Source organism: Clytia hemisphaerica, unplaced genomic scaffold (assembly GCF_902728285.1).
Source record: "Clytia hemisphaerica strain Z4C2 unplaced genomic scaffold, Clytia hemisphaerica genome assembly, whole genome shotgun sequence".
Classification (NCBI taxonomy): domain Eukaryota; kingdom Metazoa; phylum Cnidaria; class Hydrozoa; order Leptothecata; family Clytiidae; genus Clytia; species Clytia hemisphaerica.
Window position 1 is genome coordinate 316,635 of NW_027104530.1, and position 288,358 is coordinate 604,992.

The window sequence follows — 288,358 nt, forward strand, 5'->3', positions numbered from 1 at the left end:
ATCCTTCACGTCCATCTTGGTTTCGATAGGAGAGCCAGTGTCTGAGAGGTAACTTGAGTGTTCTTTCAGTTCTTCATTTTTTCCGTATTTAAGATGTTCAAACTTCAAGCCATTGAGCTGCATGTTGTTTAATGATGTCCATTGATACACCACATCAAGTCGTTTTGTAGAAAATGAACATCAGTGTTATTAGAGATCTCCTTCATTAAACGTGTATCGTCGGCAAATGAAGATAGAAATGAATGTAGGATGTTAGTGTCAATATCTTGGATCATTATCAGGAAGAGAAGTGGACCAAGAACTGATCCTTGGGGGACGCCAGAAATGACTTCTGCTTTTTTGGAGAGGATGTAGTCAACAGATACTTGTTGGGTCCTACCGGTAAGGAAGGATCTGATCCATTGCAGTAATTTGCCAGTTATACCATTTCTCTCGATTTTATGGAGTAAGATTGTATGATCTACACGGTCAAATGCCTTGCTGAAATCAAGGTAAATAACGTCAACGTTACGTCCTTTTTCAATGTGATGGATGAGTCGTTCTGTGTGCGAAAGAAGTTGGCTAAGACATGATCTTCCAGACCTGAATCCATGTTGATTATCGTTAAAGAGGTCGTTTTCTTCTAGATGATTTTGTAGCCGTTTTCTGACAATCTTCTCGAAGATCTTTGTTACATGCGAAGTTAATGCTACAGGTCGATAGTTTTCAGGTAGGCCTTGGTTGCCTTTTTAAAGATGGGTGTGATGAAACTGGTTTTCAAAAGTTGAGGTGTTAGCCTTTGTCAAGTATATTTCTCCAGATTAGAGAGAGAGGGGCCGCAATCTGTGACTTGACTTGTTTTAAGAAATTGCAGGGAAGCCGTCAGGTCCTGCTGCAGCATTGGAGGATAAAGTGTCGATCCCTCTATAATATTTGTTCTGAGAAGTCGATATCACTTAGATTTGGTTGATTTTCGGTGATTTCTTGCAAGTTATAGTTGGGTAGTGGTTCCATAAAAACAGAGGTATATTGATCTTGTAGAATGTTTGCCATTTTTTGACTGTCATTTGTCAGTTGATTGGTTTTTGGATCCTTCAATGGTCCAACCTTCGGTTTGTGTTTTGAAAAGCGTTTTGCGTACGAATAAAAATATTTTGGATTGGATTTTATTTTCGAAGTAGCATTTGTTTCTTGGTTCTTTCTTTCATTGGAGTATGATTCTTGAAGTTTAAGTTCAATATCGATAAGTTTTTGGTGAATCTTTTGAGTTGATTTCCTTTTCTTTAGCTTTAGGCATTTTCGCATCAGCACTCTTCTATCTCTGGGTATAATGGTTTTTGTTGATTTCTTTGACATTCTTGAAGGGACTTGATTTTCAGTGATAACGTTTATGCATTTATCAAGAAAAGTATCATATTGTTCGTCTTGGTCTGAAATGGGGTTTAAAATAGCATGCCAGTCAACATTTAGTAAATCTTTTTTAATATTTTCCCAATTAATTTTGTGGCTGTGAAAATTAAAATTGTCAAATTTGTTGTGTGAGGTTTTCTTGGTAAAATTTTTACAAGTTTTGTCGAAAGTCATATGGGTTGCAAATTGGACCATATGGTGATCTGAATGAATGGTAGCAGTGACTTGGTAGTCAAAAACCATATCTGGATTGTTTGTTAGTAAAAAGTCTAAAATATTTCCGTCTTTATGTGTTGGTTTATGAATTGTCTGATTTAAGTTTAGGTGCATCATAAAATCTGTTAAAATATATATTTAGACAAAGCGCGTGAATAATTAAAAAACAAAGACTAGTTATTTTCAAAGTACGCCTTAGCAATCAGGGGAAAATCAATCTACTAAGATCTTAAATTTCAATTAAAGCTTTGCTCCTTGAAAAGAGCAAAAATTAGAGGTGTGTCCTAGCTAAAATAAAACAGTAAACTTACAATTTTCTTAAACTCGAAGATAAAAATTCTGGCTCTTTATAAACGTGTTTGTAAATCTAATTCTTCCAAAACACCCTCCATTTAGGCACTTTAGAGTAAGTGATTTTCTCTTGATCCAATGAATTATTAATTTAACCAACCTCATTTGAATTTACATCAGCGGTCTGAGCAAATCCTTTGCCGGGTCCGCAACATCGTACTGCGATTTGTTTCGGATTTTCAAGAAGTTAGAAATAATAAAATAAAACTAATACAAATTCTCCTCGCAACAAAAATTCAAAGATTCTTCCAAAGAAATTCTTTGATTAAATTCAATCCAATTCAACATAGTGTTGATTATGAGTTTTTTGTACCGCAATAAAAATTCGGGAATAAATCTGCACAGCGCAGACGCTCCGTTACGATTCAGCTTGACGGACATTATACTAGAGATTCGCACGGTACACCCATAGCCTCGATGAAAAGTTCGCAGTGATTGAAAACAAACCCAATCAAACTTCCAAAGGAACTATGCATTCCAAAATAGAAGGTACTTCACTTTGGTAGATGTGAAAGTTAACCTTTCCGATGCTTTCATCAAGTGGCAATGATCGAATTCGGATCTTTGGCATCATTATCACTGTTTTTTTCTCCGCCGTTCCGGTTTTCGTCTACATTGACACCAGCTTTTATATATTTGTCTTGGCGCGGTGCATTTTCAGGATTTTGTTTCTGCTTTTCTGCTTCTTCTTCCTCTTCTTTTTCACGTCTCAGTTTGTTGAATAAGAATTTGAATTTGTGACCTTCGAAAACAACGAAAATGATAAATAAAGGATGTTGGCAGGCCAGTTATACTAGATCTTTTAGAAAGCAAGACGAAATTCAATTTCATTTCATTCATTTAATGTTTTTTTTCTGTATCAATAATATCAGAGTAAAGGCGAGTGGAGTAGAGCTCGAATAAACAACAAAGACGCTAGTTATAAGTTTTCAAGTTGTTTATTAAGGCTAAGCAAACCTGTTTACAGAAATCACTGGTCTAGAAATTTTATTCGCCAACCGATGGTCATAACACCAACCAATACATTGCTAAAGATTTGCCAGTTTAGAATCTCAACTCCACCGGAATTATAATTTGTCATTTGCCGGAGTGAAACCCTGATTTTTAGCATCCCATTTCACTCTCGAATAGATCGTCTAGAAAACTACAAGTATGAAGTAAACAAAAAATGAAAACGTACCTGAACAATCGAGTACTTTGATAGCGGTCATATCTTTACAACAAGTTTTACATAAATTGTGTTCACATTTCTTGCCCTGTAAAAAAACAAGAATAATTGCATGCGATTTTCCAAGCCAACTTTTGCATATTTCCCAGTCAAATTTGTCAAAATATATTATGTTCTTCAAAAAAGTTTTAAAAGTAAAGGAGGACAACTTTTACGCTACGCAAAAGGGGAATTCACCAAAAATAATTTTTTACACTTTGATGATGTTTGGGAAAAAATAAGCCTTTCTCAAGTGTTTTGACGCAAACTCAATTATTTCACCAGGGCTCGAAACATTCAATTCGAAAAATGAAATGTCCGTTACCGCGTAAAAAAGCCGCCTAGTATAGGCTTTTTCAATTAAGATTAAAAGAAAATCGGGAGGAAAATTCAATAAAAAATTGCTTAATTTTAGGACATTTGGGACGAAGCAATCAGGGAAAGGATAAATTGTGCATTCGTTTCCAACCCCCTAAAAGAAAAACTGAAATAATTACATAATGAGAGCAAAAGATTCAAACTGACAAAACTGCTAATTGACAGGTGACCAGTTTAAGGAAATGGCTATTCTCGCACTGGCACGGCTACGGAGTTGTGTGTTCCAAATGAAGAAATGTCAAAACATATTTAACTTACCCAAGGGTTGTTCTTGCACGTCACGCAAAGCGGCCATTTGTCTTTTGGAACTATGAAGCAAAGAAAGAATATTTGATCCTCACAAACTTATCTCTTGTACTGGCACTATTTAGAAATTTTCTTCCGACACGCTATATCTCTGAAGTTCGGGGATAATTTTCAACATCTGGAAGGCTTAGATGACAGAATTTCGCCCGACTGCCTCGTGGAGTTTGCAGTGGGAGGCCTAAACTCTACCCTCGTTTTCGGGTATTAACTGGTCCAACCGAAATATTTTTCAGGCTTATTAACAAGGGCAGTTGAACCCGACCGGGAATACGAAACATCAGGTCGACTACCTTATCGGGGAAAACTTCGTCGGGGAAAATTTTCGTCGGAGAAAAATTCGTCACTTGTTGGTAGTTGGTAAACGCATTAAGGCCGGGGAAAATTTTCGTCGGGGAAAATATTCGTGACTTGTCCAAAATTTTGTCACTTTTCCCCGACGAAGTTTTCCCCGATAAGGTATCATTCCTGTCATCAGGACATCAATCAGATGTATATGATTCTAGATTCTATGCCGTTTTTACTGAAATCTTCTATTTGAGCTCTCATAAAAAAATAAGGCTGAGAAAAACACCGACCTAAACAAGCGTACGCCTTAAACAATGCTTGAGATCGAAACATTTTTCATAGTACACCTCAAGGGAACTTATTTTGGCAGGAACTTATTTTTGCGGGAACTAATTTTGGCGTAGTTGGCGAATTTAGACGAAATTCATCAAAATTAGTTCCCGCCAAAATTAAATAATTTGCTCACTCGCCAAAATAAGTTCCCGTCAAAATTAAATTTCTTGTTTCCTTGCCTAAATAACCCCTGAAATTCATCAAAATTGCTCAAAATAAGGCAAAATAGAAGAGATTTACGCTGTTATTCGCCAAAATTAGTTCCCACCAAAATTAATAAAAATTCACTGTTCGCCAAAATAAGTTCCCGCCAAAATTAAAAAATTTAAAGCTATTTGCTGCCCGCCAAATTAGTTCCCGCCAAAAAAAGTTCCCTTAAGGTAGCGAAAAAAGCAACAAAAAAAAAAGTCAAAAAAACTTGAGGTACCTTTAGGGAATGCGCCTTTGCCGTGCTGATGGTGTTTTTCACGTATAGCTTTTCGTTTGGAGGGCGGTTTTAATTTTGCTTTTGCATCCGCCTCTTCACCGCCCTCTTCGAGTGGCCTTTTCTCGCCCGATGTTGTTTTTGGTCTAAGTGAGGTAGAGAAGCTTTTTGGATTTAAGGAGGCAAAAATTGCGCATTTCGCTAATTTAGGACACATCTCCTGAAATAGTCTGCTTGTTCAAAATTGAAATTGAAATTAAGTTTCTAAATATGTTGCTCAAACCAAAACTAGGAAATGGAAACCACCCCTTTGAACTGCAAGGAGAACGGGTCCTATAAAAACAAAACTTTCGCTGTGACGCAATGAAGATATCAAAGTGTAAACTAAACTGAGATATTTGATTTACTGAACAGAGATTTTAGAGAATTTACGCAGGGCTGTCGGGTTTAGGACCACTCACAGTATTATACTGTTGACGAGAGAGTTAGATTACACCTACACACCCCATGTCATAACCTTATGAAGTGTCACAAATAACCTTTTGTTGAAAAAATGTATAGATGTAATCTGGCAGAGTCGAGAACTGTTTAACATGTTTATATTTTTGGAAAGTTCGAATTGTCATTTCTCAACTTTGGAAAAGAGTTAGGCAAAAACTTTTGAAAGTTTTGCTCAGGAGCATGGAAAGAATCTAATAGCGAAAGGATCTCAAACTCAAACCATCTGGTTATACCTTCTATCAAGGTATTGGAAAATATTAGCTTTCAATAACTGTGGTGCGACCGACAGAGGGCAAACACCTGAAATTATATAAAGTTAGTAAATAAAAACCATCTCTAGCATTTCATACAAAATTTCCTACACCTAGTTTCTACTTACGGTGGTCTAACGTACGGTTGACATCTCCAAAAGGGAAGTTGACCGATTTCCTCACTGTCTTTACCCTCCTCTATTTCTTTGTCCGCGATCGCCTACAAATGGAATAGATTATGGTTAGGTACTTAATAGACGGGAGATGGTAAATTATCTAAAAACTGGTTTGGAAACTGTACTGAAATAGTATTTTTGAAATAAGAAGCTGTAGCATGAAAGTATAGCATCCAGCTACTATGGGCAATCTTGTGGACTTGATCCCCAGCCAGGTCAAAGCAAAGATTTACAAAATGGTACTTAAAATGCCGCCTTTCTCTCGCATGCTCAGCAGCTAAAGAGGGAGCCATCGGGTCGCCCTGTAAGGGTCGCTCTTAATTTATAGGGCAATTAAACATCTATAAACAGGATGGATCCACTTCGTCGAATCTCCCAGACCAAATATAAGCGTGAAGGTAAATTTGAATCAGTCACAGTTAGAAGAAGAAGTTTTACGATCAAAAATATAATCTGTCTCTCTCACCTTGGCTTTTTCTTTGATCGTATCCGATATTTTGCACATATCTTCGAATTTCTTTACTTTACCTAGCGGATGGCGCAGTTCTGGGAAATTGTCCAAACTGAAAGCAGAGTAAAGCAAAGTATTAGAAAACGTCAAAAGTTCCCTTTTAATTTAAACACCCCTGTGTCACAGACCCGCTGGGACCCAAGCCCCACTGGAAAATTTCGTAAAAGTTTCGTCCCCGATGGGAAAATACCCTGGAATTTCAGCCCCATTGGGAATTTTACTTTGATTTTATCCCCATTCGAGATCCAATGTTTAAAAATTGCACTCCAAAACCATCCCCACTGGATTTTTAACCATAGAATATTAAAATTGCTATCCCCTTTGAGATTTCAAAAGGAATTTTTATCCCCTCTGAGGAAACGGTTCCGCCGGAGCTGTGAGACATACAAGGGTGTATTTAAGATTCCAGAGCGTGAAAAGTTGCAAGATGCTTTATTTTATAGCCCTCAAAAATTGACAAGAGAGTTGATGCACTCATGGTAGAGAACAATGAAAATATTAACATTTTCAGCAGATTCATAAGCCTGGAATCACGGAATTGAGGTTCAAAGAAGTGAACACCGGCTACAATGCTACAACGTTTCAATATTGCCCTAAAATATTTGAAATGTAAAAAAAATTAGAACAACTGAGCATCAACAAAGATTTATTGGTCTTTTTAAAAAACGACGAAGGCACTTGCATATAGTCTAGCCCCCTCAGATAAGGCCGAAACGTTTGGAACAAATTTATAATGATCTGTCGTGATTTCATGGTACAGAGGTTCTCACCCGAGGTTAAGTATCGATGGGCAAGTGCAGACGAGATTCGTGCAGTTCTTGTTCGCAATATATTGCAATATCATACATAAATATCTTAAACATTGCTTTAGAAGAAGAACTTAATCGATGTGGGACATGATTACAAATCAGTCAAATCTCTCCAATTCCAATCTCTATTAATCTTATATTAATTTTTCTGTAAATCGAACATTAATCCCCTCAGCTGGAAAGTTATTCAAAATACACTCGGTAATTCGAACCTTTATCTAATTTGAAGAAAAATCTTAGTTCTTTGAGGATCAAGCTACCTATTCTTAAATGGTCTTTATCTTCGGTAGATTTTATTCTAAATGACCTTCAATTAAACGAAGGTTTAATGAAAAAATACATAAATTTACTTTTATTTTATTCATGTGCAAGGTGAAAATTTTTCAATAGATTGCATGCAGCCTTTCAGCGTGAATTCACCCAAAAAAAATGTGGTGATATGTGCGAGGTTATCTTTTAAAAACAATTTTATCATATTAGTGGGGTTGTTTAGCATAATTTACGGGAAAAAATAAGATATAGCTGAAACTTTCTCCAGACCTTCTCTATAGGATAGTTATGCCTCAGAAAAAAATCCCCTAAAATCCCACTGGTGGAACATCCCTTTTTTGGGATATTTCTTTTTTCCCCAGGCAAAACCCTAAGGGCGAAATTTTTTGAAAATTTCAAACTAATTTTCAGACATTATCAAGTATACCATTCGAAAGCTCTCAAAAAACTATATAGAAGACTTTTAAACAGCTAGATCTTATTTTTTTCCTACAAACAGCCTGTATTTTTGTCTATATCTGTATATAAAAGTCGACATTGTGTGCGATATTTTATTGAAATGAAAAATAAATAAATTCAATTTATAATTTTAGGAAAATGAAACAACGCATTACCTAATTACACAATAGGTATGTTTTCTTTCAAAAAACTGCATGTAACAATCCTAGTGTGGGACCGCTTTTACCAAAGCTGAACTCATCCATTGTCTCGCAAGTTTTAAAAGTCAGTTTCACATATTTGAAGATTTCTTGTGATCGTTTACAATGGCTTCAAGATGCATACATATTCACGAGAAACAGCATTAAACTGTGAAACATTGGTTACTGACTGTTCAGATCAAATCATTTACATTATAACATGTTTACTTTGGAAATCTTGTCAATTTGTTCCTGGTTCGGTCATGTAGCTTTAATGAGCATTAATTAAATTTGCTTAGTTCGGTTTTAATATCAAAAAAACTTCTTGGATGTTTTTCACGCTAGCAAAAAAAAAAAAAAATTCACCTAGCTTCGTCAAATTTTGCTTCACGACGGAAAAGCCTCTTTTTATAACTTTTGTAATGAAATCCATCCGAGACTGAAGAACAATACCGTACAGAAAAGTCTCTAATTTGTCCTTAGTTCGGACCTGTAGCTTTAAACATCAATTGAATTTCCTGAATCACATCACTACCGGCATACGTTCTCCAGCGGAGATAATCGGGCCGGTTCGGATCAAGCCACACACATCTATTAAACCAGAACGGACCGTGACCGTTTGGAAAACAAGGTGATCCGTAATCTCGATCACGTGTATGGAACTTCATTCCGTTCAGGTTTTGTCGACTCGTCAAAGATTCTATCCCGGTCAGTAGAGTTTCATTGAAATGAAGAGTATAATCTTGACTCTCGTTATCGATGTAAAATTCACCGTATCTTGAGATGGCGGTGTCGCCTGTGTACGCTTCAGCGTGCACCAAAAAATCATGCTTCGCAGAGACACTCATTTCATGGATAAAATCGTTTCCTAGCCAAAACTCTCGATGTGGGTCACCAAAGCCTACTTTGTAATCATTCCAAGAGCGTTGGAAATCTAAGTGGCGAGGCTGATATCGTCGTTGGAAAACAATCCACCCTCCGCCCTCAATATCCATGTTGCATCTGATATTTTTCAAAAAACGCCCCATCCAGTTCACCTTGTAAACACCCGACGCCCTCGCTCCAATGCTGTACCAATCTTTACAATCCCTGGCATTGATGAAGTAGCGAATTCGATAAGAAACTCTGACCAGATCTTCACGCATGGTAGCACTATCGAAAAATTGACATTCATAATGATTACTGGATGTTTGTTTGATGGAGTAGGAATGGCATTTACAAGTGGTACCACAGACACTTATACATTGTTCTTTGAACTTGGATGAAAATGTGAAGTAAGGGTCTTTAGAAGGATGACCATTAGATGTAATGAGGTGATATTGGTTAGGTGAAGTATTTGTAATCAACAGCAAAATGATAAACAAAGAAAGAAGATAACATTTCTTCATTTTTTCGTGAATCAACTCCTCAGTATCCAAAATTATTTTTAAGATTTTAAATTTTAAATTTTAAATTTTTGATTATCGATAGAGAGACTTGCCGCAATAAGAATTTAATACTGAATACGTCATTGAAATGTTTCTATGGTAACAGAAATGGTAATGAAAACAAACAAGCTATGTGATTTATTAATGAATTTGAAGTCAAATTTGAAATAGTTTCTTTTCAATAAAAGGAACAATTTCAAATTTTGTTTGGCTCGTGTTTCATGTGGTTTCGAATTTTGAGTCACTACCCAAGAAATTTAGAAACACCGCTCAATTGGGCTGCATTTTGTTGCCAATATATCGTAAAGAGAATATCAATAATTCAACATTTATTAGGAAAATCGAGAGGGGGTAACTAGGTTTGGAGAAAGTCAGATAGGAATGTGGTCAGTATTATTTTTGGATTTCACAAACTCTCGATTCGTTGAACGAACTTTTAATCGATTAAAAAAGAATATTTTTTCAGTTGTCGACTTCTATATATTTGGGTAAGGTAATCAGGGGGAGGGGTAAACTATTTTATCTGCGTTGAGCTAAACAGAAAACTGCAAAATCTACGAAAATTACTCCCTGAAATAATTTTTCAAACGAGAGAAAAAGAGTTTTGAACATACCACTTTTGCCACATGCGAAATAAATGTCCTCTCACATAACTCAAATTGGTGGGATATTGATTGCAGTATGCTAAGTATTTATCCACCATCTCCCATGCGGGCGGTTGCCGCCCTGTGAATATGGCGGGATTGTATAATGCACCCTCTAAAAAGTGAAAAAAAACATTGTCTGAATAACCTCATATAACTGATGGAATTACTTCTAACACCTACGTGAATACTGTCGAACGTGCTAACCGCACTGGCTCAACTTCAGTATCTTGCAGGTCCGACTGTAAAATTGATAAAAAAAAAAAATTTCAAACAATTTCCTATTTAGTCAATAACACCCCCATGTTTTACCTTTATTTTTTTTAGAGACTTTCATTTCAAAACAAAGTTATCTAAACGTAAATAAAAACACATCCCTGCAAACATTAGATTTCCAGGTTTGTAATGATTCCTCCTGCCAGTTGAGCGTATTTATAGTTAAAAACCTAATAAGAGAGAAAGGAGACCGACCTGCACTCATCACAGCATCCACTTTGGTATACTCTATACATTTTTCGACGTCCCGCAAATACTGGATGTTTCCGTTAGCAAATACGGGCACGGAAACAGCCTCCTTGACCGCTTTGATATGATCCCAACTTGCAATACCGGTGAGCGGGCCTCGTTGTTCACGACGTCGACCGTGAACTGTGATGATCTGAGAAAAAGGAAAGTTTAGGTAATAGCGCATTCTGTACTTCTTTAGCTCTCATAATGTAGGTATATACACCCCTGTGTCACAAAACCCAGTGGACCCCCGCCCCGGTGGAAAAATAGGCCAAAAAATCGTCCCCGGTGAAAAAAATACCCTACATTTTCAACCCCACTGGGAAATTGGCCTATGATTCTATCCCCATTGACAATTGAATGGAAAAATTTGGACTCCAAAACCATCCCCACTGGAATTTTTGAGCTGGAAGCAATAGATTTTCTATCCCTATTGGGATTTCAATAGAAATTTTCATCCCCACTGAGGGAAAAGGTTCCACCGGGGCACTGAGACAGGGGTGTGTATGTATGATGTGGTCTGGTCTGTGTACCGTGTTTATTTTATGTACACAGTGATCGTAGCTGTAGGACTATTTATCTCCGGCCAAAACCTGTTCCCTTTCTCTTTAGGTCCATCCATAAGGGGTCCCCTGTTCGAATCCCCGCTCCTTCAAATGTTCCGTTCAGTTCTTAAATAGCCTGGATCCCATGAAAGTAATCGCAAGACTGTCTAAAAAATCCTAGACTACACAAAAAATATCTATTCTGTTTGTATGTCTATAGTTGGTTCAGTAGAAAACTATAGTAGTACTTTCCAGCTGGCGAGCAAAATCTCCAAAGCTCCACAAATTAATTCCGTCATCGAGAGTTTGTATTTATTTTCTCTCAACTAGTTAGGAAGTAAAGTATACAGCAGGATATCAATGGTCATGTGTTTTTCTTGTACTATTGTGAATGACTCTGAGCACCAAATGTCAACATTTATAACAGACTCTCCAATCTTCTTACCTTAGCCCCCGCTCGTACCAATCTTTTTGCGTATTCGACAGTCTTTTCGATACTTTCATAAACACGTATTTTACAGGTGATAGGTTTTTTGATTCGCGCACAGGCTGTTCGTACTGAAAAAAAAGGAAAGAGATTATCAAAAATTGTGAAAATATGAAAGTAGAGCATCATTATTGCAGGACTTTCCGCATACGCTGGTCAAAGTTTTTCCGATATTTGCCGTTATTGAGTAACACGAAAACTGAGAAAAAAACAAATATCAATATTCATATATAGCCAGAGATTGCAAAAAATCTTTTTTTTGAAATTCTAATACAAATGGTAGTATCTCCTTGAGATTATATGGAACACCTCCATGACACCTCCAGCCAGCTCGGTTAAATGAGATCAAATCTTTTTTTGAAGTCACGTGATCTATTTTCACTGTCTTCATTCGCAAAAACAGTTGCAATGTAACGTCTTCGATAGACTATGTTATGGTCACAGATATCTGTAAAGCCCGAAGGGCTAGATTTGCAGCTTTTATCAAAAAGTGAAGCTCATCTTTGGAAGGATTTCCTACCAGAGTCACGTGACTAAAATATGCATTTTCACCGGTTTGAGAGATAGCGAAATAGCGTTTGCGACCTACGTTTTTTGATCTCGCGCTCCGAAAACAATTAAAATGCTAGATCCTATCCATCGGTACGAAATTTAAAAAGTCAAATTTTTGCTTCACTATTTATTGCTGGAGAAAGCTTAAAGTTGCCTATCTAGCCCTTCGGGCTTAGATATCTGTGGTTATGGTCCGTTATAGTCATAGTATAGGCGGGAAAATATAATGCGCGCGGGGTTTACAGCCGTTAAGGCGAACTGTATACGGAAAAAAATTGGCGGGAGACTGGCAAACTCTACCGGCTGTAAACTCTTTTCGGCAGCAAAAAGCCCGTTTGAGAATTTTCTTGGGCTTTGGGCTTATTTCTTAGATAGTAATTTGTCTTAGATTATAGCATAGTATACATCTTCGAGAATATTTTCCACCCCATTGCCGGGCTGTCCCGTTTATATTGGAAATTTAATAGTAATATTGGGACCATTCTCAAATCAAGTGGGATATTAGTAAGGTGGGCAAACCTGGCCATATCAACAGTATTCTTTTGTAATACGAAAGAGTAAAGGAGGCTGGGATTCCACCCAAGTGAGCCAAACAGCCACACCATATGAACAGTCATTTAGAATACCAACGTCACTTACAAAAAAACTGACGTCAAATAAAACAAATATTGAAAATATTAAAAGACATAAAAAAGGCAAAAAAAGACGTTTGGTGAAGATAGAAGGAGAAAGGGATTTGTCGAGCTTTGCTTGGGTAATAAAAGGAACATTTAAAGAAAGGTATATTTCATACATTTGCGGATTCAAAAACTAGCACAACAATTAGTGTAGTGTTAATTAAGGTATTTTTAATAAATCTGTTCAATTACACTGTAAACTAATTAAGAAACATTCAAAAAAATTTCCCATCATTAAGATTTTTATCCTTCAAACGATCCTTAAATTTATAAGAATGCGATTTGAGCAACCCTCTCCTTATCTTATCGGTTTCCAAAAGAACAGAATGCCTTTCTCATTCTTCTTTCGTTAGATTTATTTGTTTAATTGTGAACATTTCTGTTCTGTATTTTCAAGTTCATTCGCCGCGAGCAGTATTTTCAGAGATCGGTTGACAGAATGATTTTAAGTAAGATTTGGCTGAAAAATAACTAAGAACAAATTAAGAATAAACTGAGTGTCAGATTTCAGAGGCTAGTCACGAAAAAGTAAGAACAGCCACGGCTGAGCCAACTTGTATTTAAAAAGTTACGACGGAGCAAATTATCGATTTTCGATTTAACAAACTAAACATATTAATTCGCACATTTCCTCCAAAAATCTAAGAGATGCATCATGAAAATCGTTTTCTAGCCACTTTTTTCGATCTCAGCTGCGGGACTAAATATATATATCTATAAAAACGCACAATTGAACATTTGTAAACTCTAGTAGAATGCGATGCTTGAGTCAGTTGGTTGATCAACAAAAGCTATATTTGTGGGCATGATCTGATGGCGAAGTCTTCATTTCATAGTGAAGATCTGCTCCTTGAGATCGTGCCCATTGATATAGAACATCGATTTCAAAAGCTGAGCGTCCAATTTAAAGGGTTTGTCTAAGCAATGGTCTGTGTTTTAATAGCTGAAAATTTTTGTTAGAGTTTCGATGCAGCAAAAGTTTTGAAAACTTTGTTAGCTTTTTTAGTGATGTTTTTAACCAAGCTCAATAGTCAAGGGGAATATCTTGTTTTACGTTATTCTGGCAAATGTGTTGACACGATTAAACGTCCCGTTAGCTACCCTTGACTGACTGACCAATTACCTTCACATGGCATGGTTCATCTGTTTGAAAAGTTTGAATCTGACCTTTGTGTTCCGTACATGTATCAAGTTGTACCATAGCACCTTCAGCTTACATCAGTGAGTTTGATGGGAAAGCAAAATTTCTCTTTCATTCAAAAGAAGAATAAATGTTCCATTGTTATTAATCTGAAAATCCAAGTAAAAAGTTTTCGCCGGAAAATATTTATTCAATATTTTGCATTAATGTTCTTTCTTATCTGCATTTCCCTGTTTTTGGAATGCCGAATAAAATTTTGAAGAGCAGAATCTTGATACCGAATCTCAATCGAAAGTCAGGAAAGCTTGTTAAGACTTGATCGTATTGATTCTAATAATACTATGTCTTTTGCTTTGGTTGTGCTTTCAGCCGAAGTACCTTCGTATCACAGTCACTTTATTCAATACTTGCTTATGGGAGAAATCAGTGTCAAAATCAGTGACTTAATGTCAAAATTTTGATTTTATAAACAACAAATTGAAGTATGAAGACATTGTCGGTAGCTTTGTGAATCTTGGAACTTGTATAATCGAAAAGTACGTTATTTTCAGAATTTGAAAACGCATCCTTGATTATGACTCATTAGCCAAGTAGATTCATTTTGATGAGCAATCGGCTAAACGACGTAGTTTATTCAATACTTTCTTATGGGAGAAGCCAATGTCATAATAACCAAATGCAATGACCAAAAACTTTGGCATTCTCGGTTAGCTTGTTTTGTGAGCATAATCAAAAGGTGTGTTATTTTCAGAATTTGAAAACACCTCCTTGATTATGACTCATTAGCCAAGTAGATTCATTTTGCTAAGACAATCTGCTATGCGGCATAGAATTTCAACTTGTGAGAAGAATTCGACGAAAGAAATGTCAACTTGGCAAACGTGACATTATTCAATGCAATTGTCCTCACAACCTTGGTAGCTTATCTTGTGAGCTTTGTAGAAGGTTGGTTAATGTTCAGAATTTGAAAAGCTGTCTTTGACTATGACTCACCAAGCAAGCATTTTACTATACGAAAATGAACATGTTGTCGACACGAAGCTTGTACAGTGACCACAACCAAAGCTTGGACATAATGTTATTTTCTAATAATCTGAATGTCATTTGTTTTGGTTGTGCTTACAGCAAAAAGTACGTTGGTAAGAATGAGTTATCACAGTCACTTTGTTCAATACTTGCTTATGGGAGAAAGCTATATCATTATAATAAAATACAATTCCGAAGAACTTTGGCTCTGATTCATAATAAAACGCACTCAAATTCACCAGTACGAAGTTTTAACTCTTAATCGTAGATTTACACTTCTTGTAGGAAGGAAGGAAGGAAACTTTGTGTTAGAAAATGCGAGAAGATATCCATAAAAGCTACATTTTATATCATTAGTATGTTTCCGATTGTGAAGTGGTTGTCCTTTTCAGTGCATTCCCATTAATGAAGTTGATCATAGCGCCCAATTTTTACGTTACGTATCGTAAAGAAGTTTGGCTAGCTATAATCAAAAGTTCACGATGTGAAAGTGTCGTGATTTGATCAGATTCTGTGCAAACGAGCACAAACGATCATAACAAACAATTTTCCATTTCATGTGAAGGATCACAAGTTTACTGGCATGGAGTGAATTGAACATTCTTATTCCAAGTAATGTAAGTGTCAGCAAATTAGGAAGTTAGTGTGACGTGACTGAAAGCTACAGGGCATTTATATCTGATTGTAGAGGTGTGCATCCATGATGATGATTTTTTTAAATTTATGTCGTCACACTAAAAAATTGACGTCAAATAAGACTGCGAAGTAATCTTGTACGAACTTTTCAAGCAACTGCCAATTATACACTCGATTCGCTAAAAGTGAACAAAAAACACAGAAAAGTTTAATGAAAAAGAACCTTGGAACTTTTGTTGTGAGCATAATCGAAAGGTGCGTTATTTTCAGAATTTGAAAACGCCTCCTTGATTATGGCTCATTAGCTAAGTAGATTCATTTTGCTAAAAGGCTAAAAGGTGTAGAATCAACATGATCATTGGAGCTCTTGTCCTGTAATACAACCAAAGCCGGAATACACTGGTAGTTGATAGAGTGTAGTCGATATTGGTAGCTTCAAAAACTTGGTAGCCCTGGTAATCAAATGCAATGACAATGGTAGCTTCCAAAGCCTTTATAGCTTGTCTTGTGAGCATAGTCGAATGTCGACCAATTTTCAGAATTTGCATCACGTTGACTATAGCTCATCAGGTAAGCAGATCGGTTTTGCTTTACGAAAATAAACATGCTCTTCGACACGAAGCTTTTTGTTCTGTGGACACAACCGAACACTGGTGTATAGTATTTTTAAATAATCTCATGTCAATTGCTTTGGCAGTATTTACAGAAGTCGATGTACTTTAAGTAGTTGTAGGTTGGTAAATTGAAAAAATACAGTCACTTTATTCAATATTTTATCATGGGAGAAACCTAGACGTCATTATAAAATGAAATGACCGTAAACTTTGACATTCTTGGGTAACTTGTTTTGTGAGCGTAATCGAAAGGTGCGCTATTTTCAAAATTTGAAAACGCCTCCTTGATTATGGCTCATTAGTCAAGTAGATTAATTTTGCTGAGACCATCCGCTAAACGACGTAGAATTAACATGTTTATTGAAACTCATTGTCCTGTGAGTAAAATTCGGCGAATGAGATTTTGTGATTGTGGCGTTGTTCAATGCAATTGTTTTCAAAGCTTTGGCAGCTTGTCTTGTGAGCATAGTAGAAAAGCGGTTCATTTTTAGAATTTGAAAAGAATCTCGTTGACTTTTGCTCACCAGGCAAGCAGATTGATTTTGTTTTACGAATAAGAACAAATACAATGACCAAAAACTTTGACATTTTCCGGTAGCTTGTTTTGTGAGCATAATCGAAAGGTGCCTTATTTGCAGAATTTGAAAACGCCTCCTGGATTATGGCTAATTGGTCAATTACATTATTCTTGCTGAGACCATCCGCTAAACGACGTAAAATTAACATGTTCGTTGAAGCTCTTGTCCCGTGAGCACGACCAGAGTCAAGATATGGTTGTATTTTCAAATAACCGCATATCTTCCTTGGTTGCACTCATAGTAACTGAGTAGTTTTTTTAGAGTTATCAACATTGGTAGCTTCCAAAGCCTCTGTAGCTTATCTTGTGAGCATAGTCGAAGGGCTCCTCATTTTCAGAATTTGAAAAGCATCTCGTCAGCTATAGCTCATCAGGTAAGCAGATTGATTTTGCTATACCATAATGAACATGTTGTCGACACAAGGCTTTTACAGTGACCACAACCAAAGCTAGGGCATAATATTATTTTCTAATAATCTGAATGTCATTTGTTTTGGTTGTGCTTGCAGCAAAAAGTACGTTGGTAAGAATGGGTTATCGCAGTCACTTTGTTCAATACTTGCTTATGGGAGAAAGCTATGTCATTATAAATAATCAAATACAATTCCGAAGAACTTTGGCTCTGATTCATAATAAGAAGCACTTTTTTAAACTCAAATTCACCGGTACGGAGTTTTAACACTTAATCGCAGATTTACACTTCTTATAGGAAGGAAGGAAACTTTGTGTTAGAAAATGAGAGAAGATATCCATAAAAGCTACACTTTATATCATTAGTATGTCTCCGTTTCAGTTGTGTGCTTGTGAAGTGGTTGTCCTTTTGAGTGCATTCTCATTATTGAATTTGATCATAGCAGCCAATTTTCACGTTACGTATCGTAAAGAAGTTTGGCTAGCTATAATCAAAAGTTTACGATGTGAAAGTGTCGTGATTTGATCAGATTCTGTGCAAACGACCACAAACGATCATAACAAACAATTTTCCATTTCATGTGAATAGGATCAAGTTCACTGGCATGGAACGAATTGAACATTCTTATTCCAAGTAATGTAAGTGTCAGCAAGTGTGGCGCGACTAAAAGGTACAGGGCATTTATATCTGACTGTAGAGGTGTGTATCCATGACACATAAATATTTTTCATTAATTTATGTCGTCACACTAAAAAATTGACGTCAAATAAGACTGCGAAGTTATCTTGTACGAACTTTTCAAGCAACTCGATTCGCTAAAAGTGAAAAAAAAAACACAGAAAAGTTTAATGAAAAAGAACCTTGGAACTTTTGTTGTGAGCACAATCGAAGGGTACGTTATTTTCAGAATTTGAAAACGTCTTCTCGATTAGTGCTAAAAGTTGTAGAATTGTTATGATTATTGGACCTTTTTTCCTGTAATACAACCAAAGCCAGAATATGGTGGTAGTCGATAGAGTGTAGTCGACATTGGTAGCTTCATAAACTTGGTAGCCCTGGTAATTTTAACAATGACTAAAAACTTTGACATCCTTGGGTAACTTGTTTTGTGAGCGTAATCGAAAGGTGCGTTATTTTCAGAATTTGAAAACGCCTCCTTGATTATGGCTCATTGGCCAAGTAGATTAATTTTGCTAGGACAATCTGCTAAACGACGTAGAATTGATGCCCTGTGAGTAAAATTCGGCGAAAGAGATGTCAAATTTGTGATTGGGGCATTGTTCAAAGCGATTGTTTTCATAGCCTTGGTAGCTTGTCTTGTGAGCATAGTAGAAGCGAGATTAATTTTCAGAATTTGAAAAGAATCTCGTTGACTTTTGCTCATCAGGCAAGCAGATTAATTTTTCTTTAAGAAAATGATCATGCTGGCGACACGAAGCTCTTTGTGCTGTGAACACAACCAAAGCCAGGAGATGATGGTATTTTCAAATAATCACATTCTTTTTCTTTGGTTGTACTTTCAGCCGTCATTTTCAGAATTTGAAAAACGCTAGTGTGATTATAGCTCATCAGATCGGTTTGGCTACGGTATACGCAAATGAGCGAGACAAAAGTCAGGGCAGAGCATGATCTATTTTCTAATTATCGCATGTCATTTGCTTTGGTTGTATTTACAGCAGTCAAACTTTATTGTTAAAAGTGCGTTATCACAGCCACTTTATTCAATAATTGGTTATGGAAGAAACCGATGTCATTATAAAATGAAAAGACAGAAAACTTTGACATTCTCAGTTAGCTTGTTTTGTGAGCATAATCGAAAGATGCGTTATTTTCAGAATTTGAAAACGCCTCCTTGATTATGGCTCATTAGCCAAGTAGATTAGTTTTGTTAGGACAATCTGCTAAACGTAGTATCAACATACTTATTGAAGCTCTTGTCCTGTAAGCACACTTCGACGGGTGAAATATCATATTTTCAAGTGTGTTATTTTTACTTCGATTTGTACTGATAGTCATTGCGTTCATTCTGGTAAAGAAATAGTCGTTGGAGAATCTTGCCTTTCGACATGCAGTTCAGCGATTGTCTTTTGAGGACAATCAAAGTCAGGACATTGCTGCATTTTCAAATAATGTTATTCGTTGGTTATACTCATAATTTTAAAAGTGTTTTTTGTGTGTATCTTTTGTGTATCTATAGAGTATGATGGTAATAGCAATTGCAATTGATGAGAAACGTTGGTTCCGGTAAAGCACATTCGTGATAACATTAATTAATGATTTCTTCTACAACACTCTCTGTTGTGCCTGTAGTGGTGAATTTCAAACAATTTTCCTCTGGCTTGAATGTGACAAAAACATTACGTCATGAATATAATTGGTACAAAGTTCTAAGCTAGCAGGTGATATTTTGCTCTAGATGTTTTAGAGCTACAACTGTAGCGTAGCCAAGAGGGGCGCAAAAATTGTGTAGGAGAGCAGATTTTTCAATTTGTCAATGGCAAGTATGATGAAAAATGAAGATGATTCCATATTTCTTAGTGAATTTTCGTTTTACTAAGCAGAATATTGAATTCTCTAAAAAGATACCACCAGCTGTATCGAAAATGGAAATGAAGACCATTTCTACGAATTCAAATTGCCTTCCTTTATAATATGCAATTGTTTCGTGATGTATTTTGTATCTAAACAGCAGTATTGTGTAAATTGTGGTGCTTTGCCATAGTAGTTTTGTTAGAGCACTCGATTGATATTGGTAGTTTTAACAGCATAGTCGAAGAGCGGTTCATTTTAAGAATTTGAGAAGCTCATTGACTATAGCTCATTGGCCAAGTAGATTCATTTTGCTATACGAAAATGAACATACTCTTCGACAAGAAACTCTTTGTGCTGTGAACACAACCAAAGATAGAACATGGGTATAGCCAGCTGTTTTTACTCTTGGTTATGCTCATTGCAGTAAGAAAACATTGTCTCTTTATGCAATACTTGATAGTGGGATAATCGTTTATAATCTGTATAATACAGTGATATAATTAGGGTGTTATATGATACCGGGTGCGCCACAAAAAAGTTTCTCTCTTTGAAACTGACTTTCTCAAAATCTAAAAATTTTAAAAGAATCATTCCTATTCCATTAAAAAGAAAAAAGATAAACTTAAATTTTGATAGGTCATTTATTAAATTCGGTTCATTAGATCGAAAGTTATGCTCAATTGAATAAATAAGTTACTTTCAGAAAGTGCCCGAAAACGTTTAAAATCGACCTATCAATTTAGCTTCATAAGACTGCGAAGTTATCTTGTACGAACTTTTCAAGCAACTCGATTCGCTAAAAGTGAAAAAAAAAACACAGAAAAGTTTAATGAAAAAGAACCTTGGAACTTTTGTTGTGAGCACAATCGAAGGGTACGTTATTTTCAGAATTTGAAAACGTCTTCTCGATTAGTGCTAAAAGTTGTAGAATTGTTATGATTATTGGACCTTTTTCCTGTAATACAACCAAAGCCAGAATATGGTGGTAGTCGATAGAGTGTAGTCGACATTGGTAGCTTCATAAACTTAGTAGCCCTGGTAATTTTAACAATGACTAAAAACTTTGACATCCTTGGGTAACTTGTTTTGTGAGCGTAATCGAAAGGTGCGTTATTTTCAGAATTTGAAAACGCCTCCTTGATTATGGCTCATTGGCCAAGTAGATTAATTTTGCTAGGACAATCTGCTAAACGACGTAGAATTGATGCCCTGTGAGTAAAATTCGGCGAAAGAGATGTCAAATTTGTGATTGGGGCATTGTTCAAAGCGATTGTTTTCATAGCCTTGGTAGCTTGTCTTGTGAGCATAGTAGAAGCGAGATTAATTTTCAGAATTTGAAAAGAATCTCGTTGACTTTTGCTCATCAGGCAAGCAGATTAATTTTTCTTTAAGAAAATGATCATGCTGGCGACACGAAGCTCTTTGTGCTGTGAACACAACCAAAGCCAGGAGATGATGGTATTTTCAAATAATCACATTCTTTTTCTTTGGTTGTACTTTCAGCCGTCATTTTCAGAATTTGAAAAACGCTAGTGTGATTATAGCTCATCAGATCGGTTTGGCTACGGTATACGCAAATGAGCGAGACAAAAGTCAGGGCAGAGCATGATCTATTTTCTAATTATCGCATGTCATTTGCTTTGGTTGTATTTACAGCAGTCAAACTTTATTGTTAAAAGTGCGTTATCACAGCCACTTTATTCAATAATTGGTTATGGAAGAAACCGATGTCATTATAAAATGAAAAGACAGAAAACTTTGACATTCTCAGTTAGCTTGTTTTGTGAGCATAATCGAAAGATGCGTTATTTTCAGAATTTGAAAACGCCTCCTTGATTATGGCTCATTAGCCAAGTAGATTAGTTTTGTTAGGACAATCTGCTAAACGTAGTATCAACATACTTATTGAAGCTCTTGTCCTGTAAGCACACTTCGACGGGTGAAATATCATATTTTCAAGTGTGTTATTTTTACTTCGATTTGTACTGATAGTCATTGCGTTCATTCTGGTAAAGAAATAGTCGTTGGAGAATCTTGCCTTTCGACATGCAGTTCAGCGATTGTCTTTTGAGGACAATCAAAGTCAGGACATTGCTGCATTTTCAAATAATGTTATTCGTTGGTTATACTCATAATTTTAAAAGTGTTTTTTGTGTGTATCTTTTGTGTATCTATAGAGTATGATGGTAATAGCAATTGCAATTGATGAGAAACGTTGGTTCCGGTAAAGCACATTCGTGATAACATTAATTAATGATTTCTTCTACAACACTCTCTGTTGTGCCTGTAGTGGTGAATTTCAAACAATTTTCCTCTGGCTTGAATGTGACAAAAACATTACGTCATGAATATAATTGGTACAAAGTTCTAAGCTAGCAGGTGATATTTTGCTCTAGATGTTTTAGAGCTACAACTGTAGCGTAGCCAAGAGGGGCGCAAAAATTGTGTAGGAGAGCAGATTTTTCAATTTGTCAATGGCAAGTATGATGAAAAATGAAGATGATTCCATATTTCTTAGTGAATTTTCGTTTTACTAAGCAGAATATTGAATTCTCTAAAAAGATACCACCAGCTGTATCGAAAATGGAAATGAAGACCATTTCTACGAATTCAAATTGCCTTCCTTTATAATATGCAATTGTTTCGTGATGTATTTTGTATCTAAACAGCAGTATTGTGTAAATTGTGGTGCTTTGCCATAGTAGTTTTGTTAGAGCACTCGATTGATATTGGTAGTTTTAACAGCATAGTCGAAGAGCGGTTCATTTTAAGAATTTGAGAAGCTCATTGACTATAGCTCATTGGCCAAGTAGATTCATTTTGCTATACGAAAATGAACATACTCTTCGACAAGAAACTCTTTGTGCTGTGAACACAACCAAAGATAGAACATGGGTATAGCCAGCTGTTTTTACTCTTGGTTATGCTCATTGCAGTAAGAAAACATTGTCTCTTTATGCAATACTTGATAGTGGGATAATCGTTTATAATCTGTATAATACAGTGATATAATTAGGGTGTTATATGATACCGGGTGCGCCACAAAAAAGTTTCTCTCTTTGAAACTGACTTTCTCAAAATCTAAAAATTTTAAAAGAATCATTCCTATTCCATTAAAAAGAAAAAAGATAAACTTAAATTTTGATAGGTCATTTATTAAATTCGGTTCATTAGATCGAAAGTTATGCTCAATTGAATAAATAAGTTACTTTCAGAAAGTGCCCGAAAACGTTTAAAATCGACCTATCAATTTAGCTTCATAAGACTGCGAAGTTATCTTGTACGAACTTTTCAAGCAACTCGATTCGCTAAAAGTGAAAAAAAAAACACAGAAAAGTTTAATGAAAAAGAACCTTGGAACTTTTGTTGTGAGCACAATCGAAGGGTACGTTATTTTCAGAATTTGAAAACGTCTTCTCGATTAGTGCTAAAAGTTGTAGAATTGTTATGATTATTGGACCTTTTTTCCTGTAATACAACCAAAGCCAGAATATGGTGGTAGTCGATAGAGTGTAGTCGACATTGGTAGCTTCATAAACTTAGTAGCCCTGGTAATTTTAACAATGACTAAAAACTTTGACATCCTTGGGTAACTTGTTTTGTGAGCGTAATCGAAAGGTGCGTTATTTTCAGAATTTGAAAACGCCTCCTTGATTATGGCTCATTGGCCAAGTAGATTAATTTTGCTAGGACAATCTGCTAAACGACGTAGAATTGATGCCCTGTGAGTAAAATTCGGCGAAAGAGATGTCAAATTTGTGATTGGGGCATTGTTCAAAGCGATTGTTTTCATAGCCTTGGTAGCTTGTCTTGTGAGCATAGTAGAAGCGAGATTAATTTTCAGAATTTGAAAAGAATCTCGTTGACTTTTGCTCATCAGGCAAGCAGATTAATTTTTCTTTAAGAAAATGATCATGCTGGCGACACGAAGCTCTTTGTGCTGTGAACACAACCAAAGCCAGGAGATGATGGTATTTTCAAATAATCACATTCTTTTTCTTTGGTTGTACTTTCAGCCGTCATTTTCAGAATTTGAAAAACGCTAGTGTGATTATAGCTCATCAGATCGGTTTGGCTACGGTATACGCAAATGAGCGAGACAAAAGTCAGGGCAGAGCATGATCTATTTTCTAATTATCGCATGTCATTTGCTTTGGTTGTATTTACAGCAGTCAAACTTTATTGTTAAAAGTGCGTTATCACAGCCACTTTATTCAATAATTGGTTATGGAAGAAACCGATGTCATTATAAAATGAAAAGACAGAAAACTTTGACATTCTCAGTTAGCTTGTTTTGTGAGCATAATCGAAAGATGCGTTATTTTCAGAATTTGAAAACGCCTCCTTGATTATGGCTCATTAGCCAAGTAGATTAGTTTTGTTAGGACAATCTGCTAAACGTAGTATCAACATACTTATTGAAGCTCTTGTCCTGTAAGCACACTTCGACGGGTGAAATATCATATTTTCAAGTGTGTTATTTTTACTTCGATTTGTACTGATAGTCATTGCGTTCATTCTGGTAAAGAAATAGTCGTTGGAGAATCTTGCCTTTCGACATGCAGTTCAGCGATTGTCTTTTGAGGACAATCAAAGTCAGGACATTGCTGCATTTTCAAATAATGTTATTCGTTGGTTATACTCATAATTTTAAAAGTGTTTTTTGTGTGTATCTTTGTGTATCTATAGAGTATGATGGTAATAGCAATTGCAATTGATGAGAAACGTTGGTTCCGGTAAAGCACATTCGTGATAACATTAATTAATGATTTCTTCTACAACACTCTCTGTTGTGCCTGTAGTGGTGAATTTCAAACAATTTTCCTCTGGCTTGAATGTGACAAAAACATTACGTCATGAATATAATTGGTACAAAGTTCTAAGCTAGCAGGTGATATTTTGCTCTAGATGTTTTAGAGCTACAACTGTAGCGTAGCCAAGAGGGGCGCAAAAATTGTGTAGGAGAGCAGATTTTTCAATTTGTCAATGGCAAGTATGATGAAAAATGAAGATGATTCCATATTTCTTAGTGAATTTTCGTTTTACTAAGCAGAATATTGAATTCTCTAAAAAGATACCACCAGCTGTATCGAAAATGGAAATGAAGACCATTTCTACGAATTCAAATTGCCTTCCTTTATAATATGCAATTGTTTCGTGATGTATTTTGTATCTAAACAGCAGTATTGTGTAAATTGTGGTGCTTTGCCATAGTAGTTTTGTTAGAGCACTCGATTGATATTGGTAGTTTTAACAGCATAGTCGAAGAGCGGTTCATTTTAAGAATTTGAGAAGCTCATTGACTATAGCTCATTGGCCAAGTAGATTCATTTTGCTATACGAAAATGAACATACTCTTCGACAAGAAACTCTTTGTGCTGTGAACACAACCAAAGATAGAACATGGGTATAGCCAGCTGTTTTTACTCTTGGTTATGCTCATTGCAGTAAGAAAACATTGTCTCTTTATGCAATACTTGATAGTGGGATAATCGTTTATAATCTGTATAATACAGTGATATAATTAGGGTGTTATATGATACCGGGTGCGCCACAAAAAAGTTTCTCTCTTTGAAACTGACTTTCTCAAAATCTAAAAATTTTAAAAGAATCATTCCTATTCCATTAAAAAGAAAAAAGATAAACTTAAATTTTGATAGGTCATTTATTAAATTCGGTTCATTAGATCGAAAGTTATGCTCAATTGAATAAAGAAGTTACTTTCAGAAAGTGCCCGAAAACGTTTAAAATCGACCTATCAATTTTTATTTTCAAAATTGGCAATCATAATAGGCTTTACTTGATTAAGAGCATTTTTCAGTAATTAAACATATAAATTTTGAAACTGATGGTTCGAATGAGTTTAAAATCTTCATCAAAATCATTTTAATTTACTTTTACCGAAACTTTCCTCAGATTTTTGGTTCTAGACTGGATAAAGTCTATGAAAGCCTGGATACACCTCGAAACCCGTATTTGATGTATTTTTATGAATTTTTATGAATCTTACCAGATTTCTTTGGCTTTTTTCGACGAAGTTCTTGCTTTCATTGAAATTCAACCTTACTCTATATAACAAAAGGTCATTTAGACAGCTAATTATCATTTTTAATGACTGAAACGAAAATACTGATGCATCATGTAATTATGCTTCTGTTTAATTTGATAGGTCGATTTTTAACGTTTTTGGGCCTTTTCTGAAAGTAACTTTTTTATTCAATTGAGCATAACTTTCGATCTAATGAACCGAATTTAATAAATGACCCATCAAAATTTAAGTTTATCTTTCTTTTTTCCAATGGAATAAGAATGGTTCTTTTAAAATTTTCAGATTTCGAGAAAATTAGTTTTAAAGAGAGAAACTTTTTTGTGGCGCACCCGGTATGATAATTGTAACAATTTAATATCAGGTTATATAAAATATATTTTATCCCTTGCTGTTTTTCTACTTTGTCCACAACATGTAGCATGCTATACTACTGTATATAATGGAAACTTTTGGGAGCTATAAAGCTTCAACTTCTGAGCACAAAAAAGTGATGTTTTCCACAAAGAAACAAATTTTCATAGGTGCTCAGAGGACAGTTTTAGTGAGATGATTTAGTCACTTTAGAAATAACTTTATTTCCAAATCAAATAGACTTTTGTCAAAGTGGTCAAAAAACCAAATTGCTTCAAAATCAAAATCGTAATCGAAGAGCAAATAAAAAGAATCCTGACAAAAAACATTGCTTCAAGTCTTTATAAAGCTGGCGTCATTGAAAAAAGTGACGTCAAATAAATGTTAATGATAAGTCGCTTTTACAGTGAGAATTTCAGTTAAGCATACAAGCTGAAAAAAGAAAATTGAAGGATCGTGCTATTTGGTAATTTGGTGTGACCATCATCAAAAGGGTCGATTATTTCAAATGTGTTGATTCTGCTACTACGGTACGAAGACTCTCTCAAATAGATATAATTGGTGGCCTGATATTTTCAACAGTGATTTGTCTTGCGAGCACAATAAAAAAATGACAATGATTTTTAATTCATAGAAATTTCTTTGGGTATAGGTGTACCTAAAGTATCTGATTACTTCCGATGTTGAAAGTTTCAAAGAATTTTTATATCTTGTTTATATGAATGTGCATTATGACCACATGTTAGAACTGATGACTGAAAACTTGAATGAGTGGATATCGTTCAATTCGATTTCCAATGTTTTTCGAAGCACGACGTGAAAACGTAGAGCCTGCTGCTGATTTCAAAAAGACAAAGTCTTAAACTTTGATCTGTAAGCGCCAAGACCTTGGAATTTTTAAATTCTGCTTTGATAATCGACTGTAATTTCACAGTGAAGAATTGATTAGGCCCTCATCGGTATATCATGAAATCTTACGCGAAAGGTAAAACACTTCAGAAGAGATATTACGTCTTTTACTTCCTGTGGTTTTGTAAAGGTACGCGATGTAGAATAAGATTTAAAGCTTGTCTTGTGAGTATGGTGAAAATGAAGAATGATTTACAATTACTCTCTCCATTTTTGGTTTCATACTCACAATAGAAGCAGCTTAGACTTTGAAATATTATTGCATGAATCAACCATCATTCGTCTTACGAGCGTATGTAATAAAGATAACGATATTTTTCGATATACATTGATGAGCTTGGTATTGACGTTCTAAGGGTTAAATATTTCTATCTGAAAAACTATGATCATGAGTGAAGATGATTTTTCATTCATCGGAAAATTTCTGGTATTGCCCATTAAAATTGTTTAAACCAATATAAAAACATCTTTGTACTTGATTTTACTTCGGTAATTATCATATGAGCCAATCAAAAGTGGTGATGATTTTTTCAAATTACTATTAATTTGCTCATAAGGCAAGCCGATTCTCTCATAATGAATATTTTGAGCACCTTCTGTGTCTAAGATCTCACTCTAAGCAGTAATATTGCGAAAACCTTTGGTGCTTTCTTTTGTGAGCACAATAAAAAAGGATGGTGATTTCAAATCAGCCGACGCTTTTAGAGAAGCTCATAAGGGAAAGCGATTATTATTTCACAATATCTGGATATTTAAGCAACTTCTTTGTCTGCGATCTCTGAGAAACAATATTGCGAAAACATTTGGTGCTTTCTCTTGTGAGCACAATCTAAAAGGATGGTGATTTCGAATCAGCCGACGCTTTTAGATAAGCTCATAAGGGAATTCGATTATTATTTCACAATATCTGGATATTTAAGCATCTTTGTCTGCGATCTCTGAGAAACAATATTGCGAAAACTTTTTGTGCTTTCTCTTCTAAGCACAATCTAAAATGATGGTGATTTTGAATCAGCCAACGCTTTTAGATGAGCTCATAAGGGAATTCGATTATTATTGCACAATATCTGGATATTTAAGCATCTTTGTCTGCGATCTCTGAGAAACAATATTGCGAAAACTTTTTGTGCTTTCTTTTGTGAGCACAATCTAAAAGGATGGTGATTTCGAATCAGCCGACGCTTTTAGAGAAGCTCATAAGGGAATTCGATTATTATTTCACAATATCTGGATATTTAAGCAACTTCTTTGTCTGCGATCTCTGAGAAACAATATTGCGAAAACATTTGGTGCTTTCTCTTGTGAGCACAATCTAAAAGGATGGTGATTTCGAATCAGCCGACGCTTTTAGATAAGCTCATAAGGGAATTCGATTATTATTTCACAATATCTGGATATTTAAGCATCTTTGTCTGCGATCTCTGAGAAACAATATTGCGAAAACTTTTTGTGCTTTCTCTTCTAAGCACAATCTAAAATGATGGTGATTTTGAATCAGCCAACGCTTTTAGATGAGCTCATAAGGGAATTCGATTATTATTGCACAATATCTGGATATTTAAGCATCTTTGTCTGCGATCTCTGAGAGAAACAATATTGCGAAAACTTTTTGTGCTTTCTTTTGTGAGCACAATCTAAAAGGATGGTGATTTCGAATCAGCCGACGCTTTTAGAGAAGCTCATAAGGGAATTCGATTATTATTTCACAATATCTGGATATTAAGCAACTTCTTTGTCTGCGATCTCTGAGAAACAATATTGCGAAAACATTTGGTGCTTTCTCTTGTGAGCACAATCTAAAAGGATGGTGATTTCGAATCAGCCGACGCTTTTAGATAAGCTCATAAGGGAATTCGATTATTATTTCACAATATCTGGATATTTAAGCATCTTTGTCTGCGATCTCTGAGAAACAATATTGCGAAAACTTTTTGTGCTTTCTCTTCTAAGCACAATCTAAAATGATGGTGATTTTGAATCAGCCAACGCTTTTAGATGAGCTCATAAGGGAATTCGATTATTATTGCACAATATCTGGATATTTAAGCATCTTTGTCTGCGATCTCTGAGAAACAATATTGTGAAAACTTTTTGTGCTTTCTTTTGTGAGCACAATCTTAAAGGATGGTGATTTTGAATCAGCCGACGCTTTTAGAGAAGCTCACAAGGGAATTCGATTATTATTTCACAATATTTGGATATTTAAAAAAGCAACTTCTTTGTCTGCGATCTCTGAGAAACAATATTGCGAAAACGTTTGGCGCTTTCTTTTGTGAGCACAATCAAAAAGGCAGATGATTTCAAACTCATCAAGGGTTTTTCATGCACTCATAAAAGAAAAGTGGAAATATCTTAATATTTAAGCAACTTCTGGATATCAATCTCTAAGTAGCAATATTGTGAAGACTTTTGGTGCTTTCTCTTATGAGCACAATGAAATAGGATGGTGATTTCAAAATCATCACATCTTTTCAACTTGTTCATAAGGCAAGCTGATTCTCTCATAAAGAATATTTTGAGCATTTTCTGTGTCTAAGATCTCACTCTAAGCAGTAATATTGCGAAAACTTTTGGTGCTTGCTTTTGTGAGCACAATCTAAAAGGATGGTGATTTCGAATTCACCGTCGGTTTTAGAGAAGCTCATAAGGGAATTCGGTTATTATTTCACAATATCTGGATATTTAAGCATCTTTGTCTGCGATCTCTGAGAAACAATATTGCCAAAACTTTTGGTGCTTTCTCGTGTGAGCACAATGAAATAGGATGGTGATTTCAAATTCATCAAGGTTTTTTCATGCGCTCATAAGAAAAGTTGAAATATCTTAATATTTAAGCTACTTCTGGATATCAATCTCTAAGAAACAATACTGTGAAACCTTTTGGTGCTTTCTCATGTGAGCACAAGGAAATAGGATGGTGATTTCAAATTCAAATCATCACATCTTTTCAACTTGCTCATAAGGCGAGGGGATTCTCTAAAGATATTTTTAAATATCTAATAATTTAGATTTCCCGCTGAAAGCTTCGTTGTTTTCCCTTGTGAGCACAATCAAAAAGGCTGATGATTTCAAATTCATGGAAGCTTCTTGATGGTTCATAAGGCAATTCGAATTTCTCAAATCTCTGGATATTTAAGCAACTTCTTTGTCTGCGATCTCTAAGTAACAATAAAGTTTTTTTTTCCTAAAAGTTTTTTCATCTTATTTTGAATCTTCGACATGAACACAGATTCCGATTGGTGACTAAAAATGATAATCCTTCACAACTAGGAAATCAAGGTAGGTACAAAAGGATCATACTTTAGGTTACTTTCTTTACATCTATTTATGTTTACTTTTTCGACATGCTTTTGAATGAATTGTTATTGTTTATTTCAAAATCATGTTCTTATGGACCATGTCGTTAAAGAATGAACAATGGGGAAATACTTAGTCTGTGCTTATGAACTTTGGGAGCATGTCGTTCAAATAATGTGTAACCGGTAATTTCTCTCTTAGTTTGTGTCTAAAGCAAATTTCCATGGAAGCTTTATTTTACGACTTGCTTCTAAATGAGTGGATATCGTTCAATTCCAGCTCTTCTTTATATTTAGAGGCATGTCGTGAAAGTGAAGAAACTTTAGTTGACTAGGATTGAGTTGGACATGCTTTCGGACAAATTGATATCGTTTTTCATGTCATGGAGAAACGTCGCAGTAAGATTGTTCGGTTTATCGGCATTTTCATTGTACTGTGTTCATGAAATTGACGTCATTTAATTGACTGATTGACGTCAAATAAAAAAAAAGTTGCATACTAGAAAGTTAAATAAGTGCAGAACGTTGTGTCGATCACATGACATGAAAACAGATGAAAGAAAAATTGAAATAATTTGTCTTGCCTTGTTTTGTGAGTATGAACTGAAAAGTACGGTGATTTCAAATCAGCCAGTTTGTTTTCATTTATACTCAGATAACGAGTTGGTCGGAATATCTGAATGATATTTTGTGTACACACTTTTTTTTATAAGAATGGTGTAAATCCATTTCATCATGGATATTCTTAACTTTTTTGGGAAAATCATCCTAAAACATTCTTACAGCATTCTTATTACTTGGGGGTAATTGGCAATTTATGATTTAGAATGCTCTAAAAATGACATTCTTTGCTTGAATAGCAAAACTCCATGATGGTGATATTCTTAGCATATTCTTAATTTTTTGGCCATTTTCATCATGGACATTCTTATAAAGTGTATTCTTATAAAAAAAAAAGCGTGTAGACAACATCAATCTTATATATTGTGGGAATGATCAATTATCTGCCCTAGTTCAATTAGCTGGTAAGATTATTTGGTTCTCAAAAGTATTTGAACGTTTCATCCATAGCTTGTTAGACAGGTTTAAGTAAAGGAAAAAAAAATTCGATTTATCTGCCAAATCTGGTTGAATTCGACGATGAGATGATTTGAAAGTCAAAAATATTTTGAAAAACTGCATTTCATTCATTATATTTTGATATTTTGCCGAATAATAAAAAGGACAATGCTTTAAAATTAATATGAACTTTAAATTCAGCTCATTGGGCAACTAGGCTCTCAGTTACCTGAAATATATGCTAAAAATATAAAATTCTTTTGTAGCTTCTCTTGTGAGTGTGATTAAAAAGTGTGATATTTTCAAACTATAGGCATGATCTTGATTGCACTCCCGAGTTATAAGCAGATTAGGAAAAATTTCAGATATCAAAATGGAAAGCCTAACAAAATAAACTTAGAATTTCGTTTATAGCTTCTCTTGTGAGTGTGTTCAAAACGTGCGATACTTTAGAATTATTGGCATGATTTTAATAGCACTCAAAAGTTATAAGCGGATTAGGAAAAATTTCAGATGGTAAAAAGGAAAGCCTAGCGGAAGAAACTTAAAATTTCTTTTGCAGCTTCTCTTGTGAGTGTGTTCAAAACGTGCGATACTTTAGAATTATTGGCATGATTTTAATAGCACTCACAAGTTATAGCAGATTAGGAAAAATTCAGATGGCAAAATGAAAAGCCTAGCGGAAGAAACTTCAAATTTCTTTTGTAGCTTCTCTTGTGAGTGTGTACAAAACGTGCGATATTTTCAAACTATAGGCATGATTTTGATTGCACTCACAAGTTAGAAAGCGGATTAGGAAAAATTCACTTGGCAAATTTCAGAGTTCAGCAGCAGGAACTTGTTCATAAGCAAACTTTGATATTCAACATTCATTTCAAAATGTATAGTTGATAATTATAAGGTCTTCGTTTATTACGAGTAACTTGTGTTGTTTTAGTTACAGGAGTTTTTGTTCGCCTTCACCGTTCTTTTCTGTACGATGTTATTGCTTTGTTTTGTGAGCACTTTGGAAGTAGTTCATGTTTTCAAATCACACGATCCTTTCTTGTAGATGCTCATAAGGGAAGCAGAAAGCATATTTTATGGTTGTAACGATTTTATTGCTTTTGTCTTGTGAGCACTTTGGAAAGTAGTTCATGTTTTCAAATCACACGATTCTTTACTTGCAGAGTGCTCATAAGGTAAGCAGAAAGCATCTTCTATGGTTGTAACAATTTTATTGCTTTTGTTTTGTGAGCACTTTGGAAAGTAGTTCATGTTTTCAAATCACACGATCCTTTCTTGTAGATGCTCATAAGGGAAGCAGAAAGCATATTTTATGGTTGTAACGATTTTATTGCTTTTGTCTTGTGAGCACTTTGGAAAGTAGTTCATGTTTTCAAATCACACGATTCTTTACTTGCAGAGTGCTCATAAGGTAAGCAGAAAGCATCTTCTATGGTTGTAACGATTTTATTGCTTTTTTCTTGTGAGCACTTTTGGAAAGTAGTTCGCGTTTTCAAATCACACGATCCTTTCTTGTAGGTGCTCATAAGGGAAGCAGAAAGCATATTCTATGGTTGTACGATTTTATTGCTTTTGTCTTGTGAGCACTTTGGAAAGTAGTTCATGTTTTCAAATCACACGATTCTTTGCTTGCAGAGTGCTCATAAGGTAAGCAGAAAGCATCTTCTATGGTTGTAACGATTTTCTTGTTTTTGTCTCGTGAGTAATTCTTCTTGGTTTTCTTATATTGTATTAAGTAAGTCTGCGACCGCAGTCGGACCCGAAGGCTCCTCTTTCGATAGCCATCTACCCGAAGGTAGGGGAGGGCGCCACTCTTACTCACTGGATTGCTCCACTTACCCTTGATCCTTCTCTTAACTGCTGAGCAACAAGCAGAGAAGGCATGTTGGGAATCGGATGCTCTACCACTGCACTACGGTCACTTCTTATATTGAGAGCAATCTAAAGAAGGGGTTATTCTTTTCGATCATAGACGTAGACCTGTGTGTGACTTCTACCTGGTTAGACAAGGAAAATAAACAGTATAGTAATAGACGTATTATCGGTAGGTAAGGTTGTTGCTTGTTTGTAAGAATGGTAGGAGATCTGACTGTCACTTTTAGACCGCAGCTAAATGTCCAGAGCATGCTTATTACCAAGTAGTGTTCAAACTATGTTATGGCATCATGTAGCTTTTGGTTTTGTCAGTACCTTTTCGTATAGCTTGTTTGTAAGCATGTTAGGGGAACTGACTGTCACTTTTGGATGGTAGCCTAAATGTCCAGAGCATGCTTTATATTACCAAGTAGTGTTCAAACTATATCATGGTATCATGTAGCTTCTAGTTTTGTCAGTACCTTTTCGTATAGCTTGTTTGTAAGCATGTTAGGGGAACTGACTGTCACTTTTGGATGGTAGCCTAAATGTCCAGAGCATGCTTATTACCAAGTAGTGTTCAAACTATATCATGGCATCATGTAGCTTCTAGCTTTGTCAGTACCTGTTCGTATAGCTTGTTTGTAAGCATATTAGGAGAACTGACTGTCACTTTTAGACGGCAGCTAAATGTCCAGAACATGCTTATTACCAAGTAGTGTTTAAACTATGTTATGGCATCATGTAGCTTCTAGTAATATTTTATGATTGCTTGTTCGCAAGCATGTTAGTGAATTCATCGACTGTCACTTTTAGACGGCAGCTAAATGTCCAGAACATGCTTATTACCAAGTAGTGTTTAAACTATGTTATGGCATCATGTAGCTTCTAGTAATATTTTATGATTGCTTGTTCGCAAGCATGTTAGTGAATTCATCGACTGTCACTTTTAGACGGCAGCTAAATGTCCAGAACATGCTTATTACCAAGTAGTGTTCAAACTATGTTATGACATCATGTAGCTTTTAGTTTTGTCAGTGCCTGTTCGTATAGCTTGTTTGTAAGCATGTTAGGAGATCTGACTGTCACTTTTAGACGGCAACTAAATGTCCAGAGCATGCTTATTACCAAGTAGTGTTCAAACTATATCATGGCATCATGTAGCTTCTAGCTTTGTCAGTACCTGTTCGTATAGCTTGTTTGTAAGCATGTTAGGAGATCTGACTGTCACTTTTAGACGGCAACTAAATGTCCAGAGCATGCTTATTACCAAGTAGTGTTCAAACTATATCATGGCATCATGTAGCTTCTAGCTTTGTCAGTACCTGTTCGTATAGCTTGTTTGTAAGCATGTTAGGAGATCTGACTGTCACTTTTAGACGGCAACTAAATGTCCAGAGCATGCTTATTACCAAGTAGTGTTCAAACTATATCATGGCATCATGTAGCTTCTAGTTTTGTCAGTACCTGTTCGTATAGCTTGTTTGTAAGCATGTTAGGAGAACTGACTGTCACTTTTAGACGGCAGCTAAATGTCCAGAGCATGCTTATTACCAAGTAGTGTTCAAACTATGTTATGGTATCATGTAGCTTCTAGCTTTGTCAGTACCTGCTCGTATAGCTTGTTTGTAAGCATGTTAGGAGATCTGACTGTCACTTTTAGACGGCAGCTAAATGTCCAGATCATGCTTATTACCAAGTTGTGTTTAAATCATATTATGGCATCATGTAGCTTCTAGCTTTGTCAGTACCTGTTCGTATAGCTTGTTTGTAAGCATGTTAGGAGAACTGACTGTCACTTTTAGACGGCAGCTAAATGTCCAGAACATGCTTATTACCAAGTAGTGTTCAAACTATGTTATGGTATCATGTAGCTTCTAGCTTTGTCAGTACCTGTTCGTATAGCTTGTTTGTAAGCATGTTAGGAGATCTGACTGTCACTTTTAGATGGCAGCTAAATGTCCAGAACATGCTTATTACCAAGTAGTGTTCAAACTATGTTATGGTATCATGTAGCTTCTAGCTTTGTCAGTACCTGCTCGTATAGCTTGTTTGTAAGCATGTTAGGAGAACTGCCTTCACCGGTCAACCAATGCCATGTGAGGGGAATTGGGTACCATGCACCGATAAAAGAGTGTAGGGAGATATGCGCGTGGTGTGATTAGATCCAGTTTAACTATGGAATATTTTGTTAAATTTTAGTACCAGGTAGCTGGTTTTTGAGTGCATTTGAAAAGGGTAAAAAGAATTTTAGAATAAATGAGTAATTCAATTAAACACATAAGACAAAGTGGGCATCTATCAAAACGTTAGAATATGTATCCTGTAGCTTGTTTTGCGAGTGCAATTTATAAAGGGTGGTATTTTCAGAATAATTCTCCAACTTAGTTGCACTCGTAGAACAAAAGTTTCTACAAGATTTCACAACATTTTAAAAGTACGTAATAGCTTAATAGGCGAATCAGCAGTATTGATACATGGACTATTGTTTTGAAAGTGAGCTGATAATATAACTTGTTTGTAAGAATGGTCAGGAGATTTGTCTTTCACTTTTTTGGGATGAATGATGAAATCTCCACACCATGCTTATCGTCCCATGGTGTTGAAAAATTCTATATTTGATATTTGATATTTTTATTTGTTCAGTCAGTTCTAATGCCTGTTCTGCTAGTGCAATTCAATAAAGAGATATTTCAAGAACAACTTTCTACGAAAATTCTTTCTTGGCTTGTCTTGTGAGTGTATTAAAAATATGCTATATTTTCAAACTATGGGTATGATTTTAATAGCACTCAAAAGTTACAAAGCGGACCGATAGAATGTTGAAAACGTTTTGTAGAAGCTTGTTCATAAAAGTAAGATTTGATATTCTTCTCTGTTCATTCACAAGCGGGCTTTCATAAAATTTTGGTTTTCTTGTCTGTATGTGTACGAACGTTAACTAGTCTAAACAAATCAAAACTAGTAAAAAATTGGAGCACTTTGAGGTGTTTTTATAGCACTGGAGATGTTAGCTAGATCATCTTCTTAATGAACGTGATAAACATTTCGATGGTTATCGACCACAAAAATGGTACATTCTTTAAAAGCTTGTTTTGCGAATTTATAGGGATATATTATCTTTAAAGGGTGGTATTTTCGACAAAGCATTTTGTATTTGGTTGCACAGAAATAATGTATCCACCAAAAACCACAAAGAATGGTATTTGCAGAATAATTCCAGTATTTAGTTGCACTCGGGTGCATTTTCAGCCGCTAATGCTTATTTGCTACTTTTAAACGAACCTTAGAATTTAAAGTAAGATAATCTCAAAATGGGAAAATCGTTGAGGGTCTGTGCTTTCAAGATCGTGATTCAGAGCAAAAACTGTTCCCTTTAGTTAAGACTTGTCAGCAAATTCAAATCTCAAAGTAAAAAACTTTAAGGCTTATAGTGTACCGAAAGTGTTGTTTATTAGAGTGGTTGTCTTTCATTGGCCATAAAGGTTAATTTTAAGCAAGATTTTCAAGGTAAATTTTTTCATTAACTTGTCGGCATTTCTTCCTTAAAATAATACCACGTTGACTATGTGAAGGGCCTTATTCATTAAACCTAATGACTGTATATATATACCATTGACCCGTGTTTGAAAGTTAGAATATCCTTTATGTGAATAACTTGTGAGTATCATCATTACCAAGTAATCCTGTTAAAAGCACCACGAACTCTAAGACTGATAACTAGAATTAAAGACCGATTCAAATGATAGATTTATTGAATAGTGTGTCTTTCTGATAGTGATTCTCAGAGAAAATCATTTTTCTCAAAAAAAGGTGTTTTTCTGAGTCATGTTCATTCATTGAACCAAAAACCCCTAGAAACGATAAGTGGGTTGCACGGTTCGTTCAAAAAAATACATTCAGCTCAAAGTACGCGTCTTTCTGGATGTGACTTCCAGAGGAAACCTTCTTTTTATAAAGAGGAGATATCTCTTGGGTGATGTTCATTCAGATAACCAAGGACCTCAAGAAACGATAGGTGGAATGGACGTTTCGGTCAATAAGTATTTATTTAGGTTAGAAATTTCCTAATTTGGAATCAAATAATGGTTCAATGTATTCTTGGAGGTATTGTTGTTGTTTTGAGGAACAGGAGCCGCCCATGACAATGTGTACAACATGTTCATGAGGGAAAATACCGTTCATTATCTCTTTGGCAAAGGCCGAGTGAGCAAACAACATATAGAGTAAAAAGTGAAAAGTAAATAAAATTCACTTACTGAGAAATTCTTTCCTGGCTTGTCTTGTGAGTGTATTAAAAATATGCTATATTTTTAAACTATGGGTATGATTTTAATAGCACTCAAAAGTTACAAAGCGGACCGATAGAATGTTGAAAACGTTTTGTAGAAGCTTGTTCATAAAAGTAAGATTTGATATTCTTCCCTGTTCATTCACAAGCGGGCTTTCATAAAATTTTGGTTTTCTTGTCTGTATGTGTACGAGCGTTAACTAGTCTAGACAAATCAAACCTAGTGTTAAAGAAAAAGATAATTGCAATATGATGAAAATTGGACCATTTTGAGGTTTTTTTATAGCACTGGAGATGCTAGCTAGATCCTCTTCTTAATGAACGTGATAAACATTTCGATGGTTATCGACCACAAAAATGATACATTCTTTAAAAGCTTGTTTTGCGAATCTATAGGGATATATTATCTTTAAAGGGTAGCATTTTGTATTTGGTTGCACAGAAATAATGTATCTACCAAAAACCAAAAAGAATGGTATTTGCAGAATAATTCCAGTATTTAGTTGCACTCATAGAACAAACGGGCATAATTCCGCCTGCTAATGCTTTTTTGCTACTTTTAAACGAACCTTAGAATTTAAAGTTAGACAATCTCGAAATGAGAAAATCGTTGAGGGTCTGTGCTTTCAAGATCATGACTCAGAGCAAAACTGTTCCTTTTAGTTAAGATTTGTCAGCAAATTCAAATCTCAAAAACTTTAAGGCTTGCAGTGTACCGAAAGTGTTGTTTATTAGAGTGGTTGTCTTTCATTGGCCATAAAGGTTAATTTTAAGCAAGATTTTCAAGGTAAATTTTTTCATTAATTTGTCGGCATTTCTTCCTTAAAATAATACCACGTTGACTATGTGAAGGACTGTATTCATTAAACCTAATTAATGACTGTATATATACCATTGACCCGTATTTGAAATATAGAATATCATTATGTGAATAACTTGTGAAGATCATCTTTACCAAGTAATCCTGTTTGAAGGATGTATTACATATGTTACAGGTGGACTTTGAGCAGGATTGTGCAGCAATTGTTTTTTTTTGTTAAGACCTTATGTTGTTTGCTTCTGCTCAAATATACCAAGCACAATACACAATATTTTTACAAGACTAATCTTAAAAGAACATGATGTCGATTTAAGAAGCTATTCTTGAACCAATAAGTAAATGAGGTAAATAAATTAAGAATATTTTAAGAGCATAACAGGACTAAAAAAACAGCATAAGAACAGCCGATTCTCAGCCGTACTAGATAAATAAATTCATTTTTAACGTCGGAAGACTTCACCTTTCATTAAATTTGAAAACAATTTTTTGAAGCTATTTTTAGGATTTCAATATGGTGAAGTTCAAAATGGAGCAGTAGGGTTTTGTAATGGTTTAGGTTGAGCATGATTTTCAGAGCTGAATAATCCATTGCAAACACTTAAAAGGTGGTGGTATAGGTGCCGTGGTATAGTGGTAGTCGACCTTGGCTTCTGTGCAGGAGGCCAGGGTTCGATTCCCACTCACGGCAGTTCACTTGGCAAGTGAACGTTCCTTCGCCCGGGTCAACCCATGCCATGTGAGGGGAATTGGGTAGTCAGTTCAAGGTGCTGACGGGACGCTCATTAGTAAGCTCATTAGTAAGCGTCTATAGTTGCGAGAATAGGCCTCTAAAGCCTCCTGCAACTCAACCAAATAGAAATAGAAATAGAAAACTCAAAGAACACCCTCCCAAAAATCGATTGCCCTTTTCCAAGAATCGTATTGGATATTGTGTTCTCTCCTCTTCATCTCCAGAACACGGCAATATTCATCTTAACGTGATTTCAAAGAATAAAACTATTTTCTCGATAAGAAAGTTTTAACTTCGGAATCATGTTCATATAAACATACCAAACACCACGAACTCCAAAACTGATAACTAGAATTAAAGAACTATTCAAATATATAGTGTGTCTTTCTGAACGTGATTTCCAGAGAAAACCTTTTTTTTTATAAAGAGGAATGTTTTTCTGAGTCATGTTTATTCATTCAGTCAAGGACCTTTAGAAACTATAAGTGGAATGGACAGTTCGTTCAAAAAAAAAACATTCAGCTCAGAATATGTGTTTTCTGGACGTGATTTACAGAAAAAAACTTTTTTTTTTTATAAAGAGGAGATTTCTTGTGGGTCATGTTCATTCAGATAACCAAGGACCTCAAGAAACGATAGGTGGAATGGACGTTTCGGTCAATAAGTATTTATTTAGGTTAGAAATTTCCTAATATGGAATCAGATAGTGGTTGACTGTATTTTTGGAGGTATTGTTGTTGTTTTGAGGAACAGGAGCCGCCCATGACAATGTGTTCGACATGTGCAAGAGGGAAAATACCGTTCATTATCTCTTTGGTAAAGGCCGAGTGAGCAAACAGATCTAAAGTAAAAAAAGTGAATAAAAATCACTTACTGATATTCTCCACTCGTTCCCACTCTTCCATTAGAAATGCACCGTAATGTCCTTAAATGGAAAACAAAGGATGAGATGATAAAACGTCGAAAGACGGCTTTTTATGCAATACCTGTTTAATATTCGTGATGTGAGGCACTAGAGAGTCTTCCTATAATAATTCTAGTGCTACCCTTTTTCAGGACGAGCCCTTCTGCCATGCGAGAATTGTAAGAAAACCAGTGATTTATATCATGAAAAGTTTACTCAACAAAGGCAACCCTAGAAAAAATGATCGCCTTGAAAATTACACATTTGTACCTCTCGCAGCGATGACTTGAGGGCAACCGAGATTCAAATCAACTCCATCACAATGTGGTTCTGCTAATTCACAAGCATCTGCAAATTTCTCAGGATCGTTTGCACAAAACTGAAAAAAAGAAAAAGGTCGTATTATAGTCATAAACTCAATTGACATTTCAGAAAAGATGGGGCTTTCACATAAACTAGAGAGCTGCTTACATTTGAAGTCAATACTTTTTGACTACAGACTTCCATACGCCTATCGATACTAATGATTTGACATGGAAAGTTTTTAATTGACTTGACATTTTCAGGCTAAACTCTGATACAAGCCAAGCTAATTTTAACCTAAACTTTATTTCACACGAGAGAAATTTCTCTGAGTCTCTGAGATGGATGATTACCTGCCTCTCACGTGATAATCAGCTTGTGGTTAAACATTTGAGCAGGCTAAGGGGTTAGATTTTCCCCAAAAGTGTGGGCAGAAAATGGGGTTTTTGTCAATTATCCAAAACAAGTTTTAAGAGTAGTATTTGCCCTAATAATGATTACTAACTGATTAGCACTAATTAAAAACAAGAGCTTACGATGTACAAATTTCGAGCACTTTGAAAATTAAAACAAATATGATCATATTTCATGTAAACTAAATAAGATGAACAAGGGTATGTTTCTTCAGTCTTGAGTTGAAAGAAGCGATAGTGGACAAAGACAAAAGATTGGTTACAGCCGTTTCTTACGAATTTTCAAAATTACCATGATCTAGTTGTCGATTCTGGAATTTGCGTAATGATAATTTGATGAAACAACATGACAATATAATATTCAAAACGCAATCTGGAGATGAGTATTCCAGGAGTGATTGAGTTTGAAAGTAAGACGAAAAACTAAGTCTTGGTCCTATTTATCTACGACGACGAACGGAAAAAAGGCAAAACTATGAATAGAGAATTATACAAGGATGTGATAGTGCTGATGTCAGCAATTCTCTCAATCGCAATCACAACCATCAATAGTTCATGCATTTATATCATCGTGACAACAAAAAAATTACGAGAAAAACCACCCATGATATTCATCGTAAATCTCCTCGTAACTTATTTACTACAAGGCGTTTTCGTGATGCCGACCTACGCCGTTTTCCAGTCCCGCAACTTCAGTGAGACTGTATGCGTGTATATGTGTGATGCATGGCGCCTGTCTTACATGGTCACATTTTACGGGATGTGTGTCAACGTGTTACTGATCGCAATCGATCGATTTCTCGCAACTAAATATGCCTTATCTCGTAAAATCAGGCTGACTTCGACAAAGTGTAAGACAATATGCTGTTTGGCGTGGTTGTACATAATAATATTATGTTTGATACCGTTTGTGCCGATGAATAGGTCAAAATCGTTGGAGAATTCAAAATGTCATTATAATCAACCGAGGGTTTGGACTATTTTCATGCTGCTTGTCAATTCTGCTCTCCCTCTAGCTCTGAATTTTGGCATTTATATATACATTGCTCGCAAAATGAAACGCAATATAGTAGAGTGTTATTTGGAAAGCAGAAAAAACACAGTCAAGCTACAATTGATATGCACCACTGCAATGTCTTCTGACATTACATCATGGACCCAATAGCTCATTGGTTGGAAGTGACGTCAAAGCAGTCAATACGTAACTTTCAACCAATCAGCTATTGGGTGGAACGGAAGACATTGCAATGGTGCATATCATGATAGATCGACTGGCTTTGAATAGAAAGTTGACAACTCTGACGGTCAAAATAACACTCCTTTATGGTATAACCTGGATACCTTCTATTGTTTACTATAAGCTTGTTACCATAGCACCTAAAATATTCAGTGACGATTTTTACGGTTCCGACACAGAAGAAATAATAACTTTTTTCAACAAGTTTGTGACATTTTTGGATGCTGTTTTCGCACCTGTTCTGTTTTGTTACAGTAGTGAAGATTTCAGAAAAGCTTTTTGGAAGAGGTTCTGGGTGAAAAGAAGCGCGGTAGAAAGTTATGAGCTGAAATGAAACTTAATTAAGAATTGAGGATTACACAAGGGCGCGAAGCACCTGAAATGTAGACCAGATTACAAAAAAAACATAGCATACCTGAAATAGCAGAGGTCGATCATCAGGGCAATGTTCAATAACCAGTTTCCTGTACTTTGGATCTCTGGAAAAGATACCAGCATGCCACATCGGTGTGTAACAAAGATGCACACCCAATTCTCTTGACATTTTTCTGAAAGGTAATTCTGATTGATCAACCATTGGTGCTAAAACATGTTTAGGTGAACCGAGAACCTCTTTGTAAAATTTGTATCCTTCGTTTTCTTCAGCCATTTTGATAGTGAGTTATAATTGTATCTTTTTGTTGTTTTTATGATTGATATTTTTTTAGTTTAGTTTAGTTTTTTAACTAGGAATAAAAATAAAATCAATAGAGCAACTATGCAAATTGATTAGTTGATTTTCAAACTCAGCATCGCATTAAAAAGTGAGAAATCTCGGAGAAACATTTATGCTAAGCTACAAATTAAAAAACCATGGTAAACTATAATAGAATTATTGTATGTAACCTAATTACATTAGGTAAAATTTAATAGTATATTATCATATAGAATATAAATATCAGTGTGCGATGGATGGGCAGTGTCCTACCAGCTCAAATTTTATAAAACTTTTAAAAAATTCATTTACCTAAAAATAATTATCATAAAAATTCAAGAAAAATAGTTGTCACACTTTTAGGCGTATTGTTTATTGATGCTACCGATATTTTTTTTATCTTGCTATATATGTAATTAATTTTCAGCGTTTTCATCTTCCTTTTCAACTCTTTGGTAGGAAAATTTGTCGGAAAAAGACCCGAAGATTTTCAGCATTTAAACCGTAACCGCCGTTATTTAGACATAGCGCGTGAATAATTAAAAACAAAAACTAATTATTTTCAAAGTACGCCTTATCAATCAGGGGAAAATCAATCTACTAAGATCTTAAATTTCACTTAAAAGCTTTGCTCCTTGAAAAGAGCAAAGCTTAGAGGAGTGTCCTAGCTAAATTAAACAGTAAACTTTCAATTTTCTTAAACTCGAAGATAAAAATTCTGGCTCCTTATAAACGTGTTTGTAAATTTAAGAGCCATTTTTTTTAAGAGTCTTCAGGGTGTGATACCTCACCCTCTTGGATTTTGCTAAAATTTAGACCAAATGATCTATCACACAAGAAAATAAGAATCTGAAAATTTCACGTTGATATCTCAAGTAGTTTTGCAGATATTGTGTCTCAAAGATAGGCTACTAAGCGAAAACTGACCCCTAAAAACCATGAACTCTGGTGGGGAGCAGATTTTGAAAGTCAATGAATTTTCATTCAAGTACATTAGAAAGCTGATTTACAGTGGATTTCAAGAACTTTTTGTAGGGAATCAGAAAAAATCAAATTGAGTTTCCAAAATTTTCCCCGAAAATCTCTAGCACCTCCTGTAGAGGGCTCCAAACTTTAATGTAATCTGGGTTTGGAAGCACTTTTAGCTGGCTGCTGATGGTCCTTGGGACTTTTTTGAAGCAAACTTTTGACCTGGAGTGGTTTACTGGTGGGTTTTGGCCACAAAAATAACATTTTCAGGATTTCCATCTTTGCGTAACCGTCAAAAATGGCCGAAAAAATTGCTATTTTGGCAGACCTGGATCAAAATTCAAGATGGCGTATCTTTTTAAGGCAACACCAATTTTTTTTGAAATTTTCAGCAAGGCTTCCTTAGTAGGTCTAGTGTATAGCCTCAAAAAATCTCAGTGGGCATTTGAAGTCTCTTAAAGATATGATCGATTGAAAATTTGCTTAACTTCGTTGTTTTCTCCCTCTTAAAATGCTAAATCATGCCCACTTAAGGGCTCTAACATGATAATTTTTGTCAAAATATTGGTTGATCTTCTCTAGCCAACTAATAATTGGCATTATGGGAACAACTGAAAAAGATTTCAGGTCATTTCCATCAACAGATGACATTTTATGACAGTTTCTTTATTTTTAAGTACAGAATATGTAAAAAAAATGAGACTGACATCTGGCCTTTCCTACCATTCCAGGGCCTATATTTCCAGGAAAAACCTCAACCTTTCACAGTTTGGTGAATATTAATCTTAAATAAAAGCAGGTTACTTCAACTTAATGGGTTTAACAGTACTCAATTCCTATTCAAAAACTTTTTAGACTCATTCAGAAATCCTACTTTGACAAAAATTTGCGCTTTACCGCAAGAAATTACCAAGAAATATTCGACAGTCTAAAGCTAATCACAATACTTGGACTTAGAAATTTTGCGGTAAAGCGCAAATTATTGTCAAAGTAGGATTTCTGAATGAGTCTAAAAAGTTTTTGAATAGGAATTGAGTACTGTTAAACCCATTAAGTTGAAGTAACCTGCTTTTATTTAAGATTAATATTCACCAAACTGTGAAAGGTTGAGGTTTTTCCTGGAAATATAGGCCCTGGAATGGTAGGAAAGGCCAGATGTCAGTCTCATTTTTTTACATATTCTGTACTTAAAAATAAAGAAACTGTCATAAAATGTCATCTGTTGATGGAAATGACCTGAAATCTTTTTCAGTTGTTCCCCTAATGCCAATGATTAGTTGGCTAGAGAAGATCAACCAATATTTTGACAAAAATTATCCTGTTAGAGCCCTTAAGTGGGCCTGATTTAGCATTTTAAGAGGGAGAAAACAACGAAGTTAAGCAAATTTTCAATCGATCATATCTTTAAGAGACTTCAAATGCCCACTGAGATTTTTTGAGGCTATAAACTAGACCTACTAAGGAAGCCTTGCTGAAAATTTCAAAAAAAATTGGTGTTGCCTTAAAAAGATACGCCATCTTGAATTTTGCTCCAGGTCTGCCAAAATAGCAATTTTTTCGGCCATTTTTGACGGTTACGCAAAGATGGAAATCCTGAAAATGTTATTTTTGTGGCCAAAACCCACCAGTAAACCACTCCAGGTCAAAAGTTTGCTTCAAAAAAGTCCCAAGGACCATCAGCAGCCAGCTAAAAGTGCTTCCAAACCCAGATTACATTAAAGTTTGAAGCCCTCTACAGGAGGTGCTAGAGATTTTCGGGGAAAATTTTGGAAACTCAATTTGATTTTTTCTGATTCCCTACAAAAAGTTCTTGAAATCCACTGTAAATCAGCTTTCTAATGTACTTGAATAAAAATTCATTGGCTTTCAAAATCTGCTCCCCACCAGAGTTCATGATTTTTAGGGGACAATTTTCGCTTAGTAGCCTATCTTTGAGACACTATATCTGCAAAACCACTTGAGATATCAAGGTGAAATTTTCAGAGTCTTATTTTCTTGTGTGATAGATCATTTGGTCAAAATTTCATCAAAATCTAAGAGGGTGAGGTATCAGACTTTCTCTATTCTGAAGATTTTTTAAAAAAATGGCTCTTAATTCTTCCAAAACACCCCCCGTTTAGGCACTTTAGAGTAAGAGAAATTCTTTGATTAAATTCAATCCAATTCAACATAGTGTTAATTATGAGTTTTTTGTACCGCAATAAAAATTCGGGAATAAATCTGCACAGCGCAGATGCTCCGTTACGATTCAGCTTGACGGACATTATGCTAGAGATTCGCACGGTACACCCATAGCCTCGATGAAAAGTTCGCAGTGATTGAAAACAAACCCAATCAAACTTCCAAAGGAACTATGCATTCCCAAATAGAAGGTACTTCACTTTGGTAGATGTAAAAATTAACCTTTCCGATGCTTTCATCAAGTGGCAATGATCGAATTCAGATCTTTGGCATCATTATCACTGTTTTTTTCTCCGCCGTTCCGGTTTTCGTCTACATTGACACCAGCTTTTATATATTTGTCTTGGCACGGTGCATTTTCAGCTTTTTGTTTCTGCTTTTCTGCTTCTTCTTCGTCTTCTTTTTCACGTCTCAGTTTGTTGAATAAGAATTTGAATTTGTGACCTTCGAAAATAACGAAAATGATAAATAAAGGATGTTGGCAGGCCAGTTATACTAGATCTTTTAGAAAGCAAGACGAAATTCAATTTCATTTCATTCATTTAATGTTTTTTTTCTGTATCAATAATATCAGAGTAAAGGCGAGTGAAGTAGAACTCGAATAAACAATACAAAGACGCTAGTTATAAGTTTTCAAGTTGTTTATTAAGGCTCAACGAACCTGTTTACAGAAATTAATGGCCTAGAAATTTCATTCGCCAACGGATGGTCATAACATCAACCAATACATTGCTAAAGATCTGCCAGTCTAGAATCTCAACTCCACCGGAGCTATACTATGTTTTGTCATTTGCCTGAGTAAAACCCTGAATTTTAGCACCCCATTTCACTCTCGAATAGATAGTCTAGAAAACTACAAGTATGAAGTAAACAAAAAATGAAAACGTACCTGAACAATTGAGTACTTTGATAGCGGTCATATCTTTACAACAAGTTTTACATAAATTGTGTTCACATTTCTTGCCCTGTAAAAAAACAAGAATAATTGCATGCGATTTAAAGTAATTTTCCAAGCCAACTTTTGCATATTTCCCAGTCAAATTTGTCAAAATATATTATGTTCTTCAAAAAAGTTTTAAAATTAAAGGAGGACAACAACTTTTACGCTACGCAAAAGGGGACTTCACCAAAAATAATTTTTTACACTTTGATGATGTTTGGGAAAAAATAAGCCTTTCTCAAGTGTTTTGACGCAAACTCAATTATTTCACCAGGGCTCGAAACATTCAAGTCGCAAAATGAAATGTCTGTTACCGCGTAAAAAAGCCGCCTAGTATAGGCTTTTTCAATTAATATTAAAAGAAAATCGGGAGGAAAATTCAATAAAAAATTGCTTAATTTTAGGACATTTGGGACGGAGCACTCAGAAAAAGGATAAATTGTGCGTTCGTTTCCAACCCCCCTCAAAGAAAAACTGAAATAATTACATAATGAGAGCAAAAGATTCAAACTGACAACACTGCTAATTGACAGGTGACCAGTTTAAGGAAATGGCTATTCTCGCACCGGCACGGCTAAGGAGTTGTGTGTTCCAAATGAAGAAATGTCAAAACATATTTAACTTACCCAAGGGTTGTTCTTGCAAGTCACGCATAGCGGCCATTTGTCTTTTGGAACTATGAAGCAAGGGAAAAATATTTGATCCTTACAAACTTATCTCTTGTACTTGCACGATTTAGAAATCTTCTTCCGACACGCTATATCTCTGAAGTTCGGGGATAATTTTCAACATCTGGAAGGCTTAGATGACAGAATTTCGCCCGACTGCCTTGTGGATTTTGCAGTGGGAGGCCTAAATTCTACCCCTCGTTTTCGGGTATTAACTGGTCCAACCGAAATATTTTTCAGGCTTATTAAAAAGGGCAGTTGAAACGGACCGGGAATACGAAACATCAGGTCGACTATCATTCCTGTCATGGGACATTGGGCCACTGACATCAAAACGATTCGATTGACTTTACCAATTTTATGAAATATCACCAGGACATCAATCAAATTCTAGATTCTATGCCGTTTTTTTACTGAAATCTTCTATTTTGAGCTCTCATAAAGAAAGAAGACTGAGAAAACACCGAGCTAAAAAAATGCGTACGCCTTAAAGAATGCTTGAGATCTAAACATTTTTCATAGTAACTTAAGGGAACTTATTTTGGCGGGAACTAATTTTGGCGGATTTGGCGAATTTAGACGAAATTCGCCAAAATTAGTTCCCACCAAAATTAAATATTTTGCTCACTCGCCAAAATAAGTTCCCGCCAAAATTAAATTTCTTGTTTCCTTCCCTAAATAACCCCTGAAATTTATCAAAATAAGGCAAAATAGAACAGATTTACGCTGTCATTCGCCAAAATTAGTTCCCACCAAAATTAATAAAAATTCACTGTTCGCCAAAATAAGTTCCCGCCAAAATTAAAAAGATTAAGGATATTTGCTGCCCGCCAAAATTAGTTCCCGCCAAAAAAAGTTCCCTTAAGGTAGCGAAAAAAGCAAAAAAAGTCAAAAAAACTTGAGGTACCTTTAGGGAATGCGCCTTTGCCGTGCTGATGGTGTTTTTCGCGTATAGCTTTTCGTTTGGAGGGCGGTTTTAGTTTTGCTTTTGCTTCCGCCTCTTCACCGCCCTCTTCGAGTGGCCTTTTCTCGCCCGATGTTGTTTTTGGTCTAAGTGAGGAAGAGAAACTTTGTGGATTTAAGGAGGCAAAAATTGCGCATTTCGCTAATTTAGGACACATCTCCTGAAATAGTCTGCTTGTTAATTGAAATTGAAATTAAGTTTCTAAATATGTTGCTCAAACGAAAACTAGGAAATGGAAACCACCCCTTTGAAGCTGCAAGGAGAACGGGTCCTATAAAAACAAACCTTTCGCTGTGACGAAATGAAGATACCAAAGTGTCAACTAAACTGAGAGATTTGATTTACTGAACAGAGATTTTAGAGAATTTAGGCAGGGCTGTCGGATTTAGGACCACTCACGGTATTATACTGTTGACGAGAGAGTTAGATTACACCTACACACCCCTTGTCATAACCTTATGAAGTGTCACAAATAACAAATGTATAGATGCAATCTGGTAGAGTCGAGAACTGTTTAAACTGTTTATATTTTTGGAAAGTTCAAATTGTATTTTCTCGATTTTGGAAAAGAGTTAGGCAAAAACATTTGAAGGTCTTTCTCAGGAGCAAGGAAAGAATCGAAAAACAAAGGATCTCAAACTCAAACCATCTGGTTATGCCTTCTATCAAGGTATTGGAAAATATTAGCTTTCAATAACTGTGGTGCGACCGACAGAGGGCAAACACCTGAAATTATACAAAGTTAGTAAATAGAAACCATCTCTAGCATTTCATACAAAACATCCTACACCTAGTTTCTACTTACGGTGGTCTAACGTACGGTTGACATCTCCAAAAGGGAAGTTGACCGATCTCCTCACTGTCTTTACCCTCCTCTATTTCTTTGTCTGCGATCGCCTACAAATGGAATATATTATGGTTAAGTACTTAATAGACGGGAAATGGTAAATTATCTAAAAACTGGTTTGGAAACTGTACTGAAATAGTATTTTTGAAATAAGAAGCCGTAGCATGAAAGTATAGCATCCAGCTACTATGGGCAATCTTGTGGACTTGATCCCCAGCCAGATCAAAGCAAAGATTTACAAAATGGTACTTAAAATGCCGCCTTTCTCTCGCATGCTCAGCAATTAAAAAGAAGAGACAAGGGTGAGAGGAGGTCAAAGGAAAGGAGTGGCACCCTTCCCTACTTTTGTGTAGATAGCTAAAGAAGAGGGAGCCATCGGGTCGCCATCGGCTCGCTTTTAAAGGCAATTAAATATCAAAATTTATAAACAGGATGGATCTACTTCGTCGAATCTCCCAGAGCAAATATAAGCATGAAAGTAAATTTGAATCAGTCACAGTTGGAAGAAGAGGTTTCACGATCAAAAATATAATCTCTCTTCTCTCACCTTGGCTTTTTCTTTGATCGTATCTGATATTTTGCACATATCTTCGAATTTCTTTACTTTACCTAGCGGATGGCGCAGTTCTGGGAAATTATCCAAACTGAAAGCAGAGTAAAGCAAAGTATTGGAAAACGTTAAAATTTTCTTTTTTAACTTTTTAAATCTAAGTTTCCTGAGTGTGAAAAGCTAGAGAATGGATGCACTCATAGTATAGAATAATGAAAATATGAACATTTTAAGATGATTCATAAGCCTGGAATCACGGAATTGAGGTTCAAAGAAGTAAACACCGGCTACAACACTACTCGTCTAAATATTTGAAATGTCAAAAAAATTAGAACAACTGAGCGTCAACAACAATTCTTAATAGGACCAATGAATTGTTGTTGACGCTCAACAACCTCTTAAGAAATGATGAGGGTACTTGCATATAGTCTAACCACCCTCTCAGATAAGGCCGAAATGTTTGGAACAAATTTTACGTTTTCACAAAACCTTCGATGGGATCAACTTATAATGATCTGTCGTGATTTCATGGTACGTAAGTAAGTCCCGAGGAGATTTCTACAGTCTTTGTTCGCAATATATTGCACCATAATGCATAAATATCTTAATCATTGAGAAGAACTCAATCGATGTGGGGCAGAATCGTAATATCATTTAACTCTCTCTAATTCGAATCTCTACTAATCTTATATTAATCTTTCTGTAATTCGAACATTGGTCCCGACAGCTAGAAAGTTATCCAAAAATACACTCGGTAATTCGAACCTTTATCTAATTCGAAGAAAAATTTGGTTCCTTGAGGATCAAGCTACCTATTCTTAAATGGTCTTTATTTTCGGTAGATTTTATTCTAGATGACCTTCAATTAAACGAAGGTTTAATGGAAAAATACATAAAATTACTTTTATTTTATTCATGTGTAAGGTGAAAAGTTTTTCAATAGATTGCATGCAGCCTTTCAACGTAAAATTTCACACCAAAAAAAATGTGGTGATATGTGTGAGGTGCTCTTTAAAAAACAATTTTATCATATCTGTATATAAAAGTCGACAGTGTGTGTCATATAATTTAATGAAATTAAATAAAAAAATTCAAATTATAATTTTAGGAAAATGAAACAACGCATTACCTAATTACGCATTAGGTATGTTTTCTTTCAAAAAACTGCATGTATAACAATCCTAGTGTGGGACCGTTTTTACCAAAGCTGAACTCATCCGTTGTCTCGCAAGTTTTAAAAGTCACATATTTGATTATTATTTGAAGATTTTTTGTGATCGTTTACAATAGCTTCGAGATGCATACATATTCACGAGAAACAGCATTAAACTGTGAAACATTGGTTACTGACTGTTCGGATCAAATCATTTACATTATAACATGTTTACTTTGGAAATCTTGTCAATTTGTTCTTGGTTCGGTCATGTGGCTTTTATAATCATTAATTAAATTTGCTTAGTTCGGTTTTAACATCAAATAAACTTCTTGGATCTTTTTCACGCTAGCAGAACAAACAGCAAATTCACCAAGCTTCGTCAAATTTTGCTTCACGACGGAAAAGCCTCTTTTTATAACTTTTGTAATGAAATCCATCCGAGACAGAATAAACAATATTGTACAGAAAGGTCTCTAATTTGTCCTTAGTTTGGACCTGTAGCTTTTAACATCAATTGAATTTCCTGAATCGCGTCACTGTCGACGTACGTCCTCCAGCGGAGAAAATTGGGATGGTTCGGGTCAAGGTACATACAATCATTTAACCAGAACGGACCGTGACCGCGTGTAATACAAGACGATCCGTAACTTCGATCATATGTATGGAATTTCTTTCCGTTCAGGTTTTGTGGACCCGTCAAAGATTCTATCCCGGCCAGTAGAGTTTCATTGAAATGAAGAGTATAATCTTGACTCTCGTTATCGATGTAAAATTCACCGTATCTTGAGATGAGAGTCTCACCTGTGTATGCTTCAGCGTGCACCAAAAAATCATGCTTTGCAAAGATACTCATTTCATGGATAAAATCGTTTCCTAGCCAAAATTCTCGATGTGGGTCACCAAAGCCTACTTTATAATCATTCCAAGAGCGTTGGAAATCTAAGTGGCGAGGCTGATATCGTCGTTGGAAAACAATCCAACCTCCGCCCTCAATATCCATGTTGCATCTGATATCTATCAAAAAACGCCCCATCCAGTTCACCTTGTAAACACCCGACGCCCTCGCTCCAATACTGTACCAATCTTTACAATCCCTCGCATTGATGAAGTAGCGAATTCGAAAAGAAACCCTGACCAGATCTTCACGCATGGTAGCGCTATCGTAAAATTGACATTCATATTGATTACTGGATGTTTGTTTGATGGTGTAGGAATGGCATTTACGAGTGGTACCACAGATACTTATACATTGTTCTTTGAACTTGGATGAAAATGCGAAGTAAGGGTCTTTAGAAGGATGACCATTAGATGTAATGAGGTGATATTGGTTAGGTGAAGTATTTGTAATCAACAGCAAAATGATAAACAAAGAAAGATGATAACATTTCTTCATTTTTTCTTGAATCAACTCCTCAATTTTCATTAGGAGTACTCATACGGATATACAGAGCCTCCCAAAATTATTTTTAAGATTTTCAATTTTGAAATTTAAATTATCAATAGAGAAACTTGCCGCAAAAAAGAATTTAAAAATGAATTTGTCATTGAAATGTTTCTATGGTAACGGAAATAATAATGAAAACAAACACGCTATGTGATTTATTAATGAATTTGAAGTCGAATTCGAAATAGTTTCTTTTCAATAAACGGAACAATTTCAAATCTTGTTTGGCTCGTGTTTCATGTGGTTTTGAATTGGGAGTCATTACGGGGTCACTATTCAAGAAATTTCGAAACACCGCTCAATTGGGCTGCATTTTGTTGCCAATATCGAAAAATAGAATATCAATAATTTAACATTTATTAAGTAAATCGATAGGTTGGGAGAAAGTCAGATAGGAATGTGGTCAGTATTATTTTTGAATTTCGCAAACTCTCGATTCGTTGAACAAACTTTTAAACAATTAAAAAAAATACTTTATTAATTTACTTATGTCGACTTCTATATTTGGATAAGGTAATCAGGGAAGGGGTCATCATACCTGCACGCAACCAATCAACTTGTTTTTGCTTGAAAGTTCGTTTATAGTTTAGGAACACAAATTCATACCGTGATATTTTATGGTCTTTCATTTGGAATTTATTTTCTAATATCATTTTTATGGTGGTTTGGAAATTAAATTAAAGTCATCGGAAAGAAAATTGCCCCAATAGGGGTTCTAAGTTTTTTCTATCAATAGCACACTTATTTCCAGATGTGACGTATTAGGAACTGTCAAGAGCGTTATCAAATTTCAGGCGTAAACTATTTCATCTGCGTTGAGCTCTGTTGAGCTAAACAAAAAACAGCAAAATCTACGAAATTTAGACCTTCACGGCGATCTTTGATCGGATTAATCGGATTCAATTTTCGTTGTTTTAGCCAACTTTTAAGAAATTAACTGAGAAGAAATGCTTTCTTTTTCTTTTATCCTTTAAAGGACAAATATAAGTACATTCTGTGAAAATTTCAAGTCTCTAGCACTTTTCTATCCGGAATTATCTTTATTCCGATTTAGAGGGATCTCAAGCGGGATGAGGACGGGATAGAGGGATCTCTCGAAAACGAAAGTGCCCAATAACTGGTGAACAATTTTATGTATCAAAAAACTTTTTTTCCTACTTTTACATTTCTATAAGGATACTTTATATACCAAATTTCATCTCCTTATGAGCACAACTTAAGGAGATACAAGGGATATTAGCCAAAATAATCCCGATTTTGCTAAAGTTCCAATGAAAGATCACTGTGCTTAAAAAAAAAACTTCCATTGAAATAATTTTTCAAACGAGAGAAAGATAATTATAAGCTTTAAACATACCACTTTTGCCACATGCGAAATAAATGTCCTCTCACATAACTCAAATTGGTGGGATATTGATTGCAGTATGCTAAGTATTTATCCACCATCTCCCATGCGGGCGGTTGCCGCCCAGTGAATATGGCGGGATTGTATAATGCACCCTCTAAAAAGTGAAAAAAACATTGTCTGAATAGCCTCATATAACTGATGGAATTACTTCTAACACCTACGTGAATACTGTCGAACATGCTAACCGCACTGGCTCAACTTCAGTATCTTGCAGGTCCGACTGTAAAATTGATAAAAATAAAAAAAATTCAAACAATTTCCTATTCAGTCAATAACGCCACCATGTTTTCCCTTTGTTTTTTTAGATAACTTAAATAAAAACACATCCCTGCAAACATTAGATTTCCAGGTTTGTAATGATCCCCCCTGCACTTGAGCGTATTTATGGTTAAAAACCTGATAAGAGAGAAAGGAGACCGACCTGCACTCATCACAGCATCCACTTTGGTATACTCTATACATTTTTCGACGTCCCGCAAATACTGGATGTTTCCGTTAGCAAATACGGGCACGGAAACAGCCTCCTTGACCGCTTTGATGTGATCCCAACTTGCAATACCGGTGAGCGGACCTCGTTGTTCACGACGTCGACCGTGAACTGTGATGATCTGAGAAAAAGGAACGTTTAGGTAATAGCGCATTCCGTACTTCTTTAGCTCTGATAATGCAGGTATATACACCCCTGTGTCACAGACCCGGTTGACCCCCACCCCAGTAGAAAAATTGGCCAAAAATTGTCCCCGGTGGAAAAAATACCCTACATTTTCAACCCCACTGGGAAATTGGCCTATGATTCTATCCCCATTGAAAATTGAATGGAAAAGAAATGGACTCCAAAACCATCCCCACTGGAATTTTTGAGCTGGAAACAATAGATTTTCTATCCCCATTGGGATTTCGATAGAAATTTTCATCCCCACTGAGGGAAAAGGTTCTACCGGGGCACTGAGACAGGGGTGTGTATATATGATGTGGTCTGGTCTGTGTACCGTGTTTATTTTATGTGCACAGTGATCGTAGCTGTAGGACTATTTATTTCCGGCCAAAACCTGTTCCCTTTCTCTTTAGGTCTATCAATAAGGAGCCGAATGGTCAATGTGCGAGCGCTTAAAAAAAAGGCCCGCTCTTTCAAATGTTCCGTTCAGTTCTTAGATAGCCTGGACTCCGTGAAAGTAATCGCAAGACTGTCTAAAAAATCCTACACTACACAAAAAATATATATTCTGTTTGTATGTCTATAGTTAGTTCAGTAGAAAACTATAGTAGTACTTTCCAGCTGGCGAGCAAAATCTTCCACAAATTAATTCCGTCATCGAGAGTTTGAATTTATTTTCTCTCAACTAGTTAGAAAGTAAAGCATACAGCAGGGTATCAATGGTCATGCTTTTTCTCTTGTACTATTGTGAATGACTCTGAGCACCAAATGTCAACATTTATTACATTCTCTACAATCGTCTTACCTTAGCCCCCGCTCGTTCCAATCTTTTTGCATATTCCACAGTCTTTTCGATACTTTCATAGACACGTATTTTACAGGTGATAGGTTTCTTGATTCGCGCACAGGCTGTCCGAACTGAAGAAAAAGGAAAGAAATTATGAAAAATTGTGAAAAATATAAAAGTAGAGCATCAAATGCAGCACCATTCCAGGACTTTCCGCGTACGCTGGTCAAAGTTTTTCCGATATTTGTCGTTATCGGCGATCCAAAAAATATCAGCAATCTGATTGGTGAAAAAGAGTACAATATATCTTGTATACAAATGGTATCTCCTTGAGATTATATGGGACACCTCCAGCCAGCTCGGTTTAATGAGATCAAATCTTTTTTTGAAGTCACGTGATCTATTTTGAGTGTCTTCATTCACCAAAACAGTTGCAATGCAACGTCTTCGATAACATTCTCCACCCCATTGCAGGGCCGGCCCGTTAATATTGGATTTTAAAAATAATATAGGGATCCTTCTCAAATCAAAGTGGGATACCAGTAAGGTGGGCTAGCCCAGCTCTCTGAAAGCCTACCACCATTATGAAGAGCCACTTAGAATACCAACGTCACTTACAAAAAAAACTGACGTCAAATAAAACAAATATTGAAAATATCAAAAGACATAAAAAAGAACAAAAAAAGACATTTGGTGTATAGAAGGAGAAAAGGATTTGTTGGGCTTTGCTTGGGTAAGAGGCAAACTTAAAAAAGGTATAATTCATACGTTTGCACGCCCCTGTCTCACAGTCCCAGTGGAACTTCAGTGGGAATAAAAACCTCTATTGAAATCCCGATGGGGATAGAAATTCAACGATAACGTTAAAAAATCCAGCGGGGATGGCTTTTGAATGCAATTTTTAAGCCTTGAGTTTCAAATGGGGTTGAAATCAGGGTCAATTCCCCAGTTGGGCTGAAATTCCAGGGTATTTTCCTACCGGGGACGAAATCTTTGCCAAATTTTCCAGTGGGGCTGGAATCCCAGCGGGTTTATGTCACAGGGATGTGTTTGCAGATGCAAAAACTAGCACAACGATTAGTGCAGTGTTAATTTAAGGTATTTGTAATAAATCTGTTCAATTACACTGTAAACTGATTAGGAAACATTCAAAAAAAATTCCCATCATTTAGATTTTTATCCTTTAAACGATCCTTAGATTTAGGAGAATGTCCTCGTCTTATCGTTTTCCAAAAGAACAGAATGTCGTTTATGATCAATGTTTGCCATATTGATAAAAAATAAAAAACAACAACATTTAAAATTAGCAAAAGCTTTTCGGTCTTTCCATCATCGGTGCTATAGAATAGTGCTATTCTATAGCACTGATGATGGAAAGACCGAAAAGCTTTTGCTAATTTTAAATGTTGTTGTTTTATATTTTTTTAGAATGTCGTTCTCATTCTTATTTCGTTAGATTATATTTGTTTAATTGTGAACATTTCTGTTCCGTATTTTCAAGTTCATTCGCCGCGAGCAGTATTTTCGGAGATCGGCTGTAAGAATGATTTTAAGTAAGATTTGGCTGAAAAATAACTGAGAACAAATTAAGAATAAACTGAGTGTCAGATTTCAGAGGCTAGTCACGAAAAAGTAAGAACAGCCACGGCTGAGCCAACTTGTATTTAAAAAGTTACGGCGGAGCAAATTATCGATTTTCGATTTAACAAACTAAACATATTAATTCACGCTCTTCCACCAAAAATCTAAGAGATGCATCACGAAAATCGTTTTCTAGCCACTTTTTTCGATCTCAGCTGCGGGACTAGATATATTAGTGAAATTACTATAGAATAGATCTATAAAAACTAACATATATGTCATCTATTGCACAATTGAACATTTGTAAACTCTGGTAGAATGTAATGCTTGAGCCAGTTGGTTGATCAACAAAAGCTATATTTGTGGGCATGATCTGATGGCGAAGTCTTCATTTCATAGTGAAGATCTGCTCCTTGAGATTGTGCCCATTGTTATAGAGCATCGATTTTCAAAAACTGAGCGTCCAATTTAAAGGGTTTGTCTAAGCAATGGTCTGTGTTTTAATAACTAAGACTTTTTGTTGGAGTTTCTTACTCAATGCAGTAAAAGTTTTGAAAACTTTGTTAGCTTTTTCTAGTGATGTTTTTAACCAAGTTCAATAGTAACAAGAATTACAGGGGAATATCGGTCTGTTTTACGCTATTCTCGCTACTGTGCCGACACAATTAAACGTCCTGTTAGCTACCCTTGACTTACTGCCCACTCCCCCTCACAAGGCATGGGGGGGCGAAGGTTCATCAGCTTGCAAAGCTTGAATCGGACCTTGGTATTCCGTACACGAATCACTCAAGTATCGTTGGGAATTTAAGGCCAACAGTCTGTGGGCATCTTTCAATTTTAAGTCTATTTCAGAAGCTATTTAAAAGACATTGGTATATCTCTATCAGTATGTATAAAACTTTTTTTGCTAAGGATTGAAATTGATGTCATTGAAAAAATTGACGTCAAATAATTTTTGACATTTTTGGAATGTCAATTTTTATGAAGAATCGAAAAGACTTCCAAAGTAAGTATTGTTCACACAAGTATGGTCAAAGATTTCGCTGGTTATAAACTCGAGATAAAACGAGATGACATTTATTTATAAGCATATTGATTTTTCTATACGAAAATGAACATGCTCTTCGACAGGAAGCTTTTTGCGCTGTGAACACAACCAAAGTTAAGACATGATGGTATTAATTCTAATAATACCATGTCTTTTGCTTTGGTTGTACTTTCAGTCGAAGTACGTTCGTATCACAGTCACTTTATTCAATACTTTCTTATGGGAGAAATCAGTGTCAAAATCAATGTCATAATGTCAAAACTTTGATTTTATAAACAACAAATTGAAGTATGAAGACATTGTCGGTAGCTTTGTGAACCTTGGAACTTGTTTTGTGAGCATAATCAAAAGGTGTGTTATTTTCAGAATTTGAAAACGCCTCCTTGATTATGGCTCATTAGCCAAGTAGATTAATTTTGCTGAGACAATCCGCTAAACGTAGTATCAACATACTTATTGAAACTCTTGTCCTGTGAGCATGACTGAAGTTGGGTGTATTTTCAAAAAGCTTTATATCTTCCTTAGTTGCACTCATATTAAATACAGTAGTTTTGGTCGAGAAATCGACATTGGAAGCTTTCAAAGCTTTGGTAGCTTGTCTTGTGAGGATAACAGAAACGCGATTCATTTTCAGAATTTGAAAAGAATCTCGTTTACTTTTGCTCATCAGGCAAGCAGATTGATTTTGCTTTACGAAAATGAAAATACTTTTCGACACGAAGCTCTTTGTGCTGTGAACACAACCAAAGATTGGCCATAATGTTATTTTCTAATAATCTCATGTCATTTGCTTTAGTTGTGCTTGCAGCAGCGTACTTTTAACCATAGTACGTTGGTAGGAATGTAGCTTGTCTTGTGAGCATAGTCGAAGGGCTCTCCCAGAATTTGAAAAGCATCTCGTCAGCTATAGCTCATCAGGTAAGCAGATTGATTTTGCTATACAAAAAGGAACATGTTGTCGACACAAGGCTTGTACAGTGACCACAACCAAAGCTAAGACATGATGTTATTTTCTAATAATCTGAATGTCATTGGTTTTGGTTGTGCTTACAGCAAAAAGTACGTTGGTAAGAATGGGTTATCACAGTCACTTTATTCAATACTTGCTTATGGGAGAAAGCTATGTCATTATAATAAAATACAATTCCGAAGAACTTTGGCTCTGATTCATAATAAGACGCACTCAAATTCACCAATACGGAGTTTTAACTCTTAATCGCAGATTTACACTTCTTATAGGAGGGAAGGAAGGAAACTTTGTGTTACAAAATGCGAGAAGATATCCATAAAAGCTACATTTCATATCATTAGTATGTTTCCGATTGTGAAGTGGTTGTCCTTTTGAGTGCATTCCTATTAGTGAAGTTGATCATAGCGCCCAATTTTTACTTTACGTATCGTAAAGAAGTTTGGCTAGCTATAATCAAAAGTTCACGATGTGAAAGGGTCGTGATTTGATCAGATTCTGTGCAAACGACCACAAACGATCATAACAAACAATTTTCCATTTCATGTGAAGCATCAAGTTCACTGGCATGGAACGAATTGAACATTCTTATTCCAAGTAATGTAAGTGTCAGCAAGTGTGACGTGACTAAAAGGTACAGGGCATTTATATCTGACTGTAGAGGTGTGCATCCGTGACACATAAATATTTTTCATTAATTTATGTCGTCACACTAAAAAAATGACGTCAAATAAGACTGCAAAGTAATCTTGTACGAACTTTTCAAGCAACTGCTAATTATACACTTGATTCGCTAAAAGTGAAAAAAAACACGGAAAAGTTTGATGAAAAAAAACCTTAAACCTTTTGTTGTGAGCACAATCGAAGGGTACGTTATTTTCAGAATTTGAAAACGTCTTCTCGATTAGTGCTAAAAGTTGTAGAATTGTCATGATTATTGGAGCTCTTGTCCTGTAATACAACCAAAGCCAGAATATGGTGGTAGTCGATAGAGTGTAGTCGACATTGTTAGCTTCATAAACTTGGTAGCCCTGGTAATTTTAACAATGACTAAAAACTTTGACATCCTTGGGTAACTTGTTTTGTGAGCGTAATCGAAAGATGCGTTATTTTCAGAATTTGAAAACGCCTCCTTGATTATGGCTCATTGGCCAAGTAGATTAATTTTGCTAAGACAATCTGCTAAACGACGGAGAATTGATGCACTGTGAGTAAAATTCGGCGAAAAAGATGTCAAATTTGTGATTGTGGTATTGTTCAAAGCGATTGTTTTCATAGCCTTGGTAGCTTGTCTTGTGAGCATAGTAGAAGCGAGATTAATTTTCAGAATTTGAAAAGAATCTCGTTGACTTTTGCTCATCAGGCAAGCAGATTAATTTTTCTTTAAGAAAATGATCATGCTGGCGACACGAAGCTTTTTGTGCTGTGAACACAACCAAAGCCAGGAGATGATGGTATTTTCAAATAATCACATTCTTTTTCTTTGGTTCTACTTTCAGCCGTCATTTTCAGAATTTGAAAAACGCTACAATCTGTGCCATAATATGTTTGCACTTTTGGCTAATTTACCATTTTTGGAAAATTGAAGTTCGAGCGAGAATGTCAATTTCAGGCCCTCAACTTGATTGCATCGATTATTTCGATCTGGGAGGGATTTATTGGTTTCTAGGCTATATTTCAAGCCCTACTGGACCATTCTTAAGTCTTAAGTCTAGCGTTAAAACTCAGAGTTAAAACTCTACCCTTCGAACCTACTTTAGAGCACTTCCAAATCGATTGTGGTTTCAAAACACCCCGGTGAATTTCCCTTTTGTGCCAAGTATTTTGTCCCTGATTGTAGTGTGATTATAGCTCATCAGATCGGTTTGGCTACGGTATACGCAAATGAACGAGACAAAAGTCTGGGCAGAGCATGATCTATTTTCTAATTATCGCATGTCATTTGCTTTGGTTGTATTTACAGCAGCCAAACTTTATTGTTAAAAGTGCGTTATCACAGCCACTTTATTCAATAATTGGTTATGGAAGAAACCGATGTCATTATAAAATGAAACGACAGAAAACTTTGACATTCTCAGTTAGCTTGTTTTGTGAGCGTAATCGAAAGGTGCACTATTTTCAGAATTTGAAAACGCCTCCTTGATTATGGCTCATTGGCCAAGTAGATTAGTTCTGCTAAGACAATCTGCTAAACGTAGTATCAACATACTTATTGAAACTCTTGTTCTGTAAGCACACTTCGACGGGTGAAATATCATATTTTTAAGTGTATTATTTTTACTTCGATTTGTACTGATAGTCATTGCGTTCATTCGGGTAAAGAAATAGTCGTTGGAGAATTTTGCCTTTCGACATGCAGTTCAGCGATTGTCTTTTGAGGACAAGCAAAGTCAGGATATTGCTGCATTTTCAAATAATCTTATTCGTTGGTTATACTCATAATTTTAAAAGTGTTATTGTGTGTATCTTTTGTGTATCTATAGAGTATGATGGTAACAGACAAATGCAATTGATGAGAAACGTTTGGTTCCGGTAAAGCACATTCGTGATAATATTAATTAACGATTTCTACGGGAACACTCTCTGTTGTGCCTGTAGTGGTGAATTTCAAACAATTTTCCTCTGGCTTGAATGTGACAAAAACATTACGTCATGAATATAATTGGTACAAAGTTCTAAGCTAGCAGGTGATATTTTGCTCCAGATGTTTTAGAGCTACAACTCCAGTGTAGCCAAGAGGGGCGCAAAAATTGTGTAGGAGAGCAGATTTTTATGCCATCATAATTATCTTTTAATACCATGAATAGGATAATTACAGTGTCATAGAAATCTGCTCTCCTACACAAATTTTGCGCCCCTCTTAGCTACGCTACTTCTCCAACTTTATTAGCGAACTTGGCAGCGACAAATTTTTATACGAAAAAAGCGTTTGTTAAAGCTAAGTTCATCGGTACGGAGTTATTAGCTGTCAGGCAACAATAAGCTCCGGAATGTATAAGTTAAAACTCAGTGTATTAATGAGCTTGACTATGTCAACCAGTTTTCGTACAAAAGACATATGAATCTAGTGAAGTTTTCAATATTCATTGGTACGGAGTTTTCAGCTACCAATCGTTTATACCAGGTACTTTTATGAGGTTGTACAGCCTTTTGATAAACTTGATCACGATAGCAAATTTCTATTTCAGCTTAAAGAAAACTGGCTATAAATGTTCATCGATATGGAGTTTTTATGAAGTCGATTCCTTGTTTGATTGAGACCAGCGCTAGAAATACACTCGTGTTCGTGAAATCGATCATAACAAAAAATGTTTCACTCATTTCATAGCGATATTGAGTACGGTATGGAGCTATTTTTCAAGTAGACTTTTACCCCCGTGTTTAAAAATGCATTATGATTACGTTTTGATCAGCCATACTCGTGAACTTGATTAAAGCGAGAGTTTTCTACTTCATAGAATAATTTCCCTCTGGTATCAAGTTCATCGTTACGGAGTATTCAACTACCAGTCAATATGGGGTTCCATATTATTCATGACAGCGGTTTTAGTGAACTTTTCATTTTGGGTAGGTCACAATTCTCATTCCAAAATTTAAGTTAAGCCATCCCCTCCTATAGAATAAAAAACGAATCAACAAAAAGTCGCTTTAAACGTAAGGTTACAATATCTTGATGAAACTGTAAACCCGGTACAAGAGAGCAGTTATGTTTTATAAAGCTTCGCTGATTGTTTTACTCATAAGTAAAATGGAAACTCTCTAGTATTGGAAAAGTATAGTTGGAACAATAGTTAGTATGGTTTGCTAGCAGGATTTTTATCTTCTTAGCTTACTCATAAGATAAGTGCGTTCTCTCGAATAGTATAGTTGAAAAGTTGGTTTTACATCTATAATTTTTAAGTACAAATACTATATTTCTTGCGGGACTTGTCAATGGCGAGTATGATGAAAAATTAAAAATGATATTCCATATTTCTTAGTAAATTTTCGTTTTACTCAGGAGAATATTGAATTCTCTCAAAGATACCACGAGCTGTATCGAAAATGGAAATGAAGAACATTTCTACGAATTCAAATTGTCTTCCTTTATATATGCTACTGTTTCGTGATGTATTTTGTATCTAAACAGCAGTATTGTGTAAATTGTGGTGCTTCGCCATAGTAGTTTTGTTAGGGCAATCGATTGATATTAGTAGCTTTAACAGCTTTGGCAGCTTGTCTTGTGAGCATAGTCGAAGAGCGGTTCATTTTAATAATTGGAGAAGCTCATTGACTATAGCTCATCGGCCAAGTAGATTTATTTTGCTATACGAAAATGAACATACTCTTCGACACGAAACTCTTTGTGCTGTGAACACAACCAAAGATAGAACATGCTCCAGGGGAATAAGGCGGGTTCGTGGGGGTCAAAATTCTTGCAACGTTACAAATCATTTTCATGAACTCATTTTAGGCTCAAACGAAGCGTATAACTAACTAGAATAAGATTCAGTCAATTTTGATGACGTCATAAAAATTGAAATCCCAATAACTTTTGATAGAATTATCAAAATAATTTCAAATTTTTACCAAAGATGCATTTTAATGCAAATTTTCAAAAAAAATCAAAAAAATTTAAAAATCTTGATGAAGTCAGCATTTTTTAAGGATTTCAGTTTTTTGGCCAAAAAGTGATGACGTCATCAAATTTCAATAATTTTTTTTTCTAATTCTAAAAACATTAATAATATGCATCTTTTGTCAAAATTTGAAATTATTTTGATAATTCTATCAAAAGTTATTGGGATTTCAATTTTTATGACGTCATCAAAATTGACTGAATCTTATTCTAGTTAGTTATACGCTTCGTTTGAGCCTAAAATGAGTTCATGAAAATGATTTGTAACGTTGCAAGAATTTTGACCCGCCTTAATCCCCTTGAGTGGGTATTTTTAAATAGCCAGCTGTTTTTACTCCGAGCATAACGCTCATTGCAGTAAGGAAAACATCGTCTCTTATATATCGTTTATAATCCGTATAATACAGTGATATTAGGGTGTTATATGATAATATGATAATTGTAGCAATTTAATATCAGGTTGTATAAAATATAATTTATCCCTTGCTGTTTTTCTACTTTGTCCACAACATGTAGCATGCTAGACTACTGTATATAATGGAAACTTTTGGGAACTGTACTCTCAACTTCTGAGCACAAAAACGTGATGTTTTCAACAAAGAAACAAATTTTCAAAGGTGCTCAAAGGACAGTCTTAGTGAGATGATTTAGCCACTTTAGACATAACTCTATTTCCAAATCAAATAGAATTTTATCAAAGTGGTCAAAAAACCAAATTGCTTCAAAATCAAAATCGTAATCGAAGAGCAAATGAAAAAAATCCTGACAAAAAAAATTGCTTAAGTCTTCATAAAGCTGGCGTCATTGAAAAAAGTGACGTCAAATAAATCTTAATGATAAGTCGATTTCAGTTAAGCATACAAGCCGACAAAAGAAAATTGAAGGATCGCGCTATTGGTAATTTGGTGTGACCATCATCAAAAGGGTTGATGATTTCAAATGTGTTGATTCTGCTCCTACGGTACGAAGACTCTCTCAAATAGATATACTTAGTGGCCTGATATTTTCAACAGTGATTTGTCTTGCGACCACAATAAAAAAATGACAATGATTTTTAATTCATAGAAATTTCTTTGGGTATAGGTGTACCTAAAGTATCTGATTAATTCCAATGTTGAAAGTTTCAAAGAATTTTATATCTTGTTTATATGAATGTGCATTATGACCACATGTTAGAACTGATGACTGAAAACTTGAATGAGTGGATATCGTTCAATTCGATTTCGATGTTTATCGAAGCAAGACGTGAAAACGTAGAGCCTGCCGCTGATTAGCTAGGACGGAATTCACAGGAACAGCTAGGATCCAAAAGGTTTGACCTAATATTTTAACTTGATGACTTTACGTGATTTTTCATTTTTTCAATATTTTTGTAGGTATTCATAAATGTGAGGACGAACTTCTATAATATTTACATATAAAAGTATTTCAAAAAGACAAAGTCTTAAACTTTGATCTGTAAGCGCCAAGACCTTACAGTTAATAAATTCTGCTTTGATAATCGACTGTAATTTCACAGTGAAGAACTGATTAGGTCCTCATCGGTATATCATGAAATCTTACGCGAAAGGTGAAACACTTCAGAAGAGATATTACGTCTTTTACTTCCTGCGGTTTTGTAAAGGTACGCGATGCAGAATAAGATTTAAAGCTTGTCTTGTGAGTATGTTGAAAATGAAGAATGATTGACAATTACTCTCTCCATTTTTGGTTTCATACTCACAAGAGAAGCAGCTTAGACTTCGAAATATTACTACATGAATCAACCATCATTCATCTTACGAGCGTATGTAATAAAGAAAACGATATTTTTCGATTCATATGCATTGATGAGCTTGGTATTGACGTTCTAAGGGTTAAATATTTCTATCTGAAAAACTATGATCATGAGTGCCATTCATCGGAAAATTTCTCGTATTGCCCATTAAAATTGTTTAAACCAATATAAAAACATCTCATACTTGATTTTACTTCGGTTATTATCATGTGAGCCAATCAAAAGTGGTGATGATTTTTACAAATTACTATTAATTTGCTCATAAGGCAAGCTGATTCTCTCATAATGAATATTTTGAGCACCTTCTGTGTCTAAGATCTCACTCTAAGCAGTAATATTGCGAAAACATTTGGTGCTTTCTCGTGTGAGCACAATCAAAAAGGCTGGTGATTTCGAATTAATCAACGCTTTTAGATGAGCTCATAAGGGAATTCGATTATTATTTCACAATATCTGGATATTTAAGCATCTTTGTCTGCGATCTCTGAGAAACAATATTGCGAAAACTTTTGGTGCTTTCTCTTCTAAGCACAATCTAAAAGGATGGTGATTTTCAAATTCACCGTCGGTTTGAGAGAAGCTCATAAGGGAATTCGATTATTATTTCACAACATCTGGATATTTAAGCATCTTTGTCTGCGATCTCTGAGAAACAATATTGCAAAAACTTTTGGTGCTTTCTTTTGTGAGCACAATCTAAAAGGATGGTGATTTCGAATCAGCCGACGCTTTTAGAGAAACTCATAAGGGAATTCGATTATTATTTCACAATATCTGGATATTTAAGCATCTTTGTCTGCGATCTCTGAGAAACAATATTGCGAAAACTTTTTGTACTTTCTCTTATGAGCACAATCTAAAATGATGGTGATTTCAAATTCATCAAGGTTTTTTCATCCGCCCGTAAGAAAAGTGGAAATATCTAAATATTGAAGCAACTTCTGGATATCAATCTGTAAGTAACAATATTGCGAAAACTGTTGGTGCTTTCTCTTATGAGCACAATGAAATAGGATGGTGATTTCAAATCATCACATCTTTTCAACTTGTTCTTAAGGCGAGGAAATTCTCTAAAGATATTTGTAAATATCTAATAATTTAGATTTTCCGGTGAAACCTTCGTTGTTTTCCCTTGTGAGCGCAATCAAAAACGCTGATGATTTCAAATTCATCGAAGCTTCTTGATGGTTCATAAGGCAATTCGAATTTCTCATATCTCTGGATATTTAAGCAACTTCTTTGTCTGCGATCTCTAAGTAACAATGAAGCTTATTTTTTTCCCAAAATTTTTTTCATCTTATTTTGAATCTTCGACACGAACACAGATTCCGATTGGTGACTAAAAATGACAATCCTTCACAACTAGGAAATCAAGGTAGGTACAAAAGGATTCCGATTGGTGACTTAAAATGACAATCCTTCCCAACTAGGAAATCAAGGTAGGTACAAAAACGATCATACTTTAGGTTACTTTCTTTCTATCTATTTATGTTTTCTTTTTCGACATGCTTTTGAATGAATTGTTATTGTTTATTTCAAAATCATATTCTTATATAATGGACCATGTCGTTAAATAATGAGCAATGGGGAAATGCTTAGTCTGTGCTTATGAACTTTGGGAGCATGTCGTTCAAAGAATGTGCAACCGGTAATTTCTTTCTTAGTTTGTGTCTATTATTTATAAGCGAATTTCAATGGAAGCTTTGTTTACATGAGGGATGCCGTGAAAGTGAAGAAACTTTGTTGACTTGGATTGAGTTTTGGACATGTATTTGCACGAATAGATATCGTTTTTCATGTCATGGGAGATTGTTCGGTTTATCGGCATTTTCATTATCTGGTCTTCTTATTTTGTCATACCGTTTTCATGAAATTGACGTCATTTAATGGACTGATTGACGTCAAATAAAAAAAATTGCATACTAGAAAGTTAAATAAGTGCAGAACGTTGTGTCGATCACATGACATGAAAACAGAGAAAAGTAATATTGAAATCATTTGTCTTGTCTTGTTTTGTGAGTATGAACTGAAAAGTAGGGTGATTTCAAATCAGCCAGTTTGTTTTCATTTATACACAAAAGACGAGTCGGTCGGAATACCTGAATGATATTCTGTGTAGACAACAACATTCTTGTATACTGTGGGAATGATCATAAAGTTAGATAATTTTTCAATTATCTGCCCTAGTTCAATTAGCTGGTAAGATTATTTGGTTCTCAAAAGTATTTGAACGTTTCATCCATAGCTTGTTAGACAGGTTTAAGTAAAGGAAAATATTCGAATTCGATGGTGAGATGATTTGAAAGTCAAAAATATTTTAAAAAACTGCATTTCATTCATTATATTTTAATATTTTGCCGTGCGAGAATAATAAAAAGGACAATGCTTAAAAATTAATATGAACTTTAAATTCATCAGTTACTTGAAATATATGTTAAAAATATAAAATTTCTTTTATAGCTTCTCTTGTGAGTGTGATTAAAAAGTGTGATATTTTCAAACTATAGGCATGATCTTGATTGCACTCACAAGTTACAAAGCGGATTAGGAAAAATTTCAGATAGCAAAATGGAAAGCCAAGCAAAATAAACTTAGAATTTCTTTTATAGCTTCTCTTGTGAGTGTGTTCAAAACGTGCGATACTTTAGAATTATTGGCATGATTTTAATAGCACTCACAAATTATAAGCAGATTAGGAAAAGAACTTCAGATGGCAAAAAGGAAAGCCTAGCAGAAGAAACTTGAAATTTCTTTTGCAGCTTCTCTTGTGAGTGTGATTAAAACGTGCGATACTTTAGAATTATTGGCATAATTTTAATTGCACTCACAAGTTACAAAGCGGATTAGGAAAAATTCAGATGGCAAAAAGGAAAGCCAAGCAAAATAAACTTAGAATTTCTTTTATAGCTTCTCTTGTGAGTGTGTTCAAAACGTGCGATAGTTTAGAATTATTGGCATGATTTTAATAGCACTCACAAGTTACAAAGCGCATTAGGAAAAATTTCAGATAGCAAAATGGAAAGCCAAGCAAAATAAACTTAAAATTTCTTTTATAGCTTCTCTTGTGAGTGTGTTCAAAACGTGCGATACTTTAGAATTATTGGCATGACTTTTAATAGCACTCACAAGTTATAAGCGCATTAGGAAAAATTTCAGATAGCAAAATGGAAAGCCAAGCAAAATGAACTTAAAATTTCTTTTATAGCTTCTCTTGTGAGTGTGTTCAAAACGTGCGATACTTTAGAATTATGGGCATGATTTTAATAGCACTCACAAGTTATAAGCGGATTAGGAAAAATTTCAGATATCAAAATGGAAAGCCTAGCAGAAGAAACTTGAAATTTCTTTTGTAGCTTCTCTTGTGAGTGTGTTCAAAACTTGCGATACTTTAGAATTATTGGCATGATTTTAATAGCACCCACAAGTTATAAGCAGATTAGAAAAAATTTCAGATATCAAAATGGAAAGCCTAGCAGACGAAACTTGAAATTTCTTTTGTAGCTTCTCTTGTGGGTGTGTTCAAAACGTGCGATACTTTAGAATTATTGGCATGATTTTAATAGCACTCGCAAGTTATAAGCGGATTAGGAAAAGAATTTCAGTTGGCAAAATCGAGAGTTCAAAGCAGAAGGAACTTGACATTTTAAGCAAACTTTGATATTCAACATTCATTTCAAAATGTATAGTTGATACTTGTAAGGTCTTTGTTTATTGACCAGGGGGGGGGGTCGGTACTAAAATCTCAGACATACATGAGTACTAAAAGGATTTTCGCTAATTTTTGACATACCCCCACCTATTTTTTCGAAAATGTTATTTTAGTACACATGTACTAAAATTATTTTGAACAATTTAACATAGATACCACCCATTTTTTGCCCTTTTACGGCTTTAAATTTACCAAAATGGGGTCATTGTTACAAACCTAGTCGAATTTAGTGCATCAATCTGCAAAATAATATAATTTTATTACTAAACTGTGCTGAACTGTACATAAAAATATTTTCAAAAAATATTTAAAAATTTGGAAAAGTTCTGAAAGATTTCTGCAGATTTTTTTGAAAATTCCTGAAAAAAAAAATCAAATTTTTTCCAAAATTGTTAAAAAAAAACTCCATTTTGGCTGATTTTAGAACAAAATACTAAGATTTTTCAAAAATTTCTTTAAGAGACCACCCTTTTTAGTATTTTAGTACACATGGTACTAAAATTATTTTTGAGCTTTTTTGCATACCACCACGTCACTAAATGTCATGATGTCTGAGATTTTAGTACCGACCCCCCCTGTATTGACGAGTAATTTGTGTTGTTTGTTACAGGCGTTTTTGTTCGCCTTCACCGTTATTTTTTGTACGATTTTATTGCTTAGTCTTGTGAGCACCTTGGAAAGTAGTTCATGTTTTCAAATCACGTGATAATTTCTTGTAGAGTGCTCATAAGGGAAGCAGAAAGCATCTTCTATGGTTGTAACAATTTATTGCTTTTGTCTTGTGAACACTTTTAAAAGTAGTTCATGTTTTCAAATCACACGATCCTTTCTTGTAGAGTGCTCATAAGGGAAGCAGAAAACATCTTCTATGGTTGTAACAACGATTTTATTGCTTAGTCTTGTGAGCACCTTGGAAAGTAGTTCATGTTTTCAAATCACACGATCATTTCTTGTAGAGTGCTCATAAGGGAAGCAGAAAACATCTTCTATGGTTGTAACAATTTATTGCTTTTGTCTTGTGAGCACTTTGGAAACTAGTTCATGTTTTCAAATCACACGATCATTTCTTGTAGAGTGCTCATAAGGGAAGCAGAAAACATCTTCTATGGTTGTAACAATTTATTGCTTTTGTCTTGTGAGCACCTTGGAAAGTAGTTCATGTTTTCAAATCACACAATCCTTTCTTGTAGAGTGCTCATAAGGGAAGCAGAAAGCATATTCTATGGTTGTAACAATTTATTGCTTTTGTCTTGTGAGCACTTTGGAAAGTAGTTCATGTTTTCATATCACACGATCCTTTCTTGTAGATGCTCATAAGGGAAGCAGAAAACATCTTCTATGGTTGTAACAATTTATTGCTTTTGTCTTGTGAGCACTTTGGAAAGTAGTTCATGTTTTCAAATCACACGATCCTTTCTCATAAGGGAAGCAGAAAGCACGATTTTCCGACGTTTGACTTGTTCTCTTTGCTTATCGAAAATCTACGAGAGAGTAAAATGGGTACAATAAGGAGCAATTATGATGAGAGCTGATGTGAAAATATTTAGGCTACCTCGGAGACTAGATAAATTGGCCGAAATATTCAAGTTGGTTGAGTTTCTCTAATAAAATTGACATCATTAGTAAAGTGACGTCAAATAATTTTTTTTCTCGTTTTCTCCATTCCAATAACGTGCAAAATCCAGTCAAGCATACAAACAGATATAAAAGACAAATTGAACAATGCATTAATAGTCTTGCCTTGTGAGTATGATCAAAATATACGGTGATTTCAGATCAGTTGGATGTTTAAATGTGCATACTGAAAAGGCGAGTCCACGTAACTAACTGAATTTTTTCACATACCTATATTTATATACTATTTTAGTAGCTTTTACTGCCTTGAGTAGTTTGATATCTTTGTGCTGTTTCTTGTAAGCTTAACCTAAAAGGTAAAAATTCATATTGTTTGTTTGATTCTTATAGGTAGATGTAGGCTCTCTCAAATAACTGAATATTTCAGTACCTTTTTTTACTGCCTTGAGTAGTTTGATATCTTTGTGCTGTTTCTTGTAAGCTTAACCAAAAAGGTTCAAATTCATATCGTTTGTTTGATTCTTATAGGTAGAAGTAGGCTCTCTCAAATACCTGAATATTTCAGTACCTTTTACTGCCTTGAGTAGTTTGATATCTTTGAGCTGTTTCTTGTAAGCTTAACCAAAAAGGTTCAAATTCATATCGTTTGTTTGATTCTTATAGGTAGAAGTAGGCTCTCTCAAATACCTGAATATTTCAGTACCTTTTACTGCCTTGAGTAGTTTGATATCTTTGAGCTGTTTCTTGTAAGCTTAACCAAAAAGGTTCAAATTCATATTGTTTGTTTGATTCTCATAGGTAGAAGTAGGCTCTCTCAAATACCTGAATATTTCAGTACCTTTTACTGCCTTGAGTAGTTTGATATCTTTGAGTTGTGTCTTGTAAGCTTAACCAAAAAGGTTCAAATTCATATTGTTTGTTTGATTCTTATAGGTAGAAGTAGGCTCTCTCAAATACCTGAATATTTTATTAGATTGTACTGTTTCGGTTAAAGTATACTACGAAAAATGTGCAAGAGTCGATAATACTACAAGTAGCTTTGATATACAGGCTATCATTTCAGCATGAATAGTTGATTTTGTTAGGTGTTGCTCGTAACAAACGATCAAGTTGCATGGGAAGAAAATTTTTCATCAAAATTGCCTCCGAATTTTAAAAAATACACAGCTTTAAGATTTCGAATCTAGTACAGTATGTACGGAGCTTCCGGGAAAACACAACAAGTTTGTGGTAAGTTTAACCTTAACATATTTTACTTGTGAGCTCATTGGTAGAAAGTTAATTTCTACGAAAAATTCCTTTTTTAGCTCGTCTTGTTAACAAAGATTTTGATTGGCTTTTTTAGTAGATTTGATATTTCGTCATGTGAGCATACAGTAATAAAAAAAACGATGATTCCAAATAACCTGAATATCAGCTAAAAATTGAAAATTATTTTGTAGCTTGTCTTGTGAGTGTGTTCAAAATGTGCGATACTTTCAAACTCATGCCTATAGTTTGAAAGTATCGCACGTTTTGAACACACTCAAGCTACAAAAGAAATTTTAAGTTTCTTCTGCTAGGCTTTCGATTTTGCCATCTGAATTTTTTCCTAATCCGCTTATAACTTGTGAGTGCAATCAAAATCATGCCAATAATTCTAAAGTATCGCACATTTCTGATCGCACTCACAAGTTAGAAAGCCGATCCGGAAAAGTTAGAATTTTTATAAAAGAAATCTGCCATGAGCAATTCTTAATAAGCAAGAAAATATTCTTTATCATGTTTTTACTTTGGCCCAGGTTTTTGGGCTCAAAATTCGATTTTTTGACGATTTTTCAATTCAAAATTTTATATGTAACTATGTTAGTTTCAACAAAAATTCGTTCGTAGCTTGTTCTGTGAGTGTCTTTAAGAAGATGCTATATTTTCGAACTATTGGCATGATTTTAATTGCACTCAGGGGTTTTAAAGTTGATTACGACGAAAATTCAGTTGGTTATTATCGTAGAAACTTGTTCATAAACAAGATTTGATATTCAACTGTCATTTATAAAGAGTTGAGTTTGTTAAGTCTTGCTTCTTGACACGTCGTTTGGAAGGTAATTCTCCATGGTTTTCTTATATTGAGAGCAATCTAAAGAAGGGGATATTTCTCATTACTAAATACAATGGGTGGTTCTCGGTATAGGTTCTTAAATTGTTTTACGAGTATTGTCCTCACCAAACATGATACTGTATCTAAGGAAAAGCTTCTGTCAGTTTGTCTTCTTGAAAACATGAATTCTTTGGCTGGAAAGTTTTCTTCAGGTACAACTTTTGTCTCGTTGAAAACAGGAAACTTAGCGAGTTTTCAATTCTCAAAGTAAAGAAACTTATAGGATCGACACTCGAGGAAAGAGTTAAGATTCGAACATCATACTTTGGTTTTGTTTTGTGAGCATTACTTATAGCAAAAGATAATACTCCATGCATGTGTTTGTCTGTAAGCAGGATCATAGATCTTTAACTTCAAGATGAAGGCTTTATTTTACATAATGCCGTGCTATTGCCTGTTTTGCGAGTGCAACTCAAAAAGAGCGGTATTTTCTTGATATGCGAAATATTTCAGATGCACTCATAGAACAAGTAGTATTAGCTTGACGTATTTTAAAATAATGTTTTAATTCTAACATGTTAAATACATAGCCTTACTGTAGAGGTTAAATCTATAGAAGGAGGTTTCTTGTGTGTTCTTAAAATAAAATCTCTATCAAAAAAGCTTGGTACAACACCAACATTTGTTGGAAGCTTGTTTTGCGAGTTAAATTTGAAGAAAGCAATATTTTCGGAATACCTTATCGGCCCTTTTTACGCCAGCCCTAATTTAACACCGGCCCTTTTTACGCCGGCCCTTATTACACCACAGCCTAGTTTTGGGCTTACGCCAATTAGGGCCGTTAATAACGCCAAAATTGGTAAAAATGGCTAGTTATGCTTCAAATTAGTATATGACTAAAATTTACATCAAAATGTAATTTTCAGTAGTAAACTGTTGAAAATTCCATCGAAAATCAAATTTTTAAATATATTAAATATTTTATTGAAGTTTTAAATATGGAGTAAAACAATGGATAATTTTTGTCTTCGAATCATACCTAAAATCCTTTAAATTGAGAAATAATGATAAAAATTAACGCCGCTTTTAGGTCAAAATTGCAAAATCTTGGCCCTTTTTACGCCGGCCCTTTTAACACCTGCCCATATTACGCCATGAGCCCAAAAATAACGCCATTAAGGGCCGGTGTAAAAAGGGCCGATAAGGTAATTAGATTATTTTCTTCTTTTATTTGCTTGTTCGTATGTGTGTGAATTCTACCTGGTTAGTCAAGGAAAATCAACAGTATGGTAATAGACGTATTATCGGTAGGTATAAGGTTATTGCTTGTTTGTAAGAATGGTAGGAGATTTGGATTTCACTTTTTGAGGTGAGTGAAGAAATCTCTACATCATGCTTATTACCAAGTAGTGTTCAAACTATGTTATGGCATCATGTAGCTTCTAGTAATATTTTATGATTGCTTGTTCGCAAGCATGTTAGTGAATTCATTGGCTGTCACGTCAAGATGGCAGCCTAAATGTCCAGAGCATGCTTATTACCAAGTAGTGTTCAAACTATGTTATGGTATCATGTAGCTTCTAGCTTTGTCAGTATCATTACATGCATGTTAGTGAATTCATTGGCTGTCACTTCAAGACGGCAGCTAAATGTCCAGAGCATGCTTATTACCAAGTAGTGTTCAAACTATGTTATGGCATCATGTAGCTTCTAGCTTTGTCAGTATCATTACATGCATGTTAGTGAATTCATTGGCTGTCACTTCAAGACGGCAGCTAAATGTCCAGAGCATGCTTATTACCAAGTAGTGTTCAAACTATGTTATGGTATCATGTAGCTTCTAGCTTTGTCAGTACCTGCTCGTATAGCTTGTTTGTAAGCATGTTAGGAGATCTGACTGTCACTTTTAGACCGCAGCTAAATGTCCAGAACATGTTTATTACCAAGTAGTGTTCAAACTATGTTATGGTATCATATAGCTTCTAGCTTTGTCAGTATCATTACATGCATGTTAGTGAATTCATTGGCTGTCACTTTTAGATGGCAGTCTAAATGTCCAGAGCATGCTTATTACCAAGTAGTGTTCAAACTATGTTATGGCATCATGTAGCTTCTAGCTTTGTCAGTATCATTACATGCATGTTAGTGAATTCATTGGCTGTCACTTCAAGACGGCAGCTAAATGTCCAGAGCATGCTTATTACCAAGTAGTGTTCAAACTATGTTATGGTATCATGTAGCTTCTAGTAATATTTTATGATTGCTTGTTCGCAAGCATGTTAGTGAATTCATTGGCTGTCACGTCAAGATGGCAGCTAAATGTCCAGAACATGTTTATTACCAAGTAGTGTTCAAACTATGTTATGGTATCATATAGCTTCTAGCTTTGTCAGTATCTGCTCGTATAGCTTGTTTGTAAGCATGTTAGGAGATCTGACTGTCACTTTTAGACGGCAGCTAAATGTCCAGAGCATGCTTATTACCAAGTAGTGTTCAAACTATGTTATGGCATCATGTAGCTTCTAGTAATATTTTATGATTGCTTGTTCGCAAGCATGTTAGTGAATTCATTGGCTGTCACGTCAAGATGGCAGCTAAATGTCCAGAACATGTTTATTACCAAGTAGTGTTCAAACTATGTTATGGTATCATATAGCTTCTAGCTTTGTCAGTATCAGTTCATATTTGCTTGTGTGTGTACTGTGATTCACTTGGCAAGTGATCGCGTCTTCACCCGGGTCAACCAATGCCATGTGAGGGGGATTGGGTACCATGCCCCGATAAAAGAGTGTCGGGAGATATGCGCGTGGTGTGATTAGATCCAGTTTAACTATGGAATATTTTGTTAAATTTTAGTACCAGGTAGCTGGTTTTTGAGTACACTTGAAAAGGGCAATAAGAATTTTAGAATAATGGTGTATTTCAATTACACACATAAGACAAAGTGGGTAACTATCAAAACGTTAGAATATGTATCATGTAGCTTGTTTTGCGAGTGCAATTTATAAAGGGTGGTATTTTCAGAATAATTATCCAACTTAGTTGCACTCGTAGAACAAAAGTTTCTACAAGATTTCACAACATTTTAAAGGTACGTAATAGCTTAAGCGTACGACCTTTACCTGCTTAACAGGCGAATCGGCAGTATTGATATATGGACTATTGCTTTGAAAGTGAGCTGATAATATAACTTGTTTGTAAGCATGGTCAGGAGATTTGTCTTTCACTTTTTTGGGATGAATGATGAAATCTCGACACCATGCTTATCATCACATAGTGTTGAAAAATTCTATATTTGATATTTGATATTTATATTTTTTCAGTCAGTTCTAATGCCTGTTCTGCTAGTGCAATTCAATAAAGAGATATTTCAAGAACAACTTTCTACGAAAATTCTTTCTTGGCTTGTCTTGTGAGTGTGTTAAAAATATGCTATATTTTCAAACTATGGGTATGATTTTAATAGCACTCAGAAGTTACAAAGCGGACCGATAGAATGTTGAAAACGTTTTGTAGAAGCTTGTTCATACAAGTAAGATTTGATATTCTTCTCTGCTCATTCACAGACAAGCGGGCTTTCATAAAATTTTTTTTTTTAATGGTTTTCTTGTAAATTTTTTCATAAATTTGTCGGCATTTCTTCCTTAAAATAACACGTTGACTATGAGAAGGGCCTTATTCATTAAACCTAACGACTTTATATGTATACGATTGACCCGTATTTGAAAGTTAGAATATCATTTATGTGAATAAATTTTACCCAGTAATCCTGTTTGAAGAGATTTATTACAGGTGACATTGAGCAGAATTGTGCAGCAATGGCTTTTTTTAGTTAAGAGATTTGTTGTTTGCAAAATAAATAAATGACCTGGTGATGAGCAGTTAAGACTCGAAAAGCTTTGTTTGAATAAAATCACATTTTTGTGTTATTTAGTAACATTAGCTTGGTAACATTTAAATTCCGAATCAGCACCCTCAAATTGACCAAAATCAATTCTAAACGCTTGGTCACGGACATTTTGAAAAAAAGTGAAACGTTTTGGTGGCACTGGCCATGGCCTATTTATTTTGAATCATAATTTAGTGGCTTGGAGAAAATAAAAGAAAGAAAAAAAATTTGTTGTTTGCTTCTGCTCAAATATACCAAGCACAATACACACTATTTTTACAAGAACAATCTTAAAAGAGAACATGATGTCGATTTAAGCTTTTCTTGAGTCAATATGTAAATAAGATAAATAAGCTTTTATTAAGAACATTTTAAGAGCATAATAAGCCCGGAATAAGCCTGAAAATAACAGCATAAAAACAGCCCATTCTCAGCCGTAGTAGATAAATAAATTCAATTTTAACGTCGGAAGACTTTTATTAAATTGGAAAACAATTCTTTGAAAATATTTTTACGATTTCAATATGGTGAAGTTCAAAATGGAGTGGTAGGGTTTTGTAATGGTTGGGTTTAGATTGAGCATGATTTTCAGAGCTGAATAATCATGTTCATTGCAAACACTTAAAACTCAAACTACACCCTTCAAAAAATCGATTGCCCTTTTCCAAGAATCGTATTGGATATTGTGTTCTCTCCTCTTCATCTCCAGAACACGCAATCATGGACAAAAGACTTTTGCAATGTTTGCAAAATACTTCAATATCGATCAAAAACAAGTTCTGGGTGCTTTCCAAACCCATCCAAAGCTGTTCAAAGTCTTTGAAAGTCACCCACTGCAGTCTAACCACAAGGGCTAGATCAACTGGCTTACACCAGTATCAAAACGCTGATTTTTTGCTTGTGGTTCCCTTTTCAGATACATTGAAGAATCATTTTGCTCTATTTCTCATCATTTTTCACTGAAATTTCATTTGTCTACAACCTTTTGTCCAGAACACGGCAATATTCATCTTAACGTGATTTCAAAGAATAAAACTATTTTCTCGGTAAGAAAGTTTTAACTTCGGAATTATGTTCATATAAACATAACAAACACCACGAACTCTAAAACTGATAACTAGAACTAAAAAACTATTCAAATGATAATATAGTGTGTCTTTCTGGACGTGATTTCCAGAGAAAACCTTTTTTTTTATAAAGAGCAATGTTTTTCTGAGTCATGTTTATTCATTCAGTCAAGGACCTTTAGAAACGATAAGTGGAATGGACAGTTCGTTCAAAAAAAATACATTCAGCTCAGAATATGTGTTTTTCTGGACGTGATTTACAGAAAAAACCTTTTTTTTTATAAAGAGGAGATTTCTTGTGGGTCAAGTTCATTCAGATAACCAAGGACCTCAAGAAACCATAGGTGGAATGGACGTTTCGGTCAATAAGTATTTATTTAGGTTAGAAATTTCCCAATTTGGAATCAAATAGTGGTTGACTGTATTGTTGTTGTTTTGAGGAACAGGAGCCACCCATGACAATGTGTTCGACATGTTCAAGAGGGAAAATACCGTTCATGATCTCTTTGGTAAAGGCCGAGTGAGCAAACAACATATAGAGTAAAAAGTGAAAAGTAAATAGAATTCACTTACTGATATTCTCCACTAGTTCCCACTCTTCCATTAGAAATGCACCGTAATGTCCTTAAAATGGAAAACAAAGAATGAGATGATAATACGTCGAAAGACCGCTTCTTATGCAACGCCTGTTTAATATTCGTGATGTGAGGCACTAGAGAGTCTTCCTATAATAATTCTAGTGCTACCCTTTTCAGGACGAGCCCTTCTGCCATGCAAGAATTGTAAGAAAACCAGTGATTGATTTATATAATGAAAAGTTTACTCAACAAAGGCAACCCTAGAAAATGGGATCGGCTTGAAAATTACACATTTGTACCTCTCGCAGCGATGACTTGAGGGCAACCGAGATTCAAATCAACTCCATCACAATGTGGTTCTGCTAATTCACAAGCATCTGCAAATTTCTCAGGATCGTTTGCACAAAACTGAAAGAAAGATAGATAAAGGAACCTATTTTTCAGCGTCTTCTATATTAGGTTGCCCATTGATTTACTATTTCTATACTATGTAGCCGACCAGCCCACTAAGCTTCCATTTAATGATTTAGCTGTCCACTTCGTATCAGTTTGAATCGTAGAGTTTTATAAACATTTACAGCACCTGACCCCGAGAATGTAGTAAACCCCGAGAATGTAGGTTTCTCATTTTTTAGCATTGTAGCCCTAACGATAGTTCAACTTCATAAAAATTTGTTTCAGAGCATACTGTTACATCTTACTGATTATTTCTGGACAGAAAATTTTAACTTGAATTAATTTTTTCCAACGAAAATCTGAATGGAAGTTGATTGGATATTACCCGAACTGAGACATCTTTTAAATAAATCCTCTCTAAATCGAAATCTATTGGAATTAAGTTATGATGATAGGGTATTTTCTTAGTTCTGATGAACTAAGGAAATGGGGAAAATAGTCCATTTCAATATTTACTGTTCTGAGTTAGATATTTTGACGAAAATGTTTGACCTAACTTTTGGGGTTAGTTGACCTACAATTTGGGGGCCTTTATAACCCGACATAAAAAGTCTGTCAAATTATATAAAACTTGTTTGTTGTACTTTTATAACATGAAAGTACTACCTGAGAGATGATTAATGTTGAAATTTTGAGCTTTTACGACGTGTCCCAGACCCGTTGGGGCCCCAGCCCAATCAGAAAATTTGCCTAAGTTTGGAGCAATAGAATTTCTATTCCAATTTGGACTTAAGTAGAAATTTTTGGACCCGATGTGGGAAAAAGTTCCACCCGGGCTGTGAGGTAGGGGTGTTGTTACATTATTCACATATTTCAACACAAAATTTTCAACCTACAAAATAAAAACAACTTTCTTGTCTCTTCTTTTCGTCCTTCCTTTTACTTTTCCTCATTTGTAGTACGATGAAATTAATATATTTGTTAATTTTTTGTCAGCGTATATTTCTAAAGTATGAATTTCACTTAGAGAACAATGATTTCCGATGAATACCGAAATTCCATTCTCAACAACCGAATCTTTTCACCTACATTCTGGGGGTTAAAAAGTGAAAAAATCCAATTTTCAGAATAACAAAATGCTCTTTAGAATATTGTTTTCGCATAAAACATTTCTAAAATTTGCTGTTAGAATTAATCCAATTAAAAAAATATCAACATTTTACTATTACTAGATTTAAAGCCATAAAACGAAACCTACATTCTGGGGGCTATAACGAAAATGGGAGTCAACTTCAAGGACCAAAAAAATTGGTCTATCTATCAAAAGTAATGAAACTAACCCCTAGGAAAGGATTTTGGGAGTTCAAAATTTCGTTGAAAATATTTAATATCTTTTAAAATGCAAATCTACATCTTTCAGGTCTGATTCAAATTTTACCTACATTCTCGGGGTCAGGTGCTGTATATACATAACATATACATAAAATATTTCAACTTCTTGTAAGAAGAACCAATATACTTTTGGAGATCAAGAAATTAATGATGAAAAAAAAAAAAAAAAAAAAAATAAAGGTCGTATTATAGTCATAAACTCAATTGACTTTTCAGAAAAGATGGGGCTTTCACATAAACTAGAGAGCTGCTTACATTTAAAGTCAATACTTTTTGACTACAGACTTCCATAAGCCTATCGATACTAATGATTTGACATGGAATTTTTTAATTGACTTGATATTTTTAGGATAACTCTAACACAAGCCAAGCCAATTTTGACCTAAACTTTATTTCACACGAGAGAAATTTCTCTGAGTCTCTGAGATGGATGATCACCTGCCTGGCACGTGATAATCAGCTTGGGGCTAGACATTTGAGCAGGCTAAGGGGTTAGATTTTCCCCAAAAGTGTGGGTAGAAAATGGGGTTTTTGTCAATTATCCAAAACAAGTTTTAAGAGTAGTATTTGCCCTAATAATGATTACTAACTGATTAGCACTAATTAAAAACAAGAGCTTACGATGTACAAATTTCGAGCACTTTGAAAATTAAAACAAATATGATCATATTTCATGTAAACTAAATAAGATGAACAAGGGTATGTTTCTTCAGTTTTGAGTTGAAGCGATAGTGGACAAAGACAAAAGATTGGTTACAGCCGTTTCTTACGAATTTTCAAAATTACCATGATCTAGTTGTCGATTCTAGAATTTGCGTAATGATGATTTGATGAAACAACATGGCAATATAATATTCAAAACGCAATCTGTAGATGAGTATTCCAGGAGTGATTGAGTTTGAAAGTAAGACGAGTCTTAGTCCTATTTATCTACGACGACGAACAAAAAAAGGAAATACTATGAATAGAGAATTATACAAGGATGTGATAGTGCTGATGTCAGCAATTCTCTCAATCGCAATCACAATCATCAATAGTTCATGCATTTATATCATCGTTACAACAAAAAAAATACGAGAAAAACCACCCATGATATTCATCGTAAATCTCCTCGTAACTTATTTACTACAAAGCGTTTTCGTGCTACCGACCTACGCCGTTTTCCGGTCCGGCAACTTTAGCGAGACTGTGTGTGCATATGTGTGTGATGCATGGCGCCTGTCTTACATGGTCACATTTTACGGGATGTGTGTCAACGTGTTACTGATCGCAATCGATCGATTTCTCGCAACCAAATATGCCTTATCTCGTAAAAGCAGGCTGACTTCGACAAAGTGTAAGACAGTATGCTGTTTGGCGTGGTTGTACATAATCATATTATGTTTGATACCGTTTGTGCCGATGAATAGGTCAAAATCGTTGGAGAATTCAAAATGTCATTACAACCAACCGAGGGTTTGGACTATTTTCATGTTGCTTGTCAACTCTGCTCTCCCTCTAGTTCTGAATTTTGGCATTTATATATACATTGCTCGCAAAATGAAACGCAATAGTAGAGTGTTATTTGGAAAGCAGAAAAAACACAGTCAAGCTACAATAGATCGACTAGCTTTGAATAGAAAGTTGACAACTCTTACGGTCAAAATAACACTACTTTATGGTATAACCTGGATACCTTCTATTGTTTACTATAAGCTTGTTACCATAGCACCCAAAATATTCAGTGACGATTTTTACGGTTCCAACACAGAAGAAATAATAACATTTGTCAACAAGTTTGTGACATTTTTGGATGCTGTTTTCGCACCTGTTTTGTTTTGTTACAGTAGTGAAGATTTCAGAAAGGCTTTTTGGAAGAGGTTCTGGGTGAAAAGAAGCGCGGTAGAAAGTTATGAGCTGAAATGAAACTTAATTAAGAATTGAGGATTACACAAGGGCGCGAAGCACCTGAAATGTAACCCAGATTACAAAAAAACATAGCATACCTGAAAAAGCAGAGGTCGATCATCAGGGCAATGTTCAATAACCAGTTTCCTGTACTTTGGATCTCTGGAAAAGATACCAGCATGCCACATCGGTGTGTAACAAAGATGCACACCTAATTCTCTTGACATTTTTCTGAACGGTAATTCTGATTGATCAACCATTGGTGCTAAAACATGTTTAGGTGAACCGAGAACCTCTTTGTAAAATTTGTATCCTTCGTTTTCTTCAGCCATTTTAATGTTGTGTGATTTATAATTGTATCTTTTTGTTGTTTTTATGATTGATATTTTTTTAGTTTAGTTTTTTAACTAGGAATAAAAATAAAATCAATAGAACAACTATGCAAATTGATTAGTTGATTTTCAAACTCAGCATCGCATTAAAAAGTGAGAAATCTCAGAGAAACATTTATGCTAAACTACAAATTAAAAAACAATGGTAAACTATAATAGAATTATTGTATGTAACCTAATTACATTAGGTAAAATTTAATAGTATATTATCATATAGAATATAAATATCAGTGTGCGATGGATGGGCAGTGTCCTACCAGCTCAAATTTTGTAAAACTTTTAAAAAATTCATTTACCTAAAAATAATTATCATAAAAATTCAAGAAAAATAGTTGTCACACTTTTAGGCGTATTGTTTATTGATGCTGCCGATATTTTTTTTTATCTTGCTATATATGTAATTAATTTTCAGCGTTTTCATCTTCCTTTTCAACTCTTTGGTAGGAAAATTTGTCGGAAAAAAACCCGAAAATTTTCATCATTTAAACCGTAACCACCGTTATTTAGACATAGCGCGTGAATAATTAAAAACAAAGACTAATTATTTTCAAAGTACGCCTTATCAATCAGGGGAAAATCAATCTACTAAGATCTTAAATTTCAAACAAAAGCTTTGCTCCTTGAAAATAGCAAAACTTAGAGGAGTGTCCTAGCTAAAACAAAACAGTAAACTTTCAATTTTCTTAAACTCGAAGATAAAAATTCTGGCTCCTTATAAACGTGTTTGTAAATTTAATTCTTCCAAAACACCCCCCGTTTAGGCACTTTAGAGTAAGTGATTTTCTCTTGACACAATGAATTGTTAATTTAACCAACCTCATTTGAATTTACATCAGCGGTCTGAGAAAGTCCTTTGCCGGGTCGGCAATATCGTACTGTGATTTGTTTCGGATTTTCAAGAAGTTAGAAGTAAAAAAATATAACTAATACAAATTCTCCTCACAACAAAAATTCAAAGATTCTTCCAAAGAAATTCTTTGATTAAATTCAATCCAATTCAACAAAGTGTTAATTATGAGTTTTTTGTACCGCAATAAAAATTCGGGAATAAATCTGCACAGCGCAGACGCTCCGTTACGATTCAGCTTGACGGACATTATACTAGAGATTCGCACGGTACACCCATAGCCTCGATGAAAAGTTCGCAGTGATTGAAAACAAACCCAATCAAACTTCCAAAGGAACTATGCATTCCAAAATAGAAGGTACTTCACTTTGGTAGATGTAAAAATTAACCTTTCCGATGCTTTCATCAAGTGGCAATGATCGAGTTCAGATCTTTGGCATCATTATCACGGTTTTTTTTTTTGCTCCGCCTTTCCGGTTTTCGTCTACATTGACACCAGCTTTTATATATTTGTCTTGGCACGGTGCATTTTCAGGATTTTGTTTCTGCTTTTCTGCTTCTTCTTCGTCTTCTTTTTCACGTCTCAGTTTGTTGAATAAGAATTTGAATTTGTGACCTTCGAAAATAACAAAAATGATAAATAAAGGATGTTGGCAGGCCAGTTATACTAGATCTTTTAGAAAGCAAGACGAAATTCAATTTCATTTCATTCATTTAATGTTTTTTTTCTGTATCAATAATATCAGAGTAAAGGCGAGTGGAGTAGAGCTAGAATAAACAACAAAGACGCTAGTTATAAGTTTTCAAGTTGTTTATTAAGGCTCAGCGAACCTGTTTAAAGAAATCACTGGTCTAGAAGTTTTATTCGCAAACCGATGGTCATAACACCAACCAATACATTGAAATTGCTCCACCAGTCTAGAATTCCAACACCGGAGTTATATTATAATTTGTCATTTGCCGGAGTGAAACCCTGATTTTTAGCACCCCATTTCACTCTCGAATAGATAGTCTAGAAAACTACAATAAACCAGTATGAAGTAAACAAAAAAATGAAAACGTACCTGAACAATATTGAGTACTTTGATAGCGGTCATATCTTTACAACAAGTTTTACATAAATTGTATTCACATTTCTTGCCCTGTAAAAAAACAAGAATAATTCGCATGCGATTTAAAGTAATTTTCCAAGCCAACTTTTGCATAGTTCCCAGTCAAATTTGTCAAAATATATTATGTTCTTCAAAACAGTTTTAAAAGTAAAGGAGGACAACTTTTACGCTACGCAAAAGGGACTTCACCAAAAATAATTTTTTACACTTCGATGATGTTCGGGAAAAAATAAACCTTTCTCAAGTGTTTTGACGCAACCTCAATTATTTCACCAGGGCTTGAAACATTCAAGTCGCAAAATGAAATGTCCGTTACCGCGTAAAAAAGTTGCTTAGTAGAGGCTTTTTCAATTAATATTAAAAGAAAATCGGGAGGAAAATTCAATAAAAAATTGCTTAATTTTAGGACATTTGGGACGGAGCACTCAGAAAAAGGATAAATTGTGCATTCGTTTCCAACCCCCCCCCCCAAAGAAAAACTGAAATGATTACCTAATGAGAGCAAAAGATTGACAACACTGCTAATTGACAGGTGACCAGTTTAAGGAAATGGCTATTCTCGCACCGGCACGACTAAGAAATTGTGTGTTCCAAATGAAGAAATGTCAAAACATATTTAACTTACCCAAGGGTTGTTCTTGCAAGTCACGCATAGCGGCCATTTGTCTTTTGGAACTATGAAGCAAAGAAAGAATATTTGACCCTCACAAACTTATCTGTATCTGACACTCGATGTAGAAATTTTCTTCCGACGCGGTAGATCTCTGAAGGTCGGGAAAATTTTTTAACATCCAGAAGAAGTAGATAACGGAATTTCGCCCGACTGCCTCAGAGATTTTGCAGAGGCCTGAACTCTAACCACCGTTTTCGGGTATTGGTTGGTCCAACCGAAATATTTTCAGGCTTAATCACAAGGGCAATTGAACCCGACCGGGAATAAGACACATGAGGCCGACTATCATTTCTCTCATGGGAAAATGGCCCGCTGACATCAAAACGACTTGACTTTTCTAGTTCTATGAAATGTCGCCAGGACATCAATCAGATGTATACGATTCTACATTATATGCCGTTTTTACTGAAATCTTCTATTTTGAGCTCTCATAAAGAAAGAAGGCAGAGAAAAACACCGAGCTAAACAAAGACGTAAGCATTAAACAATGTTGGAGATCGAAACATTTTTCATAGTAACGAAAAAAGGAAAAAAAAATCTAAAGTCAAAAAAACTTGACGTACCTTTAGGGAATGCGCCTTTGCCGTGCTGATGGTGTTTTTCACGTATAGCTTTTCGTTTGGAGGGCGGTTTTAGTTTTGCTTTTGCTTCCGCCTCTTTACCGCCCTCTTCGAGTGGCCTTTTCTCGCCCGATGTTGTTTTTGGTCTAAGTGAGGTAGAGAAGCGAAAACTTAGTGAATTTAAGGACACAATTTTTTTGGGGGAATTTAGGACACATTTCTTGAAATAACTTGCTAGTTAATTGAAACCATCTTAACATTCCACATACAAAATGTTTACATCAGTTTCTAAATATGTTATTCAAACGAATGATTGACACCCGTTAAACGAAAACCAGAAAATAGAAAATGGAAATCACCCCTTTGGAGCTGCAAGGAGAACGGTTTCAAGTTAAGCCAGGGCCTCGCTTCCAGTAAAAGACAAGCAGGACAGTTTTGTTTCATCGAGCCAATGCAATTCTTGTTGATATGGGATTAAACTTAAATGTCTAGAACTATCCCGAGAACTGTTTAACTGTTTATATTTCTGGAAAGTTCAAATTGTCATTTCTCAACTTTGGAAAAGAGATAGGCAAAATCATCTGAAGGTTTTGCCCAGAAGCATGGAAAGAATCTAATAGCGAAAGGATCTCAAACTCAAACCATCTGGTTATGCCTTCTATACACCCCTGTCTCAGTGCCCCGGTGGCCTGATTTCAGTACATGATTTTTTTCAGTACATGGTTTCAGTACATGATTTTTTCCTACGTCACTGCAGTAATCAAATTTTATTGCACTCATTTGTGAATTGATATATAAATTGAATAAAGACAGCGACAATAAAAAACAGTTCTTGAATTCCCAAGCCATTTAGGATGATTACAAATGAGTGCAATAAAAATTTGATTACTGCAGTGACGTAGGAAAAAATCATGTACTGAAACCATGTACTGAAAAAAATCATGTACTGAAATCAGGCCACCGGGGCACTGAGACAGGGGTGTTTCTATCAAGGTATTGGAAAATATTAGCTTTCAATAACTGTGGTGCGACCGACAGAGGGCAAACACCTGAAATTTTATAAAGTTAGTAAATAGAAACCATCTCTAGCATTTCATACAAAACATCCTACACCTAGTTTCTACTTACGGTGGTCGAACGTACGGTTGACATCTCCAAAAGGGAAGATGACCGATTTCCTCACTGTCTTTACCTTCCTCTATTTCTTTGTCCGCGATCGCCTACAAATGGAATAGATTATGGTTAAGTACTTAATAGACGGGGAATGGTAAATTATCTAAAAACTGGTTTAGAAACTGTCATGAGATAGATTATGGTTAGGTACTTAATAGACGGGAAATGGGGTATGGTAAATTATCTAAAAACTGGTTTGGAAACTGTCATGAAATAGTATTTTTGAATTAAGAAGCTGTTGGGAAGACAGCTAAAGAAGAGGGAGCCATCGGGTCCCCATCGACTGCGATTGCAAACTTAAAGGGCAATTAAATATCAAAATCTATAAACAGGATGGATCCACTTCGTCGAATCTCCCAGAGCAAATATAAGTGCGAAGGTAAATTTGAATCAGTCACAGTTGGACGAAGAAGTTTTACGATCAAATATATAATCTGTCTCTCTCACCTTGGCTTTTTCTTTGATCGTATCCGATATTTTGCACATATCTTCGAATTTCTTTACCTTACCTAGCGGATGGCGCAGTTCTGGGAAATTATCCAAACTGAAATCAGAGTAAGGCAAAGTATTAGAAAACGTCAAAATTTCCTTTTTAATCTAAACACCCCTGTGTCACAGACCCGCTGGGACCCAAGCCCCACTGGAAAATTTCGTAAAAGTTTCGTCCCGGATGGGAAAATACCCTGGTATTTCAGCCCCAGTGGGAATTTGACTTTCATCCCCATTCGAGATCCAATGTTTAAAAATTGCACTCCAAAACCATTCCCACTGGATTTTTTAACCTTAAAACAATAAAATTGCTATCCCCATTGAGATTTCAAAAGGAGTTTTTATTCCCTCTGAGGAAAAGTTTCCAAGATTCCTGAGTGTGAAAAGTTGCAAGATGCTTTATTTTATAGCCCTCAAAAATTGACAAGAGAGTTGATGCACTCATAGTATAGAACATTAACATTAAAATATTAACATTTTAAAAAGATTCATGAGCCTAGAATCAAGGAATTGTGGTTCAAAGAAGTAAACACCGGCTACAACGATGTTATCGTCCGTTACAGTGATAGTAAAGACGGGAAAATATGGCGGTATGCGGAAAAAATCGGCGGGAGAGTTTCAACAAAGAAACTCTACCGACTGTAAACTCTTTTTGGCAAAAAAACTCGTTTGCGAATTTTCTTCGGCTTTGGGCTTATTTTCTTAGATAGTGATTTGTCTTATACTATAGCATAGTCTAAGCTACAACATCTCAATATTGGCCTAAAATATTTGAAATGTCGAAAGAATTTGAACAATTGAGCGTCAACAACAATTCATTGGTCTTTTTAAGAAATGATGAAGGCACTTGATATAGTCTAGTCCCCCCCCTCAGATAAGGCCGAAACGTTTGGAACAAATTTTACGTTTTCACAAAAGCTTCGATGGGATCAACTTATAATGATCCGTCGTGATTATGGCACGTAAGTAAGTCCCGAGGAGATTTCTACAGTCTTTGTTCGCAATATATTGCACCATCATGCCTAAATATCTTAATCATTGAGAAGAACTCAATCGATGTGGGGCAGAATCGTAATATCATTTAACTCTCTCTAATTCGAATCTCTACTAATCTTATATTAATCTTTCTGTAATTCGAACATTGGTCTCGACAGCTAGAAAGTTATCCAAAAATACACTCGGTAATTCGAACCTTTATCTAATTCGATGAAAATTCTTGGTCCCATGAGGATCAAGCTACCTTATCCTCAAATGGTCCTTATTTTCGGTAGATTCTATTTTAGTCGACCGTTAATCAAACGAAGGTTTAATGAAAAAATATATAAATTACTTTTATTTTAATCATGTGTAATGTGAAAAGTTTTTTAATAAATTGCATACAGCCTTTCAACGTGAATTCACCCAAAAAAAAATTGGTGATATATGTGCGAGGTGCTTTTTTAAAAAAGAATTTTATCATATCTGTACATAAAAGTCGACACTGTGTGCATTATTTTATTGAAATGAAAAAAAAAATTCAAATTATAATTTTACGAAAATGAAATGACGCATTACCTAATTCTAATTACGCATTAGGTATGTTTTCTTTCAAAAAACTGCATGTAACAATCTTATTGTGGAACCGTTTTTACCAAAGCTGAACTTATCCGTTGTCTCATAAGTTTTAAGAGTCAGTTTCACATATTTGAAGATTTTTTGTGATCGTTTACAATGGCTTCAAGATGCATACGTATTCACGAGAAACAGCATTAAACTGTGAAACATTGGTTACTGACTGTTTGGATCAAATCATTTACATTATAACATGTTTACTGTGGAAATCTTGTCAATTTGTTCTTGATTTGGTCATGTAGCTTTAATAAGCATTAATTAAATTATCTTCGTTCGGTTTTAATATCAAATAAATTTCTTGGATCTTTTTAAGGCTAGCAGAACAAACAACATATTCACCAAGCCTCGTCAAATTTTTCTTCACGACGGAAAAGCCTCTTTTTATAACTTTTGTAATGAAATCCATCCGAGACAGAATAACAATACCGTACAGAAAGGTCACTAATTTGTCCTTAGTTTGGACCTGTAGCTTTAAACATCAATTGAATTTCCTGAATCACATCACTGTCGACGTACGTCCTCCAGCGGAGAAAATTGGGATGGTTCGGGTCAAGGTACATACAATCATTCAACCAGAACGGACCGTGACCGCGTGTAATACAAGACGATCCGTGATCTCGATCATGTGTATGGAATTTCTTTCCGTTCAGGTTTTGTGGACCCGTCAAAGATTCTATACCGGTCAGTAGAGTCTCATTGAAATGAAGAGTATAATCTTGACTCTCGTTATCGATGTAAAATTCACCGTATCTTGAGATGGCAGTCTCACCCGTGTACGCTTCAGCGTGCACCAAAAAATCATGCTTCGCAGAGACAGTCATTTCATGGATAAAATCGTTTCCTAGCCAAAATTCTCGATGTGGGACACAAAAGCCTACTTTGTAATCATTCCAAGAGCGTTGGAAATCTACGGGGCGAGGCTGATATCGTCGTTGGAAAACAATCCACCCTCCGCCCTCAATATCCATGTTGCATCTGATATTTTTCAAAAAACGCCCCATCCAGTTCACCTTGTAAACACCCGACGCCCTCGCTCCAATACTGTACCAATCTTTACAGTCCCTCGCATTGATGAAGTAGCAAATTCGAAAAGAAACCCTGACCAAATCTTCACGCATGGTAGCACTATCATAAAACTGACATTCATATTGATTGGTGGATGTTTGTTTGATGGTGTAGGAATGGCATTTACGAGTGGTACCACAGACACTTATACATTGTTCTTTGAACTTGGATGAAAATGTGAAGTAAGAGTCTTTAGAAGGATGACCATTAGATGTAATGAGGTGATATTGGTTAGGTGAAGTATTTGTAATCAACAGCAAAATGATAAACAAAGAAAGATGATAACATTTCTTCATTTCTTCGTGAATCAACTCCTTAGAATCATCAACTCACACGGAAATGAACCTCCTTAAATTATTTTCAAGATTTTCCACTTTTTTAAATTGACTTTTTAGACAAAGAACGGAATATTGAATTTGTCAGAATGTTTCTATGGTAACGAAAATAATAATGAAAACAAACACGCTATGTGATTTATTAATGAATTAGAAGTCAAATTTGAAATAGTTTTATTTTCAATAAAGGCAATGATTTCAAATCTTGTTTGGCTCGTGTTTCATGCGGTTTTGAATTTAGAGTCACTACACAAGAAATTTAGAAACACCACTCAATAGGGCTGCATTTTGTTGCCAATATATCGTAAAGAGAATATCAATAATTCAACATTTATTAAGATAGGAGGTAACTAGCTTTGGAGAAAGTCAGATAGGAATGTGGTCAGTATTATTTTTGGATTTCGCAAACTCTCGATTCGTTGAACGAACTTTTAATCGATTAAAAAAGAATATTTTATCAGTTGTCGACTTCTATATTTGGGTAAGGTAATCAGGGGGGGGTTAACTATTTTATCTGCGTTGAGCTAAACAGAGAACTGCAAAATATACGAAAATTACTCCCTGAAATAATTTTTCAAACGAGAGAAAAAGAGTTTTGAACATACCACTTTTGCCACATGCGAAATAAATGTCCTCTCACATAACTCAAATTGGTGGGATATTGATTGCAGTATGCTAAGTATTTATCCACCATCTCCCATGCGGGCGGTTGCCGCCCTGTGAATATGGCGGGATTGTATAATGCACCCTCTAAAAAATGAAAAAAAAAACATTGTCTGAATAACGTCATATAACTGATGGAATTACTTCTAACACCTACGTGAATACTGTCGAACGTGCTAACCGCACTGGCTCAACTTCAGTATCTTGCAGGTCCGACTGTAAAATTGATAAAAAAAAAAAAATTTCAAACAATTTCCTATTTAGTCAATAACACCCCCATGTTTTACCTTTATTTTTTTTAGAGACTTTCATTTCAAAACAAAGTTATCTAAACGTAAATAAAAACACATCCCTGCAAACATTAGATTTCCAGGTTTGTAATGATTCCTCCTGCCAGTTGAGCGTATTTATAGTTAAAAACCTAATAAGAGAGAAAGGAGACCGACCTGCACTCATCACAGCATCCACTTTGGTATACTCTATACATTTTTCGACGTCCCGCAAATACTGGATGTTTCCGTTAGCAAATACGGGCACGGAAACAGCCTCCTTGACCGCTTTGATGTGATCCCAACTTGCAATACCGGTAAGCGGACCTCGTTGTTCGCGACGTCGACCGTGAACTGTGATGATCTGAGAAAAAGAAACGTTTAGGTAAGAGCGCATTCCGTACTTCTTTAGCTCTGATAATGCAGGTATATTCACCCCTGTGTCACAGACCCGGTGGACCCCCGCCCCGGTGGAAAAAAAACCCTACATTTTCAACCCCACTGGGAAATTGGCCTATGATTCTATCCCCATTGAAAATTGAATGGAAAAGAAATGGACTCCAAAACCATCCCCACTGGAATTTTTGAGCTGGAAACAATAGATTTTCTATCCCCATTGGGATTTCGATAGAAATTTGTCATCCCCACTGAGGGAAAAGGTTCTACCAGGGCACTGAGACAGGGGTGTGTATATATGATGTGGTCTGGTCTGCGTACCGTGTTTATTTTATGTGCACAGTGATCGTAGCTGTAGGACTATTTATTTCCGGCCAAAACCTGTTCCCTTTCTCTTTAGGTCTATCAATAAGGAGCCGAATGGTCAATGTGCGAGCGCTTAAAACAAAGGCCCGCTCTTTCAAATGTTCCGTTCAGTTCTTAGATAGCCTGACCTCCGTGAAAGTAATCGCAAGACTGTCTAAAAAATCCTACACTACACAAAAAATATATATTCTGTTTGTATGTCTATAGTTAGTTCAGTAGAAAACTATAGTAGTACTTTCCAGCTGGCGAGCAAAATCTTCCACAAATTAATTCCATCATCGAGAGTTTTTATTTATTTTCTCTCGACTAGTTAGAAAGTAAAGCATACAGCAGGATATCAATGGTCATGCTTTTTCTCTTGTACTATTGCGAATGACTCTGAGCGCCAAATGTCAACATTTATTACAGACTCTCCAATCTTCTTACCTTAGCCCCCGCTCGTTCCAATCTTTTTGCATATTCGACAGTCTTTTCGATACTTTCATAAACACGTATTTTACAGGTGATAGGTTTCTTGATTCGCGCACAGGCTGTCCGTACTGAAGAAAGAAGGAAAGAAATAATATTATTTTGAAATTATGAAAGTAGAGCATCAAATGCATCAAAATTCCAGGACTTTACACATACGCTGGTCAAAGTTTTTTCCGATATTTGCCGTTATTGAGTAACACGAAAACTGAAAAACAAAATATGAATTCATATATATAGCCAGAGAGTGGCAAAAATTGTTTTACGAAATTTTAATACAAATGCCATTTCCTTATGATTATATGGGACACCTCCAGCCAGCTCGGTTTAATGGGATCAAATCCTTTTTTGAAGTCACGTGATATATTTTCAGTGTCTTCGTTCACCAAAGCAGTTGCAATGTAACGTCTTCGATAACATTTTTGAATCCCACTGCCGTGTGACCCGTTTATATTGGAAATTTAATATCAATATTGGGATCCTTCCCAAATCAAGTTAGATAACAGGAAGGTGGGCTATTGCCCAGCTCTCTGAAAGCCTGCTATCATATGAACAGTTACTTATAATACCAACGTCACTTAAATAAAACTGACGTCAAATAAAACAAATATTGAAAATATCAAAAGACATAAAAAAGGCAAAAAAAGACGTTTGGTGAAGATAGAAGGAGAAAGGGATTTGTTGGGCTTTGCTTGGGAAATAAGAGGTACACTTAAAGAAAGGTATATTAAATACATTTGCGGATTCAAAAACTAGCACAACAATTGGTGTAGTGTTAATTAAGCAATTCTTAATAAATCTTTGTCTATTTTCTTTTAAGTCTCTAGTCTCCCAAGTTGTCTGTATTTCAAATTTAAATCACTATATTTCTAGCACTTCATGTTTAGCCATTTTTCAAGCAATCGAGTTTTTTTTTTTTACCTTCAATAGCCGATCACGATCTCACTTTTTTTTTTTTTCACAAGCTTATTTTCAAGCATCAATCTCACATTCAACAACACTACTTTTGCTCTTCTTTTGTTCCGACAAATAATTATTGTTTAAGATAAATTTTTATTTTATTGATTTTTAATTTATTTCATATTTCTCAATCCAATTCTGATGAATACTGTCTGATACTATGCTTAGTCTCCACCATTTAGAATTTCTCCGAGTTTTGAGCCTTGCCTGCAGAGTTATATCTTTCAGAAGTGAATAGGCCTCACTGAAGAGATATATAGCTCTGTATTTCAACTTGCCCAGAAAGGACAGTAGTACAATTTTATCCAAGCTTCAATTTATGATTTTTATCTCAATCGAGAGAATAAACTTTTGGTCGTAAGTATATTTTTGCAAATTGAAAATTATATATAATATTTTTTTACATAGTAATTTATTTATTTATTTAGTTTACTTATTATAAATAGGACGAATAGCCATTGAGATATATGGAAGTGCCTGAAATACAATTAATTAAAAAAAAAATTAAATCAATTACACTGTAAACTAATTAAGAAACATTCAAAAAGAAATGTCCCATCATTGAGATTTTTATCCTTCAAACGATCCTTAAATTTGAAGAATGTGATTTGAGCAACCCTCTCCTTATTTTATCGATTTTCAAAAGAACAGAATGTCTTTCTCATTCTTATTTCATTACATTTATTTGTTTAAGTGCGAACATTTCTCAAGTTCATTTGCCGCACAAAAAGGAATAATTTGAAGTGAAATTTGGCTAAAAATAACTAAGAATAAATTTTAAAAGAATAATCTAAACGTCAAATTTCAGAACCTACATTCGTGAAAAATTAAGAACAGTCTCGGCTGAACCTACGGCAGAGTAGATATATTAGTGAAATTACTGAAGAATAGATCTATAAAAACTAGCACATCTGTCATCTATTGCACAATTGAACATTCGTAAACTCTGGTAGAATGCGATGCTTGAGTCAGTTGGTTGATCAACAAAAGCTATATTTGTGGGCATGATCTGATGGCAAAGTCTTCATTTCATAGTGAAGGTTGTCTGTTTGAGATTGTGCCCATTGTTAAAGAGCATCGATTTTCAAAAGCTGAGCGTCCAATTTAAAGGGTTTGTCTAAGCAATGGTCTGTGTTTTAATAACTAAAACTTTTTGTCAGAGTTTCTTACTCGTTGCAGCAAAAGTTTTGAAAACTTTGTTCGCTTTTTCTAGTGATGTTTGTAACCAAGCTCAATAGTAACAAGAATTAAGGGGAATATCTTGTTTTACGGTATTTTAGCAAATGTGTTGACACGATTAAACGTCCCGTTAGCTACCCTTGACTGACTGCGCAATTCCCTTCACATGGCACGGGGCGGGGGCGGGGGCGAAGGTTCATCTGTTTACAAAGTTTAAATCTGACCTTTGTATTCCGTACATGTATCAAGTTGTACCATAGCACCTTCAGCTTACATCAGTGAGTTTGATGGGGCAGCAAAATTTCTCTTTCATTCAAAAGAAGAATAAATGTTCAATTGTTATTAATCTGAAAATCCAAGTAAAAAGTTTTCGCCGGAAAATATTTATTCAATATTTTGCGCTAATGTTCTTTCTTATCTGCATTTCCCTGTCTTTGGAATGCCGAATAAAATTTAGAAGAGCAGAATCTTGATACCGAATCTCAATCGAAAGTCAGGATGGCTTGTTTTAGGAGAATGGTCAAAAAGGCCGAAATAAAGATTAAGATTTTAAACGAGATGAGACGAAATGAGACGACAACCAGAGCTAAAGTCCTAATTTCTTTCAGCTATGATTTGATTTTAGGCAATATGCTCAATATTTCAAACGGACATCATGCAAATTAGATTTCCACTCAAGCATCGTTTGAAAATCTAAGGCAGGAAGTCTGTGGGCATCTTTCAAAAGACATTCAGTATGTATCAACCTTTTTCGCTAAGGAATTGAAATTGATGTCATTGAAGAAATTGACGTCAAATAATTTTCTCTTTGAATTCTTTTATTTTTGGAATGTCAATTTTTAAGAATTAAAAAGAGGTAAGTATTGTTCACATAAGTATGGTCAAAGATTTTGCTGGTTATAACTCGAGATAAAACGAGATGATATTTATTAATAAGTCAAAGGATATTGATTTTGCTATACGAAAATGAACATGCTCTTCGACACGAAGCTTTTCGTGCTGTGAACACAACCGAAGTTAAGACATGATGATATTGATTCTAATTATTACATGCTTTTGCTTTGGTTGTATTTTTCAGCCGAAGTACGTTGGTATCGAAGTCACTTTATTCAATACTTGCTTATTGGAGAAATCAGTGTCAAAATCAATGTCATAATGTCAAAGCTTTGATTTTATAAACAACAAATTGAAGTATGGAGACACTGCCGGTAGCTTTGTGAACCTTGGAACTTGTTTTGTGAGCATAAGTGAAGGGTGCATTGTTTTCAGAATTTGAAAACGCCTCCTTGATTATGACTCATTAGTCAAGTAGATTAGTTTTGCTGAGACCATCTGCTATGCGGCATAGAATTTCAACTTGTGAGAAGAATTCGACGAAAGAAATGTCAACTTGGCAAACATGACATTATTCAATGCGATTGTCCTCACAACCTTGGTAGCTTATCTTGTGAGATTAGTAGAAGGTTGGTTAATGTTCAGAATTTGAAAAGCTGTCTTTGACTATGACTCACCAAGCAAGCATTTTACTATACGAAAATGAACATGTTGTCGACACGAAGCTTGTACAGTAACCACAACCAAAGCTTGGACATAATGTTATTTTCTAATAATCTGAATGTCATTTGTTTTGGTTGTGCTTACAGCAAAAAGTACGTTGGTAAGAATGAGAGTTATCGCAGTCACTTTGTTCAATACTTGCTTATGGGAGAAAGCTATGTCATTATAATCAAATACAATTCCGAAGAACTTTGGCTCTGATTCATAATAAGAAGCACTTTTTTTAAAGTCAAATTCACCAGTACGAAGTTTTAACTCTTAATCGCAGATTTACACTTCTTATAGGAGGGAAGGAAGGAAACTTTGTGTTAGAAAATGCGAGAAGATATCCATAAAAGCTACATTTTATATCATTAGTATGTTTCCGATTGTGAAGTGGCTGTCCTTTTCAGTGCATTCCCATTAGTGAAGTTGATCATAGCGCCCAATTTTTACGTTACGTATCGTAAAGAAGTTTGGCTAGCTATAATCAAAAGTTCACGATGTGAAAGTGTCGTGATTTGATCAGATTCTGTGCAAACGAGCACAAACGATCATAACAAACAATTTTCCATTTCATGTGAAGGATCACAAGTTTACTGGCATGGAGCGAATTGAACATTCTTATTCCAAGTAATGTAAGTGTCAGCAAGTTAGTGTGACGTGACTGAAAGCTACAGGGCATTTATATCTGACAGTAGAGGTGTGCATCCATGACACATAAATATTTTTTTAAGTTTATGTCGTCACACTAAAAAATTGACGTCAAATAAGACTGCAAAGTAATCTTGTACGAACTTTTCAAGCAACTGCTAATTATACACTCGATTCGCTAGAAGTGAAAAAAAAAAACACAGAAGAGTTTGATGAAAAAGAACCTTGGAACTTTTGTTGTGAGCACAATCGAAGGGTACGTTATTTTCAGAATTTGAAAACGTCTTCTCGATTAGTGCTAAAAGTTGTAGAATTGTTATGATTATTGGACCTTTTTTCCTGTAATACAACCAAAGCCAGAATATGGTGGTAGTCGATAGAGTGTAGTCGACATTGGTAGCTTCATAAACTTGGTAGCCCTGGTAATTTTAACAATGACTAAAAACTTTGACATCCTTGGGTAACTTGTTTTGTGAGCGTAATCGAAAGGTGCGTTATTTTCAAAATTTGAAAACGCCTCCTTGATTATGGCTCATTGGCCAAGTAGATTAATTTTGCTAAGACAATCTGCTAAACGACGTAGAATTGATGCCCTGTGAGTAAAATTCGGCGAAAGAGATGTCAAATTTGTGATTGTGGCATTGTTCAAAGCGATTGTTTTCATAGCCTTGGTAGCTTGTCTTGTGAGCATAGTAGAAGCGAGATTAATTTTCAGAATTTGAAAAGAATCTCGTTGACTTTTGCTCATCAGGCTAGCAGATTAATTTTTCTTTAAGAAAATGATCATGATGCTGGCGACACGAAGCTCTTTGTGCTGTGAACACAACCAAAGCCAGGAGATGATGGTATTTTCAAATAATCACATTCTTTTTCTTTGGTTGTACTTTCAGCCGTCATTTTCAGAATTTGAAAAACGCTAGTGTGATTATAGCTCATCAGATCGGTTTGGCTACGGTATACGCAAATGAACGAGACAAAAGTCAGGGCAGAGCATGATCTATTTTCTAATTATCGCATGTCATTTGCTTTGGTTGTATTTACAGCAGTCAAACTTTATTGTTAAAAGTGCGTTATCACAGCCACTTTATTCAATAATTGGTTATGGAAGAAACCGATGTCATTATAAAATGAAACGACAGAAAACTTTGACATTCTCAGTTAGCTTGTTTTGTGAGCATAATCGAAAGGTACGTTAATTTTAGAATTTGAAAACGCCTCCTTGATTAATTTTGCTAGGACAATCTGCTAAACGACGCCGAATTAGGCTTTCACAGCCTTGGTAGCTTGTCTTATGAGCAAAGTGCAGGGGCGGTTCATTGTCAGTATTTGAAACGCGTCTTTTACGATGACTCACCAGGCAAGCAGATTTATTTTGTTTTACGAATAAGAACATGCTCGTCGAAACGAAGCTCTTTGTTCTGTGAACACAACCAAAGCCAGGACATGATAGTATTTTCAAATAATTGCATGTCAATTGCTTTGGTTTTATTTTACTATTTATAGCAGTCGCTGTACTTTTAGTCATTTTAGGTTGGTAAGATTGAAAAACCACAGTCACTTTATTCAATAATTGCTTACGGAAGAAACCTAGATGTCATTATAAAACGAAATGACCAAAAACTTTGGGATTCTTGGGTACCTTGTTTTGTGAGCATAATCGAAAGATGCGTTATTTTCAGAATTTGAAAACGCCTCCTTGATTATGACTCATTAGCCAAGTAGATTAGTTTTGCTAAGACAATCTGATAAACGTAGTATCAACATACTTATTGAAGCTCTTGTCCTGTAAGCACACTTCGACGGGTGAAATATCATATTTTTAAGTGTGTTATTTTTACTTCGATTTGTACTGATAGTCATTGCGTTCATTCATTCTGGTAAGGGAATAGTCGTCGGAGAATTTTGCCTTTCGACATGCAGTTCAGTACAGATCGTTCTGTGAGGACAGCCCAAGTTAAATCATTGCCTTATTTTCAAATAAATAATCGTTGTCTTATTTTTGGTTGTACTCGTAAAACTGTTGTTGTAAAGAGCATGGGCTAAAATGAAATCCATTTGTTTTATTGTTGTTGTAGAGAATTACATGCTAGATATGAGAAAATGGGAATTTGTTGACATCGGTAGTCGGTCAAGCTTGTCCGTATCTGTAGTGCTTGATGTTGTCGTTTTCAATTAACAAAAGCAACAGTTTATTATGAGCTTTTGACGGGAGTTCTTCACGTGATGAGGAACGTTGGTTACGTTAATCACATTGATAAAGAGTTCTCAACTAAGCTGTATTAGTGAACTTGACTATGGCAACAAGTTTTCATTGGAAAAACGTGAATTGTTCAAGTCAAATCCATGGGTACGGAGTATTTAGCTGTTAGCCAACAACAAGCTCCGGAATATATTAGTTACCGCTCTATTATTGAGCACAGCCTTTTGATGAGTTTGATCAGGACAACATATTTTTATTTCAGCTTAAAGAAAATCGGCTATGAATGTAAAGTTCATTGATAAGGAGTTTTTATGAAGTTGATTTCTCCTTTGATTGAGAACAGCGCTAGAAATACACTCGTGTTCGTGAAATCGATCATAACAAAAAAAATTTTCTGCTCATTTCATAGCGATATTGAGTACGGTATGCAGCTATTTTTCAAGTAGACTTTTACCCCCGTGTTTAAAAATGCAAGTGCATTCTCTCGAATAGTATAGTCAATGGTGAGTATGATGGAAAAATGAAGATGATTTCTTATCACGCTTGATCCTTCTTAGCTTACTCATAAGACAAGTGCATTCTCTCGAATAGTATAGGTGAAAAGTTGGTTTTACGTCTATAGTTTTTAAGTACAATTACTATACTTCTCGCAGGACTTGTCAATGGTAAGTATGATGAGAAAATGAAGATGATTCCATATTTCTTAATGAATTTTCGTTTTACTCAGCAGAATATTGAATTCTCTCAAAGATACCACGAGCCGTATCGAAAATGGAAATGATGACCAATTCTACGAATTCAAATTGCCTTCCTTTATATATGCAAGTGTTTCGTGATGTATTTTGTATCTAAACAGCAGTATTGTGTAAATTGTGGTGCTTCGCCATAGTAGTTTTGTTAGAGCAATCGATTGATATTGGTAGCTTTAACAGCTTTGGCAGCATGTCTTGTGAGCATAGTCGAAGAGCGGTTCATTTTAAGAATTGGAGAAGCTCATTGACTAAAGCTCATCGGCCAAGTAGATTCATTTTGCTATACGAAAATGAACATATTCTTCGACACGAAACTCTTTGTGCTGTGAACACAACCAAAGATAGAACACGGGTATTTTTAAATAGCCAGATGTTTACTTTTGGTTATGCTCATTGCAGTAAGAAAACATTGTCTCTTTATGTAATACTTGATAGTGGGATAATCGTTTACAATCCGTGTAATACAGTGATATTAGGGTGTTATATGATAATATGATAATTGTAACAATTTAATATCAGGTTGTATAAAATATATTTTATCCCTTGCTGTTTTTCTACTTTGTCCACAACATGTAGCATGCTAGACTACTGTATATAATGGAAAGTTTTGGGAGCTATAGCTTCAACTTCTGAGCACAAAAAAGCGATGTTTTCAACAAAGAAACAAATTTTCATAGGTGCTCAGAGGACAGTTTTAGTGATATGATTTAGTCACTTTAGACATAACTCTATTTCCAAATCAAATAGACTTTTATCAAAGTGGTCAAAAAAACAAATTGCTTCAAAATCAAAATCGTAATCGAAGAGCAAATAAAAAAAATCCTGACAAAAAACATTGCTTCAAGTCTTTATAAAGCTGGCGTCATTGAAAAAGTGACGTCAAATAAATCTTAATGATAAGTCGCTTTTACAGTGAGAATTTCAGTTAAGCATACAAGCTGACAAAAGAAAATTGAAGGATCGTGCTATTGGTAATTTGGTGTGACCATCATCAAAAGGGTTGATGATTTCAAATGTGTTGATTCTGCTCCTACGGTACGAAGACTCTCTCAAATAGATATACTTTCAACAGTGATTTGTCTTGCGAGCACAATAAAAAAATGACAATGATTTTTAATTCATAGAAATTTCTTTGGGTATAGGTGACAAAGTCTTAAACTTTGGTCTGTAAGCGCCTAGACCTTGCAGTTTCTAAATTCTGCTTTGATAATCGACTGTAATTTCACAGTGAGGAATTGATTAGGTCTTCATCGGTATATCATGAAATCTTACGCGAAAGGTAAAACACTTCAAAAGAGATGTTACGTCTTTTACTTCCTGCGGTTTTGTAAAGGTACGCGATGTAGAATAAGATTTAAAGCTTGTCTTGTGAGTATGGTGAAAATGAAGAATGATTTACAATTACTCTCTCCATTTTTGGTTTCATACTCACAAGAGAAGCAGCTTAGACTTCGAAATATTATTGCATGAATCAACCATCATTCGTCTTACGAGCGTAGGTAATAAAAAAAACGAAAACTTTTGGTGCTTTCTCTTGTGAGCAAAATCTAAAAGGCTGTTAGTTTCAAATTCCCAAACGCTTTTAGAGAAGCTCATAAGGGAATTCGATTATTATTTCACAATATCTGGATATTTAAGCATCTTTGTCTGCGATCTCTGAGAAACAATATTGCGAAAGCATTTGATGCTTTCTTTTGTGAGCACAATCTAAAAGGATGGTGATTTCAAATCAACCGTCGGTTTTAGAGAAGCTCATAAGGGAATTCGATTATTATTTCAAAATATCCGGATATTTAAGCATCTTTGTCTGCGATCTCTGAGAAACAATATTGCGAAAACCGAAAACATTTGGTGCTTTCTTTTGTGAGCACAATCTAAAAGGCTGGTGATTTCAAATTCACCGACGCTTTTAGATAAGCTCGTAAGGGAATTCGATTATTATCACAAGAGAAGCAGCTTAGACTTCGAAATATTATTGTATGAATCAACCATCATTCGTCTTACGAGCATAGGTAATAAAAAAAAACGATTACTTTTGGTGCTTTTTCTTGTGAGCAAAATCTAAAAGGCTGGTGATTTCAAATTCGCAAACGCTTTTAGAGAAGCTCATAAGGGAATTTGATTATTATTTCACAATATCTGGATATTTAAGCATCTTTGTCTGCGATCTCTGAGAAACAATATTGCGAAAACCGAAAACATTTGGTGCTTTCTTTTGTGAGCACAATCTAAAAGGCAGATGATTTCAAATTCACCGACGCTTTTAGATAAGCTCATAAGGGAATTCGATTATTATTTCACAATATCTGGATATTTAAGCATCTTTGTCTGCGATCTCTGAGAAACAATATTGCAAAAGCATTTGATGCTTTCTTTTGTGAGCACAATCTAAAGGGATGGTGATTTCAAATTCACCGACGCTTTTAGATAAGCTCATAAGGGAATTCGATTATTATTTCACAATATCTGGATATTTAAGCATCTTTGTCTGCGATCTCTGAGAAACAATATTTTTGTGAGCACAATCTAAAAGGATGGTGATTTCGAATCAGCCGACGCTTTTAGAGAAGCTCATAAGGGAATTCGATTATTATTTCACAATATCTGGATATTTAAGCATCTTTGTCTACGATCTCTGAGAAACAATATTGCGAAAACATTTGATGCTTTCTTTTGTGAGCACAATCTAAAAGGATGGTGATTTCGAATCAGCCGACGCTTTTAGAGAAACTCATAAGGGAATTCGATTATTATTTCACAATATCTGGATATTTAAGCATCTTTGTCTGCGATCTCTGGGAAACAATATTGCAAAAACATTTGATGCTTTCTTTTGTGAACACAATCAAAAAGGCAGATGATTTCAAATTCATCAAGGTTTTTTCATGCGCTCATAAGAAAAGTGGAAATACCTTAATATTTAAGCAACTTTTGGATATCAATTTCTAAGTAGCAATATTGCGAAAACTTTTGGTGCTTTCTCTTATGAGCACAATGAAATAGGATGGTGATTTCAAATCATCACATCTTTTCAACTTGTTCATAAGGCGAGTGGATTCTCTAAAGATATTTGTAAATATCTAATAATTTAGATTTTCCGGTGAAACCTTCGTTGTTTTCCCTTGTGAGCACAATCAAAAAGGCTGATGATTTCAAATTCATCGAAGCTTCTTGATGGTTCATAAGGCAATTCGAATTTCTCAATTCTCTGGATATTTAAGCAACTTCTTTGTTTGCGATCTCTTAGTAACAATGAAGCTTATTTTTTCCCAAAATTTTTTCATCTTATTTTGAGTCTTCGACACGAATGAAGATTCCGATTGGTGACTAAAAATGACAATCCTTCCCAACTAGGAAATCAAGGTAGGTACAAAAGGATCATACTTTAGGTTACTTTCTTTCAATCTATTTATGTTTTCTTTTTCGACATGCTTTTGAATGAATTGTTTTTGTTTATTTCGAAATAATGTGCAATGGCGGGGAATACTTAGTCTGTGTTTATGAACTTTGGGAGAATGTCATTCAAAGAATGTGCAACCGGTAATTTCTCTCTTAGTTTGTGTCTAAGCAAATTTCCATGGAAGCTTTATTTTACGACATGCTTCTGAATGAGTGGATATCGAGTTCTTTATATTTAGAGGCATTAGTTGACTAGGATTGAGTTTTGGACATACCGTTTTCATGAAATTGACGTCATTTAATGGACTGATTGACGTCAAATAAAAAGTTGCATACTAGAAAGTTAAATAAGTGCAGAAAATAGATGTCGATCATAGACATGAAAACAGATAAAAAGAAATATTGAAATCCTTTGTCTTGTCTTGTTTTGTGAGTATGAACTGAAAAGTAGGGTGATTTAAAATCAGCCAGTTTGTTTTCATTTATACTCAGAAGACGAGTCGTTCGGAATACCTGAATGATATTCTGCGAAGACATTATTAGTGTATTTTGTGGGAATCATCATAAAGGAAGAAATTTTTCGATTTTTCTGTCAAACAATCTGCTGGTGAGATTATTTGGTTCTCCAGAGTATTGGAACGTTTTATCCATAGCATGCTAGAAGGTTTTAATTAGCTTTTTAAGTATATTTGATACTTTGCCGTGCGGGCATGATAAAAAAGACAATGCTTTAAAATCGATTTGAACTTCAACTTATTGGGCAAATAGGCTCTCAGTTACCTGAAATGTAAGCTAAAAATTTAAAATGCTTCTCTTGTGAGTGTGTTCAAAACGTGCGATACTTTAGAATTATTGGCATGAGTTTTAATAGCACTCACAAGTTAAAAGCGGACTAGGAAAAATTCAGATGGCAACAAGCTAGATGCTGAATGGACCTACCTGATGATGAAAGTTAGATAGCAATGCAAGGAGAAAAATGAAAAAAAATCAGTCAGAAAACATAGCGTTTAGCGAAAATGCATAACGCAATAAATTCATCATTGATTGTTGATAAGGGGAGAGGGAAGGGTTGTAGGGAAAAAATTAATAGAAAGTTCTGGTCGCAAAAATCAGTTTTATTGACAATTGAATCATGCTTGATGGTGAGCATTGTTATCAATAATGTTTTTGTGTCAAAAACATAGAAATACAAGGAAAAAATCTAATGAAAATCTGCAAAAACGGCGATTTCCGGCATTTTCAACCGGAAAAAAAAATTTCTCAAAAATCGAACTCAGCCATGTTTTGGGCAATATTAATACGCATCTTAGAGCAAAAAAATCAGAATAAACTAATGATAAAATCTCGAGAAAATGCCAAAAAAACAGTTTTTCCGGCATATTTCCGGCACTTTCGGCCGGAAAAAAATGTTTTTCGAAAATCGGGCTCCGTCACTTTTTAGGTATTGTCATTCTACATCAGTGTGCAAAATTTCATAAAAAAATATAAAGTACAGCTCGAGAAATTCAAGAAATACCGTTTTTCCGGAGAAAATCGGCTGTTCCGGCGATTTTTAGAAAGTTCCGGCTTCAAAAATCAGTTTTATCGACAATTGAACCATGCTTGATCGTGGACATTGCTATTAATAATGTTTTTGTGTGAAAAAAAAAACAACGAAATATAAGGAAAAAGTCCGATGAAAATCTGCAAAAACGGCGATTTCCGGCATATTTCCGGCATTTTCGGCCGGAAAAGAATTTTTCTCAAAAATCGGACTCTGCCATGTTTTAGGCATTGCTAATACGCATCTTTGAGCAAAAAATCTGAAAAAACTAATGATGAAATCTCGAGAAAATGCCAAAAAACCGGTTTTTCCGGCATATTTCCGGCATTTTCGGCCGGAAATGATTTTTTTTCGAAAATCGGGCTCCGTCACATTTTGGGCATTACCATTTTGCATCATTGTGCCAAAAATCAGAAAAAACTAATGAGCCAATCCTGAGAAAAGCTGGTAACAGACGGACGGACGAACGAACGAACGAACGGACGGACATCGGTTAATTTATAGGACCTCTACCCCACCGGGGTAGGTCCAAAAAGGAAAGCCTAGCAGAAGAAACTTTTTCTTCTGTAGCTTCCCTTGTGAGTGTGTTCAAAACGTGCGATACTTTAGAATTATTGGCATGAGTTTTAATAGCACTCACAAGTTAAAAGCGGATTAGGAAAAATTCAGATGGCAAAAAGGAAAGCCTAGCAGAAGAAACTTTTTCTTCTGTAGCTTCCCTTGTGAGTGTGTTCAAAACGTGCGATACTTTAGAATTATTGGCATGAGTTTTAATAGCACTCACAAGTTAAAAGCGGATTAGGAAAAATTTCAGATGGCAAAATGAAAAGCCTAGCAGAAGAAACTTGAAATTTCTTTCGTAGCTTCTCTTGTGAGTGTGATTAAAAAGTGTGATATTTTCAAACTATAGGCATGATTTTGATTGAGTCTGCTAAATGACGCGCCTTACGCGCCCTCATATTTCTAAAGCGCCTTCGCACCTTACGCGTCTTACGCGCCCACGCGTAATTTCGATACGTGGATCGAGAACTGTTAGGAAATTGAACATTGATATGAATGAGATTGAAATTCATGAATCTACTAGGAGAAATTTTTAGTCAATCTCTCTTATTATTCGTCGATTTTGAGATTATTTTTTTTCAGATATTTGCATTCTCGTTAACTCCTTGTTTTGCGCCCGGCGTGACCCCAAGGTTATACCACTATCCTTATGATGTGGATTTGTGATACTTGATTTGTTTGCCTCTTATTATTCGTTTTTAACTAATTTAGTCTTATATAATATTTATATTTATTCTAATGTATATCTCTTGGTCCAAATAATATTTATTGTCATTTACAAAAAAAAATTTAAAAATATTTTAAGGTGCGTCAAATTTTTAGGGCGCGTCAAATTTTTAAGGCGCGTCAAATTACCAGGGCGCGTAGGCGCGTGGGCGTGTAACATTTTAGGGCGCGTGGTCGCGTAAGGCTCGTTAAAAATACGAGGGCGTGTGGGCGCGTGGGCGCGTAAGGCGCGTCATTTAGCAGACTCGATTTTGATTGCATTCACAAGTTAGAAAGCGGATTAGGAAAAATTCACTTGGCAAATTTTAGAGTTCAGCAGCAGAAACTTGTTCATAAGATTTGATATTCAACATTCATTTCAAAATGTATAGTTGATAATTTGTTTATTACGAGTAAATTGTGTTACAGAGTTTTTGTTCGCCTTTACCGTTCTTTTTTGTACGATTTTATTGCTTTGTTTTGTGAGCACTTTGGAAAGTAGGTCATGTTTTCAAATCACACGATCCTTTCTTGTGGATTGCTCATAAGGGAAACAGAAAGCAAGTTCTTTCTATCTTTCTCATTGGCTGATCTTCTTTGCTTTATGCCTTTTGTTTTGTGAGCACTTTGATAAGTAGTTCATGTTTTCAAATCACAAGATAATTTCTTGCAGAGAGCTCATAAGGGAAGCAGAAAGCATCTTCTATGATTGTAACAATTTTCTTGCTTTTGTCTTGTGAGCACTTTTAAAAGTAGTTCATGTTTTCAAATCACACGATTCTTTGCTTGCAGAGTGCTCATAAGGGAAGCAGAAAGCATCTTCTACGGTTGTAACGATTTTTTTGCTTTTGTCTTGTGAGCACTTTTGAAAGTAGTTCATGTTTTCAATTCACACAATCCTTTCTTGTAGATGCTCATAAGGGAAGCAGAAAGCATATTCTATGGTTGTAACGATTTTCTTGTTTTTGTCTTGTGAGCACTTTGGAAAGTAGTTCATGTTTTCATATCACACGATCCTTTCTTGTAGATGCTCATAAGGGAAGCAGAAAGAATCTTCTATGGTTGTAACGATTTTATTGCTTTTTTTTAGTGAGCACTTTGGAAAGTAGTTCATGTTTTCAAATCACACGATCCTTTCTTGCAGAGTGCTCATAAGGGAAGCAGAAAGCATATTTTAAGGTTGTAACGATTTTATTGCTTTTTTTTAGTGAGCACTTTGGAAAGTAGTTCATGTTTTCAAATCACACGATCCTTTCTTGCAGAGTGCTCATAAGGGAAGCAGAAAGCATCTTCTATGGTTGTAACAATTTTCTTGCTTTTGTCTTGTGAGCACTTTTAAAAGTAGTTCATGTTTTCAAATCACACGATCCTTTCTTGCAGAGTGCTCATAAGGGAAGCAGAAAGCATCTTCTATGGTTGTAACAATTTTCTTGCTTTTGTCTTGTGAGCACTTTTGAAAGTAGTTCATGTTTTCAATTCACACAATCCTTTCTTGTAGAGTGCTCATAAGGGAAGCAGAAAGCATCTTCTACGGTTGTAACGATTTTCTTGCTTTTGTCTTGTGAGCACTTTGGAAAGTAGTTCATGTTTTCAATTCACACAATCCTTTCTTGTAGAGTGCTCATAAGGGAAGCAGAAAGCATCTTCTATGGTTGTAACGATTTTATTGCTTTTTTTAGTGAGCACTTTGGAAAGTAGTTCATGTTTTCAAATCACACGATCCTTTCTTGTAGATGCTCACAAGGGAAGCAGAAAGCATATTCTACGGTTGTAACGATTTTATTGCTTTTTTTAGTGAGCACTTTGGAAAGTAGTTCATGTTTTCAAATCACACGATCCTTTCTTGTAGATGCTCACAAGGGAAGCAGAAAGCATCTTCTATGGTTGTAACGATTTTATTGCTTTTGTCTTGTGAGCACTTTGGAAGGTAGTTCATGTTTTCAAATCACACGATCCTTTCTTGTAGAGGTAAGCAGAAAGCATCTTCTACGGTTGTAACGATTTTATTGCTTTTTTTAGTGAGCACTTTGGAAAGTAGTTCGTGTTTTCAAATCACACGATTCTTTGCTTGCAGATTGCTCACAAGGGAAGCAGAAAGCATATTTTATGGTTGTAACGATTTTATTGCTTTTTTAGTGAGCACTTTGGAAAGCAGTTCATGTTTTCAAATCACACGATCCTTTCTTGCAGAGTGCTCATAAGGGAAGCAGAAAGCATATTTTATGGATGTAACGATTTTATTGCTTTTTTTAGTGAGCACTTTGGAAATAGTTCATGTTTTCAAATAACAAGATAATTTCTTGTAGAGTACTCATAAGGGAGGCAGAAAGCATATTCTATGGTTGTAACGATTTTCTTGTTTTTTTCTTGTGAGCACTTTGGAAAGTAGTTCATGTTTTCATATCACACGATCCTTTCTTGTAGATGCTCATAAGGGAAGCAGAAAGCATCTTCTATGGTTGTAACGATTTTATTGCTTTTTTTTAGTGAGCACTTTGGAAAGTAGTTCATGTTTTCAAATCACACGATCCTTTCTTGCAGAGTGCTCATAAGGGAAGCAGAAAGCATATTTTAAGGTTGTAACGATTTTATTGCTTTTTTTTAGTGAGCACTTTGGAAAGTAGTTCATGTTTTCAAATCACACGATCCTTTCTTGTAGATGCTCACAAGGGAAGCAGAAAGCATATTCTACGGTTGTAACGATTTTATTGCTTTTTTTAGTGAGCACTTTGGAAAGTAGTTCATGTTTTCAAATCACACGATCCTTTCTTGTAGATGCTCACAAGGGAAGCAGAAAGCATCTTCTATGGTTGTAACGATTTTATTGCTTTTGTCTTGTGAGCACTTTGGAAGGTAGTTCATGTTTTCAAATCACACGATCCTTTCTTGTAGAGGTAAGCAGAAAGCATCTTCTACGGTTGTAACGATTTTATTGCTTTTTTTAGTGAGCACTTTGGAAAGTAGTTCGTGTTTTCAAATCACACGATTCTTTGCTTGCAGATTGCTCACAAGGGAAGCAGAAAGCATATTTTATGGTTGTAACGATTTTATTGCTTTTTTAGTGAGCACTTTGGAAAGCAGTTCATGTTTTCAAATCACACGATCCTTTCTTGCAGAATGCTCATAAGGGAAGCAGAAAGCATATTTTATGGATGTAACGATTTTATTGCTTTTTTTAGTGAGCACTTTGGAAATAGTTCATGTTTTCAAATAACAAGATAATTTCTTGTAGAGTACTCATAAGGGAGGCAGAAAGCATATTCTATGGTTGTAACGATTTTCTTGTTTTTTCTTGTGAGCACTTTGGAAAGTAGTTCATGTTTTCATATCACACGATCCTTTCTTGTAGATGCTCATAAGGGAAGCAGAAAGCATCTTCTATGGTTGTAACGATTTTATTGCTTTTTTTTAGTGAGCACTTTGGAAAGTAGTTCATGTTTTCAAATCACACGATCCTTTCTTGCAGAGTGCTCATAAGGGAAGCAGAAAGCATATTTTAAGGTTGTAACGATTTTATTGCTTTTTTTTAGTGAGCACTTTGGAAAGTAGTTCATGTTTTCAAATCACACGATCCTTTCTTGCAGAGTGCTCATAAGGGAAGCAGAAAGCATATTCTACAGTTGTAACGATTTTTTGCTTTTGTCTTGTGAGCACTTTTAAAAGTAGTTCATGTTTTCAAATCACACGATCCTTTCTTGCAGAGTGCTCATAAGGGAAGCAGAAAGCATCTTCTATGGTTGTAACAATTTTCTTGCTTTTGTCTTGTGAGCACTTTTAAAAGTAGTTCATGTTTTCAAATCACACGATCCTTTCTTGCAGAGTGCTCATAAGGGAAGCAGAAAGCATCTTCTATGGTTGTAACAATTTTCTTGCTTTTGTCTTGTGAGCACTTTTGAAAGTAGTTCATGTTTTCAATTCACACAATCCTTTCTTGTAGAGTGCTCATAAGGGAAGCAGAAAGCATCTTCTACGGTTGTAACTATTTTCTTGCTTTTGTCTTGTGAGCACTTTGGAAAGTAGTTCATGTTTTCAATTCACACAATCCTTTCTTGTAGAGTGCTCATAAGGGAAGCAGAAAGCATCTTCTACGGTTGTAACGATTTTTTTGCTTTTGTCTTGTGAGCACTTTTGAAAGTAGTTCATGTTTTCAATTCACACAATCCTTTCTTGTAGAGTGCTCATAAGGGAAGCAGAAAGCATCTTCTATGGTTGTAACGATTTTATTGCTTTTTTTAGTGAGCACTTTGGAAAGTAGTTCATGTTTTCAAATCACACGATCCTTTCTTGTAGATGCTCAAAAGGGAAGCAGAAAGCATATTCTACGGTTGTAACGATTTTATTGCTTTTTTTAGTGAGCACTTTGGAAAGTAGTTCATGTTTTCAAATCACACGATCCTTTCTTGTAGATGCTCACAAGGGAAGCAGAAAGCATCTTCTATGGTTGTAACGATTTTATTGCTTTTGTCTTGTGAGCACTTTGGAAGGTAGTTCATGTTTTCAAATCACACGATCCTTTCTTGTAGAGGTAAGCAGAAAGCATCTTCTACGGTTGTAACGATTTTATTGCTTTTTTTAGTGAGCACTTTGGAAAGTAGTTCGTGTTTTCAAATCACACGATTCTTTGCTTGCAGATTGCTCACAAGGGAAGCAGAAAGCATATTTTATGGTTGTAACGATTTCATTGCTTTTTTAGTGAGCACTTTGGAAAGCAGTTCATGTTTTCAAATCACACGATCCTTTCTTGCAGAGTGCTCATAAGGGAAGCAGAAAGCATATTTTATGGATGTAACGATTTTATTGCTTTTTTTAGTGAGCACTTTGGAAGGTAGTTCATGTTTTCAAATCACACGATCCTTTCTTGTAGATGCTCATAAGGGAAGCAGAAAGCATATTCTATGGTTGTAACAATTTTATTGCTTTTGTCTTGTGAGCACTTTGGAAAATAGTTCATGTTTTCAAATCACACGATCCTTTCTTGTAGAGTGCTCATAAGGGAAGCAGAAAGCATATTTTATGGTTGTAACGATTTTATTGCTTTTTATAGTGAGCACTTTGGAAAATAGTTCATGTTTTCAAATCACACGATCCTTTCTTGTAGAGTGCTCATAAGGGAAGCAGAAAGCATATTTTATGGTTGTAACGATTTTATTGCTTTTTATAGTGAGCACTTTGGAAAATAGTTCATGGTCGTGTTCACACTACAGACCTTCCTTAATAAAAATGTAGTTAGGAGAATCTTTTGTTGACTACAATACAGAACGTGCATTTAACAAAGAGTCGAACGCGTAGTATTGTAATTTTTAATCGATCTTCCTTAATTTAGAGTCGTAAGCTCTATTGTCTTAAGGGTAGGGTAGAGGCTTCCATTAAAACAAAAGATTTTATTGAGGAAGCATAAAAAAAGAATGCGTGCAGTGAACAAAAAGTTTTACGATTTCAAAAACGAATGAACTGAGGAAAAAATTAGAAATAGTGCAAACGGTGTTGTTGATGTGTAAGATGAATGCAGTTATTGAGTAAAACCATTAGAACAAATATGTTTGCGGATTTCAAGTGATGTATGTATACCAATATCAACCAATCACAGGTGAAATCGAAACTCTCAATAAAAAATCAACCAATGAGAAGCCTTAAGCAAAATCAATTACCGTGTTATAATAGATCTCGTGAACCTACAAAGAACTGTAATAAACCAGTGTATTCATCCATCATAAATCTCTTTGTTTAACTTTGATAGATTTAATTAAGTAAACTTTCCAGTGTGAACGCGCCCCATGTTTTCAAATCACATGATCCTTTCTTGTAGAGTGCTCATAAGGTAAGCAGAAAGCATATTTTATGGTTGTAACGATTTTATTGCTTTTTATAGTGAGCACTTTGGAAAGTAGTTCATGTTTTCAAATCACACGATCCTTTCTTGTAGGTGCTCATAAGGGAAGCAGAAAGCATATTTTATGGTTGTAACGATTTTATTGCTTTTTATAGTGAGCACTTTGGAAACTAGTTCATGTTTTCAAATCACACGATCCTTTCTTGTAGATGCTCATAAGGGAAGCAGAAAGCATATTTTATGGTTGTAACGATTTTATTGCTTTTTATAGTGAGCACTTTGGAAACTAGTTCATGTTTTCAAATCACACGATCCTTTCTTGTAGAGTGCTCATAAGGTAAGCAGAAAGCATATTTTATGGTTGTAACGATTTTATTGCTTTTTATAGTGAGCACTTTGGAAACTAGTTCATGTTTTCAAATCACACGATCCTTTCTTGTAGAGTGCTCATAAGGTAGGCAGAAAGCATATTTTATGGTTGTAACGATTTTATTGCTTTTTATAGTGAGCACTTTGGAAAATAGTTCATGTTTTCAAATCACACGATCCTTTCTTGTAGATGCTCATAAGGGAAGCAGAAAGCATATTTTATGGTTGTAACGATTTTATTGCTTTTGTCTTGTTAGCACTTTGGAAAGTAGTTCGTGTTTTCAAATCACACGATCCTTTCTCATAAGGTAAGCAGAAAGCACGATATTCTGACATTTGGATAATATTGGATGAATCGATGTCGTTTTTGAACGACATTCGTCAATGTCTTTTTCCGTTGTCTTTTCCCATCGACAATCAAGGAGAGAGTACAAATGGTGGGTGCGAAAAAGAGCATTATATTCAGGGGGTACCAATGCCTTTGATGACAATTGAAGTGAACACAGGCTATCTCAAAAGAAGACGTTCGTTTGACCATTGTCTTGGTTGGTCGAGGTTCGAAATCGAGTTAAGCATACAAACATAAACAAAAGACAAATTGAATAATAATGCATTGGTCTTATTTCAAAATAAGTGGTGAAGTTGTCGAGTCTGGCTGTAACTGGCGATCAAGTTGCATGGGAAGAAAATTCTTTGTCATAATAAAAAAGGATAACCGCGAGCTTCCGAGAGATCAGTGACAAATTTGTGATAAGTTTTACCTCACCATATTTTACTTGTGACCTCATTTGGTAGAAAGTTAATTTCATTTGCTTGTCTTGTCTGCTTGTGAGTGTGTTCAAAACGTGCGATACTTTAGAATTATTGGCATGATTTTAATAGCACTCACAAGTTATAAGCAGATTAGGAAAAATTTCAGATATCAAAATGGAAAGCCTAGCAGAAGAAACTTGAAATTTCTTTTGTAGCTTCTCTTGTGAGTGTGTTCAAAACGTGCGATACTTTAGAATTATTGGCATGATTTTAATAGCACTCACAAGTTATAAGCAGATTAGGAAAAATTTCAGATATCAAAATGGAAAGCCTAGCAGAAGAAACTTGAAATTTCTTTTGTAGCTTCTCTTGTGAGTGTGTTCAAAACGTGCGATACTTTAGAATTATTGGCATGATTTTAATAGCACTCACAAGTTATAAGCAGATTAGGAAAAATTTCAGATATCAAAATGGAAAGCCTAGCAGAAGAAACTTGAAATTTCTTTTGTAGCTTGTCTTGTGAGTGTGTTCAAAACGTGCGATACTTTAGAATTATTGGCATGATTTTAATAGCACTCACAAGTTATAAGTTGATTCCATCAAAAATTTAAGTTAGGAAAATCTAAAAAATCTTTCAAAAGGGATTCTGCATAAAGCAAGATTTCATATTCAAATGTCATTTAAAAGTGAAGGTTTCCTCGCAGTCTGTTTACGTATCGTTAGTTGAACAGATTTCCGAAAAGCCTTAAAATGTTCTTGAATTGTTTTTAATATTTTTACCATCGAAGCCTTTTATGTTCTTATATAGTTTGTTCTTATAAAAAGACGTGTATAATAAAAATTTAATCTTGGATATGTACTTGTTGTTAGAGAGCTTGTTTTGTGAGCGCGATTCAAAGGGCTCTGTTATTTTTGGAAATATTGGGTTTTTTCGATTGCACCCATAGAACAAGTAGGGTTCCACAGTGACAGTGATCACTGATCTGAAAGTAGTAGTTTAAGGTTGTGCAACATCAATTCAAAAAGAGATTTTATATGAAAATGTGTCATTTTCTACAAAAATTCTTTCTCAGCTTGTCTTTTGAGTGTGTTAAAAAAATGCTATATTTTCAAACTATGGGCATGATTTTAATAGCACTCAGAAGTTATGAAGCAGACCGATAGAATGTTGAAAACGTTATTGTAGAAGCTTGTTCAAGATTTGATATTCAACTGTCATTTATATGAAGAGTTGAATTTCTTAAGGTCTTGCTTATTTACACGTCATTTGGAAAGTAATTCTTCTTGGTTTTCTTATATTGTATTAAGTAAGTCTGCGACCGCAGTCGGAGGCGACCCGAAGGCTCATCTTTCGATAGCTATCTACCCGAAGGTAGGGGAGGGCGCCACTCTTTCTCACTGGATTGCTCCACTTACCCTTGATCCTTCTCTTAACTGCTGAGCAACAAGCAGATAAGGCATCTTGGGAATCGGATGCTCTACCACTGCACTACGGTCACTTCTTATATTGAGAGCAATCTAAAGAAGGGGCTATTCTTTTCGATCATAGACGTAGACCTGTGTGTGACTTCTACCTGGTTAGTCAAGGAGAATCAACAGTATAGTAATAGATGTATTATCAGTATGTAAGGTTGTTGCTTGTTTGTAAGAATGGTAGGAGATTTGGATTTCACTTTTTGAGGTGAGTGAAGAAATCTCTACATCATGCTTATTACCAAGTAGTGTTCAAACTATGTTATGGCATCATGTAGCTTCTAGTAATATTTTATGATTGCTTGTTCGCAAGCATGTTAGTGAATTCATTGGCTGTCACGTCAAGATGGCAGCCTAAATGTCCAGAGCATGCTTATTACCAAGTAGTGTTCAAACTATGTTATGGCATCATGTAGCTTCTAGCTTTGTCAGTACCTGCTCGTATAGCTTGTTTGTAAGCATGTTAGGAGATCTGACTGTCACTTTTAGATGGCAGCTAAATGTCCAGAGCATGCTTATTACCAAGTAGTGTTCAAACTATATCATGGCATCATGTAGCTTCTAGTAATATTTTATGATTGCTTGTTCGCAAGCATGTTAGTGAATTCATTGGCTGTCACGTCAAGATGGCAGCTAAATGTCCAGAGCATGCTTATTACCAAGTAGTGTTCAAACCATATCATGGCATCATGTAGCTTCTAGTAATATTTTATGATTGCTTGTTCGCAAGCATGTTAGTGAATTCATTGGCTGTCACGTCAAGATGGCAGCTAAATGTCCAGAGCATGCTTATTACCAAGTAGTGTTCAAACTATATCATGGCATCATGTAGCTTCTAGTAATATTTTATGATTGCTTGTTCGCAAGCATGTTAGTGAATTCATTGGCTGTCACGTCAAGATGGCAGCTAAATGTCCAGAGCATGTTTATTACCAAGTAGTGTTCAAACTATATCATGGCATCATGTAGCTTCTAGCTTTGTCAGTACCTGCTCGTATAGCTTGTTTGTAAGCATGTTAGGAGAACTGCCTTCACCGGTCAACCAATGCCATGTGAGGGGAATTGGGTACCATGCCTTGATAAAAGAGTGTAGGGAGATATGCGCGTGGTGTGATTAGATCCAGTTTAACTATGGAATATTTTGTTAAATTTTAGTACCAGGTAGCTGGTTTTTGAGTGCACTTGAAAAGGGTAAAAAGAATTTTAGAATAAATGAGTAATTCAATTAAACACATAAGACAAAGTGGGCAACTATCAAAACGTTAGAATATGTATCCTGTAGCTTGTTTTGCGAGTGCAATTTATAAAGGGTGGTATTTTCAGAATAATTATCCAACTTAGTTGCACTCGTAGAACAAAAGTTTCTACAAGATTTCACAACATTTTAAAAGTACGTAATAGCTTAATAGGCGAATCAGCAGTATTGATATATGGACTATTGTTTTGAAAGTGAGTTGATTATATAACTTGTTTGTAAGCATGGTCAGGAGATTTGTCTTTCACTTTTTTGGGATGAATGAAGAAATCTCCACACCATGCTAATCATCCCATGGTGTTGAAAAATGACTCAATTCTATTCTTGATATTTTTATTTTTTCAATCAGTTCTAATGCATGTTCTGCTAGTGCAATTCAATAAAGAGATATTTCAAGAACAACTTTCTACGAAAATTCTTTCTTGGCTTGTCTTGTGAGTGTATTAAAAATATGCTATATTTTCAAACTATGGGTATGATTTTAATAGCACTCACAAGTTACAAAGCGGACCGATAGAATGTTGAAAACGTTTTGTAGAAGCTTGTTCATAAAAGTAAGATTTGATATTCTTCTCTGTTCATTCACAAGCGGGCTTTCATAAAATTTTGGTTTTCTTGTCTGTATGTGTACGAGCGTTAACTAGTCTAAACAAATCAAGACTAGTAAAAAATTGGAGCACTTTGAGGTGTTTTTTCATAGCACTGGAGATGCTAGCTAGATCCTCTTCTTAATGAACGTGATAAACATTTCGATGGTTATCGACCACAAAAATGATACATTCTTTAAAAGCTTGTTTTGCGAATTTATAGGGATATATTATCTTTAAAGGGTGGTATTTTCGAAAAAGCATTTTGTATTTGGTTGCACAGAAATAATGTATCTACCAAAAACCACAAAGAATGGTATTTGCAGAATAATTCCAGCATTTAGTTGCACTCATAGAACCAACGGGCGCAATTCCGGCTGATAATGCTTTTTTGCTACTTTTAAACACACCTTAAAATTTAAAGTAAGACAATTTCAAAATGAGAAAATCGTTGAGGGTCTGTGCTTTCAAGATCGTGATTCAGAGCAAAACTGTTCCTTTATGAAGACTTGTCAGCAGATTAAATCTCAAAGTAAAAAACTTTAAGGCTTGCAGTGTACCAAAAGTGTTGTTTATTAGAGTGGTTGTCTTTCATTGGCCATAGAGGTTAATTTTAATCAAGATTTTCAGGGTAAATTTTTCATAAATTTGTCGGCATTTCTTCCTCAAAATAATACCACGTTGACTATGTGAAGGACCTTATTCATTAAACATAATGACTGTATATATACCATTGACCCGCATTTGAAAGTTAGAATATCATTTATGTGAATAACTTATGAGTATCACCATTACCCAGTAATCCTGTTAAAAGGGTAATGCCACAGGTGACTTCTTTAGTTAGGAGATTTGTTGTTTGCTTCTGCTCAAATATACCAAGCACAATCCACACTATTTTTACAAAAAATCAATACCAATAAATAAATGAGGTAAATAAATTAAGAACATTTTAAGAACATAATAGGCTTGAAAATAACAGCATAAGAACAGACGATTCTAAGCCGTCATAGATAAATAAATTCATTTTTAACGTTGGAAGACATTAAATTAGAAAACTTTTGAAGCTATTTTTAGGATTTCAATATCGTGAAGTTCAAAATGGAGCGGTAGGGTTTTGTAATGGTTGGGTTTAGATTGAGCATGATTCTCAGAGCTGAATAATCATGTCCATTGCAAACACTTAAAACTCAAACAACATCCTCCAAAAAATCGATTGCCCTTTTCCAAGAATTGTATTGAATATTGTGTTCTCTCCTCTCCATCTGAGAACACGGCAATATTCATCTTAACGTGATTTCAAAGAATAAAACTATTTTCTCGGTAAGAAAGTTTAACTTCGAAATCATGTTCATATAAACATAACAAACACCACGAACTCCAAAACTGATAACTAGAACTAAAGAACTATTCAAATGATAATATAGTGTGTCTTTTTGGACGTGATTTCCAGAGAAAACCTTTTTTTTATAAAGATGCTGGTCAAAAATAGTGTGACATTTTTATTTCTCAAAAAAACCACCAAATTTAGAATTTTGCTAATATCTTTCTCAAAACTTGGTATCCTGAAGTAAGATTTCAGGAGGGGATAGAGCTAATGAAGACAAAGCCATAGATATAAGTATTTCCCTTATTCGAGCCAGTTTGAGGTTGACAGGCCAAAAATGACTAGTTCAAGGAAATGTCATCCTCAGAAAAGGGAACTAAAAAGGAAATGTAAAAATTGGTGAGAATAGTTCCCTGGATAGTTATACAGGACAAAAAGTGTTAAAAGAACCAAGATTTCCTGTTATATTACCTAATTTGAGGTTGACAAAATCGATGTTATTAAAATGCACTGTAAACCTCAAAATTTGGACTTAGAACATTACAATATGTTTTAAGTAAGGCAAAAATGCTAAGCAAAGACAGATTTTCAAACAAAACCCATTAAATGAGCTGTTTTTGAGGTTGACAAGCCGGAAAAGTCTGTATTCAGTCAAAATTGGACAGAAAAGGCTTTTTGGGGTGTCAACCTCAAAAAACTCTTCAATAACCATTCGAATCCAATTCCATAGTCTTTCTGTCTTAAAAAAAAATAGAATTGAGGTTTACAAATGATTTTAAAAGAGCTTCTGGTTGTTTCCATCAAAAGGCACTTTACCTTGCATTGAAATAAAAGTTGTTGTCAACCTCAAAACTTGCTCATATAACAGACATTTCCTTGAAAAAAGATTTTTAGATGGTCAATAATGATATTTTGTAAGCCAAAGTCATCATATTGATCTATCTTTGTCAAAATTATGCACAAAACTAATGTCAACCTCATTTTTGGATCCATTTAATAAATGTGAACCTCAAATAACACCCTTCATATAGCAATTTTCAACCCTTTGAGATAATTTCAGAGCTATAACATATCCAAAATCTAATTCAAAAGTCAACTTACAGGGAGTCAAAGAACCCTAACAGTGTCAACCTCAGGCCGTGTTACCCTCAACTTTTGCTCCTACTTCAAAAAAGCATATCTCGAGTTAAGGTAAACCTCATAAAAAGATACTTATATGTCTAGAAAGCAAAATTATTCAGCCTAACCATACTAAAGTTTCAGTTGTCAACCTCGAACTTAGCACATTTTATGGGGCAAAATGTAAACCTCGACAAAAATGTCACAAATACCCCCTCTATTTTTGACCAGCATCTAAAGAGGAATGTTTTTCTGAGTCATGTTTATTCATTCAGTCAAGGACCTTTAGAAACGATAAGTGGAATGGACAGTTCGTTCAAAAAAAATACATTCAGCTCAGAATATATTTTTCTGGACGTGATTTACAGAAACAACTTTTTTTTTATAAAGACGAGATTTCTTGTGGGTCATGTTCATTCAGATAACCAAGGACCTCAAGAAACCATAGGTGGAATGGACGTTTCGTTCAAAAAGATTCATTCAGGTTAGAAATTTCCTAATTTAGAATCAAATAGTGGTGGACTGTATTGTTGTTGTTTTGAGGAACAGGAGCCGCCCATGACAATGTGTTCGACATGTTCAAGAGGGAAAATACCGTTCATGATCTCTTTGTTAAAGGCCGAGTGAGCAAACAGATAGAGTAAAAAGTGAAAAGTAAATAGAATTCACTTACTGATATTCTCCACTAGTTCCCACTCTTCCATTAGAAATGCACCGTAATGTCCTTAAAATGGAAAACAAAGAATGAGATGATAATTGGTCGAAAGACCGCTTCTTATGCAACGCCTGTTTAATATTCGTGATGTGAGGCACTAGAGAGTCTTCCTATAATAATTCTAGTGCTACCCTTTTTAGGACAAGCCCTTCTGCCATGCGAGAATTGTAAGAAAACCAGTGATTTATATCATGAAAAGTTTACTCAACAAAGGCAACCCTAGAAAAATGATCGCCTTGAAAATTACACATTTGTACCTCTCGCAGCGATGACTTGAGGGCAACCGAGATTCAAATCAACTCCATCACAATGTGGTTCTGCTAATTCACAAGCATCTGCAAATTTCTCAGGATCGTTTGCACAAAACTGAAAGAAAGATAGATAAAGGTCGTATTATAGTCATAAACTCAATTGGATTTTCAGAAAAGATGGGGCTTTCACATAAACTAGAGAGCTGCTCACATTTGAAGTCAATACTTTTTGACTACAGACTTCCATAAGCCTATCGATACTAATGATTTGACATGGAAAGTTTTTAATTGACTTGACATTTTCAGGCTAACTCTGATACAAGCCAAGCTAATTTTAACCTAAACTTTATTTCACACGAGAGAAATTTCTCTGAGTCTCTGAGATGGATGATCACCTGCCTGGCACGTGATAATCAGCTTGGGGCTAGACATTTGAGCAGGCTAAGGGGTTAGATTTTCCCCAAAAGTGTGGGTAGAAAATGGGGTTTTTGTCAATTATCCAAAACAAGTTTTAAGATTAGTATTTGCCCTAATAATGATTACTAACTGATTAGCACTAATTAAAAACAAGAGCTTACGATGTACAAATTTCGAGCACTTTGAAAATTAAAACAAATATGATCATATTTCATGTAAACTAAATAAGATGAACAAGGGTATGTTTCTTCAGTCTTGAGTTGAAGCGATAGTGGACAAAGACAAAAGATTGGTTACAGCCGTTTCTTACGAATTTTCAAAATTACCATGATCTAGTTGTCGATTCTAAAATTTGCGTAATGATGATTTGATGAAACAACATGGCAATATAATATTCAAAACGCAATCTGGAGATGAGTGTTCCAGGAGTGATTGAGTTTGAAAGTAAGACGAAAAACTAAGTCTTAGTCCTATTTATCTACGACGACGAACAAAAAAAAGGAAAAACTATGAATAGAGAATTATACAAGGATATGATGGTGCTGATGTCAGCAATTCTCTCAATCGCAATCACAACCATCAATAGTTCATGCATTTATATCATCGTGACAACAAAAAAATTACGAGAAAAACCACCCATGATATTCATCGTAAATCTCCTCGTAACTTATTTACTACAAGGCGTTTTCGTGCTACCGACCTACGCCGTTTTCCGGTCCGGCAACTTTAGCGAGACTGTGTGTGCATATGTGTGTGATGCATGGCGCCTGTCTTACATGGTCACATTTTACGGGATGTGTGTCAACGTGTTACTGATCGCAATCGATCGATTTCTCGCAACCAAATATGCCTTATCTCGTAAAATCAGGCTGACTTTGACAAAGTGTAAGACAATATGCTGTTTGGCGTGGTTGTACATAATCATATTATGTTTGATACCGTTTGTGCCGATGAATAGGTCAAAATCGTTGGAGAATTCAAAATGTCATTATAATCAACCGAGGGTTTGGACTATTTTCATGCTGCTTGTCAACTCTGCTCTCCCTCTAGCTCTGAATTTTGGCATTTATACATACATTACTCACAAAATGAAACACAACAGTAGAGTGTTATTTGGAAGGCAGAAAAAACACAGTCAAGCTACAATAGATCGACTGGCTTTGAATAGAAAGTTGACAACTCTGACGGTCAAAATAACACTCCTTTATGGCATAACCTGGATACCTTCTATTGTTTACTATAAGCTTGTTACCATAGCACCTAAAATATTCAGTGACAATTTTTACGGTTCCGACACAGAAGAAATAATAACATTTGTCAACAAGTTTGTGACATTTTTGGATGCTGTTTTCGCACCTGTTTTGTTTTGTTACAGTGAAGATTTCAGAAAGGCTTTTTGGAAGAGGTTCTGGGTGAAAAGAAGCGCGGTAGAAAGTTATGAGCTGAAATGAAACTTTTAATTAAGAATTGAGGATTACACAAGGGCGCGAAGCACCTGAAATGTAGCCCAGATTACAAAAAAAACATAGCATACCTGAAAAAGCAGAGGTCGATCATCAGGGCAATGTTCAATAACCAGTTTCCTGTACTTTGGATCTCTGGAAAAGATACCAGCATGCCACATCGGTGTGTAACAAAGATGCACACCCAATTCTCTTGACATTTTTCTGAACGGTAATTCTGATTGGTCAACCATTGGTGCTAAAACATGTTTAGGTGAACCGAGAACCTCTTTGTAAAATTTGTATCCTTCGTTTTCTTCAGCCATTTTAATGTTGTGTGATTTATAATTGTATTATTTGTTATTTGGTTATTAATTTTTTTTTCTGGTTTTGTTTCGAATTTTTTATCACTAGAAATGAAATAAAGTTAATTTAAAAAAATAATCATGCAAATCTTGTTAAGTTTTGAAGATTTTAGTTATCAAGCCAGTCAATTTGAAGCCAATAGTATTATAAAACATAAAATATCTGAGAAACATTCATCTTTCTTATCAGCCCAAACCGTTCCCCTCGAAATTAAATCAAACAAACCATGGTAGACTATAATAGAATTATTGTATACAATCTAACTATGCTAGGTAAAATTTACAAAACTTTTGAGTAAGAAAAATAATATATACCGGGTGCACCAAAAAAAAGTATACATGTTTGTCGAGATATTGTGAGCTTCAGAATCTAAATTTTTTGTTCATTCTTTTTTCATCGTATAGAGGATGCTCTAACTTAAATTTTGAGCTATCATACGCTAGGTTTGAAAAAGTAGTTCAAAAGTTATTTAAAAGAAACTGACTTTTTTTCCATGTCGAAATTTCAAAAAAATCATTAAAAACAGCAATCACGCTATAAATAAGACAAAATGGCAAAAACACAATTTTATTGTTTTTGTTTTGTTTTTTTTCTTATTTATATTTTGCCAACAGTTTCTCCATCTTATTTGCCCGTCCTGGACATTTCCAACACGATCAAACTCAATGCAGACCCAAGTTCCTTGAGCGACTAGTCGAGGAATGCTGATTTATTTTTTAAAGAGTTTTCTCACATAGCACACAACATAACATCAAAATCTCTCTTGGAGATTTCCAAAACTTTTTGTCAGCCTTTCGAAAAATATTATCCCACATGGGAATAGCTTGCTTTACCATATATTTTTTAATTCTGTAATGAATTTTGATGAACATAGTTGCATTTTTTGGTATTTTTATGTGTAAAGAAGGTAAGTGTCAAGAGAGAAGTTTGCTCGCTGTTTTTGATGATTTTTTGAAATTTAAACATGGAAAAAAGTCAGTTTTTTTAAAATAACTTTTGAACTACTTTTTCAAACGTAATGTATGATAGCTCAAAATTCAAGTTAGAGCATCCTCTGTACGATAAAAAAAGAATGAACAAAAAAATTCCATTCTGAAGCTCACAATATCTCGACAAACCTGTATACTTTTTTTTGGTGCACCCGGTAATATATATTCGAGATATAATCCTGTTTTTAATGTTGAAACTTCATGTGTATTTAGCTTATTAAACTCTTGTCACAACACATGGTCCAAGCGTATCGAATATTTTCAATTGTTAAGTTAACAAATGTACAAAATCCACATTTTTAGAAGATTCAAGTGATTGAAGCTTTTTGACAAGAAATTCTCCAGTTCCAAGAAACACGACAATTTGTTAATATTGCCTTGGAGGAACATTGAACCCACGTCTACCTTTAAGTGGTTGACCTCCAGTGCGGTCTTTGTCTTCCTCCAGTTCTGCCTCAACCAAAAAGGTTGATAAGCATTCTGGTTGTCCTTTTCCATTATGGTTTGGGTATGAATAATCTAGAATTCCCTTCAGCTGATAGGTTGGAAGTTTAGCTATAACCTTATTGTTAGCTTTATTGCTGAAATGAGTGGCTACAGAGAGGCCAGTTTTTGGTAAATCTAGGATTGGCGGTAACACATCTAGGGTGTGTTTGTCTGTATCGAAATTGTAGGGCATTGAATATTTGTGTATGAATTTATGATTGATGTCATTCAAGCAAACTGGATCCATGAAGAAACAAGGCATGTTGAGTAATTCCCGGATAACAGATGGCTGTTTGATTTTCAATTCCTCTTCAATAGTTGATACACGTGTCTGCATGTCAGCTTTATTTACACTTGTCTAAAGAGTAAAATATGTAATCATTTGAGATTATTGAAAATTTACTTTGATCCGATTGAAACTCAGACTAACAGGCACTGCACAGTACATTTGAATTCATTTGGAAAAGTTGCGGAAAAAATCACATAAAAATATTACAGCAGCTCTTTAATGACCTGGTAGAAAATGACTCAACTACTAGAGAGGAATTGACATAAATAGCCAAGTATCAATATAAAAATCATATGGATAAAGATCTCACAATTCTATCAATCTATGGGCTGCTATAGGACAGAAAACATAGATTAAAATATGTATACCTTTTTAGTAATTGGATAAAACAAATGAAGAAATTCTTTTTCCGATTGAGGAGAAACACCACGTAAGTACACCATCTTAGATTCATAAGATGTTCCTGAGAAAGAGAAGATCAGCACAGGTGGACTTTTTTGAATGTGTCGCAATTTTTGTCGATAGTCTAAACCTACAGGTTTAAGAAAGTCTAGCCGTTGCTGCATCATTTGTAAACGATAATATAATAACATATCTTGTTGGTTTCTAACAATCCAATAATCATAATTTGCGGCTATGTTTCGTAAAAGTTCAACACCAGCTTGTCGTGATTCAACACTTTCCTCAATAAATTTCAACTTTAAATGATTGTACATGAAATAGCTCAAATTTTGTGGTGTTATCAGTTTTACATTCCTAAAATATGGTTCATTTGTGTCCTCCAAATTTGATATTTGGCTAGCTCTATGAGCTGTTGATGTGTAACGTATTGTATTGCCGACTAAAAGTTGCTTGCTCTGATGGAACAGTTTCAATCTTGTAATTGGATTCATCTAAAAGACAAAGAAGTATAAATGATAACTTTGAAGAATAGAAAAATAGATCAAACCACCAGAAAAGTCTGAATCACATGGATCACTTTGATTAACCCTACCTAGCCTGGGCCTATTTTTAGGAATTATAGTTCAGGGGGTCAAAACATCGCCCCTCATAAAATCTTGAAAAATTGTTGAAAAGTCATAAAATTTGGTAAGATGATGCATTATCATGAAAAGGTTGTTTTGGAACTCAAAAAAAATTATTGAACATCTGTTGGTGATGTGGGCAGTTTTTGTTTTGATAAGAACTTATGTTAAAAATGTAAAAGTAGAAAATATTTCGAGAGAAATGATGTTTTGATATTCTGAAAGCATTAAATCCCCCACTAGTGATTTTCCATCTGACTGAAATTTCCAGGTCCCAAGGCAGTACAGTGCGCCAAACTGCCATTATTAATATTTTTAAAACAGCACGCTATTATGAAGCTATAACATCATCACAAAAAATGGAAATTCAAACCCAAAATTTGAAAGCTATACCTTAGTAATTTGTTGCAAAGATATTCAAAATTTGTAAGAAAATCCACTGCTAGTTCGAAACGCAGATCACAGGTCACAGGTCATTGGCCCAGGTCAGCCTAATTTACTGTGAAATACAAAAGAAAATGTTTGAAAACAGTTGTTATCGTCAAAAATATCATACTGAAGGTATTTTATTGATCTAGAACCTTTTTACAGATCAAAATCTATTCACATGCTTACCATTTGCTTTCAAATTCTGTGCCGTGTATAACATGGACCTGTGATACTTGTATTATGTATTACACCTATACCATACATGCAATAGGAATTATCTTTTCAATGTTATACGTGTGTTACACATGTTATACCTTAATTCCATTAATTTTTGCGCGCTTTTTATTTTCGCACCTTTAATTTTCGACCAGCTAGTAAAATAGATTATTTGTGCATCCTTTAATTTTCACGCATCTTGCAATTTCTGGGATTTTTTTAGTGTTTTTGACAATTTAAAGTGAGTTTTACTCACTTTAAGTGTGTATTTAAGCTTGATTTTACTTCCCAGAGGCATATTTATTATGAATCTAGGTCCCATTTTATTAAAAGAGATGAGATTTCTACACCTTCAGAACGATCACTAATGCGCGCACCTAAATAGGCCTATTTTGTGCACCTTTTATTTTCACACACGTATTCTGCGCGAAAATAAAAGGCGCGCAAAAATTAATGGAATTAAGGTATATAAAGTACATATGTAGTCAGGTAAAAATCTCACCTTTAAGCAGCCCCCGGCTGAAAAAAAATTTGAATATTTTTATCCCCCTGTTTTTATTTTTTTATAAAAATGATGTGACTAGCTTCGTATGTCGAAAACAGCTCTCTTGGAGCATTTAATGTTTTCATAACATGTCAATCTATAGCCATTCCCACAGTCAGCATCCTATTGAGCATGAAAAAACATTTTGTTGTAAATTGGTGATGTTATTTTGTGATGGCATCATTATTTATCTAATCTAAAAGTCACTTTGCCAATTCCTTTGCAGCTGATGATTTGTCCTGGAAGTCTTATAAATAGCACATTTTGTATTCAATATTTCCATTGCATATAATATTTTAAGAAACATGCTATGAATTATATAATACAAGTGCGCTACAGTTTTCCGGTCTTTTAGTTTGTATGACCTGTGTCTATGACCTGTGACTTGTGACCTGCGTTTTGAACTAGCCGGAAAATCCATATATTTCTTAAAAGATTGGGTCAGTTTCAAATAATACTAATGTCAAGGGAGTCAAATTTTGGAGGACAGCAAAGAAAATGTTTACTGGAAAGTGAAGCTAACTAAAGTTTAGGAGAACTCATGAAATTTCAAGGCTTTATCAGGTTTATTAGTGGGGTGTTTTGTCCCCCTGGGGTTAAAGCAGTTTTTTTAATGTTTTAAGTGTATAACCTTTTGCAGAAAACATCCATGATCAGCAAAGCTATCTTTAAAACAAGATGGTTTGAACTTTTCAGGGGGTTTTAATAAAAAAATATATATAAAATAATAAAATAATAAAATATAAAAACCTTTTTTTAGACAACACATACTTTTTTTAATAAGAATATCTTCTATAAGAATATCAGGGTGAAAATTGGCCAAATCATAAGAATATCCTCTAGGATGAGTTTCACAGATTTTGATAAGAAACCAGTCATTTTGAATTTGGTTAACAGAAAAACTGCCCTTTTTGTTAGACTTAATTGAAACTTTGAGGCAGAACCAGGCATTTTAGCTTCCCATGTGCACTCAAAAGTATCAAACTCAAATTTATCATTTCTCGTGTTTGCATGAAAGTCAAGTCTAAAAAAGTAAGAGTACCTTAAGAGTATTTCACCCTCTATTTTGGCAATTTCTTAAGAATACTTGACCCTCATCCAAAGTTCTTATAAAAAAAGTGTATTTTACCAAAGATCTTATGAAGTCAAGTAGTTTAAAAGTTTCTAAATCTTAAAGGCTGTCTCAATATAATCTACAGCGGGGACAAAAAAGGCTATAACTTTTGATATAGTGTGAATTACAGAGCAAACTTGTTAAAAAGATATTCCTGAATAGAATATTATCAAACAGAGAAAATTTGAAAAAGTGAAGAAATTGAAGATGAAAAGTGAAGAAGCAGAAAATCAAGAGGGGGTACCGACAAAGAGTACGCAAGTGTACAAGGGGGAGGGCGTCAAATTTTTCTTATATTTTATTGTAAGTACTTTTTGAATGGCCCCAAAATGATAATTATAGCACAGTTATTGAAAAAGTTGATTTCTTCTTTTTTATTTTCAATCTTCATGTTTCTATCTTTTTTTAATTTTTACTGTTTGATAATATTCCACTCTTGTTCTTGTTTATCTTTTCAACATGCACTACCGCTTGGCGTTATTTAATTTGAATTCTATTAAACTCTATCATTTTGTCTCCGCAGCAGATTATATTGAGACAGATTTTATTTACAAGAATTATATTTAGAAAATGGTGAACTTGTGTGCGGATGTCAGAAATTTGGTTGTTGATATCTTGTCTTTAGAAGATTTTTAGTTGGTTTTGGTATTTCAATAATGATATTAATCATAATATTTACTTTGATTTTTAAACATAGAGTGCAGAGGGGTTGAAGCCCCCCCCTGAAGTTTCAGCCCCCCCCAGAGATTTAGCCCCCACCAAAATTCGAAATAGACAGCCCCCCTACCAAAATACACAAAAAACAAAATGTTAGAATGGAAAAAATTTCAAACAATGCAAGGTCTTCATTTTGCATGTCCACACAAGAGAAAGAGATACCAAATGTATAATGTCTTCTTTGAAATTCTAATCAACAAACGTCAATAGTACGACTTCATTATTACACCCGGGGGGGGGGGCACTCAAGGTTTAAATGCCTACCAGAAGTTCGGCCCTTAAGGGTAGGTTTTTCATAGTTCAGCTAGTGCACTGTAAGGGTAGGAAATTACAAAACTGCACTGAACTGCACTGTAAGGGTAGGAAATTGTGATAAAAGGCCGATTTTTTGGTAAAATTGGCACAAAATTGGTCAATTTTAGAGGAAAAATTCCACATTTTCTTGGAAAATTTTGAAAAAGTGCACTGTAAGGGTATCAAAAATAAGAAGTAAGAAAAATTTCTTAGTTCTTGGAAAAAGTTGTTAGGTTAGCCCCCAGTCAACAGACCTAAACAAATAGCCCCCCCTGAGTAAGTAGCCCCCCCCTGATCTTAGGGAAAAAGAGCCCCCAACCAAAACTTTAGGCTCTAGCCCCCCCCTAAGAGCCAGGGGGGTTGCATTCTATGTTAAAGCCGAAATCTCTTTACATCACCTTTTTGCACCAAAATCTTCAAAATGAAAATATTTATGATTGTAAATTTTTATTGTATTCAAGAATTTTTTGCAGCACTTTGTTGACAATCTAACTTGCGCATGAAATTCCTGTTTTCTCTAGAGAATTGAGTTGTGTCGACAAATGTCAGCATTGTTGTAAAGGAAAGAAAAAATGGTAAGACTAGCCTAGTTTCTAACCCTGGTATAGGAGTTTCAGTCTGACCTGATTGATTACTAGAGGACAATCCAAATTTAATAGACACATAAATTGATCGGACTGAAGATCAACAGAAGGAAAAACATGTTGATATTTAGTGATTTAAAGTACCTGAAAATGGGACCAGTCTTTAGACGGTCTTTTAAGGGTTGGTAAATGACTACTAAAGGTTTACCAAAAGGACGCTACGAGTTCAGTTAATTAGCTGCTGCTGCGAAGCGTCTAGAAGTGGCCAGGACCCTTAGAGATCACATTTCTAGAAGGTCTGTAGACTGATCTGAAATAAAAATTTGACTGCAACTAGACTTAATACTGGACCAAGACGGACCTGATTTTCAGGTACTTTAAATTGCTTGGGAAGTCACAATATTTGGGTAAATCTGATTTAAAAATATCTTCCTCTAAGGCAGTATAGACTAAAGGTTGTATATCAAGATTACAGGATTTAGAGTGCAGGCCAATTTTAGTGGTTTCAGTTTTGATTTCAAGCAAAAATCTTGGCAACGAAGTGCCCATAGTTATGGTTGTTTGTGCAAAATTCCAAACACAGGAAATTTTCCAAATCCCCAATTTCGATTTTTAAAGCCATAAAAAAATGAAAACTTTTCCATGTTTCACTATTTTCAAAATGAAAGTATTTAACCCTATTTTTATCAGGGGGGGGTGTTTTCCACCAGGCTGGCACTATTTTGCTAATAGCTCACTGAAAATTTTTTTTAACACTCTGAAAGTTTTTGACTTTTAATATAATCCTATTAGCAGCATGTATACCAAATTTTACAATTATCCACCGACCAGATCAGGTTTTACGACTTTTTTGTGCAGGCATATCATAAAATCCAGCTAAAACCCTGTAAAATCCCAAAATCTTAAATTTAGCATAACTTTTGATCTAGGCATCCAACTTACTTCAAATTTTGACAGGTTTTAGGTATCAATAATAGATTTTGAAAAATACTTAAAAAAATTTCAAAAACCGCTGACGTCATCAAAAATGACGTCGTTGTTTTTTGAAAAGATTTACTCATTTTCTGCATAGATTTTAAACGTCAATTTTATCAGTATGTTAAAAACCGGCAAATATGTTAAAGATAATTATTTTGGCTTTTAGAAATTCAAAACAGAATTGAAAAATCTCCATTCGTTCAACTTTAATTGCTATTTTATTGAATAGTACTTTTTCATTGGTCAGCGATAAGTGTGAAAGTTTGTGATGACGTCATCACCTTTATGATGACGTCATCAACCCAAACTTTATTCTATGAACTCCTTTTATGGTAGAGAACATTTCTGCCAAATTTCAAGTCCATATCTTTTCTAGATCAAAAGTTATGCAAGGCTGGTGGAAAACACCCCCCCTTGAGAATACAAAATCCGAAAAAGCCTGATAATAATAGGGTTAAGAGGGGGAGAAAGTGCCTACTTTGCAACATTAAAAAGAACGACAAATTTCATCATCCACAGTCCCGACCAAAAGTCACTGTACCACTCTTACGTATTCATTCCTCTTATACTCTTACGTGTATTGCGTATAATAAAGACTAACAGTTTATAAATACGCATGCGTTTTAACTTTGTTTTGAAAATGAAACAATAGATGCGAAGTAGACACATTCTCCATGTGTTAAGATTTAAATTCTTCTTTTATTCAACGATTATTTATGGCACTTTGTTGACAATCTAGCTCTTGCATCAAATTTCTGCTTACTTCAGAGAATTGAAGATGAGAAATTGTCTACACCTTAGGATCACGGATTGAACCAAATAAAAGAGGTGTCATGAAGGATGAGATTTTACAGCCGCCCGTGAGGCAAGACATTGAAAGGCCAAGGGTTCTGAAAAAAGGGCTGTGTGAAATGCAGCAATCAGCATTGTATTGTTGCAAAGGGAAAGATAAAAGAAGTATATAAGACTACTTTAGCCCTAGTTTCTAATCCTGATATAGGAGTTTAAAAAGTCTAAACTAAGGTGATTATGATCATTTTACACAAATTCATTCTAATAGCATCTGCTTATTTTTACTTTTAAACATAAATAATAATGTACGTAGTAATGTACATAAAACAAAACAAAACTAAATAACTGCATAAAAGGGTAACTAAATATTCTAAAATAATAAATATACCAAGTTTAATTGAAATGAAAAGATAATGATATATTTTTCTAATGTTTGTAAAGCCTATTGGCCAAAGTTATTTTGCTTCAAGCTCTTTGATTCTTTCTTTTAATGCATCAATTTCCTTTTGCATTCTGTCTTCCCTGTAATTTGTTTTGGTTTTATAAACATTTCCATTTAAGGGTGCTTTTGGTGCTTCAACAAGATCAGGGTGTTCTTTCAGATGTTTGACAATTCCTTCACATGTCATATCACAGCAAGTTGAGGCCATGAGGGCTTCTAAAATTGGATCTCCCCAAACGGTGGCTGTTGCAACACCGTCTCTTACAAGGATAAGATCATAACCATATTTATCAACAGCATCAAAAATAGTTGTCAATAAACAATCATCAGTCCATGCTCCACATAGAACAATGGTGTTCACACCCCAAGCCTCGAGCATTGGGAAAAGAATTTCACGCCCATCATCATCTAAATCAGCAAATTTGGATAAGTGAAGAGAATCAATTGAGCAGGAATACTCATCTTGGGTTTGAGGAGCAAGCTCAGCTACAGTATCAATACCATCTTCACCTGCAATATAGCATGGGTTAGTTCCTTCTGTTACAGCTTGAGGACCATAATATCTGTCGACAGCATTGTAATGTCCATCATCATGCCTGAAATGTGAGAAATACAGTATTTTAAAAGAATATTGTCATATACTCAGAAACTAGGGAGCGAGTATTATTAGCATTAAATAATGTGTTCTCAGTCTCAAAGAAAGTCTTTAATGATACAGTAGTTTCCCAAAAAGTCTGAAAAGTGATTGTTTTTCTGCTGGACTAGATAATTATTCAACAGGGTGGCCTCTTTGAAAAAAGGTCTATAAAAAGCTATATATTATACCAATGAAAAAAAGCAATTTACCTTCTTGACCAATTGGTCCATACGATTGGTAGTTTACTTTCTCTAAATTGTGTTATGAGTTTTTTTACATTGGGAATACAATGTCTCACATAGCCCTCGTAGCCAACTTCCATATCCTCAATGATCAAGACAAAATTACGCTTGAAATCTTCAATTTTGTAGTGTGCTTTCAACTCAAAGAGATGGTCTGTGGCTGGATAGTTCTCAGGATCTTGACTGACAACATGACCCTTGTTTGGGATGATATTTCTGTTGGCCATAGGCTCATGACCATGTTCTTTGATGTTTTTTTCAACACAACCAAAAAGGTCTCTAAGACCGGCATCATATTTGTTTTTGTTGCTAGCCTTGATCTTAAATTTGTTGTATAACTCTTTGGTACTCATTTTAGATGACTTTCAAGTGAAAAATTACTAAGAAATGTAAAGAATATACAAAAAATTTATACCTTTTCAGTCAGTTTTTGAAAGAGAGTGACTTCTTGATCGTTGATCAACCACGAGTCTTCTTTTATACCTGCTAATGACATTATCTTTTGTTGCACGCGAAGCATATCGCGTACATTAAATTGGAAAACGGGGGGTTTATATACTGGGCGGGTAATGAGGGCGTGGCGCTGGCGGATGAGTCGACCAGAGGGTTTGTTTCACGAAAAGTCATCATCATCGTGTATCAATCACGCTCCCAATCTATTTTCTTCCAGTCTCAATCCTATTTTGTCGTCTGAGCGAAAGTTGTGTGTTTCATGACATTATCATAAAGCCTCAAAAAGACAATGAATATAAACCTCCGTCCTGTCATATTTTTAAATCCTAAAAAGTTCATGGGCGGCCACAACGAAAAAGGTACCAACGTGTAGAATTTTCAATGAGGTACCGTCGTTTTGTATAAGATTCTCATTCCCACACTAGGATTCCTTTGCCACGTTTCCAGAGGAAAAAGACCAGGACTTTGGGTAGTTGGAAAACAAGCTTCGGAAAGTTGGTAGATATTATACTGATATTACTGATGCGACTGAGGCCCCCAAGCGGTTTTCGTGATGGCTTGATAGGGACTTTTTTCTAGCGTGATTACGTGATTCTAATTTTTTTTTTCGCGATTGCGTGATCAGAGGTCGAAACGTGATCGTTATTTTGAGGATTTTCGAGCCTCGATGCGTGATTTGGACTTTTTCAAAGGGATGCGTGATTATCCAAATTTTTTTGCTGATTTTCGAGATCATGATTGACGACAAAAAAATTGTGTGATATCGTAATCAAACTTACTGCTTGGGGGCTCTAGCATGCTCGTAGCTACTCAGAGACAAAAAATACCCCCGTCTTATCATGTATAAAACAGAATGTGATTAAATATTAATTCTATTACCTTGTTTTAGGTAGCAAAAAAAGAACAACAGAAAAGAGGAGAACTATTCGGACATTAATTTAAATGATAACTATCTATTGCAAAACAGCCACATCATTTAATTGCCTTTTTAGACAGTTTTCATTTGATGTACTCAAACAATCACCAATCAGTTAATTGGCATTAGAGGTGTGTCGTGAAAAAACATGTAAATGGATTTCTGTACTGAGTATATTTGTCTGTAGTTTCCCTTTATGTAAATCTACTAGAGGGGACAAGTTGAAGTAGTAATTCACTTTATCTTTTAATTATGCCTCTTCTTAAATGAACTTGCAGCTTGCTTGCAGAAAGTACAGTACAATCATCTGAGTCATGGTCGAAGTAAATTGAGATTTTAGTGTATTTTAAAGTTTTTCAAAATCTAAAGTTCGGGCGAAAATTGCTATTTTAGCACTTCAACTTTCTTTATCGTGGGTCCAGTCACGGTCTCAAAAAAGCTTTGCCACGTTGGAAAGATAGTTCGAAAATCTCGGTTAATAAAAGAAGTATCGAAATATTTTCGGATAGACTTGTTTTTTGTTTTAATTAAAAAAAAAAAAAGTAGAAAAGAGTTTGAATCTTGTGTTTGGATTATAAATTCTTGTGTTCAGTAATCTCAAGGGGAATAAGGCGGGTTCGTGGAGGTCAAAATTCTTGCAACGTTACAAATCATTTTCAGAAGCTCGTTTTGGGCTCAAACGAAGCGTATAACTAATTAGAATAAGATTCAGTCTAGGCAGATGTTTTTTCATTTTGAAATTTTGTGTAATTCGCAAAAATCCTCAATTTTGCGCTATTTTGATGACGTCATAAAAATTGAAATCCCAATAACTTTTGATGTGATTATCAAAATAATTTCAAATTTTGACCAAAGATGCATATTATTAATGTTTTCAGAATTAAAGAAAAAATTTAATGAAATTTGATGACGTCATCAATTTTTAGGCAAAAAACTAAAATCCTTAAAAAATGCTGACGTCATCAAGATTTTGAAAATTTTTTGAAATTTTTTGAAAATTTGCATTGAAATGCATCTTTGGTGAAAGTTTGAAATTATTTTAATGATTCTATCAAAAGTTATTTGAATTTCAATTTTTATGACGTCATCAAAATAGCGCAAAATTGAGGATTTTTGCGAATTACGCAAAATTTCAAAATGAAAAAACATCTGCGTAGACTGAATCCTATTCTACTTAGTCATACGCTTCGTTTGAGCCCAAAATGAGCTTCTGAAAATGATTTGTAACGTTGCAAGCATTTTGACCCCGCCTTAATCCCGTGGAGATGCAGAATCAACGTCAAAATTGGAAAAATTCTATAAAAAATATTACGTACATACACGTGAAAAGAATTTGATAAAAAATTACAGACCAAAAATAAGTTAGTTTATAATATTGGTAGAAAAAATATTTAACAACAATTGCATAATAATTGTTTTGTCCTTTTTACTTTTGAATATAAAATTACAATAAAAGCGAAAAATACTTAGGAAATGATCTTATACACAGGCACTTATTGCAGTTAAAATAACAACATTTGATTTGAAAAACTTGTACGCAGTCCCTCCAGTCCGCTTCATACTCTTATATGGTAGCAAAGCTAAATCAAATTAATATGAGTCGGAGTAACTTTAAGGTAAGGCAACATGAGAAGTTGTTCTTGTAGTTCTCCATTGTATTAACCCTACAAGTGCGAAACCATGGCAAGTGCGAAACCATGGGGAAAGCAATTAAGCTCTTGTGTTGGTGCTTTGGATTGGATATATATACTGCATCGACTTCAAAAACTTGTCATATATGCTATACACTAGATTTCAGTTGATCAGAACAGTCGAGCAATTTATTTGTGAATTGAATGTGGACTTTGATTCGAGAAAGTAATAACAATTGCGAAACCAATTTTTCTTGATTTCGAAAGAAGGAAATGAAAAGACTAATCATGGAGGTATAAAGAAACAGGAGATGTATACTATTGTAACCAAGCTCGCCTTACCATTAAAAAAGTTACGATGTATGCATCCTCATAATCTCATATATCGTGCATTTTTAATGAGCTCTTTTATCCATAGGTGAAATCTTATTGGCTCAGCTTTAGAAATTAGATGAGACGAGATCCATTCTTTCTGACATCAGTGTAAGAAAATATTAGGACTAAAAAAAGGCCTGTAAACTTGGCAATCCTTCATGAAATGATAAGATTTTTCGATCAATGTTTTCTTTAAGGTGAATTCTATTACTTGGTACTTTCCTCCAAAATTCTCCAGCAACTTTATGTCTACAAATTGAATCTGAAATCGTGTGTGCTTATACAGAGCTTTTCATTTTCTGGCTTGAGAAAATATTTTTTCAAGAAACAAAATTTAACGGACAACGAAATTGAACATAAACTTGTTTCGTGGACGAAGTTTTATTTAATTTTCGTATATTAGAAGGCTAGAAATCTTAAATATTGATAGTAAGAATATTCAGAGAAATCTTGAGTTCTACTAAAAAGTCGTATTTTGTCGGGCGAGCTTAGTATTTTCTTTTGATATATTTCATAAAAGAAATCAAAAGACTTTAACAACCAATTACCGACACATTCAACTCCTGTTTTTCTTTAAACCTTCATGATAAAATCATATTAAAATACAAGAGAGTTATTTTAATCATTGAGAAAGCTTAAGTTCTCAAAAGCATGGGAAAGCAATCATTACGGTCATCATCTTTTTAACGACTTTCTAATAAACATTCCTTTGATTAGTATAGTACACTTTGGGATGAGCTGGAGTTTTTATAAGATACTTCACTAATTGGTCATTTGAAATAATAGAGATGACGCGTTCTTTAGAAAATGCAATTAAATCCTTTGTCTCAAGATTCAACGACCAACCGAATCATCAAAAACCTTGTAAAAACTCCAGCTTGACCATACACTTTAAGTAGCATGTATTACACAGCATTGATACGAACACTCCCTCACTAATTAATCATATCATTATTGTTTGCAGAAAGTATTGCAGCTGTGTAATTAAGACATGTTCAGCTCAATGCAGTCTGGTTTTTAATACAGGGTGTCCCGAAAAAAAGTATCGAGTTCGAACATGATTCTGAGTAAAAAGGTTGTTGTGTGTGTTTAACAAAATGTATACCAACACAATAAGGTCGTGTTCAGACCTGAATGTTTAAGTTTAAGGTTTAAGTAGTACTTTGTTGATATGGGAGTTCAATTATAATCACTTTTCTTTTGTCATCATCGATTGGCGATCTCGAGGAATCTCCTTTCCTAACTTTAAATCATGTCATCTTCTCTCTTGAGATACTTTGAAACAAAAAAGATTTCAGGGAATCCCTCTGCAAAACACTAATTCGTGTTCGTTGAAGCCATTACTGCTAGACATGCTCCGAGCGTCTCTAAGTCATAAATTTCACGGTTTTTATTCTTCATTCACAAAAGGAGCATGCTTTTCACTTGCGAATTCTGATTTCGTCTATTCAGAAAACTGTACCGAAATCGTAAGAACTTTTTTTTTAAACCAGAGGGTGATTCCTTTTTAAACTTTGGTTTAACAAATGAGAAGCGTGCCGTTAAATACAAAAGAAATATAAAAGAAACATGTAGACCTAATTGCTTTAAACCTTGGTCTGAACACGACCTAATTGTTTTTACAAGTCATTATGATTAAAAAGAATTAACTTTCTTTACAATTTTCATGACGTTAAAGTTATTGAGAATTGTTTTTTTGTAAAAGTTATTCATAAAAGATGTCTCATGACAATTAATATAACACAGAGAGAAACTTTGATAAACATTGCAAATTTAGTAAAACACACACAAAGAACTTTCTTTCTATAGAAGTGGTACGGCTCGATACTTTTTTTCCAGACACCCTGTATTGAATATAAAAGACCAGACTTTCCCACTCGATACAATCGATATATTTTTCCAATCGATGACCAATCGGCTAATCAATAGGTAATCAAGTCTAGTTTAAAACCTCGACTAGCAATCGATCATCGATTGTTTTTTCTTACCGATCGATAATCATAGAGCCAACCGATGAATAAACAATCGCTAATCAATCGATAGGCAATCAAGCCTCCCTTGAAATCTTAATTATCGATTTTCTATCGATTACCGGAATCAATTGATATCCAACCCATCGATTGGGAAAAGTTATCGATTGTATCGAGTGGAAGAGTCTGGTAAAGATGAGCACAAGTATAACCTAAACATTCCTGATCGTATGATGCCAGTTCGAGTACATACCCATTCGTGTTCTGGTGCGTTATTAAGTGTCTTGTGTACTGGCTATACCAAAGTAACTATATCAGTTGAGTTGAAAATAATTTAGAATTGCATGCTACATAAACTTTCCATAATTCCTATGCGTGTATATCCAATGTTTATGTGATATCATAATTCATAAAGAGGATACTAAGTCAGTAATGCTTGACATTATAAGCATAGTGAGCAGTGCTAACAATCGTTTGTGTGTACAAAAATAAGCACATCACTTAAATTTATAGAATTTATTGACAGTTACAAAAACAGTACATACGAAATACCAAGTTACTATCAAGTACACCCATCCTTGGCTCCTAAACGGTGAGCGATTTTTATTGATATAATTTCCGAGCTTTGCAAGGACACTCCGTCGCCCGTAGAATACAAGCATGACAGGGACGACATATTGAATAACAGCTCCGGCATACGTTCCCGTAATACTGACCAACATTTCGACGTCATCAGTAGCAAAAGCGATAATAATGGGCGGGATAATAACGGCCAGCGGGAACAAGAAACGGCGTACAAACAAACCGTAATATTTGTTTTCTTTGAGGAACAGATTCTTTAGATTCTCACGTAAAGTGATTGCAATGATCGGGAAATTTGTACTCAGTGTGAAAGTGGGAAAAAGCTCTAAAAAGTATTTCAAAACGTCGGGAGCATCCGTAAAACTTAACGTGTACAGATCCTTCAAATCGTCAACCTTAAACGCGAAGACAGCCGTCGTGACGAGTAACATGTAGAAAAAAAATACGGCAACAAAATCACCGAACAGGACGTAAAGAATACGGCGTTTGTTTGTGACGGGTGTAATGATTGACGGTAAGGAATGGTGACACATAAATGAATACACAGCAACGCCAAAGAAGTTTGGTAATGCGTTGAATTCGAATATGACTGCACGGTGTGTCGATTTTTTGTGTACCACTCGATTGACGGCTAACGAAACCATGCATAAGAAAGCTGTGAGAAACAAAAGATACAGATTTTCAGTTTGTACTTCATGTGCTCTAGGAGTTATTTTGATATTAGGGGACATGGCTTTGCAAGGTGTCTACTGAATTTTGTTCACCAGCTTCAAGGTTTTCAAGGTTTTTCTAACTAACTTTAATAATTTCCCACGAGTTTTGATTTTGATTTTGATTTTGGCTTCTTTCAATTCAAATTGGTTCAAATATACAACTTAAAGCATGACTCGTGATGAAAAGCTTTTTGCTGTTCACAAAAAAATAATAAGATGATAGCGAGCAAATCAAGAATTTGTAGTCCTGCATTAACAGCCCTTAAGACAAAACAAAGACAAACACATGCTACTTCAATAGAACCTTTTAAAGGTTAATCGAGAAATCTTCAAGGTCTTCAAGGCTTTCAAGGCTGAAGGATAGATTTACAAGGCCCCGTGGTGACGTGGTGGAAGGGCCCAAGGTAAAACAATAAAAAATTTCTAAAAGTTTGAAAGTCTTAAACACACTTTTAAGCTCTTACCGGCCCACCTAAAAATAGTGGTTGCAATTTGTAGGAATTTCGTTTTGGCCAGGTTGAAGAAGACAAAAGGACAAAGACAAACCACAAAGATCAGCTGAAAAAGAAACACAAAATTTTTCATAGGCCATTTCATAGACGAAATGGATCATGGGTAATCAGGACTGATTGCGTCTCCACAACGGCTTTCTGTTGGTTAGACGTAAATATCTTCAAAAAATTTCAAAACATTGGAATAACAGAAGTCGCCATTAGCACGCAGTGGTCTTGATTCTCTATTACGCTTTGCAACTGTCAAATGGCCTATTCACATCTCAATATAATACTTTACTCAGCGATTCTATCAAGGTATGATGACGTCAAAAATATGTACAGATACTCTTAATGCCGTTGTATAGAGCAAAGACTGATGGGTATGGGTCCTCTTCTTATCCTTTAGGTCTCTAAATTCCTTACACAAACTTCTATAGGATTTATAGGTCTGCGAATCAGACTACATTTGTGTTTTATAACACATAGAGAAAGTGGCTACTTCGCATCTATTGTTACATTTTCAAAAAAGTTAAAACGCATGCGTATATCTTTATTTTATAAACTGTTAGTCGTTATCATACGTAAAACACAAAGAGGAATGAATAGTATTCATTATTACGTAGGGGTGCTACAGTCACTTACGGTCGGGGTTGTGGATGGTGAAATTTGTAGTTATTTTTTAATGTTGCGAAGAAGGCATTTTCTCACTTTCATAAAGGTTCTTTCAATAGGAAAACGACAAAATCTAAATCAACATAAATTAACAAATTTAAAAGATAAGCAAACGCTTATTCAATCACTTACAAGTGTTATTCTGTACATATCAAAAACTGACATACTCGAAACGTTTCCACACGGTAAGTCTCCATTTTCGAACAGCTTGCTACCACCGCCACTATGAAAAAGAGAATTGAAAAAAAAGTAGGTTATATTAGAATAAGTAGCATCAAAGTAGCTATTTGTGTCAGGTTTCATGACTCTCTCTAAAAACTGGACGGCATTCTTTGAGTTGTTAGTTATTGTTATCCATTCTTCAAAATTAAATTTTGAACAAAATGAAAACTCCACATTTTGGGATTTGGGATTCTATACACGATGCTTCTATTTCCAAGAAAGTATTTTTCTTATGGTCATACTTCAAATAATCCTGTTCAACTTGCAAATTATTACGATTTTTCAAATCTGGGGTGTCGGCACCCGTACCGGACCGTACAGTACTCCCCTCCCCTAGCGCCGGACTGGGGAGGTATAATGTAATTGAACCGAATCAACCAACTGATGCTCAGAAAGGTGATACTATGGCATTAGGCGAGGTCAATTTAATTTATCGCTTTACGGCCCAGACTACCCAAAAAGAAGGTCTGTCGGTCGGTGAAAAAATAAAATAAAAGTGGAATTTCACCTATAAAATCTCCCAAAAAGGCAGCAAACACTACTACATCTTGACAAAAATGCGAAATAGAAAATAAAAAGACACAAAAAGCTTTATGGATAAAATGAAAAATTGAACATAAAATTCTCAAAACCTTGGAAGAACTACAAAAAATTTGAAAATTTTGCATTCTGTAAAGCAATTAAAATATAAAAAAGTAGTAACAAAATCAATTTCATTTTTACTTCGATGTTTGGAATTTTAGGGTCAGTCGGGCCCGTAAAACAACCAATCAAATTAGTCTCGCCTTATCATATGTACTCACCAGATGGCCTGTGTCATAGATTTTGGTACTGCAGCAGCATAAATTGCAAGATCACCATATAAGTATAGTGCAATCACCACATAATAAGCTATCAATCCAGCTAAGGAGAATTAAAAGAATCACCGTTAGTAATTTTTGGAGAGTGATTTTCAAGAATAGGAAAAGTTATTAATGCAGCGCGTAATAATACACCCCCTTCTCACACACCCGGTAGGAATTAAGGAGCGATGGTCAAGTGGTCAGAGGTGTCAGTGTCTCAAACCAGGGATTCGCAGTTCGAATTCCCGCTCCTTCCAATGTTCCATTCAGTTCATAGATAGCCGAGCTGGCTGGCCGTGGACCCCGTGAAAAAAATCGAAAGACTGTTTGAAAGTCCTAGATTACAGGGCTATCCACGTAAAATATTGACTCTAATTTTTCAGTCAGTGGGGATAAAAACAACGGACTAAAACTCGATGGGGATTGATATTCAAATATGTATCATGGCTGGGGATTTCAAATATTTTGTTTTCAAGTCAGAAAATCCAGTGGGGATTGGAAAAATAGCATAATATTTTACAATGAGGATTAGTTTATTTGATTATATTCAGCGAGGACAAAAATTGGAGGATAATTTTCCACCGGGGATGATATTTTGGCCAATTTTTCCAGTGGGAAGGGCTCCCAGTCTGTGAGAAGGGGGTGTAATAATGAGAGAATTGGAAAAACACTATCATTCATTTTAACAACAAGAGACCAAAAATGGACCTAAAATCTCTGACTGATTAGGGTTACAGTGCAAGATCTGGTAATTTTAGAAAAAGTTTCCTGTCTAGAAGGCTCTGAGTTTTATTAAAGAATGTGACATACCTTTACTGAAAAACATCTCAGCCAAGTCCCCCTATAATCGAGATAAAAATAAGAAAAAATATAATAGTGGAAAAATCAAAATTTTGATCAGCTAAATTGGGCCAAAAGAACTCAAATTTCTATGCTTTTGCTCATCCCTTGATATGAATTTCTAGTATTTGAAAAAAAAAGGTATTTTTATCCCAGCCTCGTGCCCGTGTATCCCAGGCTTTATTTATACTACTGATGGACGCCAGAGAATACCCTGGTGTTGGCTGATACGCGTTCCCCCTCTCAGAGGGGGAACTTCTCAAAACAATACGTCATAAAAAAATCTGACGTTACAAAGTTGCACTGCAATGCAATGGTTTCAAACCCAGGAACAAATGAAATCTGACGTTTTGTTTTTGAATTACGTAATCTTACGCGTTCGAAAACCAGCCAATGCCAGGGTATTATCTAGCGCTATCAGTAAGTATAAAAAAGCTGATAATACGCAGGGAACGAGGTTGTTTTTATCCAACATCCTAGCATACCATTTCAACTTTCTTATCGATTCCATAAAGGTCACCGCTACTATGTTCATCTGAATCTAAAGGAAAAATAATGGAAAGTGAATAAGCTCATTGTGTTTTTGTGCTTTTTTATAGCGGCTATAGCATACGGTAGAATATCTGACTATCATGTTTTGAGTTTGACCTCTAGTTGGGTCATATCAAAAGTAATGGTATTTGATGCCCCTCTGCTCGATGTTCAGCAAATATAGATAATGATTGAGGGTATGTAGAGTCCTCCTCGACTGGGGTCGTAAATCATTTATTAAACTTATTTTCTTAAATTGTTAAAAAATGACTCACTAGAATATACTAAATTGATACAAAAATTCTAAAAGGGGTCACATCATTTCTTACTAATAAGTAATGGCGACCCTTCTGCAGGTTCTAGTTCATTTCCACTGTCATCTGGATCGTCAGGAGTCCTCGAAATCTATGAAAGAAAAAAAAAATAATTTAAGTATGAAATATCTGTAAAATGTCATCAATTAAATATCTAAATGTGATACTTAGTATTGAAAGACTTTTAATTGTATGTGTTTAAATATCTTTTAAGTCCTAAAAGGTTAAAAATCACAAGGACACACAAGGACTGATCCCTATTAAAAAAACTCTCCACTTATTCAAAAAACCAAAAAATGAACAATAGGTTAAGCTTCAAATGATCAGTATGAAAAATCTCACCACATTGGGTTGCTGCTTTTGATTTTTCAGTCTGATCATTGCATTTCCAATTGACATTGCTTCAATCATGAATGTTGATGTACAAAAACTGAAAAAAAAAGAGTTCGATTTTCTTATTTTATTATATTATAATTGCAGGGCAAACAATCAGGGTTGGTTAGACCTGTCGAACAATAAATCTGAATCTGAATCAGATCTGATCTGAATATATTTGGCCTTGCTGGTGTTGAAGTAATTTTAAAAGATTTTTTACCTCATTAAAGCAAGAACGGCCATAGCAACTGTACCTAAAACCCATCCAGTTTGTGCAAAAGCCTGTGGCATGGTCAGTGCTCCTGCACCAACGATTAAGTTGAACAGGTAGACATATGCAATCTGAAAGATAAACAAAGATAGCAAATGAGTGTCATGCATGGCTGAAAGGTCATCGGGTGCTTGCTATTAGAATTTTTGTAAAACCTGCAAAAAAATACGCCTGACTCATTAGTGGAAATTTGATACCACTTAAGAAAAGAGTGCCAAAGCAATCATAATCTCATATCATCCATTCTGCATATTCCATAGTCTGCTCTAAAGGGATATGGCGAATGTGACAATACAACCAGGTTGTTCAGTCAATATTCCAAACTCCATTGCCTTTTGCTTGAAAAAAAAAGCAACTATTTTGCGCTTAATTTTGGTGCAATTGTTTTGCTTTAGCCAATCACTGCATTCAAAATATCATTTGATCAAAGATCAAAGCAAGGTTCAACCTTTGAAGATTCTCTTATGGAGAAACTGTAGAGTGCATATGTGATAGCATTGAGTAATCAGAATTTGTGGGAGTAAAACAATCAGTAAAATAGACTTTTTTCTGCTTTCTTTCATTTTTATTGCAGATTTGGATAAAACTTTGAATAAAACTTTGCATACTTTAAAGTTTCTTGTCAACGTGCAGCCTAAAGACTAAAACTCCTAACATTACAGGATTTAGAGTGCAGGGTGATTTCGCTTCATTTTCAATTTCAAGGAAACATCTTAATAGCTGGGTGCTTGCCCTTAGTTAAAGAGTTCGTGAAAAAAGCCAAATGTAGAAAATTTTCCAAATCCCCTGTTGGCAAAAAAGAGCACAAAAGGAACAAGGATGCAAGGGAAAGTGGGAAAAATATTGTGTGCAGAGGTGTGAAAAAGTTGCTGTATATGTGCAAGAAAATGTAGTGTGGACGAAAAAAATTGCATACACAGAAAAAAATCAAAGTAGATTTTTGAGAATGCCAATGCCGCCCTGTGGTCTGTGGTCTTATAATTCAAGTTCAGAAGTTATGATCTAAGCTTGGATCCAAGCCTGTAAAATACATGTTAAAACACATTTGTCATTAATTTTAAAGGACTCTATTTCAAGGACCAGATAGCAATGCTATGCATTAGTCATTCATTTAAAAGGACTCTATTTCAAGGGCCAGATAGAGATGCTATATAAATGAGCTTATGAAAAATGTGTGTAACGCAAGATGGTAGCAAAGCTGCAATTTCGAATGGTTTGTCAGGGGGTTGATTTGAGTATGAAAGAGGGATTTTGTGCAGTTTTGAGACAAAAAGAATTTTATTGTCTTTCGAATAAGGAGTTGATGATACGTCGTGGTTTTTATTTCATGTTTAAAATTTCATTTTCATCTATGATTCGTAATTACAGCTACATGTTTTATATCTTTTCCATTCTTATACACTGATGATACATTTGACGTTCTACTGCTCAATAAATCCCCGTTTTCCATTAAACTGAAATCGCCTTCAAACTTCTGAAAAAACTCTCATAATTGACAGTTTATTGTTTACTAAGCTAATTTTATGGTGAAAATTTAAAGTCGCATTCTCTCATTCAATTTGAAGCATAAAAAAGTATTTACAAGAAATCTTCAAACTACTCGACGTTCTCCCGTGATTGATGAAAACTAATTCGAATTCCCCTTAAAAATAAACATCATCAACAATACCATCTTTATCATCCTAAGGGCTTTTGATGCGCATAAGCAAAACCGGCGTTTGCAACGACGGGAACCATCTAGTTTTACATGTACAAAATATAAATTGACGAAAAATGTTGTTGTATTGTAGCGGTAGAAGCAATCTAATGTCACTTTGCTACAAATATTGTACAAAAAAATCTTGGAACTCGTAAAATATTTCTCATATTGTACTCGCAACTGTCCGATAACTATTACGTATTGCTTCTTTGTTGACTGATAAGCTAAAAGATCTCAACAAAATACACTTACTTATTTGTTTTTTTTATCATTTTCCTGAAATGGGTGATTATTTTTGATTTTTGAAGAAATCTATGCATTCTAGCTATAATTTTGGATCTTTGCTGAGATTTTCAATGTCTAATATTAAAAAGTGATAATTTTATATAATCCGGGAGCCAAACCTGAAAAATGGCATTTTGCTTAACCCAAGATTTTACAGGATAAACTATACATTTTTGGAATCCTTAACTATCCTAGTTTAAGAAATGGTCAGTCCCCAAAGCTAACTCCTGGTCAATTTTTCATACTGGGTCCAAATTTAGGTACTTTTTACCCTTTGTAAGGATTTGTTAAGGAAAATATCTTTCCATGTATGACATAATTTGCTATATCTCATGAATGAATTGACCAATTGCTTTAAAACTTTGCCAAAAGTTTCAAGATAGATTGGTAATTATCATTGGCAAAAAGGTTTTCCAAAAAATTATTTTTGGGGGCTTACCTGGGGGAAAATCCAGCTGATGACGTCATCAGACAGTGTAGACCTAACTCTTCACACAAAAATTACGGGAAACGCATGTTTGGACTTTGTACCCTATGCTGCACTCAAGCACTTAAGCCAAAGTCCCGCAAAGGCGGGACAAAAATCAGTTTTTTGAAGTTTGCTAAAAAACGCCACATATAAGATCTTTCAAATTCAGTATGTGAATAGAGCAGTAAAAAATACAACTTTTCTATTTTTCCTTTTCTTTGCCAAAGTTCTAGGAATGAAAATATAGGGATAATGATAATTGAATACTATCCATTGACGACCTGCGGCACCATCGTAAAGCTAGAATCGCTTCACGTACTCTTCGCTTGAGAAAATGATTGACAAAGTTCGCGGAGCATTCTCGGCTCAATCCTCGGACCGCACTAAAAATGGTAGACTGAGCTGTGATAGATCATTTCGATGGAAGTTGTTGGAATGTTTACCAGGCTCTTGACAGAAAATTGTTTGTTTTATTCTCAATGATGACAGTGTGGTTATTAATTTTGTTAGATCTGACAAATTGATGTTTGTAAGTGCACTTTATAGTTTTGATTCCCATTGAAGAATCATATTCTGGTTTTCATGTTATTAGATGCTGGTTTTAGCTTTAGGTCTACACTGTCAGAGAGAAGCAGATCAATATTTCTAGGAGATGACATAATAAATTGGGAAACAGATATCTGTTTCTAAAAAAGATGATATTGCATCGGAAACAGATTAAACTTTCTGGGCAAAAACAGAGATATCAATCACAAAAAGCAAGGGAAACAGATGAAAATCTCCAGGAGAGGGAAACAGATATCCCATTTTTTATAAACTTGGGACAACATATCAAAATTTTAATTCTGAAAATTGTGAAACCAGGTCAAATTTTCTAAGGAAGATATTTAATTTTGAGATTTAAAATTTAGGTTTCGAGGAGAAACAGATCTTCATTTCTAGGAATAAGATTTTTGAAACTTTTGGCCAACAGATCAAATTTTCCAGGAAGGCTATACCTGGGAAACAGATGTTTAAAAAAAAAAGACCTCGCTGGATGCTTTCGGATGATGTTTTAGAGCTTTAGAGCTAGCCTGCCTGCCTGCCCCTAGTCCCTTTCTAGTGCTAGTCGTCTTCTTCTCTTTATTGAATATTGACAGTTACATCAAAATGCCTCGAAAATGTCAATATGAAAATTGCGTAATCAGAGAACGTATGTCTCGCTCATTATAAAAAAGCTGAGACAAACTTTCAATAATTGGATTGTAACATCGAGTTAAGTCTCTTTTGTTAAGTCACCAGGGGGTAAATAAAACAGCCCTGGTAAATCAACTCGGGTTCAATTTCGGGTGTATCAGGTTCACCCGACCTTACCTGAAATTGCTATTTTTGGAAGTCCGGTTCGTTTCCAGTAAATCGGGTTAACCCGAATTCACGGGTTGTTCAGGTTGTTGTTTTTTCGAGTATTTCGGGTTTACTTTAAAAGTCGGGAAACCCAGGTTAGCGCGCGCCTGCGCACCGAGTACTTACCTGAAGAACTCGGGTTATTGGACAATTTTGAGTGGTCCTTCGCGTCCGCAAAAATATTTTTTTCACGATCGAGAATTTTGAGCGCGCTTTTTTTCTTTCTGCGAGAGAGTTCAAGATGGAAGGTCACGTCACTTCGTACTTCTCATTTTACAATTTACTTTGACAACTGGATGAAGAAAATCGCCTTCAATTTTCCAAAGATAATGACTATGACTGGATGAAGAAAAAAATGTATGCTTTTATAATTCTTTATTTTCTTAATAAATTTGACTGGGCAGGGGAAGTTGGTTTGATTCATGGTTCTTCTGATCAATCTCTTTTCTCAGCCTCAGTTCAGAACAGAGTGTTCTTTGAACTTAAGTGCCAAAAATATATCTCATTTATATTATTTATCTTTTCAAGTAAGTCTATAAAGTAATCCCAACAAATTGTTTCCTGGAAACTTTTAACCTTTCTTAGAGCTAGAATCTTAGTGTTTGTTTGGGGTGTATCTCACTAGAGTACGACACCTTCTACTTCAACAACAACAGTCGGAATCAAGCGTGGAAGTTTGTCTACTATGACTGCTTTTTTGTCCGAACACAGTTGCATGATTTGTCATATTTTGTCTGAAGGCCAACCAAAATAGTGCATCTCAGAAATCAACAATTCTTCACTGAGGTAGTCCAGGAGCTGGAGCTCAACTACTTTTTGCCTTTACTAATTCTGATCAGAAAGCAAAGATAGTATACGGCAGATTTTCTGACTATCACTGAGGAGTCCCTTCAAATTTTTTTTACAATCACCTAAACTTTTACCAATTGGTTTAGGCGGCTATCTAAAACATGTTCCGTTCGCGTCGCCCGGCCGACTCACCTTCAAAACATAAATCCCGAGTCGGACAAGTCGGAAAAATGTTGGAAAAAGTTTTTGATAGCTAAGCACTTCTTTGAATCATCATTCGCTACGAGTTTTTATTTACTTAACCCACATTGAGTCCCGTTTGAGTTTTTTCATGTACCCTTATTGAAATTTTCAAGTCGAAATTCGGCGTCGCGGTAGGGCCAATACCCCCGCGAGCCGAAAATAAGGTTCACACATGCGCGCGCAAATTTAATTTGGCAAATCAAAAATGGCGGCAAGAGATTTCGTTGATTGCCGACTTGATTCTTCGGGATTTCCTAGATTTAAAAAACGCGACAAAATTTACTACCGACCGACCGACCGACTGGATTTGAAGATGTTTTATGAAGCGAACAGAACATATTCTAGTTTGTCGCCTTACCAATTTTACCAACCGGCAACAAATAATATTCTCAACTTCAGTTGAGCTAGAATCTGAGAATGTCTGTTAGTATGTCCGTGCAGTCTGTCTGTCTGTCACCGCTAAACTTTGTTTGGGGCAGCGGGCAAGCTGGAGTCTTCAAAAATGGTCGGATTCGGCTGAAATTTTGCACACTTGTTCCTTGGGTGAATATCTGGGAGCGTTTTTTTATTTTTTCAAAATATAGACTCTTAGGGGTGTGGCCACATGTTTTAGTCTCAAAACAAAGCTAAAAACTTTGGGGCAGGCTTGAGACTTCAAAAATATTCCGATTCAGATGAAATTTTGCACACTTGTTCCTTGGGTGAATATCTGGCGTATTTTTCATTTTTTTAAATTTTGATTCAATAGGGGCGAGGTCATGAATTTTACCCTCAAAACAAGGCTGAAAACTTTAAGGCAAGCTCAAGACTTCAAAAATGGTTCGATTTTAGCTGAGTAACAGCAAAATTCTTTGAAACTTCTCCATTTCCATTTTTTTACTTTGGCACAATAAAAAAATCTTTCATGAGATTCGTAAAATGCACTATGCAATGCTTCAAATGCAATTCTACCGATTTTGTCTTTCAAATAACTTTTTTTATTGCACTCATTAGACAGGCAACATTTTTTTTGGGCCGGCCTAATAACTAGATAATTTCCTTACTTACTATGCTTTAGAAACGTCTGAAATTAGGTTGTGGTGTGTCATTCAGGTTAGATAATTTTTTTTTTCCTTATAAATGTTCATAAGGGAATAACTGATAGTTTTTGGATGGGTGTAGCTCAAGAAAGAGAATCCAATAAAACATGCGTACCCTGCTTCCCTCACTCAGGAAAGAACAATATAAAATGAAAAATATTTTTAGATATTCATTCTTTTTTGACAGGTTCAGCCCCAACAAGAGCTAAAATGCACAAAGAATTCAAAATTGACAATTCACTCAGATTACACCGCAAGTCAAGTAAGTACCGAATGTCTGATTAACTATTCAGACGTTGAAAGATGCCTGTTAAACAGATGGCTGAACTTTAAAAATCACAAATAGGTTTTTAGGCATTCTGAGCCTCATGTTTCTTAAAAGTGTGTTTCTTAAAAAAAAACGTGTAGCTCAGTACATTGAAGGCTGTGAACAAGAATTTGTAGCCTTCCGTAAATTCTTAAAAAAGTCATTGCTTGAGATTTAAATGGAGTTTTTGGTAACAATTCAGTAATGAGAAATTCTAATATTTTTTTAGACATGGCTCTTCCAACCATAGTACCAACTGAATCAAAATTCGAAAGCTGATAAAAATTCTTCCCCATTTAACGAGTAAGTGTTATTTTTCAATGCGAAGATATTTGGGCGGATGAACAGGTCATCTACCTTAAGGGAAGAAATTTTCGCGGAAGAAATTTTCGCGGAATTTAATTTCGCGAATTTGGGCGTAATTCGCGAAATTAAATTCCGCGAAACACATCAAAATGGCTAAATCGCGAAATTAAATTCCGCGAAATTCGATTTTTTGGAGGAAGAAGAAGGCGATGAAGTTTAATCATGACTTATCATTGAAACATTCATCTTTGATGTTATTATTTTGTTGTTAAAGTTTGGTAATGTGACTGAAATCGTCTTGAATGTCGATGAAAATTATGAAAAACATTTTCTCTGTTAAAAAAATTCTTTTGAAATTTCTCAATCGCGAAATTAAATTCCGTGAAACTTTTGAAAACGGCTCATTCGCGAAATTAAATTCCGCAAAATTTGCCATTTTGAAACTCTAGTTCGCGAAATTAAATTCCGCGAAAATTTCTTCCCTTAAGGTATATCATGATATATTCCAGTATACTATTTTTTAGGGAAGCCATTTCAAGTTCTGAGGGTTTGAAATTTTTGTTGAAGGACTCCCTAGGGCACTCATGCAATAAGATGGGGATATGTCGCTGACCAGAGTCGCTTTTATAAGTAAAGAAATACTTGGGATATTTTAAAATTCACTAAATTGACACGTCAGTGACAGTACCCCTCCCCAGGGAAATTCAGACATTAAATGTATACAATAATGGACAACGCTTCAAAACCTTACTGAATTTCTATGACATCATTATTTATCATTAATTTTTAAGGTGAAGAAAGTCAATGGAGTTTCGTGACAGCGACAAATTCGGTTAACTCAACTCAAATTTGCGATGTTGTTTTCACATTTCTTTTGCAGTATGAATTTTCAGTCTCAAACACGTTCCCCGTGTCTATATTAGATGGTGACAGCTTCTTGTATAATGTGTTCCAAACAGTTGTTATTCCTGGTTAGTCATGTCAAATGAGTGCAACTGTAATCTGCTTTTGAACTGGAACCTCTTATACATTCAATGGGACATTGCATGTATCAAAAATCAATTAAGGAACAATCATGTTAAAGTATTTTTTTTATTCTATGAATGTGTTAAATAGACAAATTATTTACAATTTATGAATTTAGAATTTATATCAATTTACTTTCATTTTATACTAGATTAATTTTATCAAAAATTTTGAAGGATAACTTTTCTTGACACTGCTTTAAGGAAATCAATTTTCATAAGAGATTCTCATTTTCGCTTTACTTTTGTCAGTTCCAAGTCATATTTTTAAACATTAGTATTATTATATTTTAAAGTAATATCGCGTTGGAAAGATAATTTTGAACAGATTGATTTGAGTTCGCTAGGTTCGTTGCAATTATTTCTAACTTAACAGTATCACTAAGACTTGCCTTATTAATCCACTCAAAATTATCTTTTGGACGAATTTTTACTTTTATTATAACATCTTTCTATCGTTTCTATGTTCAAAAACTAGAAAATGCCTTTTCTGAATTAGCTGGAACAGACGTTACATTAAGTTGATAAAAGAGCCAGTCAACAAATTATTTTTCCCCAAAAAGATCGTTGACAGTCTATGTTTGTAAATCGTGTATTTCGAAGCTAGATTACCCTTAAGCTGTTAAACTGTATTTGTGAATTCTTAAGTGATTATTCTGAAAATATATGAACTAAAGTAATGCAAAATGTGATGCTTCCTCTTTTTTCTTGCGGTATTTTAACAAAACAATTTCAAGTATGTTTCGCAAAAACCACTGATATTTAAACCTGATTTACCCGAGTTTGAACTGTAAAGAGGCTGACGTGAGTAAACGGGTAAATCAGGTAAACCCGAGAACCCTAGTTACCCGGGTAAGACGGGTTTCTATTTTTGGAATTTTTCGACCCGAAATACTCGAGTAAATTGCTCATCGGGATTTTCGGGTATACCTCACGTCAATTACTTGAGTATTACCCTAGTATTACCCGAGTTAGTTTACCAGGGAGACCTTGATACATTTATCGTTTGTTCCAACTTGACGATTCGTTTAAAACTCAGCCTCCTAAATATTTGGGGTAGGTAAAATATGTACAAAGAAATTCATACTTTTCCAACCCGGCGAATCTTTAAAAAAGAAGCGAACAATAAAATATAATTACCCTTTCCAAATAAACTTCTTCGGTGGCGAGCGTAGTCTACTCTGACATAATTGTAAAATTTATGTGATGGGAGTTTGACATAGTAATGTAACATTGTTTGGGGAATTATGAAGTTCTCTGGAATTTCGATTGCATTTATTCAGGTTGATTTTTTATGATTTCTAATGGTACTTTTTCTAACGAGTTTGATTACTCTGTTCTCACACTTATGTCTTTTTTTTTCGCATCCTTTTCCGTGATTACTTTTATTTATATTTTTAATCAGACGTCTGCGCTCGATAGGATCGATCATCGGAACGGCTCGATGACGGATCGATATGTGATCGATGGATTGCTTAACGATCCCGATAGGAGATTGATAGAGGATCGATACTCAAGATTTTTTAAAGCTTATGATTAGTTATCGATTATTTTTCGATCTATCATTGATCTTTTATCGATCTTATCGACCCTATCGACTCATACTCGATTTACGATCGAGAACAAATCGATGACGAATCGATTAACAATTGATGACGAATCGATTAACAATAAGACCCTGCCGACGCACCGGACTGTCAGTATAGACCTAACTCTTCATACAAAAATTACGGAAAACGCATGTTTGGACTTTGTACCCTATGCTGCACTCAAGCACTTAAAAGCCAAAGTCCCGCAAAAGCGGGACAAAAATCAGTTTTTTGAAGTTTGCAAAAAAACACCACATAGAAGATCTTTCAAATTCAGTATGTGAATAGAGCAGTAAAAAATACAACTTTTCTATTTTTCCTTTTTTTTGCAAAAGTTCTAGGAATGAAAATAAAGGGATAATGATAATTGAATACTATCCATTGATGTCCCGCGGCACTATCGTAAAGCTAGAATCGCTTCGCGTACTCTTCGCTTGAGAAAATGATTGACAGATTGAAATCTTCACCCGCGCAGGAGTTCGCGGAGCGTTCTCGGCTCAATCCTCTGACCGCGCTAAAAATGGTAGACTGAGCTGTGATAGATCATTTCGATGGAAGTTGTTGGAATGTTTACAAGGCTCTTGACAGAAAATCGTTTGTTTTATTGTCAATGATGACAGTGCGGTTATTAATTTTGTTAGATCTGACAAATTGATGTTTGTAAGTGCACTTTATAGTTTTGATTCCCATTGAAGAATCATATTCTGGTTTTCATGTTATTAGATGCTGTTTTAGAGCTTTAGGTCTACACTGACTGTCCGGTGTATTTGTCCGGTGGAAAAAAGTATCCTTTCGCTACACCGGATGTAATAAGTCCGGTGTCAGTCCGGTGTTGCATACAGGGAATTTTGGACGCCGGACATTTATGAAACAAAAAATTAAGAAACACCGGACGCACCGGACTGGTCATGTCCGGTGTTTTGATTGTCCGGTGGGAAAAAATATCCTTCTCCGACACCTGACATCTGACTTCCTTATGTCCGGTGTAGAAATTGTCCGGTGGTAAAAAAAATTCTCTTTTACACCGGATTTTCGCGTGTCCGGTGTTCGTTAAGTCCGGTGCGTCGGCAGGGTCCTTTAACAATTGATGACGAATCAATATATTCGATTGAAATACTAGCTTGATAATGGATCAACGAAGGATCGATACTCAAGACATTTTTAATGGCTGAATCTTCCATCGATCTCCTATCCGGATCGTTAAGTAATCCATCGATCACATATCGATCCGTCATCGAGCCGTTCCGATGATCGATCCTATCGAGCGCGGACGTCTGGTTTTAAAGACAGGTAAGAAGGCATATTGATGTAACTGATTGAAATAATTTAAAAACAAAAGATTAAAGATTTAGGTACCTGCCATGTGTATCCATCTTGACCATCAGCCATTTCGATGTTGAATTTGATGCCACTTTACTTCTATCTTGCTTGTGAAGTATTTACAAGGTAGGACCATGTAGTTGGCAGGCAACAATCTCTCACAAAAGTCTCAAACTGTGGTTTTGTTGGATATCACTTTCGATTTGAATCTCGTGACTTGTTTACAAAAGACTCCTCCGTAGATACAATTAAAAGCTCTCTGGCTTTTTGAGAGCTAAAAATAGAAAAAAAATGAAGAAAAATCAAACGGTGGAGTGCAAAACGTCATATATCGCGTCATGTGATGTGACGTAAAAAAGGCGGGAAGAAAGCTATCGATTTTTAAGTGCTCTGAAGTAGGTTGTCAGAAGCAGCCACCGACCTAAAATTTGCAGATATCTGTTCTGATTTGCCAGCTGGAAGGATTTCCACGAAATTAAGAACAGTTCCTCGTTTTCCAGGCGAGAAATTTTTACTTCAGAACAGTTATATTTTTCCAGCTAGGAGGTAAAAAAACTTTCAGAACAGATACGAAATTACCAGGCGATTGATTTTACGCGAGTTAACTGTTCTTATCTACCAGGGCTGACAAAATCTTATAAGAACAGATCGCTAAATTCCAGCTTGACATTGAAGGACTTTTAAGAACAGAAACTTAATTTCCAGCTAACAGTTCGAACAGATCCACAATTTCCAGATGTTTTGTAGAACAGATGGAGAATTTTCAGCTGCCACTCCAGGCAACCACATTCAGGACTTTTTTAAAATTCCCTCAGAACAGATAGGAAATTCTTAGACACGTTATTTATAAATATAAGATATCAGACTATTTTTTCATAAGAACAGATCATATTTTTCCAGCTGGTCCCAATCTTCAGTAGAACAGATCATATTTTTCCAGCTGGTCCCAATCTTCAGTAGAACAGACCATATTTTTCCAGCTGGTCCCAATCTTCAGTAGAACAGACCACTTTTTTCCAGCAGACTTTTTTCTTTAGTTCGGTAAGAACAGACCGCCATATCCAGCTGGAACGTGCCTTCAGAACAGATATTTTGAAGTCCTCCTTCGGTGGATGCTTTCGGGTTGTACCGTTGTAAGGGTAGAGTTCGGAGAGTTTTATTTCTGAGTTTTAACATGAGACTTAGCACTTAAAACCTTAAGATCTGAGGATCCAAAAGTTCAAAAATGGTCCAATAAGGCTCATAATATAGCCTGGAGGTCTATAAACCCGAGCCAAATTGAAATATCCGATTAAATTTGAGAGATGGCCCAAAATCGACTTTCTTGCCCAAACTCTAAATTTCGAAAAAACAAGAAAATAAGCTTAATTCTCAATAGATTTCGACCATGATTGTAGAAGCGAATCTCCTCTTGGTAGGATTTGAAGTAGTCTATACAATAGTACAATAGACAGCTCCAGGCTTTTTGGCCTTACTTTTGGTCTATAGGCACTGCGGCCACTAGTGACCCCCACCGGGAATTCGCTTTTTAATAGGATTAAACATAATAGAATTTTAAACAAAAGAAGTTTTATCAATAGAGATGGTTCGAAAGTCGGGTGGCACCCCTCCCGTCATCCTGTAAACCTAGTACCCCTTCCCCTGAACCTCAGGCCACTAAAACGCCCCATTCGAATCGATGATGATTGATATTCAGATATTTTGATGATAATCTATTTTTTTTAGGAGAAATCTTTCCAAGGGTTCCAAAAAAGTCAGAATGTTTTTCTTTTTCCATAAGCCAGTCAGGTCAGCTCATTAATCTTTCAAGTCCTTTTTTTGAAATTGTGAAAGTCTTTCAGGCCTCAACCTCGTTCCCTGCGTATTATCAGCTTTTTATGCTTACTGGTAGCAGTATAACTTTGTAACGTCAGATTTTTTATGACGTATTGTTTTGAGAAGTTCCCCTGAGAGGGGGAGCTCGCATCAGCCAACACCAGGGTATTCTCTGGCGTCAGTCAGTAACGTAAATAAAGCCTGGGATACACGGGGGCGAGGTTTGTCCATAGATTTGTAAAACCCGAAGGGCTATATGGCGTACTTTTGCTGAAAAGTGTGCCGTGGTTAGGTATTAAATCCTACCTAAGTCACGTGACATTACAATAGAATTCCAGCGCTTGATCAATCAGTAGTTTTGCGGGTTTTCGAAAACAATAGCAGCAATATTTTTTCCGACATTCAATTTTTTTGCCTGTGATGGCTTAAATAAAGCACGACATCTAGCCCTTCGGGTTTGTCAGGCCTAACATCCCCGAAAAATTGAACAAAATTGAGCGGATGGAGAAAAGAAAAGTTAATATCTTATCAAAGAAAAAATAACCAGACAAAGCGATTATTATTTTGTACAAAACTTTTATTACTTTCGTTTTCAAGAAAAAAATATGGACATAAATGTATAAGTAAGAGTGTTACCAAATACCAAATAAACAAAGTAAATATATAATAATTATAGGTCTATGATAAAACTATGCTAAATAGAAGTTGATTGTCATCATCTATACATTTTAACCAACCAACTAAGTAACGCTATTTTCATAAAGCTAAAAATATCAGTTTAAAAATCTGAAAATTCCCAACACAGGGAACCATTAAAAATCTATCAGTGTCACCAGAATTTACATTTTGATTTTAGTTAAAAACGACTTAGAGGAGCAAAAATCGTGCATGACAATGAAAGCAAAGCATTCTGTTGATTATCCTAGCTATGAAACCGAGATCTACACATAATTCAAGAGATATAATAGTAACTTGTAAAACTTCAAAAGCACGGAAAAAGTTATTGCGTGGTCATGGGTTTGTGCCAAGGTTCAACGATGCTAAAAAATTATGTCAAAGAACAAAAAACGAAAAAAAAATGTCACAACCTTCTTGAGCTTTTCGCCATGCAAAGTGTCCCATTGAAAAAATTCCTCTTCTAATAACGCAATACTTTGTCAAAATTTGTTGTTTAGAGGATTGGTTTATGGGACACACTGTACGAGCAAAGATCAACTATTCGTAAGGGAATCCCCAATATGAGAATGAACCCTATTATTCATTGTGATTGGGGGTTTACGAATTTAAAACTAATTTGCATTCACTTCAATTGTGCACTCTATTTAGTTATCACGTAGAAGCCACTTTCAAGGGAATACCTCTACAGGGTGTCCCCAAAAAAAGTCCTGTGTCAAAACATGTTTACAAGTAAAAAGATTCTTGTCCGTCAAAAATCAGTATTTACGTGTTTTACTATAATGCTCTCGTTAATGTCTTTTTCCTTTGCTTGAATGAGACGTTCATAAAAATGTTGTATTACACAACAGATATTTCATAGTTTTATGCCTTTATGTTTAATTGTAACAGAGTTAAGTGTTCTAAGACAGGACTTTTTTTCGGGACACCCTGTAGTAGAACTGACATGGTTTCCTAATTGTAGCATTGTAGCACTACTTAAAGCAAATAAACTTTAGCAATCATTAATAAACCTCAACGATGGTAAGAAAAATTAAGAAACACAAGTAAAATGTTGGATAAAATATATATATATAATAAATGAGATGCTGTTATCGTATTTTCATGGGCAGACCTTATAAAAAGCCAAGATTTTAGAGAGAAAAATCAAAATTTCAGTTACTCTCTTGATATAAACAACCCCTTTCTCACAGACCCACTTGGGCCCCTTCCCATTGGAAAAATTGTCCAAAATATCGTCCCCGGTGGAAATTTTTGTCCCCACTTATTTTTCTGACTTTTGAAAACAAAAGAATTGACATCTCCAGCCATAAAAAATATGGGAAAATCAATCATCGAGTTTAGTCCGTTATTTTTATCCCCACTGGCTTAAAAAATCCTACCGGGTTTGTGAGAAGGGGCTGTACATAAACAGAGTGAGGTTGAAAATTATACCAATACCCAAAAAAAGGAAATTTGCTTTCACAGTTGAAAATACAGTTGACTATTTCGAACTCGGACGGGGAAACAGGTGCCTTTTAAGTCTGATGTAGGTTATTAGGCTTATGGGAGTACTGACAAGAATGAAACAAAATCCATTGGGAGTATTTAGCCGGCAACTGTCATTAATCCCAGATGAATTGCATGGTCCAGACGAATTCAAAGTAAAATCATGAATAGCTTCTTACACAAATACCATAAAAGCTCTTAGGATTTTCAACACGCAAATTGAATACGATTATCGAATTGGCAAATATAGTTTACAATATGAAATATAAAATGATATACATTGATTACGCCGATATTCTATTACCTAAAAATAGGATTCAAGCTATTATCTAAATTATAGAATGAATATTGGGATTACCAGATAAAAAACTAAACTTATGGAAGCTTAAAGAAGTCCTTAGCAAAACCTTCATGAATTTGGCGTCCTGTTTTTGTCAAAGTCGAAATAATCAAAGTTTGTAATCTGTGATTTCTGGTTGGAAACAATAAAATTTCAACGATGTTTAAGTCTAAGATTGACGAAGAAATAAAACATATTTATAAGCGACTTAGGTCTGAAAATTAAGAATGCAAGCCTCATAACCATATCAAGTATTTACTACAATCCATCATTCTCAAGCATCAAAAGTATTCATTTCGTCATGTTTCGGTGGATAATATACTGCCATCGGTAAGGGCGGAAACATAGTTTGAGGAAATGGGACACCCTCAACAAACTGTCCTGGGGCGGGCGGGTATAAGTGAAACGGTATCTGTGGCGGGAAAGGCGGCGGTGGTAACGGTTGGCAGAATGATGGTGGGATTGGTTTATGGCCCTTAGATGCAGGAAAGTTACTTTCCTTCAGAGTTGAACGCCGACGGTTGATGTTGTTATTAATCTCTGGTTTAGTTCTTGGATATTCAGAAAAGTTATTGGACTGTTTATCGTTGGAAGGTATATTAATATTGTATGATTTATTTTGTTCAGTGCTTCCTTTTGTCGGATTTTCTTCAGATGATTGTTGAACAGATGAATCTTGTTTAATTTTAGTGTTCGCCGCAGAAGGAATTTCTACAACCGGAATTTCTACATCTTTTTCATAGTTCGTGTGTTCATATTCCGATTCTGTTGGCGAAGTTGTTTGCGAGATTTTCAAGGGTTTTGGTTTGGTTTGTTTACGTTTATTCATCGATGGAGAATCGTTCGATTTCGTTGAGACATTCGAATCGGAGTTTCGTCGATTGGTTTTATCTGAATTGGAACCGTTCGTCACTACTGGAGGACTGTTCGAGTTCGACTTTCGGTTCTTGTTCACGCGCGATTCAAAAAGTTCTTTTGATAAGTCAATAAACTGAGGTTTGGTTTTCGGTTGTGATATTTTATTTGCCGATAACACAATACCAGACTCTTGAAGAAAGCATGGTGACTTTGAAGGTCTCGAATTTGTTTGAGGAGAAACGTGACTGGATGGTTGGGCGTTACTGTGACTGGATGGCTGGGCGTTACTGTGACTGGGTGGTTGGGCGTTACTGTGACTGGGTGGTTGGGCGTTACTGTGAGGGTTTTTAGGCGTGTTCGTACCATCACTATTGATGAGGGAATGGCATTCCATATGTCGTTTAAGCATTTCATTGTCTAAGAAGTTAATGTTACATTTGTCACACTTAGGGTAAATGGGCGGTTGTATCATCTGAATAGTTGGTTGGGCGGTTGGCGGGTTTTGAATCTGGAATGTAGACGGTAAAGAAGTGGGTGATTTTTTCTGTCGTAGGGCGGCAACTCTCTTTTCCAAACGGTCGTGTTGCGCGTATGAAGCGAGCTGAAATGCATCAGATTTTCGGATTGGTGCAAAGCCACTGTTGCGATCCACGACATGATTCCTCTTCGTTTGTATAGGTTCACGTTGGTGGTCAAATCTTTGTAGACATGTAGGTTTGACTAAAGGAGTTGGTGCTGGTAAAATCGGCATCGGAAGAGATCTACGTTTCTTAACATCCGAGTTACAGTCAATAGTGTCAGTGAGGAAACCATTAGTGCCCAGCCGGTCATGATGTAAGAAACCATTCACGTGGTCCGAGTGGTCTGGGACATAGTTGGGTGCTTTTAGATCAGGTACACGATTCATATCAACCATAGAAGGAAGCTGTTCATCTTCATCAGGATATAAATTGAAAAACCGTTTCCGCCCTTTCTTCTTCTTTTTGGTTGGTACGTCACCAGTATTACCAACAGTTTCACTTTTACGAGGTCGACCTCTTTTCTTTTTCCCAATAACAACAACATTATTATCACTTTCACGAGTTGTCTCCTCACCACCAGTCGCATCACTTTTCCGAGTTGACCCGAGCTTCTTTTGGTCGGAACTACTCGGACTAACCACATCATTCACCAAAGGAGACAATACTCTATCACTATTATTCATACTATCCTTTCGTGGTCGACCTCTTTTCTTCTTTGGACTTGTATCGTTGATCCCAGGGCTTTTGGTTACCATGGAAACACACGTGATCGGTCGTTCATCTTCAGTATCTGAGCTTAAGGTGATCACTTCTGGTAATCTTTTACGTCTACGCAAACCATATTCCACCACTTTCGCTTCGTCAGAGATTTTCACGTTGTCAGCAACGCAATCCTTGTCCTGATTGCGATTCCTTTTAGCTCGTTTCTTAGGACTCGTACTATCTGATTGCGAAGGTGGTCTTCCGCGTTGCCGCTTAAGAGGTTCGTCGTGAGAAGATTCCCTAATATCGAAGGGTAAGTTATTGGCTTCTGCAGTTAGGTCAGACGTACTTCGATTCTTCTCACTTTGAAGCTGCGGAGGTTGGTTGACATACAAATCCCCTGTTTCGGACGATGAGCTCATTGTCTTTGAAATCGAATCAGGCGTGCTTTGATCTTTCTGACTTTGACACTGTTGAGGTTGGTCGTTGGTCAAATCCTGCTTTTCGGAAGGACTTGCTTTTGGAACAGTTTCAGATGTTTCTTGATCCTGCGTTTCCGAAGGACTTGCTTTTGGAACAGTTTCAGATGTTTTTTGATCCTGCGTTTCGGAAAGACTTGCTTTTGGAACAGTTTCAGATGTTTTTTTTGATCCTCCTGCGTTTCGGAAGGACTTGCTTTTGGAAGAGTTTTCAGATGTTTTTGATCCTGCGTTTTCGGAAGGACTTGCTTTTGGAGAGTTTCATCAGATGTTTTTTTGATCCTGCGTTTCCGAAGGACTTGCTTTTGGAACAGCTTTTTTCAGATGTTTTTTGATCCTGCGTTTCGGAAAGACTTGCTTTTGGAACAGTTTCAGATGTTTTTTGATCCTGCGTTTCGGAAAGACTTGCTTTTGGAACAGTTTCAGATGTTTTTTGATCCTGCGTTTCGGAAGGACTTGCTTTTGGAAGAGTTTCAGATGTTTTTTGATCCTGCGTTTCGGAAGGACTTGCTTTTGGAACAGTTTCAGATGTTTTTTGATCCTGCGTTTCGGAAGGACTTGCTTTTGGAAGAGTTTCAGATGTTGTTTGATCCTGCTTAGTTTCTCCCTCTTGATCCGCATCATCATCATCAGAGTCTACAATGTTCACAACTTCGTTTTTAAGGGAAAGACAATTCAATGATTTCGAACGTGTCTTCTTCAAATGTTTCAATTTATCAAGTATGCCTGTTTTATCATCTGTGACTACTTCTGTACTTCTAGTTGATACACCTTTGGGTTTATCTTGAGGAATTTCAATTTCTTCAACTGGTTCTGATTCAATACTCAAAGGTAGTAGAAACGATTGGGCGATCTCTTCAGCGCTGATAATCTCCTGTTCAGTGTCGGTGTTCTCGGAGATTAATTCTTTCTGTGGCGATGTAGAGTGCCCGACAGGTTCTACGAGATCAACAGTCTCAATAATTGTTAAAAGTTTTTCGAGGGGAGGTCCTGAGCTACGAATTTCAATGTTTTCTTCTTCAGTTTTCAATCCATTCAATTTAATTTCACAGTCAACGTGCACCAAATAGTTCGATATTGCTTTTCTACCTTTTCGGTCAAAGGAAAATAATATCTGGTCGTTAGTGATCAGATCAGGATGCTGCTCTTTGGAATGCTTTTCTAAAGCTTCATTTCCCATGAAAAGTTGAGCACAAAGCTGGCAATTGACGATATTTAGTTCTTTCTTCAGGTGTGATTTTAAAGAGCATAAACTGTAGGGTGAACTTTCATCAAGTGGACGATGTGCCGTTCTCAAATGTGACGTGAAAATTGTCAAATCTGTAAATGTTTTTTGACAGTATTCACATTTGTAAGGTGTTAAGTCTGTGTGTGATACTAAATGTTCTAGAAGGTAGATTTCACGTGTGAATTTCTCCTCACATTCGGTACAAGGGAATGATCCATCTCTATAAGGGGTTAACACTGGCTTTACATCATCTGGTATCGTAACAAGCTCGAGAGTTGGGTCTTCTTGTAGTGCAGGTTCTTCCTTGATGATGTTCTTGGTTGTTCGGTTCTTTGGAAGACGTGGTAGTTTGCACTTATGTGTTGATTGAGGAAGATAAGTTTTGCGGCAAATAAAGCAATACTTTTTACGGTGTACTAGTGAAACGTGCCAACGTAGGAATTCAGCGGTTTCAAAATGTTTGAATCGTGTGCAGAGTGGACAGATGTTTGGTGAGCCATGCTGTTTGAAATGTTTTTGGTAATGGTTTTTACTCAAGAATGTTTTCTTACAAGTCTTACAGGAAATATCTTTGCTACTACTGGACTTGGTCTTGACACGGTGAAAGAATAAAGTATGTTTAATCAACTTTTTGCTGGTCTTGAAATCAACATTACACTGACTGCAAACGGTATCAGTTTTCGGTGATTTCGATACTGGCTTCTTTCGTCTGCCGTGAATAGCATGACAAAACATCCCGTGCTGGTGTAGCCGTGCATCATTCTGAAACACTTTACCGCAATGCGGACAGTTGTTATCTCCGGGTGGTAGCTTGACACGGTTGATGACTACTTCTGGTACATTCTTGACGCAAACCTTAAAGGTGATTTTCTCAGTTCGTACATCCTCTTTTTTGTTAGTGATGAGGAGAGGTAGCGGGTTTCGTTTTTTGACCATGTGTTTGTGCTCTCGAAGAAGATCAGCAGTCGTGAAGTAATTTTCACATTTGTCACATGTCAACACTTTGTTGGGACATAAGATGTCAACAACACCTGGAAAAAAAAGGATACACAGAAAATAGAGAATGATAAAGCTTGCTTTATAGTGAGCACTAAAAACGCAACAGGAACTCAACAAGTGCCATGGAAAACTGCGTAGAATTGATGAGTATGCTTTATACTTTCATCAAACTAGAATAATGAAAAATTGTCTACTTTAATAAATTCTTTATTTCAAGTATAACATAAAAAGCATGATGCATAAAAAGGCTACAACACTAAATGAACAAAACGATGAAGGTAGCTTACCGAGAGATTGCTTGATAAACAATTTATCTTCTTCACTGTGTTCGTGCTCTAACAGCTTGCGTTTACAATCAAACACTTTTTGACAGTTAGAGCAGGTTGGTCGTGGACGATGGTCAAATTTCATGTGCATTTCAAGAGTTTGATTACTGACAAACCGATCACTGCATTTTGGACATTGGAAGGGTAGGATTTTAGGTGGCGGTTTTGGTTTCTTTGGTTTGACAAGGCGCGATTTGACGATAATGGATCTCACCTATAACAAAAAGGGGAAGTAAGGTTAGACATTTTATTTTCTCGTTGAACAGTAATCCTTCGTGTAAGTGGAAAATTTTCCCATTAGATTTGAATTTTTTTTAGAATTTTGAACCCTCCTTTGTGTGTGTTGAAGTCCTTTAAGAGCAATGAATCAAAATATACGTGGACTACCAATGAAAGCCCTCTATAGGGATGGATGTTTATTTAGCACATATTACCCTTATTAGAGACCTTAAAGGATAAATTTAATAGAGAAAAAGACAATTTTAAATTATACCTTTTTGAGGACAGCTTTCTTCTTAAATTTCATGGCACGTCGTTGACACATCTCTTGATGTGACTCCAACAGTTTTGGTGAACGCCATGCTTTGTTGCAAAAGAAACACCTCAATTCTTTCTTTGGCTTCAGAACTGATGGTGCAAAATCACTACAAAATAGAGAGGCTATCCATATAAGATTTGAGACAGTTTGAGGAGATACAGAGAAAACAAGCTAGATGCTGAATGGACCTACCTGATGATAAAAGTTAGATAGCAATGCGAGGAGAAAAAAATCAGTCAGAAAATATAGCGTTTAGCGAAAATGCAATAAATTCATCATTGATAACGGTGAAAATTCGAGAAAATGTAAAAAAACCGTTTTTTCCGGCATATTTCCGGCATATTCGGCCGGAAAAAATGTTTTTCGAAAATCGGGCTCCGTCACATTTTAGGTATAGTCATATTGCATCAGTGTGCAAAATTTCATAAAAAAATATAAAGTACAGCTCGAGAAATTCAAGAAATACTGTCTTTCCGTCAAAAATAGGTTGTTCCGGTGATTTTTAAATAGTTCCGGCTTCAAAAATCAATTTTATTGAAAATTGAAACATGCTTGATGGTGGGCATTGCAATTAATAATGTTTTTGAATGAAAAAACAACCAATTATAAGGAAAAAGTCCAATGAAAATCCAGAAAAACGGCGATTTCAGGCATATTTCAGGCATTTTCCGCCAGAAAAAATTTTTTCTCAAAAATCGGACTCGGCCATGTTTAGGGCAATATTAATACGCATCTTTGAGCAAAAAATCTGAAAAAACTAATGATAAAATCTCGAGAAAATGCTAAAAAAACAGTTTTTCCGGCATATTTCCGGCATTTTCGGCCGGAAAAAAATGTTTTTCGAAAATCGGGCACCGTCACTTTTTAGGTATTGTCATTTTACATCAGTGTGCAAAATTTCACAAAAAAGTATAAAGTACAGCTCGAGAAATTCAAGAAATACCGTTTTTCCGGCGAAATCGGCGCTGTTCCGGCGATTTTTTAGAACGTTCCATCCATCCAGCTTCAAAAATCAGTTTTATCGACAATTGAACCATGCTTGATCGTGGACATTGCTATTAATAATGTTTTTGTGTGAAAAACGACGAAATATTAGGAAAAAGTCTGATGAAAATCTGCAAAAACGGCGATTTCCGGCATATTTCCGGCATTTTCGGCCGGAAAAGAATTTTTCTCAAAAATCGGACTCTGCCATGTTTTGGGCATTGCTATGCTAATACGCATCTTTGTGCAAAAAATCTGAAAAAACTAATGATGAAATCTCGAGAAAATGCCAAAAAACGGTTTTTCCGGCATATTTCCGGCATTTTCGGCCGGAAATGATTTTTTTTCAAAAATCGGGCTCCGTCACATTTTTGGCATTACCATTTTGCATCATTGTGCCAAAAATGAGAAAAAACTAATGAGCCAATCTCGAGAAAAGCTGGTAACAGACGGACGGACGGACGAACGAACGAACGGACGGACGGACAAAGGTTAATTTATAGGACCTCCAGGTAGGTCCAAAAAAATTCGAGGTAGTTTCTCTAGGGGTAATCCTCATGGTGTTTAGTAATGTAGTGTATAATAATTTCTTTTAAAGTGCATTCACTTTAACTTTGCAACAGAATCAAAAATTATATACTCTAGAAGGTTGCTCTTTAGAGTCAAAAACCCTGTTCTTCACATTAGCCGACCACCTTCTAGAGGCTCTAATTTTTAAAGCAATATCTTTTATATGCAGTTGAAGAAAAGTAACTAAAGCTAACCAAAAGGTACAAAATACAAGTTTTTCATTCCAACTTTTTCATAAATTATGTTGTTACCTTTGGACTTGCTGAAACTACTTGCAAAACTCACAATTTTAAAAAGAAAATCCAGTAAAATATAAAAATTGAATATCCTTGTTTAAGTTCAAGTAGTTCTATTCTCAAACTATTTGGTTTCCGTCCTTTCCAATAATAAGTTAATCCCATATATGAAAAATAAGTTTCTCAGTGTAAAATACCTGGAAAGTTTGTTCAAGGCTGGCATAGATATGGTGAAAGACAAATCATTCTCTGTTTGATTTCCTGGTTGCAGGTGTTTGGCTGGGAGGTGGTTAGACTGGTGGCAAGGCGAAGGTGGTAACGCTTTTAAGTTAAATATCGGTCAAAGCAGTTTTTTTCTGTGAGACGGAAAATTTCCTAACAGAGAATTTTTTGTTATATAGTGACACCCGCAGGCCCCCCCATGGTGGGGGCCGAGGGCCAGACATTTTTCAGATCCTTTTACCCCCTAGATTGGCTAAAATGGGCACTAAAATTCGTTAATTAAAACAACTCAGAATGTTCTTAAAATGCCTAGTATACAGCGAAAATAGGCTGAACATGACGTATACTATGTATATACAAGGTAGCATATAAATTGGTAAAACTTTGATAGAAATTTAAATAAAACGAGCTGCAACGTCATCTCCTATACAAATTTCATACCGCGAAAATATGTCTTAAATCGCTGTAAAATGAATAGAAAACAAAATATAAAAGTAGATATGAACGTCATATTGCGTATATACAAAACTTGAAGATGCGCTCAATTTGATAGAAATGTTAAGATAAAACGAGGCTGCAACGTCATCCATATAATTTCAAACTGTCAACTTGCGATAGACTTTTCGGTTTAGCATTTAAGTAAACAAAAAAACTATGAAACTAATCAGCCCTGTCGTAGACATTTTAAATGGAGTGAACAAAACAAAATACGATCCTCGTTGCGGATAAAGAACAAGCATTGGATTTAAAGGACTTGACTAGCTAGAGACTAAAGTTTGTTTTTGCTGCTTTTGAGGGAAGATTTGTTTCCAGGGTTAAATCTTTGTTTTTGTTTGGCAAACTTCTAGCTCGGTTTCTTTCGGATTTGAAACAGATTCTGCTGTTTACAGTGGAACTTTTCTTTCGTTTTCGCTGGCAAATTCTGACTCGGTTTCTTTCGAATTTGAAACAGATTCTGCTGTTACAGTGGAACTTTTCTTTCGTTTTCGCTGGCAAACTTCTGACTCGGTTTCTTTCGAATTTGAAACAGATTCTGCTGTTACAGTGGAACTTTTCTTTCGTTTTCGCTGGCAAACTTCTGACTCGGTTTCTTTCGGATTTGAAACAGATTCTGCTGTTACAGTGGAGCTTTTCTTTCGTTTTCGCTGGCAAACTTCTGACTCGGTTTCTTTCGGATTTGAAACAGATTCTGCTGTTACAGTGGAACTTTTCTTTGTTTTCGATCTCATGGATTTCTTAACCTTTTCACAAATTTCTTCCCGAATGGTTTCAACAACTTTGTGCACGCTTTGCTTCTTCCTTTCAACTGGAATTTTCTAATATGAAACAATAACTCATTCAAAATAAGCAAAACAGTACAGAGAAAAATTGAAAGTTTTGATCACGTCATTCTTAACAATTATTAATTGTAGTCATCTCCTTATTCAACATATTCATCGATTCAGTAAAATGTCAGTCGGTAATCAGTTAGTCATACTGTCATGCTGTACTGTAGATAAAGTCACTGTCAGTTGCCGCTTGTTGAAATTTAATTTTACCTTTGCCCCTAAAGCTTTATTGGAATCACTCTTCTCTTTACGTTTTTTGGCGATTCGAGTTTTATATCTTGCGTTTGCAGTGCGAACAAAATAAACGGCGTTTGAGTTGATGGGATCATACAAGGGTCTTTGCGATGGTAAATTTCAGAGGAAGATTTCGACTGTAAGCTGTATTTTACGGTCATGATACCATCGTAAGTTTCCACATTCATGTGGTTTGATTTGCGGTCGATGATGTCATTCATTTTGCTGAAAGATGACTCCACTTGAGGGCCGGTAAAAATTGACAGACAAGCTTTCACTACTTTCGATAAAACAGGGTATTTCTTGGTTAAAAAAACCTTGTTCCACCAATGATCAAGACGAATATCTTTTCCTGCTTCGTTGGTAGTTGATGGAAGACCATCGTCCAATTGAATGCGGGAAACTTCATTTAGATACAATTCTCGATCTTCTTCGCTGCCAAGGATTGTGGGAAAGAAGTCGGAAAGGGTTTTAAGGTGAATGTAAGACTTTCCAGATACGATGTGGTTAGGATCAAGCCCAGCCAAGCATTGTAAAACACGATTAGATAATGGAAAGTTCTTCTGTATGTACATTGCTGTTTCAACGTAGGCTTCCTTAACACATGCTTTGAATTCGTTGAGAGTCTCAATCTTTTTTTCTTCTTTTAATTTCTTACCGAGCGTTCTCGTCATTGTGCCTGTATAGATGTGCTTGCTTTTTCGTAAATTTCCCTTCACGTCAACTTTCTGAAGCTTTGACCCGGTGAGACCTTTAAAAAGAATTCGATTCATTTTCTTTAGGGAATGTCATGAAATCAAATCCTAAACACAATTCTTTAATTTCTAACCCTTAAAAGTAGCTTTAAACAGACTGATTTGCCAAAATATCTTACTGGTGAAATCAAATCATTTAGATAACCGGTCAAAAGAAGTTAGAGATATGCATTTTAAGGATATCAACCATTTTGGAAAAGAATAGATATACCTTTGATAGTGCTGTGCTCAATGAAACATGCAAAGAATTCGCGAGTGACAGAGGAAATACTGCTATGAAGTCTATGCACTTGTGGTGACTTCTGTTGAAAGATCAGGACAAAAGATTTGAACAAAGGAAGCACTGCTTGATAGAATTCAGCCACAAGCTTAGTCATGTCACATCTATGTATCAATTTTCCAAAGATGCGTTGTTTTCGTTCCTTGCCTTTTTTAGTTAGACCTTTCTTTCGCATTGTGCTTTGAATTTCAATGATATTTTGTTTGCCTTCCTTGCTGGCATCAACTGTGAGTAGTTCTTTCTCATCTTTGTAAAGAAGGCGATCTTCTTTGGTCATCCAACTGAAATACAACAACCAGAGTGCACTAAACATAGGATAATTTTGGGTTGTTGAATTATATGATGATAACCACCGATGTGCAACTGGTTCGCTAGGCTTGTGGTATTCAGAACCAATGATAAGACAAATATGTTGGAGAGCTTGCTTAATATCCGCACTGAACTTGACGTCATTGTGAATATCACGCCATAAACTTTCAATGTGTTGTTTGAAGGGTTTGCAAAACACTTTAACAGCATTGTGAACTTTGTGGCATAAATCTCCGTCAATATCAAGCAAATGCAGGGCCTTATCACGGAGCCTAAAAGATGAAACATGAAGCATAGTCTAAAACAAATACTGTATTGAATAGAGTTGAATGATTAGCCATATAAGATAAATTACTCGAAAATGACGTGATTAACTTTTTCTTCAAACAACCGAGAGGAAAATTATCAATAAACTAAGACAAGACGAAACCATACACCTTCATAAGACATGCACCTTCATAAGACATACCTTTTCTCGATTCCACTTTTTACACCACGCATGTAAGCTGCTGAATCACTGAGGTCGGAAATCAGATTATCAAATGGAATTTGGTCTTTGGCAAATACATCACAGATTCCTTCGAACAACTCTACAGCATTGGTTTTGATACATTCGAAAGAGCAATAATGTTCTACAACACATTCACCAATCGATTCATCAAAATATGAGACAAGAATTGTAAAGACTTTCATACCACTTGATGCGGTGCATTCATCAATGTTAATGGAAAAAGGTGATTTTCGTAGATTACTGATTATTTGTCTTCTTTTATGAACACCAAGACCATCCACAATCTTGTAAGTTGCTGAAGTCGCACTGATATTTACTGCATTCAGAGCTTTTGAATCTACACTCAAGTCTTTGCATAATTGTGTTAAGTGAGGAGCAACCGAGAGTGGTAAATTGTGTTCACAAATAAACGATACTATATACGCTTCTATATTACATTTCCGGTCGAGAAGACTTACAAGGGGTTTCTTCACAACAACCTTTCCAGAGTCGCAAAGTTCTTTGTCATGAACATTATCGGCTGCTCCGTAAGGCAATTGGCATGTGGGTTGTTGATCAGTGTTCGTTACAGGCTCGTAATATGATACTGGAAGGGATGTATTACTAACTCTAACTTCTCTCTCCTTCTTATGTTTTTCCTTAGTCTGTGCGTGTTTTCGAAGGTTATTTTTACCCGCAGAACCGTATGATATTGGCGTTTTGCAATATGTACAATATGCATAGCCTGGTTTATTTATCTTGACGATGTAATCTGACAAAAAGTCTTTGTGCGGTCCCAAGTCTCTCTCCTCTAACCAGCACCAACGCCATTTGTTTTTTACTGTACCTTCCAAGTCGCATTGCTCTCCTTTACGCTCTAAAACTTTGTATGTCACGTTGTCTAACACTATGTACTTTCTGAATCCATTCTTCAAACTTCCGTTAGTAGATATTTAATATAATTTATATTCATCACTTTTTCGTAATTTAACTCTAAAAAATAATAGAAATGACTGTTATAATATTTCGTGGATCAAAATAACTTTTGCTTACCAACTTACCATAAATCAAACATAAAAAGCCAAGGTTGTGTGAATCAGGAAATTTCAAAACAAAAGATACATATTTTTTTAAACGATATTTCGATCTTTACAGATCTTTATCAAATTACCAACTTACCATAAATACTAGAAAACAAATGTATATCAGCCATAAACAGTTTTAATACGAGATTTCTTTCTGAAGGAATTATCAGGGAGTAAAATCACTATTTCTTGCTAAATAACCATTTCTAACTGAGACGGAAAACTTTGACAAAATTTCTGTGAGACGGAAATCCGTCTGAGACGGAAGAACTTTGATCACTGGAATATGACATCAAATTAGCTGCTTCTGATAAACCTATAAAAATCAAAAATTAAAGATTGTAATTATATTCAGTCTTGATAAAGGCAAAATGCACCTATATAGTTTATAACTCATTCTAAACTTTAAAAGGAAGGAAGTCTTTGATGCTTCTTATAAATTCAAATAATAACATTGCAATTAGGGTTATTTTTGATTTGGGTATGGTAATCAATCTTGATTCTGATTGGTCTTAATAAACTTAAATCAAGGTGAACAATAAAAAAAGTGTTTACAGAAAGACACCCCTTGTAATTTATGAATGTATGTTTTAGAACTTAAGATTTGTACTTTTAAAAATATTGAATCTGATTTACTTACAAGATTTTAGGGTATTATGCCCATTCCCAAATCTTTTCAGAAACATTTTCTCTTGAAATTCCATATGGTCTAGAAAGCCATTTGATGTCCCACTGCATTTCAAACCATCCAAGGTGTAAGTTTGAGCAATTTGATTAACTGTCAATTCTTTCTTTTTGATTGTCTTCTTATCATAGGGTTGATGTAAATTACGTAATGACAACATTTTGATATCAGCAAAATCACCATAACAAATATCAGTTCAATTTGGTGTCGATATTCACTCTGTTTGAATGAAAAAAGACATTGCATATTTATATTAAACAAGCTTATAGTTTGGAGCGTAAGAACCTTTAATCACAGAGAGATTGAAGGTCTTGTCACCCCCTATACCTGAGATCAAAATTTTCTATCACCCAGGCTGCTTTTCCAACCTAGCTCTGAAAAAATCTTGCTCCCCCCCCCCCAAAAGGAAAAAAATCAGAATTAAAAAATTTCAAGGTGCCTATCATTTTCCTAGGGAATTATGAAATTAACAGGTTAATGGAAAGGATTTGAAGGATTTAAAACTCTATATTTCTTGATATTGCTGGTTTAACAAGTGTGCATAAATAAATCAATTCACCAAGAGTGCAATGGTTGCATGTAACACAACCAGGGCGAAATCATACGATTTTAAGAAAAAGTAAACAAGAATCAATTTAGTCTACTGTCAGTTTCATCTTTTACGAATCATCAGCTAATTTGTTGAAAAACTACATACTTCTTACTTACTTATTGCTGGTCAAACAAAATAAAATAATGATGAATATTGATGACTTCTCATATAGTTTCAGTAATTCAGCTTTTCAATTCTGAGCTGATATTTAAGAAGTGTCCTCCATATTGAACATATCCTCTATTCCCCTTCTTTGGTTGCTCTCCACCCTCACTTCTAAAAGTTTTCTTCCCCATACCAACCTTTGGCCTCAAAACCTCATAACCATTGAATGCAAGGGGAAGGACACTGGTTGTTTTCCTATTTTCTATTTTCAGAAGTGGTAAACAGACAAAAGCTTTTTCTATTTTCCATGGGATAATGTAGAAAAGGGCATATACTACCGGTTGTCCCAGAAAAAAGTTCCTCTCTTTGATGTGAGTTCTATAAACTGTAAAAGAATCAGTCTTTTTGCATTGGAAAGATGAAGGATAAACTTAAATTTTGAGGGGACGTTTGTCAAATTTGGTCAACTCACCTAGATCAAAAGTTAGTCTAAAATGCTTAAACATTACTTTTCAAAAAGGTCGAAAAAGGCAAAAAATGAGGGTATTAAATTTATTGTATGACAAGAAAAAAAGCTGCAACATTTCTGATTAAAGCTTTCAATTGATTTTAAGGGTCTGGGATTGAAAAATTCTGAGTTGCTTCCAGGTTTCTTGTTTCATGTAACCCCACAAAAAGGAAACACATACTGTGAGATCAGGCAATCTTAGGGGCCACTCAACATCTCCTTGATTGTTGACAACCTTTCTTGGAAACTTGCCACAAAAAGGACGATGAGACTTTGATTGTTAATATATTGATAAAAGAAGATTTAATAGCCTTTTTTTTTAAAGTAATGTAAAGTAAACCTCTTTAGGAAGAATCTCTTTAAATCTCTTTGACAACAAATTTGTTTTGGTAACTCCACCAAGTTTATCAATCAAATCATACTTTCTGTCATAACATGTCACGATAACTTTCACTGATAGCGCGCCCTTTTTAACTTTTTTTGCTTTCATTTAAAATGACCGGACGCCGATTGGAGAATTAGAGAACGGCCATCGCCTACCCTCCTATCCCCAAATGGGATAAACAAATAACAAGTGTGTAACTTGCCGCGTGAGTGATGTCAAACGCTTCATTGTTTTGCCACTAATTTGGTCTTCTTCGTTCCAGACAGTCGCATTTGCTCCACTACATATTTTTTTCATATTTCGATTTAATAGCATGCTCAGTGCGGAAGTGAAATTGTGTATTTTTTAATACGCTGTTTATTTGCTCAAATAAAATGACTTTGGAGGTTGGGTGAAATGGTGGCCGAATTGCTGTCCCATGTTTTGTCAGATAGTCCTAAGTTAGTGCAGTTGATAGTGCTGAAAAGGGGAAATTAGGGGAACAATTCTATATCAAAACTTATTGGCAATGAAAGTCACCTTTTGACGTGGAAAATATGGTTTTTCTTGCATAACTTTTTATTGCAGTACCCCATCTTATCCTGGTTTGACAACCAGTAGTCAAGTACATATCAGAAACATACGGGAATGTTTACACATGGACAGGATGTAAGTTTCCACCAAGCCCCAGCAAGAACAAAAGGATTTGGCTAAAAATGGCTGAAATTGGACCTTCAGGAGCAGCCAGCGGCGGAATTTTTCAAAATATCTGTTCTTTTTTTTTCCAGGAAAGGAAATTTGGAAGTAAAATCCAGGGAGCCAGCTATTTTTCAAGCACTTCAAAAAATCTAGAAAAGAGTCAGAAATACCTGTTCCGAAAATCCAGGAGCAGCAAATTAGATAAAATTTTATTTACTTTTCCAGCAGGCCACAGACGTCCCCTGTCTAGAGAGTCTAGGGACAAGTTTAAACGAAGAGTAGATGCTGTTTTTCCAGGAGTCTGGCAAGAAAAGAACAGAGAAATTTGCCTTTCATGACAGATAATTTTTAATTTCTAGCTGTTGGTTGCTCTTGTTCCTTGTCAAGATAATTCTTATTTGAGATTGATTGCTTTAGGCCAGGCCCAATTGATAGTTTGGTTTGTGTCCTCTGACCGACGATTCTTTAGAAAAGGTGTTTCACTTTCAGTTGGAAAAATCAAAAAAAAATTACCTCTTTTCACATGATAACTACCGTAAGTTGGTCTAATATCGACATCCCTCGTCTAATTCCGACACCCTTCTTTTTTTTAGAGACAGGAATAGTATAAAAGCTTGAATCACTGATTGAAAAAGGATTATTCCTCTCCGACCACTAAGCAAAGAAAAACAGTTTCAACCTTTCTATCAATTTCAGCTGATAAAAAGGGTGTCGGAATTAGAGGAACGACCCACGGCATGGCCCGAACATGTTCAGGCCTCTTGATTAATACTTTTTAAAAATGGCCCTCGTAGTTTCGGACCATGTTCAGGCCAGATTTTCGAAAACTTGCTACGATCGCGCGTGTAATTTCAGGACCCAATATTTATATTTTAAATTCCTTATTTTAGCAAACAAATCATAGTGTCCTCCCCCCCCCCTTTTAAAAGGGTGGGGGGAGAATTTTTTTTTCAGAAAATACTGGAAAATAGGAAAAGGTGGGGCAAAATGGTTTTCAAAAATCTAGGGGGGGTAATCAAAAGGGGGGGGAGAAAAAATGGCCCCAAAAAGACTAGGGGGGGGGAGAAAAAATCTGGGGACATTATTTTTTCTACTGTTAGTAGGGGGAATTTTGTTCGATTTTTTGGAATAGGGTTAAAAATTAATGAAAATTTTAGCTCGAGAAAACAGAGACCTGTTGTATATTTTTGGAAAGCTCTCAAAAAATTAAGATTAGAGATATATTGCAAGAGATATTGAGCTTCAAAAAGCGCAAAAACTGGACAAAATAGCTGTTTCTGGCTGAAAAACACGGTTTTCAAGGGTTAATATCTCGAGTTAGGTACAGAAATCACCTATACTTGCAATATATCTCTAATCTTAATTTTTTGAGAGCTTTCCAAAAATTTACAACAGGTCTCTGTTTTCTCGAGCTAAAATTTTCATTAATTTTTAACCCTCCCATGATTTTTGCCTGAGACCGTCGTATTTGTCAGAAAATCACACCAAAGTGTCCGAAAAAAAATTAGAAACATAGTAATTTCGATTCCCCTACCCCTTAGCCTTCCAAAAATGTATAACAAGTGCTTCTAACAAAACAGTCGAGCGATTTTACAAAATGCCCTCTACTATGTGGAAATCTTTCTGGTGTGGCCTATCGCTTTGTAAATAAATTGATTAGAAGTTATCTTTCACTATCAGTTCATTTTTAACTTTTCATTTCACTCTGTGGAAACTTTTTTTCAATTTTTCATTGTATATATAACAGAGATAACGTGAATAGAAGCATCAAGAGCAAATTGAAAAAAAAAATTTCTAGGGGGGGGGGGGGGGGGAATTTTTTTTCAAATCTCAGGGGGGGGGATTTAAAAGGGGGGGAGAGGGATTTTTTTCCATTTTCTAGGGGGGGGCCAACCTACTAGGACACTATGAAATTTAAAAATCTTCATCTTTATTCAAATATATATTGTTCAAATATAAAAGTTAATCATCTATTTTCCAATTAAGTTAGGAAAATTATTAAAAAGAATGATTTGAATCTTACATAATATGGTCTTCTTTTTATTCTTTATCCTGTTCCCTTTTCTCATGGTCTTCTCCTATTCGAAGCAGAATTTTTCTGGATCATTTTTTGTACTGTTATACAACTTTGTGAATCAAACTGGTATTTGGAACTTTGAATTTGTCTAATGAAAATATCTAACAATGGATGATGATAAACCAGGAAAGGTAAATACATGGCCCGAACAAAATGTTCGGGCCGATTCAATAATACTTCCGGGCCATGCCGTGGGTCCTTTAGAGGAGGGATGTCGACATTAGACCAAGTTACGGTACTATCTCTGTGGTTCTTTTTTAACTGACTGCTTTGATTCTCCTATAAACAACATCCACTTCGAGCACAGAAAATGCCCCAGTGTAACCCGTACTTAAAAACAAATATTAAGCATCTAAAAACTGGGCCTTATACCAATCAAAAAGATATTAAAAAGTCTTAACAGGCCATTTCGTCATTTTTGTGTCATTTTGGTCAGCTGAACGGATTGACGCATTTCCATTGTTTTGCCTTTTGACAGTTACATCAATATGCCTTCGTACCTGTCTTTAAAAATATAAATAAAAGTAATCACGAAAAAGGACGCGAAAAAAAAAGACATAAGTGTGAGAACAGAGTAATCAAACTCGTTAGAAAAAGTACCATTAGAAGTCATAAAAAATCAACCTGAATAAATGCAATCGGAATTCCAGAGAACTTCATAATTCCCCAAACAACATTATATTACTATGTCAAACTCCCATTACATAAATTTTACAATAACGTCAGAGTAGACTACGCGTAATTACATTTTATTGTTCGCTTCTTTTTTAAAGATTGGCCAGGTTGGAAAAGTATGAATTTCTTTGTACATATTTTACCTACCCCAAATATTTAGGAGGCTGAGTTTTAAACGAATCGTCAAGTTGAAACGAATGATAAATGTATCAAGGTCTGTTTTATTTACCCCCTGGTGACTTAACAAAAGAGACTTGACTCGATGTGTTACAATCCAATTATTGAAAGTTTGTCTCGGCCTTTTTATAATGAGCGAGACATACGTTCTCTGATTAGGGGACCCATCCATATTCAATTGACAACGCAAAACGTCAAATTGACGTTATCCTCTGAACCCCCCACCCCCCACAGATAACGTCAAGCGATGTACTCATGTATACCAAAAGTTGTAGCCATTTTTCATCAAAGTTTTCCCGTTTCGTCGCAAAGTCCGTACTTGGTTGTGCCCGTGCGTGTATGTATTCTTTTAACTAATGACCTTTATTTAAAAAGAAATTAAAAGCTCCACTTGGCGCTAGGTCCGTGCCGTGCTTTAGGCGTACCGCCTTCTTTGCCCACTTGTGCGATGTGGTTCGCTCAATCGCGCAAACAATAAAAATATGATGTAATGATATCATAGCGCGAACCAATGGGATTATGCGAGCAGCAAATTTTCATGTACTTTATACACGAATATGTTTTCGAAAGCTTATAAAAGTAAAGTGTGGTTGGTGGTTACAAATATCTGTGATTTTCACAAAAAGGTATACCTTTGATTTCTTATAACGTCAAACCTAACTTTTGAAAACCCCCCCACCCCCTCATAACGTCAATTTGACGTTTTGCGTTGTCAAATGAATATGGACGGCTCCCCTTACGCAATTTTCATATTGACATTTTCGAGGCATTTTGATGTAACTGTTTGAAACACGAGTGCATTTGATGTAAGTTACCCAACTTCACGGTATGCAGGCAGTGCGTATAGTATAGTAAAGAAGTAATATAATAAAGTTAAAGAAGTTCATTAATTTTAAAACAGCTAAATAAGAGAAAAGCAAAAGTTATAGACCTCTTTTTAAAGAGGCAGCCATATTGAATAATTATGTACTCCAGCATAAAAACAATGATACAGCCATGCAAAATTTTTAAAATATGCATGATACAGAAATTATGCATGGCTGTATCATTGTTTTTATGCTGGAGTACATAATTATTCAACATGGCTGCCTCGTTGAAAAAAGGTCTATTGGGATAGAAAAAGTAATGCAAGACAGATGGTTTGGCTGTGTTGATCAGTCAGGTTTTTATTCTATCCAAACTAAAAAAAGACCAACAAATGTCAAACTGTTCTCTGACTGTTTCTGGGACATCATACACATTCGCTTGATGGAACTTTGTCTTACTATTCCTCAAAATTTCATCCAAGTAAAGCTTTATCATTGGGACTCCACACCAACAAAAGTAATTCATTTACCTTAATCTATCAAAGATTTTCTTGGTTAATGATGAAAAAATCTTCTAAAAATTGCTGCCATGTGAGTGCGCCATTTTCAATCGATTGTTTCGCGTTTGTTTTTGTATATGACGACATACCCGGAACGTTATCATAAAATTTTATCCCGGAACTTTCAACAATAACCGGAAAGATGTAAACGCCCTTCTTAACGCCATCGCCCTTGCCCGCCATTTGTTGACTTTCGTTTTTGCCTGACCACCACAACAAACTTTCAAGGAAAGCACATGGTCAGATGGTCAAGCACATTAAACCATGCTGACTGAAAAAGAAAAGGACATTGAAAGTTTAAAAGACTTGACAATCAGGTAAATGATTTTTCTTCTTATTATTTGATGCTCCTTTCCCTTTTTATTAAGATTTTTGTTATAACTTTTGATTCTAACATTTTTCCAGCATCCACACACGTTCCTCGTTCGATTGCGTTCGATGTTCGAGTGAGATCGTCTAGATTTTTCCCACTTTATTAGTCCTGGGGATCTCAACCAAACCCTATCAAACCAATTTTTTTAATCGTACCACTTAGGCAAATTAAGGCCTGTCCAGATTTTTTAAATTTACCTTAGTTTTCTCCAGTCAGGACCTCATCTCACTTTATCGATATTACGCAAACGGCAGTGTGCGCTGAATATTCTTGGTTTCGCTTTCGATTACAAGCAAAGATCTTAGCAACAGGGCGCGCGTACATAGTAACGGGGCTGGGTAGAAAAATCTAAACATAGAATTCAAAAAAAATACCGATCATCATATAGAGCACTAAAAAATACCCCCTTTCTATGTTTAGTTTGTTCTACCTTGGATTATAACTGAAAATATCTTCAAAAAAACCTTCGTCCGCTATCAGCCGCGCGGTAATCTTTGTCCGCTTCAATTCTTAGATAATGAATAAGAGAGGTGCGCTTAGCTAAGCTGTGCTCGCGGGCGATAAACTTATGTTTACTTATCTTGTATATTTTAGTGGTATTTATCCAATGAAAAGGATGTTGACAAAATATGCACGGCATTGATTATGACATCATTAAATATGTCAATGGCGATTCAACGCCCGTTAAAGAAAATAATTCGTAGATAGTTCTTTTTATCTTGAAATTTAGAAATACGAACAAAAAAAGATCAAATTTAATATTTGTTTCCTATCTAGATTATATTAGCGTTAGAATACGGTAAATTTTCACGAAAAATATTTCGCGATGGCGATACGCCCAATCGCGCCCACGGGCGAAAGTTCCAATTTTTAATTATCGGGAAATCGGGGAAACCGGTTCACCACGTGGATAAACAACGTACGGAATGAAACCTGACAGAAGGTTTTCAACCAGATTTAGTCAGATAAAGCTATAGTATAAGAGGTTCATTACTTGTGGATTTTAAACCTACATAAGCAAAAACGAAAGTTGTTGGGATGGAAAGAGTAAACGCAAGACAGAAGGTTTGGTTGTGTTGATCAGGTATGTTTTTATTCTATCCGAACTAATGTTAAAAAAGACCAAAGAGGTCCTGACTGGTTTTCTCTATCTATGTTTATACCATATAAGCCAAGCAAACTGGAGGGTTGGTGTAATTTAAGATGCACGATTTACGATGCACGATTCGCGATCCGTGCATAAAATATATTAATTCATGCGTAATTATGCTAATCATGATAAAATATTTAGGCAATTTACAAACTTTCCTTTCGCTGAAACTCAATTATTTTTAAAAACATCATTTATGTAAGATTATACAAATTATTCTCTTTTCAATTTAAATTCAGTTATAGATCAAAAGAAAGTGAAGGCCACGTGCATTCACCTTCTGTACTCTCTCTTTTTCATAACTTGAATCAATATAGGGGAATTGTTTACCGAAAGAAAATTCTCATAATAGAGCACCCGTTTTTTACTTCGTACATTACGGTGCACAAAACATATTGTTCGCCAATATATTCTTTTATTTGCTTTAAGAAAGAAATTCCTATATTCAAATATGATTGTTAAAACTGATGACTGAGGAGAGAAAAAATATTTCTTGTGCATTGTTTACTTTCACACTCTGTCTATTGTAAGATGTTCACAAGGTAGCTTCCATTATCAATATTATGCAAGTTAGTTTTTTTCATAATTTTACGGTCGGAATTATTCGTAGTTCCATTGCTTGCTCATTTCTTTTTTGTTGCATGAATTTACTGTGGTAAACAAAAGCGAGAAAAGATTATGCCATTGTTTTAGAATTATGTTATATAATTTAAGTTTTATGATAATTATTAGGAATAATCAGCATACTTTATGCATGGATCGCGCATCGTGAATCGTAAATCGTTAGATCGTGCATCTTAAATTACAAGTTATTCAAAAAACAAGTTTTGCTGATGTCAGCATTTTTTGGTTTTTGCCTAATATCTTTTTTTGGGTGAAAAAATTAATTATGGCACAGCCATTCCAGTGACCTACACTCTAATACACTTCTTTTGATGTATGAAGTGATATGATATGACAAGTGGAAACGGTGATAAAAAATTAAGGTAAATTTGGACATGCCTTAATTTGCCCGAGCATCAAACTCGATCAAACTTAATCAAAGGATAGGACATTTTAGAGGGAGCACACTGGCGACGGAGAGCGTTCAAATTTGACACAATTACACTTAACAACATACTCTATTCCAGACCCAATCAATCGAACTTGTCGAACCAATCAAACAATCGAACTAATCGAACTCCATCGAACGATTAAAGTTCGATTTAAAAAATTAGTCAAACCTAATCGAACACTCACAATTTTTGAAGCAATAGCAGTTCGATTAGTTCAGTCAGTAAAAATAAGTTCAATTAGTTTGATGATATTGAATCCTTATATCTTCCCTCACCTTGCGTGCAAAAACTTTGTCCTGGCACGCTATTGCCATTTCAACAGTTCCCGGACTTAACAGCTTAACGTTGATTGCCATTTCGCGTGCGGCCAAGTGGCGGAATACTACGCCCCAACAAACCGCCTCTGGCGTTAAAAAAAAAGATACAGGAAAAGTGTGTAATCCGTTATCGGAAGTAATTTCCCGATTTACTTTCCGAATTTGGCTTTGAAAAGAAGCTAATATACGGTGGCGGAGCAGCACAAACTTGTCAAACAAAATTGGTTTATCGAACTGATCGAACCAAAACCCATTGATCGAACTTAATCAGACACTCACAATCTTTTTAAAAATCTTAAAGTTTGATTAATTTTTTTTTTAATCGCACTTTAAAAATCGTTCAATGGAGTTCAATTAGTTCGATTGTTCAATTGGTTCGACAGGATTGATCGGGTCTGGTCTATTGCCTTCGATATATTCGATGATTATTCAATACTGTCAAAGTATGAGAGAGCCTGGACTAACAGTATAGCCCTAATTGTTCATATAAAAGTTACACGAAACGCATATTTGGACTCTATTCCCAATGCTCTGCACGCAAGCACTTAAACTAAAGTCCCGCAAGAGCGTGGTAAAAATCCGTTTTTTTTAAGTTAGCAAAAAAAAACGCCACATAAAGATCTTTCATATTCAGTACCGTCAACTGCTCTAACTTGGGGTTATCTGACAAAACATGGGATGGCAATTCGGCCACCATTACACCAAACCTCCAAAGTCATTTGATTTTAGTTAATGAACGGCATATTAAAAGATACATGATTTCTCTTTCGTATCGAGTAGGCTTTTAAATCGAAATATGAAAAAAATCTGTAGTGGAACACACGCCAATGTCTGGAACAAAGAAGACCAAATTAGTGGCAAAACGATGGAGCATTTGACGACTTGCGCAGAAAGTTACACACTCGTTATTTGTTAATCCCATTGGGCGATAGGTGGTTAGGCGGCGGGCGTTCTCTAATTCTCCAATCGGCGTCCGGTCATTTTGAATGAAAACAAAAAAGTTAAAAAGAACACGCTATCAGTGAAAGTATAAGTTATTGTGACATGTTATGACAGAAAGTATGATTGATAAACTTGGTGGAGTTATCAAAACAAATTTGTTGTCAAAGAGATTTAACAGTAAGTGAAAATACAGGCAAGATATCAACAGTCCCATGTTTCGACCAATCGTTAGAGCAGTAGAAGGTATGTGAATAGAGCAGTAAAAAATACGATTTTAAAATTTTTCCTTATTTTTGCAAAAGTTCCAGAATAAAGAAGGGATAATGATTATAATTGAATACTATCCACTATGTGACAGGTATTTTACTTCTAGTCTTTAGTTTGCACCCACCTTTTTAATTGGGGGATGCCAAAAATTTTAAGGGCCTTTGTAGCGGATACCATCAACTGCTCCAACTTGGGACGAGTGTACGCAACATGGGACTTGTTGATATCTAGCCTGTATTTTCACTTACTGTTAAATCTCTTTGACAACAAATTTGTTTTGATAACTGCACCAAGTTTATCAATCATACTTTCTGTCATAACATGTCACGATAACTTTCACTGATAGCCCGCCCTTTTTAACTTTTGTTTTCATTTAAAATGACCGGACGCCGAATGGAGAATTAGAGAATGCCCGTCGCCTAATCTCCTACCACCCGATGAGATTAACAAATAGCAAGTGTTTAACATGCCGCGCGAGTGACGTCACATTCGCGTGTGTTTTCCACTACGGAGTTTTTAAATATTTCCATTTAAAAGCCTACTCGGTGCGAAAGAGAAATTGTGTATTTTTTAATACGCGGCTCATTGAACTCAAATCAAATGACTTTGGAGGTTCAGTGAAATGGTGGTGGAATGGCCATCCCATGTTGCGTAAGATAGTCCCGAGTTGGAGCAGTTGACAGTACCAAGATTTGCCTAAAAAACAGGGGGGTGGGAATGTAGTGGGGATCAAATAAGAAGAGAGAGGGGTTGGAAATTTTGATCAACTTTATCATATAGAAATGGACACAGTCTGTTTTAAAGCAAAAATATGTACCATCAAAACACAAAAAGAGTGTATCATGTTATTAAAGCGCTAGTAATATTTTTATATTGTGAAATTGTTGACTCGTTACTGTACACATTTTGTACACTTTGGTAACACATAGAACAAGTTTCCTTCGAAACAGATTTTTTGCAAAAAATGGGGGATAAATTAAACCTAGGGGAGTTCATACCCCTCTGCAAACTATGTAGCCCGGGGTCCACTTAAAGCTTTTTGATAGGCTGGATGGCACAATTAAGTGGCCCGGTAGTATATGGTAATATGCTTTTGCTTAGGCGGACTGTAAAACAGTCTGCCAGATTTTAGTTGTTTTTGGAAGGTAAAAATAGTATGAAGCAATTTTTTTATTTGAGAATAAGGGATTGCAAATCTGTTATTGACGATTGTTTCTCATTTTTGATTATATCTTTCAACTCCAAGTAGCTTTTTTCTTATTTGGATTTTAAAACATTCTTTTTCAAAATGGCGACCTCGCCAAACGCTCCTAGTCTACTTCACTGGACTCAGCGTCATCAAAAATTATCAAAAAGCAAAGTTCAGCCAGAAGTAGACTCTAGTCTACAAACTATGTAGTACTTGTGATTGTTTTCAAACGAAAAAACAGAGTAGGTTGTACAGACAAACTTTGACCAAATACAAAACAAGGACCGTGTCTGTTACTTGACGATTTCGTAAATCGGGAAAATCATTCCAGGTATTTAGAAATTCTAGAAAACACAAGTTGATTCCAGTTCTCTGAATTCAGACTCTTTGACAACTATGATGTATCCTTTAAAAGGGCCAGATATGCTGATGAAGATCTAATAAAAATGTGAAATGTCACAAGCAAATCTTAGTACTGAAAAGAGAGATCTACCTCTTATTGCCTCCCTGACATATGTTTTAATCCCAAACTTTAACTTAATTTTATCACTATTTTATGCATAGTTTTACTTGTTAACATTTCAAATGCTACCATTTGTTCCACCAATCCTTTGTGGTGAAAGTAAAAAAAAATGTAGTGTTTCCGGAATGCGGATGAATGAAAAAAGCTCTCTCATTGAAGTAGAACTTTAAAGATAACTTTTATGTACCTTAAGGGGATTAATTTTCGCGGGATTATATTTCGCAAATTTCGCGAGTTTTTACGAAATTCGCGAAAATTAATCCTCGCGAAAATTTTAAAAACTTTTGAATTCGCAAAATTCGCAAAATATAATCCTCGCAAAAATTAAGTTTTTAGAGATACGTAATTTAAGGGGTGTTTTAGACATAATTTCCCTTTGTTTAAACAAAAAACAAGCCAATTTCTCGCAAAACTCACAAAATTTAATCTTGCAAAAATTTAGAATTCCCGTCTAAATTATTTTGCGAAAAAATTGTCTCATGAAAATAAGTTCCCACACAAATTAATCCCCTTAAGGTACAAACAGTATGAAGTAAACACCTACTTTTTTTATTTTTGCTTAACTTAGGAAATTTTTCAAAACATTGAAGAAATAATGAACAATTCTCTTTCTTTAGTATTGATAAAGAAGAAAAGATCGATATTTCTTCAAACCTGTTAACAGATCTTGATGGAATAGGTAAACAAAAGGGTTTTTGCATGTAATATATAACGTATTATTTTTATTTCAACCTATTATTCCTAGTCAATCTGGATGATAACAAAGCTGCCTGCAAGATTTCTATATTTATATTTTTCAATAATATTTTAGAGTCCTGTGAGAAGACTTTGAAATGGTTGAATGTATCACACAATAGAATTTGCAGTGTGAAACATTTAAAAGGTTGCACCAACCTCAATGGTAAAACACTTTCTCTTTCTTCTGTCTTTTTTTTCAACAATTTATAAATTCAAATTGTGATTGCTAGTATTAGTCAGCTGTTATTTGAGCGCAATTTTAGATATACTATAAGATTTTTTCAAGATTTCAAAGCAAAAATAATTATATATACTCACATTTTCCAAATTTTCTTTACTTTTAGTTTTGAATTTGAGCAACAATAAAATCACCAGTTTGAAGCACCTCAAAAAGTTACAAAGTATGCTTTACTCATTTTACTTGGAGTTTGGTTATTTTAGAATCAATCTTTTTATCTTCAATCAATAGACGGTATACAATTCCTAGTTGGTTGAAGGGCAATCTATTAATATATACTGTAGGATATACTGTTAAATTTCACAATGGTTTTGGACAAATTTTAAAGATATTTGATTGTTGTCACCTAACAAAATTCGTTATATAATTTAAAAGACGGTATACAATTTGTGTTTCTATTCACTTTTATGAAAGGTTTCAGTTTAACATAAGTGTTCCCGTTTCATATCAGACAGGTATCTTATTTTATGCCGATCTTTTCCTCTTTCTGACTAATCTTGCTCCACATCTGTGTCAATTCAATGTGAAAAAGTTTGTAAATTAAAATTGATGCGTAAGCAAATGGTATCACTTTTATTTTAAAACAAAACCTTAAAGTCATTGATACGCATGACATGCAACTCATATAATTCTTATAATATATAAGTATTCCATAATGCAGTCTCAAGGCTAGACTTGCATTCTGGCTCAAAAAAATTTCAAGACCGCCCTTATTATATACACCTATCGACCCTACAGCAGCGCGGTCAGCCTTTGAGGAGACTGGTAGAGAAATTAAGTCTTATTGCCGACGGTTTTCAAATTATAAAAAGAAAATTGAGGCGAGAAAGTGACGTCAATTGAGTAAAGTAATTCGAATGTTAAGAATTCATAAATGTAAATAAAATGAATGGAAATACATTAGAATAAATATAAATATTATAAGACTAAATCAGTTAAAAATTAATTGCGTTTCAACGCAGAAGAAATGTGAACTCAGTTAAAATATATGTCACATTCAATATATAGTTTTGACAGAAATTAAATTGGTTTTAGAGGTAGGCTGAAACAGCTTTTCACCAAGAAGAATTTTCGTAGAATTCAATACCCAACAGTCTATTATTAATAGGTAGTTGGGTAGGAACCTTATACTGTATATCGTTGGGTCAAGGGCTATTGTTTTCCATTTTTAGATTATTTAGAAAGCTTTTCAGGGCTCTTTTTTGAGATTATTGTCTTTTTGTATTTAGGTTTGAAAGCAATCATTTTGAATGGAAATGAGCTCTCCACTCTTGATGGTATCACTGGACTGAAAGAACTCAATACGCTCGGTAAGGTCTCAATAATATCGGTGAGAATTTTGATACTCTCTGTAAGCAAAACCCAATCTTAATGCAAGTTCAATACACTCCTCTTCAAATTAAAACCTTGTTTGCCACATTTTCATAGTGTTTTTGCTAACTATACTTCATCATCATGATACACAAATATCGTTTATATTAGAATATTATTTAGTTTTGGGTCTTGTAAATTTTTTGAAATTCAATTTCTTTTCTAGTGATATCGAACAACAAGTTCACTGAGTTAGATTTGAATGGATGGCCAAAGTTACAGAAATTCTCAGCTACCAATAATCACTTTGAAGCTTTTCCTAACTGTCAGGTAAAATATAACGTTTTTGCAGTTCTTATTTCTTTCTAAATAAAAGCACAAAGAAATACCTTTAAATGTCAATAAACAGAAATTTTATTATCGGTTAAGATGCCAAATGGGATTAGGTTTTTGCCATGTACTGATGTGAAACTGATTATATAATCTCAACGGTTAAAGTTATCGATTTACGGAATCGTGAAAATGAATTCTCTTCTATTGCTATTCAACTGGCATTATCAATTGTTTTATGGTATTAACACTTATTACGTGCTACCCAAATCTTTGAGAAATTGATTTTGAACACTAATTAACTCTTGCATTTGACAGGCTTTGAAATCGATCGGTGATATCAAATTAAATCACAACGCCATCTCAGAAATTCCGGAATGGATCAAAGGTTGTTCCAGGTATTTCAGTGTTAAAAATTCTACCGTCTCAGACAAAAAAACCTGGCTTTCTTAAGCACTGAAAATAACCGTCTCATACCACAGTAAGTAGTCAAGATAGGTCACCTCGCTAAGGTAAAACACTACAAAGACAGTGGTTTTCTGCTTATAGTTCAGTATCAAATTAATCCCCTAGACTGATGCTAAAAACCTTTGCACAATTATTTTCTATACCTTAATAGTCCGGGAGCTGGGGGAGGTCAACTATGACAGTCGTAGAGGCGCGTGCAAACATATATCATCATATAGCAGTATGTCTGAAGTTTCCTAATTTACTTGTTTGCTGTCCGAAATTTTCTTGTAGGTGTCTATTTTACGGACCGGAATGCAAAAATAGCAATATTTTTTTGACGTCATTTGTGTTTACTAAGTTATATCTAACTTTTAAACGGTTTATTGAATTCAAATGAAACAAATTTACAATATCCATCAAAGCGCCCGAAATTCTGCGAATGACAACATTTTTGACATTATTAGTATCATCCCTCCGTCAAATTTCATTGATCGTTTTTATACTAGATTGAAGATTTTGGACCTTGGCAATAACAAATTGGAAAATTTTGAGTAAGTTTCTTTACTACTACTCAATCATAATACTCTTCTAGTATAGTTAACAACAGTTTCGACTTTTTGGAACTACCCCTGTGGAGGTCCTATAAATTAACCTCTGTCCGTTCGTTCGTTCGTCCGTTCGTTCGTTCGTTAGTTACCAACTTTTCTCGAGATTGGCTCATTAGTTTTTTCTGATTTTTTGTACAAAGATTGTAACTATAAACCCTCAAATGTGACGGAGCCCGATTTTCGAAAAAAAAAATTTTTGGGGCAAATTTGTTAAACGGCTAAAAAACGGGTTTGTGAAAAATCGGATCATTAATTTTTTCTGATATTTTGCATGAAAGTAGGGTACCATCATAGGTAAAAGATGGCTCAAGCAGATTTTTGCAAAAAACTTTGTTGGCTCAAAAAACGCATGTTTATGTATAAGAATCACTATTATTAAGCATACGTCAATGTTCTTTGTCAAATTACTCAATTTTTTGGACCTACCCCGGTGGGGTGGAGGTCCTATAAATTAACCTTTGTCCGTTAGTTCGTCCGTTTGTTCGTTCGTTCGTTATTAGCTTTCCTCGTGATTGGCTCATTATTTTTTTCTGATTTTTTGCACAAAGATGTGTAACTATAAACCCTCGAATGTGACGGAGCCCGATTTTCGAAAAAAAAATTTTTGGGCAAATTTGGGCCAAAAAACGGCTAAAAAACGGGTTTTTTGGACTTTGTGAAAAATTGGATCATTAACTTTTTCTGATTTTTTGCATGAAAGTAGGGTACCATCATAGGTAAAGATGGCTCAAGCAGATTTTTTCAAAAAAATTTTGTTGGCTCAAAAAACGCATGTTTATCTATAAGAATCACTATTAATAAGCATACATCAATGTTATCAGCCAAATTGCTCAATTTTTTGATGATATAGATGTTTTTTTGCTCACGAAGCCTTGAATATGAAAGAATATTTCAAGACCATGAAATTTTGGTTTCTAAACGTTTTTTTATAAGAAACAAACGACTAATTTTAATAGATCGTCACTATTTGTGTTCTGAATGATTGTTTAATGGTCACGCTCACGTAGATATCAATTATAAATGTGTTAAATGCATAACCAGGTCGGTCCATAAAAGTATTACTTGTTTTCTATCGGATGCTCTTAGATCGGATGGCCAAAAGTTACCTTCATTTTTTTTTTTTTTTTTTTTATCCACGGATCGCTGATAGTCACCTTTCCGGGGGTTTTGTTGTTTGGAATTGCTTAGGTCAGGATTGCTAGTAACGGCTTGTCACTGTGCCGGGTGCATACTCGGCGCCTTGGGCCCCGCAGGGTTGCTAGTAACGGCTCGAATTTCAGTCAGGTTTAAAAAAGGGGTACTTTTACCCATATTATAATAATATTACCCCCGTCTTTTGCCAGTTCGGTATAATATGTTATGAATTGCGTGATTTTGCTGTGCGGCGATGGTGTAGAGAAAAGCACTCGGGATTCCATCAAAAATAAAGAATTTAAACAATAGACCTAGAGAATTCTAGCCAATCACTTCACGGGATCATATTGCTTTATTTTGAAATCCCGCATTTTGATTGGTTCACGGCAAAATTAGAGAATTCTAGTGATCTGATTTGTTAAAAAAAATCAAAACAAGATGTCTGCCGAAGTGGATAAGCCTTCACAGCTTCAAGCAGAATTTTTGACTGAAATTTCTTCATTTTCTATGAATTATACTACTAAATCAACGATATAAGAACATGAAAGGTATTAAAAATTGTGATAGAGTAGTTAATTTCTCTAATCCCAATTTACTGGGAGTTTTTTGTTCTTCTTGCTGTGGAATTTGAATGTTTGATGCAGAACTGATTTCTTGTACTTGTTTGGTTGGTCACTTTGATTTTACATCATGGACATGATTTTATTCAGAAGAAAACCTAACTGGATTTCGATTGAGCATACTTCATTACAGCTCCTGTAGAAATTTGAGACAGATTGCTCCATTTTTGAAGGAGTTATGATGCACCGCTGGAGACGGCCAATGTTCATGATTGTACCAGCTATTTTACTTTGATTTTACATTTCTGACACAGACTTATGTAGAAGAAACTTCTTTTGGAATTTGACTCAGCATACTTCAGTACAGCTCCTGTATAAATTTGAGAAACATTGATCAATTTTTCATGAAGTATTAGGCCAAACTGGACTTCAACAATCCTAACCGTGCTTTTGACGGCCGTCACCTTTATTTTACATCATGGATACAGATTTATTTAGAAGAAACCTTTATTAGAATTAGGTTCAGTATACTTCAATACAGTTCCTGTAGAAATTTGGAAAATATCGACTAAATTTTCATAAAGTTATGGCCTAAAAGAATGAATTGGTACCGTGGAGTATGGCTAGAGTTATGCTTGTTCCGGCGGACATTGTCATTTTGAATAATGTACAAGTAGGAAGAAACCTTTACTGAAACTTTATTAAGCTTACTTCAGTACAGCTTATGCAGAAATTTGGGAGAAATTGACTCATTTTTCATAAGGTTATGGCCCGTTGCAGGTATTAGCCGTTTACCATTTCCCTTGTTTTGTGCTTGACCGGTGCCCGCCCGACTACTGTGGTTTTTATAAAATGGAGTATAGACACATATTCATTCAGAAAAAACCTTTACTAAGACTTCAATCAAGCATACTTTAATGTAGCTTCTGCAGAAACTTTGTAAATATTGGTATATTTTTCATAAAGGCATTGCCAAAATGATAAATGGTCAAGTTGGTCGATTTTCTTGCTTAAGCCGGCTGTCTACTGCGCTGTCACTTTGACTATTTACTATAATATAATTAAAAACAATTGTGGGGAAAATTGTGCCAATAATATATCCTATATCGTATAATCACACATGAAATTAATCTAAAATATATATTTTTTATTTTTCAATTTCAGTAGGAATTGTTGGAAAGCCGACAACAATGAGCACTTTGGCATGTGTGATAACCCGTCTTGAGCGGCTAATTCAGGGAAACATCTCTGGGGACCGGTAGCCTACTCTATTGTGCTTTGTAATAAACTCTTAGAAAATGACATATTAAAATTTTGACTTGAAAGAGTGTCATCATGAAAACTTACCATGAATATTTTTAGATTGATTTTTAACCTAAAAAATCTCTTCTTTGGGATACTTTATTCTGTATGTTAGGGTATAACACTTTATAGAAACATGTTTCTTCTCATTTATTTAATGTTTTAGAAAATAGTACTCCTACAATACAATGACAAACTCTTTCTCTGATGTTTTTTACACCCCACCATATAGAATTCTCTCAAATATCTAAACCAGATTTGCCTCATATTTCACTTATATCAAAATAACTCTGTTGTGGAGCAATCTTTCAAAATTCAATTGCTGAGTTATTTCGTTTTATCCTTTCGATTTATTATTATAAGAAAACATAAACTGTTGTTGCAAGTTATTAGTATGTTTTTTATTTATGTCTCAAAGTGCTTTAAATGTTTTCAAAAAGTTTAATTTACTCCCAATTTACTCTACTATCACCGTATTCAGAATAGTAATACGCATGAATATAATACAAATAGCCGAGAAAAAAACCCGATACGTTGTTTTTTTATGTGACATGTGAACCACAAGTAGATATTTGGCAAGAAATACCCTGTCTTTGAGGCAATTTTTCACCACACTCAAAAATCCAGACATTTATATATTCTTTGACAGAGGATGTATATGTTTTGGTACGCTGGGATTTCGTTAATGTCATAGCGTACCTCGGCATTCACAGAGAAAAGCCTTCTCTTGCTACCATTTTGCCTCCTTTCGCGCCTCCAAAACGAAGGCGTTTTTACTTAAAATGAATCCACTCTGCCCGTGATTGCGCAACTTCTTTTTTCCCCCTTTTTACTTCTTTTCCCCCGTTGAGGGTGGCGAGCGTGCATTTTTTCCCTTTCATAAATTCGTCTTGCAGTTTCCCCAATGTAGGTTTCTCCACAATCCTATTGGGGGCATAGTACTTTATACACTACATTGTTTTCGTGTAAAGCCGACGTTTTATCTTTAATATTAAACATTGATGATAGCCTTGTACTTTTGTATGCAATTTGTGTTTTGACTTTTTAAAGTCTTATTTAAGGATTTTACCAGAGTCTCACCTCGTTTTCCTCTCACCTCTTTTTATTGCAATTTCCCTTTCCTTTTATTTTCTTTTAAGAATTTCAGAATAGCTTCTTCTTAAATTTTTGGGATGAGATGGAGTTTTTGCAAGCTCTCATTTGACTTGGTTGGTCGTTAATCAGTAATAAAACAATTTTGTTACTTTTTCTATAGAAGGTGTCATTTTTATTACTTCAAATGACCAATTATCAAAGTGTATCTTATAAAAACTCTATCTCATCTGAAATTGTTACCATTTTTTCTTTTCCAATTCAAAATTTAATAGTAAAATGTCAAAGAGAATATGTGATGAGAATAGAAGATTTCTTCATCTGTTATAGCATCTGCTACCGCGTGTTTCTTTCGAAAAAACGGCAGTCCTGTGATTTATGGTTGGTGTATAGTTTAGATCTGTCGAAAAATGGATAAAACGATAGATATTTGCAAATCATACGTTATTAATCATTCTTAATATAGTCTAGAAAAATGTCATGCGACGCAATCTTAAGCACGTCAAACTATGGTTTTAATGTGGCAGCTACCATCCTATTTGGTTTGTCAGCAATTATTACAACCTTGGGAAACACTTTCTCTTTGATGGTTCTTTGGCAGCCGTCACAACGATCAAAATCAAACAAAATTCTAACATCGTTAGTAAGTACTGATTGTTTGGTTGGTTTGTTATCAAATCCCATGGCCATATTGATGATGTGGACTGGTCTGGAAATTACACCCTCAATTTGTAGAACAAACACTATTGCACTTTTCTTTGTTACCTGGTTTAGTTCTTCATCAGGCTTTACAATACCTTTTATTACCTACGATCGCTATATAAGCATCACAAAACCTTTCAAATACCATGACATTATCACTGATCTTAAAATCAATCTAGTTCTTGTGACGATTTGGGTTGGTAACTCAGTAACGGCACTTTTAAATGCATTCAACAAAACATTTTTACTGTATTTTATTAACATTGGTTCTGTCATCGCATCTACCATCTTAATCACTGGATATTATCAGATCTGGAAAGCCGTCAAGCAACGGCAAACAAACATCCTATCGCTTAGTAGGAACGACCAAGAACATCTACGGACCCATATCCGACTCTCTAAGAAAATCTTATTACTTATGATCGCGTATTTTGGTGCTGCCCTCCCAGTAGTTGTTTATGCAATCGTTGTGTTGTTTTTTGATCATTTTACACGCCCTTATCAACCGTACTTGTACGTTGTTGGGATTTTCGTTTTTCTTTTTAACTCTTGTGTGAACCCTTGCATTTACATTTGGAAAGATCTTGAATTCAAACGAGCGTATAAAAGATTTCTTCGTAGGAACACAATCTTTGCTTGGCTTTTCAACGGTGATACGGTCAATCCAATAGCAGTAATTTCTTGATAAATCAACTTTACTCAAATGATTTGACATGATTCAAACTGCATTCTTCCCTACAGTATTCACGTGGAAAGCCTACTAAGGGATGACTTTCGCATTTCCTTAGATGGATTTCACGGGCTCTATGGTCCTTATATTTAAGCGTATATTTAAACTGTGAATTTCATTTTATCTAACGAAAACATAGAAAGACACTAGGTTATGGTATACTTGTAAACTATGCTAGCTCTGATCATGATTATTTATGTAATTCGAGGAAAAAAGCAAGTTTCTGCCATTTTTGGGAATTCTTGTTAGATCATCACCCGCATATTGCTCAGTAGACGATGGAAACTCTTGTAATAACGATTCTTACTGAGCTAACCTTTAAAGGAATTTACACTAAAACTCGGTATATAAAATCATACAGCTAGTGACTGTAAACAGTAAATACTATTTCCACACTTTTGAAACTAAAGAAAAATAGTTCAGGAACTGCAAGTTCGGGCGAGAATTGCTATTTTAGTTTAGATAGAGGTTTCCGTCCTAGACTACTCTCGGGTACCTAATAGCCGGGGGGTTTGGAATAAGCAGGGGGGTTGGAAAAAATCTCAAAATTTAATTAGCGAGGGGGGGTTGGAATAAAAATGTCCTGGTTGGAAAATGTTCGAAAAGGAGGCTGATACAGCAGAATTAGGGCAAAAGAGGGAACTTTCAAAAAAAAAATTCCCAAAAATCAATAAGCGGGGGGGGGGGTTGGAATAAGAATGTCCTGGGTGGAAAATTTTCCAAAAATTAATTAGCGGACCCCCCCCCCCGGCTATTAGGTACCCGAGAGTAAGAATATCTTTTCCTAACTAAGATCTCCACAAGCACAAGTAAGTCCAATTCATCTGCCTACATATTTTGCACATAGATGCACATTAGTACTGCCGAAAAGCAGTCGAAAACCGTTTACCGAAAAAAAATTTTTTACCGGTCTATAGAACCGGAAATGTGCCGGAAATCGTCGTTTTTCATATTTCCATCTCATTTTTTCAACATATGTAATCGTTCTTTACAGAAAAAGGTTCGTTATCATGATGCCCAAAACTTAGCATTGTTTGTTATCCAAAAAAAAATCATCCTTTGAATCCGGAACTGAACACGCCGAAAACCGGCGTGAACAGCTTGAAAATCGCCTGAACAGCTGAAAACCGGCGTAAAAGAGGTTTCCCTCGTTTTTCAAGTTACACTCGACAGATTTTCATGGTTTATTGCACAATGATGTAAAATAGCAATGCCCAAAATGTGACGGGCCCAATTTTCGAAAAAGAAATTTTTCTGGCCGGTAGAACCGAAAATGTCCCAAAAAGCGGTTTTTTGAGATTTTCTCGAGATTTTATCATTAGATTTTTGTGATTTTTTGTTCACAGATGCACATTAGTACTGCCAAAAAGGTGCCGAAAACCGTTTACCGAAAATTAAAATTTTCCGGTCTATAGAACCGGAGATGGTCCGGAAATCGTCGTTTTTTCATATTTCCGACACATTTTTTCAACTTAATTTTTAACAGGATTTCGGGATTTTGCTAAAGATTTAAGCATGTAGTTTATTTATGAATTATAACCCTAATTAACATAAAAATGAAATCAATTTTGTTCTTACTTCAGTTTTAATTTATTTCTGAATGATTAAACAGTGTCAGTATTTTTTTGCTCTTTTAATAAACACTGTTTGTCTCTTTCAAGATTTAATCACTTTATGCTCTGTGGATTTATACCTTTCATGTTTTAAAGAATTTATTGCTGCCTTAAATTTTCATTATTTCATCATAATGTTCATACTTAGATGCAGATGTATTACCAGGTAGGTCCATAAAAGTATCGCTTGTTTGTGTTGAAAGTAGTTTTGTCTTCTTTCTCCTTGTCTTCCTGTTTTGTGGCGTTAATATTTATCGATATGTTATTTCTTTTCTTTTCTAGGTCAATTGTTTCTCTGAAGGATTTACCGAATCTAGAAAACTTGAATTTGAAAGGAAACCCACTGTGTGATGATCCAGACTACATTATCAAAGTATGTGGACTGCTCGCAGGTTTTGAAAAGTCGTATATTTTACGATCGATCCCATAAAAACATTGAATTTTTTTTAATCAGATAAAATGTTCAGGTTATTCAATCTAGCGTTTTCGCGATTTTTTTCAATTCTTTTTTTTTAAACATATCAAAATTAATTAATCTTGGTAAATCTCTTTAAATGCTGCTGGTTGTAGGTCTTGTTCAGGTCCTTTGAAATTGTTTTCACATAATGCACGCGGGCGTTCGCTTTCTTTTCAAAGAAGAGTTTAAAAAAATGTTTTGGTAAGAAATGTGTCCTTCTTAGGGACTACCTTAAGGGAACTAATTTTTGCGGGAATTAGGTTTTGCGGATTTGTCCTTTTTTGGAGAAGTTTCTATTCATTTTCGAAGGGATTCTTATAATTTTTCGATAAAATTGGCAAAAATTGTATTTCGCGGTTCAAAATTTTAGTTCCCATGAAAATTAGTTCCCTTAAGGTATGGTTTTATTTCCAATTTTCGTTTAACTTTCCAGGTGAAAGAGGCTTTCCCCAAATTGAAGACATTTGATTTCAAAAAGCTTTCCGGTAAAATTATATTTTCTTGTCTTTAACACAAATAAAGTATAAAAGATTTGCACCCTGTTGTACCTTGTAAAGGAAGATATTTTGGCAGAAAGAAAATTAGGTGGATTTCGGTATTTAGTGACCGCTAAATCTTTTTCCCGCCAGATTTAATTTTTGGCCAAGAATATCATTCAACCACCAAAATAAATTTCGCGCCAAAGTTATTTTTTCTTGCCGTCCATCAAATTAAATTCCTTTCAAAAAAACGATTCGATCATCCATCAAAATAAATTCCCGCTAATTTTTTTCCTTTATTCATATATTAAATGTTTTCTAACGGATATCGACCTTAACCATCAGTTATAGTAGTTGATTCTAATGGTCGTTCTTCTCCTCTGGATTTTATTCTCCTAAGCTCTCATGGAACTTTTATAATGACGGAAGTACAATTAGTGCAAACTGTTTCTTGAAACCGTTTAACTGCTCCAAATCAATATCGTCAGGGTTATTCCAATTCCATCTTTCCTCACCACATTGCTAAATGATAAAGTATGTTTTTTTTAATAAGCAAGTGCCTACCCCTATCTCAGGCTCGCATTAGCATAGCATTCTACTGTTCTTAAACAATATATCCATTGTTTAGGTACCAAAACTGAGCCTGTATAATGCTTATAAACGTTATGCTTATAGAAAAAATTGTATTTTGACGTACTAATTAATTTTATGTTACATCTATTCGGATCTTCTTTTTTAGAACTTTACTTCAAAGCGATAACAGAGAGATCCAAACGCGAAAAGAAAACACAAGGATCGTCAAACGAGAAAAGCGAAGTCAAGGATCGAGGCTTCAAAAAGTCCGTTGTAACCTCAACAAAATCTGCGTCGCCGCAAGAAAATGAAAGCGACGAGGGCGTGAAATCGGAAGACGACAAAAGCGAAGTCAAGGATCGAGGCTTCAAAAAGTCAGTTGTAACATCAACTAAATCTTCGTCGCCGCAAGAAAATGAAAGCGACGAGGGCGTGAAATCGGAAGACGACAAAAGCGAGGGCGGCAAGAAGAAATATTCTAAGAAGCGTAAACTTGATGAGGATAACATTGGAAATGAGAACAGTTTGAAGAATGGGACTGATTCTCATGTTGAGGATGGCTCTCCCACGAAGAAAAAGCCTAAAAAGAAAAAGCACAAAAATGATATGAGTAGTTTGACTGAAACATCCAAGGGTGAAATCCTTGGCGAGAAGAATGCTTTAAATGAGACAGATTTCCAAGCTGAAGAAATAATATCAAAGAAGAGAAATAAAGAGACATTTGAAAGTGAGAGAGAAAAGGCTGATTCGAAAAATACAGATGAAATTTCTTCAACCAAAAAATCGAAAAAGAAAAAGAAAAAGTCTAAAGACGGCGAAGATGATTCATCAACAAAAAAGGTCGGACAAAAACAGACGGGGGTCGTGTCAGTTATAAAAGTGAAAAAGAAAAGTAAAAAGACAAAAGACGGAGGGAAAAATAAAGACGTATTAAGCGCTGTCGTTGAAAATGAAGGACTGACTTTTGGGACTGGGACAGAGAGTTGCTGGTAATATTTTTTAAATCTTTTTTTATCGTTTCTTTTAAACACTTTTTATATTATTTAGAGAGTACTTACTGTCTAACCAAAAGTCGAACATGCTTTTAAATTTTGATTCTACCCCCTACCATGATTTTACCGATGAAAAAGCAAAACAAAAAATTCTCTTACCTCCCCACTTTCTGAAATTTTTTAAACATCGCTACCCCCGCTTGCGAACTATGTAAATTTACTGAACTCGCTCACATCATAATTTGAAAATTTCTTAAAATAATAGCGGAAAAAGAGCATTCATAATTTTCAATGAAACAAGGCGTCTTTTTGTATCTATATGAATTTAACCCCAAAGCAGCCCCAAAATCAAGTTTTACAATGTTAAAAGATTTTCTTGGTGATTTTTTCGTCGTCATCTAAAGAGTTTATATTCATTTGCCCATTGTTTTGCTTGATTCATCCACCCAGTATTTGGTAAGTTGGGTTTGGCCTCGTTTTCAATTACTTCTTTTGCGTTGGTTTTTATGCCTTCGTTCGTTTCTTTACTGGCTGAAAAGTTGTTTTAGATGTCTGTGTTTTAGCTTTTAGTGCAGTTTTGAATATTTTGCATATTATGCATATTGAATTTTGTCAACAAACGTTGTATATTTATAAAAACTTCATCGTCCGTCTTGAAAACAAACTCATAAATGTCCAATATAAGGCTGCCATAACTTTCTCTGATCGTTTATGGAAATCTTCAGGAACATCTAAAATCAACATATCACCGTGATTCTTAGATTCCTCAACAAGCTTTTGCTGGACTTCCGCAGAATCAACAGCTCCTACATTGAATATTACTTGCCAATTTTCCACACTTTCATTCCAAAATGTTTGGTTGCCCCACGCTTTGCGGATCCACTGGCGGCGCTCGAAATTCTTATCAAACGATATGTTACGAGAACGATCACTTTGTAGTGTTTTAAGAATCTTTTAAAGTTACTGCATCGACCATGACATTAGTGCTAAACTTCTTTCTATCCTTGCCATCAGTAGATTTGACAAGTGCTTTGACCTTTTTTTATGGAACTGTCGATAATTTTCTCACTGTATTGTACTATATGTTCAATACCTACATACATGTGTATTTGAGAAAAAGGGAAATTCCCACTAAATCTTAAAGCCACAATCGATTTGGAAGCGCTCTAAATTAGGTTGGAAGGGTAGAGTTTCACCTCTGAGTTTTAACATGAGACTTAGGACCTTAAGATCTGAGGATCCAAAAGTTCAAAGATGGTCCAATAAGGCTCATAATATAGTCTGGAAGTCTATAATCCCGAGCCAAATTGAAATATCCGATTAAATTTAAGAGATAGCCCAAAATCAACTTTCTCGCCCGAACTCCAAATTTCGAAAAACGAGGAAATAAGCTCAATTCTCAATAGATTTCGTCCATGATTGTACATTGAATCCAGTCATACGGATATCGAAATCTTTTATTGTTTTTTTGTAGATTCCTTGTAGAGTTTTCCGTTGTAGTATGAAGCTTTCCAGTTGTACGGTCTTCGAATTCGATCATAATGTTTCTTATATCGTGAAATTATTTTAGGACGGGATTTTCAGTTGTACTGTGAATGCTTCTATTACCCATGGTCTTCTCTGTAGCGGTTAAAAGTGGTGTATTTGTAGTATGAGTGCGTAAATTTTTTATTATTGGTCTCAGCTCCACTCTCTCATCGTCTATAATTGTAAGAACTCATTTGATATTTTGTTATTTAATACTTTGTTATCTTCTTCTTACTAGGTTTTGTTTGAGTTAGCTTTTAAAATGAGGTTATCAGAAAAAACTGTGTAAACCGTTTAAACGGGGAGATAAGATTTGAAATCCCAGCAAATACCTTTAAGGTTATTGATTTTGACGAATTTGTTGTATTTTGCCAAACAAATTTAAATCAACTAGGCTTAGTAGCTCTAGCCGTGGACTACCAATTTTTTTATGGATCAAAGTCTTAAGTATTTAAAGTCTGTAATCGACCACCCTCAGCCGGCTTGGTCCCAGTTTCTTATAAAAAACGGTACATTGCCTGATGATACTACATGATTTTCCTATTAACAGATTCATGTAGAAAAGTCACGAATAAACGTCGAGTAAAGCTCTGATTGGCTGAGACATGCAAAGATTACCTCATAATTTGGAAATTTCGATAAAAATATGTTTATGTAAGCATTCTTTTAGCCAATCAGAGCTTTACTAAACGTTTTTTTTTGTTACTTTTTCACATGAAAATTTGTATATTGACTAATAAGCCAAGCAACTTCCAGTGTAACCAATCACTCCTGGGGAGCAGTAACATTTTTGAAAGAGACTTGCTTACAAATCTACACTGCTGTTGAAAACTTCTGACTTATGCTCCTCGAAATCAAGCAATTAACTAATTTGAACATAACCACAAGTTTTCATCCTGTAAGAAAAGTAATTAGTCATATGACACACTTTTCTAATTTAAACAAATTGATTACAGAACAAGAAATCCGTTTCCCTTCTTGAACTGACTGAACGTATGAAAGTCACCAGCACCGTAACAGAAAAAAGCACATCTTGTTGTTCCGAAAAATACACTCTTTTGCTTCTTCTTGTCATATGCAATATAAATTTAACGACATTCTAACGATATCTGCAGCAGACTAGCTGAAGGTGCTTCTGTCATTCCTAAACGGATTTGGAAAAGAGGCGTGGAGTTTGATAATCCCACTTTTCCTTTGTGTTTATTATTCTACTACTTCAAACACTCTCCTTTCTATATTTTCCTTTGCTTCTTTTGAATTTCATTTTGATTACGCTTTTGAGATATTGGTCGGTTTTTGAGAATACTATATCGCTGACACCGTTATGTGACGTAACAGGATTCAAAACAGCACTTCATTGCCATCCTCCCCTCTTTAAATTATTGAAATTTACATAATACTGACACCTAAAAAAATGAATTTTGGTGAGAAAGAATATTGGCGAATGATGCACCTTTTTAGGGAGTAGTATTGATTAATGAATTTGGTGAATATTTAAGGGACAACAACGTTTCTGTGTATTCCAGGCTTTTTTTACGTTACTGATTGACACTAGAGAAACGTATTCCTACGCGTTAAAAACAGACAATGCCAGGGTTTTACGTATTATCTAGCGCTACCAGGAAGCATCAAAAAGCTGATTATACGCAGGGAACAAGATTTGGAGTAGTATTGACGAATTTGGCGAATATTTAAAATCCCCAGATTTTCCCCTCAAAAGAAATACACTTAACTTTGTATATATAACCCTGAATAGGAGACGAGATATAAGCAGATCTTCAATCGTGGCCGCTCTCTGGTTAATAATTCATTCTTACTTCAATTCAGGACCTTCTCAGATACCCTGCTAGCCAATGTATCATGAGTTATCAACGATTATCGGCGATCCAAAAAATATCTGCAATCTGATTGGTTAAAAAGAGTACAATATATCTTGTATTTTACATGTAAAAATATAAATTGACGAAAGATGTTGTTGCATTGTAGCGGTAGAAGCAATCTAACGTCACTTTGCTACAAAAGTATCCTCTTAATATACGAACTGAGCGTTTTCGTAATACTTTTTTTCCTTACTGCATATCACAGTGGAATGTCCTGGGCGCGAATATAAGAGATCTACCTTCTGTTAAGACCTTTAAGAATGCAATTTTAAAATTTTTGAGACCCAAACAATCTCGTGTTTTTGATGTTTCTGACAATCAAGGTGTAGTCTTTCTAAATCGACTTCGGGTAGGGTTCAGTCATCTGAACGAGCACAAATTTAGGCATGGTTTTCGTGATACTTTAGACCCTTTTTGTGGTTGTTGAACTAACTCAGTTGAAAAGACTCAGCACTTTTTTCTGCACTGCTCTATATATTCCCATGCGAGACAATCTCTATTCGACAAACTACAAGACTTAGGTATTATTTTCCTGCCACTAAACCCTTCTTATTTTTGTCGGTTTTTATTATACGGTGATGAAAGCTTGACTTTAATTTTAAATCAAACTATAATTCTTTATGTCGTTGAATATATCCATGAATCTGGAAGGTTCAGTGGTGCGTTATTTTAGTCTACTACAACCATAGCTCTCTCCACGTCACACCTTTTTTTACTTTTTCCTTTCTTCATAGCCTTACCTCTGGCGATATAACTTAAGTTTCTAGCGGAGGGAGGGACTATATTAATGTTTAGTAGTATTTTATATTATATGTTCGTAATGTACCCTGTGTTTATGTTTCAATAAAGAAAAAAAAAAAAAAAAAAAAAAAAGTGTCCTCCAACACAAAAAGTGCATTTTTTGGGTCACCGATAAACCAGTTATCAGACATTTGCTCGTACAATATGGAAATATTTTACTCGTTCCGGATTTTCCGTATATTTTCCTCGCCTAAAGGCTCGGAAAATATTGTACGGAAAGATCTCGGAGCTCGTAAAATATTTCTCATATTGTACTCGCAACTGTCCGATAACTATTACATATTATCTGGTATTCGATGTAGAATTCATTTTCCTTGAAGCTCTGATGATCATGACAATTTTCAACTAGTAAGATTTGGATTACGGGATTTTGCCAGATCGCGTAAAGGAGGCTGGAGGCCTGAAGCCCAACCCTCCTTTTCGTGGGGATCTTCGGGTCAAACTAAAATATTTTAAGACTTATGGCATCACATCATAGACCGACTTTCGTTCCTCTCCGAGAGGGAATCAACCCGTCCCTTTAGAGGTTCAGTTCGACAACCAGTCCACCCTCTAAATATCAGATTACATCGACTGTGACATTATAAATAACGCCAGGCTAGAAAGGGAATGCTTGTGTAATCATAGTCACTTTAGGAAGAAATGAAAAGCAGAATATAGAAACAGAAGGGTATTTGAAACAAAAGGAAAAGAAAATAAACAAAAACATTTCCACGCCTCTGAAATTCCGTTAAGGAATATGTAATCACCCGAAATTACTTGTAACTTGTCTAATATTTTATCCTGTACAAAAATTCTAAATTGGGAAACAAGCAGGCTTTCAGATTGTCCATAAAAGCGAGTAGGAGTACAGTTTGAGTGGAGTAATCTGTATTGATGTATATTTTAAAGTCGCAAATACCAAGGAAAAAAGATACGAGATGAGAATGTTAGATTTCTTTATTTGAAGCTCTGATCTTTATTCCAAATCGAAAAGGTAAACATTTTAGGTTACTATTCTAATGCTGCAATCTTGAACTTTAGATATCCGGAGGAGGGGAGGTACTGACCGTGACGATAAAAGCCACCCTGAATATTGGTTGAACACAAATACAATTTCAATATTACAATGAAGTGAATACAGTCGCTCTCATGTTGTCTTTTGACCAGCCACCAGAACAATTTCAATATAAATACTGTGTCACTTCACTATTGTGATATTTTTTATTGTATTATATTGTTTTGGGTCATCGAGACTAATCGAGGCCTATTTAGCGCTTTTGTTAATTTTTTTTTTTTAACATCTCTTTTATCACCAAGAAAATCAATGGTATATAAATATCTAAAACTAAGTATAAAGCTCTTTCCTTTTATGTACATTTAAAAATTTTCTGTTTTCGGAACAAAATATATACTATGTTTACTGAAAATAAAGACTGTAAGGCCGCCCAAACGGTAAGGAGATAAAGAGAGTAAGATAACAGTCTAGCATGGGAATCATCAAAGTGTCAAAATAAGAGGCCGGCTGAGATCATCAGCGAAGGAATCACCAAGCAACTCGAAAAAAAAAAAGCCAGAACAAGAAATTACGGGGAATCAGAGTCTGCAAAATGTATGAACGATGGAATCAAAACAACAACAGAAAATCTAGACTGGGCTGCCCGTTCTAAAAAGATATCATTTCAAGAGAAAAGGTGGAAGAGAGAATATTGTATGTTGTAGATATAAGAGCAAGGCAGTGAGAAAATCTACGACCACACAATATTTTCTTCCAGCTTAGCTCTGAATGAAAGTCTATTTTCAAAAATATGCCAATTTTTTATATAATAAATGCATTCCTGAACTTCATCAGAAATTTCAATAACTTCAGTTTTAAAAGTATAACTTTTATTCAACAGCAATGTGTAAATGTTCAAATTTTCTCGATTTATAATTCTGTTAGTAGAGTGTACGTAGCTGAAGTCTATGTTCATATTCGTAGTTAGTAGATGAAAGATGTATGGAGCAACTGATTTGTTGTGAATGATTTGGCTGAGTAGCCTAAGTCTTCTGCTATCTATGAGGGTGGTAATGTCAGCTAGGTTGTATAGTTTGTTCAGTAAGTTCCTTGATCGTTTAGATACACCGAAAAGTGACTTAAGACACATTCTTGCTTGGGTATTAAGATGTTCAGCTTCTGATTTTGTAAGAGTCACAAGTTCTAGACCGTATAGAAGTTTGGGTACAACAATGCTATTGAATAGTGTAACAATCTGATTGGGATGACACAGTCGAATTCCAGCTGTGATAAGTGAAGTTGCAACGGACCACATGCTAGCTATTCGGTCAGTCTTATGTCGGTCGAGAGAGATAATGTTATTTTTCAGTTGCCAGTGAAATCCAAGGTGTTTCAGTTCATTTTGTCTATAAATAATGGTGTCATTGATACGTATATAAGGATTTTGTAGGTAGTTTCCAGAAACAGTGAATTGAGTTTTGCTTTGGTTATATTTAAGACAGTTGCTGATGCCATGGTTGATACATTGGTCGATCATTGTTTGGAGATGTGAAAGGGTTGGACTCAATAGGATAATGTCATCTGCGTAAGCTATGATGGCGGTATGAAGATTGTTCGGAAGGTATGTGCCAATTTCGAGAGACCTGATGTGTTGAAGCAGATCTTCTGTATAAATGTTATAAAGAAATGGAGAAAGAATGCCACCTTGACGAACACCCTGGGTTAGTGTGAAGGGCTTTGGTGATTGATGAGAAGCGTAATGGACCACTGCTGTCCCATTCAGATATAACTTGACAAGCAGGGCAACAATTTCATTTGGAATGTTCTTTTTTGCCAGTTTCGAGAAGGGGGTATTCCAGTTACAGCAGTCAAATGCTTTCTCAGCGTCTAAGCTGCAAATGTAAACTGGACTACCCCTACTGTTGTAATGTTTAATGGTGTCTGAGATGAGAAGTTCTGAGTGGAGGGTTGACGAACCCGGAACAAAACCAAATTGTGAGAGTGCATGGTCTCCAATTTCAGGACATTTCACCAGTACAACAAGTTCTAATAATTTAGTAAGTATCGGGATTAGACTGATACCACGGTAATTGTTTGCATCGTTCATGGATTTCTTATATGATTTTACCAAAGGTATGAGAATTGATGTTGATAGATGATGAGGTAGCTTTGGTGATATAAATAGCTTGTTGACAAGTCCTGTGAGATAGGTGATGAAAGTGGTATTCTTGGCACAAAGGAAATGCTCTGCATTGATTTGGAATGGGTCCCTGGATTTGCCAAATTTGAGTTTATCGAGCGCTTTGGTTAGTTCTGATTCAGACACGTTGAAATTGTTTGAAAATTTACTTTCAATTTGTGCTAGTAGTTCTCTGAGTTTCATATTGCTTTCATCATTGTCTATATGAGCAATACGAGGCGTATTGAGGAGGTTATCAAAGTGGTTGTGAAATTCGTTTGTAATGTCAGTTTTCTTTGTTTTCCCATTTATAGTGAACAGTTTTTGATCTTTATTTTTCAATAGTCGAAGATTTTTCCAGTATGATTGTGGTTTTATATTCTTGAGTTTATCTGTGTTGATATAATGTTCTACTGTGGCATTGTTTTTTGCTCTCCTGACGTGATAGCGAAATATCTTCCGTGCAAATCTATACCGATGAAATGATGTACTAGATTGGTGCTTCGGGAAACCTTCATCTCTCCAGTAGTTAAACATGTGACGAAGATTGTTATGGGCCTTGCGGATTTCATCGTTCCACCAAGGTTTGGATTGAAAAGTGTATGTAGACTGTCTGAAATCTATACAAGCTTCACTTGCACAGGTGCGAAGAGCGGAATGAAGTTCGTCGATTGCATTATTTGAATTGAAATCAAGATGTTTGATAGCATTATCTACTTTTACCTGGTAATGGTTGACAAATTTTGAGTTCTTCCATAAGTAGTTCGGTATGAAAGCCATCTCCGTATCAGAATGAATATCTTCCTGATCCATGATAGTATGCGATGAGAGAAGACTAGTTGTCACAGGTAGATGATCACTGGTGTTATCGTGGTTTGGATAAAGGACAGCAGTGTTGGAGAAACATTCAGATAGTGATGATGGAACCAGGATGTGGTCAATATAGGAAGAGTTTGGTAACGTAAAATGTTGATAGGTATAGGATGGACCAGAACCATCTGTCAGATCTATAGGTATCAAATCGTTTTCTGTTATGAAGTTAGATAGATGACTTGATAGAGCGTTTGATTTTGTAGAGCGGCTGTTGGAGGGGAGATCTGGACAGCATTGAAAATCGCCCAAAAGAATCGAATCGGCAATGTCAGTAAATTGGTTCATAATGCCTGTGATAGAAGCAAGTTGTGATTGGTATGTTTGAAGATAGTCTGATTTGTTATTTATTGACTGTAAATACAGACCCATAATGATGAGGGTTCGATCACCAAGTGTGGTCTGGACAGCAGATATGTAGTCCTCTTTTAGGATAGTGGTTACGTTTTGAAAATAGTTTTTCTGAGTAGAAGGACAGTGCCTCCGAATGGACGACCATGTTCATGTTGATTTGCAGGGTGAAAAATGGTAATAAAGTCTTTCTTGAAGTGGTTTAGTAGGTGGACTTCACTCTGAGTGAGCCAAACCTCTGAGAGTGATAAACAATCATATGACTTTGCAAGTTTATTTACATATATACAGTTCCCTTTGTAACCATAACAGTTCAAGGAGATAAAGTTCGTTAAAAATTCATTGGAGGCATCCATTTTAAAATTGGTCATAACTATTTAAATGTTCATCTGAGTACTTATTGGCTTTGTTGGATTGGTATCGATCGTTTGGGTATTTGTTATTTTGGTTGAACTGGTATCGGTGATTTAACGTGTTGTTGGAAGGATGCTGATGGGTTGGTCGGTTGTTAAGGTCACGGTACGACTGCCCGGGAAACCCTTCTGTGTGGTGGTTCGATCGGTTCTGAGAACGAGAGAGGCGAAAAGGTTGCACACGTAAACCTTCAAGCCAGAGTGATGAGTCGAAAGCTTTGTGGGAATCGTAAAAGTTAATACCAATTCTAAAAGATTGGTTAAACTTATTTTGACGAAATGCAGAAATTTCAATAACTTTAATACCAACTTCATTTTCAACATAAGATCTCACAGATTGTGGGCTCAATTTGAGGTTGAAGCCCCCAACAAATAATTCGAATGGTTTGCGTTCGCCGGTGATGTGTGGTTTTGCTGCTTTGTTTTCCCCATAGATAAGAGCGTGACTGTAGGTAGGTTTTCCTTGGGATTCAGTTGACGATGGGTCCTTGTTCACTAGTGCCTGACGTTGTAGATTAGGGTTCTGGAGCTTTGGCTTTGGGGTAGCATGGTAAGTTGTGTTGAGAAGTGACTGGTCGAAGGGTAGGTCCCTTAGATAAGCCGGATCTGAAGGTTGGGTTGTTTGTGCATTTATTGGAGTTGATGGAAGCTCCTGTTGGCTGATGGTTGTTGTATTATCTTTCGGTTTGGAGAAATTGTTGACTGTGGATTTCGGGCTGGGTTTGAAGATTCTGTCAACTTTCGATTCAAGAGATGAGAGACGACCTTTCAAACTATTGTTTTCTGTGATTAATTGTTCGTTAGATTTCACGAGCTTTTTGTTAGTCTCAATGACTTCGTTAAGTTTTTTAATAATCAACGCACTGTCCTTGTCCATGATGGGAGGATTAGCTGGTAATGAGTTGGTGGTCGGGTACTTATGTATGTCAGAGGCTAATTTCGGACCAATTCGGTTGTCGTGTATAGCGATTCCAATGTTGAAAATATCGATATTTTGTTTATCACAGTCCTCTAAAGAAAGTCATTGAGACAACACGTAAAATATTTCATGGTCCACACGTGCCGCATATTAAAAAGAGAAGAAAAAAGTTAAAGTGTGTGAGTGTTGAGAAAAATAAAATTGTAAGAAAGAAGAGAAACATAAAAATTAAAAAGTCGAAACAAGAAAATACATAATAAAAATTGAAAAATTGTTGATGTTGAGAAACTTGGCAAGAAGCACAGGAAAAAATTAATAGATCACAAGCTTTGTGAAATGTCGTTTCCAGATTTGGGAATAGGTGGGTTTCCCAAACTAATCACAAGGTTGGGATCCTGCAACTCTTCACAAGGTTGTCAAATGCAATTTCACAAACTTTAAATCTGTATGCGGATATTCGGATACCCTGGTTGGGAATCTCAATTTCTGGAGCTTGTGAGTCACAGTTTCACAATCCAAAAATGACAAAAACCTAACCGATTTATTTTTGTTCAGACCTTTTGTTAGCCTAGATTGACGCTGGGAACCAGCAAAAACGGGTCCAGATGTTACGTTTACCAAACTTTGTGAAACATCATTTCCCAATAAAATATTACGTTTCCCCCCATATTTGGAATTGTGTTTGAATTAGGGTATGGTCGAAAATGGATCTAGATTTAACTTTTCCCAAACTTTGTATAAAAGCACTTCCCAATGTAGAACTTAGCTTATCCAAACTTGTCCTGAAACTGTTTGAATTAAGGAATGGTCGAAAATGGATCTAGATATTACTTTTCCCAAACTTTGTATAAAAGCACTTCCCAATGTAGAACTTAGCTTATCCAAACTTGCCCTGAAACTGTTTAAATTAGGGAATGGTCGAAAATGATTCTAGATTTTACTCTTCCCAAACTTTGTAAAAAAGCACTTCCCAATGTAGAACTTAGCTTGTCCAAAATTATCTTTAAACTGGCTAAATTAGGAAATGGTCGAAAATGGATCTGGGTTCTACTTTAAAGCACGTTTGAAATGCAATGTGAATATAGGTTTCTTGCTTGTTTCTATAATATCTAAAATACAATTATATTGAAGAACGATTTTATTAAAATAAAGTAACAAATACAGTACTTGAGCAATTTTAATACATGTCCAGAAAATATATCCCAATCATTTACGTGTTTTACGTGTTTACATAGATTTAAATTTCTAACGACATCCACAGAGAACCTTTAGGAAAAGATGAATCAATGAATAGCTCCTGTAGTTCAGTATCGTTTGATCGTTCAGCAACTGACATAACTTCCATTCTCCATTGATTTTTTGCAATTTTCAAGCACAGCTTTCTCTGTAAGTCGGTGGTTTACTACGTCATCTCAGTCATCTTGTCGATTTTTACATTGCCTTCAGTCAATAACATTAGCTAGTAATTGCCCCCGCAAGGAGCGTAGCGACTGAGGAGGCACTCATAGCTTCACGCAATATATTGGACTGGAATCTCGATTCTTTGCGAATTGTTTTTGTTTTTGCGTCGTAATCGGCTTTCCGGCCAATTAAGTGTTCCGCAAAAATATGGCGGTAATTTATACAGCGGTAAATGTTATACATATTTTCATATTACGTTATATGCTATTACCATTATTGCGTATTACATTTTATTAGTTTTGATTTAGCATTGAAAAGCTGAAGCGAGTGTTATAAATGCAAATTATAGAAAAAGCATAGTGATTACACCATAACACGAATTACAATATTACTTGTGCAAATCAAAACAAACAAAATGGCAGACTGGTTATGATGGTGAGCTGATTCAGTGATTGGAAAAAGTGTTTTGTATGTCAAATTTTGTTTCTTGTCTTTGAAACTGAATACTGTAATTTAGTCAGAAGTTCATTTCAGCAATGATTTCAATTCTTTTTCTGGAATCTTTAAAGAAGTTTGCTCAAGTTTTCAAATGTACATTTGATATTTTTGTTCAAACTGTAATTTATCTTTGTCTGTTATTATATTAATAACTAGCTTTATTGTTTATAGAGCTTCTTAAGCTTTAAAGACCATCATATGCTCGTAACTCGAGAAAGTCCTTCTTAACTTGGTAAAACAAGATACCGGCAAAATACAAAAAGTTGAATCCAAAAGTGGTTGAATGTGTTGAATGTCAATCAATGTTTTTTTTTTGGTCTTCAAAATAGATTTACCTCACTTAGAGTGTTTTCACTGTTTGTTCAGTGTGGTAAATCTATTTTAAAAACCTGAAAAAAAGTTTGCTTACATTCGTTTAACTTTGCATGCGCACGTTCCACTTTTTCATGCAGTTGTGATAGCCTAAATAACTTACGCTCTAGGGGTTTGGTGAAATAGCTCCAATTCAAGCTTACCGAGTTAAGGCATTTAACGGTGGTTAGACTAGGCACACAGACAGTCATACAGGAACACCATAAAGTGAGAGTATATAGCTAAAAACTCAAAAAGTCTAGTTTCCTGAAGGGCCGTCTCTTCATTGTCTGCGCTGCAATAATATCTTAATGGCTTCAATCCTTTCAGCTTGGACAAAAGATTGCATCATGAAAAAGTACTATGCACTTTAAAAAAAAATTAGGCACATTTCAACTTTTCGACTGTACGTCTGAATGGACCACAATGACAAATGACGTTTCTTTATTTTTCTTTTGACTGCAATCACAGCATACGCAAGTGGAGCCCGGGCCTTAACTAGGATTGGTCTATTTCAGATGGCGCAGAAATTTTTGATAAATTTTATACGCAGTATCATCTTATCATCTTACTATTGTTTATTAGGCAAAGTAGCAATAGAGAATTGTTGAAATATATAACAGCCAATGAAAAATAAACAAGCTATTTCTGATTGGTTTCCTTGTTGATTTATTCACCGCTATATATTTTGCCTACAATCTAAGATGTCTGCAGCATTATCGGAAAAGGTCTATTTAGTGAATGATCATTACATATATTGTTGTAAGAAAAAACAAACAAACAAGGAGATGTGACAGGATGTGAAAGTCAGTAACATAATGATACCATGATTTTCGAAATATGTTTTTGAGAAGCTTTTCCAGCTTTTCCTTGAATTCTATTAAATTGTCAAGCTGCATGAAGGCATGAATTCTTCAAGTATTTTGTTAATGGAATATCATTTTTTTTCAATCAATCAATAAATAATTAAATTAATCAATTATTCCTGATAATTTTTTATGCTTTAATTTTGAAAGCATTAAAAGCTTTATAAGTGCATGACATGACCTTTCTGTGGGGGCATTTAGTGAAAGCTATGACTAGTTTGATAATTAGCTAGTAATTTGTATACAGTAATTCTCATCAAGGAACTGAAAATATCGATACAACCAAATTTCTCTTTCCAACCAAGACATTGCGAGCCAATGATGTCGTTTTGGCGTCTTTCTTTGTTTCCATAATAGTAATTTGCTGAATTTTTTACGGTAATATTATCTAATCTAATAGTCGCGCGGCTGAGGTCGAAAAAAGTGGCTAGAAAATGATTTTCGTGATACACCTCTTAGATTCCACTTTTTTCGATGGAAACTCTCGAATTAGTATATGTAGATTCCAAAATCAAAAAGTTTCCACGATATTATCGTGCAAGTAACGAGTAAATGGCGATTTTTTGCGTTTCCAGGCAAAATTGCAAGGCTTGGAAATTCATGATTTTTGGGGGGTCTTCAAATTAAAAAAAGACCTATACCACATGATAGAGCTCTTCAAACTGAGCAAAAAAGTGTATTACACCAAAGTCCCAACTTCTCTAGATCAAAAGTTATGGGCCTATTTGTGGTAAAAAACTGATGGAAAACAGGGAATTTCCCCACAATCTGCATTAATTTATGCAAAATTAAACACCTTTTTGACCACAAATAGGCCCATAACTTTTGATCTAGAGAAGTTGGGACTTTGGTGTAATACACTTTTTTGCTCAGTTTGAAGAGCTCTATCATGTGGTATAGGTCTTTTTTTAATTTGAAGACCCCCCAAAAATCATGAATTTCCTGGCCCCTTCCAGGCCTTGCAATTTTGCCTGGAAAAGCAAAAAATCGCCAATTACTCGTTACTTGCACGATAATATCGTGGAAACTTTTTGATTTTGTAATCTACACATACTAATTCGCGAGTTTCCGTTGTTTTTTTTGGAATCTAAAATATGTATCACGAAATGAAACGTTTTTCGACCTCAGCCGCGCGACTATAAAGAGCAAAATAAAAATTAATGGTAAAAATGAAACTTATTTCAAATTTATTCTATCAAAAAAACTCCCCTCCATGCTGTTACCCCGCTCAACTAAAAATATATAAGACAACAGACTAACAAAAATATTGTATGGAAAAAAAATATCAACGAATAATGAACAGAATTTGAAAATCTAGCAATGAAAGCTGATTGGACAAATTCATTTTGAATCTTAAAAGCTGATTGGAGTAGATTTTCATTACGTAATCGAAAATTTCTCTCTTTATATATTTTTCCTATAAAAATCTTATGAAATGAAATTTTGCTATCAAATTTGGTATGGAAAAATTTCTTTTTTAATTTTAAAATCCATAAAATTGAAATCAAAGTAATAAAACTTACCGATAAAGAAGTTTATATTTCTTGTGATGTTTAATTTGTCTTTCCATTGTTGCTCCGGCCTAGGAGCCTTAAATTCTCTCTCGTCCGACGACGACGGTCAAGACATTTTTTGTTTGTTTACAAATTCCGATTTTCCCGATCTTAATAACTCGTGGTATCGGGATATGAATTGCGTTCGATGCGCTAAAATGCTACAATATTGCATCAGCCACATTTTATCTCCCTTATAATGCGCCACTTTTACCGAAAAACTGAGTAAGAAAACATTGAATTTGAATTAGTTACCTAATAGTTGGCCAATACTGTTTCGTGTTTCGTGTTGACATCGTGGCTTGCTGGCTTGTCGCAGTTCGCTTGTACTTTCTTCCAAATTATTGGGTAAGACAGAGCTCTCCAAATCTTTTTAGTTCCTTGTATATTAGTCATTTTAAAAAACGAAACGATAGCAGCAAGTGTACACTGGTTAATTAACCTCACTTGTTGGTTATCAATAAAAGATAGCATAAGCTTGTCTGTGTTATATATCAGACAAGCAGCTACACCCTGGGAGGTTGCATGCGAGCTCCTTGCATCCTCTTGTTTAACTTACTTAACTTGCTTAACTTGCTAAACCTGCAAAACCTACACAACCTGAAAAACCTACACAACCTGCATAACTTGCACAACCTACATAATCTGTCATTTGTTCTAGTTAATTTTGAAAGCATCAACCTAACACTCAACGAAAACCTAGCAATTCAAAATACTAGCAAGCGTCCCAAAATGCCAGCGTATCAAGTTTCAAAGGCTGTTTTAGGTTCATTTAACCAAGCAAATGAGGACTTGTTTGGCAATACAGCTGGAACACAATGTAGCGTAAATTGTCTGTATGCTCTTTTTTGGTCAAATTTTCGACATGTTTCTAATTGGAAGACAACAGACCTTGACAAAATCTTAATTGAAGGAGATAAGTTGTACAAACAATTAAACACTAATTCTTATCTTTCCGTTGATGAAATGCCGCGATTCATTGAAACAAACAGCATTGTAACTGACATCAATTTTTTGAATTTTACGAATGGTGAAGCTAAACTTATTGATGGTTATCCACTACTTCGTACCACTTTTAGTTCCTCTGAAAATCTAGATTTCAATGCATTAATGATTATTAAAAATTTCACTATAGCAATTATGAGTCGAACTCAAGGCTATTTCATCTTTGACTCTCATAGTCGAAATGAACGTGGTCTGCTTCAACCATCAAATGGAAAGTCGTGTCTATTAAAATTTGATAATATTTTCGAACTTGAAAAATATATCCAATGTTTTTATTTAGTAGAAATGGAAAATGAGAGTGCTCACTTTGAAATCCAATTTGTTCAAATTTGCGGTTTGAGAGAAGAGCTAAAAGATATATTGCAGCAAGACTTTTCGGCATTTTTGAGAAATTGTACCCGCAAAAGGAAAAACGATTGTGGTGATGGAAATCATTCTACTAAATATCAAAAAACACGTAAAGAAACAAATAAAACATATTATCAGAAAAACCAAGAAGTGCTTATTGAAAATAACAATATTTATCGTTCCCAAAACAAGGAAAAAATTCAAGAAAATGACAGAAATTATCGTTCCCAAAACAAGGAAAAAATTCAAGAAAATAACAGAAACTATTGTTCCCAAAACAAGGAAAAAATTCAGGAAAATAACAGAAACTATCGTTCCCAAAACAAAGAAAAAATTAATGAACAAGGTAGAGTTTATTATAAAAAAAACAAAGGTAAGATAGCTGAAAGTAGAAAGAAAGTACACAAAGAAAATTTAGTGCAGAAATTAATAAAACTTGTTAATGAAGGTCCATTTTACATATGTGTTTGTTGCAATAGATGTCTTTATCGACAAACTGTTATCAAATATTCTGCTGATAAGTATGACATGCCAGAAGAAGATTATTATTCTGAAGTTGTTTCTTTTGATGGTCAGTTGTACATTTGCAAGACATGTCATAACAAGCTTAAGAAAGGAGACTTACCTTGCCAATCTGTCAAAAACAAGCTTTCGCTTGACGAATTACCAAAAGAATTTCATACTCTTCGCAGACTTGAAAAGATTCTCATTTCGCGCAGAATTTTATTCAAAAAGATTGCAATAATGCCTAAAGGCCAGTTTCCAAAACTTAAAGGGTCTATTTGTAATGTGCCAATCAATGTTGAAGATGTTGCTAATACGTTACCAAGAAGTACAACTGATAACGGTCTGAAAAGAAAACTAGAATATAGAGGACATGTTGTTTTTGAACCAATCAGGCCTGATTTCATTCAACGTATACTCAGTTATTTGAAAGAAAACAATCCTCTCTATCATGATATACAAATTGATATTAATAACATTAATGACGAGTCAATGGTAGAAAATGCTACAAATGTTATGGAGGAAACAAATTCTGATGTAGATGAGGAATCTGATAAAAGTGTCTCTGGTGAAGATGCAGATGAGCCTGTTGGAGAACAAACTGATGATTTAGCCTCAGATGATCTTGAAACTGCTATCAACCCACTTGATGCTCACCGTTCAAGCGCAAATGAAACAACTCTTATGCCCGACACTCCAACCGATGCAGAAGTTGATAATGAGATTTTAACATTGGCACCTGGTGAAGGCGAAACACCTATTTCAATTCTGTACGATGAAAATTGTGAGATGCTTGCTCATCCTCATTTATTTCCGAAAGGCAAATTTGGTTACAAAGTTGAGCGTGATGTTAAACTTAGTCCGTCCAAGTATTTTAATCAAAGGCTTTTGAATGAAAAGCAAAACTTTGCATCTGACCCAGACTACATTTTTTATGCCTGTTCTGTCCTTCAGCAACTTAGACTATCAAATCAAATTAATATAGCAATGAAAAAGGTTTCTGCTTCTAATTTAAGTGCGGGCATGTTTAGTCAAAATTTCAAAGAAACAGTGAAGCAATTTATTGCAAATGATAAGGCTTTTGCTTTCATGAGTACTATCAAAGGAACACCAGCTTATTGGAAAAAATTTCAACAAGAAGTTTTAGCCATGGTTAAACAACTAGGTCCACCAACTTTCTTTAATACCCTGAGTTGCGCTGATCTTAGATGGAACGAGCTGATCTCTATTATTTACAAACTTAAGGGTCAAAATGTTACTGATGAATTCATAGACAATCTTTCCTATCATGAAAGATGTGAATTGTTAAATAGCAATCCTGTACTTGTGGCTAGACATTTTCAATACAGAGTTGAAGTATTTTTTAAAACAATCATATTAGATGGCCCTCTTGGTAAAACCACTTTTTACGCTATCCGTGTCGAATTCCAAGTTCGTGGTAGTCCTCACATTCATTCATTTCTTTGGATCTTAAATGCACCAGTACTAACTAAAGAAACAAAGGTAGAATACATAGAGTTTCTTGATAAGATAATCAAAGTTGACTTACCATCTCAAGAAGAAGATCCTGATTTATTTAACCTTGTAAAAACTTATCAATTACATCGCCATTCAAAAACATGTCGCAAATATAAAAATACTCCTTGCAGATTTTATTTTGGTAAATTCTTTTCTGAGAAAACAATAGTATCTGAGCCGTTGCCACTAGAATTGCCGCACGAGGAAAAGGAAACCATACTTGCATTGCGTAAAGAAGTCTTATCTAAAGTAAGAGATTATATTAACAGCAACCTTAATCCAGACAAAAGAAACTTTTTCAACCCGGATGAAGAAAATTACAATCCAGTTCCTAGCATAGATGAAGTACTTGCTCAATTAGATATTCCAAAAAGTGATTATGAATATGCTCTCTCAGTGTCTGAAGATGAAGACTTTCACATTTACTTAAAGCGCGATACAAATGCATGTTTTGTAAACAACTACTTTACTGAAGGACTCAAAGCATGGCAGGCAAATCTAGATATTCAGCCAGTGTTTAATTATTACAAAGCTGCAACTTATATGTGTGCATATCTTTCTAAAAGTGAAGATGAAGTGTCACATGCCATGACTCAAGCTGTTCAAGACGCCTTTGAAAACGGTGGTGATAAGTATGAGCAAATGAAATCTGTTGCGCACGCATATGTTTCAAAGCGAGAAGTATCTGTGCAAGAAGCTGTCTATCTTACTATGCCAGAATTATGGCTTCGAAAACTTTACCCTGGTGTAACCTTTGCAAATACCAATGTCCCAGAAAAAAGGTTCAGAATGTGTCTCAGTGAAGATGAAATCAGCCAATTACCCGAAGATAGCACTTCAATCTTCAAAAAGAATATGCTGGATAGATATTGTGATAGACCAAAAGATACAAGTGGAATTTACAAACCCGTTGCTGAAATGTGCTATGCAGAGTTTTTAAGGTTTTATACTGTTGTCTATGAGGAATGCAGTGAAAATGATTGTCAACCTAATCAGCTTGAAGATAATTTGGTAGAATCTAATCATCCGTCAAATAATTATCCGAAGAATATTAAATTAAGATCAATGAAAGGTAAACTTAAATGTCGCAAAGTTCCACTAGTCCTTCGCCTTTATGAACCTAATAGAAACAAGAACCCAGAAGATTATGCACACCATCTCCTGATGTTATATTTGCCATTCCACGATGAAAATGAATTGTTGTCAGAAGTAGAAAAGACTTACACTGCAAAGCTGCTAGAACCTGGTGTTATTGAAACTATCGAGAGGAATAGAGCTTTGATCCAACCATATGCCGGTTTGGTAGATGATGCCTTAGAACGATACAGAACTGACTTGATACTCAATATGAATGATTATGAGCAACAGGAAAATGACGATACAAATGCAGAGCTTCAAAGTAGAAATCAAAACAATGAAGATGAGTCAGAGGATGAAAGTAACAATGACACTTCTGGCCTTAGAGCGGCTATTCCAATGGAATCAATTTTGCTCCCAGACAACGAAATCAATGTGCGCATAAGATCTTTAAATCATCAACAAAGAGAAGTATTTGACATTGTTCACAAATGGGGAAGAGATTTTGTAAAGAACCTTTCTTCGAAAGTACCAAGAAATATTGAGCCATTTCGTATTTTCTTAACCGGCGGTGGAGGTGTAGGAAAAAGCCATTTGCTCACAACCATTTATCATTCTTTGTCTAAACTTCTAATGTACAGAGGAGGAGAACCAACTAAAGAAAGAATTCTAGTGCTTGCTCCAACTGGTGTAGCAGCAATTAATGTGAATGGAACTACTATTCATACAGGATTGATCATTCCTACAACAGAGTTCTTTTCATTGAGTGGTTCATCTAAAGCAAATTTGCAAAAAAAGCTTGCATGTGTTGAAGTAATTATGATTGATGAAATTTCTATGGTGCCTAATCGTTTGTTCAGAAAAATTGATCAAAGATTGCGGGATATATTTAATATGAAAAAGCCATTTGCTGGAAAGTCAGTTTTATTATGCGGCGATTTATATCAACTTCCACCTATTTTTAAGGATCCCATTTACAAAGTTCCTATTCTCAAAAAAGATCCCAATAATGGCAATGAAAATAAGAAACGTGAATCCCATGATAGACCTTCCCTTATGGATGAATTATACGGGTTTGAACTGTGGAGAAGTTTCCAAATGGCTGAATTAACTGAAGTTATGAGGCAAAGAGATGATATACATTTTGTTGACCTTTTGAATCAAATTCGTGTAGGTGAACTAGATGATGAAAAAGAAGAGCTTTTGAAATCAAGATTCATTTCTAAGGACAGCCCAAATTACCCGGCAGACGTGACTCATATTTTTGCAGAAAACAAACCGGTTGATGCTTACAATTTGAAGAAACTTAATGAACTATCAACGGAAATGCATTTGATTACCGCACAAGATGAGGTGCCAAAACATTTGACAAGTTCAGATATGAAGTTTATCGAAAGTGCTAAAGCAAGAGAAACAGGTGGTCTAGCGCGTGAGCTTGAATTGAAAGTTGGTGCACGCATTTTAATTTCCAAAAACATTGACATAACAGATAGACTGGTTAATGGTCAAGTTGGAACAGTTATGGGTTTTAAATTTAATTCAATTAATAAGATATCAGGTATCTATGTTAAACTTGATGATACAAAAGCAGGTAAAAAAGGATCAAATTTAGATCAAGTATGTAGAGAAAACAGTTGGACTTTGATTGAAAGAGCAGAATGTACCTTCAACACAAGGAAACAAAGGAATAAAAGGAGTAAAGAAAAACCTTTAATGGTCAGAAGAACACAATTTCCTCTAGTCTTGTCTTATGCCTGTACAAGTCATAAAGTCCAAGGATTAACACTACAATCTGCAGTAGTAAGCTTTGAATTATTTGCTCAAAAAGCTTTCAATGAAGGCCAAATGTATGTAAATTTATCCAGAGTGACAAATATAAATGGGTTGTTTCTGATTGGTGAATACAATAGAAAGCATATCCGTGTTAACAGTGAAGCAGGCATTGAATATGAACGATTAAGGAGAGAAAGTTCTTTGCAAAAAGTTGAAACTTTTTCACCTGCTTTGACTTCCAGTAAACATTTGCACATTTCACTTTTAAATGTCAGATCTTTCAAAAAACATGTCATTGACATGGTTCATTCAGATACTTTGATCAGCAGTGACTTGATATGCCTTACTGAAACTCAACTGTCACCTTCAAGTGAAACAAATGACATTGATGAATCCTTGCAAAATTTCAAAATTGATTACAATAATAATTCAGTCAATAGATTTCAAAACACTGCATGTTGTGCAAATTCTTCAATAGAAATTTTAGAATGCCAAAAAGCAGCTGGTTATACACAGATAATGTTTAAAAAAGAGACATTTAGTGAGCAACCTATTACACTTCTACTCTTGTACAAGCCACCTAACTTTTCAAGAAATACTTTTCTTGAAGAACTGAGAACACTTTTATATGATGAAGTACAGATTATCCTTGGAGATTTCAATATTGATGCTTTGGATGCTGCAAATGAAGACCTTGCTGATGTGCTCTCGTCATACAAACTGATAGTGAATGAACCTACTCATTTGGCAGGTGGTCTTCTTGATCATGTGTATTTGAAAAAGACTTACTTAGATAAAAAAGAAGTACAATGCTTTGTAAAAGATATATATTTTTCAGACCATGATGGAGTTTGCTTCACTCTATTGAACAATTCCTAAATATTCAAACATGCATAACCATATAGCTTACTTAGCCTGCTTATCTGGGGAGGGAGGGGATGGGGGTAGGCCAATGAATTTAAGCCAAAGGCTAGAAGTGAATCTGTGTGGTAGGAATTGAAGCAAGTTCAATCGTACCAAAGTTATGCGGCCCGCATGCTTTTCATACAAGATTAAAGATTCACTTCTAGCCGTCGGCTTAAATTCAATGGGATAGGCAATTGGGGTGTGAGGGGGATGCAATATTCTTTTTGACTCGATTAGGCATTGCAGCTCTCACCTTGTCCGTGTATGTAAATTTTTAGTTGATTAAAATATACAACAATCGCAGGTTGATTTGTAGCAAATAATTAAAAACTAGGTTTTCATGAACTTCAAAATATATTTTTAACACTGAAAATTTACATACAAAGGCAATTAATTTGGAAGAAACAAAGAGTTTTTTGCATCAAAGATTATTTTGAATATTTCGAAGCAATAGGAAAAAATTAACTCCTCAGTATTTTTCTCTTTTAAAGTCACTTTTTATGATATTTATATAATAAATTTTTTATTTTTGGATTTGAAATTTTTATATAATTTTATGCCATTTATTATTTTGATTTTTTTATAGCATTTTGTAGATAAGATTTAAAATTAGCATTTTTTGTATTTTTGGATTTGAAATTTTTATGTAATTTTAAGCATTTATTTATTTTTACAAATTTTTTAATAGCATTTGTAGATAAGATTTGAAATTATATTTATTTTTGTAAATTTTATACTTCTGTTATTTTTCTGTTTATTAAATTTACAAAATCATTTCATTTAACAACTATTTTAAGATACAAAACATTTAAAATAACATGAACAAAAATATTAAAATGCTGGACTTGTATTGGATTGATTTATAAGTATTGTAATGGAATTCGTCTTTGTCAAAATCGTCAATTATTTGTGGTTAAGTATTGTTATTGGTGTCATTGTGATGGAATTTATGTTCGTGAAATGATTGTTAATGTGGATCCATTGCTAACCATCTAAAGAAGCAGCCAGTTAATTTGAATCATCATTGGTATCATGCATAAGTTGAATTGGTCCAAAAATACTAAATCAAAGTATATACAGAAAAAAAAACACCAAAACAGGTTAGTGCATCGCAAGTCTTTTGAACAGCAACAACAATATATTGTATTCTTTCCTCGCTCAATCGTATCAGGCTTCATGTTGATTTTTTTTCTCTTTTACAGAGCTATTCAGGTGTTATAACCTTTTATAACTAGTTTAGCACAAATAAAAATGAGTACATATTTTTTTATTAGAACACCAAATATTTCGGCTAGATGGACTTATTTTCTTGCAAATTTCCAGCCTAAAAAATGTTCTTAAGCTTGTTCTTAATTTCTTTCCAGAACACTTAAGGTATGTTCTAATAAAAAACGTGTAAGCTAGCCTGTCTATGTAATTGCATAAAATCATTTTCCTTTTACAGGATTACGACCAAATTTCTCCTCGATCAGTACCAAGTCATGAATGTATGTATATATTCACTAATTGCAAAATGATTATATCAGCTCTCCCCTACAACAAACAACATTGATGTTCTTCAATTGAAAATCAGGTACTTTAATTTTCAGTTATTTTCAAGCTTATTTGCCCAGTTCATTTGATAGATATTATAAATATACTTTTATAGAGCTCTACTGTATACCGTGAACTTTGATTTGTTTTGAAATCGATCTGCATTGGCATTTGAAATCATTGCCAACCGTTTATAGTGTGCTTCTAGCTCCATAATGAATTCTCTATTTTTCTATTATGCATTAGATCTCGAATCACAGATGGTAGTTCACCGTTATACTGTTGCTTTTACTGTGGATAAAACATTACCGTCAGTTTGCTCACATTTAAAGATTTCATTGAAAATTTGATTATTGGAAAGGTTGCTGATGTTAACGTTTTCAAGAAAATTCTACTTGATTTAAAGTGATCAAAAAATACTACATCGTTAAATTAGCTTGTCTGTTGTCTGGATTGGTTTGCCCTTAGTTTATTGGAAAATCATGTGTTTTTTCTCTACCAATGTAAATCAACGTAAATAAATCCCTTGGTTTGGTTTGGTTTGGTTTGTATTCGTTGTTGAAAATCATTGCTTGGATGGACTTGTACGATTAAAAAGACTTTAATTTGTTACCAGCTGAATGATTAAACGAACCCTTTTTATATAGACAAAATAATTGAACTGTAACTTTTCATGTAAATAAATCTATATTTTTAAAGAGTTAAAAAATGTTTTTAAAATTCTCCATTGTTATATTTAATATTTTACTTGTTTCAAAAAAATTGTCAATCATTCTGTAATATTTATCCCTTTGATTCCCATGACTCTACTAATTACTCTTCTCTCTCCGATTAGTTGTGAGTGATATTCAGCGCAGCTAGCTCATTTTATCCTTAGATACCAACTCCGAAACAGATTGGAAACCACTGGAAACGGGTACAAACGAGTAAGGGAATGAATGAAAAACGACTTAATCTTGTCCTTTCAAATTTTAAATATATCATGATTATATTCAAAACAGATCAGGGAAAAGTTCATATTCCTCAAGGTGTTTTAAACACTACTTTGAGTGCTTTATATTAAAAAATTGTTGCAATAGAACGGCTGTGTCTCCATAATAAATTATGGAGATTGGTAACGTCCAGCCAAACATCAGATTCGATCTGACAGCTCACACTGTACCATTCTTAGTATCTGGTTTTTAGTATCCACGCATTTTATCTTAAGAAACTCATCCTTTGTATCTTTTAATCACTTAAGCCGGAGCTTCCAGCGCAGCTGGTTTATTTCCTTTGCAATAGAAATGTGTAAATCACACACAAGTATTTTTCACACCTCTACACCTTTCCCACACATATAAGTATTGAAGAGAACAATTTGATTTCTTTCGCGTTGATTTTGTCCGTTATTCCATGTTTGCAAATTTCCTTATATGGAAGGGTGGAGACAAAACGCAGAACGGCGGAATGCCGGAACTGGAATAGCTGTTCCGGCCGGAATAGCTATTCCGCGGAATATGATTTTTTTTATTTTTTTTATTTTTTGTAATAGCTATTCCGCGGAATATGGTTTTTTATTATAATGATAATCTTTCTCTTTTATCACCCTTGAGGGTATATCTTTGTACATAATCATCCATAATCACCCATTACCACCCATAATCACCCATAATCACCTATAATCAGCAATCGGCTACCTCATTGGCTGTTTTTCGTATATAAAGGAATGCACTCGTGCACTCGCTTGTGAAGTCATTCTAATACACCTTTCCCGGGGTGTTGTTTGGGATTTTATGTTTGAGTGTTTCCCTTAGATATAACTAAGATAGAACTAGATTAACTATACCTCACGTAAAATTTGACCGGCTAAAAACGTCGTACGACCCGGCAATCGTCCGTACGGGGGCTGTCCTGCAGCGTAGCTTGCACCGGTAACAGTGGAGTGATGAAATTTGGCATGCTCCCCCCCCTTCGATATGCTTGACGTCTCCAGAAAGTTTCAAATCGTGAGACCTACCCAGTCCGGCGCTAGGGGAGGGGGTCATTCACGATTCCGTACGGGTCCTTCACGGTCTCATAGCGCCCTTCCGTCAACTTTTCAGGACTTCAGACCTATTTTTTCGGAATCTACACCCAAAAAAACATGAAACATCAAAACCTGGATAAAAATTTTAAAGGTGACTCTGACCCGCTTCGATCCGGGGATCCCTAGTGCGTGAAACCAACGCTTTAAACCACTGGACCAACTTCTAGCCGTGCTTCACAGAATTTTTTCAGTGATGTCATACCTTCGTTAGCTTGACTTGGCCCAGAGCTCAATAGGGACTCAGAGTGTTTTTTTTATTATAGGTGGTTATGGAAAAAAATATATAATCATATTCCGCGGAATACAAAATATAAAAAAAATCATTATTCCGCGGAATAGCTATTCCGGCCGGAACAGCTATTCCGGTTCCGGCATTCCGTCGTTCCGCCGTTCAGCGTTTTGTCTATACCCTATATGGAAGACTTTTTCATAGTTTTACAGTTGTATTTTTGATAGCGCGAAAATTCGTTTTCTTTCAAAACTTAAAAAATATCGAGGAATCAAGCAAGAAATAAAGTGCAAGATACTGCTGGCTATCAAAAAGCAACACTTCAACTCAACAAAGTAAGTCAACTTGTAATTTATCAAACAAATCCAAGTATTTATATCGTTTTGTAGCTGAAAATAGTATAGGTTGGTGGGCTAGTCTGTCACTTATACGACTTATACACAACAATTGACATATGCAGCCGGCGGAGAGATTTTTTAGAAATATGTGCTCTTATCTTCTAGGAGACCACATGTTATGAACTTCGATTTTCTTATACAAATGATGTGTTCTGATTTCTAGAAAACCTTTATTGCACTATTTGTCTCCCTAAACTTTTTGATATACTTGTAAGATATTTGATTTTTTCCACGGAAAATGTGTTCTGAAGCTTTCTAGGGTTACCAAGACAACAAGAACACGTTTGATGACCATGGTTATACCCCTGTCTCGTCAGAACACACCATTATTTCTAGCTGATTAATTTTCGAAGATCTTATCAGAACAGATCAAAATTTCTAGCTGAAACATACTCTCAAACACAACGGAAAAAAAGGTCGCCTCGCCGGCTGATTTCAAACTGAGTGTCTTTTTTCGTATTTATTAGTTCTAGTATACTACTACAGTCGACCAGGTCGACTCTCCATAACTCGAATGTCTCCTGATGTCTCACAATGTCTCACTCGAACAGTTTTTCTCGTTCCTTTGAGAAAATCTTAGGCTGTTTTTCTTCTCTAAAACTTGAACGCCCCATAACTCGAACGACTACGTAGTCGTAGTATACTGGACTCTGCTTGAGCCACAAAGACTGGACTGTTGTACCAAAACTCATTACTTTTTCTACTTTTCACAGCTTGTACCTAGTTTGGAAGGTGGCGAATCCTATGTTATGGAAGTAACAATCCAGTTTTCGTCTTCATCGGTTCAATTTCAGTAACGAACGTTAAACTGGTCGATCAAGCTCTCCAGGAAAATTATTTGGAATATTTGGATTTTCGCAGTGTATCAATGGACAATATATCAAAACCGTACTGCCGACTAAGCTAATGACGTCCTTTGAATTTCACCATGGAGTTTTGTAAATACGTCAATTTTCATCGGTGAAGTCTCGTTTATCTTTATTTTTTGGGATTTCTTTAGTAGGGTGTGTTTGGTTTTAGCAGTTTCTTTTTGTATGATAAAATTTTGGATAGTCGTAATATCCCTCTTTATCGTAGAGATTCTGGTGGAATTCCAATGATCGATATTGAGTCCTTTGAACTGTGACTTTAGTCCACCTTATTCATTTGTTCTTTTGATTATGGATATTACGATTATCACTTCAAGTCAATGTACTTATGACAATTTACGAGGAAATTTTCGAAAGGGCTTTATGCTACTTTTGGCCAGCATTTTTTAAACCGAGTTTAATTAAGTTAGGATTCTGGTTAGCCAAGTATACTTGAAAACTAACAGGTAAACGCTTGAACGTGACGAAAAACAAGTCACGTGCGAGGTGGAGGTTGACCGGTGTTTTTCCTTCACAGCAAGTCATTTAAGCAAGTTTTCAACTTCACTTGCCCTCGGTCGGTTAAGCACTCACGGTCAGTCTTCACGTAGCAGGTTGAAATCCAGCTGGGCTACGTGTTCGTCGATGGCTGTCTTTACGGTTCCCGAAGGAATACCTCCCGCCAGATCTTAACGCTGTTCATTACTTTTAAGAGTATACTCTTTTGAGTAATGACGTAATGTTTCGGTATCAAAAATACACATTATTTCAATACAGTTTTACGTATTTTATATATCAAAAACATACTATTTCAAAGTCTGACCCTAAACCAAAGCTGCACTTAAACCAAACCATTTCACACATCCAGGTTGCTTGATTTTATTAATGTAACATTAGAATAATTATCTTTGCCTTACATGCTGAGAACAAAACTAATGATGATTTTATGGATGTTTTTTTAAAGTAATTACTCTTTTTTCAATGTTTTTAGAATTTTGCACGAGTTCAAACTCTAGTAATTGCATTTACTAAGTTATTTCTTCATTTTTATCATTTTTCGTCATTGTACATATGTATATTTTTTTCATTGTAAAAGTTATATATAATATTAGATCATCAAACATTCGGGATTCACAAAATCCCAAATTAGGCTATAGGAGAGATACAGAAATGAATTTTTCCGAATCGGGTGTCTAATTAGTGAATCCATGTTATTTCGCATCGTTATTTTCAATATCCCAATCTATGGTAACCACATAACTTAACCTTGTGAAATGGAATTTAACAAGCTTATTTTTGAAACTTGTGAAAACAATTTTTACATTGCAAAGACTAAATTAAAAAATTTGTCATAGCAAAGAATAAAACATACCCAGGATTTGAGAAATCCCAAATCAGACCAAAGAAAATGTCTTTGGGGTCGGAAATTGACTTTTCCAAACTTGATATCAGAATAGTTAATTCATATGCTATTTTACATTGCGATTATCAATATCCCAAAGATATTATGGTATATGCAATTAACAAACTTGTGAAATGGGTTTTTACAACCTATTTTTCTTAAGCTTTTGAAAATAAATCTTTTTAACTAAAAAATACCCAGGATTTGAGAAATCCCAAATAAGACTAAAGAAAATGTCTTTGGGGTCGGAAATTGATATTCCCAAACTTGGTACCTTAAGGGAAGAAATTTTCGCGAGAAGAAATTTTCGCGGAATTTAATTTCGCGAATCAGAGTTTCAAAATGGCAAATTTCGCGGAATTTAATTTCGCGAATGAGCCGATTTCAAAAGTTTCACGGAATTTAATTTCGCGGTTGAGGGAATTATTTGTCTACGAAAAGCCCTATTTAGCCCTAAAATAACCAATTTTAGGGGTGATTTTTTTAATTGTGAGAATATTCGTGTTTCGCGGAATTTGATTTCGCGGTTTAGCCATTTTGGTGTGTTTCGCGGAATTTAATTTCGCGAATTACGCCCAAATTCGCGAAATTAAATTCCGCGAAAATTTCTTCCGCGAAAATTTCTTCTCGCGAAAATTTCTTCCCTTAAGGTATCAGAACAGTTAGTTCCTATGCTATTTTACCTTGTGATTGTCAATATCCCAAGTTATGACGTATACAATTAACAAACTTGTTAAATGGAACTTTACAACCTATCTTTTTAAATATTGTGAAAATTAGTTCTATCATTGTGAAAATCAAATTCACGATGACCTTGTGAAAAGAAAACTTCAATGTGAAATAAGAAAACCCAATGTTCACAATATCCCAAACTTTATTTCACAAACTAAATTTTGAAAATCCGATTTTTAAGGGCCGGAAACGACGTTTCACAAACTTGTGATCTGCTAATTTTTTCCTGTGAAGCGCAACGCTCTCACATCATATGTTAACAAGTTGATTTTGGAGTGCGAAGAATGGAACAAGGATGCTAAAAGTAACAAAAACGCTCTTGAAACCACTTGTAAAATTTTAAATAAAAAGTTACAAATTATCATTGAGATTACAGATAACATCGTGGATGAATTAGACGATGAAGAGCAAATGGGAATACAATATGAGAAGTGTTCCAAAGTTGAGCGTCGAGTTGAGTCGTTGATTTTAGCCGTCAAAAGTGAATTGTCAAAAGAGAACCCAAAAATTGCTGTTAGTGATAGTAGTGTCACAAGTACCCGAGAGAAACAGCGGAAAGCTGATATTCGTCTACCCAAATTGAGTTTGAAACCCTACGATGGAGATCCGTTGAAATGGAAAACATTTTTCGATACATTCGATTGTGCCGTTCATCAGAGAGATGATATGACCAACGTCGAAAAAATGACATACCTCACCAGTTTACTTGAAGGAGAAGCGGAATCTTGCATCCAAGGTATAACATTATCTAACGAAAATTACGATATTGCGCTCAAAATGTTAAAAGAAAGGTTCGGTGACGAACAGATAATTATTAGTGCGCATATGAATAAATTGTTAAACTTAGAAACAACATCAAACTTTATCGATATCAAAGAACTGAGAATGCTTTACAACAACATCGAAATTCAAATTAGAAATCTTCGTGGAATCGGACTGGAGGAGAAACGTTACGGCCCTATGCTCGCACCAGTTATTATGTCGAAATTGCCACAAGAAATAAAATTGTTGTTGACTAGAAAGTTCGGAAAGGATGTATGGGCAATCGATAAGTTACTCGAAGCCTTACAACAAGAAGTCGAAGCTCGAGAAAAGGTCCTTCTTACAGAGAATGAAGGTGTCGAAAATTACGAAAACCTAATGAGTACCGGTCGTCCTACAGACAGCAAAAGAAGACAACCGTTCCGTACCTTTCCATGCGTTTACTGTGGAAACGCTTCACACAAAGCCTATCAATGTTCCAAGATATCGAAACCAGAAAGTCGAAAGGATTTTCTCATCAAACAGAAACGATGTTTCAAGTGCTTGAAAATAGGACATGATAGTAAAAGTTGTAGATCGATGCGCAGTTGTTATCATTGTCGAAAAAATCATCATAGCAGTATTTGTAAAACCTTCAAGAAAGAGGAAGATACGCCAGAAGATACTCAGTCGAATTTAGCAAGCAGTTCGTGTACCGTTTTGCTACAAACAGCCAAAGCCAAAATCGAAAATGTCGAGAAAAATCGTTCGTCCGAAAGTAGAATTTTCTTTGACCCTGGTAGTCAGTTGAGTTATGTTACACCCACATTGAGTCGAAAGCTGAATCTAAAGCAAATTGGAAAAAAGGAACTTTGTATCCAATCGTTCGGAAACAACAAAACCGTCAAAACCTTACCCTTGGTCGAATTTAACGTGAAAACTTCGAAAGGACAGGTTCCTGTGCAAGCCTACGTATCCGAAATCAGTCAACCCGTTTCGAGACAGAACACAATCGAATGTCAAAAACGTTTTGAACATTTGAAAGGTTTAAAACTGGCAGATCCAAATCATGAAAAAGCCATCGATATTGATATTTTGATTGGCTCAAACTTTTATTGGGATTTTATACACACTGAAGGTGCTGTTACTGGGAAGTCTGGCCAGCCCATTGCTTTGAGTTCGTCATTGGGATACGTTTTGAGTGGCCCTGCTGATTTAAAAGAAAAGATTTCGTCCGGAATTTTTTTCTCACATGTTTTGAAAGCCGTCATTAGTGAAAATGATCGATTATCTGAAACCGTTGATAAGTTCTGGGACTTGGAGAGTCTTGGAATAAAATGTGAAAACTTTGATACCGAAAAACGTGAATTTGTAAAGGAGTTTGAGAACTCATTAAAATTTAACGAGAAAGAGAAAATGTATGAAGCAACATACCCAGTCAAAGAGGAGAATTGGTTGCTAGGAGATAATTATGAACTGTGTAGAAAAAGACTTCAATGTTTATCAAAAAGCTTCGAAAACAATCAACAATTATTGAAAGATTATCAAAAGATTTTCAATGAACAGTTAACAAAAGGTGTTATCGAAAAAGCGCCAAATGATCAAGAGGTTGGAAAAACACATTACATTCCGCACCACGCTGTTATCAAACCAGAAAAATCAACAACAAAGGTACGCATTGTTTATGACGCGAGTGCAAAGGCAAATAACAATGAGTTATTTTCTTTGAATGAATGTTTAGAGGCGGGTCCTCCATTGAATACAGATCTCTTTGAAATTTTGTTACGTTTTCGAACAGACAAAGTCGCCATTGTCGGTGATATTGAAAAGGCTTTTCTACACATAAAACTAAACAACGAACAGAGAGACCTTACTAGATTTTTATGGTTCAAAAATTCAGACAGAATTGATTTTAAAAACTTTGAAGCAAACGAAATTGTCGAGTACCGGATGTGCAGAGTTTTGTTTGGGATAAACGCATCGCCCTTCGTTTTGAATGCCACCCTACAACATCATATCAGAACAGCAAACGACGCAGAGTTCGAGAACAACCTTATCAAATCGCTACATGTGGATGATTTGACAACAAGCAGACGAACTGTTGCTGAAGCTGAAGAGTTTGTCGAGAAAACGAAAGAGCATTTATCGAAAGCATCGTTTAACCTGAGAAAATTCCAATCCAACTCGAAGGAACTTGAATCCAAACTCCAATCGAAATACGGAGAAACCGAAAACCCTACTGTGATGGGTAAAACGAAAGTCCTTGGTGTATGGGACAAAGAATCTGACGAACTTTGTTTCCAACTCAAAAGCTTATCGAGTTTGAAACCGACGAAACGCAATGTGTTGAGAGCATTGGCGTCCATTTATGATCCGTTAGGACTGATTAACCCTATCGTGTTAACGTTGAAATTGTATTTTCAGAAATTATGTCTAAGTAAAATTGATTGGGACACGCCCATCGACGGTGATTTGCTTTGTGAATGGCAAAATTTGGTGAAAGACTTTGAGTATACACAAGAGATCAGAGTCGAAAGAGCTTATTCGAGTGTTAAACAAAATGTCAAGGAAATTCAGTTACATGGCTTCTCAGATGCCTCTGACGACGCACATGGTTGCTGTATCTACACACGAATCGTATCAAAGGATGGTGATATCAAGACAAGCCTCGTCACATCAAAGTCACAAGTGAATCCAATCAAGACGAAATCAAAAACCAAACCTGATGACCAGAAGTTGACGATACCCAGAATGGAGTTGGTAGCTATACTTATTGTATCACGTCTCATGAATGTTGTTAAGAGACACTTAGAAATGAACTTTGAATTTGAAAAATTTACTGTATGGAGGGGGGGGTTTTCACTTTTACGGTATGACGGTATTGGGCCTTTTTACCCCCGGTAAATCGGTATTACGAGAAAAAAACGACGGGATTACGGTATTTCATTTTCTACCGGTATCGGTAAATTGCCTGTTTTTTTGTCGGTATTTCGATATTTTTATCAATAAAAAACGGTATTTCGGTATAAAACTATTTACCTTTTAGTTTCTTCATGAGTTTCATGCAGAAAAATTTTCAAAAAAGATAAGTCTCTTCCGCTATTTTAACCAGTAAAATTTTCTTGCTCGCTTCGCTCGCACAATCTAGGATGTCCTATTGAGTTATTGTCATGGTGAGGTTATTCAAAATAAGCAAAGCTTTACGATAACTAAACAATTTTTGTTATTTTTCTGCGGGCGCATTTTTTTAATGACAACTTTTGTGATGCAAATACTGCATCCAGTAGTTCTAAAAGCATCTTGTGCAGCATCGAACGATTAAAAAATAATTCACATCATGATGCACATGATGCGTTTTCAGGCAATCTAGGCATTCTAAATTTTAAATTTTTTCTTGGGCGAAACTCTTGGAACGCCGCACCGGGTACGGCAGGTGCGTCGCTCGCCGTACCATATTTTTGCCAACAAATGGTCAGTGTTAAATAAAATCAAAAATTGTATGACCAAACAAGGCATACTTGGCTAACAATAACGTATTAAGGCCGTTTTTCAATAACAAAGGAGAGCGAAAATTCTCGAAAAATTTTCGAACTCGCTTCGCTCGCGTTCTTTTTTATATTTTTTTCTTTCCTCTGATAGGGGGGGGGGTTTAACTTTAGAATTCGCGTCCTCTAGTTGCACCACATCACCACCTCTATGAAGCCTGTGTTGAAGTCTACGGCTTCTCAGACCATGATTGGCCCAAAACCCCGGGGGGGGGGCAGCTGGGCAAAAGGACTGACGGGTATGTGCGGGTCCTAAGGGTACCTTTTCCAATATGTTTAAAATGCACTGTAAGGGTTGGAAAAACTAGAGACGCACTGTAAGGGTAGACATTTCAGAAAATTCTTGAAAAACCTAGATATTTTGACCAAAAATGCTAGAATTTTGACCATTTTTTGCACGAAAGGGATCGGAAATTTGGGGGAAAATGCACTCTAAGGGTATGATTTTCACTTATTTTTGCTGCACTGTAAGGGTGCAATCTAAAAAGCCAATTTTTGGCCCGCACATACCGTCAGTCCGCAAACCCAGTGCCCCCCCGGGCCCAAACCTCGAATTTGAATTAATTCTCAATATAGAAAACATCTTATGGGTCTGCGAAGAAGAAATTATTGGGGGAAAGGCTTATTTTTGCATTTGCCTCCCGTAACAAGCAAGTAACTTTGGCGCGGCAGACCTAAAATATTGCTTTATGAAAGCTCAAATAGCTGTAAAAGAGGCCTTGAAAAGTGGACGATATCGAGAATAAGGTCACAAAACTAGCAAAAAACTTTATTGGCGAAAATGTTTGGTATAAGAATGGGACAAGCTGGAGTTTTTACAAGCTCTCGTTTGATTTGGTTGGACGTTAACCTGTAATAAAACAATTTTGTTACTTTTTCTAAAGAACGCGTCATCTCTATTACTTCAAATAACCAATTAGTGAAGTCTCTTGTAAAAACTGCAGCCCATCCCATAAGAATAGGTCAATCTGTTTAAAAGAGACCATAAAAAGGTTAAATTTAGCCCAATAAGGTCACAATCGTTTAACCAAAGATGTAAAAGCAAAAATGGTTTTTTTCGCGCGTGAATACGTGAATTGGCAAAAATTTGTGCGTGAATACCTGAATTGAGGGTTGACTGGGGGGTATGGCGCGCCAAAAGGCTTTTTAATACCAACTTTTTTTTATAATACCAACTTTTTTTTATAATACCAACTTTTTTTTATAATACCAACTTTTTTTATAATACCAATTTTTTTTTATAATATCAACTTTTTTTTATAATACCAACTTTTTTTATTATAATACCAACTTTTTTTATTATAATACCAACTTTTTTTTTATAGTACCAACTTTTTTTTTAGTTCGAAGTTTTTTCATAACACCAATTTTTGTCTCGCTTACTATGCGTGTATAATCGATCAAATGTAGAAGGAGTCTTAGCGCGATTACACCTAGCCTGGAGGCCACTTAAGGTTTTTTGATAGACTGGATGACACGATTCTCTAATTTCATGATATGCACCACTGGAGTCTTCCGAGAATTTTCAAAATATTCAACCCAATACGTCACTTAAACAATAGAAAAAGTGACGTATTGGGTTGAATATTTCTAAAAATGTAGGAAGACTCGCCAGTGGTCGGCCATTGGTGCACACAGATCTGTAAAGCCCGAAGGGCTAGATTTGGGGCTTTTATCAAAAAGTGAAGCCTAGGTTTGGAAGGATTTCCTACCAAAGTCACGTGACTAAAATATGCAATTTCACCGGTTTAAGAGATGTGAAATAGCGTTTGCTGCCTACTTTTTTTGATCTCGCGCTCCGAAAACAATTAAAATGCTAGATCCTATCCATCGGCACGAAATTTAAAAAGTCAAATGTTTGCTTCACTTTTTTTTGCTGGAGAAAGCTTAAAGTTGCCTATCTAGCCCTTCGGGCTTTACAGATATCTGTGGTGGTGCATCCACATTCTTAGATTTTCCAGTGAAGAACTGTAAAGGTCCGTCTACATGGTGAAAAAAGAAAATTGACTAAGCGAGACCAAAAAAATTGATATTATAAAAATGAAATATAGTGTTATAAAAAAAAGTTGATATTATAAAAAAAGTTGGTATTGTAAAAAAAAGTTGCTATTAAAAAAAAATTCTGATATAATATTATAAAAATGAAAGTTGGTATTATAATAAAAAGTTGGTATTATAAAAAAAAGTTGATATTATAAAAATGAAAGTTGGTATTATAAAAAAAAGTTGATATTATAAAAAAAAGTTAGTATTAAAAAGCCTTTTGGCGCGCCATAGGGGGGGGGCCTCATAAAGTACAAAACTTGTTTGTACAATTTCTCATTTGTTACTACACAATAGATTTGATAACTGAAAATTCATTATTTTCGAGAAAAAAAACATAAATATAATATCGGTATCGGTATTAGGCTTCCTTCACCGACGGTATTACGGTATTTGACCCAAAATCTTGTCGGTATGACGGTATTTAAGACCCCTGAAAACCCCCCCCCCTATGGACTGACAGTAGTGTTGCTTACTGTTGGGTCAAGAACATTGAAACTTCGAGAAAACAAGATAGATATATTAAGAATATTTCTGATGAGATTAGACGAAATTTTGAATCTCTCTCGATTGAACTGAAATTAGTTGCTACAAAGCAAAATCCTTCGGACATTGCGTCCCGGGGGTCTAAGCCAGCACGTCTAGCTGGTTGTAAATTATGGTTTTATGGTCCTGAGTTTCTAATTATGCCTGAATCTCAGTGGCCTCGTTTGAAAGTCGGTGAAAAATTTTCTGAGGTCCCTGATCCTCTAACTATACCTGAGAAGACGGGAACAAACCTCAAACCTTTTAGTGATGGTGTCAACAAGGGTCCTAATCTTCTAAATATACCTGAGGAGAAGGATACCCTTTCATTCAATATTAGTGATGGGACTGAGTGGATAACTATACCTAAAGCTCAGTCCAACCTTGGTGAAATTATTGACGTTCAAAGATTTCGGTCTTTTGAACAATTGTTACGTGTTACTGGGTATGTCTTCAAATTTGTGGAGAACATACGTTGTTGGAAAAATAAAAACAACAAACAAATAAATAAGAAACAAATAAACAAACAGAATATTTTGAATGCTGATGATTTGCTATCAGCCAAGAAGAAATGGTTATTGGATGCCCAAAGAGGTATTCCAGACGAAATGAGAAAATCTTTTCTTGGAGGGGAAGTGTACAGATGGAAGGGAAGATTGAACAATGCTCCAATTCCCTTTGACGCAAAGCATCCAATATGGTTACCTACGAACAGTCCACTTGTTGATTTGTTGATCAAGCAAGCCCACGACAAGGTAATGCATAATGGCCAACGTGAAACGTGAACGAACTACGATCCCAATTTCAAATTCCAAGATTGCGTCAACGCGTCCGTCATTTTATCTACAAATGTACGATTTGCAAGAAACATGGTGGTAAAGCTTATCGTTATCCAAAATCTTACGATTTACCAAAGTCTAGACTACAAGTTGGTGCCGCTTTCCAGAACATTGGAATCGATTATTGCGGTCCATATTTGGGTATAATGTATTCGACAAAACGAAAGAAAAGTTCAAGGTATGGATTTCATTGATCACATGTCAAGCCAGTCGGGCTGTATATTTAGACATTGCTACAGACTACAGTGGAGAGTCGTGCATTGAAGTATTAAGGAGATTTATGAATCGCAGAGGAATCCCCAGAAGAATCTTTTCAGACAAGGTCAACGTTCACTGCAGAAAACGTAACAAAACTTTGTTTGTTTACAAATTGTCAAATTCGATGGAAGTTTAGCCTCGAGAAAGCACCTTGGTTTAATGGGTTTACAGAGAGACTTGTGAAATCCGTGAAAACGTGTTTGAATAAAGCTTTGAACAACAAAACGCTGAAGTACGATGAATTCCTTTCGTTATTGATTGAAATTGAACGAACAATCAACAACCGTCCTTTAACCTTCATCTATGACGAATTGACAGAAGAACCTCTCACCCCGAATCATTTATTATACGGTAAACGTCTCGGACGTAACACAAATACAACGAACGACAACAGTGACAGTTTTGAGTTGTCAGAAAACACGAAGCAAGCAATTGAACACTTTTGGAAACGTTGGAAAACAGAATACTTACTCGAGTTGAGAGAAACACACAAGAAACTTGCACGAAAGAACTCAAGCGAAATGATCAACGAGAATGATATCGTTTTAATCAATGAGGAAAATGTTAAACGTAATGATTGGAGGAAAGGTAGAGTGAGTAAATTTACGTTACGAGGAAGAGATGGTAAAGTTCGTGGAGCCGAACTCGTCGTTGTAAACAAATACGGTAACGGAATTCTCCGAAGACCTATCAATAAACTATTTCCGTTTGAGTATCATCACTCACGAGTAAGTGATGACAAGAACAATCAAGAAGTGAAAATCAAATTCATCGACGAACGCGACCTCCCCTCGTGCGTGGGAGTGTGATATTTTTTATTGTATTATATTGTTTGGGTCATCGAGACTAATCGAGGCCTATTTAGCGCTTTTGTTAATTTTGTTTATCACAGTCCTCTAAAGAAAGTCATTGAGACAACACGTAAAATATTTCAACTATGGTAAAAAGTTTCACCGGGAGACAGGGGTGTAACAGTGAATTTGCGATATTTTCCACTCTGAAAAAAATCCTTTATCATATTTTACTTTTACCTGGAAGACCTTCATGGCACTATATTTCATATTTTCATCATGTAACCATTTAGGTATGTCTTGGTACAAGAATGGTAACCGAAAGTATGCAGTCAAATTCTTTGCTGCTGGTTTCATAGTATTAGTAGGATACACAGCTTTATGGTCTCGGTTCATCAGACTTCAGACTGAAAGAATTATTAAACTCAATTATGATCAGAAACCCCGAATTCGGAACTTACTTTTTTCAGGTACGTATCATTTCCCTAATAAATCATTAACAACAGTAAATTCTAAGCTTTTTTAAACTGCTTAATTCAATAGCCAAAGAGGCTATTCGTGTAAACATTATTTTTTCAATGCAAAGTCCATCTTGTTTTAGTCCATTTTTAAGGCTGTCAGACCACTCTTATAGATTCCTGAAACATGCTGTATTTGATAAGGGAGTGGTCAGAAAGTATCTACTAGGGGGGGAGTGGAGGATATTTTGAAAAATCCCAAAATACTTTCGCACCCCCTCCCCTAGCCTGGAAAAAAATTTCGAACCCCCCCTCATAAGGCCCAATATTTTTTCGCACCCCCCCCCCCCACTAGAAAAATTTTTACGCAAAAAAAGAATTCATACAGATGCGGTACAAAGAGTACACGCTTTTTTTTTATAAGAATAGTGTACTTTGGTTGAGGGTGAGCATTATTCTTATTTTTCTATTGTTCTAAACAATAGGCCTATTGTTTTAAACCCGAAATCTCACCCTGATATTCTTATAGAAGTTATTCTTATAAAAGAAAAAGCGTGTATTATTTGTTTGTATGACAGTTTTTTATGTCAAAATTAGGTAATGGAAATAGTTTAGCCCTGTAAAGTTGAGTATAGTCCTTTAGGAGATCTACCATTTTGATTGGCGTTTACACCACGGGATTTTTTCCGTCGATTTCCATGGTTACGACGGAATTTCTCTGAAGTAAACAAAAGAAAAAAACCCGTGGTGTAAACGTCAAGCAAAATGGTAGATCTCCTATAGGAATAGTCCAGGGTTAAAATAATAATCAACGAGTTATTTTGTCTGAGTTTCCCAAAGTTTTGGGAGAAAATTACGGCTTATTTTCCCTGATACATAATCTCCCTACATTACAGAGGCATTACTCAATTACTCAAAATATCCTGAGGGGCCACCATGGTTGGCCCCGAAGGGAGAAAATTTTGAAGATCAGGTACTCGAGACCCTACAATACAAGCTATTCTGTTGTTAAAAGGAGTCTGAAAAATAAAATTCTCTGAGTTTGAAATTTCCCTATAAACCTATATTTTCAGGTTTTCCAGGGTCTGTCAAAGCTCTGTGTATATAATTTATAAGATATTAGTAGAGACTAAGGAGGCACAACCATGGTTTGCGCGGACGGGAGAAAATGTCAATGTTTTTCACCACCATTTTAGCTAAAAGACACTTTGTTCTGACAAATTTCTTTCTAAAAAGTACTTTTTCAAACCACTCTGATGAGCTGTGAAAGCTAATCTACTTCCCTCATTTAGCTCAATCCTACAAACCAAAAGGGCAAGGCGATGATGCCCAAATAATGTTAGTATGAAATGTACATATATCAAATAAAATAAATTCTGAGCTGTCGGCCGTCAGGCCGAAAAATTTTTGAAATCTTGAAACGTAAAACTATGAAATTAGACTTCCTACATTTTCTCTTGAGTTACCCAAGAACCCCCCCCTAAACCCTCAAAAAAAATTTGAAACCCCCTCCTAAACCCTCAAAAAAGTTTTGGACCCCCCCTAGAATCCTCCACCCCCCCCCCCCTAGTAGAATACTTTCTGACCACTCCCTAAGATTCATTTAATTTTGGCTCGCTTTCAGCTTCATCAATTCTTAATTTTTTCGAAATTTAGCCTCAAAATTGTTCACATGGAACAAGGTCCCACCATAAGAGTTTTGGTGATACATTATCAACCTTTACAATTATATAATCCTGCACAATGACTGAATTTTCTGAGCTGAGAATGAATGCGGAAAATCCTATACTTTATAGGTGACAAGGGTGAAGTTATTGGTTCAAATTTCACAAGATCACAAACAGCAAGACCATCAACCTTACCGACAAACAACTCTTCAAGTCACCATGGCAACACGACAACAGATCCAATTCTAAAAGATATCAAAGACAAAATGGTAGAATTCGAAACTGGAATGGAAAAGCTTGTTCTGTGGGAGGATCATCAAGAACACCAGAAAAAGTTGAAAAAAATTTTTCGCATATCTAAAGGAAACGCTGATGAAATGTTCCACCCTTATGTTTTAGTGGAAAAAATAAAGTTTGATAACAGTGCTCATTACAAAGTAATCATCTTGGTGACATCGTTTGCTAAACATTTCGAGCGCCGCCAGTGGATCCGCAAAGCGTGGGGCAACCAAACATTTTGGAATGAAAGTGTGGAAAATTGGCAAGTAATATTCAATGTAGGAGCTGTTGATTCTGCTGAAGTCCAGCAAAAGCTTGTTGAGGAATCTAAGAATCACGGTGATATGTTGATTTTAGATGTTCCAGAAAACTTTCATAAATTATCAGAGAAAGTTATGGCAGCCTTATATTGGGTTTACACAAAATTTAGTTTTGAGTTTGTTTTCAAGACGGATGACGATGTTTTCATACATATGCAACGTTTGTTGACAAAACTGAATACGACTATGTAGGTAATCGAAATTACAACGCAGTACCAAGGAGAAACAAGGGACGTTATGGTGTTTCTAGTAAAGAATGGCCAGGAAAATACTATAATCCTTATTGCAGTGGTGGTGGATACGTTTTATCGCACTATATAATCGAACGAATAATACCTCATTTCAATTGGAAAAACCCTTTGAAAATAGATGACGCATATATTGGTCATTTGGTCAAGCTAGCAGGTGGAAAGGTCTATCCTGATAAAAAGGGCTTTTTAATGTACAACGAATGGCTGGAATATACACCAGAGTTTGTTGTAACACACCCAATAAAGAAGCTTGAATTCCGTGAATTCGTGGAAAAGAAAGCTGCCATTGAAATCGGAAAACGCAAATCACACAAAGTGCAAAATTTCTATTCATTAAAGGATTTCCAAGAATATGAGAAGAGAATGAAAGCTACGGTAACAACTACACCAAAAACATTGAACAAAACATTCAAAACTACACTAAAGCCAACAACACAGACATCTAATACCACTCTGAAGCCAGTGAAGAAACGAACGAAAGCATCAAAGACATTGAACAAAACATTCCAAACTACACTAAAGCCAACAACACAGACATCTAATACCACTCCGAAGCCAGTGAACAAACGAACGAAAGCATCAAAGACATTGGGCAAAACATTCAAAACTACACTGAAGCCAACAACACAGACATCTAATACCACTCTGAAGCCAGTGAAGAAACGAACGGAAGCATCAAAGGGAGCGTCTCCAAATATTGTTTCAATTTTTTCGTTTCAAATTGTTTCATGAAACGAATTAAAACGAAGCTCAAACGAAGTTCAAACGAAGCTCAAACGAAATGCATAATTAGCTCTAATTTAGAGATAATTATCTAATATTATCTCTAACTTTTTTCTTTTTCGTTTCATTTCGTTTAGAGAAATTTCTCAATTAAAATTTTGTGAAACGGATAGGACAAAGAGTTCATGTTTAATTTCACAAAAGCATATACTTTATTTTCAACAGAAAGATTTGGTTGAAGATCAATCCAAATTAAAGTCTGCTTTCGTTTTTTATAATGTAGACTTTTCTGAAATATGTTTTTCTTATTGTTCGGGGCTATCTTAACAGGGATATAATTTATGAAACAATTTTAACAGGTCTTGACGGTGTTACCGACTCAATTTGTAATTAATTACCAACTCAGGTGTAATTAACTACGATATTCCCGTATGAATTATATTGAAGTAATTTGCAAAGTGTTTCGGGTTGTTATGTCGGAAAGTATGATATTCTTGATCCTCCTTTCGCAGCCTTCTATCATAATTTTTATTTTTTATCGGAACCAGGTTTAAAAGAATTCTTAAATCGAGGCCAAAAGATATTAGAAAACTTGTTAAGCTTGAAAGCAAGAAACTTCAGAAACTGAATCCCTTTAAACATCGAAAAAAATATTACGCATTTTGAGGAAGTAAGAACTATCTATTGTTGCAGTAACAAAATCAGACTATTGCTAAAAGTTCTAAAAAGCTTTGGATGACATGGAAATTATATGAAATTCAGAGAAAAAATTTATTTCGTTTCACTATTCGTTTCAAAATATTCTCTTTTTTTCAGTTCAATTATCTTGTTTTTTTAAGTAATTAAAGTTAATCAGACATCATTATCTGAAACGAAGTCGAAACGAAGTCAAAACGAAAGCTAAACGAAACATAAACGAAGCATTCGTTTCATTTTCGTTTAAAAATGAAACAATATTTGGAGACGCTCCCAAAGACATTGGGTAAAACATTCAAAACTACACTAAAGCCAACAACACAGACATCTAATACCACTCTGAAGCCAGTGAAGAAACGAACAAAAGCACCAAAGATATTGAACAAAACATTCAAAACTACACTAAAGCCAACAACACAGACATCTAATACCACTCTGAAGCCAGTGAACAAACGAAGGAAAGCATCAAAGACATTGGGCAAAACATTCAAAACTACACTAAAGCCAACAACACAGACGGCTAATACCACTCTGAAGCCAGTGAAGAAACGAACGGAAGCATCAAAGACATTGGGCAAAACATTCAAAACTACACTAAAGCCAACAACACAGACATCTAATACCACTCTGAAGCCAGTGAAGAAACGAACGGAAGCATCAAAGACATTGGGCAAAACATTCAAAACTACACTAAAGCCAACAACACAGACATCTAATACCACTCTGAAGCCAGTGAAGAAACGAACAAAAGCACCAAAGATATTGAACAAAACATTCAAAACTACACTAAAGCCAACAACACAGACATCTAATACCACTCTGAAGCCAGTGAACAAACGAAGGAAAGCATCAAAGACATTGGGCAAAACATTCAAAACTACACTAAAGCCAACAACACAGACGGCTAATACCACTCTGAAGCCAGTGAAGAAACGAACGGAAGCATCAAAGACATTGGGCAAAACATTCCAAACTACACTAAAGCCAACAACACAGACATCTAATACCACTCTGAAGCCAGTGAAGAAACGAACAAAAGCATCAGATGCCCCTGTAAATAGAAAATCTCAAAAACGTTTTTAGCACGGACATGTTATAGCTTAATGAGCTTAAGTTAGAGTTTGAAGATAATATATTTTTCAATAATTTCTACATAAATAACTTGACTTTGACCCTCGAGCAACAATTTTATCCCATGAACAAATATTACTCAAAAGATTACACCTAAAAAGTGCTTTTCCGGACATGACAAGCTCTCACAATATTTTTCTATAGCCGTACCAAAGATTTATTATACACTGGATAAACGACTCATAAAACGATGGAGAGCGATCATTGTATTTCCTTTGTTTCAGAAAACAATTGATGTTCTAGCTTTGTCCGCAAAGGACAACTGTCATGGCGGCTCGAAGATGTCTGATTTTTAAAAATGTTTATCAGTCTTATTTTTAAAAAGTTCTCTAGCTCTTTCTTTTTGTACATTTGCAGAAAAAAAAGTTTGAAAGTAAGGCTAGCATTCCAAGCCGGATACATTTGTGAAATTTAATGTGAGAAAAACATCATTAGACGAGAAATTCAGACAAAATGCTTATAGTGACACAAAATTTTCAATTGGAAATATCTTTCCAAGACTGTCCCCAGAAGAGCTGAAATTAACATACATAAGACTTTGAGTGTCTTAGCTCCACTGTGGTATGAAAATCCTTTAGAGGCACGTGGTGGCAAGGTGCCTTTTTTGAGGTTGAAGTTTGAAAATTTCCGGTGTCAACATTATATTTCTTATACACAACACGTCTTTTGCATCTTTCTCACAGCTTGAAACGTCATAACGACTTATAATTATCAATTAAGTGGAAGAATCTAACTCTCACAGGAATGTTTTAAGTCTCTTTTGGGAATTGAATGAGTGATTTTCGATAAGAAATGCAATAAAAATGCTTCAAAAAATTATTTAATGAGGGAAGGAGAGTGAACAACAATATCATTACTGCGGACATAGCTAGTACACGAGAAATCGGCAAAAATCTGTTACTTGTATATCCAGTGTATAATAAATCTTTGGCTGTACGGATAAATTATCTTTCATCAAAGTATGTACTATGATCAAAGAGGTCTGAACATTTCAAAAAAATTATCTCCAAAGATTCACCATCGAACATTCCCTTCGTCAACGAAAAATAGCTTCTTTTCTTGAATTTTCTTGAAACTGAAATTTGATAATACCAGATAAACACCAGAGAAAACCCGGATTTAATTTCGAAAAGTTTTGGATCCTTTTAGCGCATTTTATGGTTAAATAAAGAAATTGCGTTCGTTTGGAAATCTAGTCTCTCTAAAATAGTCGCGAATTCTTGGTGCCCTCATCAGCTGTCCAGTAAAATGGACCAAGAAGCATAGGTACTTCAAAAAGCGTACGTGGGGAGGGGTTCAATCAAGAAAATGTCAGTCCCAAAAATGTAGGTACGCTTTACAAATTTTTTCAAACTTTTTTACTTGAAAAGTCAAAATATTATAAACTTTGTCTTGAAATATTTACCTTATCGGGGAAAAAATGTCGGAGTTCTATTTGGTCGGGTTTTTTTTTCGTTGGGGGGAAATTTCATCACCTAGAGGCATTTTCGTCACTTTCCCCCGACCAAAATTCCAAATTCATCACTTTTCCCAGACGAAATTTACAATTTAGTCACTTTCACACAACTAAATTGTCCAAATGAAATGGTTTCCTTCACTGGCTGGAAAAAAGATCTTTTAATTCGACGTTTAAAGCATTAATTTCGGTTAATAAGGGTGTAAAAAATTTAGATCTTAATTTTGGTTGGGGCTTAAAAAATTGGGTAAAAGTTTTGGTCGGGGATAAAAAAATTGTGTAAAAGTTTTGGTCCGGTGAAAAATTCGTCGGGGAAAAATTTTGTAACCTCCTCAAAATTTTGTCACTTTCCCGCCCCCCCCAGCATTTTTTTCCCCGATAAGGTATATCATTAAAATCAAGACCGAACTTGTGTCAGTCTATTTCTGTTATAATTTATTTATTTTTCTTAGAGGAGGGGGAGGGGGTGATTGAATACTGTTAAAGCTAGACGATGTTATCGTCCGTTACAATGATGATAGTAAAGGCGGGAAAATATGGCGGTATGATGGCGTTATAGCGGTATACGGGGAAAAAAATCGGTGGTAGGGTTTCGAAGAAAGACTGGCTACCGACTGTAAACTCTTTTTTGGCAAAAAAAAGCCGTCTGCGAATTTTCTTCGGTTTATGCTTTTTTCTTAGATAGTGATTCGTCTTAGACTATAACATAGTCTATGTCAAAGCGTACGCAAGCGTACAAGGGGGAGGGGGTCAAATTTTACTTACTATTTGAGCGTACGTACTTTTTGAATGGCCCCTAGAGTGACTCAATGTTAGTGATCACATGATCGAATACCTTATCGGCCCTTTTTACGCCGGCCCTTATTGGCGCTATTTTTGAATGTAAATTTTAGTTAATACTTATTGTTTTGGAGCCTTAATAGCGATTTTTACAAGTTTTGGCGTTATTTACGGCCCTAATTAGCGTAAGCCTAAAATTAGGCTGTTGTGGAATAAGGGCCGACGTAAAAGGGGCCGGCGTTGAATTAGGGCCGGCGTAAAAAGGGCCGATGAGGTAGTGCCAATGAAATATATTTCCAGTAATACTAAGTTTTATTGCTGTAATAAATAGATTAAAATTTTATCTTAGGAATAAGGCGTAGTTTCCTGAAATTGTGCCGGTTGTGGTTAAAGTTTTATTTCGTTGGTGAAAATTTAATTTAGAGAATCTGTAGTTCTCAATGCTTTCATTCGTTTCTTCACTGGCTTCAGAGTGGTTTTAGATGTCTGTGTATTTTTAAATATTTTTTTTAATGTCTTCGGTGTAGTTTTTACCGTAACTTCCTTTTTCTTCTTATATTCTTGGTAATCTTTTAAGGAATAGAAATTTTGCACTACTTGTGATTTGAGCTTTCCAATTTCAATAGCAGCTTTCTTTTCGGCGAATTCGCGGAATTCAAGCTTCTTTATTGGGTGTGTTACAACAAACTCTGGTGTATATTCCAGCCATGTGTTACCCATTACAAAGCCCTTTTTATCACGATAGACTTTTCCACCTGCTAACTTGACCAAATGACCAATATATGCGTCATCTATTTTCAAAGGGTTTTCCCAATTAAAATGAGGTATTATTCGTTCGATTATATAGTGCGATAAAACGTATCCACCTCCGCTGCAATAAGGATCAAAGTATTTTCCTGACCATTCTTTACTGGAAACACCATAACGTCCTTTGCTCCTGTCCACAGGCTGCTTCATCATTCCTTGTCCTACAAAGTTCTCTTGTGACCAAGTCGTATTCAGTTTTGTCAACAAACGTTGCATATGTATGAAAACATCGTCATCTGTCTTGAAAACAAACTCAAAACTAAATTTTGTGTAAACCCAATATAAGGCTGCCATAACTTTCTCTGATAATTTATGAAAGTTTTCTGGAACATCTAAAATCAACATATCACCGTGATTCTTAGATTCCTCAGCAAGCTTTTGCTGGACTTCAGCAGAATCAACAGCTCCTACATTGAATATTACTTGCCAATTTTCCACACTTTCATTCCAAAATGTTTGGTTGCCCCACGCTTTGCGGATCCACTGGCGACGCTCGAAATGCTTAGCAAACGATGTTACCAAGATGATTACTTTGTAATGAGCGCTGCTATCAAATTTTATTTTGTCCACTAAAACATTCGGTCGAAACATGCCGTACTTTTTATCAGCTTTACCGTCAGATATATAGACAAGTTTTTTCAACTTTTCATGGTGATGACGATAATTTTCCCATTCAACAAGTTTTTTCATTCGTCCTTCGAATTCTAACATTGTGTTTTTAATGTCATGTAATTCTTTTAGAACTGGATTTTCTGTTGTGTTGCCATGGTGACTGGTGGAATAATTTGTTGATATTAATGGTGCATTTGTTGTTTGTGACTTTATGAGTTTTGAGCTGATAACTTCACTCTCATCACCTACAAATTATAAGTAATTGAAAATTACTAAGGGCCCGGTTGTTCAAAAGTGGATTAGCGGCCGATTAGCTTTAATTTTCGATTAAATCTCGATTAGCGAAGATTAACGCAAAACCGTCGGTTATTCGAAAAAAAAATTAGGCTTGTTTTGAAAACATTCGAAAAGTGACGTCAAGATTAAGATTTTTGAAAACACAGGCAAAATGTCAACGATTAGTTAATCTGACGTTCGAACAACGGAAGTTAATCGCCAGGATTAACTAATCGAAATCTACTCGCGATTACCGCTAATCGGAATTTAATCTAATCGAATTTTGAACAACCGGGCCAAGAGTTCTAATTGGGTTTATCGGGGGTTTATCCAATGATCAAGTCAAATTACATAGTTTGTGTATCCGTCCTAGAATTTCTTCTTTGAACTTTCTTCAACCTATGCTATGTTTTTACTGGAGATACTAGCTCGTTAGGGTGGCGCGTGGCCGGGTAGCTCAGTAGGTAGAGCATTCGCCTTACAATCTCAGGGTTGTGGGTTCGATCCCCGGTCACCGCCAACTCAGCGGATGAGTAGCTTAGATTGGGTAATCTGATCTAGGCGGTAAGTTACTGGGAGCTGAGAGTAGGTGTGGCGCTCCACCTCAGCATTCGATCTCCCAGGTCTAGCGCAAATAGAAAAGGGGATAGACTCCCTCACTCCCGGCTCCGCCGACAGCCACCAGATGAATATACTTACTTACTTACTAGCTCGTTGTATACTATAATAAACGATGGTTCGGAGTCTTTTATACAAAGCTGGTTAATATAACACGTACCTGAAAATAGTAAGTTCCGAATTCGGAGTTTTTTATCATAGTTGAATTTAATCATTCCTTCAGTCTTTGTTTCCGGCGGTAGAATGACGGATTTGATGATGAATAGAGACCATATAGCTGTGTATCCAACTATAAAACCAGCAGCAACGAATTTGACTGCATACTTTCGGTTACCATTCTGGTTCCAAGACATACCTAAATGGTTACACAATATGAAATATTATACTATTCCTGTGACAGAATAAAGACTTCATAATTTATTTGGCACCTACTTTCTATATCTGTCCTGAACCCAAAAAGTTAAAAAGCCATAATCAGAAGATCTGAAAATTTTTCCAATGTTGACAGGAAGGTTTTTTAATTTACAACGTTTTCTATTCCACCAAACGGCAGGTGGAAACCAAACACTACCTAATGGGGTGTCTATAGAGTGTGTCAAAAAAATCCAACCTTGACTTAATGAGAACCTTTTAACCAGCGTGGCTAAAATGAAGGAGCTCAATTTTAATATAGATGAAGAGTGGCTTGCACCCTGGTCTGTCATGACGTTATTATAACCTTAGGTAGGATAAGGGAGGTCAATAATCGTAATGGATGTACTAAGTGCGTCAGATGTTATTACAAAGCGCGTCAGCTTTTTGTATTACAAAGCAGCACGTCCTTTTTTATTACAAAGTTTGTCAGTTTTTATTACAAAGTGCGTTAGGTATTACAAAGTGTAGCGTTTATTACAAATTGCATTAGTAAAATGGATAGAATATTCTTAAGAAATCCTTACCTGCTTGAACTGAATGTATAGAAGCCAGTACCAAAAATGGAATAGTGCAATACAGAATTTTCATCCTCTGTTCTGTTTAGAAAAGAACTACAGAACAATTTTCTCTCTCTCTTTCATTTGCAATTTCAAACTATACAAACCAAATACGCCATTTAAGCTGTACTCACTTTTATAGACAATCTCAAACCTAGCCTGTATCTTTCTTTTTGATTATAGACATTCTGTAAGCAGATTTACAGTCAAAAACAAATAGCCTTTGGTACAGGATAAAATATTACACAATATATTGAAAATAGAAGTGATTTAGGGTGATTACATATTCCTTAACGGAATTTCAGAGGCGTGGAAATGTTTTTGTTTATATTCTTTTCCTGTGATGGTACTTTTGTTTCAAATACACTTCTGCTTCTATATTTTGCTTTTTTATTTCTTCCTAAAGTTATACAGAAGCATCCTTTCACGATTCTTATTGATTTTTGTGAATGATATTGGACAGTTTATGCTTGAGGGAAGCGTATAACAGGATTCAAGTCTGACGTCACTATATCTTCACCAATGTTATTTTGGAAAACTAAAGTCGTCCGAGTAACGGAATTGTTGCAAATTCTAATGATTTATGGATACAAGGGTGAATCACTGATCGCAGCGAATGATACTCGTGATCTGATAATGCAACCACGTGCGCCACGCCACACCACGCCACGCCAGCGATGATAGATTTTATAGGGGAAGAATATCCTTAGATTATGCTCAGGGGTTCAAAAGTGCTCGAGATTTTTTCAAGTCATCGGGATCCAATAATATAGAGGACATAGAGGAACCCATGATTTTATTTGTCATTTTCAAATGGTTGTTAGAGTTTCTTGCGATAGTAATAACCCTGTATCACAGATCCACTGGAAAATCTCAAAATCTGACCAGTAGGAAAAAGAACCTACGATTTTAGCGCCGCTGGGAAATTGACTTTGACTTCATCTCGATTCGAAATTCATGATGTAAAAAGAAATAACATTCTGAAACCATCCCAAATAGATTTTTCAGAAAACAGCAGAAAAGAGTCTTTATTCAATCCATAGTTATAGTTCTTAGCTTTATATTTTTTGACTGAATAAATATTTTTTAAATATTTTTTCGCATTTATGACGTTCTAAGGCTAAAGAGTTTCTCGATGGAGTTTCTGATACAACAACGAACTCAACAACGAAGATCTTATCAACATTTTACAAAAGGTGATTTTCTTCTTCTTCACTTTTCATCTTCATTTTTCCTTTTTGTTTTCTTTTTTGATAATATTCCACTCGGGAATATCTTTTCAACAGGCACGAAACCGCTATCTAATTTTTTGTCTTCACTGCAGATCATATCGAGACAGAATTTAGAACCATTTAACTAGACAAAGATGTTTTTAGACGACACACAACATCCTGTGTTAACAATCATTACTACGCCTATAAAATATCATGTAATTAGTATTTTTAATATTGTGATTTCTTTCCGGTTACTCATTTAGACATGCCTCGTTATGATGTAATTAATTAATGTATGGACCAGAAGCAGCCATTGGCGTAAGATAAAATATTTCTTCTTATTTGCTAGATGTGGCCCTGTCTACTCACGATTTTTTCTGAACTCGTTAGTAGACGGGTAGTTTTGGGCAAAAATTTCTACAATTTTTTGTAGAAACGCTTCTGATTGGCCGATTATGTCTATTGTTCTCCTGAAAAATTTATGCAACAAAATTCTGATTGGCCAGTTTTCATACGGTTTTTTTCTGGTGGCAAGTTCAAAATCTCCAATTCTACCATTATTTGCCCGCTAGAAGAATCTATTCAAACTGTTAGAAAAGAATCCCTAATTTCCATGACATATTTATGTTCCAAACAGATCATCATCAGAAAGAACAGATTACTTTTATCCAGCTAAACAAAACAGATACATGTTTTCAAAAACACGCACAAGAACAGATCATAGATCAAGTTTGATCTGCTTTATATATAACTAAACTGGAATCAATTTCAAATATAACAGCTCATAATATTTTTGAATGAATTTAGATTTCTTTGAATAATCTTTTGTCCATTGGTGAGATTTTACTGGCTCATTTAAGTGTTAGAAATTAGGTCATGGGAGGGGGGCACTCAAGGTAAATATGACCTACCCGTATGTACCCTGAGTATCAGAGGTCGAGTTTGCAAAGAACATATCAACCTCTGAAGACCAATGATAGAAATTTTATCGCGCATGTGTCAATCTATTCGTTTGTAGAAAGAATCAAAGATGAAGAGCAAATATTACCATATTCCCCAGAAACCTCCAAGTGCAGTTTCTTTCTTCTACACATGATTCCCAAATGTACTAAACTATTAGTTTTGGTAATGTTACTTTAATGGAATCGAAATAAAAGACAGATCTTAATGTTATGATTCTCTATCACTGACTCCTTTTAAAAAGCATTGATGACATTTTAAAGTTGTGTTTTCATTCAACGACGGGAATAAAAATATCAACTTTGAACTTAACCCAAGATCTTGGATTGTCGTCATGGTTACTTTTCTCTACGTTGATTGCCCGCTGAATAAAATTTCGATTGGTCGGCACAGATCGATATTTGAATTTGATTTTGGCCTGTGCTTTTCACGGTAACCCGTACGTGCGGCCCTTAATGCTACTTTTTGCAAGCTTCCCAAAGTGCACTGTAAGGGTCGAATTTTTCACCCAAATTTTCTCAAACTCTGCTAAATGTACGCTGAAGCTCTAAAGGAGTGGGCCAATTTTCCCGTTGAAAATCGCGCATTTACGAAAAATATCCCGCTATCGAATGGATCCCACCACCCCCACCTCTTTTACAACGCCCATATCCAATCCCACGCCATCTCTAAACACTTTCGGCTTGAAATGAATCAAAACAATTACCTGGTTTCTATACTATAGAAGAACTCTTTCGGAAATTGCATCGCAATGACAATCACAAGTTTTTAGGGAAAAGAAACCAGCCTGTTTCAGTCTTGATTATTCAAGTGTAATATTCCTCAAATCGTAGGCTCAATGCAGAGCTATCGAGACTGTCTCAACAGGTTTTGGAAAAATCTGGCTGAGATTTTCAAAAAAAGGAAAGGAAACTGTGATTCGATTCAAGATTTTTCAAATTGTTTGAAAGAAAATCTTCTTTTTCAAATAGAATATTTTTTACTTTCATCTTCAAGATGGTAAGAAGTTTTCATTTTGATCAATTGATCCTTTTTTAAATTCCTTCATTCAGCCATCATGCTGTACCATGATGAACCTGCCAAAAGAAAATCTTCAGAAAACACAAAACAACACAACAAACAACAAAACAGACAGCCAGCAGCCAGGGCCCTGGCCAGGGCAAACTGATAACCTTGCCTGTTTTTCTCACCTATAAGGATTCCAGATGATAATACAGATATTTGTCAGTTTCCAAAAGTCCTAAGGGCTAAGGTGTCTGAAGGTTTCTAAGGCAAGCAAGGACTAAAAGGTTGATTTTTGTATTACCATTATTTTGATTTGGTAATGGTCGGTCGGTCGTTCAGGCGACAAGAATCATCAAGCGCGTGAGCTGCAATGTGATTATTTTGCATATCGCGACCGCTCAAAAAGCAGTTTAAGATCGGAGGAGGACGCGAACACAACTTATTTGTAAACGCAGCCTAATCAGTTTAGAAAAACTAGCCAAGGGTAATCTAGTTTCTAATCCTAATACTTTAGTTGTTGACACCACAGACTTATTTTAAGCAAGAAGAAGGGCTAGATGCCGTGCTTACACGACCATGCGGACACGGTGGAGCTGGATCTAAATGTCCAGTGGGAATTTTCGGTTAGGTTCGAAAACACCGTACATTTTCCATTTGGTAAATCACCATACAATGTTTGGAAAAAATATTGTTGCTATTGTTTTTGAAAACCTGCGAAGCTTCCGATTGGTCAAGCGCTGAAATTCTAATGTAATGTACCATGACCTAGGTAGGATTTCCTACCTAACCACGGCACACTTACTTCTCAGTCGAAGCACGATATCCAGCCCAGCCTGGAATTAGTACACAGTACGCTGAATATTCAGCGTGAGGCAGTAATAGACCTTTTTTCAAAGAGGCCACCCTGTTGAATAATTATGTAGTCCAGCAGAAAAACAATGATAAAACGATGCATAATTATTACAATATGCATGATACAGTAATTATGCATGGCTCTATCATTGTTTTTATGGCTGGACTACATAATTATTCAACAGGACATCCTCTTTGAAAAAACGTATATTACTCTTGGCGTATTGGCATATGGAGCGGATACAAAGTAAGATATTGGCGTAAGTCAAAGCTTTTCAAGATGCCATTCTAACATCCGATTTCATTACGTCAGGTTTAAAATACATCCACATCGCTCTCCCTTGACCACCATATAACAACGTAGAGTGTAAATAGAATATAAAGCGCTTTTAATTGATTAATCAAATTTGTCAGCTTCATTTGCAATATCCAACATTATAGGGGGATTTTTTACTTAAAGAAAAATCCTTTTTATAATAGAATACTAGTTGTTTACTTCGTACATTGCGGTCTGCGAATCATATTGTCGAATATTGTCAATTTCTTGTGTATAGTAGTCTCCTTTGTTTAGATTAGTAACTAGTTCACATTATATATACTTGTGAGAGAAAAATTGAAAGTTGAATGTTGTTGAAAAATTAAGTAACATTTTTCAAGTCTACAAAGGCAAAAGCTTACGAGTTGTCTGAAGTTGTTGACCAAGATAATGATAAAACCGATCATTGTCCTTTTTTGACAGCATGTTGATCATTCTTTTTTCCATTGATAATTTTACAAATTGGTGTTCAAATCGTTTGAATGAATAAATCAACTCACTTTGGATTCCTAAAATATGGCCCATGGTCATGATTTAGTTTTATACATTTCTTTCCCCCTGTAATTTTGCTCGCGCTGTCCCACAAGAGGAACTTCATTTGGCGTGCACCTCAGTTTAATCAAATACCAATTCGGCGTGGACTTTGCGTCAGCTCCACACTGGCATCTAGCCCTTCGTCGGGTTTTATAAATCTATGGTTGACAGAACACATTACAGTATAAGGAATCCCTGCGAGAAATTTATTTGGAAACCTGCAACAAAAACGAAAGTGGTCTTTTTACTGATTGTTTCTTGGTGGCGTTCCTTTAAAGTAGACTGTATATTAATTTCCACATAGATTGCTGCATTTCACAAGGCCCTTCTATTCAGCCCCAGTGGCTTCCCCTTCATAACAGCTCTTTTATTTGTTTTAATCTGTGATCCTTAAGATGTAGACTATTTCTCATCTTCAATTCTCTGGAGAAAGCAGAAATTTGATGCGAGAGTTAGATTGTCATCAAAGTTCCTTAAAAATCATCGAATAAAAGAAGAACTTAAAATCTTAGATATTTTCATTTTGAAGAATTAGTACAAAACAGTGAAACATGAAAAAGTTTTGTTTTTTATTGCTTTAATCGAAATGGGGGATTTGGAAAGTTTTCTATGTTTGGTTTTTTTGCACAAACCCCTGTAACTATGGGAAAGCGCACCCCAAGATGTTGGCTTGAAATCAAAAATGAAATCCTGATAAAGGAGTTTTAGTCTAAAACTGCCATACGTATTTAGACAACCAACATGCATAATTTGGTGTAAAAGGCAAAAAATATTAATGGAGTCTAAATCATATCCCCTTATTTCTTAAAAGAGCAGAAAAGAGTTAAGGTTTTTTCCTATTTTACAGCAGCTTACTTATTCCATTTTATGATGTTGACATTTGAATGTTCTTGGGCATTTTCTGATATGTAAGTATGTTCTGAAGTTAAAAAGCCACAAAATTTCAGTTGAAAGTAAGTCAAGAAAATCAACATCAAAACAAGAGTCTTTGCTGGTCTTTATGATATTTGACGTCAAAATGGGTTTAAGTTGATGTTTTTCCTGTCTTTAAGTATCTGTGCGAAATCAAAGGCCTTTCATAAAATAAATTAAAAGTTTGTCTTGAGCCTTTATCTTCTAACTTTGACAGGGTGCTTTTAAAGTATCACAGGAATAAAATAGTTGATCCAGTTCTACAATTGCTTTCAAAATTTAGAACATTAGTTTAAAATGAATTTAAGTTAAATAACTGCCTCTTGTCTTGAGAGACCCATTGATAAGCCAAAGGATTTTAAAACTAGATTCTAGATTTTTTATTGAGCTTATTCTTCTGACTTTTTTTGCAATTTTTCAATTTTACAGACATAGATACAATTAAAATGGAGAATTTCATGCTGCCATTTTCACTTCCTTTAATCCACAAACATCAATCAATTATGTGAAACTAATTTGTGTTAATGACATGTCATAAGCTCTCCACAAAAGATTAAAAATTACATATGATCTTTGAAAAAGATAGAAAGAGTTTTTATCAGAAATTCAATTTGTTATTGGTGTTATTTTAGCTTGGATATAGTTACCTTTTTCTGTTTGTTTTACAATTGAAACGTCAATAAAACAATAAACTATTTTCTATTCGTTGTAGAGAAGCCTTGTTTTTGGAATGAAAAATTGTTTTCTTTTCTCACAAGAGTGACTTCAAAAAAAATCGATAAAACTCTTGTAAACAAAAATATTTGAGGAATTTCAAGTTGATCCTCTTTTAGTAGCCTGACTGACTTTTTTTCTACACTTTTTAAATGTTTTAAGATGTCACAGTTTCAGATGTAGAAACCTGATAGGTAAGTAAGGAGATATTGGATTTTTTCAAAGATATAGTTATAAGTTGATAGATCGTTGTTTGATGAACTACTCATATGCAATCCCTCTTTTAATGGTTTGGTTTTCAGTGTTTTATTTGAAATGTTTTCTCAATTTGCTTCTTATAGTTTTTGTTATTTCTGCTGTGAGAACCCACTGTTTGGTTTCAAACTCTTTTGAACATATTTTGATCAACTTAGGAATTATTTTTTCATTGAAATCTCCTACTGCTTCTATAATTGCTTATCTAGATTTTCTATGAAAAAATCTTGGAAATAAGAGGTAAATCTACCTTTTTGATTTTCTGATAGCTAAACTTTTATGATGAAAGAAAGAATTGAAATTGGCTTAATGTTTTTTGAGTTTATTCTTTTTTGGATTGAATTTTCCGAAAAAATGAGAGAAACGGTATTCCATCGTTCTCTTGTGTTCTATGTTGACGATTTTATTCTTGTCTAGTTGCTATAAAAATGTATATAACACATAAAGAAACAAAAAGATAGACCTAACACAATATGGAGACTTTGTTTAAGTCATCACCAGAAGGCCTTCATTCATTAGACCAAGGTGAGTTCTTTTTTCTTTTAATTAAGATTTATGAAGAATGAAGTAATGATTTTTTTTTGTTCAATGCTGACAGTTTCATGTGTTATGTACACACAATTATCTACATAAAGATTAAGAAACGGTGTATTTCTTCTCAATACACACAGTTATCAGTTGAAATAAAAGTTTTGGTCAAGCACTCTTTTTTTAGACGAACAAAGAGTGTCAGATAGGGAAACTTATTTGGGTCTCCATTTCGGCCTGTTTTGGCAGGTGACTGTAAAGTTTTGTGGGTGCACTGCACTGATCTCTGACTACTTAGCTGCATTTATTATTATTTCTAACTGTTTCTAGATCTGCTGCTGGCTGCAGAGATTGGAAAGACATTACTGGAGAAGAATCGTGAATTGGAGATACTCTTGAAATCAACACAAGATTATGCAGATGAAAAAGCAGCACAGGCTGATGTAAGATAGACGACTTTATTCATTCATTCATTCATTCATATTGAGAGGGTAAAATGGGTTATACTTAAGGTGTCTACATTGCTAGAAAACACATCTGCACGTTTTTTTATAAGAACAAACTTTATAAGAACATAAGGCTTCGATGGCCAAAATGTTAAGAACCAGTTAAGAACATTTTAAGGCTTCGGGGACTATAAACAGCCAATTTCTTAGGAAAATAGATTAAAAATGGTCAAAAAATGGTGAGAGAACATTTTTAGGCTTAAAACCAAAAAGTTATGAACATCCCAAAGCTTCAAAAATTTTGTATGTTCTTATAAAAAAAACTTGTAAATCAAGGATTTTCTTTCTAATAAATAAAGAATATAAGGTATTTCAAAGCTACGAACTTAAGGATTGTTATTGGAGGGTCAAGTGCCTCTGCTCTCTCTGGTTGCTACGAGCCTGGAATTCCTGCAAGTCATGGAATTTAGATATTTGGTTTAAATGCCTTTTTTGTTTACTTTTTCAGATGTTTTATTGACTCTGAGATTTGTATTGATCTTTATAGTCACTGACCTTTATATATCCCTGGATATTGGCTTGGGCTATATCCACCATCTTTGATCAAAGTTTTTTTTGAAATGGTACATGTAAAGAAGCCATTGCAGTGTTAAAAATTAACTTCTAACGGCGCTACATCATCAAAAGTTTTCGAGGGAAAGTAGATCTAGCGCTCTCGATGCATTTACACCGCGATTGAGCAGTGTTGCCATTAGGGTACCACTTTTAGAAAAACTCCGATCAAAGATTTTGCTTGGCCGGGAAACTTGGTCCATGGTATATAAAAGTCAGTGTTTACTGTATAGCTCATTATCAAGTTACATATTGATCTTTTTTACTTCTCAGTTTTACATGAAACAAGTGGAAATTCTTCGTGAATCGAACGATTCTTGTGCGCATGCGTGTGAAGTGTTGGAATCCACCAACCAAAATCTACATGACAAATATGACCAAGTCAATGCTGATTACAAAATACTACAAGGTTTACTTTTTACCATTTTTTTACTCTTATGCAGTAATAAAAATTAAGAGTGTTTCAATGTATGCAAATGGTTAAATCTTATTCGTATTTTTACCATTGAGAGAATTGGGAAGGAAGGAGCAGCATAGCGACAGGGTGCCTCCCGAGCGGCCGATTTTTGGGGGTGGGCGCTGAAAGACAAGGGGAGGAAAAGGGTATTGCTAGTTACTAATTTCAGCGCCCCTTTGCTATTTTACACCGTAGAATTAGCAGTTTTTTGCCAAAATGAGAAGAACTACCCCAAACTTTTCGTGCTCTCTTCGCTCATGTAAGTTGTACAAACATGGTTTACTTTTAATAAGGGGCGCCAAAATCCCTACTTTCAAAATTACCTGCCCAGTTTTCCCCAATTTTGGTCGACTCACCACGCTACTGGAAGGAAGTACTTCAGTGCGAAAATTTGTTGATTAATAAGCCAACACAAAGGTTATGATCTCTTCCATTATTAACTAAAATACAGCCTGGGATACACGGGGACGAGGTTGTGGCTTTTGGAGGGATCGGAATGATTTAATATTCTTACTTACTTAATTCGTTACCTTTGAGAGAGTTAGGAAGTTCAACAGTTGATTAATAAGTATAGAATTATTTTTTATCTCGCTACAGGTAAAAACACTCGACTATGGGAATTGATTAACAATTTGGAGAAGAAAAACGAAGATCTGAATGCAGAAGTCACTTCACTGCAACACGAAATTGATGAATACGAACTGAAAATTGAAGAATTCGAACAACATAAAGCCAAAGTTACAAAACAACAAAAAGATAAGAGTGTTGTGATCGCCAATGGCCGATTCAATGATTTTATTACAAACGAAGATGCGGATATACATAGTAACGGATCCATAGTTACCGAGGAGCATATACAACAATTCCAAACTGAGATTCTGAACTTGAAAAACGATATCACGGAATTAAAAGTACAAGTTCGTGTTGAGAAATGGCAGAAAGAGGAGATTGATTCCCAAATGCAGGACGTGATTCAAGAGAACCAATTATTACATCAAAAGATTGCTGAACTTAATAAAGAGATTTTAGAATGGGAATCGTTCGCGCAGAAAGAGGAATGCTATCGAAGAATTGCTGAGGCGTTTGCTATTAAACATAATATTGAAATTGAAGAGAGTTTCGTGCATACGGCACACCAGGTGCATAGCAACGGTGGTCTGAGTGTCAGCCCAACAACACTTTCAAAAGCAAGATCGTGCGAATATTTAAACAGAGTACCTACTAAAGACATGTCTACTAAAATTATTCAAGGGTCAAATATACGTCATTTGGTTCAGAATTCTGGTGCGCCAAGTAATTCATTGCTATCAGAGCTGGACAAGGAGTATGACGCTCTCGTCAAACGTTACGAAGCATTATTAGAAAAATGTAAACAAGACGGGAAGTTCACCGAAAATCCTGAGCGTACGCGTAAAGTACAGCGTGCCATACAGACCTTATCGTTAGATTTCTCAAAGCTTACAACTCCTATACAATCGCCTATTAAACCGTCAAAAAGTTTGGCCGGCGATGGATGCTCTCATGCGGGCACTGCAACTTCAACGGATAGTTTACATTCTAATGTTGGCGATTATAGGATGTTGTTTTCACAGATTTTCGCTAAACTGAAAGAAGCTCCGAGTTCTAATAGTAATAATAGTAGCGAAGATTGATAGGAATGTTCCTTGGAAATCAGACTATGAACTGTTTGGCCCGAAACAGTATTTTGGCGCCAAATGTTTAGCCTGAACCAGCTACCTGCATTTCTGAAGTAAAACTGGTCATAAATTTAGGCTGTTGTTTGTATATTTCCATAAATGTATATTTGTCATTTTAATTGCTTTATAGATGTAATAATTTTACCGAATTTAAATTTTCATCATTCATCTATAGAGATTTTTAATTTTCACAAAATTAACGGTTAGAGGGGTAACCCTTGATACTCTCATTGCTACCACGAATGGTAACTACAACTGACTACAAGGAACTATTTTCTTATAGTCCTAAGATTTTTTTATAGAACTGTCATAGCGAATAGTGGTTTTTCACGGAATTGTATCTTTTTAAAGAGCACACAGACAAACTTCTCGTTCTAGTACAAATTATAACATGAGAATTAATTTTTATTTCAAATTGTATAGTAAAAATTCTTTATTTGCATATGTAGAAATAGTAACGAACTCCTTTTTTAGTTTGCATTCTAATTTTTTTTACAATTATCTTTACATTGTGTTTTTAACTTGGATTTTTAGATTTTTCATAGTTTCCTTATGATCTTACTGAAATTTTGATTAAACCACTTACTGTTGTTTTCCATAAATGGAATTTCCGCATTAAGATTCTTGTAACTTTACCGGATACTTTCCGCTATTTTTCCCGGGATAATTGGCTTTAGATTGGAAAGGGATTGTTTCTAATGGTACGGAAAATCTTGTGTTTGCTCACGAAACTGCCTAACTTTCCAAAGCTCATTTTTCAACTACCCGGAGTCCTGGTCTTTTTCGGCCGGTAGACAAGTGGCAAAGGAATCTCTTAGTGCGGAAATGGGAAACTTATAAAAAACGACGGTAAGCATCAATTCTAATTTCACAAGTGCCTTGCTCTAGTCGAGGTAAACTAATCGTTATGAATTCAATGTTGGCTAGGATTTTGCTGCGAAAATAGTTTCTTATATAGGAATTATATCTATAGAGGTCTGTGATTTAGACTAATTACAGACGGGAGATAATGATAAACGAGGGTTATTAATGGACTAAGAATGGTTACTTCCTGAATTTAAGCCATGGCTACAATTAATGTCATTGGAAACATGAGTAACCCATTATTACTGATGCTATTCTCGCTGTCACGTCCAGCCCATTTAATCTCGATGATATTAGTTTGCTTGATTTTTCTTAAGTAGTAGTTTATACTGTTTGAAGTGTCTCGGTCATGAAATGAGGGTGGAATCTCACTACGAAAACTTTTAGGTTTCTGAGTATGAACTAATTTTCCTCTGCGATTTATATCCGCATAGAATTTTAAAAGCTTGGTCGCATGGTACATTTACATTAACTTCTTGAAGGAAATATATACAATATCATAAAATTGTAAGAATTGTTGAAATTTCAGTATATTTAAAGTTGTTAGTATTGAAATTTATTGTACATATTATCCTCAACTTCAACAGTACTATAAGAAAATTTATTTGCACACTAAGCATGAAACTTCCCTCAATTTTCCTGACCGGACATCCAGACTCCCACAATCTCGGTCAATATATATTGAGAATTTCGGTTGATTCCTCGTTTTTAGCTATTTAAAAGGTCGGCCGAGAAAGCTGCTTTTGTGCCATTTGTAATATTTACACGTTTTTTTTTTATAAGAACAAACTATATAAGAACATAAGGCTTCGAGGCCCAAAAATTTAAGAACATTCTAAGAACATTATAAGGCTTTGGAGACTTAAAAACATGCATTATCTTAAGAAATTACATCAAAATGCTCAAAAAATGCTGAAAATAAGAACATTTTAAGAACATTTTTAGGCTTCAAATCCAAAAAACTAAGAACATCCGAAGGGTTCAAATTTTTTGACGTTCTTATAAAAAAAAACGTAATCAAACATTTCATTTTGGGAGGGGTTTATAGACTTCCAGGCTATATTCTGAGCCCTATTGGACAATTCTTGAACTTTTGGATCCTGAGAGCCTTATTAAGGTCGTAAGTCTTAAGTCTAATTAATATTAAAACTGTACCCTTTCAATCTAAGTTAAAGTAGAGTGCTTCCAAGTTGTTTGTGGCTATAAGATTTCGTGGGAATTTCCTTTTTTTCTCAAATATTATGACCTTCATTGTAACAATCTGTTGTTTTTATCTCAGTCAATACGGTATTAATTGATTCAAAATGGATGAATTCGATCGCTGCATCTTTTCAGGTTTCACAAAGGTCGCTGTTAATTATTCAAATCGTCAAATATGATAATGGCAGGTAGTAATGATAGGTTTCTATTGTTATTGCACTCAAGAAACACTCTGTCTCAGAGCCCGGGTGAAACTTTATTTTAAAAGCCCGCTCGGGATTTATAAAAGGCTATGAACTTAGGATTTCCGGTTAGAAATAGATCCCCTTAACCTCGAAAAAGTTTAATGGTCCCGTAAACCTTACTCTATAACTATAACTTGAAATTTCCTCTCGAGCAAATTTGTGTATCCCCCGTGCCTTTGCATAGTTATTCGCTTACCTTCAACTCTTTCCTGGCAACCGATATTAGAATATATCCTCGATTCTAAATATTGGTCTGATAGACTAAAGACTAGGCCTTGATGAAGATAACAATTGACTAAATATCGGCGCACAGCCAGCCTCTTCATGCGCCCAATGACCATCAGCCTGAAAGCCTGCAATCGATATGAAAAGTTTTGGGCTGTTCGAGGCATTTTATGGTGACATCAATCTGTTGTACATTTGTAGAGAGTAATGACTTAGCTGAGTTGGCAAAACTTTAAACTTAAAATATCTCGTGATCGTGAGCCATTAACTTCAAGCCCCGAAACCCATGGGCCACTTATTTCCCACCATCCAAAAGACGTATAACCCGCGCTTGGTTTTCACACAAACGCCAGATTGAAAGTAAAAGCTATCGCCAGACTTCGAAAAAATATGCCTCTTAAAAACAAAGAGAGAGCAAATCTTACTGGGTAGCCGATGGAGTCACCAGAAAATATATTGGGTTTTACGCCATGCATCTCATATCACTTTAGGCTGCTTTAGGGGGTCTTTTTGACGAAATTCTAAAATCGACCCCATTTTTGGTCAGAAAGAGGAAAAGAAAAACATTTTTTTTGTTTATATCAGCATAATATAACAATAGGCAGATAGCCCTGATATGAAACAGGAACACTTATGTGAAAATAAAACCTATAAACCAAGGCATTCTACTTTATTTATACATTTTACATTTTACTGTTAAATGGTATTCAAAAGTTCAAAATTAATATTCATTTGTCTGAATACTTTCACTTTGAGGCCCGGAAAACCCGAGTTACAAAAACTCGAGTTACGAAAACCCGAGTTACAAAAACCCGAGTTACGACGAATATGACGTCACAAGTCTCAAATTATGACGTCATAAGTGGGCTTTTTAACTCGAAAAAGTTTTTTACTGTTGTTTTGTAACTCGAAATTTTTTTTTCTTAATATGTTTTAGAGTTACGTAACTCGAAAATAAATTTAAAATTTCATTTTTCGAGTTACGTAACTTGAAATTGTAGTACATTATTTGAACTTTCGAGTTATCTTCAGGTGAAACCAAGTCGGCCAAAAATTCTAGAATTCATATTATTAATAAATATACACCATTTCTTTCGAGAGAAGAATCAATAGATCTGATTAGAATAGAAACTTGTCAAAAGATCTAATTTACAAAACAATAATTATAATAGAATAAAAGAGCAGGCGTCATAAACATGATTTTGAACAATCAGAAAATATTTCAAGCAACTTTCTAAACATTTATTTTAAAACGATTACAATTCATTATATTACTTTTGTACATTGCGCAATCGAGAATCTTTTCAACGAAATATGTATTGTGTTTTTTATAAGAACATCTAAAAATTCAAAGCCTTTAGATCTTTAGCTTTTTTAGTTAAGCCTTAAAATTTTCTTAAAATGTTCCTATTTCACTAGGTGAGTATTTTCTGCAATTTTCTAAGAAATTTTAGGTGTTTTTGAGTCCATAAGAGGAATGTTAAGAAATGATCTTAACTTATTGTTACTATTTTAGCCCTCAAAACCTTCTGTTCTCGTATGGTTTATTCTTAAAAAAATTGTGAAAAACCTGTGAAGTTTTTAGCTTTTAACGAAAGGACAATGAATTTGAATTTAACAAATATAGATTGTGGAATACAAAATGTATTTCGAGTAATCGAATCTTTTAAATTTTAGTCTACTTCACCCAACAAAACCTTCAGAAATTCCCATCAAAATAGACGTATATAAGTCTCAAGAAAATAACAGAAAATTAAATTGTTTACTGTCCACTTTCAATTTTATTCCCTTCCTCTCTACTTTTAGTTTTATAGATCAAAAACCCCATTCGTAAACAAAAAGAAAAAAAGCGCTTTTTAGAATTTTTGGCCAACTTGGTTGCGCTTTAACATAACTCAAAATATTTTTTTTAAATTTCGTTTTAGAGTTACGTAACTCGAAAAATAAAATTTGAAAGTTATTTTCGAGTTACGTAACTCTAAAACAAAATTTTAAAAAAATATTTCGAGTTACAAAACAGCAGTAAATAACTTTTTCGAGTTAAGAAGTCCCCTTATGACGTCATAATTTGAGACTTATGACGTCACATTCGTCGTAACTCGGGTTTTTGTAACTCGGGTTTTTGTAACTCGAGTTTTTGTAACTCGGGTTTTCCGGGCCTCTTTCACTTTTAGATAGTTCTCTAATACTGTAACACACTCATCATTTCTTTTGAAAAAAATAAACAAAAAACTATAATTTTACTAAGGAAAATTTCAAAAATCGGAGACGTGTAAATGAGTACGATCCAACAGACCTTAAAATTACGTCGCAACAAGGGAGATGATTTAATGACGTTTGGTAGCACTTAAATTAGCCATAGCATTGGTTGGAAATAACGTCAATCGCATTATTTGTCTTCATTTTACTTGCAAGCAATCAATACAAATGTGAGCTAGAAAAATATATCACACAAATTCGGGTCCAGTCCGTAGTTCCATTTTCACAATACAACCCATCATCTCAGATAAAAGTTTTTCTGTAAACGCTTTCAGGAAATACACTTTAGCCGTTGTCCCGTCAGCTCCACGCCCCGTTACGAAAAACGTGACGATAATTTCGTTCAAACGTCGTTTAATAATAACGTCAGACGTAATATGTTGGTAAAATGTTCCTTCGATAAAACGTCGAATCATGATATCGTCGGCAAATCTTTCGGCAGCCCAATGACTTCCTTTCAAACCACCTTAAATAAAATAATGGTATAAGTGTCAACAAAATAGAAAGTGCCGGACCCTCGAAAAGCATAAGAGGCTATCGAAAGTTCAAAAGAAGGATAAATACTTCTAAAAAAGGATCCCAACATTCATAAATACATACATAATAGCCCAGGGAATGTCAAAACCCGTTGACTAACATAACTTTCCAATTTTCAACTTTGAAAACTCTAGTTCACGGCCCTCTCAAAAAAGTTTCAAAATCCTATCTATTTCTAACCAATGCGATTGAGTCCCACGGACAGCCCTCGAAATTCAAGTAAAAGTAAGTCGGCACGTAAGTGCCGTCCAAATCCGGCCGGAGGCCGGCAAAATTTTGCCGACCTAAGCTTGTTTTTAGGTCGGCAATGCCGATCTGAGCTATATTTTAGGTCGGCAAAGTTGTTTAAAGGCTACGGCAATGTTTGTTTTTTTATTTGAGTGCGATATGGTTCTTATTAGAGACTTTCATTTTACAGTTACAGTTGCTGTTAAGGTCGGCTTTGCTGACCTAAAAGATAACTTATGGTCGGCTGCCGAGAGAATCAATGAATATGGTCGGCAATGAACTGCCGACCATACGCACTCTTTGGTCGGCTTTTAGGTCGGCACTGCCGAATGCCGACCTGAAATTCGAGGGCTGCACGGAAGATGGTACAAATCATAAAGGAACCCCCTACTATTAAAAACGAAGTCTATCTTACCAGTATGATGTGAATCATGGCCTTTGATTACACCAATCCTATGCGGTGGTACAACATATTTCTTCATTTTGGTGCCCTTCGTTGATTGGTTGGGAAGCTTGGTGAGGGGTTTCCTCATAATGTGACGTACTGCACATGCGCAACATTGTGGTTGCAGCGCATGACGTAATAATGTATTTTTATTTTGTATTGTTTGTTTTAATATTAGTTCAAACATCTAAAAGAAAAAGAAATGGAAAATGTAGCAGAGTTATCAGTAAATAAATGAAAAGTTACAACAAGCAACAAAGGATGATATATCAAGGAGTCAATAGGAAACTCACAATAACAAAGCTAAAAAGTTACGGTTCCGAATCCTTTCGCAGCACAATGAAGCATTTCTATTGGTTTCTTTTCGGACTGACGTCATTTCTAACCAATAGAAAAGCTTCTATTCGTTTCGAAAAAATAGCGAGTTTATGTATGTGTGATTTTTGGACAAAGGAGACGGTTGGCTTCAGATTTGTTTAGATCCTGACTTCCAGAACTTTGGCCTGTTCCTAATCGTTTCAACCGCTCCGCCGTCCTCGAAAAGGGAAGATACCTAAACTCGCCTATGTGGAACCGTTATGTGCTTGCAAGCTTTAAAATCATTAAAATATACCTTTGGGATGAAAACTTGGAAAAGAAACACATCGAGGCCTTCACTGAAGTATAATACTGTAAATTTTTTATTTAAATAGTCAAATGATGTTGACACACTACTTTTATGTTTGACAATAGATACACTAAGCGAAAGAAAAAGGATGATAATTGAATATTTATAAAAAAATATAAAAACACTCTTATTTTCATACATTGAAAAAAAAAAAAACAGAATCAAAAACATTTATCAAAAAATTAGAAAAAAGAACAAAAAAAATTAATTTCAAAAACAGAAAATAAGGGAAAAATTAATTATTTTATGTTATTTACATATAAAAATATGCGGATTAAATTCTTAAAAAAAGTTGGAAATTAGGCAAATTAGACCCAGTGCAAACAAGGCTTTGGGGGCCAAAATATCAAAGAATAAGTTAAGAACATTTCAAGGCTTTGCGGACTCTAAAATACCCAATTTCTTAGAGAAATAGACAAAAATACTCACAAAATTTCTTTGTTATTACAACGAGCCAGATGTCAGAGAGGAACATAATTTAATACATTAGACCTTAGAAGAGATAAATAGATTTAGCTGGCAGAAAAATACTACGGAGTTTATCCATTTTGATTGTTCTTGGATAAAGCTGAAAACTTTCGAAGTGCAATGTGAGAAAAATAAAAACATTTAAACGAAAAATATAAAAAGTTTCTACATAAATACCACCATCAACAAAATAAAATGAACGACCAAAATTTTCATGTTCTATACATATAACCCAAAGTTATCTTCATAAAAAATCATTTCTCCTTACTATTTGATTTAGAATCACATTCATTAATTCCAAAAAAATTAATTATTAACCCAACCTATATGTATATTAGCAGCATATCTTTTTCGAGTCACTACCTTTTCAAAATTATCTCCATAATATCAATGACCTGTAAATATGACTTTATCAATTTATTATCATCTCGACCATAATACATCTTTTTGTAAAAAATCATTGAAGTGAATTGCTCCTTATATTTGATAAGCCATCGATTCGATTCATGGTATCAAACCATAAAGAAAGACAGCACCACTAATCAGATTACGTAGCCTTGCGTTAACAACATGACGTCAGTCATAGAAATCATTACATCATCACTCTAAACTAGCGTCATATCTCCATCAGGGTAATCACCTGCTTCATCCTCCTCAATATAAGCGTTCTGAGGAGGCGAAAAACGTCCTTGCGGTGCAAACTGGTGATCTGAGGACGAAGCGTAAGGCGAGTGGGGCGGCTCACTAGATGAGGGCGGTTGTGGAAGGTAACGTCCATCGTCTGGTTCCTGCTCGGGTGGATAACGGGGCGGAAATCGTTGTGGTGAGGGTTCATAGCCTCTGTTATATTCACGATTTGGATTATAATAACCTCGATCTTGAGATGAGGGTGGTTGCCTACCACTGCTTCCTCTACTTGAAGGCGGAGCCGGGCGTGAGCGTCCATAGTCCGGATTATCGTTATATTGTCCGCTTAATTTCCGCATGTAATCAGTATCAGACGCATCAGACGGCGAGTAAGCGGGCGGGGCTATGTTGAAATCGTAGGGTGGTGGGGCGGCACCACCCGGGTAGTAATCATTCATTCGGTTGTCCAGTTCGAAGGCAAGATCGCGTTTCGATTTTTCGCGTTCGAAAATCTCGTGAAGACTCTCGTTATCGTCAGAGTCACCTCCGGTGGCACGCAAAAAGCTCGGCTGTCGAGTAACCTGACTATCTGCACCGGGCGATGAAAATTGTCGATTCAGGTCCGGTACAGAGCGTGCAAGCTCTTGATCAACCGGCCGTTTGCCGGGCCGTCGGGGTTGCGGATGACGTGGCTGTTGTGGGTACGGGTTCTGATTGTACGGGTTCTCGTCGCGCATCAGTTCGGGTTGCGAACGAGCCAAGTTACGTAGCTCGTTGATGTCTTTGCGACCGGGTCGTGGACGTGATGATCGGTCCCCGTACTCCGGTACCATTCTTATGTTAGAAGAAAACATAAGTTAAACGATGTAGAGGAAAACAAGCTAGATGCTGAATGGACCTACCTAATGATGAAGGTTAGATAGCAATGCAAGGAGAAAAATGAAAAAAATCAGTCAGAAAACATAGCGTTTAGCGAAAATGCATAACGCAAGAAATTCATCATTGATTGATGGTGGGGGGAGAGGGAAGGGTTGTAGGGAAAAAATAAATAGAAAGTTCTGGTCGAAATCAGTTTTATTGACAATTGAATCATGCTTGATGGTGAGCATTGTTATCGATAATGTTTTTGTGTGAAAAACATAGAAATATGAGGAAAAAACCCAATGAAAATCTGCAAAAACGGCGATTTCTGGAATTTTCAACCGGAAAAAAATTTTTCTCAAAAATCGAACTCGGCCATGTTTTGAGCATTGCGAATACGCATCTTTCTGCAAAAAATCAGAAAAAACTAAAAACAAAAATTCGAGAAAGTGTCAAAAAACCGGTTTTTCCGGCATATTTCCGGCATTTTAGGCCGGAAAAAAATGTTTTTCGAAAATCGGGCTCCGTCACATTTTAGATATTGTCATATTGCGTCAGTGTGCAAAATTTCATAAAAAAATATAAAGGACAGCTCGAGAAATTCAAGAAATACTGTCTTTCCGGCGAAAATAGGTTGTTCCGGCGACTTTTAAAATAGTTCCGGCTTCAAAAATCAATTTTATTGAAAATTGAAACATGCTTGATGGTGAGCATTGCTATTAAAAATGTTTTTGAATGAAAAACAATCAATTATAAGGAAAAAGTCCAATGAAAATCTAGAAAAACGGCGATTTCCGGCATAGTTCAGGCATTTTCCAACGGAAAAATTTTTTTCTCAAAAATCGGACTCGGCCATGTTTTGGGCATTGTTAATACGCATCTTTGAGCAAAAAATCAGAAAAAACTAATGATAAAATCTCGAGAAAATGCCAAAAATCCAGTTTTTTTTTTCTCGAAAATCAGGCTTCGTCACAATTTAGGTATTGACATTTTGCATCAGTGTGCAAAATTCATGAAAAAATATAAAGTACAGCTCAAGAAATTCAAGAAATACTGTTTTCCGGCGAAAATCGGCTGTTCCGGCGATTTTTAGAAAGTTCCGGCTTCAAAAACAGTTTTATTGACAATTGAATCATGCTTGATCGTGGACATTGCTATTAATAATGTTTTTGTGTGGAAAAACAACGAAATGTAAGGAAAAAGTCCAATGAAAATCTGCAAAAACGGCGATTTCCGGCATATTTCCGGCATTTTCGACCGGAAAAGATTTTTTCTCAAAAATTGGACTCGGCCAAGTTTTGGGCATTGCTAATACGCATCTTTGTGCAAAAAATCAGAAAAAACTAATGATGAAATCTTGAGAAAATGCCAAAAAACCGGTTTTTCCGGAATATTTCCGGCATTTTAGGCCGGAAATGATTTTTTTTCGAAAATCGGGCTCCGTCACATTTTGGGCATTGCCATTTTGCATCATTGTGCCAAAAATCAGAAAAAACTAATGAGCCAATCCTGAGAAAAGCTGGTAACAGACGGACGGACGAACGGACGAACGGACGGACGGACGAACGGACAAAGGTTAATTTATAGGACCTCCAGGTAGGTCCAAAAAGGTTGGAGATTTCTATCTAAAGTATAAATTAACCATTAAATTGACAATACAGTACAGTCTGCAAAGATTTAACTATAATTTGAATGTCTCCTTAACTCGAACAAATTTTCTAGTCCCTTTACACTTCCAACCGGTCTCCATAACTCGAAATTATACCGGGTGCACCGAAAAAAAGTATACAGGTTTGTCGAGATATTGTGAGCTTCAGGATTTATATTTTTTGTGCATTCTTTTTTTATCGTATAGAAGATGCTCTAACTTGAATTTTGAGCTATCATACATTAAATTTGAAAAAGTAGTTCGAAGGTTGTTTAAAAAAAAACTGACTTTTTTTCCATGTCGAAATTTCAAAAACTCAAACAATTTTGCGTTCCCCGTGCGTATTCCAGTTATGGATTTCCCACTGTAATACCAATGCAGAATTGAACGACTAAAGAATAAAACCTCCAGATTCCACGTTTCTAAACAAGACAAGAAAAGAGCCTCCATCTTATTTAGAACACCACGAACAATTTCGTGTACCAGACTAGAAACAAACCTCTTTTTCTCTTCCAAACTGTCAACTGAATGTTGTGAAGGTCTTCGTTTCGCGAAATCTGCCATAATTTCTTTCTTCGTTTTCTTGTCCATAGAATCACGCCAATTCTTGTGGAAAGGGTCGTTCGAGTAATGATTGGCAATGGAACCATCTGCTCTCCCGTGGAGAGGGGAAGCACCTCCAGGAAGGAGAGCATCGTCTGAGAGTGTACCGCTACTTGCACTGGAAACATAGAACAACAGTTCTCATTTGTTGCGAGTCTTAACAGGGCATTGTCATATATAAATGAGATGAGCAAAGTCATGCCTTGCGTGATAGCTGCTCCTGTGAACTTACCACAAAGAGACTTTTCAGAAATAGATTTCACTCAAAAAATGGTGCGGGATATTTTACAAGTTTTCAACTCTGAAGATTTCTGTACAACAACGAAACTTTCTCATTCCCAGAAAAACATTCCTATCGTCACATTACAACAGGAAAAGACCAGATAAAATGTGACTTCAATCTGCTGGACGGTCAGTCCAAAAGTCGTACCCTATTTTTCGCGCATATGTACGCAGCAAAGCAGAATATATCCCCGGTAAAATCAGCAGGATGATGGCGGGAATACGCCAGGAATGTTCAGGAAAGCTGGTCGTGAGCAGGCCAAATTTATAAAGGCAGCGCAGAGCCTGCTAGGGGTCAAAAAGGGCACTTTTTCTCCTATTTTTCATAAAAAAGGCTCAAGAATGGTGGCATTGGAAACGGTCTGGTGAGAACTTTTAACCATTCTATCTTTTGCTGTGAATTTAGCAAAGTAAAGAGAGATTAAACTATTGGGAGTTCGAAACAACGACGAAGGTATATACCTTTTTGCGATGGACTTTCTCATGGAGGAGTTGGCGATGGAGGGAGCAAGTGAACCATTGGTAGCAGCAGGTAACAAACGTTTGTGTTGTGAGGCGGTGTCGGAGTTTGCGCCACGTCCACCTTCGTTGTTCACCATAGCCATCTCGAAGCTACTCATTTGATAACCTTTTTTCTTTGGTTCTTTGGGGTTAAAAAAGGGATATGAATTGATTTTACGACAACAACACGTGTCAACTCTCTTTGACTAAAGTCGGCAGAAAGTCGGTGGTCTAAATAAGACCTAAAAGCCCATTTACATGTACTGTAGCTGTACAAAATGCACCTTTCAATATAACGGACCCTAAAGAATATTTTTTTAACATACACGCATATGGTCAGTTCACAACAGATACCATTGCAAAAATCATACAAAACTAGACTCCACACACTCTTTACTCAAACAACGGAAAAATACATTACAAAATATTCCAAAAAGAAGTAAATTCAAGCTAATTCACGTGTATGCAATGTAGTCATAAATAATCTATATACAAAACCCTATACTATACGAACACTTAACATGAACAGACAGTCTAAGGCCTGACCAACACTAAGAGAATAAGACATTTTGACTCCCTATGTTCCGTAAAAAAAATGGTTGAAATGATGGTTAGGTTTTTGTAGATAGATATTACTTGCGCCTTGTTCCAAAATAGATTTTTCTTATTTATTTAGATATAATGTATATTATTTCAAGTGAATAGCTATCCATAGTTACTGGGAAATTCTGAAACGGATACTGTAGTGCATTTAGACAAATAAAGTATTAAGAAGGTATTGTCAAGTCGTTAAAATTTCTTTTAAAGCCAATTCTCAGGTGGCATGTCTGTTTGCAAACGCTATAGAGAATACATCCAGAGATTCACACTGGGAACGAGGTCTTTACCGTGAGCTACCAACCACACTGGGACCAACAGGTTTAGAAAGTGAATGAGGGCTAAACCTCCCAACTTCTCTTCAAACTCAAGATATCGCATCAAAAATCTTTTTTGAAGCTAGTTTTCAAATTCTGAAGGAGATACCGTAGTGCATTTAGACAAATAAAGTGTTAATAAGGTGTTGTCAAGTCTTAATATAGTTAAAATTTATTTAAAGCCAATGCTCAGGTGGCATGTTTGTTTGCAGACGCTATAGAGAATACATGCGAAGATTCACACTGGGAACTTTACCGCGGACCACACTGGGACCAACAGGTTTAGAAAGTGAATGTGACTTACTGTATCCATCTTTACCACGCTGACACCTCCAACAGCACACGATAATGATGACGATGAGAATCAAAAAGATGATGATCAATACAAAAATGAACCAGATCTCTTCGTACATCGGCTTCGAACTGGCTACGGCACTCACTAAAGTGAAGGAAAAATTCAATAGAGAAAGTTCAAGATGTTTAAGGCCGGTCTCCACTTTCGCGCAACATCAGCAAAAACTTTTTGACGTTTTTGTAATAAGGTCATTGGTCGGTTGAAAAATGAAGCAATTCCATTGGTCGAAATTGACGAAACGGATAAAAAAAATAGAACTTCCTTCAACTTTTCTTTTGTTCGCGCAAAACTTTTTTATGACGTAAACTTTTCTTCAGGCAAAAAAAGTTAAGAAAAAAACTGTGGAGACCGGCCTTTAGTATAACAATTTAGCCCATATTCTAAATGTCGTATTGAATATCAAACAGCCTGTGTATATTCAAGGTCGAGACTCACTTGTTGATGAAGGTCCGCAGATTAAAGTCTTGGGCAACTTTACCTGGGCGGGGGGGGGATTGTTATTAAATCCTCGGAGAAAAGAAAATCAAAGCTTCTATCTATTAATCAATCGTGAAAGTTATAGCTGATGCATCTCAGTGTTAACCTGTACCACTGTATATTTAAAAAAAAACTTTTCTTTTCAGTCAGCGAGAGTTTGACACAGGCTATTCAGTGTAAACTTACCTGGCTTAATAGGTTTCGACCAATCACTCCACGGAGACGTGCCCATTTTCGTAGTTGAACGTACCCGGAACCTATAAACGTCGTCGGATTTCAAAGAGAACGGTATTGAAACCACGATGGAACCGTCGTACCGGATGTCCGTTGCTTTGATATCGCGGAACGGCACAAGTCCACCTTTAGAACCTTTCCGGTACTGGAGTTCGAAGTTGTTGACCGGGGCGTGTCCGTTGGCTCCTTCGTCCCATTGAAGGATAAGGAAACCCGGTTTGTTGTCGTGGATTTCTGGCGCACCAGGGCTGTCCGGTCGCACTACAAAGAAAATGAAAATATTCGCATGGATCCATAGCTCAATGGTAGATCAAATACCTGCGAATGGCAAGGTTTTGACTTAAACTCTCCGTTGATTTTCCAACGGTTCTGGTAATGTATTCACTTCATTGCAATATGCAAAGGAAGGAAAATTCTGAAGGACTAGTTGGAATCATATGTTGTGCTCTAATGCACTCCCTAGTAAATTAAGTTGTCAGTTGAATCTCTTACCTGGCGCTCCCTTAGTGTAGAACTCGATCGTCGCTTTCTGCCCGAATCCCGATGCAGTCCGTGCGGTCAGTTCCAATATATATCTTGTAGTCTGTACAAGACCTGTGATTCGGATACGCCGCTGTGATGCTGGGTAGTCTATAGGGTCTGAGAATTTCTGCCCGAACTCTTGATACTTGGCTCGGTAACCGTAAATTTGGCCGTTTGGTTCGCATGGTTCGGCAAAATCGACGTCGATGAGATCTGTGTACTGGCGGTCGGAGAGTATGTAAGGTGGCCCGGGAACTAGTAAAGAATGGAAGAATGTTTTACTAATTTGGCAAGAGGAACTTTAGTTCAAATTTAACGACGTATAGAAGGAAGGAAATCCGAAAGTAATCATCTTTGAAAGAATTATAGACGATGGAATGGCTTTATTAATTTCGGAACAGAACGTAGCCGCAAAGTGTGAAAAGGGCCTTAAAATTCCACTAGAAAAAGAGGGATTGTTGAAACCAAACAACTAATTGAAAGGGTGTACTTTTTCGAAAAAGATTATTTAACACGAACGAAAATTGTGAATATAGACATCTTTTCGGCTCTTCTTACCATCTTCAGGTGTCACAAACCCAACGGGCGGATTGCTTTTCGGTCCGTCCGCGTACGAATTATAAACGCGCACTGTGATATCATAACGAGTGTATTTCTTAAGGTTTTTCAATGTAGCAAACGTGGAATAAGGGCCAGCCAAGTGTTCGGAGACTTTCGGGAACGCGGTGCATGTCGGGTTGAGAGCACGTCGGCTACGATGGTGTGATCTGATGTACGTTTGAAGGTTGCTGTTTGGACTGGTATCGCGGCGCTTTCGACGACTGCCGGCCGCGATAAGCCGAGATTCAATCTAGAAATAAAGAAATTAGCTTTTGAAAACTGAAAACCCACTAACAAAAAGAAATTAGCTGCTTTTCACTTATTAAAGACCTATTATAGTACTTGAATCAATAGAAAATACTCCTGTATTTCAAGCATTCAAAATTAGGGGATACGGTTTCCTATAGAAGCCAGGGAATCTACTTCTACTTCTACGTAAAGCCCTGGTTTCCACTTACTTTGTAACCACGTATGTAACCTCTGACTGACTCTTCATCGGGTGGTTTCCATGTGACGCGAACTGAGCTTTTCCCTTGCATGACAACATCGACATTTGTAGGCTCTGCTGTAGGTTCTGTTTGAAAGAGAAAGAGAAAATCAATGAAAGTGTAGAGTAGCAGGGATAACTTTAAATAGGATTAAGTTAAGTATCAATGAGAGTTATGAAAGTATCGATCTTCATAAAGTGCAAATTTTTGGAAGTTTGGAAGCCAGTCAAACCACGCATAATCCTAGTTAATACTCTTGCTATACCTGACCATGAGGGCTATTTCTTGATGAGAATAACAAAGATATCACAAGATTTATGGATGATAAAAAAAACATCAGAGGGTTTCAAAGGAGAGATTTTCAAATAAGGCTAGAATATTATCAACATAATGTTTATCTGTGCTTATTCTGGAGGTTTATGGTTCTATTATCTTACTTGATTCTCCCGTTCTCCATTTATAGGGTTGTGTTTGAGTTCCAGCACCCAACTGTGTGAACACCACTACGCTGACTTCGTACAGGCTGAACACTTTCAGTCCTTGTAATGTGTATTCAAACGTCTGGTCATCTGTATTGACAAGAAGCGGACTGGCGATACTTTGTAACCATTGATATTGGATACGATAACCAGCGATTGGACTGCTAAGATCAAGTTCTTCTGGCCGCTAAATGAGAGGAAATGAATCAAGAGTTAAGTGGAAGAAGGGGTCAGTTAGAGCAGGAGACGGGGTCAGTTAGAGCAGGAATGGAGGTCCTTAAGTAGTTCTTTTGTGGTAAACATTTAAGCTAGCTTACCTTTCTCTAATTTAAAGTGCAGTTCGAAGAAAAACTTTTACAGAAGAAGAAAGCTCTCTGATAGAAACTTTTCAACGATAAACAAAATTTGACCACAACAACAACAGAAAAAAGATTTACCTCCCAAGCGATGGTTAGAGTTGTTGGTGTTTTCTTTGTGACGCGTACATTCCGAGGAGCTCCCTTTTGTTCTAAAACCAAAAGTTGTATGTTCAGATAATTCTGTTTGACTAATTTTCAATTGTTTTCACAGACTTGGACAAAATGTGTCGTTAAGTTATTCCTAATAAGTTGAGCCTTTTATTTAATCAAATTCAAAATAGAGAAATATCGAGTTGGCACGCATAATGCTCGCTAAAAGTTATACCATTTTGTATCGTGCGAACAGATCTAGAGCTTTCACTCCAATCACTATAACCCAAATCATTGATGGCTCGAACTCGGAACTGGTACTTCATCCCTGGCTTCAAATACAAGACTTCCAGTTTGTTAATATCACGGCCAATATTCTCGACCGGTGGGATGCCGTGTTTATAATTCTGCCAGCCCGTCAAGTCTTTATTGAATTGCAAGTTGTATCCACGGATTGGAGCGTTACCGTCGAAACGCGCCCGCCACTCGACGATGACGGACGTATGACGGATTGACGTGGATGGGATAGCAAGAATGACGGGACTTTGTGCAACACCTGTGAAAGATATCGATGTGAATTAAATCAAGCATGTACCGATAGGCAATGTCAGAGCAAGAAAAGATGAAGGTGATGGGCTTGCAAGCCAAAAAGAAAAAAAAAAATCTCAACATAGAGTGTAAGTCTAAAAGTCGAGCCTCTTTTCTATACTTCCAGTGGGAGACTAATTTTAATTCGTCCACCCTAACTTTTAAGTTAGAAAAATAATTTTTCATATAATTTTTTTCTAAAGGTTTTTTCGCCTCCTCTACGTACTGGTTTTGATTGGAAGGGTCCAATCTACTCACTATATCATAAAATTTGAAGGCAACAAAAACACTTGAAATACATCTTAGATGAACAAGCCCATGAAAAACATTTGTAATAAAAATCCCTACTTCTCTCAGTGGTTACCAGGACCTCTTCAATGGCCGGTTCACCCCAACCAATCGAATTCGTTGCTTCAATCTTAAACTCGTAAACGCGGTTAAAAACCATTCCATTAACGCGTGCAGAACGCGGGTTAAAGGTACTGACGGGAACTTGTGTCCAGTCCCCACTAGAGCCCTTTTGCCGATAATTCACGCGGTAACGACTTAAACGTCCGTTCGGATTCAACGGTGGGTCCCATTCGAGTTGTACGTATTGATAGTTCACATCGATGAAGCGTACATTGGTTGGCTTGCCTGGTTCTGAAGAGATAAAGAACGAGATAAATTGTTGACATGAATTGAAATTCACGCATGGAACGATAGCTTAGTGGTCAACGCGTCAGCCCCCCCCCCAAACCAGAAGTTCCCGGTTCGAATTCCCGCCGCTCCTGCCAAAGTTCCGCTCAATTCTTAGATAATAATCCCGATCCAAACGACCCTGGACCCAGTGAAAAGTGATAGTTGGGCTATCAACGTAAAATATTGTCTCTGTCTATGTTTCTAGCAGTTATGCCCTGAGCAACCCTGAGTTATGCATTGTTACCTTAAATCAGTTTACAAATACAAACCACTCGTGAATCACAGAAGATTGAAAAACATTCAAAAGTACATTCACGATCAAAATAATTGATTCTTACTTCCTTCGAACGTCTTTCTGGTGACAGGCGGACTTTTCAAGAGCCCTCCCACTTTTGTGTAGGCCATGACACGGAACTCATAATCTGTGTATCCATTAAGCTTGGTGATTGTACCGGAGAAGGTTGTGTTGCCGGGGAAATCCTCGAACATTTCCGTCGTTGGGAAGCCTTTTAATTCGTAAAACACCTGAAAAAGCGAAGAAGAAAAAAATGTTTCAGGGAGGGTTCGTAATAGCAATCTGAGAAATATACGTTATGAAGTAATTTGAAGCTGAATTAGCAAAACAGTCGAATAGTCAAGTATTTTTTCCTTTGATCTGGATTTGTAGTTAGAAACCCAAAATTCTTTAAAAAAAAATAGAAGCCTGAATGGAAAGTCATATGTAATTTGGTCGCCCAGACTGTTTTAAACTTGGACTTGATGTATTTGTTTCTACGAAGGAAAGTCCTCCTCCATTTTTTAGGCAATCTTACTGATTAAGGTAGGGCAGGGGAAACAATTTAATTGCAGCGTGTGCTGGACACAGATATCCTATATAAAGAACTAGATAAAGCTATACCCTGTATTTCCCAATCAACGGCAGGCGAAGCAAAATATTCCACCATCTTTGCTGGAAGTAGGTCACAGTAGAAACCTTGGTTTTTATTGTGGAAACTTTTTTGACACTGAAACGACTTCAAAATTTTAAGTATCTCGCAAGCTAAATTGTGACGTCATTTTATCAAAGATGGCGAATTGTTTTGCGTTAAATAGGGTAGGGAAAGCTTTATCTAGAGTTTTATCAAGATATCTGCGTGGCGCTGGGCTATCAGTTCGGAAACCAAAGATATTTACCTTGTAACCTATTATAAAACCGTTTCTTTGATCTTCTGGAACAGGTCCCCATTTCACGAGTACACTCGATGCTGATTGGACGTCCGCGCGCACGTTCATTGGATAACCGGAAGGATCTGTGAACAGGAAAGATATAAATGAGATAGCAATGCGACAGAGATGAACACATATCCTTTAATGTCTTCCACAAAGTTTAGAACAGAGAAGTCATTTTCGAAGCGATGAAAGAATTCAGTTCCTTTGACAAATATATAAATTTGACAAAAATCTCCTAAATCTACAAACACGTCAGTTGACTATAATAGTGAACATTTGATGTCATTCAACACTGCCTTGGTAGAATGGAACCGAATCTGTAAGGCCTTAGGAGAGTTGAGAGGTTAGCTGTACAGTAGCACGAGGAACAAAAATGTGTTCGAATTATGGAGATTTAGTTTATAAGAGATTGTTAACTGAAGGGACGAGAAAAGTTGTTCGAGTTAAGGAGACATTCGAGTTATAGAGGTTCGAAGTCGTCTCTCACTGATAATAAGATCGAATCATAGAAAGAATCGAATCAGCAGGAGTCCACAGTATTAGCAACAAAAGTAAATACTACGACCACTTACAATCTTCAGACGTTCTAAAGAAGATATGTTTGCTCCACGGCCCGAAGCCTTTGTTGTTGAAGAGGCGCATGGTTACATTATACATTGTGAACCGTTGCAGACCGGAGGCAGCGTAAGACGTAGCCTCGTTGTCCGTTAGTACGTGGTATTGATCACGACTGATTTTCTTAAGGTCTTGGGCTTTGGGATGGATGAGGAATTGATATTTTACAGAATCACTGTTCCATGTGTCGCGGGGCGGTGGCTGTGAAGAAAGATACGGTTCGGTAAAATAAACAGACAACAGCTTCTTTTGTATTCTTAAGATATTTTGCTTTAGAAGGAATGTTATGTATAACGCATAACGTGTCAAGGTGACCAAATTATTATTAGCCATCTAAAGATTGCGTTCAGAGGTTCTAAACTACAATCAATTTAAATCCCTTCGCTTTAAGAGTGCACTATATTTTGCTACCATTTGAAAAAGTATAAGCATACATTGTTTCGACATGGTAGCAAAGAAAAATGCACAATTTCAAGCAAACAGACTTTAGTAAACGTACCACCACAGCAGTCTTATACAGACCGATACCGAATGTGATTGAATTCGTGGTACAAAAACAACAAAAATAGACGTTGAACCTTGTCACTTTAAAGTCGAGTGGCCAAATCACAAATTTTTGTGCATATAAATCCCCTTTCTATACAAGAAAGTAGGGGAAGTTAAATCAGTAACTCTTACAATCCATTTGATTTCCAAGGTCTGGCGTGCAGGAGCTGTGACAATCAATCCTCTAGGTTTCGATGAGGGTACTGTAAGAAAAAAAACATTGATTATAACTTTTATGGAAGCGGAAAATGAAGACTTAGAGACATAATTAACACCAGAATAATTTAATAATGATCGTTAATAATGATAATAATGAACTATATAAGACTCTACGGCTAGTAAGACTACTAAGATCTTTGTTTAATTGAAGTATAGGCGTGGTTGGAAAATGCGAAAGATTATTATCTTCTTTTAGCTGTAGTATCTTTTTTGCTTAGAGTAACGCTAACGTCAGAAAAATTATATAAGTCGTTTTGAAAACTCAAAAAGCTCACCTCCTTCTCCCGTTGAAATGTCCACTGAGATGTTGGACCATCCACTCGCGCCAAGACGATTGTACGCGCGCATACGAAAGCGGTAGACAGCATTCGGTTGCAGGTAAGTTAAATTAGCTGGATTCTCTAAAATCTTGGTCAAATTTTTCATCTCCCGCCAAAGGGCGCGCGAAGGATTTTGATGGTAATCCGTATCGTTGTTGTACTGGATTTGGTATTGTAAAATAACCGCACGGCCACTATAGCCTGGCGTCCAGCCGAGAGCGATCACTGTTCCCCATACGTTGTAAGCTTTTAGGCTAGACGGTGCGTGTGGAAGTTCTAAAGGAAGGAATATAATCAGTTATCTCTACAATGTAATGTAATGTAATCAGATGTAATATGTAATAGTTTATTTCAAGTTGACGAACAATGACTGGACAATGATCAGAAGAGAACACTGGCGTAACAGCGGTGTCAATATTCATCAATTCCTTCGCGGAAAAATTTCGACAACTAGGATAAATAAAGGTTTTAATAAAGGATTTACTCTCAATTATTGATTTTCCATTACCTTTCACCCCTTAACGCGTGAGGAAACTGGTACCGAGTTTACCATACCAGGTAGGATTGGCGCCAAATGTCAGAAGCAGCAGGAAGCAGTAATATCAATTTTCTCATAAGCCAAAAATTCTGGCGATTTTTCTGTCTGGTAAACTGTAACCTAGTCTCTTTACACGTAAGGCCGGTCTCCACTTGCGCGCAATGCGATCGCACCTTTTCGATCAAATCTTCCACGCTATTGGTCAAAAGAAAAATGAAACCGTTCCATTGGCGCGATCTGACGTAACGGTTGAAAAAAGTTGAAATGTATTTAACTTTTTTTCGAGCACACGCTACATTTTTATGACGTAATCTTTTTTCCAAGCAAAAAGGATTGAAGCCAAAAGTGCGATCAAAGCGCGCGCAAGTGGAGACCGGCCTTTTTTTGGCTATTATCAAGAACTTTTTTAACCACTGTTTTTTGGTGTCAAAAGCTCAATTTCAAATTGAGTTTTCAAATTCGATCTTGTGAAGAACAAAATGTTAAGGACGTTTTTTAAGTGACAAAACTTTCAACATTTAATATCACTTCATTGAAACTCAATTTCAAACCAAAACGGTTGTAAAAAGGAAAGGAAAGGAAAAGTGCTTGGAAAATACCCTGAGGAGTAATAGGTGTATTACAAATGATACAAAACATAACCAACGAACACCATACCTGGTTTTTCAATAGTGGTAGCTGAACGTACTTCCCATGATCCATCTCCTGCATTGGTGTAAGCAAGTACACGGACCTCATACTTTGTCAGTGGTTCCAAGTTCTTGACAACTACACCAATTTCCGTACCCTTTATAATTTCCTTGACCTCAACCCATTTACCACTGGCTATGCGATATCTAAATGGAAGCAATAATCACAATCAAGATCATTTACAGTGGTCAAAGCAAGATTTTTTAGTCTAAGACTGAAAATTGATTCTACACAGCAATAAGCACATATTCTTGTAATTTTGATGAATTATGCAGATTTTGATAATTGTCTCAGACTGAAACCCGTCTGAGATGGAAAAAACTTTTAACGCTGCATTTACCTAGTGCGTTTTAAGATCAGATTATTGATTGGTAGAATTTGATTGGCTGATTACACGAAAAACGGTAACTGATGATTCTCAAATAAAGTCTGTGTGCGTGTGGGCCGCCAAACCCCTCAAAGATCTTTAATTTTTGGTTAACAAGCTCTCGTTACCGTGAAGTATGCAACATTTAAATATCTCTGCAAAAAGGTAGTGGATTAGTAGGCCTTTTGGAAGGGGGAGGAGTGGACTAATCAATGTCACTTACTCGCATTTGTAACCTTGCAATGTTCCACCAGGTTTCAATGGAGGTCTCCAAGTGACGGAGAAAGCATCGGAATATGTTTTCAACACCGTCAGATCACGTACCGAATCGGGTCCTGATAGGAGAAAGAGAAATAGTGATTAAAGGAACAAATTCATGGATATACTGGTTGCAGGAGAGCTAATTCAAATTCAATACTTGACATGAAAAATATATGCTGAGATTCTTTTTCTCTCGACAGATTGATCATACAGAGCCGTGGTTCATCAAGAATCTTACCTGAGCACTTTGTTGAAACACCTACACAAGTAACACAAGTAAGTAAATAGACGATCATGTACTACATTTCAGCCATACAGAGAAACAGAGAACAGTTTGTAATCGAAATTAAAAAAGCATACCAGCTCTTATATTTTACTCATTTTTAAATAAAGAATAAATAAAACTTAACATACTTCCTTCGGTGGTTTTGAATTGTACTTTTTCACTACCAGGGCTTGGACCACCGGTGGTTTTGACTTGTACAGCCAACACATATTCTTTGTCAGCTTCTAAGCGAGGGAGGTAGAATTGTTGCGAGTGGATGTTGGACGTGTCGTAGTTCGTTTCGTACGTTTGTTGGTCTTCTGGTACGTCTGGTGGCCAGTAGAGCGCCTAATGATGGAGAGAAGAACATTTAAAACAAAAATTTAACTCTGGCGATATAACTTACGGTCTTCGAGGAAGAAGGAATGATATTTATGCTTTAGTATTTTGTAATTTTATATTTGTGGTATTTTTTGTTTCAATATTACATACTTACGTATTTTTTTTCTAGTTTTTGAAATATCCCTTGGCTTTTCGCCGAAAAATCACATCGAACCCTGAATTTTTCTATTCTTTCAAGGCTATTCCCACCCCAATTAACTTTGGCTTGAAAGTCCAGGGAAATTTTAATTTACTGTTATTCATGGGTAAGTAAGCGCATAATGAAAATTGTAATCACTACATACCACGATACGGGTGAGTTTTCCGTTCCACAGAGCTTGACGTGGTGATTTGAAAGAGACAAGAACAGTGGTGGAGTTCACGATGGATACTTTGACGTCTGTGGGTGGGGCGACCGGTTCTGTAGAAAAAGAAGAAGGAGGTATTCAGACCAATGATGTGTAAGCCAGAAAGGCTAGAAGTGAATCTCCTTGGTAGGATTTGAAGACAACAAATCCTACCAAAGTTGCGCGGCCCAGCGCGGTCCACGTGACAAATGTAAAATTCATCGCCAGATTTATAAAGACGTACTACTCGAAAACTCTTGCCTGAGAAGGTTAAAGATTCGCTTTCATTGATTCAGACGTTATTTTAAGCTGGACGTTTTTACATCGGGCTTTTCAAAACAAACGAGAGCTAAATAAATCTTAAAGAAATCTCGATCAATACACGATTATTTTTACCTTCATGTGTCAGAAACAAATTGTTTCATTTCTGAGACACACCTATATGAAAAAAAATTGAAGGCCAACAAGCTCTACTTGAAAAGAATAAATTCCAAGAAACAACGAACTCTGTGTTAAGACTCACTTCCTTGCAGAGTTTCAATGAACACCGAATCAGTATATGGTCCAATGCCTATCTCATTGCTGGCAGCAATCTGTACTTCAAATTTCGTGAACAGAGGTAGACCATCCATTTTGTATTCTGTATCCAGTGAATTGAGTTTTCGCGTGACGTAGCTGCTTGTCGTTACCACGCGGTAACGGAAGATATATCCATCTAATTGCCCGTTACGCTTCTCCGGTAATGGCGGCTGGAAAAAGGTAACAGAATGAGAAAATTTAGAGTGAGATCGTCTAAAGCATGCGTATAATTGACTCTCTCTTATTCGATTTTCAAGGGATAGAACATTCTTAGATTTCGAGAAAGATTCGAATTAAGGGGAGTATCTGATATCACTTTCCAGCGGAGGGGACCGATGTTCTAGTTCGAATTACAAAAAGATTTGAATTAAGGAGGTTCGAATTAGCGAGACTTGACTTTATTTATGTCTTTTAATTTTGGTTTAGTTAACAAGTTTCTCTTTCTTAACGAAAACCAGCGAGGTCTGTACGGGAAATGGCCGTCAAAGGAGAGCTTGTCCAGGAGAGGATATCTGGTTGGATAAAAATGAGCTCCGAGGAAATTAATCTCCTTTCAGGCCATCTTCAAGACACGGCTTGTTAGGTTGTTGTTAATTCAATATAAATAAACAGGGAACATATTGGTACCTCCCATCTCAAGACGATGTAATCGGTATCAGCATCTACGGATCGGAATTCCAATGGTGGACCAGATGGTGCTAGAAAAATAAAATTTTGTAAAAAAAATTATCATATCATCCATCTATTAAAGCTTTTGAAAGGTTGGTTAGTTTTGATTGTTTCTTCTTCTTGTTTTTCAAGAATGCATTTATTAATCGTGGCGACGAGTAGTCACTTTTTAAATAGATGTCCTTACTTAAGTCTTTCCTGGCACATTTACAAATTCTGTTAATGCCTACCTTAAATAGATCTTATCGGAGTTTTTGATTTTTCTAAAAAAGCGATGCATTGTTGGATTGTTTCGGGAGTATTACAATAGAAATCTCTTAGGAATTCCTCGAGGGAATTCTATTGTAATACTCTCGAAACAATTTTACAATGCATCGCTTTTTTAGAAAAATCAAAAACTCCGATAAGATCTATTGAAATTAATTTTCAAAACAAACCTGTACAAACTTATGTTCACGATACCAGGATGAAAACTTAAACTATCGTGTTTGTTTTTCTTTTCACGGAATTTATTTTCACCGTCGAGATTATTTCACATTCCTAGTTTCTAGCATTTTTCTAGCAAATTGCACACTTTCGTGATAGACATCCAGAAAAGTGGTTCCCTAAAAATACCCATTCGACAGGGCCTTACCAGTGGTTTTCGTTTCCAGCCAGACTGTGGCTTCGGCGCTGTACTCTCCATATCCAAACTTGTTCTTAGCGGCCACTTGGAAGCGATATTTGGAGCCCGCTTGTAAGCTGTTGACAGTATAAGTAGTCTGTGGAGCATCGATATCCGCCAGTTTGTAGTACATGGTTTCTGTGTAGTTCTTCATTTTCAAAAGGTAACCTGAAATTTGATTGAAAAATTAAAATTTAATTAAATGATGGAGAATAAATCATAGTCGAACGTGCGCAACGCACTGGGCTCAACTTCAGTGTCTTCAAATTATTCATAGGCCCAATTGTAAGTAAGTAAGTAAAGTAAGTCTGCGACCGCAGTCGGAGGCGACCCGAAGGCTCCTCTTTCGATAGCTATCTACCCGAAGGTAGGGGAGGGCGCCACTCTTTCTCCCTGGATTTCTCCACTTACCCTTGATCCTTCTCTTAGTTGCTGAGCATCAAGCATCAAGTACCATTTTGGGAATCTTTGGTATGACCCGGCTGGGGGTTGAACCCACAACCTTGCGAACCGTAGCCGGATGCTCTACCACTGTACTACGGTCGCTTGTAGACCCCCAGATATTCACCCAATGAACAAGTGTGCCAAATTTCAGCCAAATCCGACCATTTTTGAAGTCTCCAGGCTGCCCCAAAGTTTTAGCCTCGTATTGGCGAAAAACTCGTCCCCAGTCCCCAAAAATCAAAATTTTCAAAAAATGGAAAAAGCACCCCCAGATATTCACCCAAGGAACCAGTGTGCCAAATCTCAGCCAAATCCAAGCATTTTTGAAGTCTCCAGGTTGCCCTTAAGTTTTTGTGACAGACAGACAGACAGACAGACAGACAGACAGACAGACAGACAGACAGACAGACAGACAGACAGACAGGCAGGCAGACAGACAGACAGACAGACAGACAGACAGACAGACAGACAGACAGACAGACAGACACATTGTCAGATTGTAGCTCAACTGAGGTTGAGAAAAAGCGCTGGAATATCGCCAGATCCTGGTTATTCAGAGAAATGCTTCTTCATACTTGAAGGCTGATTTGACAATTAGATTAAAAAATTCGATAAAAAAGCATAAGTTTCATAGATTTCAAAGTTCTAAAATCTTAGGGGTTAGGGTTTAGCTTGTCATGTTAGTCTGGCTTTAAAAGGTTTTGCCAGGCCTAGTTTGCCCCCTCTCATAAAAGTCTCCGAATCCCATTTACTTTCGAACTAACCGCACGTGGTTACGTCCCAAAAAATATGCCATGGACCCTAAGTGTTGGCCTCGTACTATTTTAACTTCTTTTGAATGGGAAAACACCTACTTATGATTGGACTACCACCGTCATCAGGGGCATCCCATATCAAATCCAATGAATTGGGTTTCGGTTCACCATTGACACGAGGTGAAGATGGTTGGAAAGGACGACCTGTAAAAGAAATATGGAAGATTGTTAATATGGAAGATAGGTAGAAGAAAATAATTTGATGGAAAGAAAGATAGAACAGTTTGATCTCGATTGAATTGAATTTGTTGACTTTTAAAGCTAAAAAATGTTGAAACTTTTAAAAACTATTAAAACCTCAACCTCAGGAAAGGTATAAGAGATGTAGAGCTTTGAAAAAAAAAAGACTTCTTGAAAGGGAAGAAAAAGCATTGCAGAAAAGGTACACAATTTCATTTCATTAAATCATTACAGTTGCACAAATCATTGTAGTCCTATATACTCACTTTCCATGACTAAAACAGTAGCTGCAGTCAAATTAGCATCATCAGCAAAAATATGACAAGAGAATTCGAGATTCGTATCGTCCAGCTTCACAAAATTGACTCTCAATCCGCCATCTTCCATCATGACGTAACGTTTATCAGTTTTTGGGATTGTGATACCAACTTTACGCCATTCTCTGGTGTAATTTACTCTTTTGTCGTGTTCAACTTCACATGGTATGATAGGGCTATCTCCTTTAACAACAGGGAACTCCTTTCCTGGGAATTTAGATATTCGCGTTTTTACAACTGCATAAACATCAGCACTTTTATAGTCTGTATCTATGTAATTTGACGCTGTACAAGTATATTTCCCTTGATCTGACGCTTGAATATTTTGAATCACTAAAGAGCCATTCTCATTGAAACTGTATTTTGAGTTTTGCTCAATTTTTGTGGAGTTGACAAGCCAGGTGATTTTGGGTTTTGGAGCACCAATCGTTTTGCAAGGAATGGTAGCCGCAAGGTTGAAGTGTATGTAGTATTTAGGTGACCATCCAATGATTTCCGCACTGATATCTAAAATGGGAAAAATTGATTTCAAACACAAATTTTGATAGATTTCTACCCTGCTCTTCCATGTCAAGTAATCAATTAATTGTTTATAATGGCTCTGAGTAGGTCTGAATACTCTGTCTTTTGGGAAGTCAACAAAGGCACACAAGCGGGTTGTAGAAGATCAATGATTGACCTACTATTTGCAGAATTTTTTCCAGTGGTGCTCATCTACCAATCAGATCTCCTGATTTTGCTCCAGATTGCAAAGAGCAGGATTGGTTTAGATTTAACATTTCAAGAAGAAGAGTACACTTACTTTGAACTTTTAGTTGTTGATTGACAAAAAACAGCCCAGCGTAGTTTTCTGCACCGCATTGAAAAACACCGTTATCCTCCCAATTCAGACCAATCAGCTCTATAGAATTATTTTTCAAGACAGCATGTGAATCACTTGAATGTGTCATCGGTATACCATTGCGATACCAAGTAATATTGATTGTTGGCAACCCAGTCACCAGGCAGTTAAGAGTAGCTGAACTATCAGTATATGCTTCATATTCACCAGGTTTGGTAGAGAAAACAGGAATAGCTGGAAAGGAAAACGGGATTGAAAAGATAAGTATTGCTTTTTTTTCTTCAAAAAGACAAAAATCTTCAACTACAACCAAAACTTTTTAATAGCTACATACAATACACAATACATCATCAGGAAATATATCGACAATGTATTGTCAGCTTGACCCGCAATACAAAAAGAAAATTCCTTTTTATAAAGAGCACATGTTGTTTACTTCATACAAAATAATCCAGAAAACATTTTGTCAAATATTGTTCAGAAAGTAGTCTAAGTAGACACAGATTCAATCATAAGAAGTAAGAAAGAAAGGGAAAGAGGAAACCAAAAATGATAAAAATCAAAGAAGTAGTGACCAATTTAGGAATATTCTTACACTAATATAAAAATTAACTTTGATTAGATTTTGATTTGGTTACACATCACAAGGCTATTTATGTTTAATTTCACTTAAATTCAGATAAATTGTGCAATAAAACTTTTGACTGAAAAAACCCAAAAACCAAAACTGTTAAACAACCCTTTTTGTAGGCTACATTTTCAATCACTTTTTAAGCCTTGCTCTGCATCAGTGTGATTTACATAGCTTTTGGCACGATTTTGAATATAGGTCAGTGCTCTGCAAGAATTAAAATACATACATGACACAACAAGGTCTACCATCTTTGCTTGTTTCTCGTATGTTGACAAGCCATATTCTGGTAAGCATTTGTACATGCCGTTATCTTCCAAATTGTTTGGGTCTGTTATTTTAAGGCGACGACCACCCAGCTGTTTTTCATATCGTCCACCGTTGAAAATGGTTTTAGGTTTCCCTCCAAAAGGGTCTTCTTTAATCCAAGCTATTGATGGCGCCCCACTAGCACTGAAAGTTAGTTTTAAAATTTTACTAACTATTTGGATTCACCAAACTTGGTCAGAATCATCTTAGAATTTCTCTTTCTGTTTATGGTAAAAGTAGCAACGTAAAATAGAGATTCCAAGCGTTGAAAATCAATGTAAAACTAAATAAATCAAATTGTTTTCAGACCAATGGAAGTACTTTAAAGGAGAATTGAGATAGAACTGTTGTGAAATAATAGCTCTCTGAATGAACTTACACTCCAGTGATAAAGCATTCAATAATCACAAAAGGATCTTGTTTTTCTCCAGCAGTCTTTCTCCCAGTCGAATAGATGACTGTAGGTTCACTTGGTCTGATTTCTCCTACAAAGTAATGTTAGATTGGATGTAAAAAGACCAAATTCTAATATTCACAAATTAAAGGCCCAAAATAATTCGCTGTTTCGCACAGTTTTTTTATCAAACAGTACCAAAAATTAGTTCTACAAAAGAATCGATACCTTGTATGGTTAATTGAAACTCCACTACATCTTGTTCAGCATAGGTTTTACCCAAGGTAGACATGAAAGTATTCTCCACAGTTAATTTGTATGTTCCACGATCTTGATATTTCAACTGCGAAAGGTAAAGATCGCCATGTTCTGAAATCTGAGCCCGCACAGTTTCTTTTAATATGCTTCCGTCTTTGTACCAAGTGTGTCTGGTAAGTTCACGAGGATATATTTGAATGTTTGGCACTTTAGCAATATAATATTCGTTTTCGCTTTTGGAGACTTGCTCTGGTGCATTTCCTTTATTGTAGTAATCAAAATCTGAAAATGAAACATACTTAACATCAGACTAGAACCTTTGACTGCCAAGTAGGGGCCTTACCAAGAAATTAAACTTGTATTGATACCTGCTCACTTCATTCTCAGTATTTAAAGCAGAGGGCCAAGGATAAGACAAGAGTTTAAGGGACAGTAGTGACACGCTACCTTTTTTATACGCTCAAATTGTTATAAAATTAGGTGACATTGCAAAAAAGGCTTCCACCCTCACGCAAAAGCCCACTGGATAACACTCTCAGGAGGAAGGGACCAACATTTTCAACTTACAAGTTACAAAGAGTTTTTTCTTTGTTGACGCGATCCCACCAACAGTATTTTGGGCAACACATTGATAGGTTCCTGAGTCACTTTTTTGAGTATTTGTTATATATAGATCTCCATTTGGCCGTAAAAAATGACGTCCGCTTCTCGTGTTTACTCGTTTACCATCAAACAGCCAAGCTACAATTTTTGGAGAAGGAGTGCCCTCAGCAGAACATGGTAGAGTTACAGCGTCTTTTAGGAAAACACTTGTTTCTTCATTTGGTAGTTTTGTGAAAGAAGGAAGGGTTTGAGATTCTGAAAAAAGAAGAGAGTTATTTTATTACATTGGAAGTTCACACTTCTATCATGAGTTTTTCAGTAAAAAATTCCTGCTAATGATATTTGAACTTCAATGGGATAACTCCTACTTTTCTCTGATTATCAGAAAAAGTAACGAATTTTGATATGAATTCATGTATAAAACATCAAATTTGGTCAATTTGTTCCAAAATTAAGAGGTTTTTAAGTTTTGCCTGGAAAGGCTTATGATGCATCAGAACAAAACTTTCAACCTTCATAACTTTTGATAGGAAGATTTTCAAGGTATGTATTATACCTCGATTTTCATCAGCATTTCATTTCAGATTTTGAACATTTTCAAAAAAATATTTTTTTCCCAGCCACCTGATGACATCATCTGGCAGGTGGCCAGGTGGCAAAATTTGGTATTACTGTTTAAAATTAAATTTTAGACCCTCTAAGGATCATTTGTGCCAAATTTCATGCTTTTATCACCATCTGAAGTATTCTTACGTTTTTATGAGCTAACAGACCTCACTAGATTGATTCTCTAAATTAAAGCAATTAAACACTTTTCTTATTCACCTGAATGTACAAAAGGTACCGTAAGTTGGTTTAATGTCAACAACCTTCATTTAATTCTGCCCCCCTTGCTTAAACCAACTTACTGTTTTAACTATGATTCTCCAAATAAAACCTTACCTGTTAGTGTGATGTGCAAGGTTAAAAATACAATAAATATGAGATGAGGACTCATTTTCATTTGGTAGCATACGTTATCATAATGTGTTTTATTATACTGAGCTGCAATAAAAGAAAACAGTAAATGTGGTTAGATAAGAGTATGAAAATTATCATTTTTCCCTTGTCTTTAAGAGTGGTCAAATAGATTCTTGATCCTCAAAAATCTACAAGTACAAGCTACATAATTGGTCAGCCCCGGTGACCCTTCAAATCTCTTTTTTCCAGCGTCTCCAGTCTTGCTTTTTATTCCGATTTATTGGTATAATTCCGATTTCGGATTATTTTCTGAAACAAGTTATCGGGAAAACTTTGGCGCGAAAAAGATTTTTTCTTGGAAGAGAAAAGAAACACATAACTTCAATAAATAAAAGATTTGCGAATAATAAAAAAAGATTAACTCACTATAATTAAAAGAAAAAAGTGAAAAATGATTTTTTTTGTTTATTCAATAAATTGAAAGAAGCTATTGCATTGTAAATAAATAGAGAGTGTAAAAGAAAGTTTTTTATTTATTTATTTATAGAAGTGTATTTCTCAGGTCTATTGACCTCTATGAAACAATCTTACATCTTTACAATTTATAGATCTTATCATTCCATTTGTTTGTCAATTCTAGTTTGAATTTCCCTACGGACGTTGCATTTACAACATTGGTTGCCAAACTGTTCCAAGTATCAATGCTCCTATAGTAAAGTGAATTCGTTTGGTATCCTCTAATGCCGTCTTCAGCGAAATTCCTCTTTAATTCGAGTTTGTGCTTACGTTGAGGTCGATTTCGAAGAACGAGTTTTTGACATAGGGAAGATTTATCATAGACATTAAGATGTTTATATACTTCCACCATGTCCCCGATTTTACGCCGGATCTTGAGGCTGGGTAGGTTCATGACTTGTAAACGTTCTTCATATGAATGGTTTCTATAACCGCCGACCAGTCTTGTGGCCCTACGTTGGACACTTTCAATTGCATCAGAGTGTTTGATCAGCCGTGGAGACCAAACAGCTTGCGCGTACTCAAGGTGAGGTCTCACAAATGCAATGAAAAGTGTGCGGAGCATCTCGGGAGAAAGGAAGTCGAAGCTTCTGCTAATCAATCCAACGATCGAGTTAGCCTTCTTGATCTTGGTGTAGATGTGTTCTTCGAAATTCAATTCACTATCAATAATCACTCCAAGATCCTTCTCTTGATCAACATGTTCTAGGACAGAGCCAGCAATCTGGTAAGGATGTGCATGTTGAATGTTCCAGAATTTCCCTAGTGTCAACACGTGGCACTTGTCAGGATGGAATTTCAACAACCAGTCAACAGACCACTTTTCCATTGCCTCGATATCGTGCTGAAGTCTAATTGCATCTTCAGCGTTATTGATTTCTTCAACAAGCTTTGTGTCATCGGCAAAGAGAAACATTTCTGATTTGGTAACTTCAGCTAGATCATTGATGTAAATAACGAAAAGGAGTGGACCTAAGACACTTCCTTGTGGTACACCACTTTGCACCTGGCATTTCTTAGATAACTTTCCATTGACCTTCACATATTGGTAACGATCGGACAAAAATGCTTTCATCCAACCAAGTACCCTTCCTCTGATACCATACGCTTCGAGTTTTCTTAGTAATCTGCGATGTGGAACGGTGTCAAATGCCTTTGCGAAGTCGAAATAGATTACGTCAACAACCTTATCATTGGATATCTAGTCCGCACATTTGTCTAAGTAGTGAAGTAGTTGTGTCACTGTCGATCGCTTACCCATGAACCCATGTTGTTTGGTTGATAGCAATTTCTCATTCGTGAGGTGTTCCATTATTTGTTTCTTTAGGATTCTTTCCATTACTCTACACGCAACTGATGTTAAACTAACGGGCCTGTAATTTTCTGCAAGGTTCTTTTTTCCTTTCTTGTAGATCGGGGACACATGTGCAGTCTTCCAATCATCAGGTAGTTTACTTTCTACGAAGGACTTGGCCATGATAGTATGTAAAGGACCAGCTATGTAAAAGGCCAGCTTTTTCAGCATGACTGGGTGAATCTCATCAGGTCCTAGCGATTTATTAGGATTCAAACCTTTTAGTTCCTTTTTTGTCATGTCGTTGTTAGATCGAATGCTACATCTGTGTCTGTTCGTGATGGAAACTCAGGTAGTGATCCAGCAGGTTCATTCGTAAAAACACTGCAAAACTGATCCTGTAGGATGTCAGCTTTATCCTCATCAGTAAAACGAAGTGATGATTTATCATTTGGATCAAGGAGAAGAGGGGAGATTCCCGT

General features: G+C 35.5%; 14 protein-coding genes, 3 long non-coding RNA genes and 1 pseudogene across 17 annotated transcripts; 8 read left to right on the plus strand and 10 right to left on the minus strand.

Annotated features, from left to right (window-relative positions):
- Nucleotides 1-2,021: 2,021 nt before the first annotated feature.
- LOC136822389 (tRNA-dihydrouridine(16/17) synthase [NAD(P)(+)]-like) lies at nt 2,022-42,765 on the minus strand. Its single transcript, XM_067078639.1, has 12 exons — nt 42,460-42,765; nt 40,362-40,470; nt 40,062-40,112; nt 11,614-11,726; nt 10,588-10,774; nt 10,087-10,231; nt 6,284-6,380; nt 5,770-5,861; nt 4,893-5,035; nt 3,800-3,849; nt 3,137-3,212; nt 2,022-2,698 (listed from the first exon to the last, which is right to left on the minus strand). The coding sequence occupies exons 1-12, from the start codon at nt 42,691-42,693 to the stop codon at nt 2,493-2,495; spliced, it is 1,503 nt and encodes a 500-aa protein (XP_066934740.1). The 5' UTR covers nt 42,694-42,765; the 3' UTR covers nt 2,022-2,492.
- Nucleotides 42,766-44,682: 1,917 nt separating this feature from the next.
- LOC136822390 (tRNA-dihydrouridine(16/17) synthase [NAD(P)(+)]-like) lies at nt 44,683-82,271 on the minus strand. Its single transcript, XM_067078640.1, has 12 exons — nt 81,967-82,271; nt 78,493-78,601; nt 78,189-78,239; nt 55,326-55,438; nt 54,287-54,473; nt 53,815-53,959; nt 49,855-49,951; nt 49,266-49,357; nt 48,404-48,546; nt 47,455-47,504; nt 46,778-46,853; nt 44,683-46,332 (listed from the first exon to the last, which is right to left on the minus strand). The coding sequence occupies exons 1-12, from the start codon at nt 82,198-82,200 to the stop codon at nt 46,127-46,129; spliced, it is 1,503 nt and encodes a 500-aa protein (XP_066934741.1). The 5' UTR covers nt 82,201-82,271; the 3' UTR covers nt 44,683-46,126.
- A 150-nt stretch (nt 82,272-82,421) lies between these two features.
- Nucleotides 82,422-121,689, minus strand: LOC136822270 (tRNA-dihydrouridine(16/17) synthase [NAD(P)(+)]-like). Its single transcript, XM_067078510.1, has 12 exons — nt 121,404-121,689; nt 119,459-119,567; nt 119,160-119,210; nt 92,246-92,358; nt 91,235-91,421; nt 90,731-90,875; nt 87,073-87,169; nt 86,581-86,672; nt 85,456-85,598; nt 84,845-84,894; nt 84,172-84,249; nt 82,422-83,723 (listed from the first exon to the last, which is right to left on the minus strand). The coding sequence occupies exons 1-12, from the start codon at nt 121,635-121,637 to the stop codon at nt 83,691-83,693; spliced, it is 1,332 nt and encodes a 443-aa protein (XP_066934611.1). The 5' UTR covers nt 121,638-121,689; the 3' UTR covers nt 82,422-83,690.
- A 218-nt stretch (nt 121,690-121,907) lies between these two features.
- On the minus strand, nt 121,908-131,970 carry LOC136822258 (uncharacterized). The gene is made up of 3 exons (XM_067078497.1): nt 131,871-131,970; nt 123,810-124,334; nt 121,908-123,510 (listed from the first exon to the last, which is right to left on the minus strand). Exons 1-3 carry the CDS (start codon nt 131,949-131,951, stop codon nt 123,034-123,036), a joined length of 1,083 nt encoding a protein of 360 aa, XP_066934598.1. The 5' UTR covers nt 131,952-131,970; the 3' UTR covers nt 121,908-123,033.
- On the minus strand, nt 130,390-131,895 carry LOC136822259 (uncharacterized). Its single transcript, XM_067078498.1, has 2 exons — nt 131,423-131,895; nt 130,390-131,172 (listed from the first exon to the last, which is right to left on the minus strand). Exons 1-2 carry the CDS (start codon nt 131,806-131,808, stop codon nt 130,590-130,592), a joined length of 969 nt encoding a protein of 322 aa, XP_066934599.1. The 5' UTR covers nt 131,809-131,895; the 3' UTR covers nt 130,390-130,589.
- Nucleotides 131,971-136,411: 4,441 nt separating the features above from the next.
- Nucleotides 136,412-153,328, minus strand: LOC136822377 (transmembrane protein 104-like). Its single transcript, XM_067078625.1, has 10 exons — nt 153,187-153,328; nt 142,606-142,727; nt 142,353-142,440; nt 142,026-142,101; nt 141,651-141,706; nt 141,136-141,166; nt 140,287-140,386; nt 139,394-139,484; nt 138,560-138,653; nt 136,412-138,037 (listed from the first exon to the last, which is right to left on the minus strand). The coding sequence occupies exons 1-10, from the start codon at nt 153,217-153,219 to the stop codon at nt 137,298-137,300; spliced, it is 1,431 nt and encodes a 476-aa protein (XP_066934726.1). The 5' UTR covers nt 153,220-153,328; the 3' UTR covers nt 136,412-137,297.
- LOC136822330 (uncharacterized) lies at nt 148,535-150,313 on the plus strand. The gene is made up of 3 exons (XR_010848886.1): nt 148,535-148,865; nt 149,140-149,213; nt 150,008-150,313. It is a non-coding gene; the product is annotated as an uncharacterized lncRNA (long non-coding RNA).
- A 12,729-nt stretch (nt 153,329-166,057) lies between the features above and the next one.
- On the minus strand, nt 166,058-169,602 carry LOC136822278 (uncharacterized; annotated as a pseudogene).
- Nucleotides 169,603-169,894: 292 nt separating this feature from the next.
- On the minus strand, nt 169,895-177,028 carry LOC136822359 (uncharacterized). Its single transcript, XR_010848891.1, has 3 exons — nt 176,831-177,028; nt 170,253-170,516; nt 169,895-169,928 (listed from the first exon to the last, which is right to left on the minus strand). It is a non-coding gene; the product is annotated as an uncharacterized lncRNA (long non-coding RNA).
- Nucleotide 177,029: 1 nt separating this feature from the next.
- On the plus strand, nt 177,030-196,190 carry LOC136822358 (leucine-rich repeat-containing protein 49-like). The gene is made up of 11 exons (XM_067078595.1): nt 177,030-177,177; nt 183,294-183,355; nt 183,488-183,577; nt 183,759-183,815; nt 184,882-184,962; nt 185,190-185,293; nt 185,612-185,691; nt 186,250-186,294; nt 193,767-193,857; nt 194,375-194,426; nt 195,160-196,190. Exons 1-11 carry the CDS (start codon nt 177,125-177,127, stop codon nt 195,984-195,986), a joined length of 1,542 nt encoding a protein of 513 aa, XP_066934696.1. The 5' UTR covers nt 177,030-177,124; the 3' UTR covers nt 195,987-196,190.
- LOC136822362 (adenosine receptor A2b-like) lies at nt 190,747-192,232 on the plus strand. The gene has a single exon (XM_067078599.1). It carries the CDS (start codon nt 190,915-190,917, stop codon nt 191,824-191,826), a length of 912 nt encoding a protein of 303 aa, XP_066934700.1. The 5' UTR covers nt 190,747-190,914; the 3' UTR covers nt 191,827-192,232.
- Nucleotides 196,191-212,451: 16,261 nt separating the features above from the next.
- LOC136822279 (uncharacterized) lies at nt 212,452-217,674 on the plus strand. Its single transcript, XM_067078518.1, has one exon. It carries the CDS (start codon nt 212,452-212,454, stop codon nt 217,672-217,674), a length of 5,223 nt encoding a protein of 1,740 aa, XP_066934619.1.
- A 1,235-nt stretch (nt 217,675-218,909) lies between these two features.
- On the plus strand, nt 218,910-220,014 carry LOC136822328 (uncharacterized). Its single transcript, XR_010848885.1, has 2 exons — nt 218,910-219,274; nt 219,481-220,014. It is a non-coding gene; the product is annotated as an uncharacterized lncRNA (long non-coding RNA).
- A 5,133-nt stretch (nt 220,015-225,147) lies between these two features.
- LOC136822356 (uncharacterized) lies at nt 225,148-229,076 on the plus strand. Its single transcript, XM_067078594.1, has one exon. The coding sequence runs from the start codon at nt 225,320-225,322 to the stop codon at nt 228,551-228,553; it is 3,234 nt and encodes a 1,077-aa protein (XP_066934695.1). The 5' UTR covers nt 225,148-225,319; the 3' UTR covers nt 228,554-229,076.
- A 9,217-nt stretch (nt 229,077-238,293) lies between these two features.
- On the plus strand, nt 238,294-239,127 carry LOC136822280 (salivary glue protein Sgs-3-like). Its single transcript, XM_067078519.1, has one exon. The coding sequence runs from the start codon at nt 238,294-238,296 to the stop codon at nt 239,125-239,127; it is 834 nt and encodes a 277-aa protein (XP_066934620.1).
- A 2,589-nt stretch (nt 239,128-241,716) lies between these two features.
- Nucleotides 241,717-244,790, minus strand: LOC136822334 (uncharacterized). The gene is made up of 3 exons (XM_067078573.1): nt 244,663-244,790; nt 243,885-244,079; nt 241,717-243,075 (listed from the first exon to the last, which is right to left on the minus strand). Exons 1-3 carry the CDS (start codon nt 244,724-244,726, stop codon nt 241,826-241,828), a joined length of 1,509 nt encoding a protein of 502 aa, XP_066934674.1. The 5' UTR covers nt 244,727-244,790; the 3' UTR covers nt 241,717-241,825.
- Nucleotides 244,791-251,856: 7,066 nt separating this feature from the next.
- LOC136822282 (cerebellar degeneration-related protein 2-like) lies at nt 251,857-255,152 on the plus strand. Its single transcript, XM_067078520.1, has 4 exons — nt 251,857-251,982; nt 252,316-252,428; nt 253,317-253,452; nt 254,098-255,152. Exons 1-4 carry the CDS (start codon nt 251,931-251,933, stop codon nt 255,150-255,152), a joined length of 1,356 nt encoding a protein of 451 aa, XP_066934621.1. The 5' UTR covers nt 251,857-251,930.
- A 7,535-nt stretch (nt 255,153-262,687) lies between these two features.
- LOC136822329 (protein sidekick-1-like) lies at nt 262,688-286,146 on the minus strand. Its single transcript, XM_067078570.1, has 32 exons — nt 286,049-286,146; nt 285,071-285,361; nt 284,474-284,785; nt 284,231-284,336; nt 283,772-283,995; nt 282,873-283,145; nt 282,020-282,577; nt 281,613-281,717; nt 280,285-280,482; nt 279,609-279,679; nt 278,926-279,151; nt 278,361-278,476; nt 277,824-278,022; nt 277,372-277,483; nt 276,749-276,927; nt 275,509-275,829; nt 275,147-275,217; nt 274,426-274,669; nt 273,818-273,933; nt 272,983-273,169; nt 272,312-272,605; nt 271,611-271,931; nt 271,364-271,434; nt 270,885-271,113; nt 270,418-270,533; nt 269,918-270,209; nt 269,330-269,614; nt 268,790-269,098; nt 268,076-268,210; nt 266,819-266,999; nt 265,971-266,192; nt 262,688-263,796 (listed from the first exon to the last, which is right to left on the minus strand). Exons 1-32 carry the CDS (start codon nt 286,107-286,109, stop codon nt 262,941-262,943), a joined length of 7,281 nt encoding a protein of 2,426 aa, XP_066934671.1. The 5' UTR covers nt 286,110-286,146; the 3' UTR covers nt 262,688-262,940.
- Nucleotides 286,147-288,358: the final 2,212 nt, after the last annotated feature.

What these genes read in the sequence shown, in the direction of transcription:
- LOC136822389 (XM_067078639.1), bottom strand. Translation starts at nt 42,693, where the DNA reads ATGGCTGAAGAAAACGAAGGATACAAATTTTACAAAGAGGTTCTCGGT. An exon ending in CAAAGGCGCATTCCCTAAAG is followed by an intron (nt 3,850 to 4,892) that starts GTACCTCAAGTT and finishes TTTGCTTCATAG; the next exon opens with TTCCAAAAGACAAATGGCCG. An exon ending in CGTGCAAGAACAACCCTTGG is followed by an intron (nt 3,213 to 3,799) that starts GTAAGTTAAATA and finishes GTTTTTTTACAG; the next exon opens with GGCAAGAAATGTGAACACAA.
- LOC136822390 (XM_067078640.1), bottom strand. Translation starts at nt 82,200, where the DNA reads ATGGCTGAAGAAAACGAAGGATACAAATTTTACAAAGAGGTTCTCGGT. An exon ending in TGGAACGAGCGGGGGCTAAG is followed by an intron (nt 54,474 to 55,325) that starts GTAAGACGATTG and finishes CCTTTTTCTCAG; the next exon opens with ATCATCACAGTTCACGGTCG. An exon ending in CGATCAAAGAAAAAGCCAAG is followed by an intron (nt 49,358 to 49,854) that starts GTGAGAGAAGAG and finishes TTCCATTTGTAG; the next exon opens with GCGATCGCAGACAAAGAAAT.
- LOC136822270 (XM_067078510.1), bottom strand. Translation starts at nt 121,637, where the DNA reads ATGGCTGAAGAAAACGAAGGATACAAATTTTACAAAGAGGTTCTCGGT. An exon ending in GGATGCTGTGATGAGTGCAG is followed by an intron (nt 90,876 to 91,234) that starts GTCGGTCTCCTT and finishes TTCATTTTTTAG; the next exon opens with AGGGTGCATTATACAATCCC. An exon ending in CAACCGTACGTTCGACCACC is followed by an intron (nt 85,599 to 86,580) that starts GTAAGTAGAAAC and finishes TACCTCACTTAG; the next exon opens with ACCAAAAACAACATCGGGCG.
- LOC136822259 (XM_067078498.1), bottom strand. Translation starts at nt 131,808, where the DNA reads ATGAGTACCAAAGAGTTATACAACAAATTTAAGATCAAGGCTAGCAAC. An exon ending in TGGACCAATTGGTCAAGAAG is followed by an intron (nt 131,173 to 131,422) that starts GTAAATTGCTTT and finishes CTCACATTTCAG; the next exon opens with GCATGATGATGGACATTACA.
- LOC136822258 (XM_067078497.1), bottom strand. Translation starts at nt 131,951, where the DNA reads ATGTCATTAGCAGGTATAAAAGAAGACTCGTGGTTGATCAACGATCAA. An exon ending in TTCAAAAACTGACTGAAAAG is followed by an intron (nt 124,335 to 131,870) that starts GTATAAATTTTT and finishes TTTGTCTTTTAG; the next exon opens with ATGAATCCAATTACAAGATT. An exon ending in TTTATCCAATTACTAAAAAG is followed by an intron (nt 123,511 to 123,809) that starts GTATACATATTT and finishes TTTACTCTTTAG; the next exon opens with ACAAGTGTAAATAAAGCTGA.
- LOC136822377 (XM_067078625.1), bottom strand. Translation starts at nt 153,219, where the DNA reads ATGGCTGATGGTCAAGATGGATACACATGGCAG. An exon ending in GCCGTTCTTGCTTTAATGAG is followed by an intron (nt 142,441 to 142,605) that starts GTAAAAAATCTT and finishes TTTTTTTTTCAG; the next exon opens with TTTTTGTACATCAACATTCA. An exon ending in CACTATTTTTAGGTGGGCCG is followed by an intron (nt 138,038 to 138,559) that starts GTAAGAGCTTAA and finishes TGTTTCTCACAG; the next exon opens with CTTTCTTATGCATGGTTTCG.
- LOC136822358 (XM_067078595.1), top strand. Translation starts at nt 177,125, where the DNA reads ATGCTGACTGAAAAAGAAAAGGACATTGAAAGTTTAAAAGACTTGACA. An exon ending in TTAAAAGACTTGACAATCAG is followed by an intron (nt 177,178 to 183,293) that starts GTAAATGATTTT and finishes CTCTTTCTTTAG; the next exon opens with TATTGATAAAGAAGAAAAGA. An exon ending in ATCCAGACTACATTATCAAA is followed by an intron (nt 193,858 to 194,374) that starts GTATGTGGACTG and finishes TTAACTTTCCAG; the next exon opens with GTGAAAGAGGCTTTCCCCAA.
- LOC136822362 (XM_067078599.1), top strand. Translation starts at nt 190,915, where the DNA reads ATGTCATGCGACGCAATCTTAAGCACGTCAAACTATGGTTTTAATGTG.
- LOC136822279 (XM_067078518.1), top strand. Translation starts at nt 212,452, where the DNA reads ATGCCAGAAGAAGATTATTATTCTGAAGTTGTTTCTTTTGATGGTCAG.
- LOC136822356 (XM_067078594.1), top strand. Translation starts at nt 225,320, where the DNA reads ATGGGAATACAATATGAGAAGTGTTCCAAAGTTGAGCGTCGAGTTGAG.
- LOC136822280 (XM_067078519.1), top strand. Translation starts at nt 238,294, where the DNA reads ATGAAACAATATTTGGAGACGCTCCCAAAGACATTGGGTAAAACATTC.
- LOC136822334 (XM_067078573.1), bottom strand. Translation starts at nt 244,726, where the DNA reads ATGAAAATTCTGTATTGCACTATTCCATTTTTGGTACTGGCTTCTATA. An exon ending in TATACATTCAGTTCAAGCAG is followed by an intron (nt 244,080 to 244,662) that starts GTAAGGATTTCT and finishes GTAACCATTTAG; the next exon opens with GTATGTCTTGGAACCAGAAT. An exon ending in TCGGAACTTACTATTTTCAG is followed by an intron (nt 243,076 to 243,884) that starts GTACGTGTTATA and finishes TATAATTTGTAG; the next exon opens with GTGATGAGAGTGAAGTTATC.
- LOC136822282 (XM_067078520.1), top strand. Translation starts at nt 251,931, where the DNA reads ATGGAGACTTTGTTTAAGTCATCACCAGAAGGCCTTCATTCATTAGAC. An exon ending in CCTTCATTCATTAGACCAAG is followed by an intron (nt 251,983 to 252,315) that starts GTGAGTTCTTTT and finishes AACTGTTTCTAG; the next exon opens with ATCTGCTGCTGGCTGCAGAG. An exon ending in TGATTACAAAATACTACAAG is followed by an intron (nt 253,453 to 254,097) that starts GTTTACTTTTTA and finishes ATCTCGCTACAG; the next exon opens with GTAAAAACACTCGACTATGG.
- LOC136822329 (XM_067078570.1), bottom strand. Translation starts at nt 286,109, where the DNA reads ATGAAAATGAGTCCTCATCTCATATTTATTGTATTTTTAACCTTGCAC. An exon ending in GTTTCAATTAACCATACAAG is followed by an intron (nt 284,337 to 284,473) that starts GTATCGATTCTT and finishes ATTACTTTGTAG; the next exon opens with GAGAAATCAGACCAAGTGAA. An exon ending in GGTAGACCTTGTTGTGTCAT is followed by an intron (nt 283,146 to 283,771) that starts GTATGTATTTTA and finishes TTTCCTTTCCAG; the next exon opens with CTATTCCTGTTTTCTCTACC.